Genomic DNA, 288,358 nt, shown 5'->3' with positions numbered 1-288,358 from the left:
TTTTGTTGTTCAGTCACTAAGTCACGTCCGACTCTTTGCAACCCCGTGGACTACAGCACAGCAGGCTTCCCTGTCCTTCACTATCTCCCAGAGTGCTCAAACACGTCTACTGAGTGGATGATGCCATCCAACCCTCTCATCCTCCGTCACCCCCTTCTCCTCTTGCCCTCAATCTTTCCCCGCAACAGGATATTTTCCAATGAGTCGCTTCTTTGCATCAGGTGGCCAAAGTACTTGCCCTTCAGCATCTGTCCTTTCAATGAACATCCAGGGTGTTTTGTAAGTTTCCCCAAATAATTCTAATGGGTAGCCATCAGAATATCACATTTAGATGTTGGTAGCTAGGCACCACTGAGTAAACCATAATCCTTTGCTCTCAGAGAATATGCCAGATCCGTATCTGCTCCCCAGCACCCAGCAGAGGAGACAAGTCTCAGTGTTTGTCACCCAAACAAATCTTTGATCACTCTACTTGGGTCTGCAGGGTGGAAGCTCTGCTGAGCTGGTGTGGAGAAGAAGAGGTAGGTCTTGGAGGAGACCCTTCCCCTTCAAGACAGAGTGACTTGGGGTGGAAATCAGTCTCTTCAGCTTGTTCGAGTACAAAATCACACTCATATACAAGTGTGTCATTGTATGTCTACATTCTAGGAATCCGCGAACTAAAATGAACTGGAATGGGTGAATTTAACTCAGATGACCATTATATCTACTACTGCGGGCAGGAATCCCTCAGAAGAAATGGAGTAGCCATCATGGTTAACAAAAGAGTCTGAAATGCAGTACTTGGATGCAATCTCAAAAACAACAGAATCATCTCTGTTCATTTCCAAGCAAACCATTCAATATCACAGTAATCCAAGTCTATCCCCCAACAGTAATGCTGAAGAAGACCTACAAGACTTTTAGAACTAACACCCAAAAAAGATGTCCTTTTCATTATAGGGGACTGGAATGCAAAAGTAGGGAGTCAAGAAACACCTGGAGTAACAGGCAAAGTTGGCCTTGGAATGTGGAATGAAGCAGGGCAAAGGCTAATAGAATTTTGCTAAGAGAACGCACTGGTCATAGGAGACACCCTCTTCCAACAACACAAGAAGACTCTACACATGGACATCACCAGATGGTCAACACTGAAATCAGATTGATTATATTTTTTGCAGCCAAAGATGGAGAAGCTCTATACAGTCAGCAAAAACAAGACTGGGAGCTGACTGTGGCTCAGATCATGAACGCCTTATTACCAAATTCAGACTGAAATTGAAGAAAGTAGGGAAAACCACTAAACCATTCAGGTATGACCTAAATCAAACCCCTTATGATTATACAGTGGAAGTGAGAAATAGATTTAAGGGACTAGATCTGATAGATAGAGTGCCTGATGAACTATGGAGTGAGGTTCATGACATTGTACAGGATACAGGGATCAAGACCATTCCCGTGGAAAAGAAATGCAAAAAAGCAAAATGGCTGTCTGGGGAGGCCTTACAAATAGCTGTGAAAAGAAGAGAAGCAAAAAAGCAAAGGAGAAAAGGAGAGATATAAGCATCTGAATGCAGAGTTCCAAAGAATAGCAAGGAGAGATAAGAAAGCCTTCCTCAGCAATCAATGCAAAGAAATAGAGGAAAACAACAGAATGGGAAAGACTAGAGATCTCTTCAAGAAAATTAGAGATACCAAGGGAACATTTCCTGCAAAGATGGGCTCGATAAAGGACAGAAATTGTATGGACCTAACAAAAGCAGAAGATATTAAGAAGAGGTGGCAAGAATACACAGAACTGTACAAAAGAGATCTTCACAACCCAGATAATCACGATGGTGTGATCACTCATCTAGAGCCAGATATTCTAAGTGGGCCTTAGAAAACATCACTATGAACAAAGCTAGTAGAGGTGATGGAATTCCAGTTGAGCTATTTCAAATCCTGAAAGATGATGCTGTGAAAGTGCTGCACTCAATATGCCAGCAAATTTGGAAAACTCAGCCATGGTCACAGGACTGGAAAAGGTCAGTTTTCATTCCAACCCCAAAGAAAGGCAATGCCAAAGAATGCTCAAACTACCCCACAATTGCACTCGCTAGTAAAGTAATGCTCAAAATTCTCCAAGCCAGGCTTCAGCAATACGTGAACCGTGAACTTCCAGATGTTCAAGCTGCTTTTAGAAATGGCAGAGGAACCGGAGATCAAATTGCGAATATCTGCTGGATCATGGAAAAAGCAAGAGAGTTCCAGAAAAACATCTATTTCTGCTTTATTGACTATGCCAAAGCCTTTGACTGTGTGGATCACAATAAACCGTGGAAAATTCTGAAAGATATGGGAATTCCAGACCACCTGACTTGCCTCTTGAGAAATCTGTATGCAGGTCAGGAAGCAACAGTTAGAACTGGACATGGAACAACAGACTGGTTCCAAATAGGAAAAGGAGTACGTCAAGGCTGTATATTGTCACCCTGCTTATTTAACTTATATGCAGAGTACATCATGAGAAATGCTGGGCTAGAAGAAGCACAAGCTGGAATCAAGATTGCTGGAAGAAATATCAATAACCTCAGATATGCAGATGACACCACCCTTATGGCAGAAAGTGAAAAGGAACTAAAAAGCCTCTTGATGAAGGTGAAAGAGGAGAGTGAAAAAGTTGGCTTATAGCTCAACATTCAGAAAACTAAGATCATGGCATCTGGTCCCATCACTTCATGGGAAATAGATGGGGAAAAGTGGAAAGAGTGTCAGACTTTATCTTTCTGGGCTCCAAAATGACTGCAGATGGTGACTGCACCCATGAAATTAAAAGATGCTTACTCCTTGGAAGGAAAGTTATGACCAACCTAGACAGCATATTCAAGAGACGTTACCTTGCCAACAAAGGTCCATTTAGTCAAGGCTATGATTTTTCTAGTGGTCATGCATGGATGTGAGAGTTGGACTGTGAAGAAAGCTGAGCACCGAAGAATTGATGCTTTTGAACTGTGGTGTTGGAGAAGACTCTTGAGAGTCCCTTGGACTGCAAGGAGATCCAACCAGTCCATTCTAAAGGAGATCAGCCCTGGGTGTTTTTGGGAAGGAATGATGCTAAAGCTGAAACTCCAGTACTTTGGCCACCTCATGCGAAGAGTTGACTCATTGGAAAAGACTCTGATGCTGGGAGGGATTGGGGGCAGGAGAAGAAGGGGATGACAGAGGATGAGATGGCTGAATGGCATCACCAACTCAATGGACATGAGTTTGAGTGAACTCCAGGAGATGGTGATGGACAGGGAGGCCTGGCATGCTGCAGTTCATGGGGTCGCAAAGAGTCAGACACGACTGAGCAACTGAACTGAACTGAACTGATACAAGTGTGTCCTATTAGGAAAGCTCTGAGGTCAAACGGCAACATATTTCCCTGCACAGAGAAGACAGTACCCTTGGAAGGACGACTTTACTCTTCAGATGTCACTACCTCTCCAGAGAAAGCAGAGAGATGGGTGAGCTGAAGCTCCATGAGTGGCCCACACTGTCATCCTCTCTAGCACAACACAGAGCACAAATCCACAGATGACTCACCAAGAACCCTCTGCTTCACAGCAGGGGACACAGACCCCCACTTTCCTGCCTCCCAGAGCAGGGCTTGCCCACTGTGCCATCCTGCCTCCCAGTGTTGATGGAGACACACCTGCAGGGCAGGAATCTACCCAGGAAGGCGGCAGAGAGCCAGAGGAGGAAGAGGACTTTGCACCTGAGTGGCTCTTAATAAAAACAGGATCATGTTAGTTCCTTCTAAGGGAGGTATCTGGAGATTTTATCAGGGAACCTATGGTCCTAATTAACCTCCCAGGTGGCGCTGATGGTAAAGAACCCGCCTGCCAATGCAGGAGATGTAAGAGATGCGGGTTCAATCCCTGGGTCAGGAAGATCCCCTGGAGAAGGGCGTGACAACCCACTCCAAAATTCTTGCCTGGAGAATCCCATGGACAGAGGAGCCTGGCTGACTACAGTCCATGGCGTCGCAAAGAGTTGGGCATGATGGAAGCTTAGCTCGCACACATGGTCTTAATTAATACTGGAAGACAGATGTCTGTTAACATCACACTGACCGGCCTCCTCCACACCACTCCCCCAGGGGGGCTCACAGTTAGAATCCTGGGGCTCCCTTCCCTGCCCAGTGGGTGTGACAGAGGCTGGGCAAGCAGGCAGGGCCAGAGCTGTATGGACTACTAGATGCCTGTGGGGCAGGATGGCTTCGGCAAGGACACACCTGAACTCGAATCCTGCCTGGCTGTGACCCTAAGCAGCTCTTGACCCTGAGCAAGTAAAAATCATGAGTCTGGACTGTTGTTTGCCTCTTAATGTCAGGATTTATTATTGTTGTCATTACTGTTATTTTTGTTTTTACAAGGAACCCACTTTGTAGCTGCACTGAAAGCCCTTCATCACAAAAGGGCAACAACAAACTACAAAAATGGAGAAGAACCCAGTGACCCAGCAAAGCTGCAAGCGAAACCAAACATGGTGTCTCGCTGTGGTTTGTGGTGTTGAATGTTCTTCCTCCACTGATCATCGGGGAAGAGGTCAATGACCCTCCAAGGACCATCCGTGCTCCCTTCAAAGTCTCACTCTGACCAGGTGACCCCGGGTTTGGCCACCCCAGTCTGATGCTGTGGCTCAGAATGCCTGGGACCTCGGGCAGGCTCCACACATTTCCTGCCTGCCTTTCCCCACACGCAATGGCTTCTGCGAAAGCGGAACCAAGGGCCATCCAGAATCCTTCCATAGATGACAACAATTGGGTTCCTGTTCTGAGCAGCCAGGCCCTGAACGTTATCTGCCACTTCTGTTCACAGTCAGCAAGGAAACGAGAGGACAGAGGGGTCCTTGAGCCACTGACCACATCAGCCGTCAGGAAATAGAGATGGTGCTCCTTTAAGATGAAGGTGGTGGGCAGCCACCCATCTTCCCTAAACACAGACTCGCCTTGTTCTTCCATTTCTGGCTCAGTGATAAAAACGTTAAATGTCATTTCCTGTATCAGTGGTTAACCACGAGATGCTGGATCAGAGATTTACCAGAAGTGCTGAAGTTAAGGAAAAAAAAAAAGAAAACAACCGGGCTGTTTTCAATAACCCTTTTTTGCACCCTGTGGGAACTATTTAACCTTTCTGGTAGGTGGGAGGGGAGCGGGGGACAGGAGCGGGTTGCTGGATTTGGCCTGAGCAATAAACTTCAGATTAGATTGGGCAAAGGCTCCCTCGCGCCACAGACAGGAAGTGGATGGAGGCATGATTTCACCGTTCTGCGTTTCTCCCAAGAGACTGAGTGTGTGTGCAGGGAAAGTGGGAGAAGACAGGAGGAACAACCTTCCACGAGCATTCAGCGCCCACCTCTCTCTCAGGACATCCGTGGTCATTTGGTTTTATTCACCCGATGTTTTTGTGGAGGACTGCGGCTCTGGTTACTTGTTTCCCCAGCTTTCTGCAGCATCATCCAGTGACAAGGAAGCATCCCAGCATCCCAAGAGAGAGGTACTCCCAGAACCAGGTTGAGCAGCTCTGGTCTTAAGGATGGAGAGCCCAGCTTGACTCCATGCTGTGTCTTCTTGGATTTCTCCATCATCTTCATTTGTGGGTTAGATCCATGGGTCGGGAAGATCCCCTGGAGGAGGGCATGGCAACCCACTCCAGTATTCTTGCCTGGAAAATCCCATGGGCAAAGAAGCCTGGCAGGCTACAGGCCATGGGGTCGCAAAGAGTCGGACACAACTGAGCCTGGTTTCTCCATTCAGTGAATTAAGTGCTTGGAAAGTGCAGCAGGGGAGGTTTGGCTTGGCCCCATGAAGACGCAGATGACTCACAGCTTTGCTCAAAGCCCCTGTACTCTGCTGGGCACTGTCTGCCCTGGGGTGACCTCCACAGGGACAACACACAAACCCCTCCTGGGCTCCTCCTTGCTGTCCCCCAGGTACCCCTCTCAGTCTGGGCAGAACACACTAAAGAGCTCACTTTGCTCCAGCAAAAGCGTTTCCTCCCCCAACACCCTCTAGAAAGTTCTGCACACATACCAAGCAACCCCAGCGCTTCACGTCCATCTGGGGGACCAACAGTCCAGCTCTGCCTGGGACTAAAGGGATTCAGAGGAGGCGGGGCTTTTGTTTTTAAAACTAGGAAAGTCCCTGGCAAACCTGAATGAGTTGCTCACCCCAAGAGAAGCGTACATGCATGCGTGCTAAGTCACTTCAGTCCTGAGACTCTTTGTGACCCTCTAGACCATAGCCTGCCAGGCTCCTCTGTCCATGGGATTCTCCAGGCAAGAATACTGGAGTGGGTTGCCATGCCCTCCTCCAGGGGATCTTCCCGACCCAGGGATTGAACCCAGGTTTCTCCTGCATGGGCAGGCAGGTTCTTCACCACTAGTGCCACCTGGGACAGTGTGTGACAGGCAAATAGACATGCCACTTCTCAGCTGAAACCAATCATTTAGAATGGGCTCCAGCCAGGTCAAACGAGAAAGGGATGTCATGGTGGTGTAAGAGTTCCTTGGGGAAAATGATGTCTCACTGCTCCCCCACCACCCTCAGCACATTCAGCAGTTACTGGTGGAAATCTGAAATCAAAGTCAGAATTGGGAAGGAGGGCTTCCCTGGTGGTATAGCTGTCAAGAATCTGCCTTGCAATGCAGGGGACTCAAGTTTGATCCCTGATCCAGAAAGATCCTGCACGTCATGGGGCAACTGTGCCTGTGTACCATAACTACTGAGCCTGTGTTTTAGAGCCTAAAAGGCACAACTACTGAAGCCCAAACACCCTAGAGCCTGTGCTCTACAATAAGAGAAGCCACCGCAATGAGAAGTCCACTCTCTGCAACTAGAGAAAGCCTGCACACAGCAGTGAAGAATCAACACAGCCAAAAGTAATAAAAACAAAATAAAAGAGTAAATATATTTTTTAAAGTAAAAATTATATATTGGGCTTCCCTCTTGGTTCATCGGTTAAGAATCTGCCTGCCAGTGCAGAGGTCACAGGTTTGATCCCTGGTCCAGAAAGATCCTACATACCAGTTAAGCCCACACATGACAACTCCTAAGGCCCAAGTACCTAAAACCTGGTGCTCTGTAAGAGGAGAAGCCATGGCAATGAGAAGCCCAAGCACCATGACTAGACAATGCCCGCTCACAGCAATGAAGACACAGCACAGCCATAAATAATGTTTTCTTTTTGATTATATATTAATTATGTATTATTATATTGAAATTATATATGATTATATATATGTGTACATATATATGTACCCACACACACACACACATATATATATAAAGAACTGAAAGGGAAAAGATTCTGGAGGGAAATATATTCCACCAAAGTTCTTGGAAGTCGATGAAACTCAAACCCATTCTCCTTTTCATAATCTTGAGTGAAAGCACCCTTACCCACAAGAAAGATACAAAACTCAGAGCACTGTCTCCTCAGCTGACCTCTGTCCCGACCCCTCGCCAGGCCCCCCACCCCAGGCTTTCAACAAGCCCTGACTTTTCTCCCACCTTCTCGCTCTTCTCCCTCCTGCCGCTGCTACCTGAGCTCAGCTTCCAGTGTCCCTTGGCTGCCGCTTCCATCTCCCTCAAGCTCCATTCCATCCGCCCCCTACTGTCCCCTACTGACCTGTCCTACTTTCTCCTCTTTCCTAAATTTTGTTTCCACTGCACTTCGCCTGTGTTTGAGGGGGTGGACTGTTCTAGGTCTTCTTTGCTACTCGCAGGCTATCTCTAGTTGTAAAAAGGAGCTTCTCATTGTAGAGGCTTCTCTTGTTACGGAGCATGGGCTCTAGGGCATGAGGGTTCAGACGCTATGCCTCCCTGGCTCCAGAACACAGGCTCCAGCAGTTGTGGCCCACGGGCTTAGCTGTCCCACAGCAGGTGGGGCCTTCCCAGGCCCAGGATCAAATCTGTGTCTCCTACACTGGCGGGCAGATTCGTGACCACTGAGCCACCAGGGAAGCTCTCCCCATTTTTGTTAAAATTAAATTCGAGAAACATTTACTCAGTACCTAGGTCAGGAATGATGCCATGGATGTCATTCTCTGGATTTCATACGACTTTGAACATTTCTCACGGGCGACTTTCTAAATGAAATCACCTGCGATGTCTTCTCCACAGAATATCTCCCTGACATTTCCAGGCAAAGACAAGCCCTTCCCCCAAGCATGCTGGTTAATTCATATTGCCCTTGAGCCCTCATCACATTGCTGCGATTACTGGTTTATATTGCCGTCGCATCTACCAGCTGTGAACCCCTGGTGTCTTATTTATCTTGTTTCCCCAGAGTCAATCCCAGACCTTGATAGATTGTAGCCGTTAAATAAGAACAGAAAATGAGGTGGTCAGAGTTAAGAAAGGAAAATATCGTCTGGGTGCTTTGTATACTTAGATGGGTCTACAGCCATTTGAAAAGATAAAATCCAAAGGTTCTTGATCATGGTTAGATCAACCCGGTGAGTCTCTAGTGGAGACCAAAGGTCTCCCTACCTTCAGCCACATCCTAACCAATGGTTTTATAAACATCCTGGATAAAGGTATAAACGGCATTTGAAACAGATTAGCAGAAAAACCAATGCTGTAAGGGACCACTAATACATAGGATGTTAGGATAATGTTGCAAAATTATCTCAGCTTTGATCAATAGACCCAAACTAAGAAGATAAAAACTCACACGAATAAATGTAAATGGTACCACCCGCGTGGTGACCTTATGCACTAGTCGACGACGCAGATCTGGTTTAGCAGCAGCTCAGATGAAAAACTTCTAGCGGTTCTCACAGCCTTTGAGCGAGAAGAGAACCCAGCAACTCTCCAGTATGGAGACTCTCAAGTTTTTTTTTAACAACAGAATATTGTAATCGATTAGAATTTCACAGAGGCCAAGGAAAGAGATGTTTCAAAGGTACTGCTCTGAGGAGGCATAGACAAGAAGGCCATCACCTCTCGCTTCCACCTTAGGAAGACCCCCTAAGGCATCTCCCCAAGATTCTAGGCTCCGCTAGCACTGTTTGAAACAGCTGATCTGAATTGTCTCTCTGCTCAAAGGTGGAGTCTTCGTAAATTCTACACAGCTAGCTAGTGTCAGAACTCCTTCAATCCTTCACCCAGCTTTATTTTTGCTTGCTTTTAGTTTTTATCTATTGTTTCTGTCCCTCTCTGGCATTATACTATCCATTGGCCCACTTGTTCATCACCTGCCCCCTCGCTGGAGTTCCGCCATCTGTTTTGCTTACTGGTGACCCCTGCGCATGGCACAGGTGGGAGGAAACACTTGTTGGGAAGATGAATGAAAGAGCAGGAGAAGAACCAAGATGCCTTGACTCCCGCCCAGTACCACGCTCCCAGAGGTGTGTCCCAAAGAGCAACAACACAAGTCAAGGTCATTAGGCTGCATACGAAAGTGGGGTCCTCCCAGTGTAACAGTGGGCAGAGGACCTAAACAGTCATTTTCCAAAGAAGATACACAGCTGGCTAATGAACACATAAAAAGATTTTAAAATTAAAAAAATTTAAAAAAAAAAAACAAAAAAAATAAAAATGATAAAGGAATCTACATCAAAAAAAAAAAAAGAAACTCAACATCACCCATTATTAGAGAAATGAAAAATTAACACTACAATAAGGTATCCGCTCATACCAATCAAAATGGCCATCATCAAAAAATCTACAAACAAGAAATGCTAGAAAGGGTGTGGAGAAGAGAGAACCTTCTGGCACAGTTGGTTCAGTTCAGTTCAGTCACTTAGGCGTGTCTGACTCTTTGGGACCCCATGGACTGCAGCATGCCAGGCCTCCCTGTCCATCACCAACACCTGGAATTTACCCAAACTCATGTCCATTGAGTTGGTGATGCCATCTAACTATCTCATCCTCTGTTGTCCCCTTCTCCTCCTGCCTTCAACCTTTCCCAGCATCAGGGTCTTTTCAAATGAGTCAGCTCTTCGCATCAGGTGGCCAGGAGTTTCAGCTTTAATATCAGTCCTTCCGATGAACATTCAGGACTGTTCATCCTACCTTTAGGATGGACTGGTTGGATCTCCTTGTAGTCCAAGGGACTCTCAAGAGTCTTCTCCAACACCACACTTCAAAAGCATCAATTCTTCAGTGCTCAGCTTTCTTTATAGTCCAACTCTCACATCCATACATGACTACTGGAAAAATTATAGCCTTGACTAGATGGACCTTTGTTGGCAAAGTAACGTCTCTGCTTTTTAATATGCTTTCTAGGCTGGTTATAACTTTTCTTCCAAGGAGTAAGCGTCTTTTTATTTCATGGCTGAAATCACCATCTGCAGTGATTTTGGAGCCCCCCAAAATAAAGTCTGATACTGTTTCCACTGGTTCCCCATCTATTTGCCATAAAGTGATAGGACCAGATGCCATGATCTTTGTTTTCTGAATATTGAGCTTTAAGCCAACTTTTTCACTGTCCTCTTTCACTTTCATCAAGAGGCTTTTTAGTTTCTCTTCACTTTCTGCCATAAGGGTGGTGTCATCTGCATACCTGAGGTCATTGATATTTCTCCTGGCAATCTTGATTCCAGCTTGTGCTTCCTCCAGCCCAGTGTTTCTCATGATGTACTCTGCATATAAATTAAATAAGCAGGGTGATAATATACAGCCTTGACATACTCCTTTTCCTATCTGGAACCAGTCTGTTGTTCCACGACCAGTTCAAACTGTTGCTTCCTGGCCTGCATACAGATTTCTCAAGAGGAAGGTCAGGTGGTCTGGTATTCCCATCTCTTTCAGAATTTTCCACAGTTTATTGTGACCCACACAGTCAAAGACTTTGGCATAGTCAATAAACCAGAAACAGATGCACAGTTGTTAGGAATGTTAATTGATGTAGCCACTATGGAGAATAGTACAGAGGTTCCTTAGAAAACGAGGAATAAAACTACTATATGACCCAACAATCCCACTACTGGGCATATAACCTAAGAAAACCATCATTGCAAAGGACACATGTTCCCCAATGTTCATTGCAGCACTGCTTACAATAGTCAGGACATGGAAGCAACCTAGATGTCCACTGAAAGATGAATGGATAAATAAGTTGTGGTACATATATACAGTGGAATATTACTCAGCCATAAAAAGTCATTTGAGTCAGTTCCAAATAGTTCCAATAGGCTGAGGTTGATGAATCTACAGCCTATTATACAGAGTGAAGTAAGTCAGAAAAATAAGCATATATTTACTCATATATTTGGAATCTAGAAAGACAGTACTGATGAATCTATTCGAAGGGAAGCAGTAGAGATGTGGATGTAGAGAACAGACTTGTCCTCTAGGGAGGGAAGGAGAGGGTGGGACAAATTGACAGAGTAGGACTGAAACATATATATTATCGTATGTAAAATAGATAGCCAGTAGAAATTTGCTGTATGATACAGGGAGCTCAATTTAGTGCTCATGACAACCTAGAGGGGTGCGATCGAGTGGGAGGGAGATTCAAGAGGTTGGAGACATATGTATCCCTATGGCTGATTCATGTTGATGTATGGCAGAAACACAACACAATATTGCAAAGCAATTGTCCTCCAATTAAAAATAAAAATTTTTTTACAAAGAAGGTGATTGTCCTAAGTACAGATGAAATAAGTACAGATGAAGCAATTATCCTCCGATTAAACATAAAAAATTTTTACAAAGAAGGTGATTGTCCTAAGTACAGATGAAACTGCACTCTTCATTGTTCAAGTCATATCAGCAATTTGGTATTAAGTTCTGAAAGTGCCATCAAAGAAAGAAGAAAGGAAAGCCAGTGTGGCAGGGCTGAGATTATAAATAATATTTGAGAGGCCAACTTTGTGCCAGGCATATTACACATTCATGTCATTTACTCATCACAGTTATAGTATAAAGTAATTATTATATTCCTTTTATGTCTGCAGAAATGGAGACTCAGAAAGCTGAAGTAATTAATTTCTCCAAAGCAACACAGCTAAAGGCCCAGGATTAAACCCCTGGCAGGGCTTGTGTTTCTTCTGCTTCACCAAGGTGCCCTGTGGAAGAGGTCCCCAAAAGGGCAAGCTGAGTGTGGAGGGTCTGGATACCATGACCAACGAGACCTCAGCCTGGAGAAGCCTCGGGATACATGCCAGACTGAGCGGGGCATGAGACGATGATAGCAGCAACCGAAGAGAGGAGGGAAGTACTGCAACTCAACGTCAACGTCACCGTCCCATCAGGGAAGGTGGAGAGGAGACCCTTGGGTGGGTAGAAAGTTGGTCCAAGTCACTCTAAAATCTGTGCATGTGGGTCTACCTGCTCCTTGTGGGGTGGAGACAGTGCCTTGTACCCATTCTGCACACTCACACCATCCCTTCATCCCCGTATTTTACATGCTACTGCCTCTCAAAAGCCATGTGAGGGGTTTGTTTTTCTTGGAGAGTGAGTACTAAGCTGCTGCTGCTGCTGCTAAGTCACTTCAGTCGTGTCCGACTCTGTGCGACCCCATAGACGGCAGCCCACCAAGCTCCCCCGTCCCTGCGATTCCCCAAGAACACTGGAGTGGGTTGCCATTTCCTTCTCCAATGCATGAAAGTGAAAAGTGAAAGTGAAGTCGCTCAGTCGTGTCTGACCCTCAGCGACCCCAGGGACTGCAGCCTACCAGGCTCCTCCATCCATGGGATTTTCCAGGCAAGAGGACTGGAGTGGGGTGCCATTGCCTTTTCCCTGAACCCTAAGCAGAAGCTGTTTATAAGAACTTCCGGCAAGCTGTAGATAGAATCGTTTTTCACAGCTGCTTGGCTTCTATGGTTAAAGAAACAGCCCCAGACGGAGCAGTTCACGCTGCAGTAACCAGTCACAGATCAGTCTCAGGACAGTGGGCACCAAGGGGCAAGGCTGGGGTCCAAGTCAGAGACCTGGGCACTGGGGTAGGAGGCGTTAGGCCACAGGACCCCCTCCCCACAGGGCCAGCTTCTAATCCAGTGCTCCACTCCAGATTGTGGGCATAAACTCTTGATCTGGTCTAACACCCAAAAGCCAAGAGCTAGAGAGGGAACTCAGGGGAAAATGGCCTTTCCCCAGCTAGAAGTCTACTGAGACCCTTCATAGAGGTTGGTCCTTGTCCCAAACCCACAAGAAAATCTGGCGTGAATCTGAGTTTTCAGGGACATGAAGGTGACTGCAAAAATACTGGCTCAACTTGTTGATCAATATGTAATTGTGACAACTAAGAAATGGTTTTCTGCTCTAATTTGAAAAGATCCGTGCACCCCAATGTTCACAGCAGCACTGTTTACAATAGCCAAGATAGGAAACAACCTGAGTGTCCACTGACAGATGAGTAGGTAAAGAAGACGTGATGCACATACACAGTGGAATATTACTCAGCCATTAAAAAGGATGAAATAATGCTGTTTGCCGCAACGTAGATGTAACTAGAGATTATCACAGTAAGTGAAGTAAGTCAGACAGAGTAAGACAGATACCATATGATGCTTATATATGGAATCTAAAATAGGACACAAATGAACTTATTAAAAAAAAAAAACAGACTTTGAGACACAGAAAACAAACCTAGGATTACCAAAGTGGAAAGGGGGTAGGGAAAGGATATATTGGGAGTTTGGGATTAGCAGATACAAACTATTATATATAGGATAGATAAACAATGAGGTCCTACTGCAGAGCACAGGGTACTATATTCAATATCCCACAATAAACCATAATCTGGGACACAGTGGAGGACAGGGAAGACTGGCGTGCTGCAGTTCATGGAGTCACAAAGAGTCAGGCATGACTTAGCCACTGAACAACAAGACACCAGACCAGAAAAGGATATGTACATGTGTAATCGAGTCACTCTGCTGGACATCAGAAACTAACACAGTGTTGCAAATCAACTATACTTACTTTTTCTTAAAAGGCGAGCTAACAGGAATGGTTTTCTGCTCTATGTCCTACGTCACCACCCTCCCACTCTCCCTGGCCCCTACCAAGGTACCTTTCTTGAGAGCCCTGGGTTTCCAGCAACCTACTCCTTGAATTACGCTTCCCTTGGCCGAACCCATCCAATCAGGACAGGGAAGGGCCAGATGGAGAATTCACAGGGAGAGCTGATGCCGATGGGGAGGTGGGAAGACCTCAAAGGTGAAAGCAGTGCCCTGTCTAGAATGTGAGAGCCACGAGGGCCCTCCAGAGTCATCTGGTCCAGGGACTGGCAAACTTTCCATGAAAGGCCTGAGAGTGAACACCCTGGGCTTTGCAGGTTGTGTGTGGCTCTGTCACAACCCCTCACCTGGCATTGAGATACCAGAGCATGCATAAACAACACGTAAAGGAATGGACACGGCTGTGTCCTGTGTCTGGTTATGGACACCTAATTTTGAATTTCAGATAATTTTCACGTGTCATGAAAGTGGTGGTCTTGGACTTCCCTGGGGGTCCAGAGGTTGAGAATTGACCTGCCAATGCAGGGAACATGGGTTCCATCCCTGGTCGGAGAAGACTCCACATGGCATGGAGCAACGAAACCCACGTACTGCAACTACTGAAGCCCTTCCACCCCAGAGCCCCACGCCCCATGACAAGAGAAGCCACCACAATGAAAACCAGTGTACCACAACTAGAGAGTAGCCCCTGCTCGGTGTAACTAGAGAAAGTCTACTCGCAGCAACAAAGACCCAGCACAGTCAAAAATAAACTAATTTTTAAAAAGAAAAATGTTGGTCTTAAATTTTTTTTCAATTATTTAAAAATATAAAAGCCATTCTTAGTTCACAAAAACAGGCCACAGGCTGGATGGAGCCTGTGAGCCACAGTTGGCCAATCCCTGGCCTGGTCTAAGCCCTTCCTGAAACATGACTCAGGGCAGCACAAGATGGGAGTCCACACGTGTGACTCTGTTGTGCTCTGGGCCCACAGGGAGAGGGGTCCTCTGCACCCCCCTCCCTCGAACACCAAGTGCCTCTGCTGCAGGGGTGGCAGCCTGGGCCCCGCCTGCTGTCCCCTCTGGAAAGAACACCTGGACACAACACACTCCATGTCTGTCCCATTTCCATACCCCTTCACGGGACAACATGGGCGGTCGATCCCCCTCCCTGGACTCAAACAGAAAGTACACACACGGGAACTCAACACAGTCATCTCCAAGCCGGCCTCCATCCCACATCCCAGCCAGCCCCCTGCCTCTCGCTGTCCCGGGACGTTTTGGTCCTGGGACATCCTGGCCCCCTAACCAGTTGGTCCTGCCCACTGCCCTCACCAGCTACCACGGCAGCCACTGGTTGTGAAGTCACCAAAGGATAATGACTTCTGGGCAGGAGAAAACGCGAAACGGAAGCAGATGAAGTGTCTATTTTCGTGCAGATGAAGCCGTGGGTGGCTACGTGATTCATGTGTGGCATGCTTTCTGAAGAGCGCGTTTCTCTCATTTTCTGGAAGACAGAGAGTTGGCTTCCCCTGGGGTGACTGGTGAGAATGATGTTTGGGGTTTCCTCTTTTAAAGGGGGGATTTGATTTGGTTTTGGTTGACGTTGTTTGGTTGGTGTCTTAGTTTTTGTTGTGCTGTGATTTGTTTCCAAGAGGAGCTGGAGATAGAGTATCAAGGGAGAATGTTGAGCCCATGGATGGTACCTTCTCTCTTCCCATAGAGAAGGTCCAAGTGGCCCAAAGTCATAGAGTTACATGTCTCAGCATCTGCCAAACACCAGATGCCTTAGTTAGGAAACTGGTAACACTTAGACATCAGGGTTTCATGCGACTGCCATTCAAAGATAAGAAAGGAAAAGGGGAGAGTCCTGGCATGGAGGCCTGGTCTCATCCTTGTCATCACATTAAAGAATGTGGCCACTCTCTCTAGTTATGCAGGAAACCATGGCCCAGAGCCTGATGACCATCCAACCCAGAGAAGTATTCAGCACTGGTTCCCTCTGCTATTCTTTCCCAGGGCATCCAACTCCCAGAGAGGGCAGAGACCTTCAGTTAGACATGAGATCACTGGATCTTCTCGGGAGGGCTTCCCAGGTAGCACTAGTGTAGTGGTAAAGAATCTGCCTGCCAGTGTAGGAGAGGCAAGAGATGCAGCTTCGATCCCTGGATCAGGAAGAACCCCTGGAGTAGGAAATGGCAACCCACTCCAGTATTCCTGCCTGGGAAATCCCATGGACAGACGAGACTGGCTGTCTGGCTTGTCCATGGGTTTGCCAAGAGTCAGGCACCAACTGAGCACATATACACGTGCGTGCACACACACACACACAACCCCCAACCAGGGTCTAGCTCATTCCTCCACATAGACCCCTGAGGGTAGGGATACAGCTAGGGCCCCCCCCAACATAAGAGCCCCCTGGCTTATCCTCTCAGTAGGACTCAGCCTGTGGCTAAGTTTCATGTCCCTCTGGCTCACGTCCATCAGATCACATTCAGATTGAGTCCATCCCCAGGCTGGTGACTAACATGAATACCACTCAACATCAATGTTGGAAAACTAGGTCTGTCCTGAGCAAAGCTGGTGAGTGGGTGCAGCCACCTTCAGTGAGTCTTCCACCTCTTGCCCACAATTCCAGGCCTATTCCTAACTCTTTATTGTCTTAATACTGGCCTGGCCCTTCCAAAAGAAAACACTTCATCAAAAACTTTTGTAGTATATTCCCTCCCTTGTGGTTGTTCAGTCACTAAGTCGTGTCCAGCTCTTTGCAACCTCATGGAGTGCAGCATGCCAGGCTCCTCTGTCCTCCACTGTCTCCCAAAGTTTGCTCAGATTCATGTCCATTGAGTCAGTGGTGCCATCTAACCATCTCGTCTTCCTTATTCCCCTCCCCAACTCTTGCCACAAAACAAGGCCTGACAGCCATCATTTCAAAAAAGGGTAAAGAAACAAGGACCCCCTCCCACTAGACATATATTCCCTTTACTTCTTTTAATCTTATTTTATGTATTTATTCTTTTTTTTTTTTTTTTTTTGCCACACCATGTGGCCTGTAGGATCTTAATTTCTCAACCAGGGATGGAACCCATGTCCCCTGCAGTGAAAGTGCAGAGTCTTAACCACTGGACCTCCAGGGAAATCCTCCTTTACTTCTTCAGACACAGTTCTCCCCTTTCTGTCCTGTGCTGCCTGTCTACCACAGGGTTGAAGTTTTCCACCTGCCCTGAGTCCTTTATCACTATAGCTATTCTTTATCATTATCTCTATTGTATGTCCTCGATGTCATTCACTCCCCTACCCTCCATCAAATCAGCTAAGGCAAGAAGGAAAAACAAAAAGCATCAGAAATCACTACCATTTAAATAGCACTTTGTGATAACAATAGCCTCCCAAAGCCCTTGATGAATTCTGATAACAATCCAATGCAGTAGATACACCCATTTTTACAGATGAGGACACAGAGGTTCAAAGACTTTATGGCTCTTTCAGCTACTAAGTAGAAGAGCCAGAATGGTAATCTTTATTCATCAAACTCCAAGGGCAATAGCATAACCAGGGTACTCCCTAAGAAATCACCTAATGAGAATCTTCAGGAATATTTGCCTTTTAACAGCAGTGTCTTAAAACTAGAGCCTAACAATCTAGCCAACAACACTCTAAGGGGCCATCACCAGCCATGGCTGATGCAGTCATACAGTGGGTCCTAAACGTGGGATTCGCTTACTGGTAACACAGCAACTAGATAGACAGTCACCAGTGCAGCTGACCATAAAAACCAACCATACATGTAACCAATAAGCCTCAATCCCATGGGTCTGGAGGCTGAAAAGATGAGGCCCGCAACCCTAAATTCTGAATCAGAGATGGAGGCACAAACCCATACGCCAAAGTCTGGGCTTTCATCCACATCACTGAGGGAACCAGCACAGTAAGAGGTTCCCCAAGGTTGCCCAGCCTCTGGGACAGCAGTCAGGCTGTGCCTTCTCAAGCCCCCTGTGGTCTGGGACCTGTGTTACAAAACCCGATTTCCAATTCATTTTGGATGAACCCAAAGTACAGACTTGCAGGCCTTCCCAGAAATGAAGAGTAAGAAGTGTGAAGTAAGTGCAGACCACCAGAGGACTCTGATATATCTTAGAAACTTTATCAGTAAAAAGGGGTCCGGGTACTACAGGAACTTTCTGGTGCTTCCACTGGGAAGGTCCAATCTAACGGCCGCGTTCACAACTACATTATGACTCAATTCGTGAGACTTGGGGAGTGATTAACTATCTTGTAGGACTAATAACGGCTGAGCATTGTAGAGCTTAGACTGGGGAAGTAGGAAATTGAACAGCTATCAGAAAAGCTTGAAAGAGTGGATATGTATATATGTATAACTGATTCACTTTGCTATATACCTGAAACTAACAACATTGTAAATCAACCAGACTCCAATAAATTTTTTTAAAAAAGAAAAAACAAGCTTGAGATATTTTCCTGGGTCTTTTTATATACAATAAAGACCTGCAAAAGAGGAAGCTCAAGAAATCATCTGAGTGTAATGTGAAGTCAATCTTTCAGCTACTGAGAATACAACTCTTACTACCTAATGTGTGTGTATGGCCCTTTGCTGAAGAACAGGCAGGCAGACTGTTGAAGAGCAGATCATGAAAACATGGAGGCTGGAGCAGCTGGGCTGGATTCAAAGGTGCAAAACAAAAGGAAAGCTGGGAACACCTACCTGCTCAAATGGATTCAAGGAAACTACGTGGGACTGGGAGGCAAGGGAAGGGGTTCAGCAGAGCTTCCAGAAGGGAAGAAATAAAGACTGAGTTCAGCCTGTGATGGGGAACAATAGGGAAAGGAAAACCAAGAAAGAGGCCAGGGTATGGTGATCAAGTGCCCTGAGAAGACATCCAGGAAAAGAAAACTTCTGATGAGGAAAGGAGCCTAAGAGATAAGCCTGACTCCAGGGGGGATGTTCTGTGAAGTGCATGAAAGAAGAGGAGGAACAGCTATTCAAAGAGATAGAAAAGCTTGGCCAACACACTGTGGATGGATACCAAGTCCTGGAGGAATGGGCGGAAAAAAAGGAGACAGAAGAAAGTAACTTTAAAAGGAGCCTTTGGAGACTAATTATATTTTCAACCAAAGAGGACAGTGAATAACTCAAAGTAAAAGCATGAAATTATCACTAACAAGAAGGCAAGCATTACTGCTCAACAGGCTCCAGGGAAAGAACGAGGCATGAGTTTGTGCAGGAAGTAGTCTGGGTATGACCTGTTTGGAGCAGATTATTCTACAAATGGAGAAGAGAAGAACCAGATCCATGGGTTTCCCTACCAGGCAGTTTAAAAGAGACTTTTATTTATAGTGCATAGTGGGAACTTTCCAAAGATTTGTAGGATCTGGAACTGATGATACATAATGATGCTTGTTAATTAAAGAAGCAATTGATCTGCTTCATGGATATGCATATCTCCCCCCAAAAGAAATCCTTATAACCCCCAAAAGAAATATGAAAAAGAAAAGCCATATATAAAACATCACTCATTTTCTAAATGCCACAAGAGGAGTATGAGGACTGGGTGGAAAGGAAGATTTCTACCAATTCCTCAGAAAAGAATGAAACGAGAGAGCTAAGAAAAGTTCCCTAACAAACCAAATAACCCCAAGTGTACGTGCATAGAATTGAAAGATGTTTGTTTAAACATATTCTCCAACAGTTGGCCACATGATTATCAAAACAGAAACTGAGCCAGGAGGGTTGACACTATTCATGTACAAAAAAGAAGAGAGGTGGCGACACGTAATGTACCTGACTCTCCCATTTTTGTTTTGTGAAGGTAATAGCCAAAGTTTGCTACTCAAAACCTAGAAGTCTGGCAGAGGCATAAAAAAGGGAGTAGATGACTGATGGAACAAGAAGAGATTAAAAACAAAAGAGGAAAGATCAAGCGGAGGGCAGGCCTCTGCTCTTTCCAGGCTGGCAGGGGTGGGTGTGTTAAAAAATGACATGATATGAGGAAGTGCTCAAGGACAGTGGCCCTGAAACCAAGGGTTTTAAAGAGAAAACCAGACTCCCTCAAGTAGAAGTAATAAACAGAGAGGCCTGGATGAAGAAACTGGAGTAGAAATGATGAAGTTTAAAGAACCACAGAGAGGTTTCTAGAGGAACTTGTACCAAGAACAAAATGAGGGAAAAGGAGAAAGATACAGCAAAAATAAACTGCATATGAAATTTTAGAGTATGCTAGAAATGTAAGGGGAAAAAAGAATAATGGTAAAAAGAAGAGAGAGAATTAGACAGATTTTAGTGGCATGATTGAAATGGATCATAAGGGGATCTTTATGAAATTGTTTCCAGAAGAAGAAAGGTATAGAAAGAAAAAGCAGTGCGCTCATTCCCGTATGCCAAGAATAATAAAGAAATGCATGAATCATCAGCCGACAACCCATAGCCAACAAGAGCCACATTCAAGCTGTGTATGGAGAGGCAGCTGGGCTCCCCAGCCTCCCCCGACTCCTCAGGACCTGGGCTCCTCCCCGAGGCCTCCCTGAGCACCCGTTTTCAGTGGCATATGAGAAAAGGGTGAAAAGATGCATGAAATGAAACCCATTTCATCTTTGGTTCAGTTAAAATGTATAAAGCTATTAGTCATTCAGTCATGTCTGACTCTTTTGCAACCCCATGAACTGTAGCCCATCAAGCTCCTCTGTCCATGGAATTCTCCAGGCAAGAATACTGGATTCAGTAGCCATTTCCTTCTCCAGGCAAGAATACTGGAGTCGATAGCCATTTCCTTCTCCAGGCAAGAATACTGGAGTCAGTAGCCATTTCCTTCTCCAGAGGATCTTTCCGACCCAGGGATCAAATCCAGGTCTCCAGCATTGCAGGCAGATTCTTCACCATCTGAACCACCAGGAAAGTCTAAAATGTATAAATAGAAGTCTATATAGTGCTTTATGTGTAGAAAAACAAGAATAAATAAGAACCATGACTAGATATTCAGACATAAATAGAAGCAGAAAGGAGAGGGTAGATATTTAAGTTACAAATTGTGCCAGATAGGATGGAGCAAAGTTCAAAGCCATGAAAATGAGGGACAGTGGGAAATATGATAGAACTGAAGGTGTGACGGTGGACAAGAGATCACCATGTAGTCTTTTTAAAGAGAAACAAGATGGAAAAGGGAAAGTGATACAGAAAGGAGACGTGATCAGAGAGCCCTAGAACCAGGCAAGTGTGGGCTCAGATGTGAGTCCCAGCCCTTACCCACTTGGCTCTGCTGTGACCTTGAGCAAGGTCACCTATGGACCCTGACTCTCCAGTCCCTCGACTCTTCAAGAAACCAATAATGTTTAACTACAGAGTAACCTCTGGTGTCACCATGACAGAGTAAGCTTATTGGGCTCACCCTCTCATCATAAACAATAAAATTGGACAAAATAGATTAAACAACTGTTTTCAGGTGCAAAACTACAGAGGGTAGAGGGATGGGAACATCCCTTGAGAGAAGAGAAACAGAAGAGGTGAAATCCACATGTAGACTCATCTTTTGCCTGGGGGCTTTCCAAACCACAGCACAGGGAAGTAGAACCCAAACCAAGGTGGGAGGAAAAGATGACCGAACTCTAAGGCAGTAAAGAGGCTGAAATTAGCAAGGAAGGTCTCAGAGGAGGAAGCTGCACAGAGAAAAACAGCCTGAGTCTTTGGCTTCAAAGAGAGTTGCAAGTGTGCAGAGTGAAATGCCAGAGCCTAGGAGAGAACAGGGCTTGAACAGAGATCCCAAGCTCATGTGGTAGGGGAGACACTGATGTCCTTGGTGGGCATAAGGAAGAGAGTTCGATGAACACTCTGGTCATTCAACAGAGGTCCAGGAAAGGCCACATCTTAGGAGCTGGGCCACCTGGTCCTGGAGAGGGGCTGCACTGGACCTACTGTAACAAAGCCAAAAGCCAGCACTCAGCACCAGCAAGCTGACCCACCAATAAATCAGCTGCTACCAGAATAAAGTCAATACTCTTGAAAGGAAGACAATAAAGTCTAATAGAAAATTATGACATGTTTCAAAGAGGAAACAAAGCAGTCAAGAGATGATACAGATGGAATTAGGAGACAAAAACGTGAAAATGACTAGGATAAACATATTCAGGAATTTCAAGAGAAAAAAACAAAAGACATAAGGAATGAATAGATGGATAACCTTATCAGAGAATAGAAACTATGAAAAAGAACCAAACGGGAACTGTAAAATTCAAAAATACACAATAACTGCAATAACTCACAGGATGGGCTTAACAGCAGATTAGACACTGCAAAAGAAAAGATCAGTAAACTTGAAGACAGAATAATAGAAAGTATTCAAGTTGAAGCACACAGAAAAACAAGAACTGGAAAAAAGAATAGAGATTGAGTTACATGCGGTACAGTATTAATCAGTGCAACACACACACACATACACATATATACACACCTGAAGTCTCAAGAGAAAAACAAAGAGGAGCTGGGGCAGAATAAACATTTCACAAAAGGAATGACTTTCAAATATGATGGAAAACACCAAGAATCTCAATTTACATACAGCAAGACAAACTAAACTATACTAAGCTTAGTTTCGGAGAAGGCAATGGCAACCCGCTCCGGTACTCTTGCCTGCAAAACCCCATGGACAGAGGAGCCTGGTAGTCGCTAAGAGTCGGACATGACTGAGCGACTTCACTTTCATTTTTCACTTTCATGCATTGGAGAAAGAAATGGCAACCCACTCCAGTGTTCTTGCCTGGAAAATCCCAGTGACAGGAGAGCCTGGTGGGCTTCCATCTATGGGGTTGCACACAGTCGGACACGACTGAAGCGACTTAGCAAGCTTAGTTTGCCACATCTAAGTATGTCATAGTCGGATTGCTGGGAAACGAAGAGACAATCTTAAAAGCTTTCTGGAGACAGAAGGGAAAAAAACCTATCTTACTTACTACAGGGGAACAATAAAAAGAATTATCACCAACTTCTCATCAGAATCTGTGCAAACCAGAAGACAGTGGAAGGACCTCTTAAAGCTCTGAGAGGGAAAACCCTGTTAACCTGGAATTCTATATCTAGTGAAAACCTCTTCCAAAAATGAAGGCGAAATAAAGACATGTTCAGACAAACAAAAACTGAAAGAATTTATCACCAGCTGAACTGCACAATAAAAAAATACACATACACATATACACATATAATGTTCACCTGATGTGAAGAACTGATTCATTGGAAAAGATTCTGATGCTGGGAAACATTAAGGCAAAAGGAGAAAGGGGCAGCAGAGGATGAGATGGTTGGATGGTATCACCAACTCAATGGACATGAATTTGAGCAAACTCTGGGAGATAGTGAAGAACAGAGGAGCCTGGCATGCTGTAGTCCGTGAGGTCGCAAAGAGTTGGACACAACTTACTGACTAAACAACAACAAAGGAAGGGAATTCCCTGGTGGTCTACCGATTAGGACCTCAGTGCTTTCACTGCAAGGGGCCCAGGTTTGATCCCTGGTTGAAGAACTAAAATCCTACAAGCCCTGCAGTGTGGGGAAAAAAAAAAAACTCAAAAAACAAACAAAAACAAAAATCAAAAGATGTTGCAGGGAATCTTTCCAGCCAAAGAGAAACATTACCAGGTAGAAACACAATCTATAATACATACTCTACAAAAAAAAAAAAAAAAAAAGATTGCTGAAAATGGTAAATATATGTGGTAGATATAACACGCCTTTTTTCTCTTTTTTTAATTTATTTAAAATACATTGACTGTTTAAAGCAAAAATAATGACAATGTGTTTCTGGGTTTATAATATATGTGGAAGAAAAAGGCATACTAACAACATCACAGAGGACGGGACAGGGGCAAATGGAAGCATACTGCAGGAAGGTTCTATTTCAGATGAAGTTTTATTAATCCAAGTCAGACTATGATAAACTGAAGATGCACATTTTCAGCAACCACTTAAGTAAACAAAAATTGTAGCCAAATAGCTAACAGAGGCGATAAAATGGAATGCTAACAAATACTTCACTAATCCCAAAGGAAACAGGAGATGGGAAAGAAAGAACAAAAGGCAACATGATAGAATTAGACACAACCTAACTTACAGATCTGTTGTGAAAGTAAAATGGAAGCATGAACATGAAACTCTGCATCAAGCTGGCCTCAAAACAGATATGAGGTCTGAACAGAGGGTTTCTAGGTGAAGGAGAGGAGAGTAACAATTAAGGAAGTGGAAAAGTAAGCCTGGGGTGGAGGGGGGATGTGAAAACTCTAAAAGAACAGGCTCTAAGTGGCTATGCAAGTTCCCACACTGATTTTTCTTGATGCACATAGCCATGAGCCACTTATACGAATGGGGCCTGGAGCTGGTTGATTGAGTGCCATCTTCATGAATTTATGGGACAATGGCATGAACTTGGCTTAGGATCTAGCCCCGTGGGAGGGGAAGCTGAGCTGGTCTGCAAGGCCTGTACTGGAGAGGTACGGAAGGCAGTACATGAACAACCAAATCTGCTCGAATGAACAGCTGGTGGGACAAGGGCATCCTATTGAAGAGAAAAAGGAAAAGGCTCTCTTCACTGAGAGGATCACATAAAAAGATGGCAGAAGAGAACAAAGGCAGCAAATCTGGCAGAAAAATGATAAGCAAACAGGGACTTCCCCGGTGGTCCTGTGATTAAAACTTTGTCTTCCAATGTAGGGGGCAAGGGTTCAGTCCCTGGATAGGGAGCAAAGATCTCATGTGCCTTAAGGCCAAAACCCAAAACATAAAACAGAAGCAATATTGTAACCAATTTAATAAAGATGTTAAAAATGGCCCACATCAAAAAAAAAAAATCTTAAAAAGATAAGCAAACACATGACATAGGAAGCGAGTAAATGTAAAATTAGAATTCGACAAAGTACTTAACGGGCCAAACAGGTGTAGACAAACCTCGGGAATTTAACCCAGGAAGACTCTAAAAGTGTAGACACAGCACCATCTCAACTAAATGTATTATCTCATATTCGTAACTAGTCAGCAAAGAGAAGCAGCCAAGTATGATTTAGTGCAGCTCACGAATTTCCTGAGGACTTTCCAACACCGGGCTGTTGTGTGTCAGGAGCTGGGGGACCAAGATTACGGAGACCATATCTCTGCCTTCACGAAATACCCAGCTCTCATGGGGGAAAGGCACATGGAAACCAGTCAAAAAGTAGTGTGGCTTTGGTTCTTGTATCCCTCGGCCACTCACTGGCTGTGTGACTGTGGCCAAATGACTTAACCTCGGTTTTCTCATCTGTGAGATGGGGATAATAATTAGCAGCAGGCCAGACTATTATGAAGATCATTGTGACCACAAGTGAGAGAGCGCCTAGCGCACTGGCTGGCCTGCAGTAACTCAAAGACTCTCAACTTGACAGCAGGAGGCATGTTCGAATGTGGGCCCCTAATCCCCTCAATGTCTTGACTCCCCCAGGAGATGGTGTCCATCTATGCTGAGCCCATGACAAGCCCAGGAATAAGGTAAACTTTGAGAATCACTCTAAGCGTCTAATACAATTGAGTACTTACAAAGAATTTTCTGTATGCCAGGTTCATAAAAACACTATAGTTAGCATTATTTCAGCATAGTGATAGAAGAACGCATAAAATGTTGCTGCTAAGTCACTTCAGTCGTGTCCAACTCTGTGCAACCCCATAGACGGCAGCCCACCAGGTTCCCCTGTCCCTGGGATTCTCCAGGCAAGAACACTGGAGTGGGTTGCCATTTCCTTCTCCAATGCATGAAAGTGAAAAGTAAAAGTGAAGCCGCTTAGTCATGTCTGACTCTTAGCAACCCCATGGACTGCAGCCCACCAGGCTCCTCCATCCATGGGATTTTCCAGGCAAGAGTACTGGAGTGGGGTGCCATTGCCTTCTCTCTGCGTAAAATGTTAAAAGAGTACAAAAGAGACAGTTCCCGGCACAGGGTCAGGTAAGACACAAAGACCCTGGCTGTTAGCCAGGCAAACAAGGGTGAGAACAGAAAGGCAGGAACATGGCTGTGTGCAAGGAAATACAACCCAAACTTTAAATGGTTGGCAAATTGTGTGTCTGGTAGACAAGGGCAAATTCATGAAAGACACACATGCCGAGAAACTCACCTAACCCTGGGGAAGGTGAGTGTACCTGAGGGTATGGACGGTGTGAAAGGGAGGCTCAGGGTTTGCACTGTGCTCCAGGTGGTCTGGGAAAGCAGGTCCCAAGCTGAATGTAAAGAGAGCACAGCCAGCCTCAGCTAGCCCAGTTTCAAAAGAAATTCCTCAAAGGTAGGGTCCTGCCTCACTCAGCTTGGCTTCCCAGACACCCATCAGAGTCTGACCCACAGGAACCATTCAGTTGAACAGAATCAAAATGAATCAACTTCCTTATCCAAACCTTTTGCATTTTAGACCTTATCTCCAACTCTGGGATTCATTCCATCACAGTTTTATTAAGCCACCCGATGGGTGCATCCTCCAGTGGGGAGGGAAGATATGAAAGCAAATAATTACAATACAGTGAAATAAAGGTTATAATTCAAGTACATGCAAAGTACTTTAGGAGATAGACAAAGAAGCAATTCACTGTCAGGGAAAGCCAGGAAGTTTTCACTATAGAAGGAATATTTGAACAGGGTTTTGAGGGAAACATAGGAGTCTAGTAGTCAGTGACCTGCATCCTGAAGATGGGTAGAAGGAGGGAGATGCGACAGAAGAGCTGGAAGCATTCCAGGATGGATGATCAGTACTTCTATTCACTGGGGATTAGGTATAAAAAGACAAAGAGAAGAGCCTAGAATAGCGGGTTTCCAACCTGGGCTGCACATTAGAAACACCTGGGAAGTCTATAACCATCAGATGCCCTAACCACCTTCCAAACCAACTAAATCAAGACCTCAGGCTGGGAGCCAGTCATAGGGATTTTTTTTAAAGCTCCCAGAGTGATTCAGTGTGCTGCCAAGTTTCAGGACCACTAGTCCAGAAAGAAGAGAGAAAGATTTGCAGCCCTCCCTGGAGGTCAGGCCCTTGCCTCCGCAGTCCAGGCACACATGCCCCCGTGGGAAAAAAAGACCAGCCAAACCACAGCCAGGGGCTTCCTCCTGCTGCTTCTCTTCCCCCACCAGCTCTGAAAAAGCGGTTCTCAAAGTGTGGTCCCCAGGCAGCCTCGGCCTCACAGGGGAACTTGGTAAAAATGCAAAGTTTCCGCCTGTCCCTGAGACCAAGGCCAACTAGAGCGGAAAGCGCGGCCCAGCAGTCTGGCTTTCCAAGCCCCCAGATGATTTCGCTGCCTGCTAAGGTGTGAGAACCACTGCTCTGGAACACTGATTCCTCCAAGTTGCAGCCCAGCAGCATCTAGGTGTAGCTCTGGAAGTGTGGAGGTGGCAGCACCCCCAGGACCTGGGGGAGTCTCTGCGTAATCAGCAGAGATACTGGAAGCTGACCTGTGCCTGGAGTTGAAGGGGCCAGAGGGTGGATACAGCAGGCTGCTTTCTATCAGACCAGGAAAATGCTTTAGGGTAGGGAGGCATGGGTTTTGCTTATTTTCTCCTTTCAACACAAAGTGGCCCCTTGTAAGCCTGCCAGGTTCCTCTGTCCATGGGAATTTTCCAGGCAAGAATACTGGAGTGGGTTGCCATGCCCTCCTCCAAGGGATCTTCCCAAATTCAGTGTCAAACACAGGTCTCCCACATTGCAGGCAGATTCTTTACTGTCTGAGCCACCAGGGAAGCCCCTTGTAAGCCAACCTTCAAGATGTTTTAAATCAGGACTGACAGGAAAACCCATGATGTCCATGGGCACGGATCTACCATATGCATTTTTTTTTTTTCCGCGGAAAGCGGTCAGTTGGGGTGCTGGAGGGCTTCCCAGGTGGTGCTAGTGGTAAAGAACCTGCCTGCCAATACAGGAGACAGATGCAGGTTCAATCCCTGGGTCAGGAAGATCCCTGGAGGAGGGCATGGCAACCCTCTCCAGTATTCTTGCCTGAAGAATCCCACAGACAGAGGAGCCTTGCAGGCTTTAGCCCATAGGGTCAAGAGTTGGACATGACTGAAGCAACTCAGCACAGGAGATGCTGGAAAGCCTTAGTAGGGGGAGGGGTGGGAAGGAAGAAAGGGCACTCACTGCTGGTTCACAGCTTCTTCCCTGCCCTCCTCACAGGTCCCAATCTGGCTGAGAATTCACAATTCTTGGGAGGAAAATAAAGGAAGCAGCAAAGGAAATGAGTTTTCTGTATAGAAATGGAAATTGCCTTTCCCCTTAAGGTCAGACGGTCAGATGTGAAGGAGTACACCTTGCTGAATGACCCCGGGCTTTCTTGTTGCTGGAGCCAGTCGCTTCCTGAGTCCCCACTCAGGGGACTTCCTGAGTCTCCATTGGAGAAGTCAGCCAGTTTCTCATTTACTCAGTGAGTTCAAAGAACACTAGTGGATTCTCTGCCACACAAATAAAGAGTGCTTTGGGGGGGCGGGGGAGGGGGGCGGGCGGGTATACCATCTCCTTTCAGCTCTACTGGCCCATGCTGAAAAACTGGAACCGCGTGTTTTGTTGTTTGTTGTTTTTTTTTCCCTGTTTCGGTAGACCAAATTCCCCAGACTGGGGAGGAAGAAAAGCTCATCTTCTGCTGCTAAGTCGCTTCAGTCTTGTCCGACTCTGTGCGACCCCATAGACGGCAGCCCACCAGGCTCCCCCGTCCCTGGGATTCTCCAGGCAAGAACACTGGCGTGAGAAAAGCTCATACACGTTGTTAATTTGACAGCGAGTGTGTAGCGCCACCTGGTGACCACTACTTATCAGAACAGCTTTCTTCCCAATTCTCTTGTTTGTGTTTGTATCAAAGGCTCCAGCTTACAGACAGGTATACGTTCAGATCTCATGGCTGGTCTACTTTCCCGTGGGAATTTCAACCTTGGCTGAACACCTCCTGTGTTTTCACAGGCACCAACCACAATATAAATAAGCAGCAGAGCTTTTTCTCTCTCCCTTAAATAACCAAGCATTTTAAATCTCCTAAGGTAAAAGAAGCTGGAGCTCCAATACTTTGGCCACCTGATGCAAAGAGCCGACTCATCTGAAAAAAGCCTGATGCTGGGAAAGATTGAGGGCAAGAGGAGAAGGGAGTGACAGAGGATGAGATAGTTAGATAGCATCACTGACTTAGTGAACATGAGTTTGAGCAAACTGGGAAATAATGAAGGTCAGGGAAGTGTGGCATGCTGCTGTCTATAGGGTTGCAAAGAGTCGGACATGACTTAGCCACTCAACAAGAACAAGGTACAAATTAACTGACTGACAGAAGGAAGTGAGAAAGCAGTTTCTGGCTGTTCCTATCAATCAGGACAAATTGTCAGGGGATACTTTCTCTCTTTGCCGACTAACGTCCGTCTAGTCAAGGCTATGGTTTTTCCAGTAGTCATGTATGGATGTGAGAGTTGGACTGTGAAGAAGGCTGAGCACCGAAGAATTGATGCTTTTGAACTGTGGTGTTGGAGAAGACTCTTGAGAGTCCCTTGGACTGCAAGGAGATCTAACCAGTCCATTCTGAAGGAGATCAGCCCTGGGATTTCTTTGGAAGGAATGATGCTAAAGCTGAAACTCCAGTACTTTGGCCACCTCATGCAGAGTTGACTCACTGGAAAAGACTTTGATGCTAGGAGGGATTGAGGGCAGGAGGAGAAGGGGATGACAGAGGATGAGATGGCTGGATGGCATCACAGACTCGATGGACGTGAGTCTGAGTGAACGCCAGGAGTTGGTGATGGACAGGGAGGCCTGTCGTGCTGCGATTCATGGAGTCGCAAAGAGTCGGACACGACTGAGCGACTGAACTGACTGACTGACTTTCTCTGTTACTGTGATTCCTGTGGTCCCAGCAAAACGAAGAGCTGAAGTACCTTTGACACTATATGTCTGGTTTTCAAGTTTCCAAAGCAACATTTTTTTTTCAATTGAGGTATAATTTACGTACAACAGTGTTAGGTGTACAACATAAAAATTTGACATTTGTATACACTGCAAAATGATCACCAGCCTAAGTCTAGTTTACATCCAGCACCACACACAGTGGCTTCCCTGGTGGCTCAGTGGTAAAGAATCCGCTTGCCGATGCTGGAGACACGGGTTCGATCCCTGGGTCAGGAAGATCCCCTGGAGAAGGAAGTGGCAACCCACTCGAGTATTCTTGCCTGGAGAATCCCATGGATGGAAAATCCCATGGACAGAGGAGCCTGCATTCCATGGGGTCGCAGAGTCAGACACGACTTGGCGACTAACCACACATGGCACAGTGTTACGGTGACCAAAGAACTCTCTGGGGCTGAGACAGAAGGATGGTCTGCAGAGCTGCTGTAGGTAGTGGCTCTTGCAAACAATGAGACACCAGGACAAATCAGTCCTTGTCTGGGCTGCTGCTAACCTGCTGTGTGACCTTGGGCAGGAGTACTTCATCTATTTGCAAACAGTGTTCCAGACACATTACCCTCTTCACTGTTTTCCTATGATCCCAAAAGAGGTTGCCTTCCAAAACGCAGCTCTAAAAGTAGCTAACAACTTCTCTATCTTTGGGAATCAGATGGGCCCATGTCCACCGGAGCTTCTGAACATCATAGAGCAACCAGAGTTACTGCAATGACTTTACATTCCAGACAGAAGCCGAGACACCATATCCCTCCTTATCCTGATCCTTGGAACATGTGTGATTTCTATAAGGCTTTTAGAGTATCAAAACTAACTCACAGACCCTAGTTATGATGTTCCCAGGTCCTAAGGGCTGGGGAAGCCCAATGTGGGAACCAACACTGGATAATCTTGAAAGCAACTCGAGCTCTTATGAACTAATACAGGGAATAACGTAAGGCTGTGGTACGTGTGTACAGGCAGCATCTCGATTTAAGAAACATCATTACAAGGAGTTAACATTTAAGAAATGCCCGCTCTGTGCTAGTTCTCAATGCAGAATGCCCATTGGTCCCCACACTAACCTCTGAAGTAGCCATGCAGATGAGGAAATAAGCACAGTAAAGTCAAATAAATTGCCTGCACCACACAACTGGGATCAGAATCCGGTCTAATTTCAGAACACACACTCATTTAAAATAGCGAACTTGTAAAATAAAACATGGTAATTCTTGAGTAGGAACCAACATCCCAACTTATATCACTTTGTTGAATGAATACCCTAGGCATTGCAAGTTCCCATCTTCTTAACATGGATCATTTTTGGTTTAGTAGTTATGGACAAACCTCTTGGATATCTATGCAATGTTAATTATTTTTTACTATACAATCGTTTACTGTAGTAAAGCCAATTTCCTGACCTCCTGTCCACTTATCTGAAAGCAAACTGTGAAGTACTTCCATTCTACATCCTGCCAGTTTTTAGTGACTTGAACTCATGTGTTATTTCAAGATATGAAAGCCCAGTTTTGGAATATTTTCTTCTATTATTCCTTTGATAATTTTTCTACCCGTTATCTCTGTTCTCTCTTTCTGAAATTCCTAACAGTTGAATACTGGACCACTTGAATAGATATTCTGGTTTCTTAACTTTTCTCTTTGTATTAGGTAATATGATTCAGCTAGGAGTAGAAGAATATCCAATTAAACAGTAATCTGAATAAACTGGGTTTGTTTTCCCCACACAAGAAGTCAAGAGCTAGCTGGGCTGGTATTATTTCAGAGGCTCGAGACTATCCGAGCAAGGCTCTCTGGAACTCTCTTGGCCTGTTAATCATGGCTGCACAATAATTGCTGCAGCTCCAGCTGTCAAATCCACATTCATAAAGAATAAGGAGGAAGCAGAAAATGTTGCATCTGTAGCAAGAAAGTAAAGGTTTTCCAGAAACCCCCAGCAGACTTCAACTTTTGACTCATTTACCACACATGTGTCAAAAGTCAAATCTAATTATAGGATAGTCTAGAAAAGGAAGTTTAGTATCCCACCCCCAACAGTGAGTGTAAAAAAGAGATGGGGCAGCATGGTTTGTAAAGGAGAAAAGTACCAACCAGGTGTCCCACTGTACAGCATTTCTCTTATAATACTTTATACAAGAATTTTTAATTTCACCTTCCAAATTGATTTTTTTTAATTTCTGCTCTAATCATTTTAGTTTCCAAGAGTTCCTTCTTATCTTCTAATACTCCTTTATTTTGTTGTTTTAATGGCACCCATTCTAATTTCATGGCTGCAATATTTTCAATAATTTTTCTTTAAATGTTTTGCCTCTTCCTTACAATATTTTCTTTTTCTTCAAATTGATAGTTTACACACACACGCTTTGATCTCTTTCATGTTGGTGGTGTCTGGTTTATGCTCAAAAGTGAAGTCTCTCAGTCGTGTCCGACCCTTTGCAACCCCATGGACTGTAGCCTACCAGGCTCCTCCCTCCATGGGATTCTCCAGGCAAGAGTACTGGAGTGGGTTGCCACTTTCCTTCTCCAGGGGATCTTCCCAACCCAGGGATCGAACCCGGGTCTCCTGCATTCCAGGCAGATGCTTTAACCTCTGAGCCACCAGGGAAGCCCCTTATGCTCAAAAATGAGACACAAAGAAGTTGTTTGGAGACTTTGTGTGATTAGACCAGTATTGTCACCTGACAGTTTGCAAAAATATCAGGTGTTGAGCCACTCTGTCATTAGGGGAGCACACACCTCTCCCAATTGTCATTCTGCGTGAGTATTTTCTCCGGGGCAATTAAATTTTTCCATTGACCTCATCTGATCTTCTCTGACTTGATGGAATTAAAGAACTGGGTCTGAGTAATGAGCCTGGAGCCATAGACAGAGAAGGGAGTCTCATGGGGGCTCACCCTAGTATGTCCCAGAACCGGAGACTCTGGTCAATTTCTCCTGAGAAAGAACTGTGTTCTACACTAATCAGGGACAGGTTGTCCCTGGTGTAGGTCAGAGGGATAACAGATCCTTAGAGAAACTTTTAAGCCATCTCCCTATCCACAGTCCCCTGAGGGGCCCCATGTGCCCCCTCCACTGTCATTGTGTCTTCAATTCTATACGTTTCCACGGTTCTAGCAAATAAACCTGCTGTTGATCAGTCTTCCTCTCCATGGGCACTTGAGTTTTAGCCACCTCTTCTCAGCTAAGCCAGTGGCCGTCCTTCAAAACACTTTTCAATTCTCAGATGCTATCATATCTCTCCCCTAATCCTTAGCTCTCCTCCAATTCTCTCTGTCCTATGGCTTTCTGCTCTTTATTCCTTCACTGTAATTTTAGATGGGGAGAGGGGAGGGAAGGTACAGCACAGAATATGTATGTATTTAATCTGCCATGCTTAACTGCAAGTCTCTCTCTATATATATACCCAATTCCAAAGCACATCTCAAAAAAAAAACCCCATATAGTTATTTATTATGAATGTGGCACCAGGCTTCTCTCATAGTAATAATATGTCTTAGCAAGTTTTTAGGCTTATACCAGGTTGAAAAAGTTTGACAAACACTATTCTGAAAACCACATTTAGTTGGTAATCCCTATGGATTTCTCCAAAATAAATAATTTTTTAAAGAGGAAGAAGGTGAAACAAATTCAGATTGTGTTCATGTTTATTTAGTAAGTCAAAAGTAGAGAGGGTTTTGAGAAGAAAACTCAGATCTTCCAACATTACAAGATCTGGAGGGCCAAGATAAAGTGAGCTAGGCTGGTATATTACCAAAATAGCTGAACACCTATTTTAAAAAATATGATTTCCAGGGAAAACCAAACTGTGAAATTTTATGAACAACCTCAAGATAATCAAACAAAAAAATGCATTTTCATATCTAGGAATAAACTTACCTAAGGAGACAAAAGAACTGTATACAGACAGTTATAAGACACTGATGAAAGAAATCAAAGACAACATAAACAGACGGAGAGTCATTCCGTGTTCCTGGGCAGGAAGAATCAATATTGTGAAAATGACTATACTACCAAACACAACCTACAGATTCAGTGCACTCCCTATCACATTACCAATGGCATATTTCACAGAACTAGGACAAAAAATTTCACAATTCATATGGAAACACAAAAGACTCCAAATAGCCAAAGCAGTCTTGAGAAAGAAGAATGGAGCTGCAGAAATCAAGCTTCCTGACTTCAGATTATATTACAAAGCTACAGTCATCAAGACAGTATGGTACTGGCACAAAAACAGAAATAAAAACCAATGAAACAAGATAGAAAGCCCAGAAATAAACCTATGCACCTATGGGTACCTTATTTTTTACAAAGGAGGCAAGAATATACAATGTGACAAAGATAGACTCTTCATTAAATGGTGCTGGGAAAACTGGACAGCTACATGTAAAAAAATGAAATTAGAACACTTCCTAACACCATACATAAAGATCAACTCAAAATGTATTAAAGACCTAAATGTAAGACCAGAAAATATAAAACTCTTAGAGGAAAACATAGCAGAACACTCGATGATGTAAATCAAAGCAAGATCCTCTATGACCTACCCCTCCTAGAGTAATGGAAATAAAAACAAAAGTAAACAAGTGGGACCTGATTAAACTTATAAGTTTTTGCACAGCAAAGGAAACCATAAGCAAGGTGAAAAGACAACCCTCAGAATGGGAGAAAATAATAGTAAATGAAACAATTGACAAAAGATTAATTTCCAAAATATACAAGCAGTTCATACAACTCAATACTAGAAAAACAAACAACCCAATCAAAAAGTGGGGAAAAGACCTAAACAGACATTTCTCCAAGGAAGACATACAGATGGCTAACAAAAACATGAAAAGATGCTCAACATCGCTCATTATTCAGTTCAGTTCAGTTCAGTCGCTCAGTCGTGTCCAACTCTTGGTGACCCCATGAATCACAGTACGCCAGGCCTCCCTGTCCATCGCCAACTCCCAGAGTTCACTCAGACTCAAATCCATTGAGTCAGTGATGCCATCCTGCTATCTCATCCTCTGTCATCCCCTTCTCCTCCTGCCCCCGAGAAATGCAAATCAAAACTACAATGAAATATCACCTCACACCAGTCAGAATGGCCATCATCAAAAAGTCTATAAACAATAAATGCTGGAGAGGGTGTGGAGAAAAGGGATCCCTCTTGCACTGTTGATGGGAATGTAAATTGATATAACTACTATGGAAGACTGTATGGAGATTCCTTAAAACTCAGAATAAAACCACCTTATGACCCAGGAATCCCACTCCTAGGCATATACCCTGAGGAAACCAAAATTGAAAAAGACACATGTATCCCACTGTTCATTGCAGCACTATTTACAAAAGCTAGAACATGGAAGCAGCCTAGATGTCCATCGACAGATGAATGGACAAAGGAGTTGTGGTACATATACACAGTGGAATATTTCTCAGCCATAAAAAGGAATGCATTTGAGTCAGTTCTAATGAGGTAGATGAACCTAGAGCCTATTATACAGAGCAAAGTAAGTCAGAAAGAGAAAGATAAATACTGTATACTAATGCACATATATACAGAATCTAGAAAAATGGTACTGAAGAATTTATTTGCAGGGCAGCAATGGAGAAACAGACATACAGAATAGACTTATGGACATGGGGAGAGGGGAGGAGAGGGTGAGATGTATGGAGAAAGTAACATGGAAACTTACATTACTACATGTTAAATAGATCACCAACGGGAATTTGCTCTATGTCTCAGGAAACACAAACAAGAGGCTCTGTATCAAACTAGAGGAGTGGGATGGGGAGGGAGATGGGAGGGAAGTGCAAAAAGGAGGGGTATATGTATACCTATGGCTGATTCATGTTGCGATTCAACAGGAAACAACAAAATTCTGTAAAGCAATTATCCTTCAATTAAAAAATAAATAAATTTTTTTAAAAAAGAAAATGCACTTTCAGAAGCTAAGAGACACAGAGGAAATAAGAGCTAGCTGAGCTATATGGAGAATATTAATGAACCAAGGACTCAGCTACTAAGAGTGGCTTGTGAGGCTCACCTTTTGATCTAACAAAACTAAGTCTAGGGATCTGTTGTATGGAAACAGTTGCCCAAGTGTTCAATTATGCTCATTCAGGTATGTTTATTTTGAAGTATTTAAAATAATAGCACAAAATGGAAACATCCTATAGACCCTTCAGTAAGGCCCACGAGACCCAGAGGTCCATGATATCTGATACCTGGGGAATGACACCTGAACCCTGAGTATAAACCAAAGGACTGTAAACCTGGGCCAAAGTTCAGCACCAGAAAGGTTTGTGGTGCAGCAGTGGGTGACATCTCACTGGGCTGAGCAGGGCCCATTCAACAGCAGAGGTTTAAGGCTGCTGGTGCTCAGCCTCTCCAACTCTCTGCCTGGCATCTGGAGACCACACTAACTTCTTAAAATTGAATAAATCCCTGGAATAGACCATGTGAGGAGCCAGGACTTCCTCCTCCACCTGGTGATAAAGAGGAGGCTCTCCCTTCCCTGATGGGGTGATATCAAAGGAGGCAGGATTCTCACCACTGCCCAAAGGCTATGAGACCACTTCCCCATGGTGTCTGTGGGAGCCGCACAGAATCTCAAGGACCCATGAAAGTGTTAGTTGCTCAGTTGTGTTCAGTTCAACTGTCTGCGACCCCATGGACTGCAGCCTACCAGTCTTCTCTGTCCATGGAATTCTCCAGACAAGAATACTGGAGTATGTTGCTATTCTCTTCTCCAGGGGATCTTCCCAACTCAGAGATTAAACCTGGGTCTTCCACATTGCGGGCAGATTCTTTACCATCTGAGCCACCAGGGAAGCCCCCAAAGACCCATAGGATGATAATAAAAGATCTAATATTCATGTCATTGCGGTCCCAGAAGGAAAGAAGAAAGAAGGCAGAGCTAAAATAGTATTATCACAGACAAAAAAAAAAAATGGTTGAAAACTTACCAAATTTGGCAAGACATAAAGCTAGTTTCAAAAAGTTGACTGAAACTCAAATAGAATAAACCCTAAGATATCCACACCAAGGTATGGCACAGTTAAATTTCCCAAAACTGAAAACAAAGAAAATCTTGAAATCTTCCAGAGAACAATATGGACAAAACAGTTAATGACAGTAGACTTCATATCAGAAACCACAGATGCTAAAACGAAGTGGCAAAATGTCTTTCAAGTGCTAGAAAAATACTACCAGCAACCCAGAATCTTATACTTGGGTTAAAAAAAAAAAAATCCTTCCAAAAATAAAGGGAAATCAAGATATTCTCAGATGAAAGAATACTAAAAGAATTTGTTACCAGGAAGCTAAGAGAATTTGCTAGCCTAAAAGAATGACTAAAGGAAGTTATCCAAATGGAAAGGAAATGATAAGAAAGAGTCTTAGAACATCATGAAGCAAGGCAGAGCATATACAGTAAGCAAAAATGTGGGCAAATACGATAGACTTTCTTTCTCTGAGTTTCCAAAATTACATTTGATAATTGAAGCAAAACTGATTTACAACACTTAACACTGATGTAGTTCTCAATGGCATGAGGAAATACTTACAATAAATATACTATGTAGATAAATAAGTCAAAGAAATGTAAAGGGGGAAGATTTATAGGCTTCACAATAACCGATAAGATAATGATAGCAGTTGACTATGATAATTATATAAATTACGTATATATAATTTAATATGTAGAGCAGCCACTAAAAAGGCTATACAAAGAGACATTTAAAAACACTATTGGTAAATCAAAATGTAAAAATGTTTAACCCAAAGGAAGGCAGGAAAATGTATAGAGAAATGAAACTCAAGAAACAGAAAACCAAAACCAAAATGTCAAATCAACATTGACAAACCTCTAGCAAAACTGACCAAGAAAAAGATGGAGAAAACATAAACTACCAATGAATGAAACGGGGATGTCATTACAGACCCTGAGGACATCAGATGAATACTGAAGGAATTCTACAAGCAACGCTGCTGCTGCTGCCAAGTCACTTCAGTCGTGTCCGGCTCTGTGCGACCCCGGAGACAGCAGCCCACCAGGCTCCCCTGTCCCTAGGATTCTCCAGGCAGAACACTGGAGTGGGTTGCCATTTCCTTCTACAATGCGTGAAAGTGAAAGTGAAGTCGCTCAGTCATGCCCAACCCTCAGCAACCCCATGGACTGCAGCCCTCCAGGCTCCTCTGTCCATGGGATTTTCCAGGCCAAGAGTACTGGAGTGGGGTGCCATTGCCTTCTCCAACATAAATTTGAATACATTGATGAAATGGAACAATTCCTATAAATAACTTAACAAACAAAAAACTGCAATTCATGCAATATGAAATCAGTAATTTGAATAGCCTTATGACTAATAAGAAAATTAAATTCATAATTTTAAAACTCACAAAGAAGAAATCTCCAGGTCCAAATGGTTTTACTAGATAATCCACCAAATATTTAAAGAGTTAACACCAATTCTACATAATCTCTTCCAGAACAAAGAGAAGGAAACATTTCCCAATTTAATTGATTTATACCACAACCAAGGACAGAAAAGCAGAAAACTATAGACCAACATCCCTCTTGAGTACAAAAGTCCCTAAAAAAAAAAAAAAATCAGCAAATAGAATTCAGCAACATACAAAAAGAATTATACACCATGAGGAAGCATGGTTTATTCCGGGGATATGACTGTTTTAATATTTAAAAATCAGTCAATGAGTCAATCACATTAACAGACTATAAATGAAAAAAATCACATGATCATATCAACTGACTATGTCAATATCAATATCCTGACTATGATACTGTACTACAGTTTTTGAGTGATGTAACCATGGAGGAAAACCAGATAAAGGGTACTCAGGATCTCTTTTTATTATTTCCTACAAGAATCTGTGAATTTACAATTACCTCAAAATAAAACATTTAATTTTTTAAAACTCGTGCATGACATAGCAAAAAAACCACACCACTTTATTTTCCATAAATCTGCAAGGTTCAGCTGATGTAGCTGGCTCTGCTGATCTTGGTTGACCTCACTGATGTGCATGGGTTTCAACTAATCTAGGCTGTGTCCCTCTAAGTCAGTCTGGGAGCTTGGTTCTGATCCGTGTATCTCTCATCCTCAGCAGCCAGGCCTGGACATGTTCTCCCAGCTACTGCAGAGGTCATGAGAAAGCACATTCTAGTGGATAAAGGTCTCTCAACCTGGACTTAGTCATGCCTTTTACAGTATGATGGTTGAAGCGAATAACATGACTGAGTCCGTCTCAAGCGACAGAGTAGTTTGTTCTACTCATGGGAGGGTCCTGGGAAGGTACAGGCATGGACACAGGGAGCAGTGAAAAGCTGGAGCAGTGAAGGACTCTACCTCACCATCCCTGATCACCTCCAGGATTAAAAACTCCTACTGCTACTCTTCCTTCTCGGAGGCAGGCTGTGGTTATTCTCCACTGTTTCAAGGGTCACATAACAGGATCTGAGTGTCCCTTTGCCAAAGACAGGTCACAAGGGAAGAGAATATACGATGTCTAATAACTTCCTACACTGAGCCAAGCTCCCTCTAGACTGTCCCACTGCCCTTGTCTCTACCTTGCCCAACCCCGATCTAATCCTTATTCCATCTGTGACCCATCGCTGATTCTCTTCTCACCCCTTAATCTTGTAGACTGAAGTTCCTTTCCTGGCATTCACCAGACTCTTTTTTTTTTTTTTTTAGAATCTCTGTCTAAAGTCATTAAGATCAGTCTGTTTTGGTCTCCATTCTCATCTGTAAAGAGGGAATAATAGCAGTACCTACACTGCTCCATCAGAGGGTCCATGTGGGGATGAAACAATACAACTCACATAATGAGTTTACACTGCCTGGTACATAGTAATCTCTCAATAAATTGTATTGTGGTTTGTTTTTTTCTCCTTTTCTTTCAATATAGAGGTGAGAGGCATTCTCAGTCTAACTACAGTTACAGGAGAGTCAGCATTCCAAGTTGGAATTCTGAACATATTTTCCCATAGAAACACTGTTCTACACTGTGATGGTATTTTACACCACCATTACCACTCCTAAGGATTCCATAGTGCTGGTACTTCAGCTTAACCCTACAAGTTAAATGGGCTCTCCTGGACTGGTCTGGCAAAACTCACCACCATGAAGAATACTACTTCAAGAGAAAAACGTGAGTTCTAAATAAGTCCCTTACAAATGAACTTTTGAAGTAGAACCCACTCTTAAGTTTAGTGCTGGCTATAATGTTGTGAAGCCAGATGCTTTGGAGACTGTAGATGTATCAGGTTGACAAAGGGTAGATATTCTACAGACCTGACCTCTCTGAGCAAGAACCTTAGGGATGAGGCCAGACGGCAGAGAGGCTCAGGGCCAACGGTGAGAAGCAAACTTGTGCTGTGAAGAAAACTAGGTCGAACTTGGGGGCGGGGGCAAGATAGGGGGATAACAGGAGGTCACAATTGATAGCTGGGTATCCAGAGGCTGGGGAGATGTCTTGGAAAGGAGGCTCAAAGACAGGGCTTGAGGGCAATGCCAAAGGAGTAGGTACATACTTGTTGGTGGGAGGCTGTGAAAAATGAAACATTTTAAACCAGAAACTTATAGAAATATATCTGGAATCCAAACATAGCTAGATCCATCATTTGAAAATGAAATGGAGGGACTTCACTGATGGTCCATTGCTTAGGATTCTGGGTTCCATCCCTGGTTGGGGAACTAAGACTCCGCAAACTCTGAAGCTGTGTGCAGCATAAAAAAAAAAAAAAGAAGAAGAAGAAAAAGAAAGAAAAATGAAAATGGAAGGGAATGATCAGAAGAAATGCAAAAACAATAGCTCTAAGGCTAAGAACCGAGAAGAGATAGATTGGGGCCTTTATGTGGAATGCTTGCAAGGTCTGAATCACCCTATAAATGGATGTTAAAAGCTAAGCTGAGAGCTTTGGGATATAACTGAGACACTCAGGACACTCCACTCTAGAAAGTTCACAATGAAGGTGACCTTCTGGGTACACATGACAGCAATGAGCTGAGGAGGAAAGGAAAGGAAAGAGATTCTGCAGAACTAGAGGAAGTAGGGAGAGGAGCTGGTTGTCTGTGGCGGTACAGTCCCTTTGCACCCTGGACTAGCAAAACTAAGAATGAACCTGAGAGAGGCCCAGGTCTCCCTGGGTAGTGCTGGGGTCCCTCTCAACCCTGCTGGACATCCTAAACCTCTACTGTGTCTGCAGCTACATGTGGACCCTAAAATGGCACCAAGATCTTGAGTGATGCTGAGCGTAGCTAGCGAACAGGGAACCTGGCAGATATATCCTGTATTCCTGCTTACTTCGTCCCTGACAGTGGTCACCAAGCTTCCATCTGAATATCTTCACTGATGGAGACTCATGTCTCATAAGGTCCCCCTTTCCTTATTAAATGTCTGTCATTGCGAAGGGTTCTCTCCAAACAGCCAGACCAAATCTGCCCCCACCCTGGTCCTCCTCCTGTTCTCTGAAGCTAAGTAGCTAAATCCAATCCATCCTCCTCCTGAGAATCAGTTCCATTCCCTCCAGATCTTCTCCCTTCTGAGAAATAGTCTACACTGCACAACCTTAATAACCAAGTCCAACGATCACGTCAGGTTGGCCCATCTATGCAAAGCACCATGCAACATGCTAAGTGGGATCCTAAAGTGAATAAATGATCTCCTTGTTCTTCAGGCAAACAGGGTGAAGACAGAGGCGTAGACAATGGACCCTAATACAAAGAAGACTGATAAGTACTATAATCAATGTTCAAAACTTGCTATGGTGTAGCTAAGGGGAAAGAGGAGACCAATTCCATTCGGGAGCATCTAGAAAGGTTTCTAGGAAGAGGTGTGGTTTGAGTTGGAGTTTGAAAGACTTTGATGAGCAGGGGTGGGGAAGGGGTGGTGAGTGGAGAGAGCACACGATATGGACTTGACCTTGGTTCCTAACTTCCTATGTGACCTTGAGAATATTGAAAATGAGGGCACTGAATGCACTGATCACTAAAGTCTAGTGGTGGAGACCCCAAAGGGTATGAGTTTGAGCGTTCCAGTTTAGGGAAGAGTCCGAAACTGTTCTGAAGCCCCTCCTGTATCACGGGAGTGGTAGGTGTGTTTGGGCCAGGGGTAAGCGGAGAGGAGAAGGAGAATTTATTCAGTATTCTGCCTGTCACATGGGTGCACCCAGCACCATTCTACTCATGTCATTGGGGGAAACTGCCAATGCCCTTCTTAGAATGGTGATGATACCACTACCACCAGCAGCAACAACACTTCTTTGGCAATTATTATGAGCCCAGATTTTAGAAGCACTTTATATGTTGACACTGACATTTCCACTGAATCCTCACGACAGCCCTAAGAGATAGGTATCAATTATACTATTCCTGTTTTACAGATGAAAAAGCAGAGGTACAGAGAGGTTGGTAACTCACTCAAGGTCATAGAGGTAGTCTCATGGCAGAGCTGGGATTTGAACTCCTGCTGTCTAGCTTCCTGCTTTACTTCCTCAGTCAAAAACACAAGGGTGGAAATGACCCAGCTCTGTAGGTGTGTTCTGCCTCCCCAAGAGGAGAGTATAAATGGCACCATAAGCCTCTCTGCACCCCCATTAATTCAGCCTAAGACAACACTGACTTTTTTGGAAGCCATACCACACTGATGATTCACATTCATTGGGCAGTTGTCCAAAATCCCTAAAATCATTTTGATATGAACTGCTCTTAAGCCAGGTCAGTCTCATTCTGTTCACATGCAGTTGAGTAGTTAATCCTAAACGTTGGGCTTTAGGCTTTAGTAAGCCGGACTACATTCTAACTCTAGGCTCATAGTTTGACCCTACAGTAATTTTTAAAACATACTATGTTATCCAATATAAATTCTCCCAATTTAGTGATAATGTAACAATAAGAGCTAACAATTACTGGAGAACTGTCTTTGGGCAAGGCACCTTGATAAGTCTTTTTTCATGTAGTATCTTACGTAGTTATTTAGTCTTTCAGTTCAGTTCAGTTCAGTTGCTCAGTCATGTCTGACTCTTTGCGACTCCATGAATTGCAGCACGCCAGGCCTCCCTGTCCATCACCAACTCCCGGAGTTACTCAGACTCACATCCATCGAGTCAGTGATGCCATCCAGCCATCTCATCCTCTGTCATCCCCTTCTCCTCCTGCCCCAATCCCTCCCAACATCAGAGTCTTTTCCAATGAGCCAACTCTTCGCATGAGGTGGACAAAGTACTGGACTTTCAGCTTTAGCATCATTCCTTCCAAAAAACACCCAGGGCTGATCTCCTTCAGAATGGACTGGTTGGATCTCCTTGCAGTCCAAGGGACTCTCAAGAGTCTTCTCCAACACCACAGTTCAAAAGCATCAATTCTTCGGCACTCAGCCTTCTTCACAGTCCAACTCTCACATCCATACATGACCACTGGAAAAACCATAGCCTTGACTAGATAGACCTTTGTTGGCAAAGTTATGTCTCTGCTTTTGAATATGCTATCTACGTTGGTCATAACTTTCCTTCCAAGGAGTAAGTTAGTCTTTACATGGAATCTATTATTATTGTTACTGTTTTTGTTATTATTTAAGCAAATAGAAAATCAAGGCTACCGAAGTTAAGAAATCTGCTCAAGATCCAGTTAGGAAGTGACAGACCCAAGGTTCATGTTCCAGGACTGCCTGACCCTGGGGCTTGAACTCTTCTTCATCCATGTGTTCTCTCACCTCTGTGTATCAACCATGTACTTGCCATTAGATAAGTCAATCATGAAAAATGTCAAACAGAATCAAGGACAGAACTCACAAATAAATTACATCCCTCCAGGCATACGTGAACCAATTTCTCATGGAGTTATAAACAACTAGAGATTGAAGCATTTTTTATATAATACTGAGAACCAGGGAAGCTGAGCGATTTGCCCAAGCTCACACACCCAAGGCAATGAAGGAGATGGAGAAGTAAACAGTCCAGAGAATCAAGTGCTTCATTCCATCAACACACACTTTGAGTATAAAGGAAAAACTAGCTGAAAAGTTTTGCAATTACAGCATCATCTAAATTGCAATTTTCCAATTTGTTCACATTGATCTCATGAGATTTTTATCAAAAACCTTGCTGGAGTCAATGTTCACTTCATCAAAATCACCCCCTGATCTGGGGAGATGGGATTAAACTGTCCCAACCAACTCACAGTGAACACGTGGAACTCCCTACTCTAAAGGTTCATAAACCGTCTGCCTGATAATTCAGCAGAGGATTTTGTGGAGAATTAACATCTGTGTGAGGTTTTGCAAGGCTGCCAAGTCCTGACAACTATGTAAGTTATCCCCAGTCACCAAGCAAAATCCAACAGTGTTACTGAGTCCAAGCTCGTACTGCTCACCAAACCAAAACCATTTGGGTGTCGTTTCAGGAGCTCCAAAGAGCTCCAGGACCATAGTCCTTCATGTCTCAGCACAGAGAAGAATCCATCAAGAGCAGAGATTGATAAGAAGTGATTTATTAGAACAGGACACTTGTGAGGCTTAAAAGCAGGCAGGCGAGGGGGCGCCCCACCCTGAGAACTTACTGGGCTTTATAATCAAAGGAAAAGTGGGGGAGGGGGAGAAGAACTTCTTTGTCTTTCTTGAGTGGATGTCATGCTTCCATCATCGCTTCCTCCTCCAGGTCTGGCAGGGGAGTTTTCTTGTCCCTACATGGTCAAGCTAGGTCCATCAATTATTGTCTTTTCTGTGTGCAGAGAGCATGTCCTAGGGATCTTTGAGTTACTGAGCTCTCATGTCACCATCGTTTTATGGTGAGGGGCATGTCTCCTACTTCTGTTGCAATTTTTTTTTTTTTTTTTTTTTTGCTAAGCAAGCCTGCTTGGTTTTGTGGTTAAGCAAATCTGCTTTCTTGAGCAATCGTTAACTTATAGGGAGTCTCCCATATTTTTTCTAGTTATTAATACAATCCCCTAGTGGGGTTAACTATTTAATCGCCTATTTCGTCTCTTCACTCTGTCCCTATCAAAATGACAAGTCCATAAATTGAGAGATGAGGTTTGTGGCAAGGAATAGTGATTTTCTTTGGAAAGCTAGCAGACGGAGAAGATGATGGACTTGTGTTGCAAAGAACCATTTTACTACCTTCTTCTGTACTAGAACGGGAGAGAAATGTGGCTGCTTGTTACAAGCTTCTTGGTCGGGAATCCTTTGTTCTTGCAGCTGTCTGCATAGGTTTGATCACGATGTTCCTAAAAACCTCCAACAGGACAAATGTTATTCTCTGTTCTGCCACTTTTTATCTCTGTATGAATGGGAAAATGCTGCCTCTTTAAAGGTCAGAGACCTGAGAATATGCTATCCTGTATATTTCAGGCTACAGAGAACATTCTTTTAGGAAAGATTCAGAGCCAGCATGACCAAGCACAGGAACAGCACACAGGGGTTAGAGCTAAAGGAACAGATGCAATATGGAGTCAGATCTGTTCTTCTCTGTTACAAATGGTGGTTCTGGGTCTTCCTACTGTGGGCCTGAGACCAACTTAAAGACGCTCAACACATCTCTGTCATCTAAAGCTCCAACTTCTCTCTGTCATTCCCAAGTGAGACTGCTTTCCTTGGTACGGGAAAGAGGAGTCAAATTGAATCAGAGTGGTTCTGTTTTCTTTCTGCCTTCTGTTGTTGTAACTGCATCTGAAAAAAACCCCTTCTTTTGTCATTTACATTTTCAAGAACCTCGGCTCAGTGTGACACTTAACTCCAGACCTATCTTTGCTTTTTGTCACAGTCCTTGTCAAAGACTGTCCCTGAACAAACGTTAGTCAGGTTCCTCTGAGCCCAGCTAGGTCCCATCATTGGGCACATTATCCAAGAGCCCAGTTTTGGCAAGAATCCTGCTAAGTCAGTTTAGCCAGAATCTCCCACCCTTGATATCTGATTAAGTTCTTCATCCTCGATCATTCCTCAGGTAATGTCTGGTTACCCTGGCTTGCCTTCACCAAGAATCCTATCAGGTCATTTCAGCCAGAATCTCCCCTTACTCCTAATTCTTCCTTAGTAGTTTTTCATCTGCTGGTGCCATCTTCCCCCACCCCTCACTCTGCTGCTTGGCTATGAATTCCCACTTTTCCTCACTGTATTCGCAGCTAAGCCAAGTCTCTCTTCCCTATGCAAAGCCCCATTGAGGTAGTTCCTGTAGCTATCACAACAGTCCTGATCACAACAGCGACACAACACAAGAGACAGAATACGTTTTCTTTAGCATCTCCTCCAGACATCTTTCATACGTGTAATTTTTAAGCCCAAGAACTTCCTTTCAGCCTCAACTTCAAATATCTTTCTTCTACTTCCTTCTTCAGAAAACTCTCCCCTACCCCTCATTTAGTAAGAGGTGGGATCAGTATTCAACTGCAAACCACCTTTGGAGCCTCAGCCTTTTACTACTGTGCTATACTATACCTGATGCTGCTAAGTCACTTCAGTCGTGACCGACTCTGTGAGACCCCACAGACGGCAGCCCACCAGGCTCCCCCGTCCCTGGGATTCTCCAGGCAAGAACACTGGAGTGGGTTGCCATTTCCTTCTCCAATGCATGAAAGTGAAATGTGAAAGTGAAGTCGCTCAGTCATGTCTGACTCTTCACGACCCCATGGACTGCAGCCTACCAGGCTCCTCCATCCATGGGATTTTCCAGGCAAGAGTACTGGAGTGGGTTGCTATTTCCTTCTCCAATGTTATACTATACCTCTATTACCTGCAAATGTATCAATAACTAAGGCATTGATTAAAACACAGCCACTAACAGAATCTTGAGATTTCTACCCACCTGTCTCTCAGTCAGTTAAGCAGACAATCAAAGAATAGCCTGAAGGGAACAGGAAGGGCCAGAGATTTTGAGTAATTTAATCAGTGTTAGTAGATAATTTTTTTAAAGGTAAAATCATGACTCTGGCAAAGACAAACCCAGTAAATGTGCTAAGGACAGACTTTAATCAGTCATAGACTATGGCAGTAAAGAAACCAACGTGAACTGAATTTGGATTTGTGCATTTTGAAGGGAGAATAAGGGAATAGGGACAGAGTGGGGACTCAGTAGAGTCACAGGAGTGGTACATTACAGAAAATAGGAAGGGGAGGTTGGTCTGCACGAAACCATCTGCCTTCGTTAGGCTTCTCTCCTCCTACAGACACTGGGGAACAGGGACCCTACATTTAGGTGTTGGTTGGAACAAACAGCAAATTATGTTCTCAGGTAGGCACTTGAGGATGGGGGGTGGGGTGATGCGGGGGTTGGGTTGGCTCATCCTAGGGATGTAGCTATGAGCTGTTGGTGTTGTGTTCACATCTTTAAAGGACCAGTCAAGAAAGTCTCAGAATTTGATCAAGGCCAGAATCCTAGTCAACTCTCAGAACATGTGTCAAACATTTTACTTAACTCATTAATTAATAATAGAACCAATTAAAATGTTATAACCAATTCAAAGGAGAACTCACGTTACTGCACACTTATAGTCAAATAAGAAATACTGAAATGATTTTACAAATAGAGGCAAACATTGATAAACAGTTGCATTACACAAGAGATAATTTGCATTTTATGAAGGGAATTATTTGCATTATTTGCATTACTATCAAATAAATAAAACCAGAAATCAAAGAGGAGACGTTACAAGTGAAAAATGCAGAAATACTAAGAATCATAAGAAACTACTATAAACAATTATATGGCAACAGATTAGATAACCTAGAAGCTGCTGCTGCTGCTGCTGCCAAGTCTCCAATGCATGAAAGGAAAAGTGAAAGTGAAGTCGCTCAGTCATGTCCAGCTTTTAGCGACCCATGGACTGCAGCCTACCAAGCTCCTCCATCCATGGGGTTTTCCAGGCAAGAGTACTGTAGTGGAGTGCCACTGCTTTCTCCATAACCTAGAAGAAATAAATACATTTCCTAGAAACATACATCCTACCAATATTGAATCATGAATGGAAAATCTAAATAGAATAATTACTAGTAAAGAAATTGAATCAGTAATAATAATAAAAAAAACTCCCAACGAACAAAAATCCAGGACTAGAGATGGCGTTAACTGGTAAATTCTACTGAGCATTTATAGAAAAATTTACACCAACATCTCTCAAAATTCGTCCCAAAAAAACAAAGAGGAAGAAATACCCAAAGTCATTTTATGAGGCCAGCACTTTTCTGATATCAAAACCAAATAAAGAACCTACAAGAAAAGAAAATTATAGGCTAATTTTCCTGATAAACATAGATATAAGTTCTCAAAAAGTACTAGAAAAAAAGTACATTAAAAAGATCATATACCATGATCATGTGAGATTTAGCCCTGGAATACAAGAATGTTTCAACATACACATCAATCAATGTGATATACCACATTAACAAAACGAAGGATAAAAATTATATGATCATCTCAATAAACATCTGAAGCAGCTGATAAATTCAATCCTTCTATGATTAAAAACTCTCAACAAATTAGGTATAAAAGAAACACGTATTATCTAAAGCCATATATGACAAGCCCACAGTTAACATACTCAACACTAAAAAGCTGAAAAAACAGGAAGAAGACACTCTTGCCACTTTTATCCAACATAATACTCAAAGTCCTAGCCAGAGGGATAAGCCAAGAAACAGCATCATCCAAAGAAGAAAGCCTTTAATAGATAGATAGATATTAACAGAGAGAAAGAGAAAGAGAGAGAATATTTTCAGATGTGAAACAAAAAAATCTTGCCATTTGCAAGAACATGGATGAAACTAAAGGGCATTATATCAAATGAAATAAGCCAGACAAAGACAAACACTGCATAGTATTACTTATATGTAGAATCTAAAAAAAAATTTAAAATCAAACTCATAGAAACCAGAGATTACAATGATAGTTTGAAGGGAGTGGGGCAGGGCGGGGGGGGGGGGGGCGGGGGGGTAGCAGAGAGGCTTGTAAAAGAGTACAAACTTTCAGTTATAAGATGAGTAAGTTCTGAGGTTCTAATGTGTATCATGGTGACTACAGATGATAATACTATACTGTATTATCGAAATTTGCTGAGGAAGTAAAACCTGAGTGTTCTCACCAATAGGAAATTTAATAAGTAATTATTAAATAAGTGAGGGGATGGATGTGTTCATTAATTCAATGGTTAAAACCCTTTCATAATGAAATACCTGTATCAAATCATCAAGTATATTTTAAGTATAGTTCAATTTTATTTGTCAAATTACCGCAATAAGACTGGGGGGGTACAATAAATTTGTAGAGAAAAGACAAGCTAAAGGAAAAGGGTTTCAGTCTTTGAGGGTGACAAACTGTGGGAAGGTAATGCACGCAGGGAACTAACGGAAAAGCTGGATGTTTTTAGCAAGGGTTAGGGTTAGGGGTTAGGGTTAGGGTTAGGGATTAGTGGTTAGGATTAGGGTTTTTAGCAAGGTTCATTGTATAGATTCCTCACATGGAAGCTCTAAACTAATAAGACTCTAGAGTTGTCTCCAGGGAGTAACAATCCTCCTTCCTTTCCGGTAGAAGTAGAAGGCAGAGAGCTTTTTTATGCATGCTTCTGCTTAATGACCTTCAACTCAAAATATCCCTGAGCCAAAGTTGCATGTTTTGGGGTAGCATACTATGAACCCCTTCACAGGCATTCTTCATAATAACTGGTGCTCCTTTTGTCAAATGTTTCATTTAAGCCAACCTCATTCTTTGCTGTGGGAGGTTCCCCCTTTCAGGTAGTTCATATTGAATGATAACAGCATTACCAGCTTGGAAATTCCTTTATTCGCTTGTACAAGATGACCCATCAACAAACAAAATTAGATCAGGATTAGCCAAAGTGAAGTGAAAGTCGTGTCCAGTGCTCTGCAACTCCATGGACCATAGAGTCCATGGAATTCTCTAGGCCAGAATACTGGAGTGGGTAGCCTTTCCCTAGGGTCCCCATAAGTGGGGACACGGTGTCACAAAATAGGACATTAATGCCTCACAGTCTGGGGGCTCACCTTTGTGGCGCAGGGGTCATAATATAAAGGGCTTCCCTAGTGGCTCAGATGGTAAAGCGTCTGTCTGCAATGCAGGAGACCCAGGTTCGATCCCTGGGTTGGGAAGATCCCCTGGAGAAGGAAATGGCAGCCCACTCCAGTATTCTTGCCTGGAAAATCCCATGGACTGCGGAGCCTGGTAGGTTACCGTCCATGGGGTCGCAAAGAGTCGGACACGACTGAGCGACTTCATTTTCACTTTCATAATATGGCAGGACTGAGAAAGCTGCAGTGTTAGCAAAGTGGGTAGACCTAGAGATTATCATACTAAATTCAGTATATCAGAAAGACAAATACCATACGATGTCACTAATATGTGAAATCCAAACTATGATGCAAACGAACTTATCTATGAAACAGAAACAGGCTCATAGACATAAAAGAACAGACTTGTGATTGTCAAGGGGGAGGAGAGTCGGGGAAGGATGGATTGGGAGTTTCAGGTTAGCAGATGCAAACTATTGTATATTTAGGATGGGTAAGCAATGAGGTCCCACTGTATAGCACAGGTAACGATATTCAACATCCTGTGATAAGCCATAGTGGAAAAGCATATGAAAAAGATACACTTATGTGTGTAACTGAATTGCTTTGCTATACAGCAGAAACTAACACAACACTAAATCAACTACACTTCAATAAAATATATTTTAAATAAATGAAACATACATCACACACCAAAAAAAATTGCAGTGTTTAAGATGTAAATTAGGTAGTGAAAGATCTCTTCTAGCAGAGAACCGGTCACTGTGGAGTTTGTCGATGTCTTTCCCTAGACTTAGATCTGCTGAGGTTCTACTGACTTTGCAGCTGGCGCTCTAGCTTTGAGGCAGTTGGGACAGGCACCAGCAATTGGAGCTATCTGCATGCTGTAATAGGCAATCTGTGCTTATGGCTGTGTTCTTGTGTGAACATTCCCAGAGCTTGGTTATCTTTCTCATGTACAAATACGGTGAAAGGTTTTGAATCATTAGGTAGCCTGAGGGCAGGTGGCTCTTAGGGTGCTATTTTTAGTCTTAAAAAGGCCTGTTCCAGTTTCTCTTCCCAGGAAAGGGGCTTGGGAACTGAAGTTTTAGTAAGTTCATAAAGTAGAGAGAGCTTCCCTGGTGGCTCAGACAGTAAAGAATCCAACTACAATGTGGGAGACCTGGGTTTGATCCCGGGTTGGGAAGATCCCTTGGAAAAGGAAATGTCAATCCACTCTAGTATTTTTGCCTGGAGAATCCCATGGACAGAGGAGCCTGGTAGGCTACACTCCATGGGGTCACAAAGAGTCAGACAGGACTGAACAACTAAGCACAGCATAAAGTAGAGAAGCAATCAGAAAAAAATTAGGACCCCATAGTCTGCATAACCAGCTAGGCCTAAAAATTCACAAAGCTGTAGGCCTAGCTGTAGGCCTAGGAAATTCTTGGAGTAACTTAATTCTTTTTGGAAATAACTAGATAACTTCAGTGCTTAGGTTCTGACCTAGGTAATGTGTGTGTGTGTGTTCAATTGTGCCCAATTCTCTGACCCCATGAACTGTAGCCCTCCAGACTCCTCTGTCCATGGGATTTTTCAGGCAAGGACACTGGAATAGGTTGCCATTTCCTCCCTCTGGGGATCTTCCTGACCCAGGGATTGAAGCCACATCTCCTGTGTCTGCTGCACTGCAGGCAGATTCTTTACCTAGCTGATAAACAGTGTCCAAAAATAATTGGAATTCTATTCAGAGACTTCATGTCCTTTCTCAGCTAAGCGTTGCACAAGTAGATGGAATATTTTATCGATGCTTCTTTGGTAACTGAGCATGGCAAGAGGTCATCCCCATATTGTAAAAACGTCGATTTTCCAGGGGGACTGGAGTGTGCTTAGACCTTGATGAACTAAGAAGGGGCCTCAGTGAACGCTTGGGGCATGATTGTCCAGGTATATTGTTGATTGTTCCAAGCAAAGGTGAATAAATATTGACTTGGGTCTCCAGGGATGCTGACAAAGGTTGAACAAAAGTCTACAGCACTGAGCCACCCTGAAATAATGACTGTCTTATTTCTAATTCTTAAGTCTTGGCTAAATCACCAGGCCCTCCCATCAGGTTTCTGGATTGGCAAGATCAGTGAGTTACAGGATACAGGGGACAATCCTGGGCAATTAGGTCTTTTATTATTAATATGAGGTCCTGTGTGGCTTCAGGTTTTAATGGATATTGAGGCCACTTAGGAAGAGGTTTAGTCACCTCTCTGGATTTTTATAGGCTCTGAGCTTTTAAATTTCCCACTGTCAGAATTAATAGCAGCCAACCGATTTTCAGGCACCTCGGCTTACAAGAGGGCATCTTTATTGGAATTCTTCTTCTTCTGTTTCAAAGACAGATTTGTTAAAAAAAAAAAAATCGGAGATCATGTTCAGGTTGATCACGAAATTGTAAGGTGAGCAAAACATATTAGCTTTTTTTAATTTAAAAAGGAGGTCTCTGCCATTTATTAAAATGGACCAGGGGTGGGTCACAGAGCAAAGCAGAATGCTCTTCAGTAAAAAGTCCCAGAACCATTTGTTACTGGTTGAGATGGTGTTTCTTTCTGAACTTCACTGGATACTCCCACTAAGGAAATTTTTTGTTAACGCTAAGAGATTTCTGAGAGTGGGATTTAAAGTAGCAAGTCTAGCCCTGGTATCTACCAAAATTTGGTAAGATTTTCAATTAATTTTGATTTCCTCTTGGCTGTTTAAGGGTAGCAGTTTACCTCAGAGTCCCTCAGAGCTGAATGAGTCCTGGGAGGAGCCGTATGGGGGTCCTTCCTTCGGGGCATTTGAGTGGATTTTGAGGTACTTGCATAGATTTTTGAAGATAATCTTTTTTTCCATTGCCCTGATTAATTACAAAGGAAACACCAATCCTCAGGCCATGCTTGGATGGTGGAGCCCTAGGAGGGAGCCAGGTGGGGAAGTCAGGTGTTATTTAGGTCTCTGGCCTTGGAGCTGTTGAAGAGTCTTTATGTTCTTGGTCCAAAGTCCTTTCAAAGTGGTTATGAGTTCAATCAGGTCAGTGCTATTTTCTGCTTTCTTATCGACCCCCTGATCTTAGGGGATAATCCATTTACAGGGCAGCTAGGATGGGTTGGGTGTCCTCCTTTGCTGTGTGTAATCCAGAATGTACTAGGAAGAGCCATTCCAAACAGGGCTTTCAAGTCTGCCAGAAATTCACCATTCTTTTGTCTGCATGTTTGAATAAAAGCCCAACCCATGTGGGTGGGAAGACCCTAAGATGGCTTTTAAAAGGTCAGATACTATCTTGTGAGCTTTATCTGGTCATAAAAGGGCCACCTGGAGACTCAGTCCAGTGGCTAAGACTCTGTGCTCCCAATGCAGGGGACCCAAGTCCGATCCCTAGTCAGGGAACTAGATCCCACCTGTGACAAGTAAGAGTTCAAATGCCGCAAATTTACATGCTGGAAGATTCCGCATGTTGCAGCTAAGACCTGGCACAGCCAAATAAATAAATGTTACAAATAAATAAGCTGCTCATATTAAGAAAAAAAAAAAAAAAAAGGACCATGCTGGAGAGGATCTCTATTATCCTTAGGATTATGCCTTCTGTTTCCCTCATCTATCTTCAGGCTTCCCAAAGCCTACTGACATACTGTACAAGCTGATAAACAACTGGCAGCCTGCAGTAATAAACCCCAATAAGGATTCTGAACTCTAAAAAAAAAAAATATGAGGACCCTCCCTGAATTGAGGAAATTCTTTACTTATGGCCCTTCAATTTGTCTTTGACCAGGGAATGAACAGTACCTAAGGAGGTATTGTTCTTAGGTACTGTTCACTTGCACCTTGGGAGGTTTTAACAGGTAACTGTTTAACAGTCTCTCCAATGGAAAGGCAGTTCAGAGAATCAGGAAAATGTGAGTTTTCACGTAAGGACGGACAATGGAGAGAAACAGGTGGTACCTCTTATCTCCTGTGTAGTTCATTTTTCCCTAGCCTTCCATAACAAGTTTTTTAATGAAGTTATTTTGAAGCTTTTGAGGAGCTCTGTAGACCAGTTTGGCAGACTTTATTTTGGGGGCTCTAAAATCACTGCAGACGGTGGCTGAAGCCATGAAATTAAAAAACGCTTACTCCTTGGAAGGGAAGTTATGACCAACCTAGACAGCATATTAAAAAGCAGAGACATTACTTTGCCAACAAAGGTCCACATAGTCAAGGCTATGGATTTTCCAGTAGTCATGTATGGATGTGAGATTTGGACTCTAAAGAAAGCTGAGCATCAAAGAATTGATGCTTTTGAACTGTGGTGTTCGAGGAGACTCTTGAGAGTTCCTTGGACTGCAAGGAGATCCAACCAGTCCACCCTAAAGGAGATCAGTCCTGGGTGTTCATTGGAAGGACTGATGTTGAAGCTGAAACTCCAGTACTTTGGCCACCTGATGCAAAGAGCTGACTCATTTGAAAAGACCCTGATGTTGGGAAAGATTGAAGGCGGGAGGAGAAGGGGACGACAGAGGATGAGATGGTTGGATGGCATCTCCAACTCAATGGACATGAGTTTGAGAAAGCTCCAGGGGTTGGTGCTGGACAGGGAAGCCTGGCATGCTGCAGTCCATGGGGTCACAAAGAGTCGGACACAGCTGAGCAATAGAACTAAGAAGGTGGCATGCTTGACTCTAGAATTTAAGAATCCAGTGTAAAGAGAGCCCTTTAGAGAATGAGTTTGGGGTCGGTGAGGGGGTGGGAAGGGATAGTTGGGGAGTTTGGGAGGGACATGTATACACTGCTATATTTAAAATGGATAACCAACAAGGACCTACTGTATAGCACAGAGAATTCCACTCAATGTTACATGGTAGCCTGGATGGGAGGGAGTTTAGGGGAGAATAGATACTTGTATATGTATGGCTGAGTCCCTTCACTGTCCACCTGAAACTATCCCAACATTGTTAATCTGCTATACTCCAATACAAGGTAAAAAGTTTAAAAAAAAAAAAAAAAAGAATTTAAGGATTCTGTGAGCTCAGTGTTTGGGTTGCTGCTGCTGCTGCTGCTAAGTCGCTTCAGTCGTGTCCGACTCTGTGCGACCCCACAGACAGCAGCCCACCAGGCTCCCCCGTCCCTGGGATTCTCTAGGTAAGAACACTGGAGTGGGTTGCCATTTCCTTCTCCAACGCATGAAAGTGAAAAGTGAAAGTGAAGTCGCTCAGTCGTGTCCGACTCTTAGCGACGCCATGGACTGCAGCCTACCAGGCTTGGGATTTTCCAGGCAAGAGTACTGGAGTGGGGTGCCATCGCCTTCTCCCAGTGTTTGGGTTACTTGGAGCCAAAGGAAAAGGATGCGAAGCTGGTTGGGTATTTTATATGTTCTGCAGTGCACCTCGTTGCACAAAAGTTTCCCTGAAATTGGCAGGTAACCTTCTGTAGGTCTAACCTATTCCAAGACCAACTTGTCTCTACACTGGAGTTTTTGATTTAGGCAGCAATGGGTCACCTGTGCCCACCAATTGTTGCGGCTTTTTGGCCTCTGAGACCCCCGCTAGCTATAGCATTTACATAAAACAAGACAAACATGTGCACTTCGACATACCAGCAGTGACCAAGAGATGCCACTGGGACCTAGCCCAGAGAAGGCCTGTGAACCATAACAATTTCTGCAGAACCTTGACCAGGCTAAAGGACTGAACCAACCATGGGGATTTAACATGTGGAAGTGCAGGCGGGGCTCCACATGGACAGAATCAAGGGCTGGGGTTTTTCCACTTAAAACCTGCAAATTGTCTGAAAGGCTAGGGGCTTAACTCAGTTGGCTGGGGGTAGAACCACTCACCAGCAGAAGCTGATCTCCTCCATATGCCAAACAGATCAGGAGCTGGATACAGAGAGAGAGGGATGGGACTTCTTTATTGGTTCAGTGGTCAAGACTTTACCTTACAATGCAGGGGGTGCTGGTTCGATCTCTGGTCTGGGAACTGAAATCCCACATGCCTCAGAGCCCCCAAAATCAGAACATAAACAGCAGAAGCAATACTGTAACAAATTCAATAAAGACATAAAAAAAAAAAAAAGAACCTAGAGGAAAATTACCCATAGCCCTCAGAAAGACAGTGACCTCAAAAGGGGTCTCACAAGGTACCTCACCAGTGTTTTTCATTGTCCGTGAAGCCATCAGGAGTCTCCTTCATCCCTCTGCTGCCGTCACATCAGTTAAATAACAAAAAGTCAACTGTTAAGGCTCTAATTGGCTTTATTGAATGATTCACGAACCAGGCAGGATCCCATCTAGCAAGTAAAGAGGAACTGTATTGAGCTGCAGAAAAGGAAAGGTTTTTAAAAGGCAGCAAGGGAGCAGATGAAAGGAAATTATCAGCAAAGATGTATTGTTTTAGGCAAGGCCTCACTCCTGAGGGGAACAGAAGGGTCTATCTGCAAACTTCCCAAGAATGACCAGGAAATTCCAGCTTGGCTGGAATCACGTTCCTCGTAAGGCTGAAATTATAATCAGCTTAGGCATCCAGTCCTGGTCTTCTGCCATGGGCCCAACACAAGTGACTCCATTTGGGGTCTGTTGTTTCCTTCTTAACGAGGGGCAGGGGTCACTTGGTCCATGTGACTGCAGGGGAGCATCCTGGTAGATGCATGACTGAGGGCAGTATGCAGGGAACAGGCAGGGGCCACACACACACCTCAAGGGCAGCAAAGTGATACTGTCACGGAGGGAAGGAATTACACCAAGTTTTTAATTGTTTATCACTGGATGACTGGATCATGGTGGTCTTTATTTTAGGTATGCTATTTTTTGTTTTACAAGTTTTCTACAACAAATGTGCTTTTTTTTTTTTTTTACAGTGTTGTATTGGTTTCCGTCATACATCAGTCAGCCGTAATTATACATAGATCCTCTCCCTCTTGAGCCTCACTCTCTAATGTGTATTTTTAGAATCAGAAGAGAGTAGGTTTTGCTTCGTCTATTAATATATAACATGTATTGAGCCCCATCTGCTTTGTGCTAGTGTGTTGGGGGTGGGAGCCACAAAGCTGATGAATGAACATTCTCTGTCTTCAGTGAGCCTGACTCCCGGTGTTCATACTTCCTTGTGTTCATACTTCCCTGCCAAGACCTCTAAACGGTTTCTGTCACCAGTGTCATTAAGTTATGTAGCTCTGAACTCCAGTAACAACTGTCATCCCTACTATGTGATTTACTTATTGATTACAAGCGTTTGTTGATTCTTAAATAATTTTGAATGAATATATCTTTTCTTCCCAAAAAAAGACCAAGCTGGTTTCTTTTAAAAAAAAAAAAAAATAGTAAGTATTTCTTTAATATCTCTCAAGTTGACTAGACTGGTATACATTATGGACAATAATATGAGTTTGCTGATTAAAATTCACTTCAAATCACCAAAGAACTTTCCCATAACTGTGCACACACTTCCTTCATCTTTACATTTTGACTAGCCAGTGCTCATGGATTTCAGTCAAGAATCTGGATAGAGCACAAAATCATGTGTTTCTTTTTTCTTTACATAAGAAATTCTATCCCTAAGCTGTGACACGTGGCCTTTATCAGCGTTTGTGGCTTTCACTATGGCTGGCGTTGGATTCCATTTTGGAGGTGTTTCCAGTGGTTCTATCCGAATACAACCTATGCTATAGTGTAAAGCCAAAAAGACCTAGCTTTGGATTTCAACTCAGCTGATGGGGGACCACTAGCAAGATACCTTAGCTCTCTGAGCCTCAGTTTCCTAGTATATAAAATGGTAACCCTAACACCTGCCTCTTGCCGTGAAGAATAAACACGTGTAGCCATACCTGCCACAGAGGTGATCAGTAAACATTTGCTAAACTGGTGAAGGCTTCCCAGGGGTGCAGTTGGTAAAGAACGGCCTGCCAATGCAGGAGACTCAAGAATGCGGGTTCAACCCCTGGATCGGGAAGATCCCCTGGAAGAGGAAATGGAACCCACTCCAGGATTCTTGCCTGGAGAATTCCATGGACAAGGAGCCTGGCAGGTTACAGTCCGTGGAGTCGTAAAGAGTGGGACACAAGTGAGCACACACGCAGTTGACTCAACTTGATTAAAACTGATGAAAGGAAAAGTCAAGTCCTATGAGGGGAGGGCATCCACATAATTGTCCCCGTCCTAAAGGGCAGTGAGAGTCCTTAATAAAGATGCAGAACTCCTAGAGTCAAATTACTTGGGCAAAGGTCAGTCCCTCCTTCAGTTAAATAGCTGCGGGCAGGGCTTAACAAGGAAGTGACTCCCTTCCTAAGCCTCCCTCCAGCCTCAGTCCCAACCTGAAAGCGCTACACTCCGGTGGCGTCTTAGATCACAAGGCCCTTCTGAAATTAGGAGCCAAGAAGACTAGGCCACAGTTTCCTCTTAAGTTTCGTGGAAAGAGACTCAGATATAGACATATCCTTACAGCCACCTGACTTGAAGCAGGAGCAACCACTGACAGCCTGAAGACCAGGTAACACCAGGAGAGATTCAGCCTTCCCAGCAGGACGGGGGGAGGGGGGCGGGAAACTACAATCCTGGATGTGTTCATTAGGTGCTCCAACTGGGGGCTGGTAAACCTAATGTATACTGCATTTGTTTAGGAGTTCTGATCCTGTAAGTCTCAGGAAGCAAAAGTAAGAATCTAAAACTAAAAGCTAACTGTACAGTTTATTAGGGGTTTTCAGGCAAGGGAAAGACAGACATTTAGGTTTCCCTTTCATTTCTCCTTTGCTCCAGAATGGCTGGGGGAGTTAAGAAAATATAACTGGCTGAATCATTTTTAATATTATGCAGACCTGTCTCACTGAGTATGTGGCAGCATGACAGAAGCCCGTGGAAACACTAGGTCCCTCCTCCAGAGCACACATGGGCTGAGGACAGGAGCCCCTGGATTTGAGCCCAGAGCATCTCTGGGCACAAGGTCTAGTCCTCCCAGAGACTTCCTTCAGCACCGGGCTCAGGTGAAATGGGGGATTCCCCCTCCCCTCTAGAAGGCTCCCTCCTGAGTTCCCTGCCTGCTCCGTTCTATAATCAGAGCCTGAGTCTGTGTTTAATTCATGAGACCTGAGGTTCTCTCAGTTTAGCTCCTATTGTGGAACAGTAAGACATTTTACCTCATTTCACCCTTAGGATTAAAGACCGTGTCCTACTCAGAAATGACAAGTGGGGGAGAGATAAGTACCCCAGAAGGTCTGAAGTTCAGGGAAAAAGGGGAGGAGAGGCCTGTGAGAGGGCAGAGAGTGCAAAAGGAGAGGCGGGAGGCAACCAGACAAAACCCAGCTCCTCTGGGATGCGTGTCCTCCCCCGTCTTACACGCAGGCCTTGCTTGTGCGTCCAGAGCGTCCAGAGCGATGAAGTCAGCTCTGTGGCTGAGTCTGTCGGGCCAAGGGGTGTTCCATGCCCCTCACGCCGGGGAAAGGCCAGGGCAGAGTTCTGTCCAGCTTTCTGGGTCACAGCCTCTGTGCACTGGAATCATGGAGCACGCGTGAGGGCTGTTTGCTCCATGACCTGCGACACGAAGAGAAGTGAGATCTAAGCTTGACCAACAAATCCAGAGCTAGAAAAATCCCTACAGTGATTCCTGTGTATCCTGTGATCCTGGAGGTCAGCTGCAGCTCTGCGGTGTTCCCAGGGGACGAGCCACCACTGGGGACCCGGAGGACTTCAACCACTTTGGGGGTTGGGGGGGTGGAAGGGGGGAGGAGAAGCAAGTCTCCAAGAAAGAAGAGAGACCAGGAAAAGATGCTGTGTAACCTAGCTTTGGGGAGTAGGTCTGCCAGAGTTTGTTGTAGATAAGGAAGAGAGTATATAAAGGAAGACTGGGTCAAAAGGGTAGGGCCACTGAGTCACTGAATTATAACAAGCCTCACGGAGAGCTTGTTATTCTGGAGCTATTCATAATTTCCACTCCAGGCTCTGAACTTAACTTCTGGGGCCCCACCCAGGGCTTCATTTCCATCAGCGTTATATGTATAAAATTCGTCTGTACGTTTCCATTAGGAGAAGCTTGACTTTAAATAGGAACAGCAAAGAGCAGAAAGGCTGCAATTTGCAATAAAGAAACTCAATCCTTTGCTTTAAAATAAGACTTCACTATCCATTTAACAGCTCTCCCTTCATTCCCAATACAGATTAATAGGAAAAATACCCTACGTTTGTTAAGCGCATCCAACGTGTTTTAACTGATACTTCGACTCAGCTGCAGGCACTGGCCCAGCCTGACTGCCCTGTGCTCCTGGGGGCTGCCGGGCCCTCTGCTTCTTTTGCCCTTGGCCCAGCCTCTTGGTTGGGCCAAGCACTCAAATGCTTTCTAACCTGGAAAACCACAAAATCCTCTTCTTTCACCAACTGGAAGGGCTGTGTTCTCCACCTTGACCTCAGGTTTACCCCTCTTTTCAGATGTTGCTCCTGAATCAATAATTAGCAAACTCTGGTTTCTTAAAGAAGCCGGGCCCTTTCTCTCTCCAACAGCAACGCTATTCCGGACCCAGGTGTAAGTCCTGCCTAAGGCATCCAGGGCTGCCCAACTCAAAAGGAAGGTCCAAATTAAAACCCTCATAAATGCTCTCCTGGGGCCTTCCAGCGCTGCCCTCCAGCCCCTTCTACACCGAGTCACTGCCCCGAATCTGGAACCACGTGTCACGCTCTCCTCTCACTTTTTGACCACTCTTTCTCTGGTAAGACTCAGGTCGCTCAGTCTCCACCTGGGTCCACTTTACTTGCTTCCAACAATCTCAGATCTCAATTTTTATAAGCAGCACTTGTTAATCACAGAATTGCCAGATTTGCACAAAAATACAAGAGGCCCTGTTAGGTATGAATTTCTGATAAACAGCAGACATGCTTAGTGTAAGCATGTCCCACACAATATTTGGGACTACCAAAAAATTGTTGTTTACTTGACATTCAGATTTGACGAGATGTCGCACATATTATCTGGTAGCACTGTAACAATTTTTTTCATTCCTCAAATATTTATCAAGAGGTTACAATGTGTCAGGCATTATGTTAGGTGCTGGGAAAGCCAGCCACGTTCCAGGCTTCATAGCTTATGGTATGTATACTTTACATAAATACACACACACACACACACACACACACACACACACACTCTATAGTCATATATAGGCTTCCCTGGTGTCTCAGACAGTAAAGAATCTGCCTTGCAATGCAGGAGATCTGGGTTCAATCCCTGGGTTGGGAAGATCCCTTGCGGAAGGGAATGGCTACCCACTCCAGTATTCTTGCCTGGAGAATTCAATGGACAGAGGACCCTGGCGGGCTGTAGTCCATGGGGTCACAAAGAGCTGGACACCACTGAGCCACTAACACTTTCACTTTTATGCAGTATTTTAAGTGATTCACATGTGCCAATTTTTTTTCTGTCCACCCACCCGTGTTTTATACGTTTTAAAAAATTTTTTATTAAGGTATAGTTAATGTACAATATTATATAAGCTTCAGATGTATAACAATTATTCACAATTTTTAAAGGTTATACTCCATTTACAGTTATAAAATATTGGCTATTTTCCCTGTCCTGTACAATATATCCTCGTAGCTTATTTTTTTATACCCAATAATTTGTACCTCTTAGTCCCCTACTGTTCTCTTACCCCTTCACCTTTTCCCTTCCCAATTGGTAACCACTAGTTTCTTCTCTGTATTTGTGAATCTGTTCCTTTATTGTTATATGTATTAGTTTGTTGCACTTTTTAAGATTCTGCATATAAATGATATCATACAGTATTTGTCTTTCTCTGTCTGGCTTATTTCACTTACTCTCCATGCTGTTGCAAATCTCATTCTTTTATAGCTTATATAATAGTGTCTCACTGTGTGGAGCGGGTGTGTATACATGCATACCACATCTTTTTATCCATTCATCTGTTGATGGACACTTAGGTTGTTTACATATCTTGGCAATTGTAAATATTGCTGCTATGAACATTGTGGTGCGTGTGTCCTTTTGAATTAGTGTTTGTTGTTTTTTTTTTTTTTCGGATAGATACACAGAAATGAGATTGCTGGGTCATATGGTACTTTTATGTTTTTTTGAGAAACAGCCATACTGTTTTCTGCAGTGGACACACCAATTTACATTCTCACCAGCAGTGTATGGGAGTTCCCTTTTCTTGATATCCTTGTCAGTTTTGCTATTTGTAGACTTCTTGGTGAGAGCCACTCTGACAGGTGAGAGGTCATATCTCATTGTGGCTTTGATTTGCGTTTCTCTGATGATTAATGATGCTTTTGATATAACTAATAAGTTTTATTTTATAATCACATTTAGCAATGTACCTAACAACTGGAGCACACATATTCTGATCAAGCACACATGAAGTGTTTTTGAGAACTGACCATACAATAGACCATCAAGCAAGAGTCAACAGATTTTTCAAAAACTGCATCACATACAGGTCATATTTTCTCACCATTAGAGCGGGTGGCCATTTCCTTCTCCAGGGGATCTTCCCAGCCCAGGGATCAAACCTGGGTCTCCAGCATTGCAGGCAGATTCTTAACCATCTGAGCCATCAGGGAAGCCGAAGTTAGAAATTAATAACAAAATATAACTATGATAGAAAATACTTTAATAGAGAAGTAATCAAACTGATTAGGTAAAATTCTTTATAGAACAATTCAGCTATTAGATGCAGAAGTAATAATAGAATTAGCTGTTATTTTCAATAATTAATAAGATATGAATGCAGGCAACTAGGATTATTAACAATGTTGTCTCTTTTCCTGTACCCATTGGCCATCTGTATTTCTTCGTTGAGAAATGGTTTCTTCAGGTCTTCTGCCCACTTTTCAATTGGGTTGTTTGTTTTGGGTAGGGAAGTTTTCAGTTATTATGTCTTCAAATATGTTCTCAGCCCCTTTCTCACTCTCTTCGCCTTCTGGATCCCTAAAATGCAAATATTTGTGTGCTTTATGCTATCCCAGAGGTCTCTTAAACTCTCGTTTCTTTTCATTCTTTTTTTTTTTTTCTGTTCAGCATTAATGATTGCCACTACTCTGTCTTCCAGCTTCTCTGTCATCCTCTGTGATGTATGATGATGCAGAGGATGATACGATCCATTCCCCTGTATCATCCAGTCTATCATCCAGGCTTCCCCGTCCTTCACCATCTGCCTGAGCTTGCTCAGACTCATGTCCATCAAGTCAGTGATGCCATCCAACCATCTCATTGTCAGTTCCTTCCAGTGTATTTTTCATTTCAGTTTTGTATTCTTCATCTCTGGTTGTGCTTTTCTGTTCTCACTCTTTGTTAAAAGCCTCTAACTTCTCACTCTCCATTCCTTCCCCTCCCCACTTCTTGCATCATCTTTATGACCCCTCCCCTGAACTCTTTCTTGAGTAGATTGCCTATCTCCATGTCACTCAGTTCTTCTCCTGAGGCTTTATCTCATTCCTTTGTTTGAAACATGTTCCTCTGTTGCATCATTTTGCCTAACTTGTTCTTATTTCTATGTAGCCAGTGGGTTGGTTACATTTCCTGATCTTAGAGAAGTGGCTTTTTGAAGGAGTTCTCTGCATCCCAGAATTCACTCCCTTCTCATCACTACATGCTCCAAGGGTGCCCCCTACGTGGTTGCATGGGTCCTTCTGCTGTGGTGGGCTGCCTACCATGGGCAGTCTGGTAGGCTTGGTTGGCCCCCGACCCGGTTGGATGTCAGGCCCTACCTTGTGCGAAGGCTGCCAGCTGCTGGTTGGCAGGGTCAGGTCACAAGGTGTCTGACTCTAGAACCCCAGGGAGACCCAGAGTTATTGCTGAGTTAACTAGAGGATTGAGTTAGGGTTCAGGAGTCCCTGGGACTGTTGCCTTCCCATTGGTGGGTTGAAACCACATCCTGGGGCTAGTGCCCGCTTACTGGTGGGTGGGGCCTGGTCTGAGGGTCCAGTTGGAGGGTCCAGGGACACAAACTAAATTCACCTATGGTCTGCTCTGTGCTCAGATTGTTCTAAGCCCCAGGATCCAGCCACAAGGAGCCTGCACTTGCCTCTATTTGCAGCTCTCTGTTCCTCCCCCACCTCCTGTGTTTACTCCAGTATCTTTGTTCAAGCTTCTAGCTCACTCTCTTGGTCTGGAGTTACCTATGTACACATCTCCTCATCTCTGCAAATCTGAACTTGCAGAAAGAACCCTGGCTTTTCCATCTCTGGCTACCCCCTGCCTCCTAGCACAAAGAGAATTTGTTCAGTCGCTCAGTTGTATCCGACTCTTTGTGACTCCAAGGACTGCCAGCAAGCCCGGCTTCTCCGTCTTTCACCATCTGCCTGAGTTGCTCAAACTCATATCCATCAAGTCAGTGATGCCATCCAACCATCTCATTGTCTGTCACCCCCATTCTCCTCCTGCCCTCAATCTTTCCCAGCATCAGGGTGTTTTCCAATCAGTCAAGCTCTTCAAATCAGGTAGCCAACGTACTGGAGCTTCAGTTTCAGCATCAGTCCTTCCAGTGAATATTCAGGGTTGATTTTCTTTAGGACTGACTAGTTTGATGTCCTTGCAGTCCAAAGGACTCTCAAGAGTCTTCTCCAACACCACAGAGAATAGGTGCTCAGTAAATGCTTACTGACTTTCACCCCATCTCCCCTTTCCTACCAAGAGTAGGTAGCTCCCAGGTGGAAGGACACGTGTGGATTTTGTCATTGCAGCCCCACCATGTGCACTGCCAGCCCCTGTGACCTGGAAGAGATTCCCCTGGATGATGAGGACTCAGACAGCTTGGAGTTCAAAATCCTGGAGTTCTATGTCAAACACCACGTCTTCCAGAACACCTCTGCCGTCCTCTCACCGAAGCACCTGAGAACAAGGAGTCTGTCCCAGAAAGGGGCGGAGAGCTGGCCAGTGAAAGAGGCATGGACTCAGGGGCCATGGCCCTGCAGAAATTCTCAGTCCAGCGAGAAGGCCATAAACCTCACCAAGAAAAAGCCCTCTTGGAGGACCCTCTTTGGGGTAGCAGAGAAGGAGGAAGACTCACAGAGCTCGCCTCCGGAAATCCTTGCCCAGGGACAAAGGGTGGGGGGACCTCAGGCCCGTCCTTGGAGTCCAAAATGGCCAAGGTCCCGCTCCAGCATGGACCAGCGCTTAGAGCATAAAGGTAAGCTTTGGGGGACCAACTGCACTTTCTCTCCCACAGCCACTTCTTTCTTTTGTGTGCCTGGGAGTCCACCTCCTCCCACCCTGAGGTAGGGAACTCTTTGAACCTCAGCTTCCCAACCTATTAATACTCAATTCTTTTGTTGGGTTGTTGTTTTGTTTTGTTTTGTTTTGTTTTTTTTCGGCTGTGCTGGGTCTTCATCTCTGTGCAGGCTCTTCTCTAGTTTTGGAGACTGGGTTACTCCCTGTTGGGGTCTGTAGGCTTCTCATTGCCGTGATTCCTCCTGTTGCAGAGCACAGGCTCTGGGGCTCACAGGCTTCAGTAGCTGTAGCACATGGGCTCGCGAGCACAGGTTCAACACTTGTGGTACATGGGCTTGGTGGCTCCACAACACGTGGGATCTTCCCAGATCAGGGATCAAATCTGCGTCTCCTGCATCAGCAGGCATATTCTTTACCACTCTGGTTGTTCCGTCACTGTCATGTCTGACTCTTTGCAGCTCCATAGACTACAGCACGCAAGGCTTCCCTGTCCTTAACTGTCTCCTAGAGTCTGCTCAAATTCATGTCCATCAAGTCGGTGACTCAATGTCCATCACCGACTTGATGGACATGAGTTTGAGCATGCTCTGGGAGTTGGTTTAGACAGGGAAGCTTGGAGTGCTACAGTCCATGGGGTCACAGTCAGACATGACGAGCAACTGAACTGAACTGATTAGTGACGCTATCTAACCATCTCATCCTCTGCTGCTCTCTTTTGCTTTTGCCTTCAATCTTTCCCAGCATCAAGGTCTTTTCCAATGAGCCAGCTCTTTGCATCAGGTGGCCAAATTATTAAAGTTTCAGCTTCAATATCATTGTTTCCAATGAATATTCAGGGTTGATTTTCTTTAGGATTGACTGGTTTGATCTCCTTGCAGTCCAAGGGACTCTCAAGAGTCTTCTCCAATTCCACTGAGCCACCAGGGAAGCCCAATTCTCAATCCTAATTGTCCTACTTTCCTTAAGACTGCGCAGAAAGGAAAAGTTTGGTGGTGATGGGTGACGGGACTGGTTTTCTGGCTCCACCATCTATAATTAAGCTTGCTGCCCAAATTCCTGATCCTCGGTGCCAGAGACCAATACAAAGGGAAGATCCCCAGATAGGCTCAGCCTGTTCTCCCTGAGGGAAGTCAGCTCCCATCTCTGAGCCTCTGCATTTCCATCTGTACACTGGCTTCTTGAAGGTGGATGGAAAGATCAGATAACTATATACAAAAGTGATTTCAAAGTTCAAGCCACTCAAAAAACAACCAAGAAGCATTTTGACAAAATCTTCTTTCAGCGGGACAAAACACATTGTATTGAACATAACATTTTCATGTAAGGCTTTAACAGTGTTGCCCTTCATCCACAGACCTAGGCATAAACATCTTCCCCTCTAACCATATCTTCTGCCTGATGCCCAGATTTTAAAAGAAACCTGCTCTCCTGCTGGGCTGATTGGCCTGTGTCAGTAATTAGTCAACAGGTGGCAGTAATGTCTCAAGTTTTAAATGTTGTGACTGTCAGGCTTATTGGAGAATCAGCGCACGCAATGACAGATTTAGAGCACTCGCTGCGATCAAGGAAACTTCCATTTCCCAATAGACTTGAAAGCTTTAGGGAGGAGAAGTTACCATTGGGATTATCTGAGGAAATCCTCCTCCCTCCAGGGGTCCTTCTGCTGGGGGTGGGATCTGAGGTCCGGAGCAAACAGGACAGTTTGGCTTCCTTGCCTGTGTGTGTGTTGTCGTGTCCGACACTTTGTGACTCCACGGCCGGCGGCCGGCCAGGCTCCTCTGTCCATGGGATTTTTCCCAGGAGGAATACTGGAGTGGGTTGCCATTTCCGGCACTCCAGGGGATCTTCCCGACCCAGGGATCCTACCTGGGTCTCTTGTGTTGCCTGCATTGGCAGGCATATTCTTTACCACTGAGCCACCTGGGAAGCCCCGTAGAACAGTTTGCTGCTGCTAAGTCACTTCAGTTGTGTCAGACTCTGTGCAACCCCATAGACGGCAGGCCACCAGGCTCCCCCGTCCCTGGGATTCTCCAGGCAAGAACACTGGAGTGGGTTGCCATTTCCTTCTCCAATGCATGAAAGTGAAAAGTGAAAGCAAAGTTGCTCAGTCGCGTCCGACTCTTGGCGACCCCGTGGACTGCAGTCTACCAGGCTCCTCCATCCATGGGATTTTCCAGGCAAGAGTGCTGGAGTGGGGTGCCATCGCCTTCTCTGATAGAACAGTTTAGAGGCACATAAATAGGTTTTTCTCCTTGTCCTGTTCTTTGAAGTTTGCCAGGAAACAGAAGACTTTACAGATTTAACTTTCTGGCTTTTCTGAGAAAAACAATGTTCTGTATTTCAAGATTACTGAAGGTCATTGGACCTTTGCTTACTTTCTAAAATTTCCAGATCTCTGTGTAGACCTATAGATATTCCTACAAAAGTAGAAATGGTTATCTCCTAAGGAGGCTGAGCTTTAATGATTCACTTAAGTTAATTCTCCCTCTCCCCTTTCTCTTTGCTTTCTTGTTTAGGTAATTATGTGGGTGGTTAGCTGGTTCTACTGGAGAAGGCAATGGCACCCCACTCCAGTACTCTTGCCTGGAAAATCCCATGGGCGGAGGAGCCTGGTAGGCTGCAGTCCATGGGGTTGCTAAGGGTCGGACACGACTGAACGACTTCACTTTCAATTTTCACTTTCATGCACTGGAGAAGGAAACGGCAACCCACTCCAGTGTTCTTGCCTGGAGAATCCCAGGGACGGGGGAGCCTGGTGGGCTGCCATCTATGGGGTCGCACAGAGTCGGACATGACTGAAGTGACTTAGCAGCAGCAGCAGCTGTTTCTATGCTGGGTGTGACTCAAGAGGGACTTGCCTTCTCTTTCTCTTTTGCCACATGTAAATCAGAACTCAGTAGTTGGTGTCCCCTGGGTTCTTTTAACTAAAGGTCGCAATTTAGCCTATGCTGCAATTTCAGACACCGGGCTGGACTAAGAACTATGAGATTATGTCCCAAGACCAAAGTCTAGTAGTGACAGGCCTTGGGATGTAGAAAAACAAATGGCAATACCAATTTGAGAAACAGCAACCCAGTTTTCCTGTGAATCTCTTTTTTCTCCACAGCTGTGATCTGCTGTAACTTCACTGACATAGAGATTATTTTCCTCTCCTATAAAAGAAAACCAGTTTGGCAGTTGAGGCTTGATCTGCCAGTTCCCCAGCCTTTAAGGATTCCATTCTGTTGTCCCTTAGCTAGTGGCTTCCAACCTCAAAGTCACCTTAAACCCCAAGATGGCTGCTCAGATTCCAGTCATCATGTCTACATTCTAAGCAGGGAGGAAGAGGAAGCAAGGAGAAGGGCAAAAGGTTATCGTCTTTCTGGATAATTCAGCTCCCTTTTAGAGAGCTTTCTTAAGACTGTAGCCAACTTCTTACATCTCAGTGCCTACACCTTATTGCAAAAGAGGCTGAGAAAGGTAGTTCTGTCAGCTTCCCCTGACATTTCAGGGGTCTGTTACTAAGGAAGATAAAGAAAAGGGATACTAGGTAGGAAATAGCAGACCCCCCCTATATGGAATTCTCTTCCAAATGCCCTGTCCTTTCTCTTTAAAAGAAAAACCTCAAGCCAAATGCCTTCCCCACTCTCCTCTTCTTAACTGCACAATGAGTACCCAGAATAAACTCCAAAGGAAGGGCACCCTTTCCATTTTGTGTCCACCCTCATCCAATGTTTCCTTGTCTATCAGATCAGACCAACTCTGATCAGAAGGAAATCTTAAAAAAAAAAAAAAAAAAAAAGGTATTAGAATGGAAATTTTCTTTTCTTTTTTTTTTTCTTTTTTTTGCCATACTGCAAGGCATGTGGGATCTTATAGTTCCCTAACCAGGGATTGAACCAGAACCTCCTGTGGTGGAAGCACAGACTCTTAACCACTGGACTGCCAGGAAAGTCCCTAGAATGGGAATCTTAACCGGATTAATTCATCTGAGTTTCAAAATGTGTTTGCTTATAGATTTTCCTGCACACATTTTGTCTGCATTCCTCCAATCCATAGAAACAGATACACAGGTTAGTCAGCTTGGGGACCACCTCTGTGTCCTCTGGTGGTCTTGTGACCACGTGGTGGAGGCTGGGAGATGGGGAGGGACAGCCATGAGGGCCCTCATCTGCCTCCTTTGAAGGCAAGGTGGGCAGAGTGTGACTCTACCATGGAAAAGAACATGCTGATCACCCAACCAACCGCACAAGGTTAGAGAGGCAAGGCGTGCAAGCTTTCCTCTCCCAGCTCCCGCGGACACAGGGGAAGGCTCCCACTGGTTTGGGGATCCAGCCTCTTGCCACCTCCTTGCGTGGGTGGCTAGCATTCACAAGGCGGCTGGTTGGGCTGCAGTAAGGTGATTTAAAAGTGGAAAAGTCTTTTTGGTTGGATTGTTGTTAAACGGAAAGGAAAAGCATTGATCCTCCACTCCTTGACCTCTCCAGTTTTTCTCTCTCTAATCCACTGCTGATCTGTTTTTGAACCCAATGGAGCACCATGATAAATGTGGCTTTTTAAGGAAGCCATTATGCCTTCTTTTTAAAAGGAACGCATTGTGGACAGGGCATCAGTGGCCTGTCAGTGAACACCGGGAGGGTGATGAGAGAATCTGGGGAAAGAGAATCAGACATCACCTGGCAGCTCCTCAGGAGGTCACTCCCAGCTCTTCACATGACACCCACACCTTGCCTTGCTCATCTATCCTGATTGACAAAGTCTGGGAGTTCCTCTGGGCACACTGACCCTCTGGCCCAAACCTGTTACTGTCAACAAGTCTTATGAATTAAATACTGTTGTTCTTAAACATTACATGATACGACTGCTCCATATCAAAGGCAGAGCTTGTACAAGCTTCTACGTGTTAAGAACGTAGTGACAGATTAACAATGGAATTTTACTCCCAAATAACTCAGTAATACTGCCTGCCCTCCTGCCCTAACCCCGTCCTCCCCCAGGGGCCAAGTCAACTTGTCCTTCACAGGCCATGACATTCGGGGCCAGAGCCATTTAAACCGTCATGTCCCCAGATGCTTTACTCTCCAGTTACGTGTGCAAACGCTTGACATAAGTCTTTTCTCGGATTGTAAATTCTTGAGGGTCATGGGTTAGATTTTATGCATCCTTGTTTACCTATCCACATTTTCTGCATGTTTCCCAGCAGGCGTGGAGGCAGGGAAGACGACACATGACCATACCAGCAAGGGGGGTTAGTGTTTCCTTGATAATGGACTTGAGTCAGGAATACAGCCCAAGAGAAGGGATATTTCTCTCTCCTCAGTGACCAGCCCCCAAAGGCTTGTCACACTGCTGAATGCCTTCCGAAGTGCATAGGGGCCAGCTCTCCGAGATATAAAGGATGCCCCAAAAAAGAATAAAAATAAAAGCGTAATGAGCGTTCCCTCAAGCAAAGAACTAAGCACTGCCTTTTGTGTTGCAAAGGGGCAAGGGGACCCTAATTTTGCAAGACTTCCAAAAGAGGGTGCAGAGGGATAATTGTTTCAAGGTGGCAATCATTCCTGCGCGCCCCTCCCCCATCCCAGCCTCTGCCAGGCAACTGCCCAGGCTTTCTGAAGAATGCCACCACCTCCCCCCAAAACGCACACTCCTGCACGGCCCCAGGCCATTTCCTTTCCTTCTAGGCCCGGTGTTTTCATTTCGGGCAACCGTGCATACCAATGAGCCAGACAAAGTTCTGGGAAGGGCCTGTCAGCACCGTTTTGTCTTCTTTCAGCCACGGACCCCAGAGTCGCTTCCATTGCCAACCGAGTCGCTGAAATCGTTTATTCCTGGCCGCCGCCAGAAGAGCTCCACAGCCAGGGAGGAGGCTTCACGTCCAAAGAGGTTCTGGTATTTCAGGGTCCCAAAGAGCAGTCTGGAGCTGAAAGTACCAAGAAAGGTAAACTTCCCTTCTGAGCATTTGCCCCAGGGTGCGTGTTGGCCAAGCAGAGGTCCATGAGCTCGTATGTATTTATTCAGTTCAGGGCCCCGCCACTTAGGAATCTCTGCTGACCTGCACTCAGGGCACCACAAGCACACGCTGGAGGCACTGACCTTTAGCTGGAGAACCCAGCCCAAGCCAAGGGGAGTGCGCCAGCAGAGGGAAGCAGCATGCCAAGCTCACTGTTAAGTCCAAAGAAAAGTCTCCTATTGAGGGGCAGGAGGAGGTACAAAGCAAGTGCTCAATCTTGTTCACAGGTGGGGGGCGGCAGGGGGGGAATGCAGCATTAGATTTCACCATGTTAGCCACGCCCAAGGCCCAGTGTGCTCAAGCGAGTGCACAGGCTGTAGGTGGAGCATCCACCCAGGAGTTTACACTATTGCCTTGGGCTCCTGTGAAGAAGCAGGAGGCTTGTCAGGCACCAAGCCTAGAGGCAGACATGAAGCAGACCTGAGAAGCAGTGACCAGGCTGGGTCAATTGTCACCCAAACTGGAGCAGCAGGCAGGACTGTGGACCCCAACTGACCTGTAGGAATTCTAGATCTGAGGGAAAGGGAAGGTGAAGGTGTTAGTCGTTCAGTTGTGTCCAACTCTTTATGACTCCATGGACTGTACTCTGCCAGGCTCCTGTGTCCACTGGGTTTCCCAGGCAAAAAATACTGGAGTGGGTTGCCACACCCTCCTCCGGGGGATCGTCCCGACCCAGGGATGGAACCCACCTCTCCTGCATTGGCAGGCGATTCTTTACGGTCTGAGCTACCAGGGAAGCCCAGAGTTGAGAGAAACAGGACCAAGTGCCCGGGAAGAGGAGTTCAGTCTGCACTTCCCTGTGGTTCTCTTTCTTAAACTCCAGTGGACGATGAGGGGCCCAGCTGGCTCTTGAGTCTGCAGCGCATCAAGCGACAAGCCAGCAGGGGATTCTACGATCATGGCGGTGCCCTCCCACCCCAGAACCAGACTGGTGAGTGTGTCCACCCTTGCTGTCCTGCCAGGACCACAGACTGCCAAAGGGGCTCCGAGTGAGGAGCTGGGAGAGCAGGGACCCCCGGAGAGCTAAAAAAAAAAAAAAAAAAACCCAAAGTGTTCCTACTTTACTGCTATCTCACGTGTGTCTGGGCCACAAAAAGTGGTGACACGAAGCCAAGCCAAAGCTCAGGCCCCCATCCTCCAGCACGTGAGAAGCTGGGACTGCTGCTGCAGCATCTTTCCCCGAAAGAGGCAACAGAGTCAGATACAAACTACATATAGGCGGCAGAAGCACCCAGTCCTTCTTCTCCCAGGTGGCTTGGGTTTCAGGCTTCCTACCACGTTGCCCTTCACACGACCTCGTGGCAGGACTTTCCTGGCCTCTCCTCCCCTTCTCCTCTGGGACACACATGAGGACTTCATGACTTCAGAGACTATGCCACAAGGAAAACATGCTGTTCCCTCAGTAACAGGCTTGTCTCTGTTTGGATTCAACGCTATAGCAATGACTGTTTTCCTAATATTATCTCACTGTTAGCACGTTTGGAGACAAGGGAAAGCAGACTCCACCTTCCCTGTTCCAACACACACAGCACACACCAACTGGAGCCATCTCTGTCTCCATCTGCCATGTTAGCCTTTGGGGTGGGAGGACTTATTCATTGTATTTCCTTAGACTCTACCCTGTTGTAAAGACACAACATACAAAGTCCAGGTTTTAGTTAGATAAGTCCAATCTGAAAGATAATGTTAAAAAAAAAAAAGTAGGAAAACAGGTGGGTTTAGGAATGACTTTAATTCCCCAAATTCAGGAAGACTGTACCTTCCTCTTAGGAGGCCACAGTTTGGCTCTGAGTTTTCTAGCAGTTAACACAAAGGATGAATATGATCAAATAGGGGTTTATGGTATCTACATGGGAAAAGACCACCTGCTTAGGAAAAGCCCAAAGACCTGAGAGACATTTCTTCTAAGTATCAGGGGGGAAGGGACAGTTAGGGAATTACGGAGGGACATGTACACACTGCTATATTTAAAAATGGATAACCAACAAGGACCTACTGTATAGCACAGGGAACTCTGCTCAGCGTTATGTGGCAGCCTGGAACATAGGGGAGTTTAGGGGAGAATGGATACATGTATATGTACAACTGAGTTCCTTCACTCTCCACCTGAAACAATTACAATGTTGTTAATCGGCTATACCCCAATACAAAATAAAAGCTAAAAATTTTTTCTTTTAAGTATCATTAGAGATAAGCTCATGCATCTTCACCAGCATTCTTAGAGCAAATAAAGTGATGAGTTTCACGGTGAGAATCGGGGGACTAGGGGAGGAAAGAAGGGGATGGAGGAGAGGGTGTTCAGAATGCTTTGGGCATCATCAGAAGAGGTGAAGTAAGATTTACTTTGCTGGAAGTTACAAAGCGCATGGTCTTCCTCACTCCCTAACCAGGCTACAAGTTTGTCCCTGGAAACATACAAGATTTTTTTTTTTTTCTCTTGAAAGAAATAACTGTAATTTTCCCCTGACAGAAGACGACCAAATAATAGCCAGAATTGTTGAGCTGCTGAAATATTCGGGGGAGCAGTTGGAAAGAGAGGTAGGGAGCGTCTTGAACTAATGGGTTTTCTTTCTGTGTCCCCGCCCTGTACTGGGGAATGGAACTGGACTGATGGTTGTACTCCTTTTTCAAAGTTCTGGTTTCCACTTAAGTCCTAAATTTTATTTCCCTTGGAGTCAAAACTCTTCATGCTGGCAGGGTCTCAAAAATGAATCACTTTGGAAAACATAAGTAAACCTTCTGGAGCCTCCTCGGAATTTTTGGAAAGGAAAAAAGTCACCAATAAATTAAAATTCGCTGAATAGAATTATGAATCTAGTTCCCCATGTAACTGATCCTCAGGGAAGTTTAGACTCTTGTGTTTGCCCTGCAGCCTGAATATCTGTGTCCCAAAGCTGCTCCAAGTCTGGAGTGTTGTCTGAAATCTCCCCCTAGAACGGCCGGACTGTTCTCTCTCAGCAGTTTGGCCAGGGGACGGGTTAGCGTTACCTGGAGAATGCTGGGTTTCAGGCCAGTTAGAAGTTGAGACTGGTTATTCCCGTCAGGAACGTGCAAGGGTTGCCTTCAGGTAAGGTGGCAGCGGGCAGGCCCCCCTGTGGTCATGGCTTCTGAAGGCATCTCGTCTCTGTGTGTTACCCATGGCTGGCTATGAGGTCTCCTGCGTCTGGCCATCAGGAGATGGCCTGGGGACACACTCTTTTGTTTTGCAAGGATCCATGGGCAGGAAGCCAAGTCCGTGGGGCTCTGTAGGAGGGGTTAACAGCTCTAACTAGCCAGCCACCCACCCCAGTCCACCCCAGCGTGCTCGGTGGCTCCTCAATGCCCTTGTCAGAGGTGTCCCAGAGGATGGTGACCAGGATGGGGGAGGAATATGCAATGGTACAGAATGAGAAACATTGAGGAAACCAAGGCATCAGACCAAAGAAAAGAGGAGGAAATAGGAGAGTTTTGGGCCATAGTAGAGGGTGGTCAGGGGTGCAGAGGAAGCAGAAAACAGAACAGGGCATATGATGACCCTGTGTTTCTCTAGAACTAGCATCAGTGGACAGGAGTACAGGGCAAGTCATTTCTCCCCATTTGAAGGAGGAACCTTGTAGCTCTCAAGGCTGTCCACTGAGACTTCTCTGGTGGTCTAGCTGTTAAGACTCCATGCTCCCAATGCAGGGGACATGGGTTCAATCCCTGGTCAGGGAACTAAGATCCCATATGCTGTGCAGCATGGCAAAAAAAAAAAAAAAAAAAAAACCTGCCAAGGCAGTATTGTTCTTTTTCTAAGACCATGATATTCTAAAGGGAGGAAAGCTAAGAAATAAAACATTCAAGAGAGGAGTATAAGGTAAAATCAATTGAGTAGAACAATGGAAGGGAATCAATGGATTCAATTTTGTTTTTCTTTTCACATGAACTCAGGTAACTCATGAAGGTTTCCCTAATAACTCTGAGCTCTTGAAGCATCCTGGACACATGCTAACATTTCAAGAGCATTTCCTCCATGTTGGACACAAGGCCAAGTGTTTCAAAATTACCCTGGGTTTCCCTGGTAGCTCAGACGGTAAAGAGTCTGCCTGCAGTGTGGGAGACCCAGGTTCAATCCCTGGGTTGGGAAGATCCCTTGGAGAAGGAAATGGCAACCCACTCTAGTATTCTTGCCTGGAAAATCCCATGGATGGAGGAATCTGGCAGGTTACAGTCCATCAGGTTGCAAAGAGTCAGCCACAACAGAGCGACTTCACTTTCACTTTTTTCATAGGGGCTGTCGCCCCAGTTTAGAGATGACGTAACTGAAACTGAGAAGTTAAGTAATTTCGCCAAGATTGCACAGCTAATAATAAGTGGAGCAGGAGTTTGAGCCAAAACAGCGATTTCCAGGTTGTGGATTCTGCCCATTACACAACCTCTAACAAAGCACCTTTCACTGGGTTACAAGTGTCGGTGGCCTCTGAGCCCCTTGAGTGAGGATGCATCTTAATCGTTCACGGTACCTACCACCTGTCCTAAGTGCTAGGAAACATGTGTTGAATGTCCTGTGAATCGGCTGTTCAGTCTGTATTGGTTCCCACGGAAGGAAATCACAAAGAAAGTCCATGCCCTGTGGTCCTGCAGGATATGGTTCCGCATTTGAGATTAGAAACCAGGGTTTTCCACTGCGTGTTTCAGTTGTCCAGTGTTCAGCCGGAGAGTCTGCCTGCCCAGCCAAGGCTGACATATACTGTTTCTCCTCTCATACACAGTTGAAGAAAGATAAAGTTTTGATGGCCTGCTTCCTGGATGGGTTATCCTATCCTGTTGTCAAGACCATCACAGACCAGTTCCTAAGGGACGTGGATACCCGGGGAGAATCAGAGGTCAAAGCTCAGGGCTTTAAAGCTGCTCTTGCAATAGATGTCATAGCCAAGCTCACGACCATCGACAACCACCCCATGAACAGGGTGCTGGGTTTTGGAGCCAAGTACCTGAAAGAGAATTTCTCACCCTGGATCCAGCAGCATGGTGGATGGGTAAGTGCATTCTATCTAAAAATGAAATCTTCCCAGAACTCAGGGGGCACGGGACGGAAAGGGGTTTTTCTGGGGGTTGTTTTTTTAAGTGAAGGGAACACATCTTTGAAGCGGTTCTCATGGGTTTAGGACACTTGAGTGGCAAGAGATTTACCCCATTGATGGGAACATATTTTTAGTTATTATCTTCATTATCAATAAATATTTACTGAGCTCCCAAAGGGTATGTGGGGTATGTGAGTGAGAGGAGAGGGACTGGTCAGACAGAACAGGAAATGAAGAGATGCTGAGATATAAAATGTTTGGATAGATACAATTTCTGTTTTCACAAATTTTGCAGGCAACGGAAGTCTGGCAGTGAGACTAGGAGAAGTTCCTTATTCTCTCAGGGATGTGGGAATAATCTTTACACAGAGGTTCAGGGCTTATGACATTTTGTCATTGCTGTTGGGACCCAGACATTCTGACAGGGACATTTTGATACAAACTGAAGAGCAGTTTAATTTTCATCTATTTTTAAATTATCTGCTATCAGGCAAAACAGACATCTTTACCCTGATTCCTCAGCCTCAGCCCTTCCCCTACCCTTTTCCTTTGAGACTTCCTTAAAACTGTCCTGTTCAAATGGCCTCATAAGGAGAACCTTTTCAAAGTGCTTTACCCCAGAGCTCTAAACCTCAGCAGGCATAGGACATTTTTGTCTGTTCCAGCCCTTCCTAGGAGGACATGCTCTACTATCATGAGTCCTCTTTCTACTAGGGTGGTCCAGAGGCCAGGAAAAGACCTGAGTCTGCTCTGGGCATGGCCAGCATGACCCCAGGGCCTCCAAACAGGCTTAGTCTCTTGGCTACCAGATGGGAAGTAAGCTGATCATGCCTATGGGGCTGATGTGCCCACCATAGTCACTGGTAGCTGCCCATTAAACTACCCAGACTTCAGTTCTTTCCTATTTTCTACTGTCACACCAGATATGATAGCCCTTAAGTGGCTAATCTGAGCTCCCCATGTGGTGCTAGTGGTAAAAGAACCCGCCTGCCAATGCAGGAGATGCAGGTTCTACCCCTGGGTCAGGAAGATCCCCTGAGGAAGGAAGTGGCAACCCACTCCAGTATTCGTGCATGGAAAATTCCAAGGACAGAAGAGCCAGGTGGGCTACAGTCCATTGGGTTGCAAAGAGTCAGACATGACTGATGTGACTGCAGCAGCAGGAAGTGGCTAATCTGAACAAGGCTCTTGAGTACTCCAAATTCAAGCTGCCTTAACTCATGGAGGAGGATAGATTCCTGAACATCACTTAAGATTTAACAGCTCTAAGGCCCATCAAGACCAGGGCCCCCTCAAGTCCCACCCCAGAGCCCCTCCTGACTACTCCAGCTCAAGACCCTTAGCAGCCTCTGAGCCTTTACAACACTTTATATTTGCACTACAATTATATACAGGAAATTACCATCATTGTTGGTCTTAATATACTCTTCCAGAGGGACTGTAAGTATCAACTGGATTTGCAAGCTAGTTCTCAAAATCTAGTTAACTAATGTAACTGAAATGCCAAAAGTGTTCTATGAAAAATAGTGTTTCTATACCAAAAGTACAAACAACAAAAGAAGAAATAAAAGGGACTACGTCAAGATTAAGAACATTTCTGTTTCAAAGGATACCATCAAGAAGGTAAAGAGACAACCCACAGGATGGGAAAAAGTAGTTGCAAATTATATATTCAGAATATGTAATAAATTCTTACAAGTCAACAATAAAAGAACAACACTCCACCAATTTTTAAAATGGGTAGTCAATTTGAACAGAAATTTCCAGGACTTCCCTGGTGGTCCAGTGGTTAAGAATCCACCTTGCAATGCAGAGGATGTGGGTTCGATCCCTGGTCAGGGAGCTAAGATCCCACATGCTGTGGAGCAACTAAGCCTGCGCGCCACAACTGCTGCACCTGTATGCTCTGGAGCGCGTGAGCCACAGCTAGAGAGTCAGCACACCACAACAAAAGATTGTGCATGACACAATGAAGATCCCACGTGACACAACTAAGACCTGACACAGCCAAATGAATCGGTATTTTTTAAAAACAGAAGTTTCTCCAAAGAAGATATACAAATGGCCAATGAGCACATGAAAAGATGTTTGCTTGACATCTGCATTTCAACATTCAGTTCAGTTCAGTCGCTCAGTCGTGTCCGACTCTTTGCAACCCCATGAATCGCAGCATGCCAGGCCTCCCTGTCCATCACCAACTCCCGGAGTTCATTCAAACTCACATCCATCAAGTCAGTGATGCCATCCAGCCATCTCATCCTCTGTCGTCCCCTTCTCCTCCTGCCCCTAATCCCTCCCAGCATCAGAGTCTTTTCCAATGAGTCAACTCTTCGCATGAGGTGGCCAAAGTACTGGAGTTTCAACATTAGGAAAATGCAAATCAAAACCACAATGAGATACCATTTCACACCCACTAGCATGGCTAAAACAAAAAAGACAAGTGTTGGTGAGGATGTGGAGAATTTGAACCCCCATACATTGCTGGCTGGATTCTAAAATGGTCCGACCTCTTTGGGAGACAATTTGGCAGTTCCTCAAAATGTTAAATGTAGGGTTACCAATTCCATTCTCTGTCTATACCCAAGAAAACAGAAAACAAGTGTTCACATAAAAGCTTGTACATGAATGTTCAGAGCAGTATTCATTATTTATAAAGGCCCCAAAGTAGAAACAACACAGAAGTTTTTCCATGATGAATAATGCATGGAAAAACCAAATGTGAAATATCCATACAGTGGAGTAATATTCAGCCATAAAAAGGAATTAAGTATGGACAGATGGATGAACCTTGAAAACATTATGCACAGTGAAAGAAGTCAGACAAAAAGGCCATATATTGTATGATTCCATTTATATGAAATGTCCAGAATAGACAGATTTGTAGAGTCAGTGATTTCCTAGGGCTTTGGGGAGAAAGAATGGCATGTGACTGCTAATGGACACTGTTTCTCTCTGTAGTAATGAAAATGTTCTAAAATCAGATAGAGCTGATGGTTGCACAACTCTGAACGCCACTGAATTATACATTCTTAAAAGGGTGAATTTTATACTATATTTCATGAAATCTGTCATTAAAAATAGTGGTTATAATTCTAATAAGCAAATAAAAAGAATAAGTTCTATTATTTTTTAATTTGGCTGCTAGTGCTAGAAAGAAAAACAATCCCAATCAGAGAAATCAGATGGATTTTTTTGGGGTAGAAATAATAAAGTGAATTTTCAAAGGCTTTATAATTTTGTGGCACTAGTTCTTTATCACATGTATTTTCAATTCAAAATTATTAGTTTACTTTTCCAGGTCATCATAAATCCTAATCTTAAGTCTTGGCCACAGTTAGGTTTAATTTGGAGCACAAAGCTAGAAATTAGGAGAGGGAAGGGAAAAAAATAAAGGACTAATTTTTTCCAAAGTCAGAGACAGAGTTGCAAAAAATAAAGGATGCTGATGAAAGAATATTTATGAGTCGACATGCCTATGGGAATGTGAAGATGTGGATTGACATGTGAACTCAGTTTCACTGAACAGGAATGAGGGGACACTGGTAGCCAGCCTTCCCTTGCCCCAGGGATTTCAGTGGCTCTCTGGAGTGTCCCTGTAGTGGTGTGGAAGGAGAAAAGCTATTCCTAGGCATACAATTTCCAGGAGCCTCGGGGTTCCTAAGTATTATATCTCAGCATTCCACGTTGCACAGGAGTGCAACAAATCTTCCCAGTGGAACCACAAGCCTATGAAGGCAGGGTTATGTATTTCATCCTCTTCTTTCTCTCTCGTGGTTTCCATTACCTTCACATAAGTCACAGATGCTCAGCCAATACTTGAAGAGCAATGTGTGTGTTAGTTTCTCAGTCATGTCTGACTTTTTAGAGCCCACCAGGCTCCTCTGTCCATGGGATTCTCCAGGCAAGAATACTAGAGTGGGTTGCCATTCTCTTCCCCAGGGGATCTTCCTGACCCAGGGATAAACATGGGTCTCTCACATTGGAGGCAGATTCTTTACCATTTGAGCCACGAGGGAAGCCCTGGAGAGCAATAATTAATTAGTCAAATCAGTGAATAGTGACTCTATCCACAAAGCATGCCAAACAAGCCATGATTTGATTTTCATTTATTCCTTGGCCCTTTTTGCCTCACTTGAAGCACTATTCACATAGCTATCCTGTGGTCCTGCAACCTCACCCCTTCTACCGCACCTTGAAAGGAGAGATTAGCAACCTCCATAGTCATCAATCTTTCTGAATTTAAATACAGCATCAAAGACTCTTCCCATCTAGACTCTTCCCACACTCAACCCTGAGTGTGTAATGTAAGTCCTTAGCTGGTGTTTTCCTTTCAGGCATACCAAGGATGCTAGTCACCTTTCCAAACCCTCCCAACTCTAACACGTCTCCACGCCTCGGGTCAGGCTTGGGATGAGAAAGCAGAGTTAACAGGCATGTGTTTTCACTTCAATACTGAATCAAATTTGGAATCCTAAAAACCTATTTCTCTTTTTCCCCTTCTAGGAGAAAATACTTAGGCTACCACACGAAGAAGTAGACTGAGACATCAGAGGATCTGTAACCTGGAATACTCATGGTTCAGCTCTGGTCTCGTGTACATTGGTCTCAGCACAGACTACGGGAGAAAACACAAATGGAAAAGGCAGATGGAGCACCAAAGGCTGAAAAACCATTACTCCTGCAAGTCAAGAGGCATCAAGAGAGACCTTGACTGTTTCCGGCTCCTAGGATGTAGAGCATAGCCTCCGGCATCCGTGTTTTCAGATTGTCCACTGAGTATGCAAGAAAGTCTAGGAAGACAAGTGATAACCTTCCATTCAAATGCTTACAACAGAAACCATCACCCAACCTCTCTTGGCCACTTTAGGGAAAGCGCGTGACAGACACTTGTTGACCTCATGAAGGTGAAATGATAAATGGTGCATGTGCTTACTCTCTGGTTTCTAGTACTGTTTATTTTTCAAAGTTCACTTGAGATGGTCTGACCTTGTTTCAAGCCTGCCTTTAGGCTGATGTAGCTGTTCATGTTGGTAGACAGAGGTCAAAGAGACTCTCGAGTTTATGGCCAGCCTGGGGAGAGACTGCCTGATCTGCCTTTTTTGGCTCCCTTCTCTAGACAATTCTTTGGCAGCTCGAAAAACTTCCATTTGGCAGAAAATGATTATTTCTGTCACCCTCAACTATCTCAGTGACCTCATCTCTACTTCTAGAGGTCCCTAGAACTTTGTTATTTGGGGGGCTAGTGTAATGATTAGTGCTTGGTGAAATAAATGTGTGGAAAGACAACTGTCAAAAGAGTATGTTTATGGTTAAAAAAAACTGTAAGTAAAAGCATACGATTTCTGTGAGGATTGTAGAAGTTAATTTATATTAAGTGCTTAGAACAGTGCTTGTTATTTAATGCTGTGTTTACTTATGTCCACTACTGTGTGCTGCCCTCTGCTAAGCTGAAAATGCCTTCTCCTCTCAAAGCTGTCACTAATTGTTTTTCTGAAATTGATACTGTTCCACGTGAAATATGTGAAGTATGTGAAGTATGTTCCATAGTAGGTGTTTAAGGCACAAAACAATTTTTTAAAATACTATCAAATTATGGTCTTCCCTGGTGGCTCAAATGGTAAAGAATCCACCTGCCAATGCAGGAGATGCAGGTTCCATCCCTGGGTCGGGAAGATCCCCTGGAGAAGGGAATGGCAGCCCGCTCCAGTATTGCCTGGAGAATTCCATGGACAGAGGAGCCTGGCAGGCTACAGTCCATGGGATCCCAAAGAGTCAGTGCTATCAAATTAGTCTCACAACAAATTTCTGGCTCTCTAGTATCCAGCATGTAGCCTGATGTAAAACAAGAGTTTAATAGACCTTTGATGAACAAATAAATGAATGAGTTAATCAGACATTTTCATCTTCAAGGGAAAGCAAGAGCTATCTATTATGACATGTTTCACTACTCTACCCTTCTGGATAAAAAGGAGTTGTTCTCTTTTATTTCCTTCCCCCGCACTGAAACTCAGACATTTTAGGGAGAAAGGAGTTTTCCTTTACAGAGGGAGACACTAGAGATCACTTCCTCTTTATTCCAAACTATCTGCAGTCCCCCAAATGTATGACATAACCTCATACCTCTGAGCCTCATAACAGCATTTTCTCCACTTGGACTGTTCTTGTTGGTCAGTCCTCTTTCCCCTATCTCCCCTATTGCAACTCATTCCAGCCCATTTTTCCAAATTTGCATCTTCATTTTTTCCAAGAAGCATTTACTAGCCTTCCCTGGGCCACCATATGGAAAGGCCATTTGGATGCCTTTCCTCATAAAGATGTTCCATAACACCCTGTAGAGAGACATTATACCTAATATATTTTATACTCATAAAAATAAGTCTTTTGCATTGGATTATATAAATTATTTTGTAAACAAGTATTATATCTGGGCTTCCCTGGTGGTTCAGTAGTAAAGAATCTGACTGCAATGCAAGACACCTGGGTTCAACCCCTGGATCAGGAAGATCCTCTGGAGAAGGAAATGACAACCCACTCCAGTATTCTTGTCTGTGAAATTCCATAGACACAGGAGCCTGGAGGGCTACAGTCCATGGGGTCGCAAAACAGCTGGACACAACTCAGGGACTAAACAACAAGTATTAGGTCTAATTTAACTTTGTAAAAGCTTGGCACATTTTCAGTGCACAATTGCAGAATCACACCCTAGGCTCACTGCTATAACCTATAAATCAGTAAGGACAAAACACGGCCGAAGGTATGTGTACTTTTAACAACCATTCCAAGTGTTTCAGTATCATCTGCAGCTGCAAGATAGGATAAAGTACTAGTAACTGAATTTAATCTCCTGCTAAAGACAACTGGAAGAACACATGGGATATACGAAAGAACAGTTACCAACACACTGTGCATCAGGTAATGAAGGAATGGTCCCTGAGAGATAAGAAAAAAAGCGAGCCCAATGACTGCCCTAGATTACTGCAGGTAGAGTTCCCAGGCCACGTTACAGGAAAGGGAGCCCTCACAGGGCTGAACATTCTCCTTGGAGAAGAGGCAGAGCATAGAAGTGCGAAGAGGCAGAGCCTAGAAGTGCAAAAAGGCCAAGGCAGCTCAAATTCGCAGGGCAAATGGACAGAAAATGGCACACAAAGTTTTAGAGATCTGCAGACAGTTCCCCTTAAGTTTTCAGATGAATACCCATCAACACATGCGTGTGAAGAAGTTACCCAAGGCTTGGGAAAGAAATGCTTGAAAATATAAAGCTGAATACTCTCTTCCAGGCTCACACAGGGTTGGGAGCAGGGCCTATTTCCACTAACCAGAAAGGAAAAACCTCAAAATTCTCATGGCAATAGGCAGAGTACACAGTAGAATTTTGCCTCAGTAGTGGGGAAAAAATTAGCCGTAGACTAAACATACTTATAGTTCTCTCCAACAAAAGCGAAGAGCAAGTACCAAAAGGATTAAGCTGTTATCGTGTAATTTAGCTGTCTTCCAGAACAAAGCTCAAGAATCCTCAAAGGATCATAAAAATATGCAACACCCAACAAGGTAACAATCACAATTTTTGGTATATAATAAAAAATGACAAGGCATGTAAAGAAGCAGGAAAATTAGACCCATATAGTGAGGGGAACGCTAAAACACACACACACATACAAATGATACAGTTGATAGAATTATTAAAAGATATCAAAACCATCCTGATTGTGTACTATATGTTCAACAAGCCAGAGGAAAGATAAATATGATTCAAATCAAACTTCTAGGGAAGAAATTTATAACTCCAAGATGAAAAATACATTGGATTGGATTAATAGCAGACTTGGAGAAATAGCAGACTAGACACTGTAAAAGAACAGATAAGTAAACTTGAAGACACAGCAATAGATTCAAAATAAAACACAAAGAAATAAGACTGGGGTAGGCAGACGGGGTAGGACAACAGAGCAACAGTGACATGGGAAGCGATTTCTACCAGCCTAACAGACTGGTTCCAAACAGGAAAAGGAGTACGTCAAGGCTGCGTATTATCACCCTGCTTATTTAACTTATATGCAGAGTACATCATGAGAAACGCTGGGCTGGAAGAAGCACAAGCTGGAATCAAGATTGCCGGGAGAAATATCAATAACCTCAGATATGCAGATGACACCACCCTTATGGCAGAAAGTGAAGAGGAACTAAAAAGCCTCTTGATGAAAGTGAAAGAGGAGAGTGAAACAGTTGGCTTAAAGCTCAACATTCAGAAAACAAAGATCATGGCATCCGGTCCCATCACTTCATGAGAAATAGATGGGGAAACAGTGGAACAGTGTCAGACTTTATTTTGGGGGGCTCCAAAATCACTGCAGATGGTGACTGCAGCCATGAAATTAAAAAACGCTTACTCCTTGGAAGGAAAGTTATGACCAACCTGATAGTATATTCAAAAGCAGAGACATTACTTTGCCGACTAAGGTCCGTCTAGTCAAGGCTATGGTTTTTCCTGCGGTCATGTATGGATGTGAGAGTTGGACTGTGAAGAAGGCTGGGCGCCGAAGAATTGATGCTTTTGAATTGTGGTGCTGTAGAAGACTCTTGAGAGTCCCTTGGACTGCAAGGAGATCCAACCAGTCGATTCTAAAGGAGATCAGTCCTGGGTGTTCTTTGGAAGGAATGATGCTAAAGCTGAAAGTCCAGTACTTTGGCCACCTCATGTGAAGGGTTGACTCATTGGAAAAGACTGATGCTGGGAGGGGTTGGGGGCAAGAGGAGAAGGGGACGGCAGAGGATGAGATGGCTGGATGGCATCACCGACTCGATGGATGTGAGTTTGAGTGAACTCTGGGAGTTGGTGATGCACAGGGAGGCCCCAGTTCAGTTCAGTCGCTCAGTCGTGTTCGACTCTGCAAGCCCATGAATTGCAGCACGCCAGGCCTCCCTGTGCATCACCAACTCCCGGAGTTCACTCAGACTCACGTCCATCGAGTCGGTGATGCCATCCAGCCATCTCATCCTCTGTCGTCCCCTTCTTCTCCTGCCCCCAATCCCTCCCAGCATCAGTCTTTTCCAATGAGTCAACTCTTCGCATGAGATGGCCAAAGGACTGGAGTTTCAGCCTTAGCATCATTCCTTCCAAAGAACACCCAGGGCTGATCTCCTTTAGAATGGACTGGTTGGATCTCCTTGCAGTCCAAGGGACTCTCAAGAGTCTTCTCCAACACCACAGTTCAAAAGCATCAATTTTTCGGCGCTCAGCTTTCTTCACAGTCCAACTCTCACATCCATACATGACTACTGGAAAAACCATAGCCTTGACTAGACGGACCTTTGTTGGCAAAGTAATGTCTCTGCTTTTCAATATGCTATCTAGGTTGGTCATAACTTTCCCTCCAAGGAGTAAGCGTCTTTAATTTCATGGCTGCAATCACCATCTGCAGTAATTTTGGTGCCCAGAAAGATAAAGTCTGACACTGTTTCCCCATCTATTTGCCATGAAGTGATGTGACTAGATGCCATGATCTTAGTTTTCTGAATGTTGAGCTTTAAGGCAACTTTTTCACTCTCACTTTCATCAAGAAGCTTTTTAGTTCCTCTTCACTTTCTGCCATAAGGGTGGTGTCATCAGCATATCTGAGGTTATTGATATTTCTCCTGGCAATCTTGATTCCAGCTTGTGCTTCTTCCAGCCCAGCGTTTCTCATGATGTACTCTGCATAGAAGTTAAATAAGCAGGGTGACAATATACAGCCTTGATGTACTCCTTTTCCTATTTGGAACCAGTCTGTTGTTCCATGTCCAGTTAGAACTTTGCTTCCTGACCTGCATATAGGTTTGTCAAGAGGCAGGTTAGGTGGTCTGGTATTCCCATCTCTTTCAGAATTGTCCACAGTTTATTGTGATCCACACAGTCAAAGGCTTTGGCATAGTCAATAAAGCAGAAATAGATGTTCTTCTGGAACTCTCTTGCTTTTTCGATGATCCAGCAGATGTTGGCAATTTGATCTCTGGTTCCTCTGTCTTTTCTAAAAGCAGCTTGAACACCTGGAAGTTCACGGTTTACTTGCTGAAGCCTGGTTTGGAGAATTTTGAGCATTACTTTACTAGCGTGTGAAATCACAGGGAGGCCTGGCCTGCTGCAATTCATGGGGTCGCAAAGAGTTGCACACGACTGAGCGAGTGAACTGAACTAAACTGAACAATTTGAAGATTTTCCAAATTTGAGGAAAACTATAAACCTACAGAGCCAAGAAACTCAATGCATGCCAAGCAACAACAACAACCACCCAAAAAAATGTAGAAAACTACACTAAGGTACATCATAAACTGCTCAAAGCCAATGATGATGAAAACAAAATCTTAAAAGTAGAGAAAAAGGTACACTACATACAGAGAAACAAGAATAAAAATGACAGCAAATTTTCTTGATAAACAATACAAGACTGAAGAAGATTAGTAACTTTAAAGCATGAAAAGAAAAAAGCAAACTTGTCAGCATAGAACTCTATACAACAAAAAGATTATTTTTTTTAATTAAACATTTTTTTTAACAGGGCAACTTCATTAATTTAACAGCATCTACAAAAATCCTACAATTATTAGGGTGCTAAAGCATCTTACTCTTTGTAACTCCATGGACTGTAGCCTACTAGGCTCCTCTGTCCTTGGGATTTTCCAGGCAAAAATACTGGAGTGGATTGCCATTTCCTTCTCCAAGGGATCTTCCCGACCCAGGGATTGAATCCACATCTCTTAGGTATACTGCATTGGCAGGCGGGTTCTTTACCATTAGTGCCACCTGGGAAGCCCAATTATTAGGATACTGATGGTAAAACACAGGTTGCTTCCACTTAGGTCCGCAAAAAGATGACTGTAAAAAGGCAGAAGGAAAATTGTATCAAATAGAAATCTGTATCTCAAAGAACAGTGAGCACTGGAAATGATAAATATGATAAAATACTCTTATTTGAATCTCTTTAAAAGATAATGGACCATTTAAAGAAAAAATAAAAACAACGTATTGTAGGATTTATAACATGTAGAATAAAATGTGTGATAGTAAAGGGATGTGGAGAGAGAGATGGAAATATAATTGCAAGATTCCATGCTCCACATGAAGTGCATAATTTCATTTGAAAGTAGCCTGTGGTAAGTTTAAAATGTATACTGTACATCTAAAAACATCACTATAATATGCACATACGTATACACTCACACAAGACTTAACAGTTCATAAACCGACAGATGACAAGTCTAATCTACAGCAATTTTATTGTCCAGTAGTATTCTGGCTATGGAGAAGGAAATGGCTACCCACTCTAGTTTTCTTACCTGGAGAATTCTATGGATAGATAAACCTGGCAGGTTATGATCCAAGGGGTTACAAAGAGTCGGACATGCCTGAATGACTAACACCCACATTCTGGCTAAAGAATCTAGCGCTTTCTGCTGGGAGACTATGGCTTGAGCCATTTGTTACTATTCCCATAGTAAAAAGAAAATTTAATAGCTGTAAGAGAAGAACGTGAGATCATAAGGTTGCAGGTGGCAGCTCCCAGCAGACACTGCTTTGAGAATGGCTAGTTGCATCCCTGAGCCCGACACAGATCACAGAATTCAAGTTCTCATCTCACCTCTCCATTCATATCCAAAACGGCCACCCAGCTCCACCCTGGATGCCTGAACCACAGCCACGCCATTTTGACTTTCAAATGAATTTCCTTCCTTGGTGGCCAAAGCAGATATACAATGCATGATTGACAGGCCACAAAATAGGCCACCCTGATCAGAATAAAGTTCAAAAATAAAGCTCAAAAATAAAGTTAAATCATGCATAAGCCAGAATGACTTTTCCATAACTCAATATGTGAAGATTTCTTCGATCGTTTCCCCATATGTTTACAAATCTTTTGATATATCAGAATATTTGTCCCTCAGTGCTAGAGTGGTTGCTGCCTGCCCTGGGTCCATAATGTCCCTCAGGGATAGGCCTCCTCTTTGATCATATATTTATATATAATTTATATAATTATATAAAAATATAAATATTAATATATATATAAATCTGCCCCAATAAATATACATATCTGCCTAGTTGTCCATGTTGGGGGAAAATTAATCAGAAGCAGTGAAACAGCACAGAGCTATGCTAACAGAAAAATATTTTATAAGCTATACATTTTACCAGTTATGCTGAATTATAACGCAAATATTATATATGTGCTTTTAGCAGTAGACTTGCAGTGAAATATGTCATGAGTAGTTATGATAATAATTCATAATTCTCTGTGACAACTTCACTAGAGAATTTCCTTACCATCCTAAACATTGAGGGCAACAGTATGTTTAGAAGTAATGTATGTTTAGAATGCAATGTTGATGGAGAGACACACATTTGGTAAGTAGTTCAATTAGATTAGCGGGATTGATTTTACCAACATGGTCCATATTGTGGGTACAGCTGCCTACCTGCTGTTGTCTTCTCGTCCTAGTGTGGGTCTGGGTTTGGGGGGTCAGCAGTCCTTACTATAGACCAGTTCAATGCAGAGGCCCTTCTTAAGTGAGAAACACAAATTCAAGAGACAATTTCCTGTAGTTTTGCTGTGCATGAGCTCGTTAACAGCACCTGGTAAACATCCTTTTATCTGGGATAGACAAAGTCCTTTAAATGATGCTTTTTCCAGTATATATAATCTCCTGGCTGCAGGTCATGGGGCATCTGATCTTCATGCAAAGATAGAAGGCTATGATAAGCTTCAGAAACAAACAAAGCATCCTTGAAATTATTCAGTTAAACTTTACAATTATGTAACATAACACAAGGAATTATCTGGGAGGTGTCTTAGACAGTAAATACAGACCTCAACTAACAAATTTTAGAACTTAATATCTACAGAAACATAATCTTTCTCTCACTAAAAGGAAACCTGTCTGCAAAATAAGTCTGGTTTCAATAAACTTGGCCTGTTTATTTATATAGCTGTAATTGATGACATTAGGTTTCATTGTTTTGTTGTTTTTTTTTAATTAGTTGTGCTGGAACTTTTCACAAGGAATCTCAGATTGAATCTTTAAAAGATCTCTCAAGGCCAGAAAAACAATGCCAACGGCTTGTCAGATTCTGTCTATGATAGCTACAAATCTGGGTGAATTCCTCTCTTCTTGAGATCCTGAAAATATCTTGAGATTCCTGCACCATCAAGAAGGGACCTTCTTTATTCACCTGATAAGGCTGTTGGGAACATGCATACATATACGCATGCTCAGTCGGGTCCAACTCTTTGCGACCCCATGGACAGTAGCCCACCAGGATCCTCTGTCTATGGAATTTCTCAGGCAAGAATAATGGAGTGAGTTGCCATTTTCTCCTCCAGGGGAACTTCCTGACCCAGGGCCTGAACCCACATCTCCTGTGGCTTCTGCATTGGCAGGTGGATTCTTTATAACACCTGGGAAGCCCAAGTTTGGTTTCTAACTTCTAAAGGAATCAGGGAGAGAGAAAAGATAAATGTTTCCATCCTATTTACAAAAGTATAATTTACCAAGTCATTTCAGGCCATAAGTACTTTGAGGGGAAAAGTTCCTTGTATTTGGAAAACACAGATTAAAAGCCAGTAATATTTCAGACAAAACCCATAAAAATTATAACCATATTCACGCGAGCATTTAGTCTTATGTAATTAATCCTTTGTGTTACCAGTATTATGAAGCCACTGTATTTTGTCAGAATTCTTTCTTACCCAGTGCATTAGTATGTTCTAAATGTTATGAAAATCTACACTTGTCAAAAAGTCCTTTCTATGAATCTTCTTGAAGATGAAACATTTTCTTTTTTGCAAAAGTACCAATAATAGCAAAACAACTCTATAAATGAAAAGACTTTAAAAGACACCATTTAACACACAATTACATTGTAATGGACAAAGAAACTCGGTTATTGATGTAACAGATATTTTAATAACTAGAATTGTGACTGATAACATTATACCAAAATATACCAGATTTTTAAAATTTCATGCAATTTCTAAAATCTTTATATTAATGACATTTACCCACATAAGCTAAGAAAATTTATTACCAATCACTTGACAATTTTAATATACCAAATAACCCTAACTATTTCAATCTCTCTCTCTGAGATGTTTTTGGTTTCCCCTGAAGCATTCTAAAGATAGCTGGGGATCAAACGCACTTCAATTAGAATTTGATATTTAGAAAGTCTGTCAGAAACATGAAAAAGTTTCAGAACACCTGGTCGAATCAGCTCATAGGTCACTGTGAAACAATACTTATTTACTTAACCAAAATGACAATAAAAGATTTTAAGAGCAAATTCAGAAAGTTACAACAAATTTCTTAAGAAGTTAAGAAACTTCACAATCTGTTATCAAAATCTGATCAATATGCTAATAAAATTTTGTTCCCTTAACAGAAAAACATAATTCAAGTTTTGTACTGCTTTACTATCAATCTTAAAATTTATTTACTCAGTGAAAGTCATTCTAATCCTAGTCCTGATCACACAAAGAATTCCTTTTAAAGATTCTTTTTCGTTTCTATAAATCTACAACTTTCTGTATCAATATTAGTTTATCCTTTATTTCCTTTCCCATTTAGAAGTAATCAGCTTTAGGACAAAATTACTTTCTTTTCCCTTAAAAAAATAATTTCAATTTCTTATCAATTCTTTTAATAAAAACACACCTCCAACTTTCCCTGCATACTGAAATGCTTTCCTTATTAGTTTAGTAGCTTTCAGTTCAGTTCAGTTCAGTCACTCAGTCATGTCTGACTCTTTGCGACCCCATGAATCGCAGCACGCCAGGCCTCCCTGTCCATCACCAACTTCCAGAGTTCACTTAGACTCACATCCATCGAGTCAGTGATGCCATCCAGCCATCTCATCCTCGGTCGTCCCCTTCTCCTCCTGCCCCCAATCCCTCCCAGCATCAGAGTCTTTTCCAATGAGTCAACTCTTTGCATGAGGTGGCCAAAGGACTGGAGTTGCTTTAGCATCATTCCTTCCAAAGAAATCAAAGGGCGGATCTCCTTCACAATGGACTGGTTGGATCTCCTTGCAGTGCAAGGGACTCTCAAGAGTCTTCTCCAACACCATTTACATACATATATATTACAAATTTTAACCATCAAAGACCTTAATCTCTAGTGAAAGGAACCGTGAACATACCAGCATTTCCTGATTGGCCGACTCATGAATACATTCTATAACCTCTAGAAACTAATATCTTTTCCTGACACAATTTCCTTCCTCATTGTGGTACCAGATATGTGTCTAACAAACACAAACATTCTTAGTTTTTCTCTCACAAGAAGACAAAAGTAGGTAAACTTAGATTTATCCAACAATTAATGTTTCAGCATTTTACCTTATGTGAGATGACCTGGATATTCAATAAATTTCCATCATTTAAGTTTCAAGTTACCAAAACCTGGAGAGATGATTTTCAAGTAGATATTCCCAAATTAAATATTCGCAAAGACTAGTCAAGGCTATGGTTTTTCCAGTAGTCATGTATGGATGTGAGAGTTGGACTCTGAAGAAGGCTGAGTGCCGAAGAATTGATGCTTTTGAACTGTGGTGTTGGAGAAGACTCTCGAGAGTCCCTTGGACTGCAAGGAGATCCAGTCCATTCTAAAGGAGATCAGCCCTGGGATTTCTCTGGAAGGAAATGATGCTGAAGCTGAAACTCCAGTCCTTTGGCCACCTAATGCGAAGAGTTGACTCACTGGAAAAGACTCTGATGCTGGGAGGGACTGGGGGCAGGAGAAGAAGGGGACGACAGAGGATGCGATGGCTGGATGGCATCACTGACTCGATGGACGTGAATCTGAGTGAACTCCGGGAGTTGGTGATGGACAGGGAGGCCTGGCGTGCTGCGATTCATGGGGTAGCAGGGAGTTGGACACAACTGAGCTACTGAACTAACTGAACTGAACCACTTCATATACCTTAAAGTTTCATCATAACAACTTATTTTCCTTGCTGACAAATTTTGTAACAGGAATATTAAAATCTTACTGATGATCAGTAAAACTAGGTACAATAGAAATATTCTATTTAATGTCAATGAATCAAAAACATGTCTACGTTAAATCAATAAATTTTAATACCAGAAATATTTAATACTAAATATTTCCCAATTATGTGAATCTGAAATTCATTCGGGTGACTTTCTGAGAATTTATGTATGAGCTTACTTTCCTTTAAGCCAATTAAATGGAGATCATTTACAAATTAATTTTTATAATATCAACCAGAGGTAAAAACATAGCATCCTTATAACATACACATACATCCATCCATATGGCTCACAGTCTCAGGTTTTATGGTGATGGGATTAGTTTCCAGGTGGTCTTTTGGCCAATCATTCTAATTCAGAGTCTTTCCTGGTGGCGCACACATCACTCAGCCAACATGGATGCTAGCAAGAGGGATTCCGGGAAGTGGACGGACACGCGGTGTCTCCTTCAGACCTTTCCTGAACTCTTCCGGTTGGAGGTGGCTTATTAGTTCCGTATTCCTCATCAGGATCTCCTGTCATAAAACAACTCATGCAAATGGTTACTATGGTGCCTGGCCAGGGTGGGCGGTTTCAATCAGTGTGCTTCCCCTAACAGGATTATAGAAAAAAATCTATGGACCCCAGCTGAGGGAGGCCTAATTTTGTAGGATGCATCATTCAGTTCAGTTCAGTCGCTCAGTCGTGTCCAACTCTTTGCGACCCCATGAATCCCAGCACACCAGGCCTCCCTGTCCATCACCAACTCCCAGAGTTCACTCAAACTCATGTCAATAGAGTCTGTGATGCCATCCAGCCATCTCATCCTCTGTCGTCCCCTTCTCCTCCTGCCCCCAATCCCTCTCAGCATCAGAGTCCTTTCCAATGAGTCAGCTCTTCGCATGAGGTGGCCAAAGTACTGGAGTTTCAGCTTTAGCATCAGTCCTTCCAAAGAACACCCAGGGCTGATCTCCTTTAGAATGGACTGGTTGGATCTCCTTGCAGTCCAAGGGACTCTCAAGAGTCTTCTCAAACACCACAGTTCAAAAGCATCAATTCTTTGGCGCTCAGCTTTCTTCACAGTCCAACTCCTACATCAGTACATGACCACTGGAAAAACCATAGCCTTAACTAGACGGACCTTTGTTGGCAAAGTAGTCTCTGCTTTTCAATATGCTATCTAGGTTGGTCATAACTTTTCTTCCAAGGAGTAAGCATCTTTTGATTTCATGGTTGCAGTCACCATCTGCAGTGATTTTGGAGCCCCCCAAAATAAAGTCTGACACTGTTTCCACTGTTTCCACTGTTTCCCCATCTATTTCTCATGAAGTGATGGGACCAGATGTCATGATCTTCGTTTTCTGAATGTTGAGCTTTAAGCCAACTTTTTCACTCCTCTTTCACTTTCATCAAGAAGCTTTTTAGTTCCTCTTCACTTTCTGCCATAAAGGTGGTGTCATCTGAGGTTATTGATATTTCTGCTGGCAATCTTGATTCCAGCTTGTGCTCATAAAGAGCTATTTTCAGGAAATGAATTTTTGTTTCTCAAGTCCACCAATCAAAACACTGCACCTTCTTTAACACAACTATACACTCACAATGCTCCCCCCACCCCCAATATGTAAGCCAAACCAGTTCCAAAAGGCTCAAAGCCAAACCATTTTCAAAAGATTTAATTAGACACAACAGCATAAAAAGCCTATGCATAAGGAATTTCATCACATTTTCCTTCCCTTTTATAAAACCGTTCTAGTTGAAAGATGATGTTATAATTTAGACAGCCATTAGTGTCCATTGTTCTCCATATCTCAAGGAGTAACAAGGCCAAGCAGTTTTAAAAATCTTTTTTCTTTCATGGGAGTATAGCTAAAGATCTCCCAGATCTACAAAATATACTGTAAGGGTCTACAAGATAGAGCTCAGGTTACCCGTCATTAATGATCCACGGATGGTACTGTCAGATATCCACCAGTAAGTGCCAAAAGAAACACCAGCGCAATGAGGTCTCTCAGGATCACAGCTCCTTAGTTCAAGAGTGAGGAACCTCCTTTCTCTGTTCTAGATGGTGATGTGTGGGTCCTCATCCAAACCAGAGATCTCCAAGTACAATGCAGGTGGTACAAAAGGGTCAGAAAGACTCCTCAGTCCAAAAGGGAAAAGCCAATTAAAGCAGTGCTCCACTCAGACCAAAGCCAAATGACCAAGTCCCAAACACTGAAGAAAACTTCCAGTCAAGGCAACACGATAGGGAAGAAGACCCTGGTATCATCACATAAAAGACTTCTGCTACTCACCAGACACTTCAACCACCTCCTTCAAAGGCCATGTTTCCTTCACCACCAATATCAAGAGCTTGTGGGCCAATGACTCCCAGTCAGTGGCAAGCAACAAATGTGCTCAGGCGGCTGCTAGACAGAATCAGAACCACCACAAACTAGGGTCTAAGGTGCCACATGAGAGACACCCATGTGAGATGATGAGTCCCTATGTGGTTGCAGAAACTGTTACCAAATCCAACTTGGGTCTGCTCATAAAGCCAACCTACTGACTCCAGGCTTTGGTATAGGAAAGGACAGCATTTATTTGCACGGTACAAGCCAAAGGCAAAGGAGGAAAGGAAAGGTATGCCCATTTGAATGCAAAGTTTCAAAGAATAGCATGGAGAGAGGAGAAAGCCTTTCTCAGTGATCAATGCAAAGAGAAAAAGGAAAACAATAAAATGGGAAAGGCTAGAGATCTCGTCAAGAAAATTAGAGATACCAAGGGAACATTTCATGCAAAGAAATAAAGGACAGAAATGGTATGGACAGAGCAGAAGATATTAAGAGGTGGCAAGAATACACAGAAAAACTATACAAAAAAGATCTTCACGACCCAGATAATCACGATGGTGTGATCACTCACACTCACCTAGAGCCAGACATCCTGGTATGTGAAGTCAAGTGGACCTTAGGAAGCATCACTACGAACAAAGCTAGTGGAGGTGATGGAATTTCAGTTGAGCTATTTCAAATCCTGAAAGATGATGCTGTGAAAATGCTGCACTCAATATGCCAGCAAATTTGGAACACTCAGCAGTGGCCACAGGACTGGAAAAGGTCAGTTTTCATCCCAAAGAAAGGCAATGCCAAAGAATGCTCAAACTACTGCACAATTGCACTCATCTCACACACACCAGTAATGCTCAAACTTCTCCAAGCCAGGCTTCAGCAGTACATAAACCATGAACTTCCAGATGTTCAAGCTGGTTTTAGAAAAGGCAGAGGAACCAAGGATCAAATTGCCAACATCTGCTGGATCATCAAAAAAGCAAGAGAGTTCCAGAAGAACATCTATTTCTGCTTTATTGACTATGCCAAAGCCTTTGACTGTGTGGATCACAATAAACTGTGGAAAATTCTGAAGGAGATGGGAATACCAGAGCACCTGACCTGCCTCTTGAGAAACCTATATGCAGGTCAGGAAGAAACAGTTAGAACTGGACATGGAACAACAGATTGGTTCCAAATAGGAAAAGGAGTACGTCAAGGCTGTATATTGTCACCCTGCTTACTTAACTATATGCAGAGTATATCACGAGAAATGCTCGGCTGGAGGAAGCAGAAGCTGGAGTCAAGATTGCCAGGAGAAATATCAATAACCTCAGATATGCAGATGACACTACCCTTATGGCAGAAAATGAAGAACTAAAGGGTCTCTTGATCAAAGTGAAAGAGGAGAGTGAAAAAGTTGGCTGAAAGCTCAACATTCAGAAAATGAAGATCTGGTCCCAACACTTCATGGGAAATAGATGGGGAAACAGTGGAAACAGTGGCTGACTTTATTTTGGGGGGGCTCTAAATTCACTGCAGATGGTGACTGCAGCCATGAAATTAAAAGACGCTTACTCCTTGGAAGAAAAGTTATGACCAACCTAGACAGTCTATTAAAAACCAGAGACATTACGTTGTCCACAAAGGTCTGTCTAGTCAAGGCTATGGTTTTTCCAGTAGACATATATGGATGTGAGAGTTGGACTACAAAGAAAGCTGAGCACCGAAGAATTGATGCTTTTGAACTGTGGTGTTGGAGAAGACTCTGGAGAGTCCCTTGGACTGCAAGGAGATCCAACCAGTCCATCCTAAAGGAAATCAGTCCTGGGTGTTCATTGGAAGGACTGATGTGGCAGCTGAAACTCCATTATTTTGGTCACCTGATGTGAATAGCTGACTCATTTGAAAAGACTCTGATGCTGGGAAAGATTGAGGGCAGGAAGAGAAGGGGATGACAGAGGATGAGATGGTTGGATGGCATCACTGACTCAATGGACACGGATTTGTGTAGACTCCGGCAGTTGGTGATGGACAGGGAGGCCTGGCGTCCTGTGGTTCATGGGGTTGCAAACAGACACGGCTGAGCAACTGAACTTAACTCCTGTGATGTCAATCTTCCCTGGTTGATGAAACTCTCAGGAGAGAGAATTTATCATTTATGACAATTGTGTTCCTTTTAGATAATCTGTCTTTAGGTAGATAATGGGAATTCAGAGACAGCTTTTCTCTGCATTTGCTATTTTTTAAGGGCCTACTGATCAAAATAATCAAGATGCCAACGTGGCATATTTTGCAGTGGTATACTCTGCTACCCTTCAGTATCATCATATCCTATTGGGCTCTGCACCAGGAAAAGCAATGTTCATTTTTAAAGAGAATTTGGAGGAGGAGAAGGGGGTGACTCAGAGCCTACATCAGGATGTCTTCCAATAATAATACTAATAACAAGAGCATTCTGAAGCACAAATTGTGAAACTGAGCTGGAGCCTGTGGGGCCCTCCTGTTTCTTGCCTGCAGAATAAGGCTTCAGTCTCCGAGATTCCTAAGTTCCTGCTAATTAGGGAAGCGGGGGAATGTAGAAATAAAGGAAAAACAGTCAAGCAAGAAAAGTAATGACAATAGCTCTGTGATAAAACAGCTCCTTCTCAAGGATATATATAACAATCTGATGCCTATCTCTGAGTTATTCCACAGAAACTAAGACCCTCCCAACCAGGTAGACGATGGTAACTACATGCTGACCACAGGTGGTATCACAAAGTTGATGACGGAGATTCCTGAAACACCACTGCTACATTACCACCAACCAATCAGAACAATTTGTAAGCCCTCCTCTGACAACCATTTTGCCTTTCTTTTTCTTGGGGATGGTCTTGATCCCTGCCTCCTGTACAATGTCACGAAGCACCATCCATAGTTCTTCAGGCACTCTATCAAATCTAATCCCTTGAATCTATTTCTCACTTCCACTGTATAATCGTAAGGGATTTGATTTAGGTCATACCCCAATGGTCTAGTGGTTTTCCCTACTTTCTTCAATTTCAGTCTGATTTTGGAAATAAGGAGTTCATGATCTGAGCTACAGTCAGCTCCTGGTCTTGTTTTTGCTGACTATATAGAGCTTCTCCATCTTTGGTTGCAAAGAATATAATCAATATGATTTTGGTGCTGACCATCTGGTGATGTCCATCTGTAGAGTCTTCTCCTGTGTTGTTGGAAGAGGGTGTTTGCTATGACCAGGCATTCTCTTGGCAGAACTCTATTAGCCTTTGCCCTGCTTCATTCTGTACTCCAAGTCCAAATTTGCCTGTTACTCCAGGTGTTTCTTGACTTCCTACTTTTACATGTCAGTCCCCTATAAAGAAAAGGACATCTTTTTTGGGTGTTAGTTCTAGAAGGTCTTGTAGGTTTTCATAGAACCATTCATCTTCAGCTTCTTCAGCATTACTGGTCGGGGCATAGACTTGGATTACCATGATACTGAATGGTTTGCCTTGGAAACGAAGAGAGATCATCCTGTCGTTTTTAAGACCGCATCCAAGTACTGCATTTGGGCTCTTTTTGTTGACTATGATGGATACTCCATTTCTTCTAAGGGATTCTTGCCCACAGTAGTAGATATAATGGTCATGAGTTAAATTCACCCATTCCAGTCCATTTTAGTTCATTGATTCCTAAAATGCTGATGTTCACTCTTGCCATCTCCTGTTTGACCACTTCCAATTTACCTTGATTCATGGAGCTAGCATTCCAGGTTCCTATGCAATATTGCTCTTTACAGCATTGGACTTTACTTCCATCACCAGTCACATCCACAACTGGGTGTTCTTTTTGCTTTGGCTCCATCTCTTCATTATTTCTAGAGTTATTTCTCCACTCATCTCCAGCAGCACATTGGGCACCTAAGACCTGGGGAGTTCCTCTTTCAGTGTCACGTCTTTTTGCCATTTCATACTGTTCATGGGGTTCTCGAGGCAAGAATGCTGAAGTAGTTTGCCAGTCCCTTCTCCAGTGGACCACATTCTGTCAGAACTCTCCACGGTGACCTGTCCATCTTGGGTGGCCCTACACAGCATGGCTCATAGTTTCATTGAGTTAGACAAGGCTGTAGTCCATGTGATCAGGCTGGTTAGTTTTCTGTGATTGTGGTTTTCAGTCTGTCTGCCCTCTGATGGAGAAGGTAAGAGGCTTAGGGAAGCTTCCTGATGGGAGAGACTGACTGAGGAGGAAACTGGGTCTTGTTCTGATGGGTGAGGCCACGCTCAGTAAATCTTTAATCCAATTTTCTCTTGATGGGTGGGGCCACAGGACTGGAAAAGGTCAGTTTTCATTCCAATCCCAAAGAAAAGCAATGTCAAAGAATGCTCAAACTACCGCACAATTGCACTCATCTCACGCGCTAGTAATGCTCAAAATTCTCCAAGCCAGCCTCAACAGTACGTCAACCATGAACTTCCAGATGTTCAAGCTGGTTTTAGAAAAGGCAGAGAAACCAGAGATCAAACTGCCAACATTTGCTGGATCATCAAAAAAGCAAGAGAGTTCCAGAAAAACATATACTTTGGCTTTATTGACTATACCAAAGCCCTTGACTGTGTGGATCACAACAAACTGTGAAAAATTCTTAAAGAGATGGGAATACCAGACGACCTGACCTGCCTCTTGAGAAATATGTATGCAGGTCAGGAAGCAGTTAGAACTAGACACGGAATAACAGACTGGTTCCAAATTGGGAAAGGAGTACATCAAGGTTGTATATTGTCACCCTGCTTATTTAACTTATATGCAGAGTACATCATGCAAAATGGTGGGCTGGATGAAGCACAAGCTGGAATCCAGATTGCTGGGAGAAATATCAATAACCTCAGACATGCAGATACCACCACCCTTACAGCAGAAAGCAAAGAAAAACTAAAGAGCCTCTTGATGAAAGTGAAAGAGGAGGAAAGTAAAAAAGTTGGCTTAAAGCTCAACATTCAAAAAATTAAGATCATGGCATCTGGTCCCATCACTTTATGGCAAATAGATGGGGAAACAGTGGAAACAGTGTCAGACTTTATTTTCTTGGGCTCCAAAATCACTGCAGATGGTGACTCCAGCCATGAAATTAAAGATGCTTGCTCCTTGGAAGAAAAGTTATGACCAACCTAGACAGCATATTAAAAAGCAGAGACCAGAGACATTACTTCGTCAACAAAGGTCCATCTAGTCAAAGCTATGGTCTTTCCAGTAGTCATGTATGGATGTGAGAGTTGGACTATAAAGAAAGCTGAGCACCGAAGAATTGATGCTTTTGAACTGTGGTGTTGGAGAAGACTCTTGAGAGTCCCTTGGACTGCAAGGAGATCCATCTAGCCCATCCTAAAGGAAATCAGTCCTTCCAAATCATCATTGGAAGATGCTGAAGCTGAAACTCCAATACTTTGGCCACCTGATGTGAAGACCTGTCTCATATGAAAAGACCCTGATGCTAGGAAAGACTGAAGGTGGGAGGAGAAGGGGATGACAGAGGATGAGATGGTTGGATGGCATCACCAAGTCAATGGACATGAGTTTGAGTAAGCTCCAAGAGTGGGTGATGGGACAGGGAGGCCTGGCATGCTGAAGTCCAAGGGGTCGCAAAGAGTCGGACACGAGTGAACGACTGAACTGAACAGAATCAGAACAAGGTCAAGTCCTTTGCAGTTTTTATCCCAAATGTTGCCTTTAAAACACCTTTCCTGAAAGCCACTAGGGAGTTTGGGTCTTTGAGCACAAACTTCCCATTCTTTTTGCTTGGTGTCCTCCAAATGAATGCTGTGCTTTCCTTTACCACAACCTGGTGTCAGTAGATTGGCTTTGCTGTGCAGAGGATAAGCCGACTCAAATCTTCCTTATTTTGTTCCCAATCACAGGTATTGTCAACACTGCACAAAGCAAAGCCTTGCTCAAACCTCTCTTCCAAAGTTGTTTATTTTATTTGAAATGCAAATAGTAAAGGTGAGTTCTGTTGTGTGTGAAACACAGCATTCATTTATCATAGCAAAGCACAACTGTTTTAATTTCCTGCTGAAAAGAAATGACACTTTTATTTTCCACTGTTTTATTATAAAAATCAACATTTCATTTGTTACAACTCAACTTATTGTAATAATCAAAAGGGGGATTTATACAAGGTATTTTTTATACAGTTTAAAATTAAAGCACTTATTTTACAAAAAGGGGGACGTGAATAGTGGACAAGGGCTGACCAAATGTTGGTCATTAAAATATAATTACATCCTTGCAAAGCACCATCGTACCAAAGTCCATGAACAAGAAACACCAGCTGACTTTAAGACAATGACGAAGATTAAAGCTTAAAAAATTTAAAAACACAGAGGATAAAACATCTGAAAGCAGCACCAGATCCTTCACTTGCAAATAAGGCTAGTCCAGCTTAAGCATCTCAGTATCCTCTTTACTCTCATTAAAATGTTCTCAATTAATCCTAGATACTCAATTTCATGTAACCTTAATCAGACTTGTTTTATTTTCCTTTTAATATTCTTACTTAGGCATTAATATTTAGTGAGATACAATAGAGATTCTCTCTCTCTCTCTCTCTATATATATATATATATATATCTTTCTATATATCTATACCCCTGCCCTGCTTATATGTGATGTTTACAAAATTATTTCTTAAAGAATGGACAGTTAAGCAAAGCAGACTGTATAATTCTTTGGTGTTAACTTTTGGACAAACCCGAAGTAATGGGAAAATTAAAAGTTATTTCCACTTCTGAGTATAAGACATCACTTTCTTTATAATTGTGTCTGCAAAGTCATGATGATTTTCTTTCAGCAGTAACTTAAGAATGGTTTAAGAATGGCTTATAAAAAAAGAAAAAGGAACAATAAAGTTTACCTTAAGAAGGATGAGGTCAGTAATTTCATTCTAAATCATCTAGATAAACTGAAGAATCTCCCTCCCTCTCCATTCAGGTACAGAATTAGTTGAAAAGGAGGCAGAATCCAGTCAAATGTCTCAAATATATGGATTCACAATTTTAAAATCATGTTATGTGTTAGGGTCCAAAATCCTTTAAAACTTTTGAGAATTTCCAAAGCTAAAGTTTGAGCCCATTGTAAAATGATGCAATTCCAAAAGTTGGAAACTACACATATGCTACAGTACTTTGTAAAATCATCTGTTATTTCTCTGGGTTCACTTAAGGTGTGAAATAAGGAAAGGAGTACCAAACAAAATTAAATCTCTTGAGTTTAAGAATTCTGAGAATATATATTAAACAGTGCTTGATTCTGAACTTCTTTAAGACTTGGTCCATGTCTACACTTAGTCTGTAGTCTCATTTATTGATGCTCAAATATTTGTCAGCCATCTGATAATCTCACATTCATATCCACACTCCAGGCATACTACTCATGTCATTATTCAGAATGAAGGACTACACATACTGAAAGTATGACATACTTGGGAGGTATGAGAAGGCCAAGGTTTTTTTTTTTTTCTGAATCTTGTTAGATGTGTAATAGTAATAACCATCATGCTGCTTTTGTGACATGCAAAATCAATGAACTAAGAAGTTTTCCCCTGCAAGAGATAAAGCAATTTTAAAAACTATACTTTTTAAGAATCTAGTCTAGGCACAAAACAACAGCAGCAGACCTATCACAGACAGCCAGGCTTGTTTGCTGAAGGCAAGCCTTTCCTGTACCCAAAATAGTCTCTATACTGTGATTATTGATGTTGTGTCACATAAATATACACAGTTCATTAATAGGTTAGATAAGACACAGCTACTAAACCTACTGGCAGTATTCCTCATTACATGAGCCTCTATAGCAAAACCAAACAAAAAAATTATCCTGCCAAACTGACGGTAATCTAATGCAGACAGTGGCTATTTCTAGATCTTAGTATCAAGTGAGCTGGTCTTATATAAATTATTGACTTCGGAATATTTTAAAATGATGAACAAAGTCAATCCTCTGCTCAAAGCGCCATCCCAATTAATGGTCTATATAAGTAAAAATGTACTGTAAAATCTTCATTTCTAAATATGAGTCCTTCAGACCAGCTGTTCTCAAACTGACTAAAGGGTCAGATATCTTTTGGTGGTACATCAGAGTATTTTTGTATTAAAATTAAAATAATGATAATTTTCTGCTAAACGTAATATCTCATGATATGCTAGATTTACAGCGAGTATCAGATGCATAATAAAATTTCCTGAAATAAAAATCAGTATTGAGAAAATTCTACGCCTTAACTGTTTTTTTGTTAATTGTGAATATGCCATTATCTGATATAAACAGCAAAATTCTTTGGGCCAGGGTTCAAAAAACCAAAGCTCTGCAGGAGCCAAGTTCAAGGTTATAAAAGTTTAGAAGAATAAAAGACCACTTTAGTGAAGAAAAGCTTACTGTAGTGCACAGAAAGTATGCTATGCTAAAGTCCAATTCTCAGGTCATTTTAATCACATCACTAAGTGGGCACACTTCAAGACACACAATCACAACAAATACTACTATATTTAAGGAATATAATGAAATTTTATTCATTGCCCCTCAGCATGGCTAACGCATCTAGCAATAATCCAAATTCAAAAATTCAAAATAATCCAAATTCAAAATTGTTTTCTTTTTCCCCCGATTTGTGCTTATGTTAATTTTTTATCTTCCAATTAAAGATCTTGTGTTTCATAAACAAGATGGTCTACTTTAAAGCTTAACTGTCCATATAACCTGAGGACCAATAAATCCATCCTGAATTTTGACAATTTTCTCAAACTGTACCTTTCAAATATTCCCCAAAATGTTAAGACTCCATCTCAAAACATTGAGAAAGAGGATTCTGAGACTAAGCTGAACTGCCTTCAAATAATTTCAAACAAATTGGCACACAAATTAGTATTTTGCAAGAAGAGGCCATTGCCATCGCAGTACAAGCACTTGAACTGAGATATAACAAGGCAATATTCTTCTTAGTTCATTACAGTGCAAGTTTCCACATGGGAAGCCCACCAGATAAAGATGCACATTAAAAAATGTAAACATCAAGAATTCTCATATTTTAATTGATACCCAGTTATTGCTAACCTTTCCATCTTCATGTGAGCATCAAGTGCCTCTGTGTGTCACAGAATGCAATTTCAATTTCCATTCTGTTAGAACTTGAGCACTTTGTTTCATCAACAGGAAGAGTTAACACTCGTCTGACTGAAATGCAAGACACTGATGGATTACCATTTATTTATACGCAAAATCAAATGCACCAGATTCATATAAGGTACCCCAATAACTGATGTGATATTCTGAAACAGCATTTTTTAATTTTTTAAGATTACTTAGGTATTTTTAATTGCTTAAAAAGTTATTTCACCTCCACCAAAATTATAAATCCTTTCTTCCATTGTTTTCTCTTGGGCCCTGAAATCTAGACAGGGTGGCCTCAGCAAAACAGAATTAAAACAACAACAACAAAAAAATCATCATTTAGTAAGTAACTGACCAACATCTGTTAAGGTAAAAATACATTAGTTTAAAAACACATTCAACTTTAGCAGAGAAATGCTGGAAACATGTGAAAAAGCAGGAAATTGACTTCTGACAAGGTGGCAGAGCAGTGCCAGCGTGGTTTCACGGGTCAGCCCTGACAGCTGAAGCAGCAGCAGCCCCAGTGCCACACGGGGCAGGCAGAGCACGGAAGAGCCTTCCATTATCCCCCTCTACTCAAGTTCTGACAGCTGAAAAGTTCAGTTTTCCTTCTCATGTAAGCCATATCGTTAAATTTGTTAAATCACCTTAATCCATAATGGAGTAAGAGAGAAGACACATAAAATATATAAGAGGTGATTATAAGAGTAATTCATGGATAATTTGAAAACAATCTAATATTCACATTAGGTTAACAGAAAGATACTGTATTCAACTCACGCCACACATTAGAAAGAGGTTATGTGTGTAGAGATCATTCTGAGAAAAATCAGCCTAAAGAACATGAAAATGTCACCAACAACTAATAAAGGGAAAACCTAACGATAACCAAAAAAATCCTCTTTTAAAATAGATTGTCTCTAACCGGAACATATTTAAATGTTTTACTAGGAAAAAAATATATATAAAAATGATTTCATACTGTGATATTATATGCTGAAAGTACTGCAAGGATATATGATTAATTTACAACAAAAACTTAATGGTTAAATTTGTAACTCTTAAACACTTTCTATATGTGCTGTAAAAAGACACTGTATTGAGCATTAAAACAATCTTGGAATAAAGAGGAACCGTAACTTGTCTAACCTTTGATCCTTATGCGGACACAGCAGTCCAATTGAAGAGCTAAGCTGACTGGGGAAAGGAGTTAGTAGAAATATTAAAACAAACCTTTTATTTAGCAAATTCTATTTAATCAATCCCCAGATTTTATGGTGAATAAATTATGGTATCTTGGCAAAATATAATGCTGCTAAGGGAGGAAGCAAGGTGAAATCACCCAGGAAATAAACTGATGTATGACAGAGGGGTGACTTTTAAGATAGGGACAGAAGGCTTGCAAACAAAACGGCCCCATAGCATTTTACCAGACAGCTCATCTCTCCCACAACAGCAGCACCCCGAATGAATTTTTAGAAATATCTATCTTCCTCGCTAAAATTATTGGACCCCTAGAGAAAACAAAGCCTTTTATCCAAAATTAGTATTCTTTTCTTTTGCCTTTCATTTCTTAAACTTTTTGGGATTCAAATGGTAGTTAACATGAAGGCCACTGGGCTCCTTCCGAGTATATATGGTTTGCTGCTGAGATGGACTTTAATTTCTTTGCCTTTTTTTTTTTTTTTTTTAAATTTTTGGTATCAATAAAACCCCAGACATTCCTGGTCAGTGATGCCGTTTTTTAAATTCCTGTTTCCTTTGTACTCAGTCACTTCACTGGGTTTAAGGCATGCTCTGTGTATTTAGTTTGCAAAAATAAAACTTTTAGTACAAATTTATTTATACAAATTTTCATGGCACAAGCAGCAAATCTGCTATTTTAAGAAAATATATAAATATCTTTTCCTTCTGTACAAATATCTCCAGTTTTCCCTACCCCATTTATAATTTTAACTGTACACGGTCTGCCTCATCCTTCAATAATAGCTCCCTCCCCCCCCTCCAGATCTCAACCAAATTCGTATTTACACTTTTGTGTTGGAGGCAGTCAGAGGAGGAGGGCCCCTCCTCAGGAGGAGTCTGTACAGGGAGAGGGTGGCGGTGGGTAGAGGTGATGAGAGTAGCTCCTCTCCGTGTAAGGAGAAGGCGGGCAGCTTTCATAGTTCTCTTCTGCTGACAAGTACTGGCTTCGGGGCGTGGGAGGTGGGGGCACAGGCTCTGAGTCATAGTTCAAGTCACTAGTGTAGCCCTTGGCTGTCACCACTGAGGTCATCCTTCGGCTAGGAGCATAGTCACTGTCACACACGTCTGTGCTGCAGGGCGTGGTGGGGGGCGCAAAGTGCCGGTAGCTGTACGGCCTGTAGCTGATACAGGGAAGAAACCAGGAGAAGATGAATTAGTTTATAGAAGAGTGGTTTCTCTATCCAAATACAAAGGCATTAAATGTAAACCTGACTTGGAAGACAATCAACTATGACAATTTAAACTGGCACCAACCAAGAGGCAATTTTCAAAGCCAGGCTGAAGGAGGAAGACAGCATTATCTTGTGAATGATGAACTCATCCTAACCTCTGGATGTGTGCTTACGTATTTAAGTTGGGCTTCCCTGGTGGCGCCACAGTAAAGAATCTGCCTGCAATGCAGGAGATGTGAGTTCGATCCCTGGGTTTGGAAGATCCCCTGGAGGAGAAAATAGCAACCCACTCTAGTATTCCTGTGTGGGAAACCCCATGGACAGAGAAGCCTGGCAGACTGCAGTCCATGGGACCATAAAGAGTCAGGCTAGATTTAGTGACTAAAAAACAACATCTTTAAGTAACATTGTATCAATAAAAAGGAACCACCCAAAGTTGTATTTAATTGTCATCTTTGGAAAAAAACTCTCATTTTGCATTTAGTCTGTATGCTGCTGCTGCTAAGTCGCTTCGGTTGTGTCCAACTCTGTGCGACCCCAGAGACGGCAGCCCACCCTGGGATTTAGTCTGTATAGTGGACATCAATTTCTGCCTTTCCATGATCTGTGAGAACGTGTCTTTATGATTTTACATTACTCAAACATGTGAGCATTCCCTGAACATTCCTCAAACGCTCTATGATTTACCTGATGAATAATTTAATGATGACCGAAGACTTCATTACTCTCTTTACTTCATTCTCTCTTGTACAAATACTGTACAAGCCAGGCTGAATTTTGGTAGACAGCCTAAGGAACATATCTATCCCATTACTAATACTATCAATACAGAGAAATTACCATGATTTGGGGAAAGGAGTGTCAATTTCCTATACTGTATGTAGACAAGCATGTTGTCATAAGAGCAGCTCTAACTGAACACCAAAATGACAAATTCTAGGAATCCATACAGAACCAGTGAGTTTTCCAAAACGTATTTCACAGACCTAATTTATTTCTGTATACCCTTTAAGCTATCTTTTCAACCAATCTATAACTGTTAAGTCTGTAGCATGGCTAACTAAAGAAAAAGGCACACTGGAAAGAGAAATGTACTAGTAAAATTAAGAGCTGACTTAAACAGTGTTGATTTTTCCATCTTTTCTACTATAACTTCTTATACCACTTTATAGTCTAAGTATAGTAAAGCTGATCTTATTTCATATTTATCCCAGTCAGGATTTATTCATATGCTTTCTCACCAAATAAAATGACTGCAACAGTGGGGCAAGAGCAAGTGTAAAACTGAAGCAACAATTTATAAAACATCTGACGATGTGCCGGGTAACACACCTCAGGATACATGCCATTAGAGGCAAGCCCTCCGTATCAAAAGAAATGGCTATAAAAGACCAGAAGTTACATGACCTGCTAAGCAGGTTCTCAAGCACTTTTACTACCAGTATTGACATGATGTCACAGTATTTTTTATGTCTTATCTTTCTGTCCAATCAGGTGGTGAGCCTTGGTGAAATTTCTTGGCTCAACATTTAAAAGGCCCAATACTTCCATTTCCACAGGAGAGGAGGAAAAAACAAAACACCAGAGGAGAGAAATGAAATAGATTAACAAAATGTATTAACTTTTGCAACTTTTCCCCAACCCTCAAGAAAATTTAAATGATAAAAAGTTTCACACTGAAGAAATAAACTGGGCTTAATTTGAGATGTGGGAAACAGTTAAATAAGAACTGTTTTTCAGAGACAGACAGACAGACAGACAGACAGACATAGAGAACAAACTTAGCGCTGCTGGCGGAGGTAGGCGGCTGGAGAAACACAACATGGACCATGGGAGGAAGGTATAGATGCAGAATTTGGGAAGGACATGTACACACTGATATCTTTAAAATGGTTAACCAAGAGCCTCCTGTACAGCCCAGGGAACTCTGCTCAATGTTACGTGGCAGCCTGGCTGGGAGGGAAGTTTGGGGGAGAATGGAAACAGGTGTTTGTATGGCCAAGTCACACTGCTGTGCACCGACACTATCACAGGGTAACACTGTTAATCAGCTGGTCCAATACAGAACAAGAGTTTTCATAAAAAAGAACTGTTTTTGATGCAATTATGTCTACCTGAATCAAACAGTGTTTAATCTAAAGAAATTGTGTAAAAGTAAAATTTTAGCTCTTTCCTTTGTTTTTTCAATTTTCAGGTTTCTGCCTTTCTATTTTGACTTTTTAGAACAAATCTGGGGTAGGGAAAGCAACTCTTTAAGTAAAACATAAAATCAATCAGTTCGGAGTCAAAGCTATCTTATCCATGAAGCGACATAAGGATTCTGAATGAGATACAGTATAAACAGTTTCCACTTCATTTCTACACATCTGTAAGGTTATATATACATCAGGGCAATCGACTGGAATGCCAGGAAACACCTTATTGAGAAGATAACGGGTGATGCCAATAAGCACGGGCACTAAGAGTCTGAAGAGAATGTAAGTTTTTGACTTTCTGTTGGCTTGTCTAGTGACGAAAGAGTAAGGATGACACACTAGGACTGATCCTGTTCACTCTGCTCCACAGAGTCACAGATCAGCACAGAGGCAGAGGATCTCCCCTTTTCTGGCTTACAAACACATTGTAGTTTATTTTAATGAGTCATGATTTATTCCATGCAACTATATGAGAAAGCTTTCACTCCAGATTGTAATAACATATGTAAGCAAGGGCTGAACTTAAGCTTCTTTCAGCTTCTCTCAAATTCTGTGCCCTTAATACTTCTGCTATTTTAGAGCTCTCCTAACTCTCCGGACCTTCGTCTTATCCCAACATTCCACCGAGATGATCAATCAAACCTAACCTCAGCAGTAACATATTCTGAAATCAAGTCACTTTGGGGGTAACTTTTCCTTAGAATACTGCCAAAGCCTGGAGGCTCTATCTTAATACTACAAAAGCCAGCCACAAAAAAAAATTGCTGCTCTCTTTAAAAAATGTACAGTTCCCTGAAGGCCTGAACAGACATTTTTCCAAAGAGGAAATGCAGATGGCCAACAGGCACATGAAAAGATGCTTGATGTGGCTATTTATCAGCAAAGTGCAAATCAAAACCAGTGAGTTATCACCTCACGACTCAGAACAACTATCACCAAAAAGAACACAAATAACAAGTGCTGGCAGGATGTGGAGAAAAGGGAATCCTTTTACACAGTTAGTGGGAATGCAAACTGATGTAGCCATTGTTTCTCAAAAAACTGAAACAGAACTATCATATGACCTGACAGTTCCACTCTGGCGTATATATCCAGAAAACTGAAAACACTAATTTGAAAAGATACACACCCCCCAATATTTCCAGCAGTATTATCTGCAGTTGCCAAGATATGGACACAGCCTAAGTGTCCATCAACACATGAATAAAGAAGATGTAGTGTGTGTATACACACACACACAAAATGGACTACACTCAGCCATGAGAAAGAGTGCAATTTTGCCATTTGCAACAACACAGATGGACTTGGAGGATATTCACTAAGTAAAATAACTCAGACAGAGAAAGACATATTCTGTGTGATATCAATTATATGTGGAATCCAAAAAAATACAAGAAACCGGTGAAAATAATAAAAAAAGAAGCAGGCCCACAGACATAGAGAACAAACTAGTGATCACCACTGGGAAGAGGGAAGTCGGAAGGAAAAATCAAAGGACAGGGGAATGAGGTATGAACTATTAGGTGTAAAATAAGCTATACGGATATACTGCACAACACAGAACTATAGCCAATATTCTGTAATAACTACAGATGGAACAAAACAACCTCTAGAAATTGTGAATCACTAAATTACACAACTGCAACTTACATAATATTGTGCAGCAACGATACGTTAATTAATGGAAGTCTAATGCCCTGAAAGAAAAAGGTTTGCGGTAGAGGCAATACCAGCATTACCCAGACAAGATGCCTGTTCTCTCTTGGTGACCATCATCTACTCAGCCAGGGCCACAGCAAACTCACAACTCAAGCACTTCCTTCTAATAAATATGTGGACTGACACTGGAGGAGGATGTGTATTACCTGTAGGACCTGTGAGTGGAAGGGCTGTTTGAAGAATAACCGAATTCCATGGTGTAATGTGATCGCTCTGTGGCTGGGGATGGCGGAGGGTTCAAAATCTATAAAGGAAAGAAAACCAAAGGATTGAAATAAGAATAGTCTATCCAGACAGAGACTATTAGCCTTTTCTCAACTTCTCTTCCTTCATCTCTGTTCATATTCCTCTTCACTTCCTCTTTTTCAAAGAATTAACCTAGAACAGTACTTTAGGACTGTGGCTCTCCACCCCTCAATACACAATTTCATTAGGGTAAATAACACAAGGTGATGAGAAGGAAATCTGCAACCTACAAGTTACTGGTTTAAGTGTAGCACAACTCGGTTCTGATTTTTAGAACTATAAATGTTTAGAGAAAGATTACTTACTTAGGAGAAATACCACATGTTCTTCCTTCTTTTGAGAGGTCACAGAATGACCGTCCTTAGCCTCTCAGGAGGTACTATTCAACAGTTCTACTTTCACCTGGTATATGAGATTAATGTCCAATACTTTCAAATATGCTGGTTGCTACACAGTCATTAAATTGAGCACATTCTAAGTGCTCACATGGTGGTGGTAAATCCTTTGGGCCCTGTATGTCTAAATTCTATATTAAAACCTTTTTACACTACCATCGCTAAGTACCCATATTTAATAAATAAGTTAAACATCTAAGATCTTATTTATCTCAGCATTCAAAGTGAACAGAGGAAAACAGGCTGCTTACTGCAGGGAAGTAAGTGCCTTTGGTGCTTGATGAACTACTTGACGACGCTCCTGTGACGTGGGCTCGGTCATAAGGGGGTCCACTGCTCCCCCCCATGATACTGAGGGAACTGATCATTGATTTACCACGAGACATTCCTAAAATGAAGGATAAATACTGATGTTGAGTGCAGTCTATAAGAAGGCATGAAATCATTTTATTTAGTCCTAGAATTACAAATATCAATAGTCAAATAGCTCCATTTTCAAACAACGTATGCCCTCTTTTCCCAATATCACTGAAAACACTTAATGGAAAAGGCAAACAAATGTTCTCTAGAAGTGGGGACTTCCATTGAGAGCTGGCCTATAACGTAAGGCCAAGAATAGCTCCTGGCCCTTCCTACTCGCCAGAGTGGAAGCAGAGCTCTTCAAGACGAGAGGTTTTCAGTCTCTTAGAGGACCTGAGGAAAAAAAGAACTGTGAAGAGCAGAAGTGCAAAGCAGGCTAGACAAAGCAATCGGTCTGCTCAAAAGAAAAATAAACCCATTGTTAAGAGCATAAATTCAATGTATGGGAAATTATTTCTTTATCTACTAGATGCAAATGTTGTAATCACAACCACAATGCTAAAGAAGAAATCCTATTTTTCACAAGTGACTTCCCAAATTCCACCTTTAACAAACTAGGTATGGCAACAGGGAATCTATTAACAATTTAAAAATCACCTATTTCCTTACAGCTAACAACCAGAGTTAAGTTATTTTCATAGGGTTTTTGGCCTGGTATCTCTTCCTCTATATTCATTACAAGAAAGGCTTCTTTTCATTAAGGGTACCAAAAGACATTGAAAAGAAAGCTGTACTTCCCTACAGGAATGCAGTCTTCCCCAAGGACAGAACATCTGGCACCCTGGCCATGCCTGAATAAACCCTCCTCCCACTGTCTTCATCTAAGTTAGGAGAAAACATAAGACGATGTATTCCTCCCTGCTATCAATCAGGCATTTCTAAATCTGCTGAAAAGGAAACCTCATCTGTTTTTTGGCCTCCTCTAATTCCTGGGCTCCGTAGTACAGGTCTGGTAGTGAACCAAATGAACTGTGGTTTATAATTCTTTTCAACAAACGGCCAGTTGATTAACTTTAGTAGAGCACATCTAGAAATGCAGAGTGCATGCGTGCTAAGTCACTTTAGTCTCTCTGTGACCCCATGGACTGTAGCCCACCAGGTTCCTCTGTCCATGGACTTTTCCAACCAAGAATACTGGTGTGCACTGCCATGGTCTCCTCTAGATCATCCCGACCCAGGGGTCAAACCCGTGTCTCCTGCATCTCCTGCACTGGCAGGCAGGTTCTTTACCACCAGCGCCACCTGGGAAGCCCAGGAATGAAGTATACATGCAATAACTGTATGATATATTAATATAGATGCTCGTATGTGCATGTATTCGCTTTGTATCCTTTGCCAATTTCTATCAAATCATACCTAAGGTCTTCCGTGTAAAAAGAAGGTACTAAAAGTAAGCAAACATTTGTCCTTGTTACTGTTTAAACCCAAAATAGTCTACACTGAAGTAGACTGTAGGCAGTATTCTGTTTCCATAACGGAAGCTTGGCAATCTTGCCAAGACTTGATTCTCAATGGGTCAGTCCTAGCTCACCTGGAAGAGATCCCGACAAAGAACTGGGGTGTGGCACGTAACCAAGGGGCACGGAAGCTGGTCCATGAACCACATAGTCGTTAGTCATGGTTTCCCCATCGCCCTTCATCCGTGGACACAACATCCTCTGGCAGATGAAGTATATGGTTCCAGACACAAAGATGGTAACAATTACTCCAATAACAGAACCCACTGTATTGGTGGCCTGTGGTGCTGGCTCCTCAGTTGGATCTAAAATGGGAATGCAGTCCAGTTACATAATGGAAAAGCAACTGTAGGTTCAAAACAGTAATGGAAAGAGGGTGTGCAAGCAGAATTTGAGCCTAACGAAGACAACCCATACGCATTTTTCCTTTTTATGAATACATACACACCATGCCCCATAGATACGTCGACAGATAAATGTCACTGTTAGGAACCAAGACGAGACTCCTAGGTGAAAACAGACACAGGACAATACGCTGGAAAGCATAACTGTGAATTGGTAACAAAAATGTTAAGTGAATTATAGATTAAAACACCATTAAGAAGTTTAAAAACACATATATAGACAAAAGCTATCCCACTTCATTCTGTATATCATAAAAATCAATATTATTTGAAGATGTCTAAGAAAATTTTAGGGTCAAACGTTTTACCTGGAATGGTAAAGAAGCCAAAATCAGCTCTGAGCTTGATCTTAGATCTGAAAAGTGACATTTATGCCTGGTGAAGAGAAATTTGAAGCTACCGATGAGCATCAGCTCTCAGGCCCAATATGCTGCTGCCTTAAGGGTGAGTCTAGTTGCCTGAGGGCAAGGAACATAAGGTCTCTGGTACCAGAGTAGCTAAGGGCTCAGAGAGAAAAGTCGGAGCATGAGAGGACCATGTCAGCAACCTTCATGGGATCCCAGAGCTATCTGAGACTTTAAAACAGGGCATCAACATGAGAGAGGGGGGAAAATACAGTACAAGGGCTCACCAAATGCAGAACATTACTCTTCTACTGAGAAGGAAAATCCTTCCATTGTGAATAGTCAGACTGTATTTCACAACTGCGTATCTCTTAAAACTTTCCTTTTGTTCCACCTCACCTCAAAACCTCCCATCCTCCTATAAGATGAGCTAAACTCATGATTAAATCTAAGAATTGAAAGAAAATGACATTACCAAGTTACATACCATGGAGGGGCTGTGGGTCACATATTATACCACCTATGGGCTCTGAGCCCATAAGCAACCAGCCCATCTTTCTCATTCCCCACCTCCCCCCTGCTTTGGCATTCCTTCTAACACCAACTTTCAAGAAAGAATAGTTTACACTCACTGTCTTCAATTTTTTGTCTCTGGGTCACATTTTAACTCATTGAAAGTAGACTTCTGTCCTTACTATTACAATGAAACTAGTCTGGTAAAGGTTAAAGTTCTCCTATACGCCATAGTCAATACACGCTTCATCTCACTCACAACTCTATACATTCAGTACTGCTGGCTCGTTTTCCCCTCAAAAATGTCGGATCCTTTCCCCTTCCAGGACACCATTCTCTTAGTTTTACCAGGTCCAATTATTTGTTATGTTTCCTCTTGTTGGCTTCATTCTCTTCTGTCTCCCTCAAGTACAGGTGCTTCCTAGAGTTCAGTTGACCTCCTGCTATTTTCCTCCTCTGGAGAAGGCAATGGCACCCCACTCCAGTACTCTTGCCTGGAAAATCCCATGGATGGAGGAGCCTGGAAGGCTGCAGTCCACGGGTTCGCTAAGAGTTTGGCACTACTGAGCAACTTCACTTTCACTTTTCACTTTCATGCATTGGAGAAGGAAATGGCAACCCACTCCAGTATTCTTGCCTGGAGAATCCCAGGGACAGGGGAGCCTAGTGGACTGCCGTCTATGGGGTCACACAGAGTCAGACACGACTGAAGCGACTTAGCAGCAGCATTTTCCTCCTCTGCTTCCTCTCCCTCAGAGATTTCATCAACTGCCTCAGCTATAATTATCAAGAAAAAACCAAAACGCCCATCTTTCTCTCTCGAGCTACAGACCCACAGTTATTAACAGCTTTCTGAATAGCTTCAATGGGACACCCAAGGGGGCAGCTTCAATACCACGTAATCCAAACTGAACTCACAGTCACCACCATTTGTCAACATTTTCTAGATTCCAGGGACAAAGCAGATCATGAATAAATAACGGCATCTGTGGCAAATTATAAGCATTTAAATTTATATAAGAAGATAATTAAAAACCTACATCAGCTGAACATGATATCCACTGTCTTTTTCGTCTCTGCCATATAGTCTCATTTATGAGTGCAGTCATTCAATGAGGTTACCTGCTAATTCAACCTAAACTTATCACCTCTAAGCTGGGTTACTAAAACCTTTTCATTCTACTTCTAAAATAACTTTGAAATCTATCCGCTCCCTCCTCTCCATCAGTGGTGCTTCCCTTGATTTAGACACCTACCATCTTCTGCTGAACTACAAGTCTCTGAAACATTTTAAAGGTACAGGCTGCAAGTCTTTAGTTGGTAAAAACAATTTAATGCGTTGAAACCAGCATTCTGAAACAGAAAACCTCAGAATGCATTCTACACAATACAGGTAAATACTGTTGCATGACTCTCATTTCTTTACGTGTACATCCACATCTTTGTATTCTTCTCCATGTGGTCAAAACATTTGAAAGCACCCAAGCTAACAGACTTCTTTGCCTATCATCTTATCACCTCCAATCCATCTACTTTACTACTTTCACAATTATATAGCCATGCCAGTCCTTCACTTCAGGTTTTTAATGGTTCTTCATCCTTCTGGGGGCTTCCCTGGTGGCTCAGAGGGTAAAGAATCTGCCTGCAATGCAGGACACCCAGGTTCAGTCCCTGGGTTGGGAAGATCCCCTGGAGAAGGGAATAGCAACCCACTCCAGTATTCTTGCCTGGAGAATCCCATGGACAGAGGAGCCTGGCAGGCTATCATCCTCGGAGTCGCAAAGAGTTGGACACGACTGAGTGACTAACACAACAGCAACAACATTATTCTGGAATACTGTCCACAGACTCTTTAGAGGAAAAGCAAAGTCCTTTGTGATCTCACCTTTACATATGTCAGCTTCTGCCAACACACCTCAAGACAGCAGCCTATATTTCGGCAGTCCAATTTACACGTTATCTCTCAAAAGTGCCCATTTCACTCTGGTTTTGGGCAGGACAAGAGAGTCCCTCTACCTAGAATGCAATCTCTCCACTTAACTGCACAAGTAAGGCTATTCACTGATCAACACCCAGCCAACCTTACCGCATTTTTCTAAGATGTTTTCCTTGCTGAATCCCATCTTCATTTCTAAAGATCTGACCATTCTCTTCTTTGTGCTACTCCTTGTACAGATCTCTATTATAGCGTATTTATCATTACTCATCACACTCCTTTATCAATAACACCTACTCTGATTTAAGCTGTTTCACACAGATTAAATCACTCAATCCTCTCACAATCACCATACTAAATATTATCTTCATTTTAAAGATGGAGAAATTGAGATCTAACAAGAGCAAATAATTTACTGGTGGAGTTAGAATTCAAATCCATCTGCCTGGCTTGAACATCCCTCTTCCTACCCTCCTCTGGCTACAGAGAACTCTCAAGGAACTTCGCACAGGTGCGATGTACCCTCACCACATAGCAAGTACTCAGCAAGGTCTGCTGAATAAACGGAAACAGATCCCAGTAGTCTCAGTGAAGATCCCATTTGAATTTTGTAAAAACATCAGCTTGAAGTCTTTGTCACAATAAAAGAGTTTTAAAATGAGCTCTGTCTAAATTCCAGAAAGTCAGTTTTGACAAGGGAGACCTGGCTTGTGCTGAATGCCATCTGTCAACACTTGACAAATGGAATATTTGGATACATTTCACCTTAGAACGTTAGGCAGTAGTTGTGTACCTTAAAGAAACAACAGGCTATTTAGCCTAAGGTCTCTAGGCTCAGGAATATATATATGTGGTGGCTTAAGTATTCTCAGGCTGTGTTTTAAGGAAGCTCTTAAAGTCACTGAGAGACTGGTAGAAAATTATCCAAGAAAAAAAATGGGAAATTTTAAACATGTGTTAACGTGCAGAAGGGGCTTCCCAGGTAGCTCAGTGGTAAAGAACCCACCTGCCAATGCAGGAGACGTGGGTTCAGTTCTTGGGTTGGGAAGATCCCCTGGAGAAGGAAATGGCAACCCACTCCAGTATTCCTGCCAGGGAAAGCTCATGTAATGAGAAGCCTGGTGGGCTACAGTCCATGGGGTTGCAAAAAAGTCAGATATGACTTAGTAACTAAACAACAAATGTTCAGAAACTCTTAAGTTTAGACCACTAATTTCCATATATTGAAACTGAGAATTTCCTAACCTTAGTTTTCACAAAACAATATTCCTTTCTGATGCTTTGCTAAATGTTTCTGTGAAGATTTTTGAACATAAAAAAACTATCTTTAAGAAATTATTAAATGTAAAATGTAAGAAATCTCAGGTACAAATAACTAATATCAATAACTTCCTTCTTAATAAGAAAGCACTGGTCATAAGTGAACCTCACACATAATGAAAAGGAAAAGAACATTAAAAATTCTCCGTTATCCACCTGCAATGTGGGAGACCTGGGTTCGATTCCTGGGTCAGGAAGATCCCCTGGAGAAGGGAAAGGATACCCACTCCAGTATTCTGGCCTGAAGAATTCCATGGACTGTATAATACATGGGGTTACCAAGAGTCGGGCATGACTGAGCAAGCTTCACTTTCACACTTTCAAGACTAATAAAGTTATTTTAAAAAAGAAAATTCTACCTTAAGAGTAATACAAGGTTTTCATCATACTTACAACAATCCAGTTCATCTGATTTGTCACTGCAATCCAAATTATGATCACATTTTTTGTGTTTTCCAATGCATTGACCATTGGCACAGCGGAACTGATCAATTAAACAGAGTACTGTGGGGAAAAAAATGTAAATAGTTTTCTTAGTTTTGCTATTGTGTAAAATCTGGCAGAAGTCAAAGAGAGCTTTCCAGGCACACGTGAAAAATCAGACTTTTAGAGAAAACTTACAAATAATTCTCTGGGGATTTCAACTGAGAGATAGAAAAGAGAAGAAAAAGCAATTTAGCAGGAAACTTCCTATTTTGTCCTTTATATTAAATTCCATCTTTCACTAACAATTCTGTTAAGAATTAAAAGAATTCTACATGCATTTCTAGACACTAAAAATTTCCAGAGAATATTTTTGTTGTGGTTGTTTTACACTCTGTTAAAAGTTAGTGGATGAGAAGAAAACATGAAACTACTTTATGTTGTTAATAAGTGCGTCATGTGTTTGCTTAGTCATTCAGTCATGTCCAGCTTTTTGCGACCCCATGGACTGTACCCCACCAGGCTCCTCTGTCCACGGAATTCTCCAGGCAAGAATACTGGAGTGGGTAGCTATTCCCTTCTCCAGGGGATCTTCCTGACCCAGGGATCAAACCCAAGTCTCCTGCATTGGCGGGTTCTTTACCAGCTGAGCTACCAGGGATGCCCCATTCAGAGCTCACTGCAAACAAGGACCATTTTTACATACTGAAGGGCTAATCTTTTGGTGTCATTTCTCAACTTCAAAGCTTATTAATGTGTATAGATCTTACACACATTAAGTGAATTAAGACAATTTAGAACATGCTACTATGTTTAGAAATAATAAAGTCAAACACACTTGAAAAACCCCAAATCTACCACTGAATGAGCCAAAGCAAAAGTCTGAATTTCGAACAACTTAATTGAGAAAGGAAATCTGTAACCAGGCCTAGGAATTGAGGATACCTTCACAGTTCTTCTCATCTGACTTATCCTGGCAGTTCGCATCTCCGTTGCACCGCAGGGCACCATCGATACACTGTCCGCTGGCGCACTGGAACTGGGACTCTGAGCACACAGGACAATTGAGTTCATCACTGTGGTCTTCACATTCAGTAAACCCATCACACCGCCAAGCCACAGGGATACAGTCAATTTCTCCCGTGAAACAAGTAAACTGCTGAGGAGAACATGTTGGGGGTTCTTCAAATGAATAGGGGGAGGGGAATGAAAAACACAATCATAGTCACACAGAGGTACTGACATTTACACCTGAGTGAAGCCCATTTAATGATTAACATACACAAAACATTTTATAATAGATAAAATCTATAAATTATCTTACTGAATCGGAAAAGAGATATAATTTTTACACTACTTCACTGAGATTCACTAACTTACACAACTATAAGGCAGAAAGTTTTCTTATATACTATAATTTAAGTAGGAGTACTGAATTTGCAATTTGTTATAATCTCACACATAACCCAGGAATTACCATTATAATCATCCACCTTCAAATATTTTAAAGTTATCTTAGAATTCATAACTTTTCCAGCCCTGAGGTTCTCAAAGAATGATCTACGAACCCTGGGGGTTCCTGACCCGCGACCTCTTTCCAGGGAACTGACAGACAGTATTTTACAATACTAACATATCACTTGCCTTTCTCATTACACGCGCACTGATGCCACGGAAGGTGAAACTCTTGGCACCTTAGCAGACTCGGGGCAAGGGCCCCAAACTGTATCAGTAGCATTCTACACAGTCATATACCATACATACACACGGCGGTGGGGGCAAGGGCCCCAAACTGTATCACCACATTCTACATAGTCATATACCATACATACACACGGCGGTGGGGCATGGGGGTTGCGGTGGGGTAGTGTCATTCAAGAATGTTCTTGATGAATCAGTAAAAAATACTAATTACATTAAAGTCAATTCTCTGAGTACACATCTCCTCCATACTATCTGACAAAATGGAAAACATGTACAAAGCTCGGGCTGCATATCAAGGTTTCCAAAGGGAAAAACACTGAGCTGTAAACGCAACCCAAAATGTGACACCCTTTTAATGTGAAAGAACAAATGGCAGATAAACTATTGATATTTGCTCTTGGGTATTTTGTGGGAAGTTTTTAAAAAATGAACCAGTGATTTCAAACAATAGCAAATCATAATGTACTTTTGTGGCAAATTATACAACAATGGAACTTTTTATCAGAAATTGTAATTTTAGAAGACCTGTATCCAACACTGTTAGCTTGACGGATTCCTAGTACTTAAAAATTCTTATGATGAGATTGGTGGTAATATTAATGTGATTGTTTTGATACTGTATAATAAAATGCATCAAAATCTGATGATCTGGGAATTTCTGAATGGAATTCTAGTATTTCCAAATGACCGAGACACATAAGGTTATAAAATAGTGCATGGATAAAATATCCATTCATGGTACAAAATAATTAATGGATTTCAATATAAGAGACTATGAAAAGTGAACTGATATGGTTTCAAGTTCCACAATGCAACTAACACTATAGAAAACTATCATATGTCAAGATTTGGTGTAGAATTCAATATACATATACATAACTATTTGAAAAGGCTATTTAATTATAGCCTCCAGTTTCCAACTATGTATCTTTGAGGCCAAAATTCTTCATACAGTTCAATGAAGCTACATACTACAACAGACTGAATGCATAAGTAGACAAGAGAATCCAGCTCAACACTCAAAACACTTTAAAAAATGTAAAAACAATGCTATATTTCTCACTAAAATTATTTTGCTTTAGAAAATACCATCAATTTTCTTAACAGTTTTAACTTGAGAACATGTAATGCTTTATTATTATTATTTTTAACAAGTATTTTTTAAAGTTCTTGGTTTCAAATCCTACCACAGTAAACATAGATAAACATAATCTACACAAACAAGCTCTCCTCAAAAATTTTTTAAAATGTAAAAAATATGGTGAGACCAGTTTGAAAACACATTCAGACTGGAAGAAGTACAAAATGAGATGATGGGGAGGTAACACAGGCTCAAATGAAAACATATCTTGAAAAGGTCAAGCAGAGAAATTCAGACTGTGTATTTCATTTGCCTCCACTGTAAAATCTGAGCTTCCCAGGTGGAATTAGTGGTTAAGAACCTGTCTGCCAATGCAGGAGGCATAAGAGATGTAGGTCTGATCCCTGGGTCAGTAAGTTCCCTGGAGGAGGGCATGGCAACCCACTCCAGTATTCTTGCCTGAAAAATCCCAGAGAGAGGAACCTAGCAGGCTACACAATTCAAGGGGTCGCAAAGAGTCAGACATGACTGAGGCATGCATGCATGCATGTAAAATCTACATTAAATCGCAAGAAAAATCTTGTATATAAATTCAAAATTTATTGAATTCACAATTCACTGCAGTTTCACTCTTAATAACAAAAACTGCAAACAGTTAAAATGTCCCTGAACACAAGAATAATAAAACTGTGGCTTACTTGTATTGATACAATGAAACACACTATACAGCAATAAAAAGAAAACCACAGACTGCGGCACTTCACTCACTATAAAAATGAATCTCAAAATATTATAGTAAGCAAGAGAATCCAGACACAGAGTACATACATCATGATTCCTTATGTAAATTACATTGAAAAATAAGTAAAGCTAAACCATGGAGATGGAAACTACTCCAGGAAGAGAACTGGGAGCCAAGACACAGGGAACTATTCTTAATGACAATACTGCATGTCTTGATCTGGGTGGGCTTCCCTGAGAGCTCAGCTGGTAGAGAATCGGCCTGCAATGGAGGAGACCTTAATTTGATTCCTGGTTCGGGAAGATCCACTGGAGAAGGGATAGGTTACCCACTCCAGTATCCTGGTCTGGAAAACTCAATGGACTGAACAGTCCATGGAGTTGCAAAGAGTCAGACATGACTGAGAGACTTTCACTTTCTTTCACTTGAAATGGGTGCTAGTAACATCACTGTACACATCTGTTAAAGCACACTGACTATTCAGTTAATACATATGTTAAAAACAATCACTAAATAGGAAGAAAAAAATACTGGTCTTTTAAAAGACACTTTCTAAATGAAAGGTGATATCATTGATTCAGTTTTATCTGTATCTACATAAAGGCATATTTTTCTAAGATTTGCCTTACTGGAGCAATAATCTAGCATTCTGACATGGAAACACTTGCTTTTTTTTTTTTTTTTTTAATTATGGCTCTGGTGGCTCAGATGGTAAAGAATCTGCTGGCAATGCGGAGACCCAGGTTCAACCCCTGGGTCAGGAAGATCCCCAGAGAAGGGAATGGCTACCCACTCCAGTATTCTTGCCTGGGAAATCCCATGGACAGAGGAGCCTGGTGGGCTACAGTCCCTGGGGTCAGAAAGAGTTGGACACAACTCAGCAACTAACACACACTTTAAGCAACTAGATTCTGTTTTGGGGCCTTCCCTTATAGCTCAGCGGGTAAAGAATCTGCCTGCAATGCAGGAGACCAGGGTTTAATCCCTGGATCAGGAAGATCCTCTGGAGGAGGAAATAGCTACCCACCCCAGTATTCTTGCTTGAAAAGAAATCTCATGGACGAGGAGCCTGGCAGGCTACAATCCAAAGGTTCGTGAAGAGTTGAACACAACTGAGCAACTAAGCACACACAAAATACATGTAACAAGCTTACCATTTTAACCATTTTTAAATGTACAGATCAGTGCATTATATATATTTACATCATTGCGTAATATCTGCTATTTTGGGGACAGATACTTCAAGAACCAGAGCTTAACTTTCCCTGTGCACAAAGCTGATCTCCCCAACTAAACTGCATTCTCTGTGTCAAAGATCTTCACATCTCCTGCGGTCCAGACAGAGATCCTCATAGCTACTACTCAATACATGTCACTTATATTTTTTAAAAAACTTGAAAGTTAGGAGAATAAAGTATTCTTATAATACCATCTTATCAATAATTTTTATATTTTGAATGTAAACCCTTTCAATCTTTTTTTCAGAGATTTACTTTTTATGTAGTTCTCATCACACAATAAAACACCATTTTAATATTTTTTTCCCACCTGAGCCAACTTTGGGCTACATTTTTACATCAGTTTATGATCATAATTTTTAACAGCTACATAAGCTCAGTTATTTTATTAAATCATTTTCCTATCATTAGAAATTGTTTTTAAATTCCCGCCACTATAGAAAACAGTCCTTTTCCGTTGGTTGAATTCACATAGAATTATCCCCAGCAGGAGAATTTCTGAATTAAGGGAATAAATATTATAATGCATTTGATGCTACTATACTATGCTTTAATAAAGGGATACACCTTTGTTGTGGTCCTATGAGTAACTGAACCAATTTCACTACAACATTACTACTACTCAGTGATACCTTAAAAATATATATATATATTTTTTATTGGCTAGATAAGTAAGAGAAACAACAGGCAACTGCTGATAGATCTGAACAGAAGAGTATTCTTTTCACTGGATACATTTGCAACAATGACACATAAACTGACAGAATTCAGTAGATTAAGATTACAGGAGGTGGAATTAATTCTTGTTACCCTTTGAGGGAGCAAAAACTACTTTGTTATTAAGAAATACACTCGTTTACAGTTATGAGTTTCTCCCTAAAAGGGCTCTTCTGCCTTAGGCCCAGGGTCAGGTCACACCTATCTCTGGTCACGATGCATTCAATCTTAGAAAACCCCAAAGCCTAGGATAGTGCAGATGTATGAAATACAAGGCACCAATCAAGTTAGGAGAAAGTAATTTCACTGTCAAAGAATGCTAGACTAAGTTCTGGAACATGTGATTGGAATTACACTTTTAGAAGAAAATAACAACATATTTACCTCCACATAATAGCTCATCTTGAAGAAGAACCAAGTGCATGGGGCAAGAACACCTTGTAGTACCATCTCCCTTTACAAGACAGATATGTGAACAGCCACCATTATCCTGAGCACAAGGGTGCTGTCCTGCAAGAAAAGAGGAAAGAGAAGAGAATGAGAGAGAGAAAAAAGAAAGGGAAAAGAATAGCAAGGGAGGGAGGGAGGGAGGAAGAAAAGCCCAGCCAAAATCAATTATTTATGAGTTACCAAGAAAATCAAATTCAAAGTTCCTTTGGACTTTATTTCCATTGAATATAATTACTCACACCATCTCTACACAATCTACAAGAAAACAAGGACAATTTAAGACACAAAATATTTATATGTAGCCACTGTCTTTACATATTTATACATAAAATATTTTAAAGTATTTAAAGTAAGGTAATGGTACAGCTCATGTTAATTTTTGTGAGTAGGAAAAGCTGATTACTCAAAGTAAAAAAATTGCTGGGGAGAATGCTGAAACCTGGATCTTATTCTCTCTAAAATATAAAAATTCTTCTAAAGATTTTTAACTTTCTGAGAGAGATGATGATTTTGCCCAAAAAGTGTATTCTAAGGAGGAATCTGCTAAAAATTAATAGCTGTTAGAAGAAAAAACAAGTTCACATGAATTCAACCACTCAGAGACCATCAAAATTATTTGCTTGGTCAACCGCAAAAGAACTTGCAATGTTACAAACGTTTGATTTCTTCCTATTTGGGTTAAATTAAATAAATACACTGTCAGGCACATTTCAAAGTCTGTCGCATAAGTCTCCTAAGTTATATTTAATGAAATCATTGCTCTGACTTTTCTACTTAGCTCACGTCCAAAGCAACTTGACAGCTATCATCCCAGAATACCAACAGCAAATGTGGCCACCCATTTATCATCTGATTCTGTCAGTAACACATCAGTCCCGCTTCACTGTATGTTGACAAGATGGAGACAGTCAGCTATGCACAAACGAGCAGACGTGCCATACTACACAGACGTCCCAAAGCAGACATCAGTCCTCGGATCAGAATGTACAACCTATACTGCAGTGTTTCTCAACCTTTTAATTCCAAGATACTCTTGATAAACAATCTCCTTTTCTTTAATGTTTTTAGAAATTTTAAAAAATAAAGTTTTTCTAAATATAAACCAGATTTAAGTGTTGAACTATAAAAAAGACACTCCCCCTGAAATTCTGAAAACACCCATAGATTTTCTGTCATAAAAAGCTCATGTATCAACTGAATACGTAGCCATTACATCATCTCTACCTTATTTCTATTAAATACTCAGCATGAATAACACGTCATAACATAGAATGACAATTCTAACTATTAAATCTCAAATACCTCTAATTAACTTCTAAGTTCACCAACAGTGACAACATAATAGACTTGAACAAGCTATGGCGTTCTCATTCCTGTTTCCTTCTTAAATACTCCAGTTTGATTGGAAAACATTGTGCTGAGAAGTTCAGGAGTGAATACTTCTCTCACTAGTCCTCCATTTTAACATCTGCATTCCTGATATAACTGTGTAAGACCTACAGTAGTGACTGCTGGGACAGTTCATCCGATGAGAGATATAACAGTATTATGTTAATAGAGTTAATAGTATTAATTACTGTTAATATTAACTTATTAATAATGTTGACACTAACTAAAATATTAATACTAACTCTAACATTAATACTGTATTAATAGAGTTAATAGTATTATATTAACACATATTATCTAAGCCAAGATGACTAGTCATTTTTAAGTTTTCAATAATTTATGGCCACTTTCCTAAGCCGTGAATTGCAAAACTTAACCAAAAGGGGAAAAAACGAGCACTTATTAAGCACAGTCTTCTCTAAGTTTATATACTAATTTTTAGTTTGTTTTGTTTTTGTCAAAGAATAGGCTTATTTTTGTGATAACTATATTCATCATTATATAAATGTTAACTTCTGCTTCTGTTGAAACCATGGGGGTGTACGGATACAGGCTTTACACCAGTATTCTTAAAACGGTGAAGGGGAGAAAGACAAAACATGAAAAGCAAGTCCTTGCTGTTCCTGGGTGGGGAGATTTTTGAAAATGAGACACACCATTCCTTTCTCTAACTCTTGTTTTATAGGGAAACCAAGTTTAATATGAAAAAATTTCCAGGCAAGGTTTTAAAGACATGAAGACTTTTTAAAAATGGCAAAACTAGAAGTGTATGAAAATCTTAAAATAGAAGACACACAACATCTTAATTTTTGTCACTTCTAATAACAAACATGAATCTTGGGACTAGCAACACACCATCAGCACTTACTATATTCCTGAAGATTCAGCTCCTTTACCGCGTGAATGTCACTAAGCTGGGCAATTCGAGCCTGGACTTTGGTTCTACCCTCTCGACCTGTCATGTCAATTTTTTCAATCATTTGCTGCTGCTTATCGATCCAGTACAGCCAGTTTTCAAACACAGTCAGTCCCACAGGCTGTAGAATGTTGGTGTCTTCTAATACTATTCGGTTGGCCCCTTGGAAAGGAGAATGTTCAACAGAAATGATTCATGTAGTCAAGTCATACATTCAACAGCAACTGACTGAAAATCCTGTTAAGATTCTAGAAGTACTGAGAAGGAAAATATAATAAGCTCTCCAACAGAAAACTTAAAAATCTTTCTCAGAAGAAAAGATAACAGACTAGACATTTAAGTGCAATCAAGAGCAAATTAAGTGTCCAATACACAGCAAATACTGAGTTCACAGAAATGTAGAAAAGAACTTTAGAGCCATTTTCAAAAAATATTTTTTTAACCAGTCCATTTTTTTCCAAATAAATCTTATGAGGATCTCTAATACATAAAACATACAAAACAGTGCTTCTCTATATGAAGTAGTGGTGGTGGGCAGAGTACTCTGTGTTGTTGGCCACCCAGACCTGCTGAGCACACTCACGGCATCTGTGGAGAACAACAGCCTCACTCACTCACTCAGCCTCTCAGAACACTGGCAAAGACTCATACATTACCTGGTTCAAGCTTCGCCTCAAAATAAGCATTTCTAAAATACCCCAGACACAAAGCCAGCCAGATTCTGGAACGGCAACCAGTTCTGTTACTGAACTAGGAGAAAGTTTTTTCACACCATATACTGAAATCTGTGCCCCACTCCTCACCACCCCAACTGTTTCACCCTCATTCAAACAGAAAACATACATCCATTCGTTCCCTCTTCCTCCTAATCATCCTTCAAATATCTATAGAACTTTTCCCTGGTTCTTAATTGATGAGTTCAATCAAAGAAAGATACTAGCTTAATACTTTGGAAATATCAGGGGAAGTTCCAGGGAATAGCCAAGCATAAAGCTAAGCTTAATATATGACGAAAGGCGGGGACATACATATGAGAAGGCACTAAGTCAACACTCAGATCCATGGAGAGTTAAACACAAGTCTATTTACGCGCCCTCCTAAAAATCTACTAAAATGATAGTAAACAATGAAGGCATAATAGGCATAAGGAAAAATAGGACATAAGAGTAGAAAAGCAATAGAAAATCTACAAGCTGGATAAGAGACAAGCAACAGATCTAGAATATTAATCTCCTATGAACCTCCTTTCAAGTAGCTAGTAGAGGATGCGATCTCTCAGGGAAAAGGAATGAGCCAAAGAAACAGAAACTAGGAAATAGCAGGTTTAGCACCAAGACAACTAGCAAGCACATCTCCGGGATAACGGTGAAAGGAGACTGGCCAAGAGCAAGCCAATCCAGATTGACTGAATCAGGATGATAAAGAGGTATGTCTTCAGTGAAACAGGAAAAAAAAAAAAAAAAAAGATGGATTGGTTGCTGCATCTGCACATATTGAATCAATATTTAAATTAGACAAGAATAATTTCAGAGAGGAAAAAAGCTGCAAAAAGAAATGAAGGTGATGGCTATATTTCTATACCCATAAATAACAAATAATTATGAGCTTAAAAATTATTATTTAATTTTTTTAAAAAACTCAGTTTTTAAGATGAATGGGATAATTTTTTAGCTGGGTGGATGATAGAAAAGTTCATATCGGTATTTTAGTATTATATGGTTTAAGACAGCAAATTCTCATCTTCCACCAAAAAAAGTCAAATTGTGATGTCTAAAATTTAAACATCAAGAAGCAGCTGTTTTAAATCAGATATTTTAAAATGACTCTTGATTAAACCATCAGAGATGCCTCTAAGAGTAGGAACTAACAGGAGGAAGGAGCAGAGCAGTAAACTTGGATTTTGTTACAGGTCAAGTAGCATCACTTGATTTCCACATTTACATGTATTATTTAAATAAAAATTAAAATTAAATTTAAAACAGCAGCAGAAAGAATGATAAAAAAAAAAAAAAAATGAGTTGTTGGTAGTGTAAGGATGGCCTCAACTGAACAACTGGGGAAAATGAGAAGTCAACAGTGTTGCTGGAGGACCCAAGATCTACTCTGAGAGCAGTTAAAAAACACCAGAACCAGCAATGAAAAAACATACTTATTCAACAAACTAAAGCATATACTAAATCTACTCCAGTATAAAAGACTTAAGTAGAAAGACAACCCATGACAAAAGTATAGGATTATTTGTGAATATATAAAAGGAAGGGGGAAAAGAAAGAAAACCCTATCAACATTAAATCAACCTTTTTCAGAAACCAGGAAAAAAGGAAATGTTTCTTTTTATGAGGCCAATGTAACCTTGATGGCAAAACTCCAACAAGTACATTATATTGGTAAGAAAGGAAAATCATGGGGTAATCTTTCTCATGAACACAAATGTAAACATCTTAAAACACTACCAAATCAAATTCAGCAACATAAAAAAGGGATAATGTATCAGGCCAAGTTTGATTTATTCTACAAAAATAACAAGAGTTCAGTTCAACTCTCAGTTGTGTCCAACTCTTTGCGACCACATGGAATGCAGCAGCATGTCAGGCTTCCCTCTCCATCACCAACTCCCGGAGCTTGCTCAAACTCATGTCCATAGAGTCAGGGATGCCATCCAACCATCTCATCCTCTGTCATTTCCTTCTTTTTGCCTTCAATCTTCCCCGGCATCCGAAGAGTCAGCTCTTCACACCGGGTAGCCAAAGTACTGGAGTTTCAGCTTTAGCATTAGTCCTTCCAATGAATATTTAGGACTGATTTTCTTTAGGATGGACTGGTTGGATCTCCTTGCAGTCCAAGGGACTCTCAAAAGTCTTTTCCAATACCACAGTTCAAAAGTATCAATTCTTTGGCGCTCAGCTTTCTTTATAGTCCATCTCTCACATCCATACATGACTACTGGAAAAGTCATAGCTTTGACCACAGTAAGTTGTCTAGGTTGGTCATAGCTTTTCTTCCAAGGAGTAAGCATCTTTCATGGCTGCAGTTACCATCTGCAGTGAATTTAGAGCCCCCCCAAATAAAGTTTGTCACTATTTCCCCATCTATTTGCCATGAAGTGATGGGACCAGATGCCATGATCTTAGTTTTCGGAATGTTGAGCTTTAAGCCAACTTTTTCACTCTCCTCTTTCATTTTCATCAAGAGGCTCTTCAGTTCTTCTTCACTTTCTGGCATAAGGGGTGTCATCTGCATCTCTGAGGCTATTGATATTTCTTCTGGCAATCTTGATTCCAGCTTGTGCTTCATCCAGCCTGGCATTTCACATGATGTACTCTGCATATAAATTAAATAAACAGGGTGACAATATACAGTCTTGACATACTCCTTTCCCAATATGGAAGCAGTCTGTTGTTTCATGTCCAGTTCCAACTGTTGCTTCTTGACTTGCATACAGATTTCTCAGGAGGCAGGTAAGTGGTCTGGTATTTCCATCTCTTGAAAAATTTTCCAGTTTGTTGTGATTCACAGTTACAGACTTTGATGTAGTCAATAAAGCAGATGTTTTTCTGGAACTCTCTTGTTTTTTCTATGATCCAACAGATGTTGGCAGTTTGATTTCTGGTTCCTCTGCCAAGAACAGAACTTCCTTAATCTGATTTTTAAAAGTTACCTGCAGAAAAACCTTAGCAAAAACCTAATAATGAAGTATTGAATGCTTTCTCCTCAAATCATGGAAAGCAAATACAAAATGAAACAAAACTACCTAGAGATTCTATTATTTTGTTCAATATTGTACTGGGCCGGGGGGTGGGGGGGGGGATACCGGGGAGTGGTCCCCAGTCAATGTAGTAAGGCAACAAGGAAAAAACGACTGAAAAAGAAAAAAATAAACTTTCCTCATTTGTAGACAAATGATTCCGTAACACAGAAAATTCTATTAACAATTTAGCAAGATCGTTGGGAACAAACTCAATGCACTAGGGTAGGAGAAGAAAAGAAAAACTGTATTTCTGTATTCCAGCCACAGCCAGAAAATGAAATATTAAACATTCAGAATATTCTTTACCACTAGCATTCAACAGCATTAAATACCAAAGAATAACTCCAATGAAAGATAGGCAACCTCGATAGAGAAAATTACAAAACACTAAGGGAAATTAAAGTTTTAAATATATGGAGGGATATACCATGTTCATGGTTTAGAAGACTAATATAAAGATAACAATTTTTCCTAAATTGCTATAAACTTAAAGCAAGGCCACTCAGAATTCTACTAGGTGTTTCTGTTTTTGGTGGAAACTCAGAGGCTGACTCTAAAATGTATATGGAAATGCAAAGTGTCAACAACTGCCAAGGTAATCTCTGGTAAGAAGTATTAAGGTAGTACTAATCAAGGTAAGAAATACTAAGGATAAACACTGCTAGATAAATCTGCTATAAATTAAGGCAAGACAAAGACAAGGTGACCAAGGGAACATTAGGGTCCAGAAATACTCATACAAATATAATCACTTTATCTGCAACAAAAGTAACAGGAAAAAAGAGTAGAGGAAGAAGGGTCTTCTCAAAAGAGATGGTACTGAATCAGCCACAAGGAAAGCAAAATTAAACCCGTCTCACATTGTGCACAAGAATAAATTCCAAATGGATTAGAGATCTAAAATAAGACAAGTTAAACAAAAAAAATGTTAGGAAAAAAAAAAACAAGAAAATATCTTTGTAACTAAGCAGTAGGCAAACATTTCTTAAACATAACATAAAAGAAACTAATCATACAGGGAAAACTTAATAAGCCGTGCAACACTAAAAATATGACTTCTTTTCATCTAAAGACACCACTGGGAGAGTGCAAAGATAAATCACAAGCAAAGATTTATACAAAACATATCTTTCTCTATAGAGGCAAGTATAAAGATATACCAAAAATTATTACATACGACTTTTAAATGGAAAGATACACCAGTCATAAATGAAAAGATTGAATTCTTTAACCATAACAATTCTCCCTGAATGTATGTAACTTAATAATGCATTAATACACTGAATAAAGAATTTCTAGAAATCAGTAATAGAAAAATGGGCAAAAACTAAGAATTGCAATTCACAGAAGAAACATGAGTGAACAATAAATTAATTTCAATAGCAAAGAGAAAAATTTGTATTCTATTAATAATCAGATATACCTTTAAAAGTATTGGATTGGTAAAAATTCAGAAGTCTAACAGTACCAAGTACCAAAGGAAAAACTCATATACTTCTGGAGGGGATTTTAAACTGATACAATCACTTTGGAGAGCAGTCTGAACAGATATATTCAAGTTGAATATATACATACCACATTACATGGCAATCCCACTACTAGGTTCAGACTACTGCTTTTAATGGCAAAAAATTGGAAACAGCAGTTTAGACAGCAGAATAGAAATAGAGAAACTGCAGAATGATCATACAACGAAACCACTATTTAGCAAAATAACTAACAGATTTGTGGCTTAATAGGGACCATCTCAAAACTGATATATCTGAAAAAGGCAAGTGAGAAAAGAATACAGGAGACTATATTAAGTTTAAAAAGTAAAAAAGTTTAAATTTGTATCAGTATACACAGTAAAAAATACACACACAGAGAGCAAACCATGCATGGCAAAGAAACACATCAAAAGTTGCCTCTTAAGAAAAAGGAAAGAAAACAGAATTGGGGAAGGAGAAGCAAGAGCTTCAAATTCTCCCTATGTCTTTTCAAGAGAGGAGGAAGGGAGGTTCAAAAGCAAATATGGCCAAACACTAATATTTGACTAAGTTGGATGGCAGAAATTCTGTACTTTCTGTATGTTAGAACCATGTCATAATTAAGAGAGGAGAAACAAACAAAAAAAGGTATAGAAAAAAAGAAAGCTAATTCATTACAGTATCAATAATGATAGTGTTTTGGATTTTCTTTTTTTCTTTTCTAAACTGTCTAAAGAACATGCATCACCTCTATTTAAAGAAAAAAAATCCTAAATGAAGAAAAAAAGAGTAAAGGAAAAGTAGGGGAAAAAATCCACTGACATATTAGTAAGGGCTAAGACATGAATATAAGTAACTATTAAACAAATAAGATGGGATATAAGAGATACAGGTGATCAATTAAAGTAAAGAATATACTGTGCAAGGCGTGTGCATGACAGCTTGGAATCAAAGAAAACATAGCGGAAGGGAGTCTTTTGAACCTGACGAGAGAACTTGTTTAGTTTTTGAAAAATTACAAATACATTGAAATATATAAAACTTTAAATGATATAGAAATACTCTTAACATTATTAGCATGCTAAACTTTTAAACCTTTCTCAAGATATATTTGCTTACATATTTTTCAGGGAATACACAAACATACATGTTTACTAATTGTTTATACATATATGTGTAATGTATGTGTATATATATATATGCATGTATGTCTGTGTACAGGATATATTGCATTTTTGGAGGCAATCTGCCAGTGTATATAGTATACAATGCGTGGGCATATATTTATGTCTGTGTCTGTGTGTGTCTGTATATATATAACAGTTTTAAATTTTAAATAAAACTAAATCTTAATAACATTATTACACAACTTAATTTTAAAAAAATCATCCTTCTATGTCACTACACACCTCATCTATTGAATGACTAATATTTCACACACTTAATATACTCAGATGTATTTCTGTACATGTATTCTTTGTACATATTACAAAGAATGCTCAGCACATACCCCTGTACAACTGGTTCGGTATGTAAGACAGCTCTCTGAAATGGAAATTCACCGGCACCTTTCCCTCTGAAAAGGTTCTACCAATTTCACTTCACAAAAGTATATGAGAGCATGCCACTTGTTACCTTTCTGGCCAATGCTGGGAATAGTCAACTTTACATTTTATGGCTCTCATATAGTGTATTATTTTAATTTCATTTCCTTGATCACCAGTAAGGCCACACAGAGTATCTGGACTTCAGAAACTGGGGGTATGGGAACAACTGTGATTGTAAACAGAGGATCGCAGAGAAATGAAAAAGTACATTTGAAGATCAATAAATTATTTAATTTCATTAAAACACATCAAGAATGTTAAGCTCATTTGCATTTATGATGAGTTTGTGAAAGACAAATACCAATGTAAGCATTCAACCAAACTTTTTTTCTTTGGGTTATGAGACTACCCTGGAGGGTTTTTTCAGTATGGCAGTGACATGATTAGAAACCATGCTTTGGAAAATTAATTTAGGAACAGTGTGTAAACTTCCAGGGAGAAAAAATCAACAGGGAGGAGACTAATCATAGGCTAGAATTCAGGCCATAGATGATGAGAAGAAAAGCAGAGTGGAAGAATTAGAAAAAGAGAAGAGATGCATTCGAAACATACTATTTACAGAGCCCAAATCAAGAAAATTGGCAAGTTATTAGATAACAGATGGGAGTAAGCATTTTGATGGTTAAAGAAAAAGTGCTTCCCAACCAACTTGCTGCTGACTACTCTTAGCGAATAGAACTGTAAAGAAATGTGTACAACAGAAGGAAAATACAAATGCTATCAGTGAATCATCTCAATTATTGAAACAGAAATAATATTTCTTGGTTACCTGAAAGATCACTGCTTTCAATTCGCCGGAGATCTGAATCAGCCCAAAAGAGTTTGCCCAATCTGCTATCAAGAGCTAAAGCAATTGGTTTACTTAAACCACTGAAAAAGAGGACCTCCCGTTCTGTTCCATCTAAAGCAGCTCGTTCAATTTTGGGAGACCTTTCCTGAAGATTGGTAAAATACATATACCTGAAAAGAAAGGAGGAAACTCTAAGTTTACTGAAGTAAGAAACCACACAAAATGAGAATATTTCTGTTAAGACAAAAGGAAGTAGAATAATATTGTCATTTTTTAAGGTTTTAGAGTTTTTTAAAAGATCATGGAATACATTTCTTAATTTCAAAAACAGTAACAAAGGTTGCACAGAAGTTCTTAGAGAGTTAACTTTCAGGAATTAATAGAGCAAAATGTTAGACACAGGCACCCTTATGCTTTTGGAATAATACGATAAATGAAAGATATAGCAGTAATCAGATTTGGACCCAAACTTTTAAATTTCTTTTCTAGCCCATTTCATAACTGAAAATAAGTCATATGTGAATTATTTCTTATATTTAACTTCTTCAGTTCATCTCTTGCCTGTAACTCTTCTGAAGTAAGCTACTTTCCTTGCTGAATTCCTTATCATTCATTCATACTCAATTAAGTACTATTAACTGAATGCAAAGCTCTGTATTAAAGACATACTAGTTAGCTCTGTATTAAAGACATACTAGTTCTTATCATAAAGGAATCTAAAGCCGAGAAAATACAAGCCTGAAAATAATCAAGTATAAGGTAAACTGGAAAGGACTGAAGAGGCACAGATAAAGACTAATGGGCATATAAGAGAGGAGGACGTCACATTTGGGGGAGGGGGGCACAGGGGAGATCAAGGGGAAATTACTGGAGGATGACATAGTTCCAACAGTTCTGGAGGTATGGGTAGAAATGGCAGATAAAGCAGTAGTGACTAAGGAAAGACATTCTAGGCAGAAAAACAGAGAAAGCAAGAACATAAATGGGATCAACAGGAAGGCTGATGAGGGTTTCCGACTCCCCCTTGGTAACATACCCTTTTTCTGGGTTTACCACAATGGCTCGAGGTCTGTCTTGCTCGCCCTTTAGCACCACTCCAATTGATCTCCCATCTAATCTCGTTACATTAATGACATTGGTGGCCTCGCAAGTCCAATAGATGTAGCGGCTATAAATATCAATGCTGAGGTCATAGGGCTGGATTTCTAGGTTCTGATTCGGAACTGAGCTCACAACCACAGTAAAGCCCTAAGGAGGGAAAAAGAAACATACACAGAACATGAGACTCCAAGCCAGACAGCCCTGAGATCACTCACAATACTAACACGCACGTGGTCACACACCTGAGTGGAAGTCTTAAGTTTCAAGGGACATTTCTTAGTGCGCATTTCAAATGTTCCCTTGGTTATTATGACATAAAGCAGAAGAGTGATAGAGGCTGTTTTAGTTGCTCTAAGAACATGACAGTGCATTGATGAGACACAGGAGTGAGAAGGTGGCAGCTGTTCCTATAAACTCGAGACAGCTGTGGCTAGAAGAACACTCTAGAAAGGCTCTAAAGCAGTGGTGCTCAACCAGGAGCAATTCTGCATTTGCAAGTGCCCCTGGAGAAGGAAATGGCAACCCACTCCAGTATTCTTGTCTGGAGAATCCCATGGACAGAGGAGCCTGACAGGCTACAGTCCGACTTTGCAACTAAACCACCACCTACCAGGGGCATTGGTCAATGTCTGGAGACATTTCTGACTGCTACACCTATGGGGGTATAACTGGCTTTTAAAGGGGCAGAGGCCAGTGCATGCGTGCTTAGTCAGTCATGTCCAACTCTTTGCAATCCTTTTGGACTGTAGCCCGCCAGGCTCCTCAGCCCATGGGATTTTTCAGGCAAGAATACTAGAACGGGCTGCCATTTCCTTCACCAGGGGATCTACCCGACCCAGGGATGGAATCTGTGTCTCCTGCATTGCAGGGGTGGATTCTTTAACTGCTGAGCCGTCAGGGAAGCCTTGCTGAACATTCTTCAGCCTTGCTAAAATGTGATATATAGGTCAGACCTCCCCCACACAGAATTATCCAGCCAAAAATGTTAATAGTGCATAGTTGAGAATCTCTGCTCTAGAGACAACAGCAGTTAGTCAGGGCTACAAACCACATCTATCAGTCATGTCCTCTAATCCTCAAATCTACCCCCTCAAAACAATTAAGAAAAAAAAAACACACCAGGCACTGTTCATCTGTTTTATCTGAATAAATGGTAGTTTATTTACTCAGCATCTCCAAGGTAACACTCCTTACTGAGGCTGTCTCATTTATTTGCTACGTCCTTGGCTATAAAACAACAGTTACAATTTCTATCAACTAGTTATCAGCCAATCAGTCCTGACCTACACAGTGTAAACTGCATCTGTAATATACAGCTATAACTATACCTTGAATTATCTCTCAGCAGACCTAAATACATTATCTCCTCGCTCTTTTTTTGGTCAGATCAGATATAAAAAAAAAACTAGCAATCTAATTTTCATACATTAAAAATCTAACAACATTAATGCTACAAGGAAGATGATAAATAATTATTTATAGTGATCCTGGTATAATACTGCCTGGACACAAAAAGAAAGCAAATTATGGACAGTGGTGTGTGACTCATGATTAGAATGTAAGCACAGATAAGATGTGTTGATAATACTTTCATTCCTATGCCACAGTCACCAAGTAATATTTACCAAAACAAAAACAAAACCAAAAACCATTAGATTAATAACAACATATCTTAGATGCTTTTAATTTTACTGAGATTGTGTTTTATGTTTCCCATTCTCTGAAACTTTTAAATGATAGTTACTAGTAAAAGAACTACTATTTATAGAGTACCTATTGTGTAATAGGTAATGGGCTATATGCTTTACATTCTTTTCACCTAAAGATTCGTAAGAATCCTAGTGAGTGACAGAGCTGAGATTAGAACCAAGGGTCTGTTTGCTTTCAAAGTTTCCAACACTCCATGTAAACGAAACAAAATATAAAATGGAATATAAATGGATATGCGTGGACTGACAAAGTCATTCTAATATATGAGCAGAAGTTATTTTAATACAATACAATCTTCATTTCAATAGCACTAGCAAACAACTGTTTACTCAAAGATCATTTAGGAGAGAAAAAGTGCTGCCAGGTTCAGAATTCCAGCTTTACACACACACACAAGCAGAGTCATTGCATAAGTAGACTAGGATGGCTAGTTGGTCCAATAACTACACAGAAGAACCGGATTTTGAACTGAGCCCTGGATTACCTGGCTGCCATCTTCTTGTGCTTTTCGGATCATGTTTTGTCTTGAGTCAATCCAATAGAGTTGCTTGTCCAGGGGGTCATAGTCAATGGCCCGGACATTCCGAAGGCTGTGGATAGGAAGGATGATGTCAGGGCTCTGCTGTTCATCAATCACCATGCGGTTGATGGCGCTCTTCTGACTGAAGAGCAGGAAAGTAGTTGGAGCTTAAAGAGAGAAGAAAGCAAATATGAAACAGTTATCCTAAGTCTCAGATCACTCAAAGATTTGATTGGTCTGTTGTCTGTATCTCACAAAAACAGACATGTATGTTGAAGACCTGTATGAGACAAAGCCCTTTGGAATGCCTTCAGAACTCTTAGAGGAAACACTGATCACACTCTGGATACTAAACCAGTTATGAATTTTACGCTACGACACAGCCAACTAGCCAGTTTTTCTCTGTCCAATGTCCACAGTGGCATCATCACAGGACACCTGATTTCAATGAAGCATTTGACAAACAAAATTCCCCTGTCTACCAAGTAAATAATCCTAACTCCTCCCTCATCTATTCTTGTGGGTGAAAGGAAGTCTGGGTCTCCACAGGTCAAAAAAGAGACTTCAATAGTGGTTTTAGTCTCAGTTCTCACATAATTTAGTCACTTGATCTTAACTACAGCCTTCAACCTCTTGGGGTCGAAATTTACTCAACTAGGTTATGGTTATGCTGTCCTGCTCACTGAGTTGCTGTAAGAATTTTATAACACGAGTAAAAATAAAAAGGTAAGGTATCATGTCAATTGTACAATGTTCTTGTTGTTTAGTCACAAAGTCATGCCTCTTTTACAACCTCAAGGACTGTAGCCCGCCAGGCTCCTCTCCATGGGATTCTCCAGGCAAGAATACTGGAGTGGGTTGCAATTTCCTTCTCCAGAGGATCTTCCTCACCCAGGGACTGGACCCACATCTCCAGCACTGGCAGTAGGATTCTTTACTACTGAGCCACCAGGGAAGCCCCAATTGTACAATACCTGAACAAAAAAACTATAAGACATTATATAAATGTCAAGTAAAAATAGCTATTGCTTATTATCAATAGTGGCAATAATAAATGTGGTGTTAGTACGAATGAAACAAACCCTCATGGGTTGTAGATATATAGGCTTTGTTTTACACTGTGGGGATGTAATGGTTGCAAGGAGAGGGAACCATTAAAAAAAAAAAATAAAGTCACACACTAGTTGATGCCTGAAGTCTATGAAACAGGGAAATGCCGCCGAGACATTTCCCTGTCCCCAGGACTAGGCCTCTGATTACTATGCAGTCATCTTTAAGGAGGAGAGTATCTAGAAAGGAACACCATCTGACAACGCTACCAAAAACTTCAAAGTCTAAGAGTCTTTTTTAAAATCTTCTTTAAAACCCCAAATTATACACTCTTCTCTTGTTGGTCAGTCATCACCTAAATCCAGCAGAATTTTGTCCTTATCAGGGATATAAACACAAATGGCCAAAACAGAACTCCTTGCTTTATCTCCTCCTAAACCCCATTCTTCACAGTGTTACACCTACACCCAAATGTACATCAGTTTAAATCTTGAAGAAATCATTGCTTCTCACAAAGAAACTTGGTATTCACAACCCCGAAATTCTGCTTTAAGTTACCCACTGGCTCAAAGTCCACACCTAGCTTGGAAGATTTAGAAAATATTTCAGTGACTCCACTGAACTCTCCATTGTGTAGAGTCCACAGCATACTGATTTAACAACTTTCAGCAATTTTAGTACAACCAACACCTTAATTAGTAAGAATACATGTCACAACAGAGTAGTTAACAAGTCTCCCATTAAAAAAAAATAATAATTATTTTTTGGCAGTACTACTTCCTTATAAATCAAGAAAATAGAAAAAAAAAAAAAAAGGTCCTGATAGTAAGCTTCCAACAAAATAGCATATTAAGACATACAATGAAACTCAGAAGAAAGACCCCATAGTTTTAGCTGCCTAATTTTCCTGCCTGGGAAATAATTAATCAAATATATATTGGGCTCCTAGTTATGTTTCACTTTGTACTGTTTTTTTCTTTCTTTGAGTCAAATTTTAACCTTTAGTAAAACCTTTAGTAAGCTTTCACGATTAGGTGTTCTAGAAACATAGATGATGACAAAGCCAAATATGGCTCCAAACAAATACTCATTTCAAAAAGTCTATGGATGACATTAATTACAGTTGGCTAAATAGTTCCAGGAGGAAGCCGATGTTTTGACTTATTTACAAAAGGGACAAAGAATATGCAGTTCTGTAAGCCTAAACCCATGCTAATTTATGTCACCTCTAACCACCACCCCCTCGTCTCTTGCAGAAGGCTTCAAAACGGTCCTGTCGGGCTGTCTCAGTGTTGCACTCCCACATGCAGAAGCTGGAGGAGAAGGTGTAAGCAGGCAGGAGCTTTTCAGCTCTCCTCCAAAGACACAAGTGTTCGTCTAAAGCTTAAAGAAAGGTATCACTCTGGTATAAGAACATTGTAAGTGACCAGCCCAAGCCCACCACGATGGACTGTGCTATGTCTGAGCTGTGCCAAAGGCCTCAAGCGGACTTAAGTCCAGGCCGCACCTGTGCAGCTGCATGTGCCCAGAGGAAACACCTTTTCTCAATCTGCACAAAGATGCCACAGAGGCCAACTGCTTCAGTACTGAACACAGGATTACACAATGTGGCCTCCTGCTTCCTCTCTGACTTAATCCCTTTACACTCTGTTCCAGAGACACTGGCCCCCAGGTGTTTCTCCAACATGCCAGACATGTTCCCCTGTGCTTGACAGGTCTTCTCCCAGAGAGCCAGCAAAGCTCATTTCCTCACCTCCCTCAGTACCTGACATAGTGTCACTTTTATGCCAGGACTTCTCTCGTGATCCTATTTAACATCAAGATCCTCCTACGCACCCTTTCCTGCTCATAATTTTCTCCATAACACTCATCTCCATCTACCTCATGATACAGTTTACTTATTTAGTTCATTATCTATCCTGATGGAACGTAACCTCCACAAGGGCAGGGATTAATGTCTGTTTCATTCAGCAATACATTCTTCATTGGCTCAAATAATGCCCAGTGTGGATTAGCTGTTCAGTAAATATTCACTGAAAGAATACACGAGTAAACAAATGAAGAAAAAGCATGAGATGACATCATTAAGGAGAGCCCTGTAGCCATGATTTTGAAAGAAAACAAAATTTTTTCCAAGAACTGGGGGAAAAAAAGAAACAAGCATTCATTTAGAACCTCCAACATGCCACACATCATACTAGATGTCTTCTAGTCCCCCAAATTATTCCACTTTACAGGTGAGCAAATAGGATAGTTAACTAATTTTTAAAGAAAGGTTAAGAAACTGTTCCCAGGTCACAAAGCTGCTGAATGGAAAAGCACCTGTTTTTCCAAATCCTGTCTTGCTTCTTCATTCTTCTACTGAACAATGATTTCTTGAATGACTATTATTTACTGAAAACTATTTTAGGCACCACAGATATACATCAGTTAAAAACACAGGAAAAAAAAAAATTGCTTCCTGGAGTTTACATTTCAATAAACAGACAGTAAGTAATAAACATAATAAAGGTGCTATAGTATATATAAGTAATGAATTACAGTATACCGGAGAGTATTAAGAGTCATGGGAAAAAAAACTGCAGATAAGGGGGACTGGCAACGCGAGACAGGGTGGAAGGAGGACTTGAAACTTTAAATAGGGCAGATTAGGTCTCTCTGGGGAGGTCACGATTAAGTCAAGACATGGAGGCGAAGTATATGCATGCAAATATCTGCAGGAAAACACTCCAAGCAGAGGAGCTACACAGTACCACAGTCCCGAAGCAGCAGTCACTGGCACCTGTGAAAAGAGCACTGAGGCTAGCGTGACTGCCATGGAGAGAGAAAGCACAGTAAAAGCTGCCGTCAGAGAAGCAAGGCGGTGGGGACGCTGCGAAGGAAATCGTGCAAGAACTTGTAGGTCATTAGAAGAACGAGCTTTTCACTCCTCGTGAAATAGGAGCTTTTGAGCAGAGAAAGGCCATGATCTGATTTAGCTTTTGAAACACAGGTCCAGGAGTAAACAACACAACGTTAGAAAACTTTCTGAGGGCAAGTACTTTGTGTTAAACTTCTCTTGTAATCTCCTTTGGGATTTAATACACCTCTGCACAAATATTTAATAATACACGTTACAAAAAAAGAATACATGGACAGGAAGCCTCTGGAAACACTGCTGATCATCTCAGAAACAGCCCAAGACAGACATCAGGGACACTCAGCAGTGATTTCTCATAACCTTCATTTACCACCTAGAACACACTGGTATAAACATCCCAAACAATGACCTTGAAAGGCCTTTCCATATTCTTCTATCTCCATCCTCCATCACTTCTTACCCCTATTTTCTCCTTCCAAAGTCAAACTCCTTTAAAAAAAAAAAAAAAAAGTCTACATGACATATACACTATTATCCCCTTTCTGTGCTCCATTCACTTGTTGATCTATTTCTATCTTTCACTGTTACTTTCCTGAAATTATGTTCTTTCAGGATTATTAACCATCTTGCCCAAATATCCAGTGGATATTTTAGGCCTCACCTTACTCAACCTCTCAGCAGCAATTACAACACGGTCCTACTCTGAAACAGTCCTCTCTCCCACCTTCTGGGTCCTATCCTTTGGCTTCTCTGGCTGCTGCTCTACAATGTCTACTGTGAACTTTCCCTCCTCCAGCAGAGCTCCTGAGGTTACCAGACCCCTCCTTTTCTCCAGACCAGGAACTGGCAAACTATGGCCCACAAGGAAAATCTGGCCTGCTGCCTGTTTTTATAAAAAAAGTTTATCAGAACTCATCCAAGTTTAAAACCACATCATCTGTGGCTGCTTTCACGTCACAGTGGACAGGGCTGAAGAGGTGTGTGAGAGACCATAGGCTTCACGAAGCCTAAATATTCACTCCCTGGCTCATTAAAGAAAAGGTTTGCTGATGGCCAGGTATACAGTTCAGTTCAGTCACTCATTCGTGTCCGACTCTTTGCGACCCCATGAATTGCAGCACGCCAGGCCTCCCTGTCCATCACCATCTCCCGGAGTTCACTCAGATTCACGTCCATCGAGTCCATGATGCTGTCCAGCCATCTCATCCTCTGTCGTCTCCTTCTCCTCCTGGCCCCCAATCTCTCCCAGCATCAGAGTCTTTTCCAATGAGTCAACTCTTCGCATGAGGTGGCCAAAGTACTGGAGCTTCAGATTTAGCATCATTCCTTCCAAAGAAATCCCAAGGTTGATCTCCTTCAAAATGGACTGGTTGGATCTCCTTGCAGTCCAAGGGACTCTCAAGACTCTTCTCCAACACCACAGTTCAAATGTATCAATTCTTCGGCGTTCAGCCTTCTTCACAGTCCAACTCTCACATCCATACATGACTACTGGAAAAACCATAGCCTTGACTAGACGGACCTTAGTCGGCAAAGTAATGTCTCTGCTTTTCAATATGCTATCTAGGTTGGTCATAACTTTTCTTCCAAGGAGTAAGTGTCTTTTAATTTCATGGCTGCAGTCACCATCTGCAGTGATTTTGAGCCCCAAAAAATAAAAGTCTGACACTGTTTCTACTGTTTCCCCATCTATTTCCCATGAAGTGATGAGACCAGATGCCATGATCTTCGTTTTCTGAATGCTGAGCTTTAAGCCAACTGTTTCACTCTCCTCTTTCACTTTCATCAAGAGGCTTTTTAGCTCCTCTTCACTTTCTGCCATAAGGGTGGTGTCATCTGCATATCTGAGGTTATTGATATTTCTCCCAGCAATCTTGATTCCAGCTTGTGCTTCTTCCAGTCCAGCGTTTCTCATGATGTACTCTGCATAGAAGTTAAATAAGCAGGGTAACAATACACAGCCTTGATGTACTCCTTTTCCTATTTGGAACCAATCTGTTGTTCCTTGTCCAGTTCTAACTGTTGCTTCCTGACCTGCATACAGATTTCTCAAGAGGCAGGTTAGGTGGTCTGGTATTTCCATCTCTTTCAGAATTTTCCACAGTTTATTGTGATCCACACAGTCAAAGGCTTTGGCATAGTCAATAAAGCAGAAATAGATGTTTTTCTGGAACTCTCTTGCTTTTTCCATGATCCAATGGATGTTGGCAATTTGATCTCTGGTTCCTCTGCCTTTTCTAAAACCAGCTTGAACATCAGGGAGTTCACGGTTCACGTATTGCTGAACTCTGGCTTGGAGAATGAAACAGCCATTATGGTCAACAAAAGAGTCCAAAATGAAGTACTTGGATGCAATCTCAAACACGACAGAATGATCTCTGTTCGTCTCCAAGGCAAACCATTCAATATCACAGTTATCCAAGTCTATGCCCCAACCAGTAACGCTGAAGAAGCTGAAGTTGAACGGTTTTATGAAGACCTACAAGATCTTTTAGAACTAACACCCAAAAAAGATGTCCTTTTCATTATAGGGGACTGGAATGCAAAAGTAGGAAGTCAAGAAACACCTGGAGTAACAGGCAAATTTGGCCTTGGAGTACAGAATGAAGCAGGGCACAGACTAATAGAGTTTTGCCAAGACAATGCAATGGTCATAGCAAACACCCTCTTCCAACAACACAAGAGAAGACTCTACACATGGACATCACCAGATAGTCAACACCAAAATCAGACTGATTATATTCTTTGCAGCCAAAGATGGAGAAGCTCTATACAGTCAACCAAAACAACACCAGGAGCTGACTGTGGCTCAGATCATGAACTCCTTATTACCAAATTCAGACTTAAATTGAAGAAAGTAGGGAAAACCACTAGACCATTCAGGTATGACCTAAATCAAATCCCTTATGATTATACAGTGGAAGTGAGAAATAGATTCAAGGGATTAGATTTGATAGAGCACCTGATGAACTATGGAGTGAGGTTCGTGACACTGTACAGGAGACAGGGATCAAGACCATCCCCATGGAAAAGAAATGCAAAAAAGCAAAATGGCTGTCTGGGGAGGCCTTACAAATAGCTGTGAAAAGAAGAGAAGCCAAAAGCAAAGGAGAAAAGGAAAGATATAAGCATCTGAATGCAGAGTTCCAAAGAATACCAAGAAGAGATAAGAAAGCCTTCTTCAGTGATCAATACAAAGAAATAGAGGAAAACAGCAGAATGGAAAAGACTAGAGATCTCTTCAAGAAAATTAGAGATATCAAGGGAACATTTCATGCAAAGATGGGCTCGATAAAGGACAGAAATGGTATGGACCTAACAGAAGCAGAAGATATTAAGAAGAGGTGGCAAGAATACATGGGAAGAACTGTACAAAAAAGATCTTCACGACCCAGATAATCATGATGATGTGATCACTAATCTAGAGCCAGACATCTTGGAATGGGAAGTCAAGTGGGCCTTAGAAAGCATCACTACGAACAAAGCTAGAGGCGGTGATGGAATTCCAGCTGAGCTATTTCAAATCCTGAAAGATGATGCTGTGAAAGTGCTGCACTCAATATGCCCTCATGTTTGGAAAACTCAGCTGTGTCCACAGGACTGGAAAAGGTCAGTTTTCATTCCAATTCCAAAGAAAGGCAATGCAAAAGAATGCTCAAACTACCGCCAGGTATACACCTTCTCCCTAAGTGTCCATTTTAAATACTTGCTGGCATTTCTAAAACTTATGCCCCCTTCTTCTCTGAGCTAGAGATTCCTCTATCTAATTACCTATTTAATGTTTCTATTTCCCACAGGAAAATCCACATAAACCTGACTAAAATTACTTTTTAATTGTTCTTGAAAATTAATCTTTCCCATTTATTATCAACTGTTCAAATCAAAAATCTAGGCATCATCCTGCTTCCTCCCTCTTCTCCTTCTTCATATACAATCCACTACCAAGTTTCGTTCATTCAAAATACATCCTGAATCCATCAACATCTCTCTACAACTTCCACCACTTCAGTTCAAACTGACCTGCGTTATCACAGCAGTCTGACTGACTTAGCTGCTCCCACTTATTTTCCTCCTCAAATACAGTCTCCAGAGCAATCAAATCATGCTATACTTTATTCAATTTTCACAGCAATCCTACAATCAAATCATGCTATACTTTATTCAATTTTCACAGCAATCCTACAAGGTAGTTACTATTACTATTCCCACTGTCCAAATAAGAAAAATCAAAAGGCTTAAAAAAATCTCTGACTTGCTTTAAGTAAACACAAACTAATGTGTGACAGAGACTCCAAATCATTCAACTATAAATTGATGTTCTTTCTTTCTCAGAACTAAGCCTTGTGTGAGAACACATTAAATCCTTGCCTATGTGACCTTCTATACTTTCAGGCACAGAATAAAGTAATTTCAGTCATTCATTATATCCAATATCCTACAGCAATTGTTACCTTCTAACATAGTGAACCATACCCTACCTTTCTCCTACAAATCTACTTTTCCTGATCTAATTCTCTATTTCTTTATCGTATCGACCAATTTCTAATTTGTTCTTGTGTATCCAAAAGACATGGACGTTCACACACATGTGAGTCATACATCAGGATTCCCCAAGCCAACAATGTTTTGTCATACACTGTGTCCTGGCATTCCAAGCAGAGTGTGTGTGTGAACCCAGATTCATGGGCTAGATGAGACGACCTGCTACCATTAGCTGGAATAAGGTGGCAAGCACTCACTGTGTTCAGAGCCTGTGCTCTCTAGCTTGCCTCTCCATCTACTTACTATTGTTTCATACTGGCTACATTTACTCATAAGCCTGGCCTCTTGTACACTTACATTTTTCATCTTTCACCTATTCTGTGAATTTCAAAGGATAAGCATATTATATTTTGTAGAGTCTCTTTGTTGTACTATTTGTACTGTTCTTTTCTTCCCTCACATGAATAAATATGAATTATGTCTAGTACACGTGCATGTTCTCTCAAAGAAGCTATGCAAATTTTGCTATTCATGTTTAATCCCCAAGGACAAAATACTTACTTTTCCTATAATATCAATTTTTCCATAACATCAACCAGTTATTACTGAAAAACTTGCACTTTTTCACTTTTAGTCCTTCTCTTTTATACAAACAAATGATCAACTCTGGACTTTGACAACTTCTCCCTCTAGAAAGAATATGAACTACAGTGTTTTCAAAAGCGCGCTTCCTTCTCTAACTTTAGTTTGCATTGAGGAGGGGAATGCAGCTTACCACTGCAAGTCCTGTTGTCAGCATTCAGAGAGTAGTGGGCAGGGCATCCACAAACGAAACCTCCAACTGGCACAGCCAAGCAGAGGTGGGAGCAGTGCCCGTTGCTGGAAGCACACTCGTTCCATCCTGCCTGCCGTGAGGAGTGAAACACGAGGATGTCCATCACATAATCCAAGTGGCCTTGAATGATGGTGCGGTTTTGGCCACTAGTTTTGTTGGCACGCTCAATGCTGCGTCGGCTCCAGTCCGTCCAGTAGATGTAATCTTGGTACTGAGTTAAGCCAAAAGGATGAGGCAAGTCATCTGCTATAACTTCACGGTTGAGTCCTGTTTTCAGAAAGGCAGCAGACAGGGGAGACGCAGAAAGATGTAATATGTGAAAAAGTGAGTCTTGTTGGCAAAGAAAAAGAAAAGGTAACATTTAAAACATTACTTTTGTAAGCAATTTAAAGTAGAAAAATTCCTTCAAAAGCAATTCTTAAACCAGACAAGTCTTCTGAAATCAATCCATCTGCAGTCTGACCCCACAACTCAAACTAATATTGTTTTGTTTTAAAAATCACTGAGTTTGTTTAAACTCATGTAGATGGTCTATTTTGACTGTGGTCTTATTTCCCTCCATAAAGGTCTACAGTTCAACTCTCTTTCCTTCCATAAAAAGATGGAAATGTATATATTTATTTTACTGCTACAAAAAGTCACTTCAGAAATATCCAGGGAGTTATAAATTTCATTTTAAGCCCAACAGTAATGAAATTTCCACATATTAAAGAGATATGAATCCAAGCCCTTGGCCCACTATTAAATAGGATACAATGTGAGACAGAGGATGAACCTAGACATTTATATGAAGTTTTATTAACAGTATCGTATCTAACCTATGGTAAACAGCAGCCACTGATTTTTTTCACAGAAAGGATTATATACTATCCCTCTGAACAACAACAAAAAAAAGAATACAGCTTACCAAGCATATTTGAAGACTCTATTAAGTTGGTGTCCAGGTCTGTCCAATAAAGCCTCCTTTTAGCATAATCAATGGTTAAGCCGTTTGCTCGTCCCACATTGGGAACTAGCGTAGTACGTTCACTTCCATCCATGGCAGCTCTGTCTATTTTAGGTTTTCCACCCCATTCAGTCCAATACATAAATCTAAATTCAAACCAATGGATATTTAACATTTCACTTTTGATTACTTGGGAGAAATGATCATATTCATGTATAGTAACTAAGTAAATTTAAAGAAAATATACACTAAATCAAGGAAATTGGCAAAGCAAAATCAAAGCTATTAATTTTTTTCAATTACATTGGCAGTCTCAACTAAATATTTTTTCTCATATCCTAAAAAGGAAGTGAGTCAGCTTTCCTTAGTGTTTCCAATGAATCTGTTCCATCCAAAACCTAGGAATTGGACACAAACCCATGGTTTCCTTATTGCAGCACTTGCATTTATAAAACTAATATTCAAAAAGAAGATAGCAAAGGATTAAAGTGCTGGTCTCAGAATTTGACTCACTTCAGAACAAAATACATGTATTTCTGAAGACAAGTAATTCGAGTTTTTAAATTTTTAAAGCTTACTTTCTGATTTGTGTAAATCACTCTCCCAAAAACCAAGTTGCCGCAGTACATCAAAGGTACAACTTAACAACTGTGAACTGAACTTTAAAAGCAAAGTTTGAAATGCATTTGGTCACATTGTCCAAGGTAACATACTACTGAATCGCACACATCTCTTAGTGTGTCAGCTGAGCAATGAACACTACTACTACAGTCCCTGTGAATGTACTCTTTTGGGTTTTTCACATTAACTGTAGAGCAACCGCACAGTACAGACTTTTGCAGATGAGGATGACAAGGTCCAACAAGAAATGCAACTGATCTGTCTAATGTCTTCAAGCCAGGCATACGGCAGAGCTAGAACTAGAAGGTAATTCTCAGCCAAATGCCTTTTGGACTGAACCAGTAGTGCTAGTTTCAAGACGCTTGGAATACTGGGTCTAGGAAAGTTCTCCGCATGCCAGGTCTCATCAACTACTCAAAGGAGACATTCATTCACCAGCCCATCGGCTGATGGTTGACTTGGTAGCAATGTATAAACACATTTTTCTGAAAACTCAAGCTGTCTTGGGCTTTGTTTGCATTTGTACTTGTCAGCTAACAGGCACGAGTACATCCCAAGAGCCAAAGAGAAAACAACTGTGGGAGAAACGTCACAGTTGCCAGCAGCCACGTAAACTAGAGTCCTTTGTCCCAACTACTAAATTTATCTGTCTGGTAACTAATAGCCAGAGTAAAAATCACCATAAACTAATCACAACATGTCAGCACAGAGATGGTGCCTTTGGTATGACTTTCTAACTGCATGGCCAGCAAGCTAACCAGGGAATTGACTGATTCAGGGAAACAACTTTGCAATATGGCCATGATCAATGTGCTGCTATGTTCACAAGGTTAACTTCTGCTTTTTAAAATGGAGTTATTCTTCTAAATTCAGCTTTCTTACATGATGGATTTTTTTGTTGCTGTTGTTCAGTCGTCCAGTTGTGTCCAATTCTTTGCGACCCCATGGACTGCAGCACACCAGGCCTCCCAGTCCCTCACCATCTCCCAGAGTTTGCCCAAGTTCATGTCCATTGCATCAGTGATGCCATCCAGCCATCTCATCCTCTGACACCCTCCTCTCCTTCTGCCCACAATCTTTCCCAGCATCAGGGACTTTTACAATGAGCCAGCTGTTCGCATCAGATGACCAAAATACTGGAGCTTCAGCTTCAGTATCAGTCCTTCCAATGAGTATTCAGGGTTGATTTCCCTTAAGATTGACTGGTTTGATCTCCTTGCTGACCAAGGGACTTTCAGGAGTCTTCTCCAGCACCACAGTTTGAAGGCATCAATTCTTTGGCATTCTGCCTTCTTTACAGTCCAGCTCTCAAGACCATATGTGACCACTGTGAAGACTGTAGCCTTGACTATACAGATCTCTTTTTAAAACTTGCTAAATCATGTAAGAAGGATCATCTATCCTTGAAAAACATGTCATGTTGTACATAAATTTATCAGAAAGTTCACTGTTTAATATCGAAGTATCTCCAAGTTTATAATAATAACGAATTATCCATTTTTGAATTAATGAACATTCTAAAATAGAGCCTTTTAATGTAGTTATTTCTTAGCACACATTATTTCAGTGGGTTTACTTTCACAGGTTTAGAATCTGGTATAACTTGGGAGAGAGTGGAAGCAAATAGATTTCATGACACCTTTCAAAAGGCTGTCTACTTAGCATATAAATACAATCATTAATATTTAACTAATAACTCATTTCACTAATTTTTATTCACCTAATGCTAATAATGACAAAAGTAAAATTTAGCTAATTATTTATCCTACATCAGTGAAATCTCAACTAACGATTTTAAGGTAAAACGTTGATTTACCTGTCAGCTCCCCAAAAAGCATGATTTAAAGACATCAAGAATACAATCCATAACTAGGCCATGTGCAATACAGTTGCAAAGAACGGATATGAAAAGCTGTTTACCCTTCAGCGGGGTCCAACGCAAGAGCTCTAGGACTATCTAGGTCTTTCCACACCAAAACTTGTCGGTGCTGCCCATCCAACTTTGACACCTCGATTCGGTTGGTTCCCGTGTCTGCCCAGTACAAGTTCTTCCCAAGCCAGTCTACGGCCATGCCTTCTGGATAATCTAAGCCAAATTCTACCACGTGTTCCAGGGCACTGCCATTCATAAAGGCTCTGCTGATAGTCTGCAGAAATAAGATTAACAACGTCACACGGATTAGGTACCAAACCCTAAGATTTTAAGGGAAGATACAGAAGAGCCAAAGGCACAGTTTCTCAATACAATTCACCTATTTTATGAGCACAGAAAAAAAAACCAAGATGACGTCAACCTCCAATGAACACAACTGCGACCTCAAGTTTTATTGTCAATTCAGGGAGAAATTTTTCAAAGTCTTAAGAACCAGAAATTTATTCTAGTAATACAGTGGAGCGACTCTTCTTATAAAACTTATTATCAGTAATCAAGTGAAAAAGATGTGACCAGAGTATTGTGGACTTTTAACTGGTTGCCAGTTTCCTGACTTCCAACCTGGTGGCTCAGATGGTAAAGAATCTGTCTGCATTGTAAGGGGCCCAAGTTCTGCCTCTGGGTCGGGAAGACTCCCTGAAGAAGGGAACAGCAACTCACTCCAGTATTCCTGCCTGGAGAATTCCATGGACAGAGGAGCCTGGCGGGCTACAGTCTATGGGGTTGCAAAGAGTCAGATATGACTGAGCGACTAACAAACACAGAGCTTCCTAAAGGTGCTTGAGAGTATGCGAAGTCATTGCATTAACTGAGGAAGAGCTCAACAACCTTATACCTTATAAAATGCATATGACACTACTCATATCATTACCATTATAGCTATGAATCACCTAAAAATTAAAACAGTCATAATTTAAGCTATTAATAAAGCTCCTACTTCATAGAAAGTACCATCCTAAGTGCTTGGTGTACATATATTTTCTCATTTAATGCTCACAAAAGCATCTCTGCTTTCAAGATGAGGAAACTCACAAGCCCACATAATAAAGCATTTATTTACTCACTCATTCAACAGATTTTACTGGCCACCATTACAGTCTAACTCTGGCTCTAACACGATTTTTGCATATTAGACAAAGTTTTACATAAACTATCTAAAACAGGTCCAGAAGAATCTGGAAGAAGGAAGAATTATACTCCAGATTTCCTGGTCAAGAGCTCCTCCTTACTGACTCAGTAAGCTTGTCAATATTTATTCTAGGGATGGGAGGGGTGGGGGAGAGAAGGTATGCTGTAACTCATAATTGGCATTTTCTACCTCAGTCAGGTGCCAAAAAATTTTTAATGAATCAACAGTCAAGTCTCTATAAGCCATTTGTGAAGCATACAAGTGCTTATTACTCTCTAGCTGAGGAAAACGTCACTCACGTATTCAAACAGAATGAAGCAGAGGAAGATTATGTCTTGCAGATTTAGAATACTCAAACTATCTTGCACTAAAAACACTAGAGATACTCAACAAAATACTGAGTGGGCCTTCTCCTTGGCTTCTTTTAAAACGTTAGGGGTTTTTGTTGAACTCTTGCCTATTAAGTAATGAAGGAAGCTGGGAACAGCATGAAGACTCAGACATTCTTAAAGCTCTCCCAATTAGTCCCCAGTTTTAATATTCCAATTCTTTGGCTAACCTTGAGTGATATGTCAGTCCAGTAAATCCGGTTGTCTGTCACGTCAAAATCCAAAGCAGAAGCTTCTTTGACACCAGTGAGTGGAATGGCCACATTATTATTATTAGTTTCCAAAGAAATTCTCCTGATGTCAGCTCTTCGTGAAAACAGAAGGAAAGCCTCTGGGACAATGCAGGTCTTCATGTCACTGATGAGTTCAAAGCCAATGGGGCAGGCACAGCGAAGGCCCTGGGGTCTATAGAGGCAGAGATGGCTACATCCCCCATTATCCTCAGCACAGGGGTTGGAACCTAAAATACAAATTCATTATAAAAGGACACACAATTGACATAATCAACACATTTTCAATTTAAATGACTAACATTTGTTTGACAAAGACATAGGATTATGTTTGTTCCCAAATCTAGAGTTTCAGTTCTAATCTCTCAAACAAGTATTATGAGGATTAACAGGGAATAAAAGGCCAGGCAGTGTGCAGGCCTGCAGTCCCAGCTACGCCAGAGGCTGAGCAGGATGGTTCCAGCCCAGGAGTTCTGACTGGAGCTGCACTAGGCTGACTGGGTGTCTGACTAAGTTGGTGGTAGTATGGTGACCTCCCAGGAGCGGTGAACTGGCCCAACCTGAAAATGGAGCAGGTCAGGAAGCAACCATTAGAACTGGACATGGAACAACAGACTGGTTCCAAATAGGAAAAGGAGTACATCAAGGCTGTATATTGTCACCCTACTTATTTAACTTATATGCAGAGTACATCACGAGAAACGCTGGGCTGGAGGAAGCACAAGCCGGAATCAAGATTGCCGGGAGAAATATCAGTAGCCTCAGATATGCAGATGACACCACCGTTATGGCAGAAAGTAAAGAACTAAACGGCCTCTCGGTGAAAGTGAAAGAGGAGAGTGAAAAAGTTGGCTTAAAGCTCAACATTCAGAAAACGAAGATCATGGCATCTGGTCCCATCACTTCATGGCAATTAGATGGGGAAACAGTGGAAAGAGAGGCTGACTTTATTTTTGGGGGCTCCAAAATCACTGCAGATGGTGACTGCAGCCATGAAATTAAAAGACGCTTACTCATTGGAAGGAAAGTTATGACCAACCCAGACAGCATATTAAAAACCAGAGACATTACTTTGTCAACAAAGTCTCCTCTAGTCAAGGCTATGGTTTTCCAGTGGTCATGTATGGATGTGAGAGTTGGACTATAAAGAAAGCTGAGTGCCAAAGATTTGATGCCTTTGAACTGTGGTGTTGGAGAAGACTCTTGAAAGTCCCTTGGACTGCAAGGAGATCCTATCAGTCCATCCTAAAGGAGATCAGTCCTGGTTGTTCATTGGAAGGACTGATGTTGAAGGTGAAACTCCAATACTTTGGCCACCTGATGCGAAGAGCTGACTCTTTTGAAACGACCCTGATGCTGGGAAAGATTGAGGGCAGGAGGAGAAGGGGACAGACAACAGAGGACGAGATGGTTGGATGGCATCACCGACTCAATGGACATAGGTTTGGGTGGACTCCGGGAGTTGGTGATGGACAGGGAGGCCTGGCGTGCTGCGGTTCATGGGGTCGCAAAGAGTTGGACATGACTGAGTGACTGAACTGAAAACAGAGCAGGTCAAAACTCTTGTGCTGATCAACTGGGAATAAACGTATGACAAAATTACTTTCCTGTGCACCCATAGGAAGCTTTAAGCAAACTGCATTATTCATACAATAGCTCTTTTTCTGACAGTGTGTGGGTGTTAAGTTTAGCCCTTCAATTCAAACTATGCAGCCACTATTGAACCAACATTTAAAGATCCATCCTTGCCAATCGATCCAATGACTTGAGTTCTCATTTGTCCCTGGATAAACACTTTTAAAGAAACTTGATTCAAAAATTATTCATGGAAACCTAGATGGTACCCAGCACTGGGTCATCCATAAGTATCACTGAACTTGGTGATATGCTGAAAACTGGTCTGGAGGTCTCAGGAACCAGAAGAAAGTGATTTGGAGTATTTCTTCCTGGGACGTTTATTTGGGTTTGACTGTGGGATGTGGAAGGAAGTTGACTGATATAGCCTTGGAAATAAGGTAATTGTCTAAAAACTGTTCACTGTCTTCCTTGACTTAGCCATTATGAAACACCATGGGATATGAAGTGAAAGGCAACAAATTTTTAAGAAAAATGTAAAATGTACTTGTACCACAAAGAATTTATTAACTTTGTGAGCTTCAACAAAATCAATAATCTCCTTAAAAGAGGGAAAAAAAAAAAAAAAAGGTCCATTTCTCATTACAGAAGGCTTAACAGATGATTTTTACATCCCCTCAAAACATCAACAACTTACACTGCTGACGTTATAGGCTGCTAACTATATCTTTTCTCATTCCTGGTTCATCCTCTAAGAGAACTGTGCAATTACCTACCAATGACTCGATGAACATTTGTGGCCTTCAGGCCCATGAGGTCAGGGAGCTGATCTATGATGACCTCCCGCTCTGCACTTCGTTTGTGTACTCTTTCGATGCTCCGCCTCTGCCAGTCAGTCCAGTAGACATAGTCCCCCAACAAGGTAAACCCAAATATGTGGGGGATTTTGTCTTCCACGAGCACTCGTCTCCCAGTCCCATCGGTATTCATAACCTTCAAGTTTAAGTTTAAAGAGAAGGAAGAAGAAAAGATGTGTACTTATTCTCTCTATACATAAAAAACAACAAAAATCAACCATGCTTTTGTCAAAATCCAAGAGATCTTAGTTTTTTCTATTACAAGGCTTTCACAAAATGACAACATGCTGATTTAATAAGAATGATTTCAAAGACTCAATATAGGCTCATATTTAACTTCTATTTCTCCATTCTCTTATTAACCTTCCTTCTAGAAATTCTGACATTAGATTTAGTATGCATCTCCTATATTAAATGACCAAATAAAAGTACAGTATTATCACCTTAAGTTTGCTTGTCCATCTGTCTTCAAATTAGTGTACCTTTGCGAACATTATGTCAGTATATATTGTTTTATGACACACTTTATCCTGAGAGTTTTGCCTTTTTAACATCTAAGGAAACATTCAAATAAGGTCACACAGCTTGTAAATAGAATTGGTGTCTTTTTTAGGACTCCTCCTACTTAGTATATTTCTTATTCACTGTTTGAAGATTTTTTTTTAACTACACATAATAGGATTCTCAATAATCTCTCAGTCCTCTAAGGTTCTAATCACAAAACTGTCAAGTGTCTGACATTCTAGATACTCTCTCCACAACTAAGTTTCAAATAACTAGGCTGTATCTACAGTAACATGATTAAATTCACCCTGACACTTTCATTACACACAGAAGCAATTTCTCTAGAAGTGGCAAAGGCATCTAACCTGTCTCTGACACAGCAGACACACGTTTTAATATTCTGCTCTAAAAGACAGGAAGTCGTCCAAAGCACCAACTTTCAAGTTCCCAAATGAGAACATTTCTAGCATTTAAAGTGGCCTGGGGGATCTCCCTGGTGGTCCTCTGGCTAAGATTTTGATCTCCCAAATAAAAGACGCTTACTCCTTGGAAGAAAAGTTATGACCAACCTAGATAGTATATTCAAAAGCAGAGACATTACTTTGCCAACTAAGGTCTGTCTAGTCAAGGCTATGGTTTTTCCTGTGGTCATGTATGGGTGTGAGAGTTGAACTGTGAAGAAGGCTGAGTGCCAAAGAATTGATGTTTTTGAACTGTGGTGTTGGAGAAGACTCTTGAGGGTCCCTTGGACTGCAAGGAGAGCCAACCAGTCCATTCTGAAGGAGATCAGCCCTGGGATTTCTTTGGAAGGAATGATGCTAAAGCTGAAACTCCAGTACTTTGGCTACCTCATGTGAAGAGTTGACTCATTGGAAAAGACTCTGATGCTGGGAGGGATTGGGGGCAGGAGGAGAAGGGGACGACCCAGGATGAGATGGCTGGATGGCATCACTGACTCGATGGACGTGAGTCTGAGTGAACTCCGGGAGATGGTGATGGACAGGGAGGCCTGGCGTGCTGCGATTCATGGGGTCGCAAAGAGTCGGACACGACTGAGCGAAGGAACTGAACTGAACTGGGTTCAATCCCTGGTCAGGGAACTAAATTTCACATGCTTCAACTAAAAATCCCATTAGAAACAACTAAAACTCAGTGCAGCCAAATAAATAAATAAAAACTTAAAAAAAAAAAAAGTCTGGGTGCCAGGCAAATCAGCTTTCAGAAATGTCATTCCGTGGCTAAAAACCTGTACATACAAACATCTGCCACCCACTCAGCTAAAAAGAAGTATCAGGTATAATCAATCTTAGGCAAGTACTAATTTTTTATCTATAAATTATATTCCATGTAAATCAATACTATGATGCCTAGATGGAATGACAAGCAAATACTACTATCTTTCTCTCTCCTCTCTAAAAATTTTAAAATATTTGCTGACCTTCCCAAAACAGCCAACTCTTTGAAACAAAATGTTTAAAATCTGAGCAAAACTGTGCTATATTCTTATATCTTCAACTGCAAATATTGATTTATATCTGATGGAAGAGAGATTATAGTAAATGTTCGTATCTGATACAACAGGACTTCTATTAATCCAACTGAATAAATCTATCCTTAAACAGAATGTTTCTAAAAGTAAAAAATATAGTTCAAAATCATTAATTACTACTCTAACCCCTAATATTAAACACTTTTAAGGTTAATAATTTCTCCTTGAGACATGAGTTTAGATTTTCTTATAGTCACATTTTCTAGCAACAGACCATTCCTGGATATATTTCATGATGTCTATGGCTTATCTTGAAGTTATTTTGATGTTTAATAAAAGTAAAATGACTAAGTGGTCACTTTTGATAATCTGTTTACTTATCTAACTAGAAAGTCATCTCAAGAATACCAGGAACCTAAATCATCTACTCCCTTATTACACTGTTCATAGCTATGATTAGAGTCTGATGAAGAACTCAATAAATATTTTTAAAACAATTTTTAAAAGGAGAGCAGTTTCCTCAGACACTCAAGAAACCTTCTTAAAAATGGAAATGAAAATGTACAGAACAGTTCTTATCCTCAGATCCTAGTTTGGCCATGTGCATGAATAAAAATTATCCTTGCTCAAATTTTAAATTCATATAAAAATGCACACTACAGTCTACTTTGGGAGAATGAATACATTCCTGATTTCCTCCTATAACCAGAGCTCCAAGAAAGAATTTCTGGCCCCATTTTACTACTTACTGCCTGGAAACTCTGATCAGGGTGAAAAACCTTTCCTATATAAGATCTAATTTAAAAAAAGACTGGCATTTCGAAGGAAGGCTTATGCATGTGTATTTAAAAGAAGTATATGTGAAATTTTAACAGTATATTAGCATATTTTTCATTGTTTCATCACTAAGATGTGTCTGACTCTTTGCGATCCTGCCAGGTTCCTCTGATCATGGGATTATCCAGACAAGAATACTGGAGTGGACTGCCATTTCCTTCTCCAGGCGACCTTCCCAACCCAGGGGTCGAACCATGTCTCCTGCTATGGCAGGCAGATTCCTCATCACTGAGCCACCAGGGAAGCCCTATTAAGATATTAAAAAACATAATTTAGAATAGTCGTTATTGTAGGTAGGAAAAGCTTATTTTAAAACTTGGTCTTTTTTGCTTTCATCATAATATGGAGATTATCTCTTGACTCTGGTATCCTCCTTTACCCTCCTTGCAAGAATTTCCTCCCAATACTATTTCCTTCCTTACCAGTAGCTCCAATTTCTCCCTCTCTATAAAGTCCTTCTTTTTTGCCTTTAACACAACAGTTTCCACCATCTTAGAAAGATGTTTAAAAGCTGAAAGAGTCCGTTTTTATTCTTTGACAGTGATCTGTAACTGCTGCCTCTACCTAACATCACTCAGTCCCTTCACTTCCTACAACCGGCTGACAACCTGTGACTCAGACAAAGTAACTACTGAAAATGATCAATGACTACTTCCTTATTTTTCTCAGCTTTTGTTAAGGTTTGCCTCTTTTGACTCACTGAAACTCTACACTGGGTCTTCATGGCACGGATCTGATGTTACTTCTTTTTCTATACAAAGACTGCTTTCTAACTCTTCATTTCACTGGTTCCTCTTTCCTTTTTCAAACCTGGCTGGGGATTTTCCAAGATTTCCTGAGTTGTTCTCTGTAAAACATCATTTAACAAGACAATCAATTCTTATGCCTTTACTATTTATTACCTTCTGCAGAAAAATTACAAATATGGCAAGCTCTGGTCTAAGACCTCATTAGTCTATGCTGCAGTATTTCCCAAGGCATCTCCCTGAAAATGTACTGTTGCCTCACCCAAAATGTCATATACGGAACAGGAAACCTATCTCCTCCATTAAGGACAGGAGTTCATCATCCTATTAGACAGTATCTAACACAGACTGCGGAACAGTCTGTAGTTTAGAACCCTAAAATAACAGTCTCTTCTAAGTGTACAGTACATTAACACGTTTTATTTTATTCCTAGATTAAGTATTGTCTTGCATCAGCTATTTTACTTTTAATAAATTAACACTAATTTTGCTGATTACTACACTCAAATACTGGCCTTTCTGTTAAAATTTACTTGCTGATCTAAATGCATACACCAGTTGCCCAATACTGAACTTGTTTTTAAAAATAAAACCTAAATTTCTACTTCAAAAATACTACAGGATTAACTAACTCTCCTTTTTCAGTTATGTGTCCTGCAACATTCCTGATGGTTCATTTTGACAAATTAACAATTTAAACACAAGATAGCTGATTAAATATGAATTCAGATAACAGGCAAAGAATAAAACTGAAAATCACAGGGAGAGATATAACAAAGAAACAATTCCAAAAGATTCTCCTGGTTCACAAAACCCAGCATTTTCTCTTTAGCATTTACTCTTCATTCTTTTGCTCTCTAAAAATCACGTATGGGGAAATTCACTGTTGATCCCATGGTTAGGACTCTGCTTCCACTTCAGGGGGCACAGGTTCAATATTTGGTTGGGGAACTAAGATCCCGCATGCCTCATGACTCGGCCAAACACAACAAAACAGAACATCTCTTACGATTATCTAACAATTTTCTGGCAGAATTCAATAGATTTGGATTTTACATATAAACTCTATCACTCATGAGATAAGGCAATTTCTCACACAAAAAACAGGAGAACATATCATGCTAAATTATTTAATGAATAAAGAATGTTTACTTATTAGCACAGTATCAGATGTGTAGTAGATGTTTTCTAAATGCTGTTTTCCCCTTTGTTGTTCTTAGTAAAATGCTTTAGTCCCTAAAAGTAAATAGCTACACTTAAATGACTACATTTAATTTAGCAAAATATAGCACTTCAAAATAAAAATAAATAAATAAATATAAAAGGGTATGTGGAAATAAAAGAACAAACCATCACACAGTTTTCAACAGAATAAAAAGCAACAAAGACCTTTCTATATCCTGGCCACTAGTGGGAAACTGCGAGGCTACAGCCTTATGCTCATCTCTAACGCCCATTTTTACTGTTTGCTTATGCAACTTAGATGCACATTAACTAAAACAGTAAGCAGAAAGGAGCAAACAGTTGGGCAACTTAACTGGAATACACTTTCACTGTTCTATCAGACCCTCACTTCAATCCCCAGAATCAATGACCATACTTGCTAAATGCAAATCACGTGAAAAACATGATGCATGCTGAGAAGGTCACAACAGACCCCTTCTGGCTAAGGGGTCAGCATCGAAGTGAGGGGGTAGTCTACACTTGTATTACAACCACACACATGCATCCTTCTCTAGTCTACAGCTGATCAGAAAAAACTCGAGCAAGTAGCAGTTCAAATCCACCTCCAAGAATTAGAAGAATTTTGACAAAGAAAAAGAGAAAATGATTTAAATGAATGAAAAAGGAATTTATTTAAATGAATTAAAAAAGTAACACACGTTAAGATGCAGTCCAGAATGTCGTTTGACTAAAAGAAACGCTTTGAGGTAAAAAGAATGCAAAAGGGACTCAAAGAGACAGCTTCAGGCAGATATCACCTGATAGTCAGGTATGAAATTCCAGATAAGAAAACTACAGAAAACAAAAGTGGAAGTGAAGTCACTCAGTCGTGTCCGACTCTTTGCGACCCCGTGGACTGTAGCCTACCAGGCTCCTCTGTCCATGAGATTCTCCAGGCAAGAATACTGGAGTGGGTTGCCATTTCCTTCTCCAAGAAACTTATGAAAGCCACTTTAAGCAGAGTGACATAACACAGCTGTGTTTCAGGAAGACCTCATGTAGTGTATCACTGTGTCCTGACTGTGCTAAAGAGAACCATTTCAAATGCAGAATTACGGTTAATAGGGCACTCCTAGTGGCTCGACAGGAAAGAATCGGCCTGCCAGTGCAGGAGACAAGGGTTCAATCCCCGGTCCAGAATCCCACTTGCCACAGAGCAGCTAAGCCCATGCACCACAACTCTGGAGCCTGCGCTCTAGAGCCCGGGAGCCCCAACTACTGAGCCCATGCACCCCAACTACTGAAGCTGGCGCGCCCTAGAGCCCATGTTCCACAACAAGAGAATGCACCACAAGGAGAGGCCTGCACACCACAACTGGAGAGTAGTCCATGCTCATCACAACGGAGAAAAGCCTGCACAGCAACAAAGACCCAGCACAGCCCCCTCCCCCAAAACTAAGTATTACAGTTAATAAAATATTTTCAATTTTCGTGGGATGATAACGTGTCTGTGTGTACAGGTCTGACTCTTTGCGATTCCATGGACTGTAGCCCACCAGGCTCCTCTGTCCATGGGATTTCCCAGGCAACAGAACTGGAATGGGTTGTCATTTCTTTCTCCAGGGGATCTTCCCCACCCAGGGATCCAAACCTGTATTGTCAGGCAGATTATTTACCACCATGCCACCTAGGAAGCCACAGAATAACAGAGGTCCAAAAATTCCCTTTTCTGAAAGGCTTGGGGTTAATTAGCCCTGTTTCAGAATTTTTTCCTGAAATATAGAAAGGTTAACACAATGCACACAGCATATCACCCCTACCTGGGTCCAGGGCAACACTTCATTGCCAAGCATGATAATATTTTTGCTGAAAGACATACACATATTCCCACAAAGGAGCATAAACAGAGTCTACAGTTAGTTTTACACTGCTTTAAGTCAGGGTCTTTACCAACTTAATTAACAAAAACAATTTTCAGTTTTGAGAGCTTTTTAGATTTCAGAATTGCACATAAGGACTGCAGGTTAGGAGTGCTTTGCTGACCTTTACTCTGATCCCCTGACAAAACTGAGGCTTAGATCAGTTAATGCTGCTCTAAGGTGTCTCAGAGGGTAAAGCGTCTGCCTGCAATGCAGGAGACCTGGGTTTGATCCCTGGGCCAGGAAGATCCCCTGGAGAAGGAAATGGCAATCTACTTCAGTACTCTTGCCTGGAAAATCCCATGGACAGAGAAGCCTAGTAGACTACAGTCCATGGGATCACAAAGAGTCGGACACGACTGAGCGACTTCACTTTCTTTCTTAAGTGCAAGCAAGGGTCTCAGGAAAAAGAAAAACACATGCAAAGGACATGCTTAAAAGGTAAGGTAACTTTTAGCAACATCTAGCAAAACAACAATTGATAATCTTTAGAACAGCAGAGTCCAAGGACTCAAATACAGTTCCCTAAAAGCCACAGCTAAGGATTCTATATAGCTTTGCACATTAGAACATTAGTCCCTCCTAGCTAGCTATTCCTTCTTCTCTCACTTGAAAGGCAAAACTAAAAGTCTTTTGTTTGGGGGTTTTTTTGAGGGGGGGGCAGTTAGTGGAGTAAATACAGTACTCACTTAAAGCTAGATGTAGCATCTCTTTCAAATGCAACAGTGTAACTAAGATATGCTAAAGACACTTTCAATATAACTTTGTAAGCACACCTGTCCCCTTAACTATCTTCCCATTCTTGACTGCTGTAGCTTTTTACAACAGAGTTGAGTCTAGAATAGTGCTGGCCGAACAAAGAATAATACAAGTCACAAATATGAGTCCTGTGTAATTTAAATTTTTCTAGAAGCCAGATTTAAGTTTAAAAAACATATAAATTTATTCAAATATATCCAAAATATTTTTACTTCAAAATGTAATCTTTAGAACTTTTGCTGAGATTTTAATACTAATATTTACAGTCTTCTCAGTATGCATTTAACACTTTAAGCATCTCAATTCAGAGTAACCGCACTGTAGATGCTCTGTGGATACACATGGCCACTGACTACCACAGTGGACTGTGCAGGATTAGAATTTAATGGTGGTGACTATACAGCCCACAATAAAGTTAACTTATTCCTGCTTCAAATTGGACCTCCATCCCCTCTCAAACCTGCCTGCCACCTTCGAGGCTGCCCTAGACTCTCAGGCTCGGTAGAACCACAAACAAATGTTTTCCATTTGAGCTTTCTTCCCTCCCCAGCTAAACTAAATCCTAATATGGTTAAAATTACTTCAAAAAATGATTTCTCATGAGAAGAATGAACAAAACTCCACTTGTTTCATCTTTTATCACATTTGCAAGTTTACATTTCAAAGTACCAGCCGAGATTTGTTAAGAATGAAGACAAAGTCCAGATTTCATTTCTTTTCAGTTATCTCAAAATAGAAGTATTAAAACAACGTTTATATTAATAAGATTACTGCAGATGGTGATTGCAGCCATGAAATTAAAAGATGCTTACTCCTTGGAAGGAAAGTTATGACCAATCTAGACAGCATATTAAAAAGCAGAGATATTACTTTGCCAACAAAGGTTCGTCTAGTCAAGGCTATGGTTTTTCCAGTGGTCATGTATGGATGTGAGAGCTGGACTATAAAGAAAGCTGAGCGCCGAAGAATTGATGCTTTTGAACTGTGGTGTTGGAGAAGACTCTTGAAAGTCCCTTGGACTGCAAGGAGATCCTATCAGTCCACCCTAAAGGAGATCAGTCCTGGTTGTTCATTGGAAGGACTGATGTTGAAGCTGAAACTCCAATACTTTGGCCACCTGATGCGAAGAGCTGACTCTTTTGAAAAGACCCTGATGCTGGGAAAGATTGAGGGCAGGAGGAGAAGGGGACAAGAGAGGATGAGATGGTTGGACGGCATCACCGACTCAATGGACATGGTGGAAATGGGTTTGGGTAGACTCTGTGAGTTGGTGATGAACAGGGAGGCCTGGCATGCTGTGGTTCATGGGGTCACAAAGAGTCGGACACAACTGAGCAACTGAACTGAACTGAACCTGCCATTACATTTATATCTGCCATCTCCTTGGCTCTCCCCATCTCACTGGCTCTCACTAGGGAGAAGCTGGGTGGTTCCTGAGTATCTTTACTCTACTTTACAATGTGCCTGAAATTTTCCATAAGTAAAAAAAAAATTTTTTTAATTGAAAAAAAAATGGAGGAAAGATAATAGTCCAAGGGCATGTGAATAATAAGTTATTAATAAATGCTGTTATCATTTTTGTTATTCATACAATATAGGAAGCAATTTATAGGAATAGTCTGAAGAGATTAAGGGATCAAAAGTTTAAACAAAACATGACTGTGAGACCTCACACCTAAAGAACTCTGTATTTCCCTTTATACTGAGTCTAAGGATTACTTTGTGAAATCTTTTCCTTCCATTACTTTTGCAGAGTTGACACTTCTTAGCAAATTGGCTTCTACCCTAAACATTTCTTTTATCAACCACACAATCTCTCTTCTAGGCAAAAGCAACACAGTAAAACAAGATCATGTTGCTCTGTCTCAAAGAAAATACTATTACATTCTCATACCCAAGGAGTAACAGTTTTGGACAGGTTACTAGGTTTGTAAATACCATTTTAAGCCTCTTTATGTTTAAAATAACAACCCAAATCCTGGTAAAAGACTGCTTGTACACTGTGAACCCAGAACAAATGCACCATTTTAGCAGATTCCAAAAGATTACCCTTATGCTTTAAAAGTTGAGCCAACACTAATTAAATCTTCTGGCAACTCTTGAGGTTGTGCTTCATCGTATTACCTCAGAGTGGTTTAATTAAACTGAAATTAGGCTTCTGTCACTCCTAAAATCTACCTCCAAATCTGAACCAGAGTCTCCAGTGGTTTCAGCTGCTTCAACCACATTGTGGTACGGATTTAACATTCTGAGGCATTCCCCAATATTACAAACCACACTTAGAATATGGGCTACAACAAGAAACAGATGTGGGTTAACCAGAACATTATCTTCACAGATAGGAGGTAATGGCAAACCTTCTGTAGACATGACATCCGTTTTTGAGCACTTTCGTCAGCTCATTAAAAGTCAACACAGGATTACCCATCTTGGAATGCAGCCAGTCTGCTACCAAAGTTGCTGCTATGCAACTTCTCTTGACTAGACATGTCCAAAAAATAGATGACAACAGGACAATCAGGCACCCATCATGAAATGAACTGGGAATACTATCAAGTTCCAAAAGAAAATTCAAACGAACCATTCCTCTTATAATAGCCCAGGCAATATTCAAAACAATCAGTGAATTATTAGTTTATATATTACATATGTTAACATAATTAATATATAATTATATATATATGAAAAATAGGTATCATTGGGGCTGATTCATATACTCCATAGGGTATAAAGTATAATTTCACAGAAATGGCATTTTTGAAAACATACAACAATATATATTGATGGCAGTAACATTTCAGTCACGCAGAATCTCACTGGAGTGAGAAGTGAAGAGAAACGCTTTGCACCCAGTAGGGGAAACAGAGGCATACTCTCCATCTGTTTAAGACAGCAGTAAGAGCAAATGCAGCGCTGCACTTAAAGACTTTAACCTACTTCAAGACATTCTAAGTCTAAGTAAATACAAGTGATTTTCAATACGGAAGGAGAAGGTGTCACACTTGCACCAGGTAGTTTTACAGTATTTTTACAAGGAGTCATGCTTAAAATACCAAACATCTGCAGTTACTATGCTCTTTTACAGACAAGTGAAAGTGAAAGTGAAGTCGATCAGTCGTGCCCGACTCTTTGCAACCCCATGGACTGTAGCCTATCAGGCTCTTCCATCCTTGGGATTTTCCAGGCAAGAGTACTGGAGTGGATTGCCCGCATTGCAGGCAGACGCTTTACCGTCTGTGCCACAAGAGCTACAAATTGCTATTGTGACCGAAGCATTCTAAAACAAGAATTACTCAGCAAAACTATAAAACTGAGAACAGATTTTTCAGCTAAAGGTATCGTTAAGATGAAAACCAACACCACCTGAATCAATTTACTCAAATGCTTCAGAGACACCTCTGAGAATCTCACTGACCTGGAGCCTTTAATAAACCCTACTGAGAGAAACATCAGCATATAACAAGGGAAAACTGATCCCTTTCCTCTCACTCAAGAACAACTTATGTACACTCTATTTGGAGTCTCAGTAGGGAAAAAAATTGACTCTAACATCTTAGTAATTAAGGCAAATTACTCCAGTACCAATGAGCATGGCTTATGTCCAGATTCTGGTTTTTAAATACTCTCCTTCATTAAAAAGAACCATGGCTCCTTGGCATGGGAAATAAGAGAAAGCTGGACTATACTGTTGTTTCAAAAAGTGTTTTTAAAATGATGGGGACTCCTTACAAAATTAAGATTAAATTCCCATATGATCCAGCTATTCTACTTCTGGTACCGATTGCAAAATGGGATGCCAAAGAGGTATCTGCACCTCATATTCATTGCGGTATGGTTATTCACAATAGCCCAGAGGTGGAACTAACTTAAATGCCCATCAAAAGATGAATGGTTAGAGAAAATGTAGTATATGCATAAAATGGAATATTATTCAGCCAAAAAAAAGATGGGAATCCTATCACATGACACAAACATGGATGAACCTTGAGGACATTATGCTACGTGAGATACAGCCAGTCACAAGAAGGTAATACTGCGTAATTCCACTTAGACAAGTTATCTAAAGTAATCAAATCCTAAGAATCAGAAATAAAATGGTGTTTGCCAGGAGTTGTTCAATAGGAATGGAGATTCAATTTTGCAAGATAAAAATGTTCAAGAGATCCTGAACAGTAATGCACATATAATTAGCACCACTGTATGTTCTAAAATGGTTAAGGTGGTAGCTTTTATGTTATGCGTTTTTCACCACAATTTAAAAAAAAAAAAGGACACGTGAAAAGAACATGGAATCACCTTGATGGTGCTCCTAGTGCCAATTCTGGGATAATCTCTGCAACAATATAATGATGACAATGGAATGCAATCTGTGGAATAAACTGAACATCCATGGGTTCATACATACATACAGAAATGTGTATGTACAAATATACATGAATAGCTGAATAAATAGAAAAGGGGACACCGCTTCCTTATGAGAGAATTCCAACTAATATAACAGGAATAATGGAAATGGTATTAGTGTTCATTTCCTGGTGATCATTATTCTCTGAGTATATAAAACAAATCTGGGTGAAAGTTTTACTGTTATTGCCAATTTTTTGTTGAAGTCTGAAATTACTTCAAAAACAAACAGGCAGCAGAACTCAACACAAAAAGTACTGTACAGGAAACCTGAACTCTATTGTTTTCTTTCTAAGTAGAAAGTTCTATGACCTTTGGCAAATAAAAGAAGCTAATCTGAAAGCAACAAGCACTGCTCCATTTTAAGAAATGAAACCTGGGTTAGAAAAAATAAATGTTTGCTTGAGTATAGGGAATTATGCAGAAACCATCTGATAATAATATCTAAACTGTCTGAACATGGCTTTTTTCCCCCAAAGACAATGATACTCTGAAGAAACATGAAATACCGTTTCCTTACTATCTGCAGACTAATGAAATCCACTGTAACCCAGAAGAGTTTGGGGTTTTCTCCCCCATATTTTAAGAACAACACTGTGACTAACACAAAAATAGTATTATAAATCTCAACCAGACATAAAAACCAAGTCATAAATCAATCCAAAATCAAAAATGAATGAACAACAAAACTAAATAACTCTGAGCAAGGGCTAGATTAATAGAAGCCTGGCAGATTTCAGAAGCTCAAAATAATAAATGAAATAACAAAACAAGAGTCTACTGAAAATCTAAGCACAATAAAAGGGATTCTAACTCCTTCCCTGAGATTATTATTTCAGATCATTTCTACCAAAAAAAAACAATCACAGTACAATGAATGAAGAGTCTGGGAACTCAGAGTTTAATCAAAAAATTAACAGGGCCTGCATTATAACGTTCTCAACATTTTAAAACTGAAAACTAATTTAAAGTGGGGGGAAAAAAAGACTGAAGGTGAATCCTTTGCTCATTATGGATAACTTTATAAATGACTATTACACAAATTCCTTAAATAGCTGGTGATAAGGTGAAAATACTTGTCATTGTTAACACTGTTCAATGTTTTGCAAATTCCCTCCCAACAAGTCCCAAAATTGTGGTCCTCGCCATTTATATGACTGTTTACCCTTTCCAAATCTAATAATAATAAAAATAAAATCTCTGTGACCCCTTTAAAAGTATATATAATAGCTTCCAAGCTACAGGGAAATAACCGCCTGAAGAATGTTTTACATGGACTCTATTAGTATCTACATGTTTGGCAAGCTTCAAACAACAGCTTTCAACATTTATTTAAACCCGTCACACACGTTAATAATGAAGTAGTCTGCATAGAGGTCAATGCAAAATCTAAATGAATAGCTTACCAGAAGTTAATATCAGTAAAACTGAGTTACAAAGATACTGAACCTCCAACACGCCAAGTTTTCCTTAGGTGAGAGGAATTACTGGCACAGTGTATAAGGAAAAATTTAAAAGAAAAAAAAAAACAACCAGTAATGTCATCTGTGATATACATTCCTTCTTAGCAATCTCCCAGGCAAAATGTTTTATTTGTTCTTACCCTATGATATGCAATTAGTATAAAAGGCATCAGAAAATGTTAAAGCTGGAAGGAACGTCAAGATCATCAGCTTCAAATGATATCAATGGTCAAAATACAAAGACCAACAATTATGTGAATTACCTATAGTCACCCAGGTAAATGGCAAAATCATATGAGAACTAGGTCCAGTATCACAAAATGATTCAATAAAGATCTAGAGATTATCTCCGTAAGAACTAAAAACTGTTATAAATTGTAAAGAGGTTGACCTCTCTTCTCAAGAAAGGACAACACTCAAAGTCAGCATTCCTGCTACAGGGGTAAAGAAACCAAAGGAACAAAACAGGCACTTCCAAAATAATCAGACTGTAACTAAAATTAGCTCCCCACATAATAAATAGCTTAATACTAAAACATGAGATGAAAACGTATAATAGGATAATATTTTTAAAATGATACAAGTGCAAGTTCAAACTTGGTCACTAAAATACTTTCGAAGTACCAACGTATATCAGATTATCCTAATTTACACAGATAAAATTATTCTAACTCCAAAGTGAGGTAAATGCATCTTGCCTGGTGAGACTCATGGGTTTGTTGCAGCAGTTCAGGAAAAGTATGATTACACCTATCATCAAGCAAGTTTCTCTCATCATAAATATGTCCAATAATTATTTTAGAGCCAAAGTAGAGTGGATAATGAGATGACAGAGCTCATAATTGGATGATGTACTACTCTGCCTACTGCAGATTGTAGTAACAAGTTTAAAAATGTTAGAACTGTACATCAACCTTCATATAGGTATGAAACAGGTAACTTTCATACAGAAGCTTAAAGATGTACATAATCGTAAGATACATCCCAAACAGAAATAAGAAATATAATGGGAGAGCATCATGTTTACAGCTCAATGAATACAGGCCCCAGAGCCAGGTGTTCTGTTGAGCTGAGGAATCTAACAGTGGAATTTATCAGTATTTTTCTGTTATAATATGTCGAGAATACATGGGGAAAAAATATATATATTCACATACATATATACTGTGGTAAAGCAGTAGGAATGGGCAAAGATTCAGATTATTTAAGTTCATTATCTGAACCTTTCTCTAAAACTAGAAGTAAAATCAATTTTACAGAACAGTGTTATAAACTGGCAAAGATTTAAAAGGAAGAACTTGCTGGTACTTGTCATATACTCAGGAGAGCTTTACCTCAACAGATGAGATGATTACCCCAATAATGATTACATTATTATAATTTCTTAAGGGGGAATTAATCTTAGAAACAAACAATAAGGAAAACCATCATAAATGGGTCCTTGTGTGTTTCAACAGACTTTCACAATACTCAGGCTAAAGATGCCAGACAAAGAAATTACTTTAAAAAGAAACCTGAATACTTGGGAAACAAATTTCTTTATAAGAGTACTGATTAAATAGAGGAAGTTGTCATGAGAGGAAAACATAGCCCTGCAATTTCAGGCTTAGACTGTGAAACAGAACATTCACCAAAGGCCAAGTTTTCAGTACACATCCTACACAATAATACTCTCTTTATTCAAAAATTCCTTGGTACTCAAGGTTCTAGTAATCTCTGTTTCTCTTTCCCAACAGAATTGTGCCAGGCATAACTAGATTTTGGAGAAACTATCTATGGATGCTGTATTCTCTAAAATAGGGAAATTTACAATAAAAGAGATTTGAAAAAAAATTCTACATGTCTTTGACATAGATCAGAAAATCTTTATCTCCACTAGCTCTTGCTGCATGTCAGCATAAGCTCTGAAATAAAAAGGGGGAAAAAACAAATAACAAGTATATATTGAGAAAATAAACCGTGAGAAAATCTCAGAGATTTTAATACTAAAATCTCTATGATAGTATTATTATTTTCAATATTACCAGTGATTGAAATCACATTAATAATGTCAAGTTAAACTGGTATGTAAAAATCGTCAAGAAAAAACAAGCTAACAGTATATTAATTTTATATAAATATTTTAAACATAAATTTTCTGTGATATGTCTTCACTATTGGTAAGCAATACTGCAGGCCAGTAGTGCAACAAATGCTTAATGCTTTTGGCATTAAGTGGATCAAGAAACATGAGAATATTGTTAAGACACAATGTGCTTCTGCCTACTGTAAGGCTTTACAACACAGAAATAAAGGCTTGTTTAATGTCACCTACCAGAAAAAAGAAACAACCTTTTTGGCTAATGCTTTAGTATTTATTATCAGAAAGTATTTTAATATTTATTATTTTAACACCTGAGTAGAGGGTAGAGGGGACTCCAGTGCAGGCAAGCAAACTAGAAGCCTGTGTGTAAAAGGTGATGAAATGATTTGAACATAATGTAGAAACATAAACAAGTACCTACAGTTAAGTGGTCCCTATCAGTTCACAAATACGAAAATCAGACATACACTCACAGAGACATTCTTAAAGCACCAGTCAATACAATGATCGTCTTTTTTAAAAGAGAAAGGAAGGGAAAAAAGAGACATCATTAGCACTTCACTATATAGCACTGCTCTCTGAGGAAGTTGGTTATGAATCTCCAGTAAACGCATTTATTTTTTCTTGCAACTCTGGACAACAAAAATGACGTCTGAAACCCAAAGCTCCCTATTAATTTTCTCTGGTTTCCCCAATCCTCAAACCTAGCTCCCCAACATATCCAGCACCTGGTTATATCACCACTTACCAAAAGAAGTGAGTGAGAACCTGGTCTAAGTCATCTCCACTGAGGGAGCAGAGAGCATAATGGAATGAACATTTTGAGCTCTTCCCATAAGATTCACGCAAAACACAAGAGCGTACTATGCCTTACAGTGCTATGTGATCATTTACCAAACCCCTATTTTTAACTCCCAAATGTACTGGAAACATACAACCCAGGTAAATTTGAAGTCTTCCAGAAGAGAACAGGGCCACTACAACTGTAATTTAATATTTTCTTATAGTCCCAGGAAAAAGCACCTTTCATTCTTAGGCATGACAGAAGAGGCGGGGAAGCTTTCTAAAGAGAAGGGGACTAGCAAGGAGCATGTGACCTAGACTAGGTCAGATGAGCACTAAGGATAAGTTGATTACTTGCGAGCTAGCAAGTAATCTAAGGAAAGAGAGCATTTTTAAAATTATGTATCTTCCCAAAAGTTTTATTCGACCTACTATCAAGTAAGGCAAGATGAAAAGCTGGGGTCACAGCTGCTCCTATAATCACTATTTGTCTCAGAGTAGGAACCTAACAGTTTTTCTTCCTCACTTATGCAAAACTGATTTAGATGGACAGCTGTGCTCTTTCCTTAGTTTGTCATATACCAGCAGTTTTAGATAACAGTATCAGCTCTATTTCCCAGATGCATCTGTAAAAAAAAAAAAAAAAAAAAAAATTTTATACTGTAATTGTAATTAAAATTACAAATGCATTGAATGCTCAATTAGGGAAACTTCATCAGAATCTCCAGGGGAAAAAACAAGGGGAGGTCTTTGTGTGTATGATTTGGTAGAAGGAGATGTATCACCAACCCTAAACAATCTGTCAAAAAGAGAACAAAGAGCAAATAGCAGTTGTGTTCCAATAAATCTGGAAGAAAGCTGAGTGCCAAAGAATTGATGCTTTTGAACTGTGGTGTTGGAGAAGACTCTTGAGAGTCCCTTGGACTGCAAGGAGATCCAACCAGTCCATCCTAAAGAAACCAGTCCTGAATATTCACTGGAAGGACCGATACTGAAGGGGAAACACCAATACTTTGGCCACCTGATGTGAAGAACTGACTCATTGGAAAAGACCCTGATGCTGGGAAAGATTGAGAGCAGGAGGCGAAGACAGAGGATGAGATGGTTGGACGGCATCACCGACTCAACGGACATGAGTTTGAGTAAACTCTGGGAGATGGTGATGAACAGGGAGGCCTGGCATGCTGCAGTCCATGGGGTTTCACAAAGAGTCTGACACGACTGAACAAGTGAACTGAACTGACTGAAACCTGCAAGAAGAGAAGCAGATCTGAAAGGAAAGTTTAAGGATGATGGTGCAAGTCAAGGAAGAAAAAGGAAGTCAGAAAGCAAATGACATCACATATATTAATATATATACACAGCTCAAGAGGTCAGAATTAACCCTAATTTTTAGATCCTACTGCACTTCCCACAAAATAAGAAAATAAATTCTGTAAAATATTCTATATTGTTATATGATATGTATGCATTTTTACTCTTAAACACTGTCATTCAGAACCTCCATAAATTCCCATTTCTCTACTTGAATCTCTCAACTTCTTGTGATTTCAAATAAATTTCTCTAAATAAAGTAACCTAATTTCAGCCACCTCATGCGAAGAGTTGACTCACTGGAAAAGACTTTGATGCTGGGAGGGGTTGGGGGCAGGAGGAGAAGGGGACGACCGAGGATGAGATGGCTGGATGGCATCACTGACTCGATGGACGTGAGTCTGAGTGAATTCCGGGAGTTGGTGATGGACAGGGAGGCCTGGCGGGCTGCGATTCATGGGGTCACAAAGAGTCGGACACGACTGAGCGACTGAACTGAACATAGATAAGACTTGAAAAATTCCTAGAAAGAAATCAATGTTTTATTTACAATCTAAACAGTCATAATAAGCTAAGAAAGATAAGATCAAATATGGAATTTTTTAAGTCCCTATGAAATAAAAAATCACGGTCTCTTCTCTAATGTAAACTATGTGCTCCTGCCTTATATGCAGACAGTCCTCTGGGACACATGGGCCGAAACTGTTTTTCTAAGAGTAGTAACACATATACACTCATGGAGAGTCTAGGGCAGATCAACAATTCGCAGTTCGTGAACTGGAGGGGAATGGTGTGTGATCTGTTCCCCAGTGATGCTCATGGCCTGTCTGAAAAGTAAACTCAGCAGCACCGCACTCCAGTTGCTAAAAATTCCAACACAAAGGTGGATTTAGAGGGGGTGGGGGCAGTGAAACACTAACAACAGGGAAGATATTTGCATAGTCAAGTCTATGCAAAGTTTTCTATTAATGGAAACCAGCTGCAAGAGCAGAAGACGGTTTTCAGGATTTAAGCCCAGTGGAATGAGTTTTTTTTCCTATTCCAAGATTCCAATCTGAAACAAAGGCCCTTCATCTCATTATTCCCTGAGAGTCCCTGTCACTCCCAAGAATTACCTTTCTAAAGTAACTGCTCTATAGCCCAAATTATCTATTACAAGATGTGTGCTGTGGCTTTGAAGAGACATTCAAACCTACACCTTATATAAGAAGTCATGTGTTCTCCAAAGAAATACTGTGATCAGAACTCTGTTTTAAGTATGTGACCCACAACACCTCTAGCAGAGCCCAATTTAAAGTTGTAGAATTCAGACTTCACATTCATTATCAGGGATTTTCACCCTTTACAAAACAAAGTAATAAAATATTCACATATGGTGGCTATTTCCACCATAATTCTATTCTGGCAACTTAGTTCTATGATTTGTTAAATATTTTCCCTCAAGCCCTGGCTAATTAATTCTTCTCCCACATAGCTCATAAATCAATTTTAAAACTGTTTGCATGTAACCATCTTAATATATACCACCACCTTCCCCAACACCAACAAAAAGTATGCTTTGTTTTGCTGACAATGACTATCAGCTCTTCCAGTAGCAAGCTTATTTAACATCTGATTCACGCAAACTGCCCCTAGGAAATTCAAGCAGTGGTTTTACCCATAATGAGAAAAATCATTCACATAAGCTTTTAAGACTAGAAATAGATGAACATCTATTTCTCATGCAAGTTTAACTCAAAAATCTTCTGATGAGTTGAAAGAAAAGATGTTAATTCCTAGAATCCTAAAGGTTGATTAAAATACAAGAAACCTCTGGCATCCCACTGAAGAGACAAGAATATCTGCATCAGATCACCATCAACTCAAAAACCCTTATAAATGTGGTTTTAAAGTGAAAAAGCAAGAAACAAACCTCAATTTTGTCTGTTTTGGCATCTCCCCAGTATATTTTGCCTTCGTCATAATCCAAGGCTAAACCATTTGGCCAACCAAGAGAAGTGTTAACCAACACTACTCGATCAGAACCATCCAAAGCTGCTCGCTCAATTTTCGGGATTTCTCCCCAGTCAGTCCAATACATGTACCTACAGAAGTATACAGAGTATGAGCTAAAAACGGATAATAAACTGTAAATTTCAGATATCCTAAAGGTGAGATCCAACCTTCTTTTACATTGGTTACCAGTTAACATCTACAGTAGGAAAAACTAGTTAAGACTTAAAACATACAAAGAGTCCATTTAATACATTTATAATTGCAGTGTATAAGCCTTGTAAAAAATTTTTTCAGATAAAACAGTGTTTTCTAGGAGTGATAGTGAAAAATGCCTTCCAATAATGAGATTCTATGTTTAGGTTTTTTTGTGTTCCTTAGCAGGAACAATCTTCTCTCTCTTTCTAGCTTATTGTCTCTGACAAAAAAAAAGGTTATCCCAGTAGTAATATTCAGATGGAAAACCAATTTCCCCAAATAACTAACTCTTCTCGTTGCGCTGGTTCCTACGGCTCCTGAGAGTTTAAGGGGCTCAAAGGCATTGGTATGCACTTTAGTGTAATAATTTGCCATTATGTTCACCCTCAGAATGAATCTCATAGTAACAAATAACACTGATGAGTATGTAGAAAGCTGTGCTTCCCTGGATCATGATCAGGGTGTAATAGCCCCCCAAAAAAGGAAGACAGACCAGGCGTATAGCTGCATGTCCTGACCAAGTTTTAGAAATCAGGCCATTCATATATTTAGGGACATTTAAAAAATACATATTCTTTACCAAACCGTCCTAGAAGTACTGAAAATGAGGTGAAATTAAATTTTCTAGGGGAAGAGAAAGAGTTCTGAAAACAATTTCTCTCCATATTTTTCATGGTCATGATGCAACCTTGGCAAAATCTGCAGCCAACACCCAAAGTCAGCAAGTATGGACTTAATTTAGAAAGCAAACGTATTCAAAACATTCAAGGAAAAAAACTAGCAATTCATTCACTTGAGGTTTTATTCCAATCACTGTATTCTAAATATGCACAGTCATTAAAGAACTATTTATTGGAAAGCAACATATACTTCACGTTGTTTTTGTCAATGTTTTGGGTACCTGCGGAAATAGAAACCCCTGGCAAAATTTTCTGTCAGCAGAGCCTCTTACCCAACCATGGGATCTAGCACAATAGCCCGGGGTTCTTCTAAGTCCTCTGAAATCAAGATCTTCCTCATGGTCCCATTGAGCCTTGTCACTTCTATCCGATCAGTGCCAGTGTCTGTCCAATAAAGATTTCGGGCAACCCAATCAACAGCAATACCATCAGGATGGGCAATTTGGGCAGTGACCACAAACTGACTGCCAGATCCATCTATGAAGGAGCGGCGTATGGCCTTCACTTCATCATCAGTCCAGTAGATATAGCCTTCCACGGGATCATAATCTATGGCAATGGCATGGCGGATGTCTTCTAACTGTAGAACAATGTCAGTGAAATCTGGTGTATCCAAAGAAATGCGTCTCAAGTCTGTCCTTCTGGCTAGAAGCAGTAATTCAGTGGCACCTAGAACAATAAAGTGAAAAACAATGAAGAAAAAATGGAAACCCACAGGCCAAATTTAGTCTCTAAATAAAGAGTGCAGAACTTTTTCAGGAACTGAGAAGCGGGTATAAAAGGATACTAGGGTCTATTTAGGGTAGAACAGAAAGTAATACAGTAAAACAGGAATAGCTGGACTAAGAGGTCATGCTCTGTAATGGCGGAACTCTCCAAATCAACTTCTGATTCTCTCTCTGGCTTCATTCATTATATAGGCCCTGGAATTAACAACAGCCACTTAAAGGTGAAATGAATATAACTAAGTAATGTGTAAGAAGCTAAGCAGCTAAATATTAGAGGAAGTATAGGATATAGGTCCTTTGTTCAAGAAAGATGTTTAAAAAGGTAAGGAATCCAGAACAAGGATCTTTTGTGATTAATGAGAATGTTCTAAAATTGGATGGATTGTGATGGTTGCACAACTCTGTAAATTGACTAAAAATCACTAAATTATACACTTGAAAAGGCCGAATTTTATGATATGTAAATTACCTCAGAAAAGTTGTTTTAACAAAAAGAACTATAGGGCAATGTCTGACAGAACTAAGGACAAAAGAAGCTATGGAGGAGGAAACAGCAGCAGAAGAGAGGGAATGTGAGGGGAGGTAACCAAATAAATGTGACCCAGTGGATAAAGGTGAGAGCTTTGCGTGTAACAGAACCAGATTCAAGCAGTTACACAAAGTCAGGCAAAACACCTCGTCTCTCTAAGCCTGATATCTTCGTCGATATCTCATAGAATTGCTGAGAGACTTAGAGGAAATAAATATAAAACTCAAAAATGTACCAAATATATAAGTACTCAATAAATACTAGCTAATACATTATTTTCTAATAAACTCTTATATTTTATTTCACTGAGTTTTTAAAATCAGATTTATTTATCAAGTGTTTTAAACCCAAAGCAGCAATCAATACAAATACAGCTCAGAATGAGAACATTAACTCAATCTTGTTTTTTTTATTTTAAATGCTCAAGTCAACCACTAGCAAAAAATCATCTAACATTATATAAAAGTTAACAAAAAGACAGCAAGCAAGTTGACACCTGAAAGAGTGAAAAAAGATTCCCAACCAAAGAAATGAGTCTGAAAGAAAATACTGATATTAAACTTCAAGCATTAATCTGGAATTATAGTAGAAAAAATTAAGGAGAGAAGAAGCTCTCAGCATCAGCTTTTTGACTCATGGATTAATTATAAATAAACCCTACCTTGGAGAGAATACAACCCTAATGGCCACAGTGGGCACCAAGCAGGAATAACTATAAAATTCATTGCCTCCACTAACTACCAAAAGGAGCCAGCACCATAAACTCTTCAAACAAAGAAGTCTTAGAAAGTGAAGCTGTTAATTTGGCAAGGTGATCAAAACAAAATAGTTAACTTAAGGCTACTACATGCCAAATGTATTTCTGAAATTAAGATGCTCGTTAAACAGGTACATTTGCACTGCTCTAAGGCTGTACCAGACCACTATGGCTAAAATAAATCCACTGCTTTAAAGTCAAGCTACATTTTTTAACAAAAAAGCAACATTACATAAACCTTTTGTTTTAAATTGAAACCAAATTATTGTTTTCCATGGAAACCTCTCACAAGAATCAGCCAGTTTCACCTCTGACTAGGAGGATAATTTATCAATGCCAACTCATGACAAATATCCTGCACACCAACTCAATCCCATCTCTCTGACTCCCTGATCCCCTTGCCAGGAACTCTAACCCACTCCTAAATAAAGGCTTATACTTTTCAGAGTTAGATAAAGAAGCCACTGCTAAATACAACAATTTTCTTACCAGGTCTTGCTGGTGGCTAGAGAACCAGATGGTGATCCACAGGGTTAAGAATGAAGAACAACATTCTCATTAAGAAGAAAAAGAGAACTGGCATTCTCCCAAACCAGAAGTACCTTGAAATGTCCTAAATCAGAACATTTCTCCTACATGCCCTCTCTCTACAGGGGACTCAGAGTAAGGAGAAGAGGCAGTGTGGTGGTTAAGAACAGCAACAGGTTGCTTTGAGCAGAACAATAAGGAATTCTTTTTTTCTTCTGAAGGCACTTCTCTGTTGTTAACAGGCAATTAAAAGTATCATTCAATCATTTCTCAGAAAACGTATCTATCCCATGATAGTCTTTATAATTAAAAGTTTAATATACATCTTTTCCTTGTAACGGTTCTTTATTTACAAATGTTACCTGTTAAATATATATTCTTTATGAGAATATTCATTTCCACAAGAAGCAACTGTGATATTCATGACTTTGAGATCTGACAAAGAGAAATGGCACCTATTTTTTTCCCAAAAAATTGCATGTTAAAAATTCAGCTAAAATACTAAAATAATTTATAAAACAACATTCAAGAGATGCCATAAAATGCAAAACACTCCTATTATACAAGCAACTGTGAAGACTGAGGGATTAAGTGACTAGTCTCCCAAAGCGCTGTAATTTACAGAGCTAATTATAGAGAAATAAAATAGTCATTACTATCCAGAATTCTTCCTTCTTGGCAACCAACTTCTTACCATCTTTGCAGGTTTTTCCATTCTCCAGGAGTGTGACCCCAGTTGGGCAAGCACACTGATAAAAAGGCTTGACTGGAGACATCAAACATAAATGGGAACAACCACCATTATCAATTCCACATGGATTTGTAGCTGTCAAATATAAATCACACTGGTTAATACCAATGATTATGGATGACTTCCTCCACTCTAGGTACACAAAGGTTAACGACCATAACATGAGCACCTCTGATTAACCAAATTATTACCAAATGTCATCTGGGTGCTTGACAACCAGACCATCTGCAAGAAAGGGAATTAAACAGAGAAAAATCTACTTAGCATTCTGTATCCAAAAAGGAATACACAAGAAGTAAAGCAGGCTGTCCCTGCCCCAAAAGAGCTTGCAATCTAGCCAGGAAGCCAAAATTCATGAACAGTAATAATGGAAAACAGTACAGAACAAAGAAATTGAGATCTTGCACATTCAGACTGTAAATAAGTATAGAGTCAAATGGGAAATAAAGCACTAAAGGATTGAAGAACTGAAGAAAAGCTCCATAGCAGATACAGGACATGGCAGAAGCCTTGAAAGACAGGAAGGACAGATAGGAGGACAGTCAAGTGTGGTAAAACCACATGAATGAAAGCCTAGAGGCTGTACACTGTGTGAGATTAGTAAGGTGATCGAGTAATTGAAGATTAAGATTTGACCAACAACAATAAAAGCTGAATGAGCACAGAGAAGGGAATGTCTGTGGTGGAGGCATTGAGAGGCAAGAAAAGCTACACCGTGGAAAGATTTACATGGAACAGGTAAGCATAATGGATTTTAAAAGGGGAAACTTAGAACCAGAGATTAATTAGAAAATCTGAAGCAACAATAGAAAAGGATGGATCTAAACAATATTCAGAGAAAAATCAACATGGAAACAAAAGTATGAAAGATAAAAGGCAGTATCACATATAACTGCAAATTCTCAAACAAGTAAAACAAAGGATCAACAGTGCCATTAAAAAGCCGAGAATGATAGGAAGACACTTATACACGTGAGTAAACACTTTTTTTTTTTTTTACAAAAGAGTAACACAAACATTTAAAAAAATTTTTATGAACTCATGATCACCGGATTCCAATATGACACGCTCAATATTTGACTATCTCCCCTTCAGTAGAAAGAGCTAATACAAAGTAATGCATAATCCAAAAGCCCTGCATTTTTGGCTCTGGAATACAATCTGAAACATACTCAGACACAGGTCAGACATTTATTTACACACAAGTGCCAAACACTTAACATTCTCCTGCAAGAAACTATTGTCAGCAGTCACAGTCCAAATCATTATACAGGGCGACCAGAAACAGAAGAAAAAGGAGGGGGAGACACACACAGAAAAGGGATAAGCACGTACTTACTGAAGCAACCCGAGGCACTTAAATGAACCAGTTACAGTAATAGTTACATTAACTAATAATTAACAGGTTCCACTCAAGGAAAGTGTCTGTTTCTAAACATACAATGGACGAAATCACTCATCAGTGAGAAATAATATGAATACAAAATGTATTTGCACAGAATCTTAATATATGAGCTATCTCAATTTTTTTTCTCTCTCTCTTCTTTACCTTCATAACCCCAGACTAAAACAAAGGGCTGAGGTGGTCTGCAGCAATAGATACTAAGCTACAAATGGTTTAGACTACTGTCTTCCTTGAATTTTGACATCTTCCCAATTTTTTATTCCTTTCCACTCTGAATACATCCTCTCTCCTCTTGCCCCCTCAGTAAAGCTAGACATCAGAGTGCTACAAAGCTATTCCAACTTGCAATTTAAAAATCAAGATCACTTACCATTTGGCTGCCTCTGTTGGCTGAAGACATGTATATCCATGGGAGAGAAGATGTTAGAATGGATTTCACGCAGACCCTCGCCAGTGTACTTGTTGCAAGCCAAAATGGAATGTGTATTCCAGTCAGTCCAGTACAATGTGTCCTCAAATAACGTCAGGGCAAAAGGATGTGGAAGGGAACCTTTAACCACCGCCTGCCTAGTAACCCAAAGAGAAAAGCACAAACATTTCTAAATTTTCTTTTTTAATCAAAACTTTATCACTCCCACTGAAATGGTCTTGTTACACATTAACACATAACAAATCCTGGATAACACGTATCTTAAAGTCAAATTACCTATGAAAAATAGTCAGAGAGTAAATTCAAGTTTATTTGAATTCATGGGCGCCAGGCACACACTCCACACAGACAAGGTGAGCGCTAACGCACGAGCACTGCTGTCAATTCCCATCTCCCACCCTGCCACACGATTCATGTCACCAGAAGGAGAAAGGCAGCAACATGAAAAATCCCAGGGTTTAAAGATGCCACTGGGAAGTAGTTTTAATTAGCAGTAAGTTTCTCCCTTCTTCATGTGGAAGAACAAAGAATCTGAGCCTGTTTCTTCAGTCACTTGTATGGGTTTCATAAGTGAAAAGTAAACACATGCACATGAGGCTAGAAAGAGCTCTCTCTCTGCAAACCCCAGATTAGCTTCAGCAAATAATCATCTTAGCTGGCTTTCTGCTCTACCGTTACTTCATCTCTACAAGCCAGGGGGCAAAGAGGAAGCCCAACCACTGGCAGAACATGTTCAAGAGACAAAGCAGATCCCCAAATTCACAAGCAATCCTAACTATCGGAAGGAGAGGTAGAGAGCCTGACCAGTACTCAAGATACAGAACTTTGCAGTCTCATGGAGAGTTATGTGATTAGTAAATAAGGAAATTCTTGAATAATGAATAAATCACATTTAAACCACAGTAATAAATCAAGAAAATAAACGCTTTGATATTTTCATAATACCAAATCTTAATATTTTCATAAATCACTCAGAGAGGAGAGAAAGAAGAAAATGTAAGCAATTAAAGAGAAATAAAGGAAAACACACTCAAAGACAATCCAACTTTTAGGTCCGTAAGGTTATCTGATGATCTCTAATACCTAACAGACCACCAACACTAAATTAAAAAGCAGTAAGATCATTTTCAAAGAGTATCTCAAGGCTGTATATTTTCACCCTGCTTATTTAACTTCTATGCAGAGTACATCATGAGAAACACTGGACTGAAGAAACACAAGCTGGAATCAAGATTGCCGGGAGAAATATCAATAACCTCAGATACGCAGATGATACCACCCTTATGGCAGAAAGTGAAGAGGAACTAAAAAGCCTCTTGATGAAAGTGAAACTGGAAAGTGAAAAAGTTGGCTTAAAGCTCAACATTCAGAAAATGAAGATCATGGCATCTGGTCCCATCACTTCATGGGAAATATTGGGGAAACAGTGGAAACAGTGTCAGACTTTACTTTTGGGGGCTCGAAAATCACTGCAGATGGTGACTGCAGCCATGAAATTAAAAGACGCTTACTCCTTGGAAGGAAAGTTATGACCAACCTAGATAGTATATTCAAAAGCAGAGACATTACTTTGCCGACTAAGGTCTGTCTAGTCAAGGCTATGGTTTTTCCTGTGGTCATGTATGGATGTGAGAGTTGGACTGTGAAGAAGGCTGAGCACCAAAGAATTGATGCTTTTGAACTGTGGTGTTGGAGAAGACTCTTGAGAGTCCCTTGGACTGCAAGGAGATCCAACCAGTCCATCCTGAAGGAGATCAGCCCTGGGATTTCTTTGGAAGGACTGATGCTAAAGCTGAAGCTCCAGTACTTTGGCCACCTCATGCGAAGAGTTGACTCATTGGAAAAGACTCTGATGCTGGGAGGGATTGGGAGCAGGAGGAGAAGGGGACGACCCAGGATGAGATGGCTGGATGACATCACTGACTCGATGGACGTGAGTCTGAGTGAACTCCGGGAGTTGGTGATGGACAGGGAGGCCTGTTGTGCTGCGATTCATGGGGTCGCAAAGAGTCGGACATGACTGAGCGGCTGAACTGAACTGAACTGAAGATCATTTTCATCTAAGCAGAATTAGCATGTGTTATCACTCATGGAATGATTCTAGCCTAAGGTGTTTAAAATTTGAGCCAGAGTTTTAAATAACTGAATTCAAATTAGAATGACTAGTTTCACAAACTTTCTATTTTAAAACCTCACAACTATGCCAGCCATCACCACAATTTCCTCCTCTCATTTTTCTTCTCACTTCCCTAGCATATTACTTTCTCTCTCTTTTCCCAGTAACAACTGTCACAATGTCTACTTCTGAAGTGGACTTTCTTTCACTTTTTAAATGAACAGCTTTATAACATTTACGATTGTTACTATGTGAGTGATATCATATAGTTCAAGTTCAAATTTAAACAGGCCTGCATATTTTACAGTTAAGTATCCCAAAATTCATTATGGTAAAACATAAACAGAGAGAGTTCTGAGAAGCTGCCAAGAAAGTAAAGTAACATGACTGAGAAATATAAGTAATACTAAAGATGAAATTACTTAGGCTTTCATTGGACATCTTAAAGTATCAGAAATTACATAATCAGTTCTCTGAAAGACTTTGGGGAGAAGAAATGAGACAGAACTGAGTTCAAACGTCCCCCTGCAATTACAATAGCTTATTTCCACACATTCCTCACCTGTTATTAAAAGATGATAATCTAACCTGAGTTACTGTGAAGATTAAATCATAATATATGAAAAATCATTTAGGCATTATGCTTGGTACTTAATAAACATTTCATAAATGGCTCCTCAACTTTAGGATGTCTGTTTTCAGTATTTTAGTATTTCTGATTCAGGAATAATACTTTACAATTTTAGTAAACATTTCATGTGCTAGTTTTTAAGTCAATAAAAAGGTTACTAGAGTCAAGTAAATACTAGACTTTGGCTTATTTATATTCCCAGGATCTCACACAATACAGTAGGTATGAATTAGTTAGATTTATTACACACTCAGTAATGCCTGATAAACTGAAACATTTTAAATTAAATATGAAATTAACAAAAAGCACAACTAAGATGGCTATCATGCATTGTCATATTCCTTGGTAATTTGTCTAGCCAATGGTGATCTGCTCCTGAAAGTACAGATTAGTGTACATTGTCTTCCCTCTCGTTGGGATTACTCCCCTGGAAACTCAAGTGAAAAGGAGTTGATCATGGATACTGAGAACAAATGTGGCAGGCAAGATTGAAGCCCAGTTCTTCAGTAGTATGCCTCAACTATAACAGGAATTAAAAAGTGGATCCCTACCATGGGTACCAAAAGAAAGAAATCAAGACCCCAGGTGATGTCATGCTTCAGTGCTGGCAATCTCTAAGCATCATCTCCTCTACCTGTCCATCATTTTCTTAAGAGTTCACTCTCACCGGTATCCCAAGTACAGGTGTGCACTTGCTATCTATCTCAGATTCCACGGCTGACAGGTGCCTCTTTAAAATTCTGCACCAACCAGACTTAGCCTTTATAAAACACCTGTGCACTTGTATTCATTTTCTGTTTCTGGACCTCCTCCCAGAAAGTTGTCCTCCGCCCCTGACTCAGAACTCCCCATGTGTGTAGGAAACAAATCTTCTTAATCACATCAAAGTACTACTATGATAAATTCTGCCATCTGAACCTAACCTTAGAAGATAGTTCCTCCACGTCACAGTGAGGTTTTCATAACACCTAAAAATATGACAACAGCGGTAGCAGTATAGTGTTTGAAAAAATCTCTACAACTCTTTCACAGGAAAGCAGAACAACTAGGAAGGAAAACCAAAACCTCATGGACAACACTTACAATGAAGACAGATGAAAAGGTATTACCACAAAACCCTAGACACAGAAAGGAAAACTACCAACAGCTGTTAAGATCTGATTAGCATCAGCACTTCTGCAGGAATCAGAAGGAAAAAAATAGGGCATTTGGCAGATCCAGGCCCAGGAGAACACGCAAACAGATAGCAATGGAAAGCTTCACAAACCAATCTGAGAACAGCAGCTCACAAGGAATGGTTCTGGCCACTTGGAGAGTGAGTGAATACAAAGACTGGATGGATGGTACGGAAGGGACTGGCATCCTAACAAGGAACTCTCTCAGTGACCCAGCAGAGCTCCCTTCCAGACAAAGGCCCAACTGGCCATACACTACTGGGAACAGAAAGACAGTGAGGATGACAGTGCAAGAGATATAATGGAAAATAAGGTGCAGAAAAAGTGGCAGAAGGAAACAGAACCAGAAGTTCTCACAAAGCAAGCTGCCAACTTTTCAAACACACACACTCAAGACTTCTGTGAAGTGAATGAAGTTATGATAAATTCTGCCTTCTTCAACAAGTTCCAGAAAAACAATTTCATGTGAAAATAGAAAAATATATTAAGATCAAGCCCTATTTTAAAAGTTAGTATTAAAGGGACTTCTCTGGAGGCCCAGTGGTTAAGACTCTGTACATTCAATTGAGGGGCACAGGTTCAATCCCTGGTCAGGGAACTGACATCCCACAGGACACAGACATGGCCAAAGAAATAAAATAAAAAGTTAATATTAAAAACAAAAAACAATAAAGAAAATAACATCCCTAAAGACAATACAAATATGCCAGAAAAACTGGCTCTAGAACAAATAGTTCACAACCTATTGCAATATTTTAAATTTTAAATGCTTGAAAGTAGTATACTTCTGATAAAAGAATAACAAAAATTTAAATTTAAAACCTCAAACTGAGGTGAAAGAACAAATGAAAGAAGTCACTTCAGAAGTCAGAAGTCACTTCAATGAATTATCAACTAGAAATAACACAAGAGTGAATAAACGAAACAGATAAGGAAATAGAAACAGCTGGTGAAAAGAAAGAATTTTTTCTTTTTTAGTGATTTTTTTCCGTTTTATTAAGAAATAATTAACATACTGGGTTGACCAAAAAGTTCATTTGGGCTTTTCTGCAAAATGTTACAGAAAACATCTTACATATTATTATACATATTGTGTGTGTGTGCATATATGTATATAAAAGGCAAAGGTTGTTAAACTGGGTAAAACCGAACAAGATTCAACTATATGCTGTCTACAAGAGACACACATACCCAAAGACCCAAATTTACTGAAAGCCAACAGTAACCATAAGTGAGATGAAGTGGTCTATCAGACAAAACTAGAGCTAAACCAGCACGTTTTATGATGACGGTCGAATCATCAAGAAGATACAGCAATTATAAACATACACAAGTAAAAACAGCCCCAAACAAATGAAGCAAAACCTGACAGAACTGAAAGAAAAAATAAGACAACAGTAACAGTCTGAGATCTCAACCTCCTATTTTCATTAATAGGCAGGACAACTAGAGGATATGGGACTTTGAACATTAGGACAAGTATCAATCAATTTTAAAACACTGAAATTATGTTCATTGCAGCACTGTTTATAATAGCCAGGACATGGAAACAACCTAGATGTCCATCAGCAGATGAATGGATAAGAAAGCTGTGGTACATATACACAATGGAGTATTACTCAGCCGTTAAAAAGAATACATTTGAATCAGTTCTGATGAGATGGATGAAACTGGAGCCGATTATACAGAGTGAAGTAAGCCAGAAAGAAAAACACCAATACAGTATACTAACACACATATATGGAATTTAGAAAGATGGCAATGACGACCTTGTATGCAAGACAGCAAAAAAGACACAGATGTGTATAAGGGACTTTTGGACTCTGAGGGAGAGGGAGAGGGTGGGATGATTTGGGAGAATGGCATTGTAACATGTATACTATCATGTAAGAATCGAATCGCCAGTCTATGTCCGACGGAGGATACAGCATGCTTGGGGCTGGTGCATGGTGATGACCCAGAGAGATGTTATGGGGAGGGAAGTGGGAGGGGGGTTCATGTTTGGGAACGCAGATACACCCATGCTGGATTCATGTCAATGTATGGCAAAACCAATACAGTATTGTAAAGTAAAATAAAGTAAAAAATAAAAAATTCAAAAAAAGATAAAAAAAATAAAACACTGAAATTGTACAAAGTGTACTCTCTAAGATCCTGATCAATGGCAAAAAAAAAAAAATCACTTCTTTCCCCCAAAGGTCAGGAACAAAGCAAGAATGTCTTCTATTCAGCAGAGGGTCTAGTGAGTATTATGAAATAAGACTAAAAGGCAACCAGATGGGAAGGGAAGAAATTAAACTGTCATTATTCACAGATGACATAATTCTGTATGCAGGGAACACTAAAGAATTTAAAAGAAAAAAAAGCCTCAGATGTACTTAATTCAACAAGGTTGCAGCATACAAGATCAATATACAGAAATAAATTTCTACAGACTAGCAGTGAAAAATGGAGAAGGCAGTGGCAACCCACTCCAGTACCCTTGCCTAGCAAATCCCATGGATGGAGGAGCCTGGTAGGCTGCAGTCCACAGGGTCGCTAGGAGTTGGACACCACTGAGCGACTTCACTTTCACTTTTGACTTTCATGCATTGGAGAAGGAAATGGCAACCTGCTCCAGTGTTTTTGTCTGGAGAATCCCAGGGACAGGGGGAGCCTGGTGGGCTGCCATCTCTGGGGTCACACAGAGTCGAACACAACTGAAGCGACTTAGCAGCAGCAGCTGCAGCAGCTGCAGCTGCAGCAGCAGCAGCAGCAGCAGCAGTGAAAAATACAAAAAGTGATAACAGCCAACCAATATTTAGCAAGGGAACCAAAAACAGCCAATGGAGAAAAAGCAGTTTCTTTAATAAATGGTACTGAGAAAAATGGCAAAATTGAAATTTATTAAATAATTTCTTCATAACACCACAAAAAATAACCAAATATTCGGAAGTGAATTAATAAAAGACTGTAAGACATCATACATAAAGTGGATCACAGATCTAAATGTTAGGAATTAAAACAATAAAACTCTTAGAAGAGAAAAGCATCAATCCTGTGACTTTGGTTTAAGCAAAGATTTCTTAGTACTTCAAAAACACTTAACAAAACCAAGAAAAGCTAGTAGATTGATCTTTTATTTCTAAATAATATTTCCAATGAAGAACTCGTATCTAGAATACATAAAATTCTTACAGCTGAATAATAAGAGAAATAACCAAATTTCGGTTCAGTCGCTCAGTCATGTCCAACTCTTTGCGAACCCATGAATCGCACCACGACAGGCCTCCCTGTCCATCACCTACTCCCGGAGTTCACTCAGACTCACGTCCATCGAGTCAGTGATGCCATCCAGCCATCTCATCCTGGGTCGTCCCCTTCTCCTTCATCCCCCAATCCCTCCCAGCATCAGAGTCTTTTCCAATAAGTCAACTCTTCGCATGAGGGGGCCAAAGTACTGGAGCTTCAGCTTTAGCATCATTCCTTCCAAAGAAATCCCAGGGCTGATCTCCTTCAGAATGGACTGGTTGGATCTCCTTGCAGTCCAAGGGACTCTCAAGAGTCTTCTCCAAGAACACAGTTCAAAAGTATCAATTCTTTGGCGCTCAGCTTTCCTCAAAGTCAAACTCTTACATCCATACGTGACCACTGGAAAAACCATAGCCTTAACTAGATGGACCTTTGTTGGCAAACTAATGTCTCTGCTTTTGAATATACTATCTAGGTTGGTCATAACTTTTCTTCCAAGAAGTAAGCATCTTTTAATTTCATGGCTGCAGTCACCATCTGCAGTGATTTTGGAGCCCCCAAAAATAAAAGTCTGACACTGTTTCCCCAACTATTTCCCATGAAGTGATGGGACCAGATGCCATGATCTTCATTTTCTGAATGTTGAGCTTTAAGCCAACTTTCTCATTCTCCACTTTCATCAAGAGGCTTTTTAGTTCCTCTTCACTTTCTGCTATAAGGGTGGTGTCATTTGCATATCTGAGGTTATTGCTATTTCTCCCGGCAATCTTGATTCCAGCTTGTGCTTCTTCCAGTCCAGGGTTTCTCATGATGTACTCTGCACAGAAGTTAAATAAGCAGGGTGACAATATACAGCCTTGATGTACTCCTTTTCCTATCTGGAACCAGTCTGTCGTTCCATGTCCATTTCTAACTGTTGCTGCCTGACATGCATATAGGTTTCTCAAGAGGCAGGTCAGGTAGTCTGGTATTCCCATCTCTTTCAGAATTTTCCACAGATTATTGTGATCCACACAGTCAAAGGCTTTGGCATAGTCAATAAAGCAAAATTGATGTTTCTCTAGAACTCTCTTGCTTTTTCCATGATCCAATGGATGTTGCCAATTTGATCTCTGGTTCCTCTGCCTTTTCTAAAACCAGCTTGAACATCAGGGAGTTCACGGTTCATGTATTGCTGAGGCCTGACTTGGAGAATTTTGAACATTACTTTACTAGCATGTGAGATGAGTGCAATTGCGCGGTCGTTTGAGCATACTCTGTCATTACCTTTCTTTGGGATTGGAATGAAAACTGACCTTTTCCAGTCCTGTGGCCACTCCTGAGTTTTCCAAATTTGCTGGCATATTGAGTGCAGCACTTTCACAGCCTCATCTTTCAGGATTTGAAAGAGCTCAACTGGAATTCCATCACCTCCACTAGCTTTGTTCGTAGTGATGCTTTCTAAGGCCCACTTGACTTCACATTCCAGGATGTCTGGCTCTAGGTGAGTGATCACACCATCGTGATTATCTTGGTCATGAAGATCTTTGTTCTATAGTTCTTCTGTGTATTCTTGCCACTTCTTCTTAATATCTTCTTAATATCTTAATATCTTCTGCTTCTGTTAGGTCCATACCATTTCTGCCCTTTATCAAGCCCATCTTTGCATGAAATGTTCCCTTGGTATCTCTAATTTTCTTGAAGAGATGTTTTCCTCTATTTCTTAGCACTGATTGCTGAGGAAGGCTTTCTTATCTCTTCTTGATATTCTTTGGAACTCTGCATTCAGATGCTTATATCTTTCCTTTTCTCCTTGGCTTTTCTCTTCTCTTCCTTTCACAGCTATTTGTAAGGCTTCCCCAGACAGCCATTTTGCTTTTTTGCATTTCTTTTCCATGGGGATGGTCTTGATCCCTGTCTCCCGTATAATGTTAAGAACCTCAGTCCATCGTTCATCAGGCACTCTATCAGATCTAGGCCCTTGAATCTATTTCTCACTTCCACTGTATAATCATAAGGGATTTGATTTAGGTCACATCTGAAAGGTCTAGCGGTTTTCCCTACTTTCTTCAATTTCAGTCTGAATTTGGTAATAAGGAGTTCATGATCTGAGTCACAGTCAGCTCCTGGTCTTCTTTTTGTTGACTGTATAGAGCTTCTCCATCTTTGGCTGAAAAGAATATAATCAATCTGATTTCAGTGTTGACTATCTGGTGACGTCCATGTGTAGAGTCTTCTCTTGTGTTGTTGGAAGAGGGTGTGTGCTATGACCAGTGCATTTTCTTGGCAAAACTCTATTAGTCTTTGCCCTGCTTCATTCCGCATTCCAAGGCCACATTTGCCTGTTATTCCAGGTGTTTCTTGACTTCCTACTTTTGCATTCCAGTCCCCTATAATGAAAAGGACATCTTTTTTGAGTGTTAGTTCTAAAAGGTCTTGTAGGTCTTCATAAAACCGTTCAACTTCAGCTTCTTCAGCGTTACTGGTTGGGGCATAGACTTGGATAACTGTGACACTGAATGTTTTGCCTTGGAAACAAACAGAGATCATTCTGTCATTTTTGAGATTGCATCCAAGTACTGCATTTCGGACTCTTTTGTTGACCATGATGGCTACTCCATTTCTTCTAAGGGATTCCTGCCCACAGTAGTAGATATAATGGTCATCTGAGTTAAATTCACCCATTCCAGTCCATTTTAGTTCACTGATTCCTAGAATGTCAACGTTCACTCTTGCCATCTCCTGTTTGACGACTTTCAATTTGCCTTGATTCATGGACCTGAGATTCCAGGTTCCTATGCAATATTGCTCTTTACAGCATTGGACCTTGCTTCTATCACCAGTCACATCCACAACTGGATATTGTTTTTGCTTTGGCTCCATCCCTTCATTCTTTCTGGAGTTATTTCTGATAACTGACCTCACTTGAATAGTGTCTTAAATATTTAACTGAGCCTCATGTGAAGGAAGACCGAACTCAACTGTATTCAAGAAGACTATAGGCAAAACAGATTAAAGGAATGTTAATAATGTATCTTCTGGAGTAGAGGCAAAAGAGAAGCATAAAGGAGCCTAAACCACACTGGCAAAATCTGGTATTACTTTGTCCAAAGTAATCATTTTCTCCTGATTACATAAAGAATACATGTATGTTCACTAGAAAAAAACTGGAAATAGAAATACAAAGTGTATCTTTCCATTCCTGTAGTAGGTGCACGTGTACAACGTGTACATGTATATACACAAACACAAGCGATTTCCAAAGGTCAAGGCATGGAAAACTGGTTTCTGTTATAAAGAGCTGAGGCACAACATGAAACCAACTAAGACAGTACAGGAAACCAACTAACCAATGGAATTTTGAATTAATAATTTGGTAAAAATTCATTAGCTCTAAATCACAGCCCCCAACAGGACGAAACAAAACAGCTGTGCCAAAGCAAGAAACAACTGAGGCACCCGCACCAAACCATGAATAAAGAGCATTTACGACCCATCATTACTGAGCTTCTTCACAGGATTATACGCAGTGGCCCCAAGGACCTTGTTACATCTTAATAATGATTAATATGCCCTGAAGAAAAAATGGTTAATTTATGTACTCTGAAAGACTCCACTATCATCTTATTTAAACAACATCTTTTTTTTTTAAGAGAGTGAATTTCTGTAAATGCCCAGCATTTAATACATCATAATGACCTGTCTTCATTTCATAATGTAAAGATTTTCATATTATTAAATATTGGTTTCTATTAACTTTAGAGGTTATATAACACTGCACTGAATGTGCTATAATTAAAAACCCATATTTCCAACATTATATATTAAATAAAGCATCTTTAAACATAAACATATATTTTTAAAATTATATAATCATCAGTTGACAAAAATTTTTTGACCACAGTCTAGCAGGAACCTAACTGTATTTCTCCTGAGAACATGGTTCACTACCCACTGTATTTCAGTGTTCTGCTCACACCAAGAAGTCTGCTGATACCATGATCCTGCTTATTCTCTGGCACCACTGAACTCACTCACAGCCAGCTTTAACTACACCTCTGATCTTTGCCTAACATGTTCAATCATGTCAAGTTTGGCTGCCATAAGGTGCGTGTCCTTTAGTGTCTGGTATATTCAGTATTTCCCAGAGATGCTAACAGAATCCAGATGAGGCCCATCTTCCACCCTATCCCACCTGCCTCTCACCAGCCTCACCTTCAGCCCTCCATCCTAGAGTTGTGGTTATTACTGTTTATGTGGGTAAATGTCTTCAATTTGCGTCTGTGGGAAGCAGATTCTTCACAGGCTCAGTAGATGACCAACTATGCTGATCTGCCTGGGTTTGAGGGTGTTCCTGGAAACCAGGCAAACAGGGATGGCTAATCAGGAGCAGCTCGGACTGGGACATCCCTCAGTCTTGAAGAAATTCTTCAACATATCTGGTATGTGGTTGTTGTCTCTGCCTAAGTCTCTAGCACTCATGCAAAATACCCCTATGTTTACAGTCCATGGCTTTAACAACCATTAACTTGATAATGGCTATAAATCTAAGTCTCCCTCTGAGACTACCCTGCTGAGCAGCAGGCTCATCCATCCAAAGCTCCCCAGACTTCATCATCATAGTTTTCCATTAGCAACTCAAATGCAAATGCAAACTTGTCCAAATCTGAATTCAATCTCATTCTCTTTCTACATTAAAAAAAAAAAAAAAGTAAGGAAGGAAAAAGAATCTATCTTCCTTTCCAGAATCTTCTATCTCACTGAATGGCATTTCCATCGAATAATTCTGAAAGAGATGGGAATACCAAACCACCTAACCTGCCTCTTGAGAAATCTGTATGAAGGTCAGGAAGCAAGTTAGAACTGGACATGGAACAACAGACTGGTTCCAAATAGGAAAAGGAGTATGTCAAAGCTGTATATTGTCACCCTGCTTATTTAACTTATATGCAGAGTACATCATGAGAAACGCTGGACTGGAAGAAACACAAGCTGGAATCAAGATTGCTGGGAGAAATATCAATAACCTCAGATATGCAGATGACACCACCCTTATGGCAGAAAGTGAAGAGGAGCTAAAAAGCCTCTTGATGAAAGTGAAAGAGGAGAGTGAAAAAGCTGGCTTAAAGCTCAACATTCAGAAAACGAAGATCATGGCATCTGGTCCCATCACTTCATGGGAAATAGATGGCGAAACAGTAGAAACAGTGTCAGACTTTATTTTTTTGGGTTCCAAAATCACTGCAGATGGTGACTGCAGCAGTGAAATTAAAAGACGCTTACTCCCTGGAAGAAAAGTTATGACCAACCTAGACAGTATATTCAAAAGCAGAGACATTACTTTGCCGACTAAGGTCCGTCTAGTCAAGGCTATGGTTTTTCCAGTGGTCATGTATGGATGCGAGAGTTGGACTGTGAAGAAGGCTGAGCGCTGAAGAATTGATGCTTTTGAACTGTGGTGTTGGAGAAGACTCTTGAGAGTCCCTTGGACTGCAAGGAGATCCAACCAGTCCATTCTGAAGGAGATCAACCCTGGGATTTCTTTGGACGGAATGATGCTAAAGCTGAAGCTCCAGTACTTTGGCCACCTCATGCGAAGAGTTGACTCATTGGAAAAGACTGATGCTGGGAGGGACTGGGGGCAGGAGGAGAAGGGGACGACCCAGGATGAGATGGCTGGATGGCATCACTGACTCCATGGGCGTGAGTCTGAGTGAACTCTGGGAGATGGTGATGGACAGGGAGGCCTGGCGTGCTGTGATTCATGGGGTCGCAAAGAGTCGGAAACGACTGAGCGGCTGAACTGAACTGAACTGAAGCCATTCAAAGCAGAAACCTAGGAGCCATCATAAACAACATCAGGGAGCCACAAGCGGTTTGACAGGATTGGGGCATAGCAGACAAGGGCGGAAGTGTTAAGAATATTGTCTAAAACAAGGTAAATAAATGAGATCATGTAAATTACAGTGAAGAGATTGTACTTTTCTGGAGAATGATGATGACTAACTGGAAGACTTAACGACATGAAATCATTAGTCTTCATTCTCTATACAACTACCAAAGGTATTTCTAAAAGACAAATCCATCCATGTCAATCTGCAACTTCAAAATCTCCAGTGACTCAACACCTACCAGCTAAAATTCAAATGCCTCATTTTAGAATACTAGACCCTGTGTGATCTGGCTCTTAGCCAGTTCTCTACACTTGCCTCCAACCATCCCTCACATTTCCAACTGCATTTGAACAGGAGGAACACTGACAAACCAAAGCATTAATAACCTTCATAACTTTAATAACCATAACTTGAAAACCTGACTCTAGTCATCAGGAATTTAAAATTTTTCACAGAAAGAGCTTTTATATTCCTCCCAGTTTTGAGTTTATTATCTTTCTTCAGTGTCTGTCAAGGCCAGTTAAAAGTGTGTATTTATCCAAGATATCCAAGATACCTATGTCACAAAGTCAACTAACCATATACATGTACGCTACCTTCTGAAACCTATTCTGTTCCACTGACATCTATCTAGGCTCAGATTTAGTACCTCATTGTTTCAACTACTCTGGCTTTACAGGAAGCCCTGAAATCAAGTGCAAAGTCATAGTACCTGAAGTCCACAGTTTACCTTAAGATCAGTCTTGGTGGTGGTATACACATATACCTATCATTATCCTACAAGTTTTTTCACTGTCCTAAATTTAAATCCGCTGTGCCTATTCATGCTTTCACCCACCCTCTTTTCAGTCTCTTTTTAACTGAAATATTGATACAGTTGATTTACAATTATCTGCTAGTTTCAGGTGTACTGCAAAGTGATTCAGTTCTATATATATGTAACATACATCTATATATATTCTTTTCAAGATTCTTTCCCACTGTAAGTTATTAAAAAATATTCAATATAGTTCCCTGTGCTATACAGTAGGTCCTTGTTGGGTATCTATTGTATATATAGTAGTATGCATATTTTAATCCCAAACTCCTAATTTAATCCCTCCTCTCGCCCTTTCCCCTTTAGTAAATTTCTTTTCTATGTGTGTTTTAATCTCTAAGTTCCCTTATCTTTGCAGTTTATCTGTTCAACAACCCATGTTATTTGACCTGTTGTATGTCAGAATCTGCTGATGCATACCCATGGTACAGTTCAATGTTTCCCTGTCCTCTACTTTGCCCACCAATTTGCTGCAAATACCAAGTCTGATCAGACTCCTAATGAACTGATCCTTCTGGCAAGATAAAAGGGGGTGACGCTCTTTTCTTCCATCAAACAGAGTCTGTTCTTTTCCTTATGAAGCAGCCACTGATGTTCAATGCCTAGACTGAACAGTTCACTGGAAGTAATAAAATGCTGATATTCTAATTATTTCTCATTTACTAGCTGGAATAGCTTTTTATATCTACTAATTTGTTAGCTACTGGTAGATTCCTATAGAAAAGGGGGGATAAATTGCTGGATTCTTTCTCTTTATTACCAACATTCAAGCTAATGAACTGGTTGGTTCCCTTTCATCCTCTGAAAGTAACTACTTCCTTTTCTTAAAATTAAAAAAAAAAAAAAGAAAGAAAGAAAATCAGTATGAACTCAAGGATTTAAACAAACTTGGTGGGTTTCAATCAATCTCTGACCAAAGAGAGACTTTTCAAGTTATTTCTCTGGGCTTTACAAAATGACGCTAATAGCCTATAATAGCTTCCATGCTATCCACTATGATATAACATCCCAGCTCAACTTGGATATTTCCTGTAAGAGACTTACGGTTAACCAAATCATACATAAGGTATGGTTTCTTTTAAGGTGGAACAGTTTTCCAAGAATGCAGTCAGGGTGGGATTTTTTCCCCCCTAGTCCTCATCAGTGGTCATAAGAAATAAACATACATATTTCTGTGTATTTTTATAACTTACAATAACTAATGAGCTCACACCAGTATTCTCAATTAAAACTCAGAATTATCAATTTCTCTTAAACTCCACAATACTACATCTATACATCTTTTCTTCCACTTAGAGAGTTCTACATATTCATTGGCATTTGAATCAATAAATCCAAAAATTACTCACTTATTTGATCCAAAATTAAAAATATTTATACCAATACACCAATGTAATTACTATAAAGAGTTAAACAAAATCTCTGTATATAGTACCTGTACTTCTCACTCTGATTTTTTATTTTACTCCATTTTTTATTTTTTAGCTATGCTGCAAAACATGCATGATCTTAGTTCCCCAACCAAGAATCGAACTCATGTCCCTTGCAAAAGAAGCCACGGCACCTTAACCACCAGATGGCCAGGGAAGTCCCTTCATTCCAATTTTTCAGAATGGTACTTTATTTACATTATCTAAACATACAATCATTACATACCATACTCTCAATTTTAATCATCCTTTAATTTTCATACAAGTTAATTATATGTTTACTGCTCTTCACCAAGCCTTATTTTGTTATCTTGCTCATCACTGTGATTATCTAAAGCTCAGCCACTAGTTCATTTTCACAATGACTCAGGGAAATAGTATTTCTTGATTTCTTTCATGTTCATAACAGTTCATCTATAGCTTTGTATAAGGAAAGTCAATTTTGCTGGGGGTAAAAATAATTGGCTCACACTCTCCCTGAGTATCTTTTAAAAATACTACTTCACTTAATTCTGACAGGGAGTGTTGCTGTGAGAAAGCCTAATGTGAATCTAATTTTCTTTTCCATTTGAAAATTTATTTATTTTACTCTTAAAGGCCCAGAGAATATTTTCCTTTTTCTACACAGAGTAACTTTACTAGAATATATCTTGGTGCTGTTTGCTTTAACTTGTATTACCAAGTACATAATGTTCTCTTATCAATCTGTAGATTCGAATCTCCTTTTAAGAAACTTTTCCTGAATTACAGTTCCTTATATTTGTTCTCTTACTTTGCTTAGCTTACCTTCCTAACAGGGTTTATATCTATGTGTTTTTCCTTCTTTGCCTATCTTTAATATTTGTCACTTTCTCTCAAATCCTTTTCATCTATTTCCATTTCTTTTTAGTCCTTAATTTTCCCCCCTTTACAACTTCAATTTAAAATCTTTTTGGGTAAGTCACTCTTGTGTCCCTTCTAGTTTAGCTGGCTTTTCTGAAATTAGTTTTTTTCTTTTATTTATAATTATTTCCTCAGTTCTGGTATCTCATCTCAGAACTTTCTCATCCTAACTTATGTTGGTCTTTGATATGTAATATTGGTGTCTCAATTAGTGATAGTGCATTTTAAAGTGGAGGTTTGATCTGTTTTGGGCTTCCCTGGTAGCTCAGTTGGTAAAGAATCCGCCTGCAATGCAGGAGACCCCAGTTTGTTTCCTGGGTTGGGAAGATCTGCTGGAGAAGGCATAGGCTATCCACTCCAGTATTCTTTGGCTTCCCTGGTGGCTCAGCTGGTAAAGAATCCACCAGCAATCTGGGAGACCTGGGTTCAAACCCTGGGTTGGGAAGATTCCCTGGAGAAGGGAACTGCTACCTACTCCAGTATTCTGGCCTGGAGAATTCCATGGATTGTTTAGTCTATGGGGTCACAATGAGTTGGACACGACTGAGAGCCTTTGGAAAAACAGACTGGTTCCAAATAGGAAAAGGAGTACATCAAGGCTGTATATTGTCACCCTGCTTATTTAACTTCTATGCAGAGTACATCATGAGAAATGCTGGGCTGGATGAAGCATAAGTTGGAATCAAGGTTGCCAGGAGAAATATCAATAACCTCAGATATGCAGATGACACCACCCTTATGGCAGAAACTGAAGAGGAACTAAAGAGCCTCTTGCTGAAAGGGAAAGAGGAGAGTGAAAAAGTTGGCTTAAAACTTAACATTTAAAAACTAAGATCATGGCATCACTATTCCATCACTGCATGCCAAATAAATGAGGAAACAATGAGAGACTTTTTTTGAGGGGGGTCCAAAATCACTGCATGGTGACTGCAGCCATGAAATTAAAAGATGCTTGCTCCTTGAAAGAAAAGTTATGACCAACCTAGACAGCATACTAAAAAGCAGAGACTTCCTTTGCCAACAAAGGTCCGTCTAGTCAAGGCTATGGTTTTTCCAGCAGTCATGTATGGATGTGAGAACTGGACTATAAAGAAAGCTGAGCACCAAAGAATTGATGCTTTTGAACTGTGGTGTTGGAGAAGACTCTTGAGAGTCCCTTGGACAGCAAGGAGATCCAACCAGTCAATCCTAAAGGAAATCAATCTTTAATATTCATTAGAAGGACTGATGCTGAAGCTGAAGCTCCAATACCTAGGCCACCTGATGAAAAGAACTGACTCATTTGAAAAGACCCTGATGCTGGGAAAGATTGAAGGCAAGAGGAGAAGGTGACGATAGAGGATGAAATGGTTGTATTGCATCATTGACTCGACGGACATGAACTTGAGTAGGCTCCAGGAGTTGGTGATGGACAGGGAAGCCTGGCATGGTGAAGTCCTTGGTGTCGCAAAGTTGGACACAACCAAGCGACTAAACTGAACTGACTGAACTGAGCGTCTTTCACTTGATCTGTTCTATAGTCATATTTTTCTGGGGAGTTTTCTACCTAAGGACATTATTTTTCTTTTTGTTTTTTCCCCCCACTCCCAGCTTTACCAGGCATAATCAACAAACAAATCTGTATGATAAACTGTATACAGTGATGATATGATACACATATGTAAGAATACTGATCCAGCTATTTATAGTATCTCACACACTGACGAGGGTTTCCTTTTTAGGGTTTTTTTAAAAATGGGAACATCTATTTCCTCCAACTCCTTGACAGCCAGTTTTCTTTTGTTTCTATGAGTTTGTGACATTTTTTAAGATTCCACATATATGTGACACACCCAATATTTGTCTTCCTTTATCTGGCTCATTTCACTGATCACTATGGCCTCAGAGTCCGTACATGTAACCACAAACAGCAGGATGTCCTTCCTTCTCGTGGCTGAACGATATTCTACTGAATGCATATATTCCACATCTTCTTTATCCTTTCATCCACTGACAGACATTCTGATTGTTTCATGTACTGGATACTGTGAATAACGCCACTATAAACATGGAAGTGCAGATATCGCCTCAAGATTGTTCTCATTTCCTCTGGGTAAGAATTCCAGAAGTGGGACTACTGGATCATATGGAAGTAATATTTTAAATTTTTTGAGGAGGCGCCATACTGTTTGCTTGAGGTTTCAAACACATGCTCACAAAGTCATAACCAACACCAATGTCAAGGAGCTTGTCTCCTGTTTCTTCTCTAAAAAAAGTTATAGTTTCAGGTCTTATACTGGCGTCTTGAATTCATTTTTAGTTGACTTTGTGTGTGGTATAAGACACGGATCTAGTTTCATCCTTTCAGGTGTGGATATCCAGTTTTCTCACACTATTTGCTGAAGATGCTACAGTAACTGTAACGAAGACATTAGTTTCCCCACTGAACATTCTTGGCTCCTCTGTCATAAACTGACCAAATATGCATGGGTTTGTTTCCGGGCTCTCTATTCCAGTCCACTGATCTACTGTCTACATCTTTACGCCAGTACCATACCACTTTGAGTAATACAGTTTGCAAATATAGTTTGAAGTTAGAAGTATAATGCCTCCAGCTTTATTCTTTCTCAAGATTCCTTTGGCTACTTGCATTTTTTTGCAATTCCACACAAATTTTAGAATTGTTTGTTCTACTTCTGTGAAAAGTGCACTGAAAATCTGATTTGTGCACTGGACTGCACTACATTTACAGATGGATTTCCACAGTATGGATGTTTTAACAAATTAATTTTTCTAATCTGTGAGCATGAAATATCTTTCAATTTATTTGTGTCTTCTTCAATATCTTTCATCAGCATCATAGTTCTCAGTGTCTTTTACTTCTTTGGTTAAACTTATTAGGTATTTTTTTGTATGATACAATAAATAAGATTGTTTTCTTAATTTCTCTGACAGTTTGTTATGAACACACAGAAATATAGGTGATTTTTGTATATTGATTTCGTATCCAGCAATCTAACTGAATCTGTTTATTAGTTCGAACAGTTTTCTGGTGGAGTTTCCAGGATTTCCTATGTATAACATGAGACCATCTGCAAATAGTTTTACTTCTTCCTTTTTACTGAGATGCATTTTCTTTCTTTTCCTTGCCTAATGACTCTGGTTAGAACCTCTAGCACCATGCTGATTAAAAATGGCAAGAGTAAACATCATTATCTTGCTCTGACCTTAGATGAAAAACTTACAGTTTTCCACTTTTGAATATATTATTAGTTGTGGGTTTGTCATACATAGCTTTCACTGTTGAGTTATGTTCCCTCCATACCCACTTTGTTGAGAATTAATCATGAATGGATGTTGAATTTTATCAAATGCTTTTTCTGCATCTATTGAGATGATCACACGATTCTCATCCTTCATTTTATTAATGTGCTGAATCACAGTAATTTGCATATACTGAACAATCCTTGTATCCACTTGATGGTGGAGTATGATCCTTTTAATGTGCTGCTGAATTCAGCTTGCTAGTTCTGAGTTGAGAACTTCTGCAGCTAAATTTGTTAAGAATACTGGCCTGTAATTTTCTTTTGTAGGTTTCTTGTTTGGTTTTGGTATCAAGGTAATGTTAACCACATAAAATGAGTTTTTAAGAATTCCCTTCTCTTCTATTTTTCAGGATTGAGAAAGATTGGTATTAATTCTTTTTCAAATGTTCAGTAGAATTCGCCAGTCAAGTCTTCTGGTCCTTTACTTTTGTTTTGGGGAGGTTTTTGATTACTGATTTAATCTCCTTTAATTGGTTTGTTCAAATTTTCTATTTCTTCTTGATTCAGTCATGATCCCTTTCTTCTAAGCTGTTCAATTTGATGGCATATATTGTTGACAGTAGTCTCTTATGATCCTTTGTATTTATAGTTGTAACGTCTCCTCTTTCTGATTTTATTTCAGTCTCCTCTCTTTCTTATTAAGTCGAACTAAAGGTTTGTGTATTTTGTTTCTCTTCAAAAAACCAACTCTTGTTTTTTCACTGATCTTTCCTGCTGTATTTTTAATTTCTATTTCATTTATTTCCACTCTGATTTGTTATTCCCTTCTTTCTGGCAACTGTGGGCTTAGTTTGTCCCTCTTTATCTAGCTCTTTGAGGTGTAACGTTAGGTTGTTTATTTGAGACTTTTCTTGTTTCAAATGTAAGCATTTATCACTATGAACTTCCCTCTTAGAAACCCCATAAGTTTTGGTATGTTGTATTTCTATTCTCATTTGTCTCCAGCTATTATTATCCTTTGACAGCTTCCTTCAACCACAGGTTTTTCAGGAGAATCTTGTTTAATCCCCCATGTAATTCTGAATTTTCCAATTTTCTTTTGTTTTTAATTAAGGTATAATTGACATACAACATTAGTTTCAGGTTTACAACATAATAATTTGATACTTGTACATAATGTATAATGATTACAACAAGTCTAGTTAGCAACCACTGCATACCCTGCTAACTTGAAAAGACACATGCATCCCTATGTTCACTCAAAATAATTCACAACAGGAAATGAAAAGGAAACAACCCAAGTGTCATTGATGGTGGGATGGATAAAGAAGATATGCTATAATACGTACAACAGAATATTAGCCATACAAAAGAATGAAATATTACTAGTTTTGACAATATGAATAGACTTTGAGGGCATCATGCTAAGCGAAATAAGACAGAGAAAGAGGAATACGGTACGATCTCACTTATATGTTGAATCTAAACAACAAACAAATGAACTAAAAACCAAGCTCACAGATAGAACAGGTTGATGGTTGCCACAGGCAAGGTATGGAGGCTAGTGAAATGGCTAACAGGAGTCAAAAAGACACAAATTTCCAGGTATTAAAAAAAAAAAGTTAAGTCCTGAGAATGTAATCCACAGCATTGCAACTATAGTTAATAATACAATCATCTTATATATTTCCAAGTTCAATTCAGTCCCTCAGTCGTGTCCGACTCTTCGTGACCCCATGAACCACAGCACGCCAGGCCTCCCTGTCCGTCACCAACTCCCAGAGACAACCCAAACCCATTTCCATTGAGTCAGTGATGCCATCCAACCATCTCATCCTCTGTTGTCCCCTTCTTCTCCTGCCCTCAATCTTTTCCAGCATCAGAGCCTTTTCCAGTGAGTTAGCTCTTCGCATCAGGTGGCCAAAGTATTGGAGTTTCAGCTTCAACATCAGTCCTTCCAATGAACACCCAGGACCAATCTCCTTAGGATGGACTGTCTGGATCTCCTTGCAGTCCAAGGGACTCAAGAGTCTTCTCCAACACCACAGTTCAAAAGCATCAATTCTTCGGCACTCAGCCTTCTTCACAGTCCAACTCTCACATCCATACAGGACCACTGGAAAAACCACAGCCTTGTAACATTTCAAAGTCACTAAAACAGTAAATCTTAAAGGTTCTCATCACAAGAAAAAAATAAAAATACTGCAACTATATATGGCAACAGATGTTTTCACTTCGACAAATTCCTTCAATTACCTAAGGCTTTCTGTTTCCGCTGGGGTCTTAGAATGAGACCACTAGAAACCCAAATAATCTTCCAAACACAAGGACATCAAGTGTCTTTAAAAATATGAACACAACAACCTTGTAAATCAACTACTTTTGAATAAAAAACTTAAATAAAAAAAATCTGAACATGACCTGAGTAGGAATTCCATGTTATATATTATATCTTTGTCTTCTGGGGACACCAGGATACAACAAACCTGCAGTAGGTTTTCTCCTGATCTAGAGGTCAGCAAACCAGAGTCCACTGGCTCAAAAATCTTTTACTGGAACAAAATCACGCCCATCCCCTTAAGTATTCTATATAGCTTCTTTCACACCACAACAGCAGAAGTCAATAGTTGCAACAGAGATATGGCCCACAAAGTGTATAATGACTTCGCTCCTCACAGGAAAAATTGGCCAACCCTATCCTGGTTTAGAGGTTTATCAAATAAGCTTCCAGAAACAGCACCTGGTAGGCTCTGTTGGCAATTCGAAAGGATGAACTGTTTGTCCTTCTAGGAGTCCAGCACATTACAGAATGTTTAGCATCCCTGGCCCGCCAGGGAACTAAAATGTTAGCAGTACTCCCAGTCTCTGTGTCAACCAAAATTCCCCACACACTTCCAAACACTCTGGAAGAGAGTGGAAGTATTATCCCTGATTGAGAACCACTAAAGAACTAAATTAGCTCAGAGTAAAGGAGGAGAAAACAGCCCATAAATTCTAAATGCCACCAAGACAGATGAGAAATGTCATTACCTTTATAAAAAGCAAACTAAAAAATCTATTCTTCTTCACTTTTGACACTTAAGCCAAAAATATATTAACAACTTCTTGATAAAATTAGGCTTTATAATTTGATTACTCTATCATGGAGCTGACTTAAAGTGGTGTTTTGGTTGTTTTTTTTTTTGCTTTACAATACTGTATTGGTTTTGCCATACATTGACATGAATCTGCCACGGGTATACATGAGTTCCCAATCCTGAGGCAATCTTACCGATTCGTTCCATCCAGATTTGATCGGTGAATGAAATTAAGCTTTGCATCTGCCCAATAAAGCTTCCGTTCCTCATAATCCAAAGTCAGTCCATTTGGCCAGTAAATTTCAGTGTTTATTATGACGAAGCGATCTGAACCATCCATTCCAGCACGTTCTATCTTTGGTACTTCTCCCCAGTCTGTCCAGTACATGAACCTAAAAAAACATATGAAAAATAAACCCATGACATAAGCAGGTTAACTACCAAGTATCTTACAATCATCACTACTGGATAAAGAAAGCTCTCTCAGAAACACTAAAACTGAAAGTCCTAGAAATTGTTATTGAAATTTTAATCATCTATCTTTTTGCTTCCATGATGGTAATAACTGATTCAAGTCCAGCATCATCCATGACAAGAAAACCATGTGATCAAATCTTTTAGGAGAAAAGGGTATTTACACTGTCTCAGTGTATCTCCCCATAAATTATTAATAACGTAAGAGAAAATAAACTTGGTGGACAACACCTTACTCACACCATCCATCATCAATTAAGGAAAACACTGGCATTATGTATGTAATATGTTGGGAAAAAATGTACCATTTTTTATGTTAAGTTCTCTTACATAGTATTTCTGCCCAAAAATGTGTAACTTGAACAAAATTATGAAGGAAACAGACTACCAAATTAAAGAACATTCTAGAAAACAACCACCTTTGAACTTATCGATGTTAATAAAGTCAAAGAAAGGCAGATAAATTAATCTGGGTAAAAGGAGAACAAAGAGACATAGTAACTACTGCATACAGTGTATCAATCTGGTCTGATAGATTGGGGAAACTGCTGCTGCGGCCTCTGCTAAGTTGCTTAAGTCGTGTCCCGAGCAACCCCATGGAAGGCAACCCACCAGACTCCCCCGTCCTTGGGATTCTCCAGGCAAGAACACTGGAGGGAAACTGCTACAAAGATATTATTGGGAAACTTGGCAAAATCTGATGGTATGTCAAATCCTATAATAGAAATGTATTAATGTTAATTTACTAGATATGATCATTTTACTGTGGTTTGGGTAAAGAAAATTTCACTGTGAGAATGCACGACTTCCCAGTTTCCAAACAGTCTTATATTCAAGATAACCTTACTAAATACTTTTTTTAAAAAGACTGCTTAAGGTGATTATTATAACACAGTATTATACAATATTAGAGCTTTATATACAGAACCATAATATATGACAGAAGTAGCAAATCAGAGAAGGAAAAACAAAGATTAGTACTGAAGCAAAGTTTCTGTATTTTACTGGAATTAAATTAGCATTAATCTTAAATCCAATGTGATTAAAAATGATGTTATAATCTCTTAACAAATACTAAGGAAATATCTAAAAAATTATAGCTAAAAATTTAACCAAGAAATTAAAATTATACCCTATAAAAAATCTGCTTAATGGAGGCAGTAAAGTTAGAGCAAAATAACAAAAAAGCAGGACATAAGGAAAACTTAAATTGAGGAAAGTAGAGAAAACCACTAGACCATTCAGGTATGACCTAAATCAAATCCCTTACGACTATACACTGAAAGAAAGTGAAGTTGCTCAGTCGTGTCCGGCTCTTTGCAACCCCATGGACTGCAGCCTATCAGGATCCTCCGTCCATGGGATTTTCCAGGCAAGAGTACTGGCGTAGGTTTCCATTTCCTCCTCCAGGGGATCTTCCTAACCCAGGGATCGAACCTGGGTCTCCCACACTTCAGGCAGACTCGTTACCATCTGAGCCACCAGGAAGCCCACGATTATACAGTGGAAATAGAAATCCCTTACAATTATACAGTGGAAGTGAGAAATAGATTCAAGAGATTAGATCTGATAGATAGAGTGTCTGATGAACTATGGACGGAGGTTAGAGACATGGCACAAGAGACAGTGATGAAGACCATCCCCAACAAAAAGAAAGCACAAAAGCAAAATGGCTGTCTGGGGAAGCCTTACAGATAGCTGTGAAAAGAAGAGAAGCGAAAAGCAAAGGAGAAAAAGAAAGATATACTCATTTGAATGCAGAGTTCCAAAGAATAGCAAGGAGAGATAAGAAAACCTTCCTCAATGATCAGTACAAATAAATAGAGGAAAACAATAGAATGGGGAAGACTAGAGATCTCTTCAAGAAAATTAGAGATACCAAGGGAACATTTCATGCAAAGACAGGCTCAATAAAGGACAGAAATGGTATGGACCTCACAGAAGCAGAAGATATTAAGAAGAGGTGGCAAGAATACACAGAACAACTATACAAAAAAAGACCTCCACAACCCAGATAATCACAATGGTGTGATCACTCACCTAGAGCCAGACATCCTAGAACATGAAGTTAAGTGGGCCTTAGAAAGAAAGCATCACTACAAACAAAGCTAGTGGAGGTGATGGAATTCCAGCTGAGCTATTTCAAATCCTGAAAGATGATGCTGTGAAACTGCTGCACTCAATATGCCAGCAAATTTGGAAAACTCAGCAATGGCCACAGGACTGGAAAAGGTCAGTTTTCATTCCAATTCCAAAGAAAAGCAATGCCGAAGAATGCTCAAACTACCACACAACTGCACTCATCTCATACGCTAGTAAAGTAATGCTCAAAATGGGGCTGGTGCATGGGGATGACCCAGAGAGATGTTATGGGGAGGGAGGTGGGAGGGGGGTTCACGTTTGGGAATGTATGTAAGAATTAAAGATTTTAAAATTAAAAAAAAATAAAATAAAACTTAAAAAAAAAAAATTCTCCTGCTGCTGCTGCTAAGTCACTTTAGTTGAATCCGACTCCGTGCGACTGCAGAGATGGCAGCCCACCAGGCCCCACCATCCCTGGGATTATCCAGGTAAGAACACTGGAGTCGGTTGCCATTTCCTTCTCCAGTGCATGAAAGTGAAAAGTGAAAGTGAAGTCGCTCAGTCGTGTCCAACTCTTAGCGACTCCATGGACTGCAGCCCACCAGACTCCTCCGTCCATGGAATTTTCCAGGCAAGAGTACAGGAGTGGGGTGCCATTGCCTTCTCCGAAAATTCTCCTAGCCAGGCTTCAACATTACGTGGACTGTGAACTTTCAGATGTTCAAGAAAAGGTGGTTTTAGAAATGGCAGAGGAACCAGAGATCAAATTGCCAACATTCACTGGATTACTGAAAAAGCAAGAGTTCAAGAAAACATCTACTTCTACTTTACTGACTAGGCCAAAGTCTTTGACTGTGTGGATCACTACGAACTGTGGAAAATTCTTCAAGAGATGGGAATACCAGACCACCTGACCTGCCTCTTGAGAAATCTCTATGCAGGTCAGGAAGCAACACTTAGAAACGGACATGGAATAACAGACTGCTGCCAAATAGGAAAAGGAGTAGTCAAGGCTATATACTGTCACCTTGCTTATTTAACTTCTATGCAGAGTACATCATGAGAAACACTGGGCTGGAAGAAACACAAGCTGGAATCAAGACTGCCAGGAGAAATATCAATAACCTCAGATATGCAGATGATATCACCCTTATGGCAGAAAGAGAAGAAGAACTAAAGAACCTCTTGATGAAAGTGAAAGAGGAGAGTGAAAAAGTTGGCTTAAAGCTCAACATTCAGAAAACTAAGATCATGGCATCTGGTCCCATCACTTCATGGCAAATAGATGGGGAAACAGTGGAAACAGTGGCTGACTTTATTTTGGGGGGCTCCAAAATCACTGCAGATGGTGACTTCAGCCACGAAATTAAAAGACGCTTACTCCTTGGAAGGAAAGTTATGACCAACCTAGACAGCATATTGAAAAGCAGAGACATTATTTCGTCAACAAAGGTCCATCTAGTCAAGGCTATGGTTTTTCCAATAGTCATGTATGGATGTGAGAGTTGGACTATTAAGAAAGCTAAGCGCCGAAAAATTGATGCTTTTGAACTGTGGTGTTGGAGAAGACTCTTGAGTCCCTTGGACTGCAAGGAGATCCATCCAGTCCATCCTAAAGGAGATCAGTCCTGGGTGTTCATTGGAAGGACTGATGTTGAAGCTGAAACTCCAATACTTTGGCCACCTGATGGGAAGAACTGACTCACTGGAAAAGACCCTAATGCTGGGAAAGACTGAAGGTGGGAGGAGAAGGGGACGAAGGAGGATGAGTTGGTTGGATGGCACCACCGACTCAATGTACATGAGTATGAGTAAACTGTGGGAGCTGGTGATGGACAGGGAAGCCTGGTGCGCTGCAGTCCATGGGATCGCAAAGAGTCAGACGCGACTGAACTGAAGGAAAACAAAATGACAGACATTAACTACATTCAAGTAAGTAACAACAATAAAATATAAATGGATTAAAGATTCCATTCAAAAAAGTAATCGTAGAGGGTAAAGCCAACAGGTATTTGGGAAGAAAAAACTGACAGGACTTGGCTTGAGTAGTGACAAAGAGCAGGAACTAAAGATGATTTCTAGGTCTCTCGTCAAAAAAGGGATGCCTTAAAAGAGGTAAATATTAATAAACATTAAAATAAATACACAGCTATTAAAGTAAAAGATGTTCAGCCACATACCACCAAGCAGTACGATGTCACATTTGAGATATCACTATAACAGGAACTGTTCCTTTGTTTGAACTCAATTATAAATCATATAATTTATAACTTCAAGTACTTTAAGTGTGGAAAAGTTAGATTATAAAAGATAAGGAGCGATGATGTAAAGCAGAGATTCCAGAGCTAAGGTGCTCAGGCCCGCCACTCCCAGACACATGATTTTGAGCAAGTTATTTCACCTTTCTGTCCCTCATATTCCTTATAACACAAGGATTAAAAACAGATGCATGTCAAATGGTTTCTGTCAGAATACAGTTAATATATGCAAAGCACTTAGAAGCTCTATCTATGCGCTATTGTTTTTTATATCATAAATCTCTTGTTCATGGTTTCACTTTTAGAATGAACAGCAAAGTTATTAACACAATCTTTATACTATCTGGCTCCTAACCATCTCTTCAGCTTCAATTAACACCACTCTTCTCTTCATCACCTTGGGTTTCCCAGGTGATGCACTGGTAAAGAATACACCTGTCAATGCATGAGATGAAGGAGATGTGGGTTTGATCCCTGGGTTGGAAAGATTCCCTGGAGTAGGAAATGGCAACCGACTCCAGTATTCTTGCCTGGAAAATTCTATTGACAGACGAGCATGGTGGGCTATAGTCCATGAGGCTGCAAAGAGTCAGACACAACTGAACACACACACACACACACACCCTTATTTATTATATGCCAGGTACCATACTCCCTGGCAGTACAGGGCTTTCCCTTTACCTATTATCTTCTCTTTCAGAGTTCAACTTAAATCAAGGTTTCTCTAACAGGCCTTCTTTAAATTACAAATTAGGTCATACAGTCCCATATAAGCTCTCAGAGTACTTTACATTCACAGCATTACAACCATACTTAATCATTTGCTTCATGTTTATTACCTCTAACTTACACATTTATGTTTTTGGCAATTTCTGGATTAAGAAAAGGTTTTTTTAAGTAAATGAGGAAAAAATTTTCCATTTGCTGATTTGGTAAAGTATTCCTTTTGCAGAGGCATATAAATACCTCTTAATAATGCTATTACATGAAAGAACTCTTGTCTACAACAGCCAGCAGAAAAGAAAACAACATGTTCTAAGAATAAGCTGGCAGAGAAGCTGACCAGAGGTTTCCCATGGTCACAGACTGAATCTGATGGCAGTATTTCTCCATGTCCTTTGACATGCTAATCTCATGTCTCAGTGCCAACTGTTCAAAGGTCATTCTATCAGTAGATATTTTACTAATATTCTAGCTAACAGCTCACCTCTGGTTTATATCTCATGAAGTAAACATAAGAAAGCTAGAATGCAATTATCCTAAGAATTCAGATCTCTTACCATAAGAGTTTTAAAAAAGAAAGCAACCAGTCAATGACAAAATACTAAATCAACCCATGTATTATTTGTTCTTTTATTACTATACACTCCAGGTCCAAAGTTTTCCCATCCTAAATGTTTTTTCCTTCTTTAAACTGAAATATAACTGACACATAACATCATGTGAGTTAAAGATGTAAAACATGTTGGTTTGATACTTATATACCAAAATATGACTATCATAGCATTAGCTGACACACTTATCACTTCACATAATTACTTTCTTTTGTTCAGTGGGAACAAACATGATCTCCTTGTTTATAATAAAGTACTGTTGACTATAATCTATACATTGTGCATTTGATCTCTAGGACTTATTTACCTACTAGCTCTAGGTTTGTACCCTTCAACAACACATTCACAATTCCTCCAGCTCCCAGCTTCTGATAACCACCAGTCTACACTGTTTTTGTAAGTTTGGCTCTTTTAGATTCCACATGTAAGTGATGCTATATAATATTTGTCTTTCTCTGACTGACTTATCTAACTTAGAATAATCCCCTCAAGGTCCACCTATGTTTCCACACATGGCAGATTATTTTTTCTCAATGGCTAACTTATACGCAGAGCACATCATGAGAAATGTTGGGCTCGAAGAAGCATAAGCTGGAATCAAGATTGCCGGGAGAAATATCAATAACCTCAGATATGCAGATGATACCACCCTTATGGCAGAAAGTGAAGAGGAACTAAAAAGCCTCTTGATGAAAGTGAAAGTGGAGAGTGAAAGAGTTGGCTTAAAGCTCAACATTCAGAAAACAAAAATCATGGCATCCAGTCCCATCACTTCATGGGAAATAGATGGGGAAACATGGAAACAGTGTCAGACTTAATTTTGGGGGGCTCCAAAATCACTGCTTCCCTGATGGCTCAGAGGTTAAAGCGTCTGCCTCCAATGCGGGAGACCCAGGTTTGATCCCTGGGTTGGGAAGATCCCCTAGAGAAGAAAATGGCAACACACTCCAGCATTCTTGCCTGGAGAATCCCATGGACTGAGGAGCCTGGTGGGCTGCAGTCCACAGGGTCACAAAGAGTTGGACATGACTGAGTGACTTTACTTACTTACTTAAAATCACTGCAGATGGTGACTGCAACCATGAAATTAAAAGATGCTTACTCCTTGGAAGAAAAGTTATGACCAACCTAGATAGCATATTCAAAAGCGGAGACATTACTTTGCCGACTAAGGTCCGTCTAGTCAAGGCTATGATTTTTCCAGTAGTCATGTATGGATGTAAGAGTTGGACTGTGAAGAAGGCTGAGCACCAAAGAATTGATGCTTTTGAACTGTGGTGTTGGAGAAGACTCTTGAGAGTCCCTTGGACGACAAGGAGATCGAACCAGTCCATTCTGAAGGAGATCAGCCCTGGGATTTCTTTGGAAGGACTGATGCTAAAGCTGAAACTCCAGTACTTTGACCACCTCATGCAAAGAGTTGACTCACTGGAAAAGACTCATGCTGGGAGGGATTGGGGGCAGGAAGAGAAGGGGACGACAGAGGATGAGATGGCTGGATGGCATCACTGACTCAATGGACGTTAGTCTGAGTGAACTCCGGGAGTTGGTGATGGACAGGGAGGCCTGGCGTGCTGCAATTCATGGGGTCGCAAAAAGTCAGACACGACTGATCGACTGAACTGAACTGAATATTCCATTGTGCATATATACGGCAACTTCTTCATCCATTCATCTATTGAAGAACATGTAGGTTGTTTCTGTATCTTAGCTATTGTGAATATCTAACAATGAATATAGGATTACATACATCTCTTCAATTCCCGTTTTCATTTCCTTTGGGTATACAGCTGAGCTGTGAACAACAGAAATTGAAACTGCACAGGTCCACATACAAATTTTCTTTTCAACAATAAAATACTACTGTACCACACAATCCAGTCACTCTTAAGAAAAATCAATCATGAATACTTGTTGGAAGGATCATCTGATGAGAACAGACAACTCATTGGAAAAGTCCCAGATGCTGAGAAAGATTGAGGGCAGAAGGAGAGGAGGGTGTCAGAGGATGAGATGGCTGGATGGCACCACCAATGCAATGGACATGAACTTGGGCAAACTTCAGGACCTGGTGAGGGACAGGGAAGCCTAGCAGGCTGCAGTCCATGGGGTCACAAAGCGTCAGACACAACTGGGTGACTGAACAGCAAAAACAGTGACAATCACACAATCCCTGGTAGGTTAAATCCACAAATGTAGAACCTCAGATACAGAGCAACCATGTATATACAAAAGGAAGACTACAAGTTACAAGTGGATTTTCAACTGCACAGAGGGCCGGCACCTCTAACCCACGTTGTTCAAATTCAGGTATAGAACCTCCCTGGTGGTACAGTGGTAAGAATCCACCTGCCAATGCAGGGGTCAAGGGTTCAGTCCTGGTCCAGGAAGATTCCACGTGCCATGGAGCAACTAAGCCCGTGCGCCACAACTGCTGAAGCCCAAGCACCCTACAGTCTGTACGCTGCAGCTACTGAGCCACTGAGCATGTGCACCCAGGGCCCAAACTCCACAATAAAAGAAGCCACAGCAATGAGAACCCCGAACACCAAGAGGAAGAATAGCCCCACTTGCCACAACTAGAGAAAGTCTGCGTGCAGCAACAAATACCCAACACAATCAAGAAAAATTAAAGATAATAATAAGCTCAACTGTATATCCAGAAGTGGAATTGCTGAATCATAAGGCAGTTGCATTTTTAATTTTTTAAAGACTTCCATATTGGTTTCCATAGGAACTAAACCAATTTACATGCCTAACAACCGTGCACAAGAATTCGCTTATCGCCACATAGTCAGCATCAGCTATCTCTGGTCTTCTTAATAATAAACATTCCAACAGGTGAGAGGTGATATCTCATTGTGGTTTTGCCTTGCATTTCCCTAATGACTATCAATATGGAGCACCTTTTCATGGCCATTTAGGTTTATTTTCTTTTGAAAAATATCTATTTAGTTCCTCTGCCCATTTTTTTAAATGGACTGGTTTAAGTTGCGTAAGTTCTTACTATATTTTGGATACTAACCCTTATCTAATATATGACTTACAAATATTTTCTCCCACTCTGTAGGGCTTGGCAGGGGGACTATTTCCTTTGCTGTGCAGAAACTTTAGTACGATGAAGTCCCACTTGCTGATTTTTGTTCCAGTTGCTTGTGTTGATCTAATTCTTTTCACTTTTACCTGTGAGTTTTTTCACTGTTCTGGATCTCAATAAACAGTAGGAAAAAGAGGCAGGTGGGAAGATAAACTGAATATCTATGTTTATCTTTTCCCAATCAGCTATTAGACCCATAAATTAAGTGCTTGGCTAAGAAGTAGTCATGTATATGGACAACAACACAAAAATGGCAAAATCATATAGAAGATTTCTTCAAAAAAAATTGATGTTTAAACTCTATCTGTACCAAAATACACAATTTTTCAGACTTTCTTTAGTTCATCATTGTATATAGCATGTAACCACTCAGAAGCAGATTTACCATAAATGAAGCATAAGCAAACTTCAGGATCCCTCATGTAGGTTCATTCCAGTACCTTGCCTTTAATTTTGCACAGGAAGTCACTGCTTTGCAGGATTCCACCATAGATGAATTTCAGTTAAATAACATCACCCCACAGACACACAACATGGTCAGATTTCACTTATGGTAACCACAAATTTCACTGCCAGCTCCACAAATCACTGTGTAAATGACAGATGTGTTTCATGATCCGTCATCAATCACACTCCTCTTTCAAAGTCTATTACTGGTCTCTACTCAACTGTTATTCAGCTCACACACAGACAGCAAAGTGTATGGCTGTGCTGTCTCTTTGTGCTGATAAAGCTATGTGACATTCTATGAAAATATATTATCAAAAGAAAATTGGCCAAGAAAGATGAAAGTGCAGCAAAGAAATGAAAAGTGGTAAGTATAGGAGATGAAATCTGAACTGAATATAGAGTTATAGAAGGAACAGTTCGCTATAGGATGTTGACACCACTGTCATTCAAGATTCTAGACAGATACGCAGCCAGGAGAACTTAGTCAAAGCCAGCTTACCAACATAAATGAGCAAAGTGGTTGTGCCCAAAAGGATAAACACATCCCAGAGTGATGCCACCAAAAATAACTTCACATTGAAGGAACTCTTTCAGATAATTCACAACACTGAAAACACAAAATTAAATATTAATTATTAATATTAAATATTTTGAAAGCTTCCTCCAAACACAGAGAGGAATATTATAATTCACCAGGGCACAGAAAACATGCTTGCTCTATATAGTAAGCTATACAGTGAGAAGACAGTAGCATTCTCTGCTCAAACTATTTTTAATGATACTTCTAATATTTTATAGTATGTAAATACATACTAGTTTTACTGTTTTCCTACTTCGCTATACATTTACAGACAGAAATAATATTTAATATTTTGATGAAAAATTTTTAAGTCACAAAAGAACTGTAATTTATATACTAATTAGTAAGATTGCTTTATGTAGTTTTGGCTTTGTATGGTGTTCCCCCCTTTTTGTTTTTAATTTTTTTTTTTTAATTACTTACTTTGCTCTTCCCTGCTATGCAGGCTTTTCTCTAGTTGTGGTGCACCGGCCTCTCATTATTGTGGTTTCTCTTCTTACAGAACGCAGGCTCTAGGCAATGAGAGCTTCAGTAGCCACGGCACAAAGGCTCAGTAACTGTGGTTTCCGGGCTGCAGAGCACAGGTTTAGCTGTTCTGAGGCATGCGGCATCTTCCCAGACCAGGGATAGAACCCATGTCCCATGCAATGGCAGGTGGATTCTTTACCACCGAGTCACCAGTGAAGCCCAATGTTGCACACTTCAGCGTTTGTCTCCATACAAAAAGCTTTTTCTCTTTAGTTAATCTTGTTTCATTTTCATCAATTCAGTTCAATGCAGTAGGATTAACACTGAGCACCTCACCTCAGTTCAGTTCGTTGCAGTCGCTCAGTCGTATCTGAGTCTTGGCTACCGCATGGACTGCAACACGCATGGACTGTCCATCACCAACTCCCAGAGTTCACTCAAACTCATGTCCATTGAGTCAGTGATGCCATCCAACCACCTCATACTCTGCCATCCCCTTCTCCTTCCGCCTTCCATCTTTCCCAGCATCAGGGTCTGTCCAATGAGTCAGTTCTTCCCATTAGGTGGCCAAAGTATTGGAGTGTCAGTTTTAACATCAGTTCTGCCAATAAATATTCAGGAATGATCTCCTTTAGGATGGACTGGTTGGATCTCCTTGCAGCCGAAGGGACTCTCAAGAGTCTTCTCCAACATCACAGTTCAAAAGCATCAATTCTTCGGCGCTCAGCTTTCTTCACAGTTCGACTCTCACATCCACACATGACCACTGGAAAAACCATAGCCTTGACTAAACGGACCTTTGTTGGCAAAGTGATGTCTCTGCTTTTTAACATGCTGTCTAGGTTGGTCATGGAAATTTGGAAAACTCAGCACTGGCCACAGGACTGGAAAAGGTCAGTTTTCATTTCTATCCCAAAGAAAGGCAAAGCCAAAGAATGTTCAAACTACTGCACCACTGCACTCATCTCACACGTCAGTAAAGTAATGCTCGAAATTCTCCAAGCCAGGCTTCAGCAATACATGAACCGTGAACTTCCAGGTGTTCAAGCTGGTTTTAGAAAAGGCAGAGGAACCAGAGGTCAAATAGTCAACATCCGCTGGATCCTGAAAAAAGCAAGTTCAGTTCAGGTCAGTCGCTCAGTCGTGTCCGACTCTTTGCAATCCCATGAATCGCAGCACGCCAGGCCTCCCTGTCCATCACCATCTCCCGGAGTTCACTCAGACTCATGTCCATCAAGCCGGTGATGCCATCCAGCCATCTCATCCTCGGTCATCCCCTTCTCCGCCTGCCCCCAATCCTTCCCAGCATTAGAGTCTTTTCCAATGAGTCAACCCTTCGCATGAGGTGGCCAAAATATTGGAGTTTCAGCTTTAGCATCATTCCTTCCAAAGAACACCCAGGACTGATCTCCTTCAGAATGGACTGGTTGGATCTCCTTGCAGTCCAAGGGACTCTCAAGAGTCTTCTCCAACACCACAGTTCAAAAGCATCAATTCTTTGGTGCTCAGCCTTCTTCACAGTCCAACTCTCACATCCATACATGACCACAGGAAAAACCATAGCCTTGACTAGACATACCTTTGTTGGCAAAGTAATGTCTCTGCTTTTCAATATGCTATCTAGGTTGGTCATAACTTTTCTTCCAAGGAGTAAGCGTCTTTTAATTTCATGGCAGTAGTCACCATTTGCAGTGATTTTGGAGCCCCAAAAAAGAAAATCTGTCACTGTCTCCACTGTTTCCCCATCTATTCGTGATGAAGTGATGGGACTAGATGCCATGATCTTAGTTTTCTGAATGTGGAGCTTTAAGCCAAATTTTTCACTCTTTCATCAAGAGACTCTTTAGTTCTTTGATTTCTGCCCTAAGGGTGGTGTCATCTGCATATCTGAGGTTATTGATATTTCTCCCGGCAGTGTGTTTTTTTCCAACCTGTGTTTCATCCAACCCAGAGTTTCTCATGATGTACTCTGCATATAAGTTAAATAAGCAGGGTGACAATATACAGCCTTAACTACCCCTTTTCCTATTTGGAACCAGTCTTTGCTCCATGCCCAGTTCTGACTGTTGCTTCCTGACCTGCATACAGATTTCTCAAGAGGCACATCAGATGGTCTGGTATGCCCGTCTCTTTCAGAATTTTCCATGGTTTGTGATGATCCACACAGCCAAAGGTTTTGGCATAGTCAATAAAGCAGATGTTTTTTGGAACTCTCTTGATTTTTTGATAATCCAGTGGATATTGGCAATTTGATCTCTGATTCCTCTGCCTTTTCTAAAACCAGCTTGAACATCTGGAAGTTCACAGTTCACGTACTGGCTTGTTCACTTGAAGTTCACTTGAAGCCTGGCTTGGAGACTTTTGAGCATTACTTTACTGACATGTGAGGTGAGTCCAATTGTGCAGTAGTTTGAGCATTCTTTGGCACTGCCTTTCATTCCAAGGGATTGGAATGAAAACTGATCTTTTCCAGTCCTGCGGCCGCTGCTGAGTTTTCCAAATTTGCTGGTATATTGAGTGCAGCACTTTCACAGCATCATCTTTTAGGATTTGAAATAGCTAACTTGGAATTCCGTCACCTCCACTAGCTTTGTTCATCGTCATGCTTCCTAAGGCCCAGGAATTGACTTCGCATTCCAGGATGTCTGGCTCTAGGTGAGTGATCACACCATCGTGATTAACTGGGTTGTGAAGATCTTCTTGGATAGTTGTTCTCTGTATTCTTGCCACCTCTGTCCTTTATTGAGCACATCTTTGCATGAAATGTTCCCTTGGTATCTCTAATTTTCTTGAGGAGATCTCTAGTTTTTCCCATTCTATTGTTTTCCTCTATTTATTTGCACTGATCACTGAGGAAGGCTTTCTTATCTCTCCTTGCTATTCTTTGGAACTCTGCATTCAAATGGGTATCTATTTCCTTTTCTCCTTTGCTTTTCACTTCTCTTCTTTTCACAGCTATTTGTAAGGCCTCCTCAGACAACCATTTTGCTTTTTTGCATGTCTTCTTCTTGGGGATGGTCTTGATGGCTGTCTCCTATTCAATGTCTCGAACCTCAGCCCATAGTTCATCAGGCACTCTATCTATCAGATCTAGTCACTTAAATCTATTTCTCACTTTCACTGTATAACGGTTAAGGGATGAGCACCTACCAAGTGACAAACATCCCTTGAGGGATGGTCCTGGCATTCAAGGGGTTCTCAGAATAGACAGTTTTCAAATATCATAGGGCTATAAGACAGGTAAGTATAACCTCTCTGCACTGGCAGCAACAGAAGAGGGGCCTTGAGGCCAATCAAGAGATAATGACACCTGAGCTGAGCCTTGAAGGAGAAGGAGGTTGGATTATAAGAAATTAGAAGGAAAAAACATTACAGTGAAGCACAAATTATATGTGAAAGGAACTACATGCATTCCAATATTACTACAGCATAAAATGAAAAGTCTGAGGTCAGGGATGAATTCTACTCCGAGACCCTGAGCAAAGCGGTAAATGAAAAAAACAAAGTATTACAAAAGCACTCTTTCCACTGCTGTATACATGTTATTTTATTGTGAATAGTATTATGGTTCCAATTAAACTGAGGCATTATTTTGAGACCAATCACTCAGAGTTTAAAAAAAAAAGAATTGCCTAGGTTAAATGTAAATATGACTTCATTAAGAGCCAAACAATGTTTATTACAGCTTTCCAGGTGAAGAAACACACAAAAACTGGGAGACTAACAAAGCTTTCTCCAGCTAACATTACTGAATTCCTCCTACAAGAAAAGTCAATAAAAGAAATCATAGTGCCACCAATTTCCAAAGATACAGTAACACGAAATTTAAAATTTAGCTGCAAACACAAACACAGAAGATCATCTAAGAAACTGTGCTTTCACCTTAGTGGCGGTGGTGGTGTAGTCATCAAGTTGTGTCTGACTCTTGTGACCCCATGGACTGTAGCCCACCTGGCTCTTCTGTCCTCCATGCATGGGATTTCTCAGGCACGAATACTAGAGTGGGTTGCCATTTCATTCTCCAAGGGATCTTCCTGATCCAGGGATCAAACCGGGGCCTCCTGCATTGCAGGCAGATTCTTTACCAACTGAGCCACCAGGGAAGCCCCACCTTACATAAGACTGAATCTAAGGAGATGGCCAGACTTATGTTTTGTTTGTTCAACAGGTGTCAGTACCAACTAATCATCAAAAATCTTCTATGTGAATGTTCAGATCAATAAACATTCAAAGTGTTGAATAACTCTGTTGAATTGCACAGACTGCCCTGAATGAACTGTCTTTATTGTTGTTATTCAGTTGCCCAGTTGTGTCCGACTCTTTGAGACACCATGGACTGCAGCACACCAGGCTTCACCATCTCCCAGAGATTGCTCACACTCATATCCATTGAGTCAATGATACCATCCAACCATCTCATTCTCTGTTGTCCCCTTCTCTTCCTGCCTTCAATCTTTCCCAGCATCAAGGTCTTTTCAAATGAGTTGGCTCTTTGCATCAGGTGGCCAAAGTACTGGCACTTCAGCATCACTTCTTCCAACGAATATTCAGGGTTGATTTCCCTTAGGATTGACTGGTTTGATCTCCTTGCAGTCTAAGCAACTTTCAAGAGTCTTCTCCAACACCACAGTTCAAAAGCATCAATTCTTCAGTACACAGCCTTCTTTATGGTTCAACTCTCACATCCATACATGACTACTGGAAAACCCATAGCTTTGACTAGACGGGCCTTCGTCGGCAAAGTAATGTCTCTATTTTTTAATACGCTGTCTTGGTTGGTCATAGCTTTTCTTCCAAGGTTGTCTTTTAATTCCATGGCTGCAGTCACCATTTGCAGTGATTTTGGAGCCCAAGAAAATAAAGTCTGTCACTGTTTCCGGTTTCCCCATCTATTTCCCATGAAGTGATGGGACTGGATGCTATGATCTTAGTTTTGTGAATGTTAAGTTTTAAGTCAGCTTTTTCACTTTCCTCTTTCACTTTCCTCAAGAGTTCCTCCTCACTTTCTGCCATAAGGGTGGTGTTATCTGCATATCTGAGGCTACTGATATTTCTCCCAGCAGTCTTGATTCCAGCTTGTGCTTCACCCAGCCCAGCATTTCTCATGATGTACTCTGCATATAAATTAAATAAGCAGGGTGACAATAGATAGCCTTGACGTACTCCTTTCCCAATTTTGAACCACTCCATTATTCCACGTCCGACTCTAACTGCTGCTTTGTGATCTGCATACAGGTTTCACAGGATGCAGGTAAGGCGGTCTGATACTCCCATCTCTTTAAAAACTTTTCACAGTTTGTTGTGATCCACACAATCAAAGGCTTTGGCGTAGTCACTGAAGCAGAAGCTTTTCTGGAATTCTCTTGATTCTTCTATGATCCAACGGATGTTAGCAATTTGATCTCTGGTTCCTCTGCCTTTTCTAAATTCAGCTTAAACATCTGGGAGTTCTTGGTTCACATACTGTTGAAGCCTGGCTTGGAGAACTCTGAGTATTATTTTGCTAGCATGTGAAATGAGTGCAATTGTGTGATAGTCTAAACATCCTTTGGCATTGCCCTTCTTTGGGTTTGGAAAGAAAACCGACCTTTACCAGTCCTGTGGCCACTGCTGAGTTTTCCAGATTTCCCAGGCAAGAATATTAAAGTGGGTTACTACTTCCTTCTCCAGGGGATCCTGCCGACCCAGGACCTGAACCCACGTCTCCTGCACTGGCAGGCAGATTCTTTACCACTGAGCCACCTGGGAAGCTCCCTGAACTGCCTACCTGTGTTGATATTTGCACTGATGGAAAAGCAATGGTGGGTAAAACTGCAGGGAGTGACAATCAACTGTATGAACAGTCGCTGCATTTATTCTTCACCATATACAAAAGAAAAGCCAGTATCAATGAATACTGACACTGGTAAGGTGGAAAATTATTCATTTCATTAAGTCACCTTTGACTATGCATTTAATATTTTGTGTGACAAAATGCAATCTACAGAGGACGGACTTCTGCTGTACATGAAAGTAGCATGGTTGTCTTGAGAAAAAGCACCTGGCCAACTGAGATAGATGTTTTCATGGAATGCAATTTCTCACTTTAAAAAAATTAATGACAAACTGTGATTAATAAAACTTAGGTATCAGGCAGATACTTTTGTGGAAATAGATGAAATGACCTTGTCACTTCAATTTGTTGCCAGTAACAAAATCTGAGCTTTCCGCATTCAATCTGTTGCAGTACATTATATATATCTGACAAAGGACTTATATTTACAATGTATGAAGAACCCCTAAAATTCAGTAGAAGACAAACAACCAAATTAAAACCTGAGCAAAAGATCTGAACAGAAAAATCAACAAGACATACAAATGGCAAAGAATCACACAAAAAAGGAGTCAACATAATTATTCATCTCAAAAATGAAAATTTAAACTCTAATGAGATATCACTACGTATCTATCAGGATGGATAAACTTTAAAAAAATAGACAATACAAAGTACTAGCAAAGATGCAGAGCAACTGAAACTCTTAGACACTTCTAGTGTTAATGCAAAATGGTGCATCTACTTCGGAAAACTGTTTGGCAGTTCCCTATGTTAAGTAAACATCCCCATAAGATCTAGTAACCCCATTCCTCTTTTCAAGGGAAATTAAATATGTATTCACACAAAAATCTGTATGATAATATTTATAGCAAATGTATTCATAGTCACCAAAAATTACAGAATGTTCTTCAAATGGGGATAGACAAACTGGCACATTCGAACAATGGAATACTCTAAGCAATGGAAAAAAAAAAACCACTGTAATAAAAATAAAATTTAAAAAGACATAAGGAAAACCATTTTAGCTGTTAGAAGTCAAACTAATGGTTATTTCTGGGGAAGGAATGGAACATGGCAGGGGGGCTTCGAGAGTGCTGGCATCGTACTGTTTCTTAATCTATATGCTGCTCACATTGGTGTGATCACATTTATAAACTTAATTTGCTCTCAATATGATGTGTACATTTTCTGTATCTGTGTTATAATAAATGTTTATAGTTTTAGGGAAAAGAACCACCAACACACACAACAACATATATAAACTTCAAATGCTTTATCGTAAGAGAGAGTAGCTGGAGTCAAACACTAGAAGATACAAGATTCCATTTACGTTACTTTCTGGAAAAAACAAAACTGTGTAGAGTCAGAAAATAAATCATTGGTTGCCTAGAGCTGCAGGTAGAGGAAAAGGTTGATGACAAAAAGAAAATAGTTTTGGGAGCTCATGAATTACTCTCTGTTTTAATTATGTCAGTGATTACCCGAATGCATGTGTGTGCTCAGTCCCTCAGCTGTGTCCGACTCCAAGACCCATGGACGGCAGCCCACCAGGTCCCTCTCTGTCCACGGAATTTCCCAGGCAAGAATACTGGAGTGGGTTGCCATTTCCTACTCCAGGGGATCTTCCCGACCCAGGGATGGAACCAGCATCTCTTGCATTGGCGGGGGGATTCTTTACCACTGCACCAATGGGGATCAACACCCAAATGTCTAAATTCAGGAATTTTGTCTAAATTCAGGAATGGCCACCAAAAAGAATAAACTTAATGTATACAAATTTTACTCTTTTTTAATAGGTAGAAGACTTCACTAAATACTTCACACAAGAAGATATATGAATGGCCAGCTGGCACATAAAAAGATGCTCAATCTTAATCATCACAGAAGTAGAATAAGACACCACTTCAAACCCACTAAAATGGCTAACATTAAAAAGATCAATAATTCCAAGTGCTGGTAAGGATGGAGCAAATGAAACTCTCATACACAGCTAGTATAAACTTTGAAAACTAGTTTGGCAGTTTATTACAAAGTTAAATGCACACTTAACCCTATGAACCAGTAATTCTAGTTTTAGGTGTTTACTCAAGAGAAATTAAAACATATCCACACAATGATCTCTACATATAAGTTCAGAGAAGTTTTATTCATAATAACCAAAAACTGGAAATAACACAAATACCCATCAAGAGGATGATAAACCAACTCTAGCATATTCATACAATGGAATACTACTCGGCAATGTAAAAGAACTAACTACTTACATATTCAACAATAAGGATGTCTTTTTAAAATTATGGTAAACAAAAGAATTCAGCCTCAAACGAGTACTTACACAAGGACTCCATTATATCAAGTTCTAGATTCAGCAAAACTAACCTACAGTAATAGAAGTCAGATCAGTAGTTGTGGCGGTAGAAGCAGGAATTGACTTGAAACAGACTATGGCAATTTTCTGGACCCGATAAAACGGGTTTGTTTGTTGTTGTTGTCTTTTTTTAAGGGGGTTAACGGTAGATACACACATATATGAAAACTCATCAAGCTTTAAATATTAAAAAATATATATTTTATATGTAAATTTTATCTCAAAAAAGTTGCTTAAAACACAAACAGGAAACAGACTATTTTTTGAGTTACACAGATACCTTCTTCTCTATAGAAGCTTTTCCCAGCCTGTCTAGACAAAGCAGAGTTACTCTCTCATATTCCAATGGCTTGTTTTGCTACGTCGGAATATTAACACTTATCATGGTTTGTAGATCAACTATGAAGAACTCACAGTGGCAGACCGCAAGCAATTTGCACACTACCAAAATGCAGACCACAAGTAAGCACTATTGTCCTTTTTGTATAATTTACAGAGGTCTCACAACTGTCATTAAGCTTGTCTAAAGAAGCACCAAATTTATAAGAACTCAGTGTCTAGTTTATGACATAATAAAAAGTTGTCACAAATGAACTAGTCAGCTCAAGAAGAATTTTAGCAATAAGTAAAATTATCTGTATGCCTCTGCTCATCAAAACTAATAAATAATACTTCCATTACTTAATACTAAGAAATATATCGTGTCATGTTACTTCACAGGTCACATTCATATAAAGGCTTCAAGTGCAACAAATGAAACGGAGGCATTTGTCAGGTGACAATTGGATAAAAATTTAGAATTTTTAAATGAAGGCCGTTGGTATTTTCATTTGTTCTAATGTTTCAAATCTGAAGTAATAAATTTCATCTATAAATACTAAGCACTTCCATGTGTAATCTGATTAACTTTTAAGTTAGAAACTCATTACAAACTTAATAGAGAAAGGGAAAGAGAAACAGGTGGCAGAAAAAGACAATTTTATAAGTTACTAAGGTATTAATTTTTTTTAATGTATTGAGCATCTATTAGAAGCTTTTTGGCATCATGTCTGACATGGTAATACAAAAACAAGCAAGGCAAAAATATTGGTAAAATTATCCTTTTACAAAATCACTGATGATAACATTGAGGTCCTGGCTAGAGGGAGAAGCAATTAGAGAAAGAGAAAGCACAGAACTTCTCAAATATTTCAAATGAGAACTGATGAAGATAAAAGTTGAGGGATGGATCCATGTGGGAAAGGAAAGATAAAGGGCAGGGTAGGCTGGCAGTCCATATTGGTGTCATTCAACAAATATGCAATATGAACAGAGATTAGGAGGCAATGTATCAAGTTCAGATAAAGATGAAATAAGCACACTGACCTCACTGTTCTTCCTTCTATTAATATATTCAAAGAATCAGCCAAAAGAGTAACAAACAAACCAAAAAAAAAAGTGCAAAAATTAAGGAAGGGCTGGACTGAAAAAGCAAATAAAATAAAAAGTAGTTAACAGTCATTGAAGTTGAACTATAGTATTAACAAGGCAAAAGAAACAATTAAGAGTTGCATATGAAACCAAGTGAACTCCAAAGTGTAAGCAAGAGTCAGGCCACCTTTTAAGGACACAGTGTAACAGATATATGGTAAAAATCTAACTATAAAGAGCCATGGAGGCCTCAAGAACATTCTCCTACTATAAAATCTGTTTTGAGAAAACTTCTAAAATCACATCCATAATTAATCAAACGGGAACTAAAGCCAGTGAAAAAAAATCTGACCTAATGAGAGTGAAAAGAAAAGGGCCATGTAGAATTCACACGGCCTTCCTCTTCATCCCTGAAGCACTTCCGTTATACTTTGGTTACGTAGCTATCTCTTTTCAGTGAAATTTTTACAGAGAAGATACAGTAACCAGCGTAAAAAAAAAAAAAAAAAGATTCTATTACTGAGGCACAGGAAAGAACATGGGTTCTATTAAACACAATCCTTGCTCTGAAAATATGTATGCATCATAATGGAATTCTGCATGTATAAACTGATTACCCTGGAGAAAAATGATCCTCAGGCACCCAGTCTGGCTGACAAATTTAAGAGTGAGTGGACACAATACAAAGAACATATTTAATTCAGAAATAACATCGATGTAACACTACTGGAAAATAAAGCTTATAAATCTGAATTAAATAACAGACCAAATCAATTTAATTCCCTACTCTTATCAAAGAAAATGTTAACTATAGCAATTCTACCAAACTGCTGTTATCCACATTCCTTTCTGAAGAAAACAAGGTGATGCATTTTGAGCTCCTTTGAAAATAATAAAAATGATACATTAACTTTTGGAATGTCATCCTCCTCCTTTTAAACACTCACAAATATCCTGAAATGTCACACCTAAGTGAAAGCATTTCATGAGTTCCTCAAGCATACCCTCCTCTGTACTCCTCCAGTGCTCTGTACATTTCAAACACATATAATATTAGGATGGTTTTCACATTTCCTACCCCTCTATACTCCAGGGCTTTGTTTCATTCATAACTGTATCCCCTATCCTAAAATCATCTAATAAAATGGCAAGCATACTTATATCAGTACTCAAATGTTTAATAATGGTCTGCACTCATCAGCTCTTGGACCATCGTGCATGTGGGTCTCATTAGAGATGATATTCTTGAAAAATACAGGTAAGCTTTTATTTTAATGAATACCATTATTCCTCTACTATGCTCCAGTAACAACAAGCTGTTTGTTATTTCTTGAATGTATAATGAATGGCATGACAAAGGTCTGGTACATAGTGTTCCTACTGACTAAAATCCATTAGTCATTTCCATACCTTGTCCCTCTTGCCAACAACTGCTCACCTAGAAAGCACAAACTGAAATAGCCTCCTGAGTAAAACTGATTACTCTCTCCACTGCACGGATTCCCAAAGCGACACCTACAAAGCTTTATTACACACATTATTTCCCTAAATTTAAAACTGCTGCTGCTGCTGCTAAGTCGCCTCAGTCATGTCCGACTCTGTGCGACCCCATAGACGATACCTAATAAATCTGTGTAATTGGTCTCGTCTCTGTGCACATTTTGTTACCAGGTCACCTCACAGAATGTATTGGAATATCTCACTGCTCAAACACAGAAACTATACAAACAGCTTCACTGACTGCTTTTTTAATGGCCTGGTGAAGAGAACAAAGGTAAAATTATTTCAATCATGCCCTGTGAGGACTTCAACTACATGTCTGATGTACTACAGGAATCCCAAAATTAAGTTTCTGGAAGAATCTTGCCCTTGCCCCTGAGTGCTCAGTGACATTTCCAGCTCCTCTTACCTGCTTTTACTGAACTGCACTGTGCCCTGATGCTGGGAAACACTGAAGGCAGGAGGAGAAGGGGACGGACAACAGAGGATGAGATGGTTGGATGGCATCACCGACTCAATGGACATGAGTTTGAGCCAGCTCCGGGAGTTGGAGACGGACAGGGAAGCCTGGCGTGCTGCAGTCCATGGGGTCGCACAGAGTCGGACACAACTGAGGGACTGAACTGAACTGACCTACTTTTACTAAACTGCAATATGCACTGATGCTGCAAGACAAAGGCCAAACTAATGTGTCACTGGTGATACTACAAGGGTGCTGTTCACACTTCATACAGCAGCTTCTTTATGAGGACTACTGGGGCAGAAACTGGTTTCAATAATATGAGTAAAGATGATTTCCCACTGAATGGTATTACTCTTACAATCAGTAATCTTTTCTTTAGACTGGCTTAGATAATTCCTAAGGCCTAGCCCACTTCCAAATTTTATATTTCTATTAAATTCTTCTTCCTTTATATCTATCATCCCACTCCATTCATTCTTTCAACATCAGAAAGGAAAATAAATATAACATTCACAGCATGGAACACATACAGACAAATCCTGTGACCATTCACTTACAAAATGTGCTGTCATGGATAGTCAGCATCTAAACTACCCTCCTATGGCTGAAGAATCCTCACCTTATGAGGCAGAACCACTAACTGGAACTAAAGAAACTGAAAACACCAGCTATCTGCCTTCCAAACCTTCTTGCAATTGGGACAGGTGCATGAGATCTGGGTTGACCAGTCAGACAAACGCAGGAGAGGAGAAGGAAACAGCTGCAGGAGCAGCAGGGACCACAGCCACTCATTCTGGTGAGGCTGTGGGTAAGAACAAAGACTAGTTAAATCCAGTTTAACCTAACTCATCCAGGGGCTTCCCTCCTTCTTCAGTTGGTAAAGAATCTGCCTGCAATGCAGGAGACCTGGGTTCGATTCCTGGGTTGGGAAGATCCCCTGGAGAAGGAAATGGCAACCCCCTCCAGTATTCTTGCCTGGAGAATCCCATGGATAGAGGAGCCTGGTGGGCTACAGTCCATGAGGTCACAAGAGTCGGGCATGACTGAGAGACTACACCACCACCACCATCCTTCTTTTATCCAATTTTTCAAGGGAGCACAGGCATACCTTTTGCCTCAGGTCAGAGAGAGAGTATAAAGAGTGGTGAGTATGCCATCCAACAGTGGTGCCTTCACCACACCAGGCATGTGCTATGATCTGTTACATAGCTCCTGGATGCGGATTCCAGCCTGGTTCTTCTACCATTTAGGAAATTCTATGAGTAACCCAATATCTTCTTTAAAAATACTTTTTCTGTTTAAATTAGAGGAATCTTCCATCTGTACACTGAAAAAACAGCTTAATGAAAACTGATGAAAAAGCAACAATTTGGAAAAGCCAGCTTAACATTAAAACATTATACGTATGTCCCCAAACAATAAGGCATAAAACAAAACTTAACTTAACTGTTTGCTTTATCTACATGTTTATAACTTCAAAATCCAATAATCACCAATATATAATGACCATGAGATAATCAGTTCTTGAATATTCAGAAACTAGAATTGTACGTTTAACAGTTCTTGTATGTACATATAACATGTAATGGTTATGCTATGGCCTGAATGTCCCCTCACCCTCTACAACCGTATGTTAAAATCTGAACTCCCAAGGTAATGGTTATTAGGAGGTATGGCCTCCAGGGTGGAGCCCTCATGAATGGAATTAATACTTTTATTTAAAAAGCCCCAGAAAGTTCCCTTGCCCCCTCTACCATGTGCAGTCAGAGTGAAAAAAAAAAAAAAAAAAAGCCGACTAGGAAGCAGGCTCTCACCTGACCCCAAATCTGCCAGTACCTTGATCTTGGACTTCTCAACCTCCAGAACTGTGAGAAATAAACTTCTGTTGTTTATAAGCCACCAGTTATGGTATATTGTTACAGAAGCCCAAACATACTAATGTAAGTTATCTTGAACACCATATTTCTTATATTATGCACCCCCTTCCCCACACAGACACAACAGTAATAAAAATAACAGTAACACGAATACCACGAATACCAACAACAATAGCAGCAACAGCATGATATACCTAATGCATATATTTTTTAACTGTAGTAGCATTTGAGAATGATCTGAAAAACTCATTAAAAATACAGACTAACTTGAGTTCCTCCATCAGAGATTCTGATTAAACTGGTCTGAGCTGGGGACCAGGCATCAATATTGTCTAAAAGCTTCCAAAGCAATGTTAGTACACTCAGATGGGTTTACAAACAGTAAAGAGGAATCTGGCTTTCCCATCTGCCTGTCTATCCATAGCACTCTGCTCTCATACAGGTGGTGTTGATGTGTTTAAATCATTAACCAGCTGACCCTAAATATTAGCTAACAACTAGCCCCAGATGGTACTCACTCAAGCTGCAGAAGACTAATGAGAAACAAAGTACCATACAAATTCCTTCCCACACAATAGCTTTCCATGTTTCTTTCAAGTTCTATAATGTAAGAACTGGGATTTTGAAAGTTCACAATTAGTTTAACTTCTACTAAGAATACATACACAAATATCTGTGAGGATAAAAACTGAGTTTTCAAATTTCTTCTAAAACTTTTCAAGCTTTTGGCATCCCATTCTTTATATATACACTGGCAATTCTTCACTGGAGGTTTAAATTTGCTAATTGATTCAATATTACACATAACATGGTCTCTTTCTACTTATAAGATATGAAAAGTATGGAGGTTCCCGAAAAGTTTCTTAAAATAAGAAAACAGAGCTACCATCTGATCCAGCAATCCCATTCCTGGGCATACATTCAGAGAAAAACACTGTTTGAGAAGATAAATGTGCCCCCAGTGTTCATTTCAGCACTCATTACAACATCTAAGACATGGAAGCAACCTAAACATCCATCAACAGAGGACTAGATAAAGAAGATTTGCAACATATATACAACGTAATGCTACTCAGCCATAAGAAAGAATGAAATAATGCCCTTTGCAGCTACATAGATGAACTTGAAGATTATTATACTAAGCGAACCAAGTCAGAGGAAGACAAATAACATATGCTATTGCTTATATGTGGAATCTAAAACTAAAAAATAATACAAATGAACTTATTCACAAAACAGAAACAGACTTAAGAACAGACTATGGTTACCAGGGGGAGAAACAGATTGCGACTTTGGGACTGACATGTACACACTGCTATTCTTAAAACAGATAACCAGCAAGGACCTACTGTATAGCACAGGAAACTCTGCTCAGTATTTTGTAACAACCTAAATGGGAAAAGAATTTCAGAAAGAAGAGATACATGTATATATATAAATGAATTGCTACACACCTGAAACTAACACATTCATAAATCAACTATGCTCCAATATAAAATAATTTTAAATAAATAAAAAAAAGCCACCATGCCTTAAACAAAACTGCATTGTTCAAAAAACATGTGGTAATTCTGAATTTGATATGCCCCAAAGCTAGCCCCTTCTTTTAAGTATGTATGGAGGCATCATTAAGATTCTTTGACTAAATCACAAAGTTTCTGCCCAAGAACCCAAGAATCAGAGTGAAACAGCATCCAGAGGATCTACAGTTGTCTGATACATGTCAGTTTTAGAGCTACCTGGATACTACCTAGTGCTAAAAGGTACCTCCAATTTCACCTCAAGGTCAAGCAAGTCCACAAAATAAACATCAAGATAACCACCAAAAACACAACAGAAATACTTATCTAAGAAATAAAAATAAAAACCACCAGAAACATGTATCTTAGATTTACTCTCCAGTTAGAAAAGGAACTAAGTAAAAAGGTTATTTTAAATAGGTGCAAAATAATTTATAAAGTATTGGGTGAAAGATTAATTTGTTAATAAACTCTACACAAATATTACTCAAAAAAGATGAACAATATGTTTGAGTAGGCAATTCATTAATCTACCAGAGGTGGAAAGCAGGTGAAACACAAAAAGGGTAAAATCAACTGAAAGCTAACAGAATCAACTTTTTCCTTAAATGAAATAACTGAGAAAAGGAAAATGGCACTAGATTAGGAATTAATTTCTAATCCAAGTCTCAAATTTATTCAAATTAAAATCCTAATATGTATTTCAAAAGCTCTTGGTTGGAGCAGCTATTTATAGTCTCACTCTACTTCATATTCCCCAAAACAAAGAACTAATGTATGGTATAGGAGGCAACCAGTACAGGGAGCAAACTGCACTAGGAATGTTCTTTTTTTTTTTTTTTTCACTAGGAATGTTTTATTGCTTAGCTGACATGGTAGTACAGTGTTCATTATGTTATTCTTTTTATCTTCTTGTATACATGAAATGCAACTATGTGAATGATATATGAGGTTGGTACAAACATAACTGCGGTTTCCAATCATGAATTTTAAACAATCATTACCAGGGTCAAGCACATCTTTATTAACCAAAATAGGAACCATTACAATCAACACAATTTTGCCAATGATAAATAAGTTTGTTTATTCTTGCAGCATAAAAATTTGTGCTTTGGGAGTCAATGAACTCTTGGAAAGTATTTTCTGCCTCCTGCTGACTGTGGAAGCATTTTCCCTGCAAAAAGCTGTCCTGTCGACATGCCTGAAGTGGTAGTCAGCTGGCGAGAAGTCAGATGAATATGGCGGATGAGGCAAAACCTCGTAGCCCAATTCATTCAACTTTTGAAGCACTGGTTGTGTGACACGCACTCAGGCATTGTCAAGCATGTGTCCACACACATGCACACACACACTCACTCACTCACACACCCTGGTTGGTGGGGAGGGAAATGGTAGGAATACATTACTGTATGAAGAGATAAAGACAGGTTATCATAAAAAATACATGGAAGAGTAAGGAAAACAGATGTCTACTTAAGAGTTCTAAAAGAAAATAAAGGGAGAAAGGCAGTATTTGAAGAGAATTTTCTATAGTTAATGAAAGACATCAGCCCACAGAATCAAGAAACCCAATATATTCCAAGCAGCAAAATAAGAAATAAAAATCTAGACAAACTATATGAAACTGTAGTCTGTAAGAACAACAGATTATTTAAAAAAAAAAAAAACTACAGAAAGAGATACATGTACCTCAATGTTCATCACAGCACTGTTTATAATAGCCAGGACATGGAAGCAACCTAAATGTCCATCAGCAGATGAATGGGTAAGAAAGCTGTGGTACATATACACAATGGAGTATTACTCAGCCATTAAAAAGAATACATTTGAGTCAGTTCTAATGAGGTGGATGAACCTGGAGCCTATTATACAGAGTAAAGTAAGCCAGAAAGAAAAACATCAATACAGTATACTAACGCTTATATATGGAATTTACAAAGAAGGTAACAATAACCCCCTTTATGCGAGACAGCAAAAGAGACACAGATGTACTGAACAGTCTTTTGGACTCTGGGAGAGGGCAAGGGCGGGATGATATGGAAGAATGGTACTGAAACATGTAAAATATCATATGTGAAACAAATCGCCAGTCCAGGTTTGATGCATGATACAGGGTGCTCGGGGCTGGTGCACTGGGATGACCCAGAGGGATGGGATGGGGAGGGAGGTGGGAGGAGGGTTCAGGATGGGGAACACATGTACACCCATGACGGATTCAAGTCAATGTATGGCAAAATCAATACAATATTGTAAAGTAAAATTAATTAATTTAAATAAATAAAGAAAAGAAAAACTACAGATTATTTCAACCATGAAGAATGCCAATAGACAGTAGAATGCCTGCCATCAACATGGTAAAAAAAAAAAAAAAAACCTATTGACTTGGAATGGGGGCATAACAGACAGACAAAACCTGAAGAAAGCCAGCCACCAACACACCTTTACTAATGTACATTCTAAAGATTCAGAAAAATTATCTCAACTGAAGGTCTAATGTGCAAGATGACATGATAAATTTAAATTTTAACAATGTCTAGTGAGTTATAGACATGCAAGCAGAACTGAAATGCATGGTAATGACATTATATAAGACAGGAAGGTAAAAACCAGAGGTCAAGTGTACTAAGAATTCATAAGTATACATGTGAATAATTCCCAGAGTATCTTCAAAAAGAACAGAATGCATACAATTAATTGGCAAGATGGGGAAACAGTGGAAACAGTGCCAGACTTTATTTTTGGGGGCTCCAAAATCCCTGCAGATGGTGACTGCAGCCATGAAATTAAAAGACGCTTACACCTTGGAAGAAAAGTTATGACCAACCTAGATAGCATATTCAAAAGCAGAGACATTACTTTGCCAACTAAGGTCTGTCTAGTCAAGGCTATGGTTTTTCCAGCAGTCATGTATGGATGTGAGAGTTGGACTGTGAAGAAGGCTGAGCGCTGAAGAATTGATGCTTTTGAACTGTGGTGTTGGAGAAGACTCTTGAGAGTCCCTTGGACTGCAAGGAGATCCAACCAGTCCACTCTGAAGGAGATCAGCCCTGGGATTTCTTTGGAAGGAATGATGCTAAAGCTGAAACTCCAGTCCTTTGGCCACCTCATGTGAGGAGTTGACTCATTGGAAAAGACTCTGATGCTGGGAGGGATTGGGGGCAAGAGAAGGGGATGACAGAGGATGAGATGGCTGGATGACATCACTGACTCGATGGACGCAAGTCTGAGTGAACTCCGGGATTTGGTGATGGACAGGGAGGCCTGGCGTGCTGCGATTCATGGGGTCGCAAAGAGTCAGACACGACTGAGCGACTGAACTGAACTGAACTGAGAGGGGGAAAACTGAATGACAAAATGTAATCAATAAGAAAGAAGCCACAGAAGAACAGAAAAAGAAACAGAAATGGACAGGACAAACAGAAAGCTCAAAATAAGCTATCAGAAGTTAATCCAAATACATTAGTAACTATAATAAGCACAAATAGACTAAAAGCTTCAGTAGAAGACAAACTGTAATGAACTTAAAAATCAAACTACAAGCTACATAAAAAAGAAATACCAGGAAAGCAAAGGCACAGAAAATTTTAAAGCAGGTAACTATTTATCAGCCAAAATGAACTGACAGAAACTGAACGTAGTTAGTAAAACTAAACAAAATAGACCTTAAGTCAGAATGCATTCGTAATAAAGTCAGTCACTAAATAATAGTATGTAGTACATAAGAAGATAATCTACCTACACTTCAAAAATGCCTCAAAGCACACTTTTTAAAAGCAAAATAGGCAGATCGATCGATAGAAACTGTCAGATCAAGATTTTTAACACATTTCTCTCAGCAACAGATAAACAATCATAAAGCAGTCAGACGATTTCAGCACAACTCAACACAACACACATGCTTGACTTAATGAATACACCCAAAAGACTGCAGTCAAAAACTGCAGTACAATCTTTTCAAGCACACATGGGCTATTTTAAAGTCTAACTACACACTGGGCCATAACGCAAATCTTAAATATTAGATGCCTGATACACATCACACAGGATGACTGCAATGTAATCAAGCAAGAAATAATAACTAACAGAAAAAATCCATATATGTCAGAAAATTAAAAATCAAATTTCTAAAATAACAGAGCTCAAAGAAATAGAGCTTAGTGGAAATTATAACAAGATACTAAGTTACTAGATGCAGACAATAAGACCCCTGAGGTACAGGTAAAACAGCACTCGTGTGTGCCCAGCTGCTCAGTCACGCCCAGCTCTCTGTGACTGCATGGACTGCAGCCCGTCAGGGTCCTCTGTCCGTTGGATCATTCCAACAAGAATACTGAAGTAGGTCGCCGTTTCCTCCTCCAGAGGAGACAGGGATTGAACCCACGTCTCCTGCGACTCCTGCACTGGTAGGCAGATTCTTTACCACTGAGCCACCTAGGAATCCTTAAGACAGCACTGAAGGTGTGTAAACCGGAAAAGCTGCAAGGATTAAAAAGAGCTAAGCCAAAGAAAGTGTAAGAAAAATAAAGAAGGGAGAAGAAATCCTTAAAGTTTCTTTTAAAAAAAAAAAAAAGGAAAAGCACTACAGAGAAAAGTGAAGGGAAAAAAAAGTGCTAAAAAAAAAAAAAAAACTGTGTCAAGATATAAGTTTTAAAAACCTGAACAGAGAAGGAGAGTAGTTCATCTTTTCCAGAGGGGGAGAAACAGGGAAAACAAAGCCCAAATATTTACTGGTAAATTCTATAAAAATCTGAAGAACCAAATAACTTAAACAAAAATATGTCAGTGTACAGGAAAGTAAGACAGCCCAAAACAGCAGAATAAACAATCTTCTCAAGCACATATGGAATATTCAAAGACATGAGCCATGCAACTAAAAAGAATTAAATTCATTCAAGTATATTTTCTGGCCACAAATATGTAGAACTGATCTCGGTAAGAGAAAGATATCTAGATAAACATTAAAATTTCAAAATTAACTAATATACTCCTCTGAACACATGTAGGCAGTAAATTATTAACCTTGTCTTTGGCCCTCAGCTACTAGCAGGTAATGTCTAAACTGCTGGACTGTCTGCCCAGTAAGTGTGCTTTTGCTTATGTGGAGCCCTGGGCCAGCACAGGCAGCCTATGCTAACAATGTGATTTATGGTGGGTGCTTTGGGCCACGCAGTATCAGCTCACTCTCTTGGAGGGGCTGCTGCTGCTGCTAAGTCGCGTCAGTCGTGTCTGACTCTGTGCGACCCCATAGACGGCAGCCCACCAGGCTCTGCCGTCCCTGGGATTCTCCAGGCAAGAACACTGGAGTGGGTTGCCATTTCCTTCTCCAATGCATGAAAGTGAAAAGTGAAAGTGAAGTCGCTCAGTCGTGTCTGACTCTTCGTGACCTCATGGACTGCAGCCCACCAGGCTCCTCCGTCCATGGGATTTCCCAGGCAAGAGTAATGGAGTGGGGTGCTGGAAGAGACTAAAAGGTCAGTCAAGCAGGCACTCTGTATGCCCCAAGAAAACTGCACTCTAGGCCTCAGGTGAGCTTCTCTCATTTGCATTGCTCTGCATGAGGTCACATAACTCCCCTGAGAGAAGACAACTAGAGGCTCTCTTCCCTTGGGTGACTTATTTGAATCCTTTCATTGAAATAAACTACAACAGGCATATTACAATTTCAAGTGATTCCATGAGTTATTCTAATTCTCCAGTGAATAACTGGACCTAAGAGTAGTCTTGAAGACTCCAAATTTGCATCTGGTATCAAAAGTGAGTGTGATTTGGGGGACTTCTTCCAACTTCTCGTAAGAATCAAAATAAAGTAAAGGAAATTAGAAAATATTTATAATTTAATGAAACCAGAAACACATCGTATCAAAATAATATGGTGCAATTAAACACGTTCAAAGAAAAGTAAGATTAAATGCTTATATTATAAAAGAATAAAGTTTCTCAATCAATGACCTAGGCTTCCACCTTAAGGAACTAGAAAGAAATTAAAATTGAAGCATAAGGAAGGAAATAAAGATAACATAAATGAATGCAATTGAAAACAGAAAAAAAGAAAATCAATAAAACAAAAAACCAAGGCATTTGAAACTATCAGTAAACTTGATAAAACTTGAACTAACGAAGAAAAAAAAGCCACATTCCTACTAACGTCAGGAACAAAAGAACTATACAACACACCAGATAAACATTAAACAGCTATCAGTTACAACTTAATTACCCCAAGTTTGACAAACTGAAGACACAAACTATGAAAGCTCTCCTATGAACATTTAATATGTCTATTAAACAAAAGAGCTTCACAATTTAAAGTCTTACAGTAAAGAAAACTCAAGGACGGTCTAGATGGCTGAATTGGTGAATTTCACCAAAGATTTCAAGACTAAATACCAATTTGACACAAATTTGCCCCCAAAAACAGGAGGGAAAAACAAATATCCAATGCATTTTATGAAGTCAGCATTACCCTGATCCCCAAATCTGAAAATGACAAGAGGAAAAAAACCTATAAACCAGAATCTGTCATGAAGACAAACACAAAAAGGCTCAACAAAATTTTAGCAAATCAACCTAATATATAAGAAGGGTAACTGTCGTTGTTTAATCACTAAGTTGTGTCCAACTCTTTTGTGACCCCATGGACTGTAGCCTGCCAGGCTCCTTTGTCCATGGGACTTCCCAAGCAAGAATACTGGAATGGGCTGCCATCTCCTCAAGGGGATCTTCCCAACCCAGGGATCGAACCTGCATCCCCTGCACTGGAAGATGTGTTCTTTACCACTGAGGCACCAAGGAAACCCCTATAAAAAGTTTCAAACTCCTAGACTCAGTATGTGAGCTGAGCAAGATCTCAGAATGGAAAGTTAATATAAAAATCAATTTATTCTATACAAAAGCAATGAACAATTGGAAATTAAAATTTCTAAATAGTATCATTTACAGTAGAATGATAAAACAAAGTTTTTTAGTAAAAATGTAATAATGTGTATGACCTATGTGCTGAAAACTACAAAACAGTAATTAAAAAATCAAAGACCTAAATAAAAATAATCTATGCTCATGGATGGTGGTTAACATGTCAATTCTCCCAAAACTAATTAGGATTTACAATCAAAATTCCAACAAGATTTAATTAGAGTTTGACAAGCTGATACTAATATTCATTCAAAACATCAAAGACTAGAGTTGCCACAACATTTCTGAAAATGAAAACAATCTTGGAGAACTCATAATAACTGCTTTCAAGACTTCCTATCTTGACTACAGTAGTCAAGAGAGCATGCTATTGACAAAGCAATGGACACAAAGATCAAATGAACAATCCAGAAATAGACTCACATATTTGGTTTTCAATAAAGATACAAAGACAGTTTAATGGAAGACAGTCTTTTCAACAAATGATGCTAGAACAACTGGATATTCACATGCCCAAAGACGTACTTCAATCACACCACAAATTATACACAAATTTTAAGTCAAAATGGGTCATAGAGTTAAATGTAAAACCTAAGACTTCTAGAAGAAAACACAGGAGAAAACTGTTGGGACCCTAGATTAGGCAAAGGTTTCCAAGATTTAGTGTCTGTGTGTGTGCCTGTGTCTGCATGTGCGCGCTCAGTCACGTCTGACTCTTTGCACCCCCATGGACTATAGCCTACTAAGCTCCTCTATCCAAGGGATTTCCCAGGCAAGAATACTGGAGTAGGTTGCCATTTCCTCAGTGATCGATGCAAACAAATAGAGGAAAACAATAGAATGGGAGAGACTAGAGATCTCTTCAAAAAATAGAGATGCCAAGGGAACATTTCATGCCAAGATGGGCACAACAAAGAGCAGAAAAGGTACGGACCTAACAGAAGCAGAAGATATTAAGAAGAGGTGGCAAGAATACACAGAACAACTATATAAAAACGATCATGACCCAGATAATCACGATGGTATGATCACTCACCTAGAGCCAGACATCCTGGAGTACGAAGTTCAGTGGGCGTTAGGAAGCATCACTGCTAACAAAGCTAGTGGAGGTGATGGAATTCCAGTTGAGCTATTTCAAATTCTAAAAGATGATGCTGTGAAATTGCTGCACTCAATATGCCAGCAAATTTGGAAAACTCAGCAATGGCCACAGGACTGGAAAAGGTCAGTTTTCATTCCAATCCCAAAGAAAGGCAGTGCCAAAGAATGCTCCGACTACCACACAATTGCACTCATCTCACACGCTAGTAAAGTAATGCTCAAAATTCTCCTTGTTATTCTTGCTAGCAAAGATATACAAGTAACGTTAAATATATAAAGACAAGCTCACCATCATTAGCTATCAGAGAAATATAAATTAAAACCACAATGAGATCACAATATACATATAATAACAGCTCTTAGTAAAGAATCCACCTGCAATGCAGGAGATCCCGGTTCGATTCCTGGGTCAGGAAGATCCGCTGGAGAAGGGATAGGGTAACCACTCCAGCACTCTTGGGCTTCCCTTGTGGCTCAGCTGGTAAAGAATTCGCCTGCAATGTGCAATTCTCCAGACCCCCTGGAGAAGGGGGTGGCTGTCCACTCCAGTATTATGGACTGGAGAATTCCACAGAATGTATAGTCCATGGGGTCACAGAGAGTCGGACACGACTGAGCGACTTTTACTTCACAAAGGAAATTGACATTACAAATGCCAATGAGGCTGCAGAACAACTGAAACTTTCAAAGACTGCTAGTGGGAATAAAATACGATATAACCACTTCGGGAAATTTTCAATTTCTTATGAAGTTATTTACAGTTACCACAGAATCCAACAATCCGACTTCTAAGCATTACCCAAGAGGAGGAAGAGACATGAAAACTAATGTTCACACAAAAACCTGTACGTGAATGTTTACAATGGATTTGTAATTACCAAAACTGAAAACAACTCAAAAATCCTTGGACTAATTAATGGAAAAACTAATAGATCAATATCACAGGATACCACTCAGCTACAACAGAAACAACAAAAACTACAGCTACTCACAACAACACAGATGAATCTCAAGTGTATCATGCTGAGTCAAAGAAGCCAGTCTCAAAAATCTATACTGTTTCATTTACATCATTTCATTTACATGACAGTCTGGAAAAGACAAAATAATAGGAACAGAGAACAAAACAGTAATTACCAAGAGCTGAGGACGGGACAAGAAGGTAAGTACAAAAAAGCATGTGGAAATGTGGGGGGTGTGGGGGGGGGGTGGGGGCGGGATGATGATAGAACAGTTCCACATCTTGACTGTTTGACTGTGGCGGTGATATGACAAAGACTTCAAACTCTAGCCGGCTCCTGAGTCCTTTCTCAACTATGCCTATGAAGACTTATGTCTTTACGGCTGATAAAGACTTGCATAAAACACTAACACAGTTTCACAGCTGCAGCCCTAGGATGCCCCAGCTCCTCTTAAAGCACCTGCCTGAAAACACGCAAAGCTGCAAGAATTTACTGTTTGTTCCAGCAAACACCTGAGCTGCTTCTGTCTGGCAGGATGTGTGGGATGGGGAGAGTTTTTGATGGGCAACAATTAACCAATCCAGGTAGTTTCACATGAACCAATAACAAAAAGCTTCTCTTCCAGTTTTTTGTTATTTATCACTTCCCTGACTCCAGTGAACCCCTACTAATCCCTTCTCAATTGCATCATTCTTCCTTTAAAACCCCAAGTCACTGCTGTACAAATAAAAGTCCAGTTCCATTCACACTGCAGTTTCTTCCATAATGCAATAATAAATTACTGATTAAAATCTGTCCTTACAATTTTAACTAGGGTCCAGCTTTGTTCATCTTGAACAGTACACAACTATATTCATTTGTTAAAATTCATAACACCATACAATAAAAATGATAATTTTATTGTATGTAACATTATACCCCTATTAAAATAAGAGAAACTTTTGTAAACAACAAAGAGCTTCTGAACCATCAGCAATAACACCTTGTAAATGTGGTCCACAGACCAACAGCCTTAGCAAAATGTCAATCTCCATCCAAAACTACTAAATCAGAATTTGCGTTGTAATAAGAGAATGAAACCACAGTATTATCTTTCATTATATATCTGTTTTTGCAACATCAGAAAATACACAGTAAAACATAGTAGTATACACAACTCTAGAAAACACTAAGCAATATTCCTAGGATAAATCTATAAAGCATTTGGCAAAATGCTCCTTGGTTAATTTGGAAAAACCATCCATTAAATTTCAATCATATTGTGACTATTTTCTGAACCCAAAATTATAGCTGACATAGTCCAACACCAAGATAAAATATTTTAAATCATTCTTCCCAAAAATGTGGTTAAGTATTCATGCCATTAGCCAAGCATAAAAACTATAAAGACACTCCAAGGTTTTAAAGAAATATTTCCCCAGTCATTTCATTCAATCAAACCCTTCCTTTCATCAAAAGAAAAAACTGAACTTGAATTTTCCCAAATCTTTATATGCACGTTATAGCCATTTAGCTCAGCCTCCCAGAATGACTAGGAAATGGCCATTCTACAGTCTTTCCACAAACTGTTTAACTGAAAATTACATACAAGTGTTAGCGCCATTCAAACACTGTTGCTGTGTTTCCCCCTGGGAATGAGAGAGAGCGAGAGAAGGAGCATATCACATATATTTAAAAATAATTTATATAAAATTACAAATACTGCAACATATGATCATAACTGTGATCAAGGGATTGTATTTGTATCAATACAAATCTCCAAGAGATCATTCAAGAACATGGCAATAGTACTGGCCAACACTTGGGTCTGGATTTCAGTCAGTTCAGTCGCTCGGTTATGTCCGACTCTTTGCGACCCCATGAATTCCAGCGCGCCAGGCCTCCCTGTCCATCACCAACTCCCGGAGTTCACCCAAACCCATGTCCATTGAGTTGGTGATGCCATCCAGCCATCTCATCCTCTGTCGTCCCCTCTCCTCCTGCCCCCAACCCCTCCCAGAATCAGAGTCTTTTCCAATGAGTCAACTCTTTGCATGAGGTGGCCAAAGTACTGGAGTTTCAGCTTTAGCATCATTCCTTCCAAAGAACACCCAGGACTGATCTCCTTTAGGATGGACTGGTTGGATCTCCTTGCAGTCCAAGGGACTCTCAAGAGTCTTCTCCAACACCACACTGGATTTAGGACTAATTCTGTAAGATGTGAAAAATCCCACAATACTTATTGAGGCAAACACCTAAAATATTAGCTACAATATACTTTTCAACTACTCCCACCTTGATTATTGGAGAAGGCAATGGCACCCCACTCCAGTACTCTTGCCTGGAAAATCCCATGGATGGAGGAGCCTGGTGGGCCGCAGTCCATGGGGTCGCTGAGAGTCGGGCACGACTGAGCGACTTCACTTTCATTTTTATACACTGGAGAAGGAAATGGCAGCCCACTCCAGTGTTCTTGCCCGGAGAATCCCAGGGATGGGAGAGCCTGGTGGGCTGCCGTCTATGGGGTTGCACAGAGTTGGACATGACTGAAGTGACTTAGCAGCACCTTGATTATAAAAAACCATTCATTCTAGGAATGAAATTTGTTTTTGATTGCTCTGAGGCTAATGAATTAAACTCGTATATGATGTATACTTGTATCGACATTAAGTTAAATGTGAGCTCATACTAATGTCTCCAATTCTAATCCATGACCACATGGATCACTGTAGCCTCCTTCCCTTGCTTGTCTGTAACCACCTACTCCAACACTGAGAAACCTTGTTCCCACCACCTACCACTTATCTTCCTGACTTGGTGAATTCTAGTATAGAATCAGAATTGTTAACTATTCCTCTGCGGGAAGAAACATATTCAACTTGAGGACACTACTTATGTGCAGTTCCTTTTGCCTTCAGTCTAACAGGTTCCATGCATTTCCAAAGTTACTTAGGTGAGCCCCTTTCCTCCCCCATTCTATTCAGATTTTTTTCATACATTTCTACCAGAATTAGATTTGTTTGGCTCTATCTACATTTTATCCTGGAATCCTCCAAACACCTACAAGGTTGTTTTTTTTTTCTTTTTAATTTGCATACGGTAAGGTTCAATTTCTGCTGTAGAGTTCTATGAGCTTTGACAAATTAACAGTGTGCTCTTTGATGATGCTTCTCATCTTCTACATACATACAACAGCTTACAATTTACTACTTATTCTTCAGGCAAACACACAAATTTCCAGAGTCCTCTTTAATTCTACTAAACAGAGTGTAGGGTCTCCATGCTGCAGGCTTATCTCCATCCATATACCACTGTTTTCACTCTCGGAGGAGACATTTCAGAAAACTTACTTTCAGATTACAAACAGTTGTCTGCTCATGATTAGGCTTCAAAGGAAAATGTTACAGAGTTGTAAGAAAACAGATTTCATATCTTATTTTACAACCAAGTTCTGAGAGTTTCACTTAAGCCTCTATCATTAATAAATTAATGAAAACTTTAAAAGACAGTTATGAATTCATTTCACTGCTTTCATTTCCACTTCGGTTTTCTTACATATAAACTGAGATGATATGGGTTCACTTCCTTAGTTCAGTCTCACTGTAAGGAGTCTTAAAGTCAGTCTAGTCTAAAAAGTATGTTTACTGTAGTTGAACAGTATGTAATAAAGAAAAGTTATCATCAGACCCATTATCAATGGCTTAGAAAACTAGACCAAGACTAAGGATATAAATAAGATATAAAAGCATATAGGTTCTATTCCCTGGATGCCTGCCCCAATCCAAATTAAAATTTCTGAACATGTCTGAAGCTCTTCTATCAAAATTAAGACTCTAGATTATATTATGCAACATTCTTCCAGTTAATAAATACTGTATTACTTAAGATTTATGTATTTGGATTTTTAATACAAAAAAGCAAAGCCCTAACTTTCAATTTCTGGTGCAGCATGTAAGAAGCTTAGAACTCATCACTCCATTCTAATGACAAACAAAGACCTAAACAAACTGAAAAAATGTCAACATCTTAGATCCATCAGAGAACTGGGTTACAGAACAATCTGCTGATTCAAAAATTGGAGAGACAAGCAGATACAGAGACTAATAATTGAGCAGAGCAAAAACCCGAAAGGAGAAACCTACGTGGGAACCAGAACCAGGGCAGTGAAATCCGAACTGTTGAGTGATGAACTGCTAGAGGCTTGGTATAAACAAACCTCAGAAACTCTCGAACGCCAGCCAAGAGGTGAGCCTCACACTCTGGAAGGTCCTCCCCCAGCAACTCTGCCAGGCACTCACTGTGAGGACCAAAGCGAAACACTCTCCCTCTTGCAGCAACGGCAAAGACGAAAATAGTAACTTTTGAACTACATCGGTATTCTGTTCTTCTTAACAAGGCCTGCCCTCAAGATCAAGAGAGACTATTTCAACCTACTGGGTGCTTCATCAGAGCCTTCCAGACCTGAGAGGAGGGGAATCCAAACTCAGCCCCCTCCAGCTATCCCACTGCTCTCACGGGGATGAAAAACATCAGAGATGAATTTGTGGTGCTACCACCCCAGCAACTAAAAGACTCACTAAAAGACCGAGACCTACTCACAGAACTATAGAACACATTCCCTCTCCTAACACTTTAACACATTCAGTTCAGTCGCTCAGTCGTGTCTGACTCCGTGACCCCATGAATCGCAGCACGCCAGGCCTCCCTGTCCATCACCAACTCCCGGAGTTTCCCCAAACACATGTCCATCAAGTCAGTGATGCCATCCAGCCATCTCGTCCTCTGTCGTCCCCTTCTCCTCCTGCCCTCAATCCCTCACAGCATCAGGGTCTTTTCCAATGAGTCAACTCTTCGCATGAGGTGGCCAAAGTACTGGAGTTTCAGCTTCAGCATCAGTCCTTCCAATGAACACCTAGAACTGATCTCCTTTAGGATGGACTGGTTGGATCTCCTTGCAGTCCAAGGGACTCTCAAGAGTCTTTAACACATTACTAAATACTTATTTACCACAGTTCTTTTTGCCCAGTATATAATGTTCAGTTTTCAACAAAAAAATTGTAAGTCTTACTAAAAGGGAAAAAAAAATTGAACAGACAGAGCAAGCATCAGAACCAGACTTAGATATGGCAGCAATGTTGGAATTATCAGACCAGGAATTAGAAACAACCATGATTAATATGCTAAGGACTCAAATGAGAAAAAAAGACAACATGCAAGAACAGATGGAATAACCAGAAAGATTCTAAAAAATTCTAAGGAAGACCCAGAAGGAATCACTGGAGACTGAAAACACTGTAACAGGAACAAGTGTCTTCAATGGGCTCTTTGGTAGACTGGAGAGAGCTGAAGAAACAATCTCCGCATTTGTGAGATGTCCATACAAATTCCCAAGCTAAAAAGCAGAGAAAGAAGAAACAGACTGAGGGGGCCGGGGGGAATAGAAGACAATATTCAAGAACTTCGGGACAACTACAAAAGGTGTATCACACGCAGGGCTTCCCTGGCGGCACAGCTGGGAAAGAAGCCGCCTGCAATGCGGGAGACCTAGGTTCGATCCCTGGGTTGGGAAGATCCCCTGGAGAAGGGAACAGCTACCCGGCTCCAGTATTTTGGCCTGGAGAATTTCATGAACTGTATAGTCCATGGGGTATAGTCCATGGGGTCACAAAGAGTCGGATGTGACTGGGCGAGTTTTGCCTTTCACTTTCATACCATATGCATAATGGGAATTCTAGAAACAAAAGAAAAAGAACTACTTGAAACATATTCTAATTTGAAAAAAATTCTAATAACTTAGAATTTTCCCAAATTAGTATCAGATACCAAACCATACACCCAAGAACCTCAGAGAAGAGCAAGCAGAAAAAATGAATTATGAGGGGAAAACCTACCAATCTAGAACTCTCTACCCTGCAAAATTATCCTTCAAAAGTAAAGGAGAAATAAAGACTTTCTCAGACAAACAAAACTTTAGGGAATTCATTATCTAGAGACCTACTTTGTAAGAAGACATTCTTTCAGAGAGAAGGAAAATGATTACAGGTAAGAAACTCAGACCTACATTTTTTAAAAAGTAAGCGTATTACAGATGGAATAAATGAATATAAAAAAAAACTTTTCTTTTCATTTTATTTATTCTTAATTGATCAAACAGCAATTTGTTCAAAATAACAACAGCAACAATGTATTTGATAATTTCATATATATGTGTGTATGTGTATGAAACAAAGGACAGCAGTAATGTAAGGTACAGAAGGAAGGAATTAGGAATATCTGTCCCAGTCAATTCTGCTGTGAACCTAAAAAACTATAAAAATAAAGTCCATTTTTCTTAAAAAAAAAAAAAAAGCAAAGCTGTTTCTGCTTCAGTTTACCATTCCATAAACCCTGGTACTCATTTTTAGTGGTAAGACTGGTACCAAATCTTCATTCTGTGCATTTCCCCAAAGGCAGCTAAATTATGTCTCCAAAGGAAAGAATAAGAAAGAGAGATTGAAGAGATTAAATGTCATTCCTAAAATGCAGTGACCTTCCTGCAGAATGAGGCTCTCTGATGCGTCTTCTCAATACAGTTTTTCCTAGGTTTCAGCCTCAGAATCTGCTTTATGAGACTTTGTCCTTCTCCGGGGAGTGCAGGGAAAAAACAGCAATGGGCCCTGGCGAGCCAGGAAAGCGGCATTCATGGCACTTGGGGATGAAGCACTGAAGCTGATTCAAATGAATGGAAGCTACTGAGCCCTGTGCTCAAGACGCTTGCACAGGTATGTGATGTTGGACAGCTACAACAGCTGATCTCGTCACCAGGTATTCCATTTCTGTAAACCCAAACTCATCATTCAACATGACGGGAGGAGAAAAATCCTTAGGGGAGAGGGGGAAACAACCCACTGGTATTTTCCTCCAAAATCAAAGTATCCTCTCTATCCAAAGTAGACACAGAGGATTTACTACTCTGCATTTTGAGTTTGATTATCTAAGAGCATTATTTGGTACAGGTGAGGGGACAAAGTTTGAGTTACAACATTTTAACACTGTTAAATGAATATCAATTTACATCCCTTAGTACAACACAAGACTAGTACGCTCTGCTTTCAAATATATGTAATCCAGACATGGCATAAATATACAATATTTCTATAAATGTAAAAGACTCTAGTATTCTAGGTACTGGAAGAAACTTAAGGTTTATTCTATGTATCAGAAAGATTATGTAACTTAGAAAAATTCCAAGTACAGTCTACAAAAGAGATTTAAAATTTACCAGTTAATTTTAACTTTACAATTTTTCACATTAATTTATTATATAGTATATAATTTAACACAAAATTGAACCCTTTACAAGTTTGTTGTTTTTCAAGATGATTCTGACTTCAAAATTCCCAGAAGAAACTTTACACAGTTAGAAGACAGGTGCCAACAGAAAGCATCATGGGGGTAATGAATGTCAAATAAGCCATCAAGAGTTGTATCTGCATTGGAGAGGTGAGGGAATGTCATTTCCAGGACTAAAATACGGAACATGAATACAGACTCTTGCTCTAACTATTAAGCTGCATAAAACAATATGAAGAAATTAGGTTGATATGGTAAAGCTTGAACATCATAGATACTAGATTTAATAAAGGCATTAGATTTAATAAAGAACAATGTTCAGAGGCTACCTCTTCTAAGACAGTTACTCCTAAAGGAGGGTGGGCACCAGCCAGTAAAAGAAAAGCATAAACTTTTTATCTAAAGAGCAGCTAGTAGAATGGAGAACATCAAGACTGCTAGCAGACTAGAGACTTCATGATGCAGAGAAAAAAGAAAATTCCTGAAGAAGAAAAATAACATTCTCCAGATTATCTGGAGGATATGATATAAACAGTTTCAATTATTAGAATGAATAATATTTAACACTGGGGCCTGAAAACCTCCACCCTTAACCCAGCTGCCTAAAAATTAGACTATTAGGTACTCCTGGACTATCTCATTTTATTTTGGACTCTTTCTAAAAATAAATAATTGAGGTACACGTACTAACTAGCCAGTTTGGTTTTGCTTGTTTTGTTTTTGTTTGGATAGTTAACCTGGCTTAGTAACCTAGGGTTACCCAAAAGCACTTAACAGTAAAGCTGCTAAATTTAACTAGCTGTGTAATATATTCTGCAAACACTTTTTTATCAGCATCATATTTAAAAGCCAAAAGGATACTTAAAGTATCCTCTATGAAATGCATTAAGTGTTTGATAAATATCTCCCATGGCTTCGTAAAAGCCAAGTAACAGGCTCATTCATATAAGAGAAATCTTTCTTCAGCAACAATTATCACTAACTTTCCAATTATGTAGCCTATTTGGCCTCTTATTTTGGCTTATGGGTTTTATCTTGGCTTTGAATTAAGAGACTATAAACATATTTAATTGATACTGAAGAATTAAATATATGTGGTTACAACTCCACTTTGCAATAGTATGGACATCTGCTATCCATCAAAAATCAGGAAAACCAGTACTAGGTTGTTATGTTCACTAGTTTCCACACAAATGCAATTTTATTGCTGTATCTGGCATGATACCCATTTGCAATGCTTTCTGGAAAATAATTTTTAAATGGAGTGAAGGGTAGAAGACAGGGTTTAATTAAGAAATAACTAATGTAAGTAAACAGTGACTTTTCAAGATACCAAAATTTCTTATGCCAATAAAATTAAAATATCTCAAATGTCAATCAGACTAGATAGCAGCCATTTTATACAAATTTATTACGATCCCAAGCATGTAACTTCTAAGATTATATAAGGAAAAAACAATAAATTTTCCAAAATATTCACAAACTCCTAATCTAGTATGTATACTTAATCTGAATCCAGCTTCCCCTAACAAAAATACTTAGAAATGTTTACTTTCAATAAAGTTGAACAGAAGGGATAAATTTTCATCCTTTACAAGATGTAATTACATACAAAGGTGGCTAATTAAGACAACATTTAGAATTGAGTCATAAAAACTAAGTGAACCAGATCTATATTAGGTCATAAATCACTCCATGATCCTTGAAGTTACTTACATAACCCTACCTATAATTAAAAGAAGTCATTAGCACAGATATTACTAAGTATGAATAATGCCCAACTATCATGCACATATATTCCCAAGAAGAGAAGGTAATATTTAAAAACATAAAAGTTAGAGTTTCTATTTCTGGTAGTTTGTTAACAACATAACCAGAAAACCTTCCTTTTCTTACAATCAGTGGTGAGCCTTTTGATTTATACATTGCTATGGTCTGAATGTTTACATTTCTTCAAAATTCCTATGTTGAAATCCTCAGAGATGATACTATTAGAATGTGGGGCCTCTGGGAGGTGCTTAGATTCAAGGGCAGAGCTATGAGGAGTGGGATTAGTGCCTTATGAAAGAGAGATCCCTCAGGCCCTTCCACCACATGAGGACACAGAAGGAGGGTGCATGAACCAGGAGGAAGGCCCTCACCAGAAGGGGACCAAGCTGGCACCTTGACTTTGGACTTTTCAGCCTCCAGAACTATAAGCAGCAAAATCTCTGTTGTTATAAACTACTCAGTCACTGAAGAGCTTCTGGTGTGTTATAATTGGTCAAATGGACTTGATACCTATATACACACATACACAAAATAAAAATACATAAACACTGCTTTAAATGGACAACTAAGGTATGAAAGCAGAGGAAATCAAATCTCTCAAGAGCCAAAAGGTAATAGGGAAGTAAAAAGAAGTACTTAGCAACTAAACAACAGCAACACAGCAGGACATGCTTGATGCCACAGCCACCCTGAAGGACATTCTCAGCTCAGACTTCTGTTTCAATGGCAGAACAGGAAAATAAGGCCCTGACGCACAAGAAGCACTGTGTTATAACTAAGATTTTTGCACAAAGCACAGACCTTCAGGGAACAATCAAGTACAAAAACCTGCCACTGGTAGAAGGAGGCAAAGAAATTTTCTGCCTTGGCCTAAGCTCTGAAAAGGTAGGAAAAACCACCAAAAACTCTGATCACAATGCCCTCACATAGGTTTAAGCGTCTGAATTTATTCTATCTACACTGTAGGGCAACTCCTAACTCCAAAATTAAACACAAAAAATCATCTCTGCTTGAACTGGGTGGTAATACAGGTACATACGTATATCAAAACAGCACAGAAAACCTGTGCATTTTAGTACATCTAAGTTATACTTCAGTTTAAAAATAAAGTGGTCCCCGGAAACACCTGTAGTGTGCGTGGCAAAAACAAACCTCTCTTCCTGACCCTCTAACTGAAGCCACTACCTGAAGCCACTCAAGATTCACACAAACAACCCCTCTGAAGATCAACTCACATTTTATTTTTTTTAACTTTTATTTGCATTTATTTTTTGTGGCATGTATTCCCGGGCCATAAGTTTTTGTTTCTTCAGTTTCTTCTGGGATATCTTTTCCTTCTGTGCAACCTCCTCTTCTGGTTTAGGAACAATCTGTTCTTTTTCATCTCATCTCAATGTGGCAGGGAGAGCTCATGTAGGGGTTGATCCGACCGTGAGCTCTGTAAGTCCTGCGCCGCATCTTGGGGGCTTTGTTCACTTGGATGTGCTCAATGACCAGAGAATCTACATCTAAGCCCTTAAGTTCAGCACTACTCTCTGAATTTTTGAGCATGTGTAGTAAAAACTCAGCACTCTTTTTGGGCCACCGACCCTGCGTCCGGCCCCACTGTTCGGCCTGTGCACACCTACCAGCTCTACCACTGTAACGACGGAACGGCACGCGTTGCTTCTTTAACGTGACATCCTTCAGGTACTTGGTGGCTTTTCGGATATGCATACCCTTTATGGCCTGGGCAGTTTCACGAGTGTTCTTAGAAGTGAACACGAAGATTTGAACCTCTTGATTTGCATGATTTTGTGGGGTTTTCTGAGTCAAGTGAATAGCCCACCATTTTTAGGGGTCACTTCAGGCCACTTACTGGAAAAGGAAGCCAATTCACAATTTAAAACTATACAACACTGAAGGAAACAGTTCACCTTAAGAATCAGGAAATATAACAAAGAACAGAAGTGGATGTCTAAGAACTTCAGACAACTGAATAATCTGGATAGAGACTGTAACTATTCTAAATTACCAAAACACATAAAAGATAGACGAAAACACATGGGACAGACATCATAAAAAAGTAACAGACATCCTTAACAAAACAAGAAGTGATCACCAGTGGATGTTAACATAATCAGTAGATGAGGAACTGGATATTGGCACTGTACAAAAGGATCATTCCACAGATTACTTGAAGGATATAAAAGGAAAAGCTCAATACTATGATAAAAATACAAACTCTCATCATCTATTGAGCCATCTTAGCATCGCTATAGGTAGAACAAAATACTATGCACTTCCTGATGTGATAAAGTACTCAATGCTACCTATGACGCACTTGCGCCAAGACAATGAATTTGCTAACCAAGTATCCTATCATAAATTTTAATTTATACAAGAAACGTAAAGGAGTAAAAATAAATCAAACAGCCCAAGTATCTCTTAGAAAACTCCAAATCGTAACATTCGACAACTATAGAACCTTCTCAAAAAAAAAAAGACAACTATAGAACCTTCTCAATAAAAGCATGAGAAAAAAACAGATAGGGAGGGACTATTCCAGAGAAACTTTAAGAGACATCATCAAGTGCAATCTGTGAACTTTGTTTTAAATCCTCATTCAAGTATACCAACTGTAAAATAGCACTTTTGAGGTCATGACAGATATCCGAATATGGACTGAGTCATCTACAATAGAAAAGACTTGCTCATTTGGGGTGCATGGAAGAAGATGGTATTGTGGTTATAGAGGAAATACCCACTTTTCAGAGTGAGATGTCACTGTGTGGATTTGCTTTAAAACACCTCAGCTAACACAACAGAAGAGTAGCTGAATACATTATGCTATAATCACACAATGGAATACTAGGCAGTCGCCAAAAAACAAACAAAAAAAAAAAGGAAGATCTCTACAAAGTGATATGGAGTGATATTCCGGATACATTGTTAGTTAAAAAAGAAAGTGCAAGAGAGCATCTTTAGTATGTTCCTCTTTCATGTAAAAAAAATTAAAAAATTTACATGAAACAGCTCATCTGCGCAAAAAGGAATTTAATTAGATAAAACGAAATAAATAATAATAAGATATCCTAGGGAGTAAACAAGGAGGGACAAGCTGGAAAGAAAGGGGAAATGGGACCATCGCACAAGGATCAGGAGGAAGGACGCTACTGAGTCAAGCTTTTTGTGTTATTTCTAACTCTAGGAAACATGGCAATTGCTTCACACAACCCAAAAATAAATTGATAATTAAAATCAACCAGGATACAGGCAGACATTCCAAAAGGAACACAAACAGTAATATATTACAAATGCCACACTGCAACTGATGGGAAGGAAAATTTACCTAAATACATTTGAAAGACACCATTCTGACTGACAGGATTTTCACAGTAGTGTATTCCAGACAAAAAATTTGTTTCTCACAAAAGCACAGGCTGGCAATTCTGAAGTTTGTACACTAGGATTGAGGAAATAAGAAAATACATTGTGGACAATGAGAACCCTGTTTCTCACTATCATAAACTGGAATAACAAAGAAAAGGTGTTGGGGAGAAAGGGGAGAAGACTGTAACATAATTTTGTAAATGGTAGGTTGGAACTGGAGATAAACATAAGTTCATTTTTTTAATATGTAGATACAGATATACACACACGAACTAGGTGTGTGTGTGTATAGATATACACACACACACGCACATGTTATTTCCTACATGTATCTCTCAACTATTCACTGCAATGAAAATCCACTGTGAACACACCCAACTCCCAGATCTTAGTTTCTCAATAGCATCTTCCAATAAAGGAGACAGAGCTCCTTGGAGAAAGGGTTGAGTCAAAGGGTGAAGCAAAAGGACAACATGAATGTGGAACATCTTGTGCTCTGCAGATAGTAAAAAAGTGTTTAAAAATGATGAGGGCCTCTCAAAAGAACATAGGAGCCAACCTGAAGGAACTCCCAATGGCAAAATCTAGGGCAACTGGAGCAAGAAATAATGACAGTAATGGATTATAACTTATAGAATAAACAAATGCCCCTGAGTCCATATTCATATAAATTATTGGATAAATGCCTAAGTAGGAAACACAAGACAGTTCTTCCTTAAGGTGGAATTCTAGCTAATAACGCATCTTTACGAGGAACAATGGAACTACAAATATCACCATTTGGCAGAAAACCATAGTATTAACTGTTGCAGGCAAAAACCAACAAAGGTTGCTTAAAAATAATGTAAGAAGTGGACTTCTCAGGTGGCTCAGTACTAGAGAATCCACCTACCAGTGCAGGAGACTTTGGAGATGTGGGTTCGAGCTTATGTGGGTTCGATCTCTGGGTCGGGAAGATCCCTTGGAGGAGGAAATGACAACCCACTCCAGTATCCTTCCCTAGAAAATTCCATGTACAGGGGAGCCTGGCAGGCTATGGTTCATGGGGTCACAAAGAGTCAGACATGACTGAGGATGCAGGCTGTAGCTGTATGATAAGCAGCAAGATAGCTGCACAGTTTCAGGCAGTTATTATAAGGGGGAAAATGTAAACACACACACAAAACCTGGCACAGAAAGCCATAAGTGATCAAATAATACATCACCAATACCCACATCACGTATCTGCTGATACGATGCCCTGAGGGGAGAACGTGACCTCTGCTATGCCAAAAACATATAGCTAGCTGATCAAAGGAAAACCTCAGACAAATCCTAAATGAGGGACATTCTGCAAACTGATTGGCCAGTAACCTTCAAAAGGTCATGGTTATGAAGACAAAGACTGGTAAAATGTCCCAGATTAAAAAATACTAAGGAAATAACAACTAAATGCAACATGGAACCCTCAGCCACAAAAAGGACCCTTGTGGGAAAATTAAAGAAATTCAAGTACGGTCTAGAGATTAGTTAACCATATTGTATCAACATTAATTTCCTGATCTAGATAACTCTTCTATGATTACATAAAATATAATATTAAGGGAAGCAAGGTAAAGATTATGGGTTTCTTAAGTGGCTCAGGGATAAAGAATCCACCTGTCAATGCAGAAGCCACAGGAGATTCAAATTCAATCCCTGGGTCAGAATGATCCCCTGGAGAAGAAATGACAACCCATTCTAGTACTCCTGCCAGGAAAATCCCAAGGACAGAGGAGCCTGGCAGGCTACAGCCCATGAAGCTCACAGAGAGTTAGACAAGACTGAAGGACTGTGCATGCAGGTAAAAGTTATACAAGAACTATCAACTATTTTTCTAACATTTTGTAAGTCTAATATTATTGATACAATATTTCTTCTTTTATGTAGGGTAACCATCTCATAGTAAGTTTTAAATGAAGGGCATAAAGAAATTCTACAAAAGCAAAACACAATCACTGATACTAAGCTGCAAAATTAGGCACAGCTGAACAAAGAATTATCTGGAAGGCAGGTGCAAAAAATAACCACAAGCCCAGAGAGATAAAGTGAGAGAAGATACGAAAGCAAGATTAAGGGGCATGGAGCATAAAATCAGGTGGTCCACATACATCAAACAGGAATTCCAGAGCAGACTAAAGAGAATAAAGGAAAAGTAAGAAAATGATGGGTAACTTTCTAGAAGAAATAACAATGATGATTATATTCTAGAAACAAGGGTTCTAAGCAGGATAAGTAAAACACAGCCACATCTGGACACAAAGTGAACAAAGCTGAAAAGTATCAAAAATTTAGGAATGCAGGGGCTGCTTTTAATAAACCAGAAAAAAACTAATTACAAAGCAACAATAATTAGAGAACAGACTTTTCACAGCAACAATTAAAAGTCATAATACCCTCGAAGGACTGAGTGAAAATAACAATCACAGAGAATTCTATAATCAAATAATTATCTTTCCAAGAATGAGGACAAAATAAATATATTTGCAGACAAACTCCAGAAACTTACCATTAACAGACTTCTGCTGAAATATTAAAGAACATACTGCAAGCAGAAAGAAGCTAAAACCAACTGGATTAAGTGGGATGCAAAAAAAATAGTAAAATAAGAAATCAGTATGGTGAATATATCTAAAAACACAGAATTTATAAAATCCTCTTTTAAATAAAACAAGCAGGTTGCATTAAAGACAAGGAAAAAAAAAAGAAAAAGCTTCAGCAGGACACTTTTCATGGGGAAAAAAACGACCTAACGTGGAATTGGAAAATCTCAACCAAGAATCTGACTTTCTCTTATTTTACCCAAAGGACTAGGTTTGTTCAGCCAAAAAGTAAAGGTCATTTATCAAGAAGATCCTTAAAATTCCCTACCACTCCCAGGATTTAATTGGCAGAAAACAGGCTTCCCCAATTGACCAAGAGGACACCTTTCAAAATTGTACATTATTGAGAGTTCAGACAGAGCGAGAGCTTTTATACACAGAACTAGTGTTTCAGGATATGGAGCTTTATGGATAATTGGCTATCTGCTTCTATGCAAAAGCTGTGGGAATGTATACGATCTTAGGGAAAGAATAAACGATATACTTTTAAACTTAAGAGTTATTAAGAAAGGAAAAGGGTGGTCCGAGAGGTAGGAAAGCCAACAGTATAAAAATCAGAAAATCTTGGGAAGAATTTCTAAAAGGACTATAGTATCAATATCAAATGCTACCAAAAAAAAAAAAACTTAAGACAATCATTTCATTTCTACTTCACAAATTAGCTGTCACATACTCCTCCTTCCAAAATCTTAGATTCAACAACACAAATATCAGGTGTGCTGAAACTAATTTGCTAAAATTTCTAAAAAGCCAATCACACTGAAATACAGCAAGGATATATAAGAGTACCACAATGCAGAAAACTCAGTTAAAGGTATCCTATATTCATTACTCTCACAGAATATCATTCTTCTCTTTTGCTAGGATAAATCAAAAGGTCAATGTGCAAGCAAGGAAAGCTTTTATTTATTGATAAAAGGCAAAGAAAGCTATTGAGACTAGGCTGCTGCTGCTGCTGCCGCTAAGTCGCTTCAGTCATGTCCGACTCTGTGCGACCCCATAGACGGCAGCCCACCAGGCTCCCCCGTCCCTGGGATTCTCCAGGCAAGAACACTGGAGTGGGTTGCCATTTCCTTCTCCAATGCATGACTCTTAGCGACCCCATGGACTACAGCCTACCAGGCTCCTCCATCCATGGGATTTCCCAGGCAAGAGTACTGGAGTGGGGCTACTCAGAGTCATTCAGTCATATTGCAAATACTCCCTTTTAATATTCCCTCAATAAAAGTAGGCCTGGAGACACAGAACATAAAAATGGTAAACCACACAATCAAAACTCAATGAGATGTGATATGTATCACTAGATATAAAGGATTAAAAGCTGGATGACACTCAACACTAACATTTGAGAATACATACAATTAAACATACACATTTATTTATTCTTAAAAAAAATTTTTACCTTCCATGGGCCTTGATTTCTATCCCAGAGGCTAATAAAGTAAACCTATAATACAGGTTTCCTGGATTAGTGTCTTTCCAACACACTCTTTTTAGGTAATTTCAAAAACACCTATCTACAAGCATATCTGAATATATGTAACCTGCTTGAAAGTAATGGGCCACATTTTCCATTCTTCATACAAAACATATCCTTTGATATTTTAAAGTGCTTTTCAGTTTACATCAAGTGGAACTGGAAAAAAGGTTTAAACTAGTTTTAGAGGTGAAACAGCCTAAAAGAGGAGGCTGAATGTGACAGCATGTGCAATAAGGGCAGTAGAAACAAATCTAAAGAATCTGTTCTGAGAAACACAAGTATAAAATACCTAAATTAGACTGGATGTGTAACGGTAAAATACAGTTTTTAAAATGAGAGTACTTTCTTTAAATGCCTGGCTTTTAAAGCTTAAATAATGTATTTAAAATGAGATAGACTACTTTTTTTTAATGTCTGGCTTTTAAAGTCCAAAATTGAAAGGAACTCATTTTAGAAATGAGGAAACTGATATCCAAGAAAACAAAGTAACTTGCTTGATAATTAACAAAGCCAGATGTGACATAAAACATTCTCCAATGAGTGTATCTTTAAAATACGATTTTGATAACTTCTAATGGAAGACTAAAACTCTTAACCATGTTTCAAATTAACAATTGCAATCAAAGCCATACTGATTTAGAATTCACAAGACCATACTAAAGTTTACATTGCTTAGGAAACAAATGTCCCTCACAAGATTAATAGAGGATTATAAAAGAAATATTTACTGAAATTTTTACTGAACATCTACTATGTGGTAGCAACTATTTTACCTATCTGGGATACAACCAGTATAGAAAATACTTTTAAACATACCCAAGTTATGACAATTACACGTACTTAACTGACAGGGAAATTATAAATCATTCTCTTTCCACTGAACTAGTTCTGCAGCTCCTCAACATCTCTAAGATTAGAACAGTCGCTGTGGATCAGATTCAGGAGCTCCACCATCAGGAGCAGCCACATAAGAATCACCTCTCACCATAAAGCAAGGATACTGCTTTCTCTAACTACGATTGTTCACTTCTGGAACCATTTCCATACACATGTTTTTCCCATTCCTTATTCAGAAGTCTACACTGCCAGTCACTCAAAAGAAAGAAAGAAGAAAAAAAAAAATCTCAGGCTAATAGAAGCCAAATTTAGAGAGGGAAATAAAAATCTTCCTTCAGTCTAGGCTAAATGAACTGACTGCACAAAGAACTCCATACATCCGAAAGCACACAGATGTCTGCACCAGTTCCCAGGGCTCAAACAATGCCAGTCATTCAAGAGCTTTCCTTTTACATAAGCTGATGTGAGAGCGCTCAGTCAGCTCTTCTGAACCTCATAACCCAGGATCCCAGAACTCTGATAAAGCCACCATTTTCCTCAGCTCTGTTTTCATGTATTTTCTCTGGTAAGCAAACTTCATTTTTCCCCTAAAAAATAAATCTGGAAATCATCTCTCCTGTTTGCTATTAACTGATATGAGTGATATAATTTAATCCAAAATTACTATTCCATTAAAACTAAAAGTGTTAACACAAATCTAAGATCAATACTGAAAAAACTATTTGAAAAAATATATTTTTAAATACAGAAGTTTAAAATATAATTTTAAACATGCTTCATCACGCTAAGTATGAAATGACACCATCTGGCTGCATTCTATCTGCTTCCAGTTGCACAATGTAAAAAACAGCCATACGACACAGAGTAACTTTCCAAAAATTAAAAGAAACCTTCAGAGAACTGCTAAAGAGTTGAAAAAGTGAATTTACACATGCACACTCACACATATGCAACACTAACTACAGACATCAAAAATAATGAAAGGTATTTGACTGTTTTACCAAAACCCCATTTAGACCTCAGGAAAAATATTTTTCAGTGAATGTCCCTCAGAAGCTTAAATAACAGTACTGACACCTTCAAAGTACATTACTATTGATTCTTTCAATAATACCCTTTACTTGCTGAGTCTGGCAAATTTGAGATTCAAACATTAGCAAATATTTAAGCCACAGAAACGCTAATGTATTTTTTCATCACATGGGAAACTTACTTCCTAAGACACTTATCAGACCTGCCAGCAAGAAGTTAAAGCTCAAGTTTTAAGGGACAAAATGAGAATGACTCATTTAGTTATTAAATTATTAGATCCCGAATAGTCAAAAGAGTTCCCTATAAATTCACCTCCCTTAACTATGTACTATCCTTAAGAGATTTGTGGCTCTTATAATTTAACACTCTTTCCCTCTCCACATACACACTACATAATGCAAATAAATGTGCTCTGAAGAAGGAAAAGTTCTCTCCTAAGTTTTCTCTCCTTAAACAGTAAATCCTTGAAGATATTCCCCATCTCTCCCCAAGAAGAACACAAAAAAGCAGAGCTCTGAACATACTAACCATTTAATAGATATTTGGGAAAATTTTCATCATCCTTAGAGTTATTAAGACTGAATCTGCCAAAAAGGAGATGGGGAGAACTATTTATCTTTTCATCAAAGTATTACTTCCTAATAAGCATGGAAAGCAACAAAACCCTGTCTGTTCTACAAAGCAGTAACCTCAGAGACATTTCAACACTCCCTGAGACTTAACAACAAACTTTGTTGGCAAAACAGATTCCATTTCTCAAAAACACCTTGCAAGTCCTCAAGAACCAGACTGTTCAATTAGGACAGTGTACCATACATTCAACATATATGACCTTCTTGGAACCCACAACCCTGTTTCCTACCACTAGAGTCAGTATAACATTTTCTGATGCTTTATTAAAAGAACATCTGACTTTAGCAGACACCACCTAATGCTTCTCTAAAAATACATCTTTATATATTATATAAAGTATATATATATGCTTTCTAGAACTTCTCACTCTAAAATTTCACTCACTATTGCCCATGTTATCTTTTACAGTCAGACAAAGCTTCTCATTTTCCTATAATATGGCACTGTCTTAAGACTTTGTTACCAAAAGGACCTGATATCGAGACAAAAGAGCATATATAAACTTTTTATTTTTTCCAAATTTTAATTTATTACATAATATTAATCCACTCCCTCCTATAAATGAGTTTTAAAGCATTCCAATATACTTGAAAGTCAGAGAAGAAGTAGTACTAAAAGAGCTATTCACAGGTCTTTATCTTTTGATTTTAACCAATTAATAGCAGTTCATTTCAGGTTCGCGCTTTACTGTCTACACCCGGCATGGCAGACTCTGGCATGACAATGTGTTCAGCAGAGACACAGCGAGGACTCACACCGGCAGGACCGAGACACGGTAAGAGAGAGGCACCGGGGGGCCAGGGCACATTCTACACGGCAAGATTTGCCCACAGGTTTAGATTTCTCTCATTAGAAAATAAACTTCATGACAAATACATGTTTAGTGAACTAGATATGAGTTAACAACTTACATTTCATTCAACACTGAAATACTAAAAAATCAGCTTAATAAAAAAACACTATTATAAAATAATGGTGTATATAATAAAAGGTATAAATTCAGAAGATTTGATCTATCTCATACCACTCTTGTCATTCCTTTTTCTCTGCCTTCTAATGATTCTCTCATAATTATAAAATATGCAGAAGATAAAATAAGAACTATAAACATGGCTATCCCCTGATACTAGAAACACAGAACTATTTATAGACACACCTTACTTTAAGAACATGACCTAACTTCCCACATTCAAGTCTACTTGACAAAGAAGTCCAAAGAACCTAAAAGGGGGGTCTCGTGTTTCTTTTCTCTTGGAAGTGAGGGGTGTCTATGCTAATGGAAAGAAAACAGCCAGGAGGAGATACAATGACCTTTGTACATTATACAAAACTTACCCACTTGAAGGATCTAAGGCAATTGCTCTAGGTTGATCCAACTCTTGCCAAAATAATACTTTTCGTAAAGATCCATCTAAATTAGAAACTTCAATACGATTAGTTTCAGAATCTGTCCAGTACAATTTTTCTCCAAGCCAATCACATGCCAGCCCATCAGGGGACAATAATCCAGAAACAACAACATTCTGTACACTCTCAGTTTTGTTGAACTCTATTCGTTTAATGGCTTCTTCGCTGACATCACTCCAGTATATCAAGCCATGACTAAACACAAAGTCCAACGCAGCTGCATCCTCCAAGCCTCCAACTACAATCGTAGCATTCTCTTTGCCATTTGCAGCATCAACCAATCGCAAGTCCCGTCTGTTTGCATAAAGCAACAAAGGGGCCGCTAGAACAAAAAGAGAAAAGTACGTAAGTCAAAATAAACAAAATGTATTGATTCCCATAAACTGAGTTTCAAATCAGAGATGGTAAGCAAATACTATCAAAGAGTAAATAAATGTATAGGAAAACTGTCGAAATCTTTTCACAAACAAAGCATTATTTCTGCAGCATTTTAAATACAAAAGACTTGTAAGAGGGGGAAATCAATTCTATCAGGACAGTCTGTTCTTATTAAAACAGTCTGTCAGATCAAATAAAAAAGCTTGATCATGTCAAGAATTTGACAAGGATATGGAGCCAGTGGACCACTCATACTTTATTGAGGGGGGACCTGTAAAATGGTGCAGCATTTTTGGAAAGCAGTTTGGCAGTTTCTTAAAAGAGTAAATAAACAACCTACTATATGATCCAGCCATTCTATGTCTAGATATTTACTTCAGAGAAACGAAAGTGTAATGTCAGTACAAAGACCTATGTATAAAGTTCACAGCAGCTTATATGTAATAACCCAAGGTGGAACCAACCCAAATGTTATCAACAGACTAATGGATGAATAAACTGTGATATATCCATACGATAAAAAGTAATGAACTATTGGGACTTCCCTGGCAGTTCAGTAATTAAGACTCTGAGCCTCCACTGAAGGGAGGCTGGGTTCAATCCCTGGTGGAAAAACTACTGATAAAATCCTACATGCCACACAGCATAGCCCCCTCCTCCCGAAAAAAAGTAGTGAACTATCTGTTCATGTAACTTGAGCGAATCTCAAAATAGTTATGTAGAATGAAAGAAGTTAGAGAGAAGTATATATTGCATACTCCATTTATACAAAATTTTAGAAAACTGAGATTAATCTATTGTGACAAAAAGCAGTTCAGTGGTTATCTGGAGGTGGGGAGAGAAGGTGGAAAAGAAAAGGAAGGAGGAATGATAGGGGAGCATGAGGAAACCTTTGTAGGTGATGACTATACTGTAGTGACTGATGATGGTTCCAGAAGTGTATACATCTGTCAAAACTTATTAAACTTCACTTACGTGTAATTTACTCTGTTATCAAGTATACCTTAATAAAACTGTTCAGTCTGGCAGATATAGTTAATACAACTATTTTTTATTGCTTTATATTATTATTAAAATGATCTTCGAATAAGACTTAATACTAAAAATTATACATAAAGCCTATCCTAAGAGACAGTATTTAACTCTGAGAAAGCAGAAGCCATTAGGAATGAAGCAGTATAAATGGTGTTCTTTTTTTACCCAAAATACTGGTTTGGGTTTTTTTTTTTAAAGCATTTATTCCAAGCTTCTGACATTTACTTTCCTGGTATCAATAGTTATTAAAGATCCAGAGCACCAATATCCAACAGAAATTTCTACAATGACAGATGTGTTCTCTCCACTGTGCAATACAATAACCACTGGCCACATGTGGCTATTACAACTAAAAAGTTAATTTTTTAACTTTATTTAATCCTAAGTCATTTAAATTTAAGTAGACAAGTGGTCAAATGGACAGCACAGATCTACAGGCTAAGATGAAGAACACAAATGAGGCATCCAAACAAAAAGCCCAGGGTTAAGAAGTAATGACCTACACGGTCTTCTCTTACAATACTCACTAAAGGCCTGTCATCCAAGGCGAAGACCAACTACCATTGAAAACTAACCACGCCCCATTTAAGAAATTAATCTTTGAAAAAGTAAAGTGTTCAAAAGGAGTAAATAAAAAAGTGATGTTTAAGCCAATTTATGGGCTGTGCTGGCCAGACAGACTTATGAGGGCCACTATTTTCATCAGTAAGCACAACATGAATTTTCCTTCTAAGTCTAAATCCAACTTTCTTAGTTAAAACCAAATGGGCAGATAGCTTTTTCTGAAAGTGATAGCCCTTTCTGCTTGTTTGTGTACCTACAGCTGCTATTGGCAAATTAGTAAATTTCCATCACAGATTCCCTTTTGGCTCACTTCAGCCCTTAATACATCACACTATCAGTCCGCATTATGTTCACGGCACTATTTAAAACTGAGTCCCTCATACTATGCGTCCATTACAAAAACCAGGAAAAAGGTTATATTAGTCAAGGATATAACGCTAAGTGCTGCATAAGGCTAAGAAACAGCCCCAAAACATTTACAATTTAAAATGCAAGGGTGGTAATAATCTGATATTTATTGGGCACCTTTCTTTATGGTACTTTCCTTGGAAAACTACAAAATCTGCATACAACATTAAGTGGCAGCTAAATGTCTTTCATGACTTTCAAGTCAAACATTATAATTTCTACTAAACATCTGGTCTACAAAATCCAAAGAACCTTTCTGGTCATCTAAGTCCTCACAAGTCTTAAGAATAACAACAAAAAAAAGTGCGGGGCGGGGCGGGGGGAGTAGTGGACAAGTCAATCTAAGTTAGCAATACTGATTACAACCTAGGATTTCTAAAGGACTATGTATAAATCTATACACACTATTAAAAAGAAATCCCAGAGTTCATCCTGTCCAAACATCCTTCTGATACTTGAATACTTTCTACAATATTGTCATCAATATCTATTTAGCAATATATTAAATTGGATATCTAAAAGGTGTAATTTGATTTCCAATACTGTTTTAATCTACTAAAGAAATACGCTGGATCCCCACACTTTCTGAGTTGTAGCATATATGCCATGCATTCAATATTTTCATTCCAAGGCACTTACCTTCAGACTTCCTAATACCCAGACTTCCTAACTCAAATAATCACCACATCTCTTTAGTGAACCCTTACAAGAGCTCAGAAATCCTTATTTTCCTTTATTAACTTCCTACCAATCTTTCTCTGCTGCTGCTGCTGAGTCACTTCAGTCGTGTCCGACTCTGTGCGACCCCACAGATGGCAGCCCACCAGGCTCCCCCGTCCCTGGGATTCTCCAGGCAAAAACACTGGAGTGGGTTGCCATTTCCTTCTCCAATGCACGAAAGTGAAAAGTGAAAGTGAAGTTGCTCAGTCGTGTCCGACTCTTTGCGACCCCATGGACTGCAGCCCACCAGGCTCCTCCATCCATGGGATTTTCCAGGCAAGAGTACTGGAGTGGGGTGCCATCGCCTGCTCCGAATCTTTCTCTAGTGCCATTCTAACCTTTTTCTGCTTTCCTGAAGACAAATTCCATGCTCTGAATCCTTCATCCCACATCATCTCACAAAGTAATCTCAACGAAGCAGGAAGTGAGGTAAATATTATACATCCCCAACATCTTAAACCTCTCAAAAATCTCTTTATATCCCATCCATCAGCCTCTATGTTGTCCTCAGTCTCAAATGACAAGTTTCCCTTCCTCCTTTCTCAGTCTACACCTATATTTGCAACTAAAAGGCAGGTTAAGCATGACCAGAATAATTAACACTATATTATATGGAGAACATTCTACATAGGTGGAATACGTCAACATTCATTTTCCAACTGGAAATAGACCTTTTAGGAAGCTCAATGATCTCATCCTCTCATATACTCTCTCGTTTGAATGGTATATATATATTGGTCATTCTGTGAAATCTTATTTCTTTTGTATATAAGTTACATCATTTATATTCAATAAAATGCACAGATACATATTTAAAGTGTACAGTTTAATAAACTTTAATAAATGTATGCAACTGTGACAACCACTCCAATCAAGACAGAATATTTCTATTACTCCCAAAGTTCTCTGTTCCTTTGCCATATATCCCAGTTACTCCTGGCCCCGCCAACCACTGAGCTGCTTTCTGTTGCTACTGATCAGCTTTGCCTGTTATCTAGATTTTTGTGGAATCTTGTAGTGTATACTCTTTTGTTGGCATATTTTTGAGATTCATCCATTTTGTTGTATGTGTCAACATTACTGTTGAGCAGAATTCCACTGTATGTATATACTAAAATTTGTTTATCCATTTTCCAGTGTGTAGACATTCAGACTGTTTACAGTTTTTAGCTATTATTAGTGAAGCTGCTGTAACAATTCATGTACAAATTTTTGTGGAGTCATACATTTTCACTTCTCTTGAATAAACAAGTAGGAATGGGACTGCTGGGTCACATAGGAAGTTCGTATGCTGATCAACATTTCTGAATGCTGCAAAGAAGTCAAGAATTAAGGACAGATAAGGGAAGTTGGATCTGGTTGTGAAAACTTGGAGAAAGCAGTTTAGCTGAGTGATAGATGGGAAGTTGGACTAAACAAGTCAATAGCTAACAGATGGTTAAATGAAGTGTACATCAATACTGTAAGATTTTGTGGTTAATTATTCTCTTGGTGATAGAAAGGTTAGCTTTATTAAAAACAAAATGTTTTGATAGCGGGGACCTGGCAGGAGCCATTGCAGATATAAGAAGCAGGATGATGAGATGGCCAACCAGAAGCTGCATGGGCAGACCTGAAACTCGGGCTGGAGATGACTTGAAAATCACTGGACTTGAGCTGCTTGTGATCAGGTAAACTCAGATAACCTTCTCTTCTATACTTCCGTACTTAAAGAACAAGAGTATGGACAAGAAAATTTTACAAGTTGGCCATCTCTCCCTGCCATAAAATTAAATTCATCACCTTTCTCCCACAGGAAACCCTCAAGTCAATGATATCACAATTTTCCTAATTTATCTGTTGGGTCATGGAGCCATCCTTGACACCTTCCTTTCCCCCTTCTCTCTGGGCCCCGTCTGCCGATTACAATCTTCTTGATTCTTCCTTAGCAGGTCCTTATCTCTGCCTCTTGTTTTGCACTTTTTAGACCACTACCCTACCCCAGCCCTTCATTACCCCATGCTAAACTACCTCAATAGTAAAAGATCTCAACACTCTCCCTTCCCTTTTCTACTTCTTGTGTGTGTGTTAGTTGCTCAGTCGTGTCTGACTTTTTGTGACCCCATGGACTGGGTCCTGAGGGGTCCTGCCAGGATCCTCTGTCCATAGCATTCTCCCGGCAGGAATACCAGAATGGGTTGCCATTCCCTTCTCCAGGCGATATTCCCAATCCAGGGATTGAACCTGAGTCTCTTGCATTGAAGGCAGATTCTTTACCATCTGAGTCACCAGGAAGCCTACTTCTAATACTTGTTATTTTATCCAATTCAAAAAGGTTTCTGATATCCTTTGCCTACAATTAAAAAGCCTCAATACCTCAGGGCTCCACTAGGTGACTTTTACCTATAACTTTATCTTACCCTCAGAGAAGACGATGGCACCCCACTCCAGTACTCTTGCCTGGAAAACCCCATGGACGGAGGAGCCTGGTAGGCTACAGTCCACAGGGTCGCAAAGAGTCGGACACGACTGAGCAACTTCACTTTCACTTTTCACTTTCATGCATTGGAGAAGGAAATGGCAACCCACTCCAGTGTTTTTGCCTGGAGAATCCCAGGGACGGCAGAGTCTGGTGGGCTGCCGTCTATGGATGGGGTCACACAGAGTCGGACATGACTGAAGCAACTTAGCAGCAGCAGCAGCAGCCCAGCTGACACATTGACTTGGTCTGACCAGTTTAGTCAGGCTTCTCTGTTCCCCACAGACCCCTAAACTTTGGCTAGCTCTAAGCTTAAGCAAGCCCATCCAGAACACCCTCTCTTAAGAACTCATTTGAAGTACCAGCTCAACACACACACACCCCACCCCACCCCCACCCCTCCTGTTAAAACTGCCCGGGTCATGTCATCTGCTAACCTCTAACCACTTGCCCCACTTTCCCACAAAGATCCTGCTGGTACTATTCACTGAAAGCCCTTTTTGTGTTTGATTCTGAGATACCTGCTACCTTGTGGTCAGGGCAATCTCCTTATTGCAAAAGCCTTTTCAAATAGAATCTCTCCTTGCCAAGTAGGAATTTATTTTTATTTGACATCTGTATAGTGACATGACTTGGATGAGGATTGGACCTCACCCATGCCACCCCCACCTCAATAATCATATTTCGAGAGTCATTTCAACTCCTCTCCTGCTAAGAGATTCAGGTATCTTTCCCTGAGTTTAAATCCTGAACCAGTGCTGCTGCTGCTGCTAAGTCACTTCAGTCATGTCCGACTCTGTGCAAACCAATGCTATAGCCATCTTATCTGCTACAACATGGTGAGAAGTTATTTTAATATTTTCCAGCAAAGAATTTTTTTGACTCTCTGACCCCAACACACCTCAACCAACACACCTCAACCATTACATTCCAACTCTTGAGTGGGAATATTCCCAGCTCTTCTGTGAGGCCTCTTTCCCGACTCCTATAGTGGAGATGACAGAAGGGAATTTCCTTGGCTCCTCACAAAGGAATACTCTTTCCCAGCTCTTTCAAAGTCTCATGTCTGGTTTAACTATCTAATCCCATAGATAATTCTCACTACATTGAACGCCCTTCCATCTTACCCAACATGCTTCACCATTACAGCACTAATTCAGTCCAGTATCTTCAAAAAATGGCAGACTTTTACTACGAAAACTTAGAACTTCCATATCCTCCTTGAGAAAACAGGATGGATCTCCCTAAAACCTCACCTTTTCCACCATCCTCTCCCTTCCTCCTTTTTACCACCCTCAAGCTTCCCTTCAGATCCCCCTGAATCCTTAACTGTCCTCCTTTAATACCCCAATCTCTTCAACCCCCCTTATCCACTCTTCTCACACCAACCCCTCAGCTCCCTGTAGTCACTATCACTTTAAGACTCCCTTTAACTCACTAGGGACTCTTGGACCTGGAGTCAAAAATACAAATTGGAAACAGGCTAGATCTTTTATCCACTCAAATTGAGCTTCTGAGACACCCAGACAGCCTGTGGTCTCTCTTCCATCCCTCACTCAAAATGCAGTCCACAGTCTCCGTTAGATTACATGTCAGGGCAAAGAAAATCCAAAAGGTCTCCTCCACAAATCATGGTGGGAAGACATTAGCCTTCACAGTGACTGAGCAGGTAATCTCAACCTGCCCTATCTGCCAGAAACACAATTAAAAATAAAGGAAGGAAGAGAATGAGCTCTTCTATACAAACCATCAGTGAGCTGAAACTTTAAACTGAAGCTGTAGTAAGCTCTCTATTTAAGTGTTCCTATGTGTACATGTGTATGCATGTTATATGTATGTGTACATATGTGTGTATCTGTACATACATATGCATACATGTATCTATATGTGTGTGTATATATATCTATATATAGAACATATTAGAAAATTACTTCCCTACCTTCAGTTGGTATTGCCAAGTTTAATTTTACATTGTGAAATCCCTTAAAGGAGTTCTATTCTGAGTCGAACTGATGGTGGTGGAGGTGGCAGCGGCACAATTCTGTGAAAAGACTAAAAACTACTGAATTATACACTTGAATTGCATGGTGTCACTAAAGCTGTTAAAATGAAAACAACAAAAAGTGCTCATAGAAGATATTTCCAGAAATTAAGGAAATTAAAATTCTTAACCTTTCACAACTTTAATTGTAGAAACTAACCCAAATGTTTTAAAAATCCAAGTTAAAAAACATTTAGGCAAATCTTTGGTATGTGAGACTAGTTTGATATCATAGGTTTAATAAAAGCAGCTATGTCTTCTGAGTTACAGGTATTAAGTATAACACAAGAGTCCATTTTTATTCTACTTGAAAACTCTCTTCCTAAACTTTTACAGGTTTATTGATAGAATAAACTAGCATTATATCTATATCTGTATTTAGACAAATTGAGTCATTATTCTGACAAAGTGTATTTTGAAAGTAATTATACCTTGTAATAGCCCAACTTGAAGATCGTTTCCAAAATCTTTCAGCATAAGTCTAAGGCTTTAAGTTACTAAGTTATTCATTAAATACCTAGGTCATTTCTATGTAAGACAGAACACTGAGGCATAAGCATTTCAAGTTTATATAGGTTTCTGATTCTTATTTTCATGGCACCAAGAAGCTATGTATATTTGAGTCTTTAATAAATACATTCACTTCTGCCACACTGAGAAGTTGTACTATTTGGAAGAATACGACTATAAGAAGTTGTAAGTTGTAAGATGTATATTCATAAGCTCCGCCAGTCTACTACAAAATGCTGGTGTATGACAAGTCACAATTCTTTACCTCACAGTTTTCTCTGTAAAATAGAAGTTACTGTAATTATAAATTACAATCTTGTATGTAAAGGAGACATTTTAAAGGAGAAATGATAACAGAAACGAACAACTCTGTATACAAGTTATGCAAGATGTTGCTGTTAAGGAAAAAGAAAACAGTACTAAAGTAAAATGACTAAAAGTGTTTCAGAATGAGAAAAAGGAACATGTATAGAACAAAACCTGAATAGAACAGAATGTTTTAACAAATTCATGAAAAAAATAATTTTGTCATCAAAGCCACTAAGACCTGACAGGTTTATTTGTAAGATTTTCAGAAAATGCTTCACTATCAAATATACTTATATAAAACTAAAATCTGATTTTCTACTAAAATGACAAAAATTTTTTGGGTTACTGATCTGCTCTTAAAGAGGTTATAAAAGGTTTTTCTTTGCCTTCTGAGTAACCAATCTCCCAGGAAGCCAAAAATTCAGTGTCTTTTCAGAATTTCCTGTACTTGGTCTTAATTTTATCACATCTTACTATTTTTAAAAAGTCTTCTCACTTTTGAAAGAGATAAGGTTGCTTCCTATGTTCACTTTCAAAAAAACTTTGTTTTTGACACTGATCCATGATCCTATTTAATAGAATGTTCGAATTTCCTCACAGTTTTTGACATTCTGTCTTTTCAAAATAAAATACTAAATGATGTGTTTTGTACCTGTAACTCTTTAGAATTTCCTAAAGGGCCTCTGGAAGTTCACAAAGGATTAATCCTTTCACCTTGTAAAAAGAGAGGCATTAAAAATAATTGGTTTATTTGATCAATGTTATGCTTCCAATGTTACGGGAAGCACAGTCAAGTCAGAAGAGATGCTTACCCTCCCTAAATTAAATCTGAATGGGTAAAATGTCAATATGATTAAAAGTTGAATGAGGTTCCTGGAAATTTATCATTAGTCTCAGTGTCCACAACATGTTTCTATTGATCAACAGACTGAGCAGTGCTTTCTCCAATATTACACAATAGTACAGTGTCAATTGTAATTTTCATTACTCTTTTATGATTTTTTTTAGTATTATCTTGGTCATAACTTCATTTCTTTAATTTGAATACAGTATATTCTTGGTAGACCAGTGAGGGTTCTCCATCAGGGACTCACACAACTTTTTTATGGAATTTTATTAGACAGATGTTCACAACTTACTCCAGACTTAACTAAAAAAGATTTACTTGATAACCTTGATATTATTCTTCATATGCTCTAACTATATGCTTCAAGATACATTATGTCTCAGGATTACTACATACCTGTAAGTCTTCTCTGCAAAGATTATATTCATTTATACTCATGAATCAATGTAATATCTACTTCTTAAAAATAAGATTAATCATTATGTTTACAGGTATTTTGCCTAAAACTTGTCTGAACTTATTTTGGTGTGCATACCATAAAGACAACCAAACTTATTTATCAAATGCATTATTTTCTATAACAAACTCTCATCGCATCTTTCAGTTTTGAAATTACCCATAATAAACTATCACCATCACTTTAAGTCTTGTCATTACAGAGTGCTGAGTGTTGTTTTACTTTGATGTTTCTCTGAGAGCACCTGCAAATCAGCTACAGGCCAAGCATTTGTCTTCAACAAGTATTGCTGAAAGAGGACTGTACTCTTGGACACAAGCTTCTGATGGCATCACTGAAATAACTTAGAGACTATACTGAGTCAGGATTATGAATCCATGAGAGTGCTAACCCAAGATCTAGCAGAACAAGAATTAATCACTCAGGACTGAATAAACTGACAGTGACTGTGAGTTTTAAAATACTGCTGATGCTTTAATGTCCTATTCTCTAGATATAAGGAATGTTTCTCTTTTCTCTTAAGCTACCTGTAATTCAATGACAATATAAGTAACTTACAATGCAAGTTTACTTCTGTAAACGAACATAAGACATTTATCTTTATCTCCCTGATTCCATCATTCAAAAAAAACACTCAGGTATTAACTGAGTTTTCTTATTTTCATGGCAATATAGTTATTTGCATAAGTTCAATAAGAGTCTGAAACATTATTATGCAACCAAGGCTTTGACTGGATGTCATATTTGAAAGTCATGTTCCTTTAATCTAATACCACCAGACACTTTCAAGGAGCTGTGGTTGATTTTATGGAGCAATGCTTACAGTCCTCTTGGGAAAACCAGACTGGTACTTGGCTTACATAGTTCTCAGACTTAAAGGTAAAGTAAGCAAAGTTAATTTCAGGCAGGAACCCCAGGATATTCTGGGGACTTGAAGAATTCACCCAAATCTCTAAGTACTGCCAGTGAAATCCAATGGTGAGTACCTGACTTGGCTTTCTTGGCCTCAAGGGGCCTTTAAAGTTCATTCCAAGATTCCTTATTAAAAAATCCCACTGAAGCAAATTTAAAATGCCTACACCTACATAAATAATCAGACCAAACTTACAATGACTTTAGCCTACCTTGTTGTGGACTGAATGTTTGTGCCCCTCAAAATTCACATGCTGAAACCTTACACTCCCCCTCAAGTGAATGTTATCAGGAGGTACGGCCTTGGGGAGGTCATAAGGGCAAAATCCTCATAAATGGGACCAGTACCCTTGTAAGAGTCCAGGGACACCTCTCTTCTCTCTGCCCTGAGAGGATACAAAATGAAGTCTTAGCTGTTGCAACCTGAAGAGAGTCCTCACCAGAATCTGACCATACTGAGACCCTGCTGTTGGGCTATCAGCCTCCAGACTGTGATAAATGAAGTTCTGTTGTTTGTAAGTCAACCAGTCTATAGTCTGTTAGAGCAGCCTGAGTGGACTAAAACATACTCCTAAGACTGACAAATTTTGTTTTAAGCAACAGTAGGACTGACCAAGTGCTCAAAACTGCCCTTGCTTAGCCACTGACTTGGCTTGACCAAAAAGTCTAACTTTAGTCAGAATTTTCTCTTTCCTACAAGCCCCTAAAGTTTGGTTAGCCCTAAATTTAAGCAAGCTGATGTTAGGTCCCCAACAGCTCTTTCCAGGCCATCAACTGACTCTGCAGGAAATTAGAAACTCCAGTTTCACTTTCCTCATCTTGAATCTGCTCACCATCACCCACTCAGCTCACACTCCTACAAAGTTCCTGCTAGACTGCTCACGCTTCATACAAATCTTTTTGTGTTTTATTTTGAAATGCCTGTAGATGGTGCAGTCAGAGCATTCTCCCTATTGCAATTATCTTTCTGAATAAAGTCTTTCCTTACTCTAATCTGGATTGGCTTTTACTTATCAGTAATACAACAAACCACCTACATGCAAACTCCAAAATTTAGTTCAGTTCAGTCGTGTCTGACTCTGCGATCCCATAGACCACAGCCTGTCCAGCCTCCCTGTCCATCACCAACTACCGGAGTTTACTCAAACTCATGGCTGTTGAGTCGGTGATGCCATCCAACCATCTCAATCCCTATCGTCCCCTTCTCCCGCCTTCAATCTTTCCCAGCATCAGGGTCTTTTCCAGTGAGTCACTTCTTAACATCAGGTGGCCAAAGTATTGGGAGTTTCAGCTTCAGCATCAGTCCTTCCAATGAATATTCAGGACTGATTTCCTTTAGGACTGGTTGGATCTCCTTGCAGTCCAAGGGACTCTCAAGAGTCTTCTCCAACACCACAGTTCAAAAGCATCAATTCTTCAGCACTCAGCTCTCTTTATAGTCCAACTTTCACATCCATACATGACTACTGGAAAAACCATAGCTTTAACTAGACTGACCTTTGTTGGCAAAGTAATGTTTCTGCTTTTGAATATACTATCTAGTTGGTCATAACTTTTCTTCCAAGGAGTAAGCGTCTTTTAATTTCATGGCTGCCGTCACCATCTGCAGTGATTTTGGAGCCCCAAAAAATAAAGTCTGTCACTGTTTCCACTGTTTCCCCATCTATTTGTCATGAAGTCATGGGACCAGATGCCATGATCTCAAGTTTTCTGAATGTTAAGTTTTAAGCCAATTTTTTCACTCTCCTCTTTCTCTTTCATCAAGAGGCTTAGTTCTTCTTCGCTTTCTGCCATAAGGGTGGTGTCATCTGCATATCTGAAGTTATTGATATTTCTCCCAGCAATCTTGATTCCAGCTTGTGCTTCTTCCAGTCCAGCGTTTCTCATGATGTACTCTGCATAAAAGTTAAATAAGCAGGGTGACAGTATACAGCCTTGACGTACTCCTTTTCCTATTTGGAACCAGTCTGTTGTCACCCTGCTTATTTAACTTATCTGCAGAGTACATCATGAGAAACCCGGGGGTGGAAGAAGCACAAGCTGGAATCAAGATTGCCAGGAGAAATATCAATAACTTCAGATATGCAGACGACACCACCCTTATGGCAGAAAGCGAAGAAGAACTAAAGAGCCTCTTGACCTCCAAAATTACAATGATATTTATTTTCCCCTATCAAAAGTGACTGGTATCACTTTCAAAACCATAAGATACAGGTGAATTCAGATGCACACAGAAGGCACTGTGTGTAAAATCACTGTCCAGAGTACAAGCAATCTGGCCTTAGGTCAGTCATTCATCTTTCTAGTGTCAATTAACAACTTAAAAATTCACTTTTTTTTTTTTGCCTAAAAGTATGATTTCACTCCACATCCCCAAGCTCCTGGCCCTTCCAAGCAAGGTATTACAGAAACAAAATTTAGCACTGAATTACTTAGTTTTCATTAAACTGAGCCCAGGCACACTTCAGAATTTTCCAATCTCTCATGTGAATGACCTAAACCTTTTGTGCGAAAAGTCACTACTGCCACAAATAACACTAACAGCTTGAGAAACAAAAGCAGGTACTAATAATAACAAATAACTGTTTTCCTTATACTTATGATGAATTATGTTTTAAATGAATAATCTCAAAGGCAAACATTCTATTCTTTAGGTTGCCTAGTCCAGGTATCTGACTAAATTTCCAAGTTATTCACAAGAAGCAGAATTCTATTAAGGGGAGGCTCCTTTTACAGAAGAAATATAAAGACTCTCTCTCATATAAAGAATGAAACATACAAGTCAGGAGCTCAGTATAGTATTTACCCACCCTACAGGGAGAAGTCCATCAATCGAATGATTTTAATTATTATAAACAAATAATACAATGACAAAAATTTCAATTAGCAACTTTATTTTCTCCATAAATATGGGCAATTTTAAAATAAATCTCACAGTCAACTATTTATTCTTATTTATAATAATCACATAAAAGGTTCAAGTTGTAATCCCTCAAAAGGTAAGATAAGTAGAGGCCATGTTGTTTATTTAAATTAACAGAAAATATCAAAGTATTTCACGTAGTTTTAGTTGCAGAATAATCAAGTTCAAAACTTACTGGCCTAAAACAGTGCCCAAAACATGTTTTGTCTTTCCTGAGCATTAATATTTCTTTTAAATTAGCCATCTTAACAATAGAAACTCTTCACGCAAAATCTACTACTGACCATGCATTATGCTATCTATCCCTTTGCAAACAAAAATGAGTTCTCACAGAAATCTTGGAAGATACTATCCCCATCTAAGAGTAGGAACCAAAGCTAGGTAACCTGTCCAAGGGTGCCAAAGTGGTAGAAGACTTGAACTTGGTTTGTCAACAAAGCCTATAGCTTTCTGCTACAGTGCCCCTCCGTATAGTCTTCTCAGAATATGTTTGCAATAAAATGTCCATGATAAAAATCAATTTTCTCATAGTACTTACCCATGGCCTAAACATAACTATAACCTGTTTACTTATTTTTCCATTATGTTCAGTTTATAAATTCACATAGAATACTTTCCATTTATATACTCCTTCAAAGAACCTTCCTTGATACTCAAAAAAAGACTAACCTTTCTGAGAGTCAAAGCATATACAACTAACTATACAGAAAAGCATTTCAGTTCAGCAAATGGAAAAATTTCAATTAAAGAAAAGAAAAATTCTCTGAAAAACTGAACCATGGGAAATTACTGTTAGGCCTGATGAAAACAATGAGCTGAAACCCAAAAGTTTCATAACCAAATTATTTCCTAGCCAGATGAGCAAATCTAAAGCCAAGTAAGTAAGCAGGGATTAAAGTATCAAATTTAATTATATGAAACTGTCATCAAATATCAATTCACATGACTCACCCTAATGCTTAAAAGGCTACCTAGCTCAGGTTCTCTCTACATGTGTTCTTGGAACACAGGTTCAGCAGAATGTTACAAAATTACAGAATTCACCAAAAAAAGTTCATTGTTGAGTTTGGGAAACAGTGGATTTTCACAAAGTTAAAACTGGTCTCTACCCTATAACTTCTCAGAGCCCTTAGTGTGTTACTATGAATTAAGAACCTGCAAAGGAAGATTCATTATCCTAATGAAGCTAATGAAGGTGTACAAAGATGAAATGACCTATCCAAGGTCACACAGCTAGCTACTGGCAAACTTAGAATGAGAATCAATTCTGATTCCCACTCCAAAATTCATTTTATCTTCCTAAGATCTCATTATACTGGATATTAATTAATTCGCCAAGGACCACTCCTATAAAAATTTGAGATGGAAAACACTAGTGGCTTGTGCTGACAGTATTTACCACCACCCCACCCCACCCCCGCCAAAACAAATTAACAACAAAAAAAGATAAGTAGCACAGGATTCTTACAAAACAACAAAGCCTTCTCAAAATATGCTGGGACACAGTATTTATAAAATTTACACACCTACGGTATTCCAAACTTTGCAGTTCAGTCGCTCAGTCGTGTCCGACTCTTTGCGACCCCATGAATTGCAGCAAGCCAGGCCTCCCTGTCCGTCACCATCTCCTGGAGTTCACTCAAACTCATGTCCATCAAGTCGGTGATGCCATCCAGCCATCTCATCCTCTGTCGTCCCCTTTCCCTCCTGCCCCCAATCCTTTCCAGCATCAAAGTCTTTTCCAATGAGTCAGCTCTTCGAATGAGGTGGCCAAAGTACTGGAGCTTCAGTTTTAGCATCATTCCTTCCAAAGAACACCCAGGACTGATCTCCTTGCAGTCCAAGGGACTCTCAAGAGTCTTCTCCAACACCACAGTTCAAAAGTATTAATTCTCACGTGCTCAGCTTCTTCACAGTCCAACTCTCACATCCATACATGACTACTGGAAAAACCATAGCCTTGACTAGACAGACCTTTGTTGGCAAAGTAATGTCTCTGCTTTTGAATATACTATCTAGGTTGGTCATAACTTTCCTTTTCTAGGAAATCAGAGCTATAATCTTTTCTAACCAGTAACTGGATGGAAGTTAAGGATGGCAACCTAGATGGTGAGGTCCATCAGAGCAGGGCGCATGTTGATTTTGCTCACCAATGTACCATCAGAGTCTGATACACAGTAGGTATTCCACAGCTAATTGCTGAAAGAATGAACAACAAATCCATGCTCTAATATTAATCAGCTGTAAGATTTTGATCAAGTTATAATCTCTCTGAATGTGAGTTTCCCCACTTGCAAATGAAGTGGTTAGACCAGAGGATCAAAATCTTTAAGAACTTGTGAATCTCATAGAAATTAAATCTCAAATCCCCACCATCTGAGGATATGTCTACCATTGAAAATTGTAACAAAAAATAACATTTGCAAATCACTTTATATTCAGTATTTCATTTAATATGACCAAAAAATTTGCAAACTAGCTTGGTAATACTACCCACATTTTACATATAAAGAAACTGGAGCCCAGAGAAACTGACTAGATCAGAATCATAAGGTTATTTGGTAGTGAAGCACAGACTTTAGGAGAAGGCAATGGCAACCCACTCCAGTACTTTTGCCTGGAAAATCCCATGGACGGAGGAGCCTGGCAGGCTGGAGTCCATGGGGTCGCGAAGAGTTGGACAGGACTGAATGACTTCACTTTCACTTTTCACTTTTATGCACTGGAGAAGGAAATGGCAACCCACTCGTGTTCTTGCCTAGAGAATCCCAGGGACAGGATTCCGCATCTGTGGGGTCGCACAGAGTTGGACACAACTGAAGTGACTTAACAGCGGCAGCATGGACTTTAAACTCAAGATTTGGGTGCTGAAGTCCCCCAATCTTTCCATTACACCTTGTCCTCTGATGATAAGGATGAGGACACAGTCCAGATAATGATAGCATTATTTCCCGGCTTTCAGCTATTGATTTAACTGGGCCAGAGGACCAAAGGTCTCCCAAACTCTCCCATCATCCCATCTTCCCAATGTTAAACCTCCAACTCTTCTGTGAAGAAAAGTGATCTTAATACAACAAATGATCTTAATACAACAAAGTAATCACTTCTCCCTGGAGTCCAAGATTACCTAATAACACAATTTTAAGAGGATGACATTATCAAGGAATGAGAAAACCCTAAATTATGAATAAAAATCTTTCACAGTAAAAATAGTTTTAGTTCAAATATATACCCATGGTTAAGTATGTTAAATTCAAAGGCCACCTTAAACCATGATTAGACTATATTTATTTTTTTTTTAATTTTTTATTTTTTTTTTAATTTTAAAATCTTTAATTCACTTTCGGAAATTCTGTTGGTGGAAATGAGGCAATCTGTACTATTAACTTTTCTAGGTCTTCTTACATAATATCATACGTCACAATATTATTTCAAATGTAACTTCTCTTAACTCCAATAATGAATAAACTCAATTCTGGGCTCAATTCTGGTGTTAAACAAGTGGCATTTACAACATAACCTTCTCTTCCAAGAAATACAACTGGGCAACCAGAAGCATCTGGGTAATGGAATGCAATTTCATCAAGGCTTTAACCCAACAGGGGACTCTATTTGTTAATTCTATTAACCTTCTGTCTTATTCTATGTCAAATAAAATTGTTTCTCACAACTATAGCAAAATCCCCTTCAATAGGAACTATATCATACTAAAATAAATATATAATTACTAGACCTCTCAAGTACATACCACTACATCCAATTCTCTGCCAAGAAAATAAAATAAGCACTAGCTTTCTAAAGTTTACACGTGGAAATAGTTTAGAATATGCTTACAGTGAGTTGTAATTAAGTATAAGTAGATAAAACAGGCAGACCTAATAATCCTGCTGTTGCAGCTGCTGTTCAGTCACTTCAGTTGTGTCTCAGTTAAATCAACAGCTCTTTTGCGACCCCCAAGGACTGTAGCCTGCCAGACTCCTCGGTCCATGGGATTTCCCAGGCAAGAACATTGGAGTGGGTTGCCATTTCCTTCTCCAGGGGATCTCCCTGAATAATCCTGAAGTGTAACTAAAGAAAAAAATTCCTCCTCCAAAACAATGTCAATCACGCTCATCCAATAAACATATACTCAGAAATGGCATATCCAGCTCATTTATAACACAAGACTGTTACTATTGTGTTCTGGAAACTTCAGTAAGTGTGCACACTGAACATAAATTTAGCCTATTAAATTAACAGCTAAAAATCTCCTTAGACCCAAGAGGTCCCATACCTGAAAAGAACTGACCGAGAACACAAGTGAGAATTGTTAACTGAAACCAAAGCTTCAAGTCATTCCGTCAATTGGTACTTAAATTCCTCTGCTGGTAAATGCCCCATAGCATCAGAGTCATCACCACTTCACCACTGATGTGAGAAGAGCTGTTGAAATCTTGCAGGCCAGTCAAAAACCTCAGTGAACTGTCACAAAATAAAAGTCGCAGCATGTGTGACAGTTTCGCAGGCCAATCTAAAAAACAAAACCTGGGACCATCGAATTTACGCGATTCTCAGGGCAAATTACCTAGAATAGCCTATGTTATTTACCAACGTGCCACGCAGTCCCCAGGGGAGCGCAGCAGATGATAACTTAGGTCCCAGGACAGGCTCCTCTCCACCAAGGATGACTTTCCTACTTGGTGCCAACTGTACACTTGCATGCTCCGAAAATAGGGGCAAGTCCTGAATACCAGAGGTTGCAAGGGCAACGTTTCTATTTTATTACGGGCTGGAGCCCAGGCGATTCCCCAAGGCTGAAAACACTCGACCTATAACCTCGGAGTCCCTTTCCAACGATGCTCTCACCCACGATCATTACATCCTCCACGGAAACCAGTTATTAGTTTCTACAAGGCCTGGAAAAAATAGTAAGAGGGCTCTAAAAGTTCACGGGACCCACAGGGAAAAGGTGGGGGCTTGGAGGGAGAAATCCAAGCGCTGAAGCATCTTGGGCTCCAACGTTCCGAGAGCCAAGATCCATACAAAGCCCCTCGTCCCCGGTGACTGCAGGCAGGAGACCCACCGATCTCCAGTCACTCGGACAGGATGGGGCTCCGGAGGGAGGTCACCCCGCCAGGCAGCCCGGACGAACGCTCTGTCCGGACGCGGTGGGGCAAGCGAGGCGGGGGCTGCAGCGTGGCCGGGCGGAGCGCGCAGCCCCTTCTCCCGGGCCCCTTGCTCCCTCCTTCCCCACGACCAGGCCTCTCCCGACTCCTTTCCCAGCTTCGCCTCCCCCCCTCCCCTCCCCCCCGTAGACACAACAGAACGAGACCCCCTCCTTCCCTCCCGCAAACCCCACCAACTTTCCCGTCCCCCCGCTTTCTCTCCCACCTCTCAGGAGCACGCAGAAACTGCAGGCCAGGAGGCTCCTCAGGACGGCCCCCATCTTCCCTGCTCGCGTTCGCTTCTCTCACCGGCGAGGGGCGGCCCGAAGAGGGGGAGGCGAGGAGCCGGGGCGGCCGCCGCAGCGGCAGGTCTGCACGCTCATGCTTCCCAGCTTTCCAGAGAGAAGAAAGAAAAGGGGGCCCGTCAAGGCTCCGCGCGCGCCGCCGCGGCCGCCGCCGCCCTCTCTACCGCGCCGCTCCACCCGGAGCTCGCGCGACGCCAGCGTCTGCTTCCATCCCGCCGCCTCCTCCGCCGGCGCCCCGCTTCCCCCGCGCAGCTCCTCATTCAGCCTCTTCCTCTCACGCAGCGGCGCAGGGATACGCCTCCTACCGTCACGGATCGCCGCCGAGGTCTCCCTGCGCGCGGGCGAGCCCTCCCCTCCCTCGGTGCCGCCTCCCGGGCAGGTTAGAAAAGGAGAGGAGACCGTGCGCACAGCCTCGGCGAGGAGACCCCGGGAGATCTGCGGGACCAGTAGAAGCGGGCCAGAGGGGACAGGCCGCCCAGTGGCGCATTCCGAAGGGATTCTTTCCCGGGCCGGACCCTTCGGCCCTCCCCGCGGAGGGCGTGAAGCGACGTCGAACAACATCGGGAGCCGGCGTGGTCGGGACTACTTTCTGCGGCTCGGCCCGGCAGCCGCCTGCGCCGCTCTTTGTGCGGCCGCCGCCGACCGAGCCAGGTGAGGCTCCAGGTCCACGCCGGCCGCCACCTGGGCCGGGGCCGAGGTGGGAAGCAGGAGACTGCTGGCTGGGCCTGCAGAGCCGCAGGTCCACGCTCGGAGATTCACCTAGATCCCGATACGAGGCATGAGTTTAGTCCCAGGGTTGGAAATCTGTTTAAGCATCTTTTTTTTTTTTTTAAGGAAAATAAAAACTAATATTGCTTCCATCGGCTTTCAACATGGATATGGTGACGGGTATTCAAACGCCAAGAGAAAACTGAATTTTTAATTTTCTCCCCGTTTCCCAGAACTACAGACTGCCCCCCCCCCCCGCCCCAAATTTAGTCCGACAAGGACTAAAGGGTTTCTAAACCGGCAGATAAAATTCCAAGATAAATGCGTCAGCACCTAACAGAGCAAAGGGACGGTGGACAGAACGGTGCTAGGATTTTGCAAACTGCGTTTAGTGATGAATGTCTGGCATGTTGTGACGATCCGCTCTCAGATTGAGGAGGAAAAGATTCCTCGGAATCTCAGACTCTCGATTTTGCACAGCCTCTGGCCGGCTGCTCGCCGCAGCAGCCGCCTTTCACTGGGCGTTCAGGAGTAACGGCCCAGAAGCCCTTGGAATCACGTGGCAGCTTGGGGGTGGGGGGTGCGGGTGAAGCTGGGATGGCACCGCTGAGAGTTAACCTAAAGGAGCCATCAGCAGCAATCCACCCACCTGTCACTCACCCTTACTGTGGGCAGGTGGCGCGGAGCTGGAGCTACTCCAGCAGTGGTACTCAATATCTTATTAACACTGAAGTTCACCAAGTGCTGCTCACAGTCAGATTTGACACTCATAACTACCCTGGGGTAAGACAGGTTGTGTCACTTGGCATCCTCATTGCATCAGAAGAGGAAAATGGGAAACTAGGGGATTCAATGACTTTCCCAAGGTCACTCACGTAGACCATAGCAAGTCCTAACCTAACCCAGGTCTTCTGACCACAGATGCTCTATTTCCAGGAAATGGACACCGAGCCAAGGTGATGCGTGTCTGTAAGCAGATTGTTTAGCGAATCAGTCGTGTCCGACTCTCATGGGACCCCGGAGACTGTAGGCCGCCAGGCTCCTCCGTCCATGGGATTTTCCAGGCAAGAGTACTGGAGTGGGATGCCATTGCCTTCTCTATCCAGGCAGGCTCAGTTCAGTTCAGTCGCTCAGTCGTGTCCAACTCCTTGCGACCCCATGAATCGCAGCACGCCAGGCCTCCCTGTCCATCACCATCTCCGGGAGCTCATTCAGACTCACGTCCATTGAGTCTGTGATGCCATCCAGCCATCTCATCCTGGGTCATACCCTTCTCCTCCTGCCCCCAATCCCTCCCAGCATCAGAGTCTTTTCCAATGAGTCAACTCTCCACATGAGGTGGCCAAAGTACTGGAGCTTCAGCTTCAGCATCATTCCTTCCAAAGAAATCCCAGGGCTGATCTCCTTCAGAATGGACTGGCTGGATCTCCTTGTAGTCCAAGGGACTCTCAAGAGTCTTCTCCAACACCACAGTTCAAAAGTATCAATTCTTCCCCGCTCAGCCTTCTTCACAGTCCAACTCTCACATCCATACATGACCACAGGAAAAACCATAGCCTTGACTAGATGGACCTTAGTCGGCAAAGTAATGTCTCTGCTTTTGAATATACTGTCTAGGTTGGTCATAACTTTTCTTCCAAGGAGTAAGCGTCTTTTAATTTCATGGCTGCAGTCACCATCTGCAGTGATTTTGGAGCCCAAAAAAATAGTCTGACACTGTTTCCACTGTTTCCCCATCTATTTCCCATGAAGTGATGGGACCAGATGCCATGATCTTCGTTTTCTGAATGTTGAGCTTTAAGCCAACTTTTTCGCTCTCCTCTTTCACTTTCATCAAGAGGCTTTTTAGCTCCTCTTCACTTTCTGACATAAGGGTGGTGTCATCTGCATATCTAAAGTTACTGATATTTCTCCTGGCAGTCTTGATTCCAGCTTGTGTTTCTTCCAGTCCAGCGTTTCTCTTGATGTACTCTGCACATAAGTTAAATAAGCAGGGTGACAGTATACAGCCTTGACGTACTCCTTTTCCTATTTGGAACCAGTCTGTTGTTCCATGTCCAGTTCTAACTGTTGCTTCCTGACCTGCATACAGATTTCTCAAGAGGCAGGTTAGGTGGTCTGGTATTCCTAGAAAGAGCCAAATCTCTCCTAAATGCACCTGTGAAAGTCTAGCCACCACTGATCTAAATTACCTTCTTCCATTAACCGTGTCAGGATTCTGCAAGTTTTGTATTCTGTCATCCTCAAAACAAATCACTAATAACCGGATTTCCACAATAACCTAGAAAACATTACCTCGAAGCTATGAGGCTGTGGAGACACCCTGATGTAGTCAGGAAGGTATGAGCTTTGGAATAAGACCAGAAGGATCCAACCCTTTCAGTCACTAGATGTGTAACTCTGGGCATACGATTTAAGCGCACTGCACCTCAGTTTTCTCATCTGTAACATGGAGATTTTACTTTTCAGGCTTGTGGTAGGAATTAAATTTTAAAATATATAGAAACTGGTCATTATGTAATAGGTGCTCAATAAATGACCATTTCCTTTCCCAACTCCCACAAGGCAAATGGGATCCTGGTAACTGGGAATCCTTTAGACACCATGGAAGCAAAGGGGAAAAAAAATTCAGGCTCAAAATGTTTAGTCCAGGAATATTTCTAGTTGGAGGTCAATAACTGCAAAGCCAATGAAAATTAAACTTCAGGACTCCCTTCCCACTTTCACAGGCCCCTGTGAAACACAGTGTGTTCACATGGTTCTATTTGCAAAAGTAAGATAATTTTGTGTTCTTTTTCTGAAAACATCACTCAAAATTGTATAAATTTCAGGTTCACAAAACCTGGATCTATTCCTATTTATAATACAAAACTGGGTATAACCTAAGTCTCATTTAGACTATCAACCTTAGTAGGGAGTTGAGATATTTGTAGTCCTGGAAAATAATAATTTGGAGGCTATAAAACTGTTTGAAAAATGTTTACAGTTCGCTAAGCTTGAAAACTTATAAAAATGCTTTTTTTTTTTTTAATTTATTTGGCTGCACCAGGTCTTAGTACAGATTGTAGGATCTTTAGTACGGCATGCAAAGTCTTAGTTGTGGCTTGTGGGATCTCGTTCCTGACCAGGGATTGAACTGGGGTCCCTTGCATTGAGATCACAGAATCTCAGCCACTGGACCACCAGGGAAATCCCAAAGAGCATGTAGATTTTAATTGCTGCTGCTGCTAAGTTGCTTGAGTCATGTCTGACTCTGTGAGACCCCATAGATGGCAGTCCACCAGGCTCTGCCATCCCTGGGATTTCTCCAGGCAAGAACGCTGGAGTGGGTTGCCATTTCCTTCTCCAATAGACTTTAATTACAGCTATATAAAATATAAATATATACTTACATGTTTAAACATAAACATATATATATTAATATCACATGCTTGAGAAAAGATGAAAACTAAATGCACTAAAACAGTGATTAGGATAGTGTAATAATAGGAAATTTATTTTAGTTTTCTGTTCTTAAATTTGCTTTAATGTATTATTTATTTTTTGCAATTTCTTTAAAGCTACTTAGGTAAAAATCAATAGCTTAAGTTCAGTCAGGTTGCTGTTCTTAATAATTTGTTTCACATGCATTCAAGTGCCTATTAAAAATATTCAAGGCCAGTCTCAGTAAAGTGCTGAGCATGCAAAGATGAGATTAATCATATAGTCCCTACTGTCTAGAAGCTCACAACCTAGTTTAAAAAATCCAATTAATGAAACAAAAATAAATAGTTAAAATTTATTTATAGTGCATGTTTGTACCATATCAACAAGGAACTCAAGTACACAGCACATATGGCTAACTGAACAATTTAAAGAAGGGAAAATAACCCTGCAGTTGAGTCTTGAAATTTAAGTCAGAGTTTGTCAAGCCATCACGACTGACAAGGAATTCCAAGCAGAAGGAGAGCAGGTGCAAAGGCACTGAATTATTAGAGAGAGAGCTTGGCATGTTGGGAATTTGAAAGTAGATCCATATATCTGAAGCCTAGGGTGCTTTCAGAGAATATCAGGAAATGAAGCAAGACCGTTAAGTAGGTATTGGATAATAAAGAGCTTTTAAAGTCATGCTAAGAAGTTTAGATTTTCACCTCTTGACAGTATGGATATTGAAGGATTTTTCTCATGGTGAGAATTGATTTGAATGTTAAATAATTCCTCTGGCAGCAGTGTGGGTAACAGAAGGGAGGCAAGGCAAAAAAAAAAAAAGTAGGAAGACCAGTGATGAAGTTATTTTTAGTCTATGAAAGAGATGGTCAGGACAGCAGCACTCGAGTTTGAAAAGAGGTGGTGGATTTCAGGAATATGAGATCAAAACTGCAGGACTTGGTGACCTATCAGATGTGAATTGGGAGAGACAGAAGTAGACTAGGATGAATTTCCAGGTTTCTAAATTATGCATCCCAGTGAATGGCAGTCTAATTTACTAAGAAAAGAAATGCATAAGGAGCATTTCAAGAGGGACTGATGGTAAGTTCAACAATGGGCCTTTTATACTGGCAATGTTTGTAAAACACCAAGCTGCAGCTATCCAGGAGAATGTGTTGTTCTGTTTTTCTTAAATTTTTATTGGAGTGTAGTTGGTTTACATATAATGTGATGTTAGTTTCAGGTATATAGCAAAGTCAATCAGTTACACATATATGTACTCCTTTTTTAGATTCTTTTCCCATATAGGCAATTACAGAATATTGAGTAGAGTTTGCTGTGCCATACAGTAGGTTCTTATTAGTTATTTATTTCATATAGTAGTATGTATATGTCCATCCCAGTCTCCCAGTTTATCCCCCCACATACCTCCTGGTAACCATAAGTTGGTTTCTACATCTATAGTTCTGTTTCTGTGTCTTTTTTTTTTTTAATAGATTCCACGTATAAGCCATCAGTTCAGTCGCTCAGCCATGCAATAGCATACGATATCTGTCTTTGTCTGATTTAATTCACTCAGTATGACAATCCCTACATCCACCCATGTTGCTGCAAATGGCATTGTTTCATTCCTTTTTTTAGGGCTTCCTAATGGTAAAGATAGTAAAGAATTTTCCTGCATTGCAGGAGACCTGAGTTCAATTCTTGCCTGGAGAATTCCTGAATTCCATGGAGCCTGGTGGGCTATAGTCCATGGGGTTGCAAAGTCAGCTGAGTGATATTCCGCTTTATGTATGCCCCACATCTTTATCCACTGCCCTGTTGAACGTATAGGTTGTTCCCATGTCTTGGCTATTGTAAATAGTGCTGCAGTGGACATTGGGGTGCCTGTATCTTTTCAAATTATGCTTTTCTCTGGATATATGTCCAGGAGTGGGATTGCTGGATCATTTTGTAGCTCTATTTTTAGTTCTTTGAGGAACCTCCATACTGTTCTCCATAGTGGCTGCACTAATTTACATTCCTACCAACAGTACAGGAGGGTTCCTTTTTTGCCACGCCCTCCAGCAGAGCGTTTTGATATAGAAGTTTAGACTTGGGAGAGGAATGGAGAACACAGCTTTCAATGGTGATTGTGGAGCGTGTACACCATACAATCCAGGGGACTTACTGTAGAATGTTAAATAGTAATCAAGAAGTTATTGCCACAATTTTCTGGATAATGTGATTGTATGACATCTTTAGGAAGGGAAATTCTTTTCCAGTTCAGGTGAAGTCACCTTGGGGTCAATTCATTGGCAGGCTGAGTGCAGAGATGATATAGTTGAAACCATAAACTTCCCTAGGGAAAGAATAGAACATTTAGTGTGACTAGACTCCAGTGTTCTTGCCTGGAGAATCCCAGGGACGGTGGAGCTTGGTGGGCTGCTGTCTATGGGGTTGCACAGAGTAGGACACGACTGAAGCGACTTAGCAGCAGCAGCAGCAGCAGCAGTGTGACTATAAAAGTAAATCTTGGCAGAACCATGGCAAATCTTGGAAGCTAAGCAGAGTTAGGCCTGGTTAGTACTTGGTTGGGAGAGGTTAGGGCAAGAGACAGAAAGAGGCAAGTGGAAAGCTGGTTGAAAGTGATGCCAGGATAAAAAGTGATTAACCATAGCAAACACAGTGGTGGTTTAGTCACCAAATTATGTCTGACTCTTGTGACCCTGTAGACTATAGCCCACCAGGTTCTTCTGTCCATAGGATTGGGATTTTCCGGGCAAGAATACTGGAGTGGGTTGCCTTTTCCTTCTCCAGGGGATCTTCCTGACCCAGGAATCGAACCCTAGTCTGCACTGCAGGCAGGTTCTTTACCGACTGAGCCACCAAGGAAGCCCAGTTGGCCTTCTGTATTCTGGGTTCTGCATCCAGATTCAACCAACCCTGGAGAGGATGGTAAAGCAGAACCGGGGATGTGGAAGGCTGACAATACTACACCACTTTATATAATGAGCTTGAGCATACCAGGATTCTGGTATTCAGGGGGATCCTAGAATCAACCCTTGCAGATTCCAAGAGCCAACTGTACAGCTTACTGCGAAGTCTGCTGAGAGAAGCACTGAAAAGAGGTCATTGTGACGTATAACTTCCCAAAAGGCTGTTGATGGGAACATACATTATGTCACCATTTTAGGAAAGCAATCTAGGAGTAAAATATATACACCTTTAACACTACAGTTGCACTTCTTGGAATTTATCGGCAGAAAGAAAAGATTATAGAGATACGCACAAATAGATATTTATTATAACATTGTATGTAATAGAAAAAAAAAAAAAAAAAAAAACAAGCCTACAAAAGCGGCACTTTTATATGCTTCAACCTAGTCAAAAGAACCTGAATGCACTCCAACAGGGTGTAGCTGAATCAACAACAGTATATCCTGGGACTTCCCTGATGGTACAGTGGTTTAAAATCTGCCTTGTAATGCAGGAGACATAGGTTTGATCCCTGGTCAGGGAACTAAGATCCCACATGCTGTGGGGCAACTAGGCCCGTACGCCAACACAACTACTAAGCTGGTATGTCACAACTAAGACCTGACTCAGCTGAACAAATAAATATTTTTTAAAAAGACAAAACAGTGTATCTTTAGTGTGGGATACCATACAACCGTCAAAAAGAATTGTGTAGATTCATATCTGTTGGTTTGTAAGTGTAGCTGTGATGTATGATTAATTGAAGAGAAAGAAGATTCGATGTGATGAGATTTATGCTCTGAAGGAATGAAGGGAAGGAGAAACGGAAAAGAGAGAGAGAAATCCTATGTAATGGTATATGTGTTTGTTTTAGATATGGATGAATAAAGCAAAAAGTAAGGAGAAGTAACCATTTCTAAACATGAAATTGTTAAGAGTAGGCATTCCGAGGCATGTACTTAGTGGAGGTAATGGGAAACTTAATTAGACACTTCACTGTTTGAGATACTAGGAGGACCATTACTTTTTAAAATTCTACTGCTTGGGTTGTTGTTGTTTTTTTTTTTTAATCACTAATAAAGTGAACAAAACAGTCATTGATGACTTTACCCAAACCTACTTCAGCCAAGTTATGAGAGCCAAAGGAAGAATGCCATGAATTGAGAAACGAATGGGGAACAGGGAGAGAGGCCAGTGGTTTTCCCAGAATTTTGTTGTTAAAGGCAAGGGAGCAAATTGGGTGGCTAGAAAGGAATTTGGAGATGGAGCAACCGGGGAGCAGTGTAGGGGTGGTTGACACTGTTAGGATTGATTGGCTACTTTGTTTTTAAGTTTGAGAGGAACAGAGTCACATTTATAACCTGAAGTGGGTGATTCAGTAAAGGAGGAGGAAATAAAAGAGTGAATCAGAGGCTTCCCAGAAGATCTGGAGTTTGACAGGGTAGGTGGCCCTGGGATGGAAGGAGGACCAGGAGGATGGGGAAGAAGGGAAGGAAAAGGAGAGGGGTGGGAGGGGGAGAGGAAAGAGGAAGGAGATCTGGGAAGATGGGAAGGGAATGGGGAGGGAATGGGAAGGGGAGAGGAGAGAGGGAGGGGAGGAGGAGGGAGGGAGGGGAGGAGAAGAGGAAGAAAGGGGAAGATGGAAGGGGAAGAGGGAGAGGGGAAGGGAAGGGGGGAGATGGGAGGGGAGGAGTAAGGGGGGAGGGAGGAGGGAGGGGGAGGGAGGCCACTTCTGGGTAAAAGGAGAATCCAGGGGAGAATGTGTGTGCCTATCTAAGGCTGCCGGAGCCCCAGCTCCCTTCCTCCCAAGCCCATTTTCTATAGACATCTTCCAAAGGCCCTCGGAGGGACCCTGGCAAAGATTTAACATGCTCATGTGTTTTTATAAACTTTGCAAAGGTAAATATTTTTGCATCCATTTTTTTAAAAAGTTCTCCCTTCTCCAGCTGTATCTGCTCAGGCACCACAAAACTTCAGTCTGTCCCTGGTGGCTGTTAGTAGGTTTAGGGGAGAGTGGAGACAACACTGAGAGAAGCTGACATTTGTTAGCCTGCGTTTGCTTAACAAACAAAAAGCAAAGTTAATCTCTTCAGAGTGAAGTTAGAAAGAATATAGTGGGGGCTTGAGGAAAGTAATGAAGATCTGGAAAGCTGCTAAAGGCATGGGTGAGGGTGCTGACCAAGAATTCCCCAAATCACAGAGGGTGCTGCTGCAACTGGTTACCATAAATTTTGTGGGTATCATGGTGAGTAGCCTTCTTCCTCTATTTTCCTGTCACTGAATGGAAATCATATTTGTTCCTAGCTACACCATGAAAGCATTGGGGTGGGTGGGGGGATACCTAAGAAGAATTCATGAAAATTTGAAAAGAATTATACTTTGTTTCTAGTAGTAGTTTTTCTTATTTCAAGATCAGCTATATAAACCCCCAATAAAACTAATAAAATTAAAACATGAACAGTAAATAAAGTACTTAGTCCTAGCAGAAGCAGATGACATCTGCAGTAGAGGGTACCCCTGCCATAGGGAACCAGAGTCAGAGCAAAGAAGAGGATGTTCATGTAGGGATGGCAATAATGGTGAAGTTAGAATATTGGATACACACAGAGAAATTGGGGCTTCCCAGGTGGTGCTACTGGTAAAGATCCCGCCTGCCAAAGCAGGAGACATAAGAGATACAGGTTCAATCCCTGGGTCTGCAAGATGCCCTAGAAGAGGAAAAGGCAACCCACTCCAGTATTCTTACCTGGAGAATCCCGTGGATAGAGGAGCCTGGCGGGCTCTAGTCCATGGGGCTGTAAAGAGTCGGACATGACTGAAGTCACTTGGCACACATGCACAGAGGAGTTGATCAAGTAAGTAAACACATTAAGGATAATGGAAGCCACGTTTCTAACTACTGGAAAAGGAGTTGCAAACACAAGTGAGATGCATTGCTGCCAAAGACAATGAAAAGGGTAGAGTTATTCTCTTAGGTCCACTGAAAAAGCCCGGCAGAAACTGTCAGAAGCAACTTCGTCAGAACTTCGGAAGGTCGTGAAGGGTTTACAGAAATGGAGCAAATGCTCGATCGGGAAAAGGGCCCCTGAAGCACGGTAGAGCAGCGGCAGCTGTGTATTTCTTTGCCCTTGCCCAGCCTTGCCTCCTTGGTGTGGCAGCATGCTAGAAATCAGCATCCAGTGTTCCCCGAGGGGGTTCCTCGTTCTGAAGAGACCAGAGGGTACCTTGTCCCCAAGGAACTGTGTTTTTTATCTGTTTGGGGACTCCCTGAAGGACTGAAAACAAAGGGCTTGCCTTTGCACCACCTAACTCAGGACCCTCTTAATGAACAGAAGTGGTTGTCTGGAGGAGATTCTTTAAAAACGTGGAAAGACGGGTCAAACCACGGACATGTAGAAATCAGGGAGGTAAAGCTGAGGATTGATATACTTGGGGAATAATAATTTGAAAAGCTTCTGTATATTCAGGGGGATCGGGAACACTGTACACATGCTCAGGACATGTCCTCAGGAAAGACCTGGACAGGCCACACAGTTTCACCTCTGGCTGACCTTCAGGCTTAGCACAAGCGAGAGGGAAGGCTAAAGCCAAGTTACAAATGGCCTGGCTAAGCACTGAAGCATTGGCTGCAACACACAGCCAATTTGCAAAGACCTGGAGGGGACTTATTTATTTATTTTGGCTCTGGGAGTTTAAGAAAGTCTGTTAACCCATCAGTTGACCACCAGGATAAAGAAACAGAGACTTCAGAGACCCCACAAAACAAGGAAAATGACCTTTTACAAAAGGAGTTTGGGAAAGTCACTCAACAAATGACTGCAACCCACAGCAAGCAGCAGCAACAAAACCTGGGAAAGAGGAGAATTTGATTTCCGGAGTAGTTGGGGGTATCAGTCAAGTATGCTTCCTGTAGCAGGAGATTGAGAGACACATATTTATAGCCATCAGAGCAGACCTGGGAGCGGGAGAGACCAGTAGAAACGAACACACTTAGTGTCGAGATCTTGCATCTCAATCACAATTTTCCTTTGAAAGGAACCAGAGATTCCTAGAGAGATGGCTGATCTCACATTTGAGGCAGGGAGTGTGTGAGTCTAGAACATCTTGTTGGGACAGAAAGCAAGAAAGGGCTTAAGGAATGATGTGAACATGTCAAAAGGGATACCAGCTTGAAGAGGCTTCCACTGGCCACATCAAGAACAATTCGAGCATCAGAATTTAAAATGACAGGGAAACTTCCCTGGTAGTCCAGTGAATAACACTCTAAGCTTCCAATGCAGAGAACATGGGTTTGAGCCCTAGCTGGGGGACTAAGTTGTATGTTAGTCATTCAGTCATGTCCAACTCTTTGCGACCCCATGGACTGTAGCCCACCAGGCTCCTCTGTCCATGGGATTCTCTAGGTACACAGGCGCAGCTAAAATTTTTTTAAATTTTTTTAAAGGACAAGGAAATATTATCACTCATTAATAAAATAACAAAATTTAAGAACAGACATAAATAAATAAATACAGCAATATTTGGTGAAGAATGGGATGTTTACAGGTTTCAAGAGAAAAAAGGATATATTCACAGAGAATATGCCTGGCAGAGACCACCTTAATCAACGGATCAAAGGAAACATCATTAGATGTGGGACGAATTGAAATCGTGAGCCACCCGACAGGATGTAATGGGAAGAAAGCAGCATCACTTGTACGATGTATCTGGGAAATACCAGTAAAGCCCCAAACTAAGGGACAAGTTACAAAAGAACTAACCCATCTTCTTCACAAGTCCCAAGGTCAAGAACGTCAATGAAAGTCCAGGGAATTATTCCAGGCTGAGGGAAACAGGAGAGGCATGACAATCCACTGCCATGTGTGATTCTGAACCAGATCTTGTTGCTAGAAAAGATTTTATTGAGACATTTGGTGAAACTTGTGTGCACGTGGAGAATTAGGCAGTAGCCATATTTTAAGTGGTAAAGATCCACCTACGGGGACTTCCCTGGTCCTACGGGGACTTTACCTTTGTCCAGGGAAGACTAAGACTTCACCTTCCAATGCAGAGGGTGTGGGTTCAATCCCTGGTTGGGGAGCTAAGATTCCGCATGTCTCACAGCCAAAAAACCAAAACACAAAACAGAAGCAATATTGTAACAATTTCAATAAAGACTTAAAAAAAGAATCCACCTACCAATACAGGAGATGCTGGAGACTCTGGTTCAGTCCCTGGGTTGGGACGATCCCTTGGAGGAGGAAATGGCAACCCACTCTAGTATTCTTGCCTGGGAAATCCCATAGACAGAGGAATCTGGTGAGTTACAGTCCATGGGGTCACAAAGGGTTGGACACAGTTGAGCAGGCACACAGGTTATCAGCATTAATTTTCTGGTTTTAATGGTTACCTTGCAGTTATATAGGAAGGAGTCCTTATTTGTAGGAAATAACACGAAGAAGTATTCGGGGATGTTGGGGTATGAGACCCACACTTCCTTTCAAATGGTGAAGATGAAATGTTCCTTGTATTGTGCTGTGTTGTGTTAGTTGCACAGTCATGGCTGACTCTTTGTGACCCCATGGACTATAGCCCGCCAGGCTCCTCTGTCCGTGGGATTCTCCAGGCAGGAACACTGAGTAGGTAGCCTATCCTTTCTCCAGGAGATCTCCCTGACCCAGAAATCGAACTGGGGTGTTCTGCACTGCAAGTGGATTCTTTACCAGCTGAGTTACCAGGGAAGCCCCTCTTTGTATTGTACTTAACTTTTATTTAAAACTTTTTGAATGTTTCAAAATAAAAAAGAAAAGTACTTACACTATTTGAAAGATAAATGTGTTATAAATATAATGTGTCATAAATATAAGGTTTTATTATTTAAATCCAAAGAGCCCTTGAACATTTTTTAACGTGATGAGTAACTACCCCC

At 40.5% G+C, this 288,358-nt stretch overlaps 2 protein-coding genes and 2 non-coding genes across 6 annotated transcripts; 2 read left to right on the top strand and 2 right to left on the bottom strand.

The window, feature by feature from the left end:
* On the bottom strand, positions 32,356 to 32,427 carry TRNAS-GGA. The gene has a single exon. It is a non-coding gene; the product is annotated as a tRNA-Ser (tRNA).
* On the top strand, positions 49,858 to 49,929 carry TRNAC-GCA. Its single transcript has one exon. It is a non-coding gene; the product is annotated as a tRNA-Cys (tRNA).
* BCL2L14 (BCL2 like 14) lies at positions 58,111 to 81,373 on the top strand. Its single transcript, XM_005680826.3, has 7 exons — positions 58,111 to 58,313; positions 64,508 to 64,953; positions 70,747 to 70,911; positions 71,807 to 71,914; positions 73,454 to 73,521; positions 75,714 to 75,980; positions 80,529 to 81,373. The coding sequence occupies exons 2-7, from the start codon at positions 64,515 to 64,517 to the stop codon at positions 80,565 to 80,567; spliced, it is 1,086 nt and encodes a 361-aa protein (XP_005680883.2). The 5' UTR covers positions 58,111 to 58,313; positions 64,508 to 64,514; the 3' UTR covers positions 80,568 to 81,373.
* LRP6 (LDL receptor related protein 6) lies at positions 105,148 to 275,429 on the bottom strand. 3 transcript variants are annotated; one of them, XM_018048470.1, is made up of 23 exons: positions 275,298 to 275,429; positions 256,294 to 256,687; positions 201,429 to 201,626; positions 178,698 to 178,894; positions 176,866 to 176,997; positions 173,902 to 174,298; positions 172,672 to 172,843; positions 153,214 to 153,430; positions 150,803 to 151,092; positions 149,102 to 149,328; positions 146,522 to 146,706; positions 145,555 to 145,881; positions 136,352 to 136,554; positions 134,093 to 134,304; positions 133,036 to 133,226; positions 125,395 to 125,604; positions 123,072 to 123,197; positions 118,151 to 118,387; positions 117,176 to 117,286; positions 112,340 to 112,570; positions 110,700 to 110,836; positions 109,954 to 110,051; positions 105,148 to 105,842 (listed from the first exon to the last, which is right to left on the bottom strand). In XM_018048470.1, exons 1-23 carry the CDS (start codon positions 275,350 to 275,352, stop codon positions 105,548 to 105,550), a joined length of 4,842 nt encoding a protein of 1,613 aa, XP_017903959.1. In that variant the 5' UTR covers positions 275,353 to 275,429; the 3' UTR covers positions 105,148 to 105,547. The 3 variants fall into 3 exon arrangements, with proteins under 3 accessions (XP_017903959.1, XP_017903961.1, XP_017903960.1); XM_018048471.1 differs by having other exon boundaries at positions 105,516 to 105,842; positions 118,151 to 118,252; positions 275,298 to 275,411; XM_018048472.1 differs by lacking the exons at positions 256,294 to 256,687; positions 275,298 to 275,429 and adding an exon at positions 211,429 to 211,530 and having other exon boundaries at positions 105,170 to 105,842.

Source organism: Capra hircus, chromosome 5, assembly GCF_001704415.2.
Source record: "Capra hircus breed San Clemente chromosome 5, ASM170441v1, whole genome shotgun sequence".
NCBI classification, from domain to species: Eukaryota; Metazoa; Chordata; class Mammalia; order Artiodactyla; family Bovidae; genus Capra; species Capra hircus.
Note: the sequence above shows the minus strand (reverse complement) of the source record. Positions and strands in the feature narration are given on the sequence as shown.

Bases quoted from the DNA above. Each gene is read 5' to 3' on its own strand.
- LRP6 (XM_018048470.1), bottom strand. From the start codon at position 275,352: ATGGGGGCCGTCCTGAGGAGCCTCCTGGCCTGCAGTTTCTGCGTGCTC. The intron at 176,998-178,697 runs GTAAGTGATCTT...TATATTTGACAG, and splicing joins CCAACAGAGGCAGCCAAATG to CTACAAATCCATGTGGAATT. The intron at 105,843-109,953 runs GTAATACACATC...TCCCTGTATCAG, and splicing joins TCCACTCACAGGTCCTACAG to CTACAGGCCGTACAGCTACC.
- BCL2L14 (XM_005680826.3), top strand. From the start codon at position 64,515: ATGTGCACTGCCAGCCCCTGTGACCTGGAAGAGATTCCCCTGGATGAT. The intron at 73,522-75,713 runs GTAGGGAGCGTC...TCTCATACACAG, and splicing joins GGGAGCAGTTGGAAAGAGAG to TTGAAGAAAGATAAAGTTTT. The intron at 75,981-80,528 runs GTAAGTGCATTC...TTCCCCTTCTAG, and splicing joins TCCAGCAGCATGGTGGATGG to GAGAAAATACTTAGGCTACC.